The following is a 286,877-nucleotide window of genomic DNA, read 5'->3' as shown; positions in this document are numbered from 1 at the left end:
GACTGAGTAGTCAGGAGTATCTGAGCATATGACAAATATCTGAGCAGATGATGAACCCTGGGTTTCTGAAAAGTTATTCCTTGCCAGTCCGTGGACAGCCACCAGAGAAATGAGTCTCTCCACTGACCGGGCAGGGTGGGTGGTCATCTCCACCCCTGCGGGACCCTGGATCCCTCTTCTGCTGGCAGTAGCCATGGTGACCCATCATAAACCTGTGCTCCTTGCATCCCATGTCAGCAAAACCCCCTGCAAGAAAAGGGAGAAAGAGTTCTCACCTTTTCTGAATATATGAAGAAAAGTCCAGAGAGTGTGGCCCAGGTCAAACATAGAAGACTAAAGTGGCGATATGCAAAGTTTATTGGTCAGTTCCCTCAGGGACCAAGTAGATCTCAGCAGCAGTGCAGCACTGGAGGGGAGTTGTCTTCCAGGCACCAAGGAAAGACAGCCCAGCAGATGCCACCTTGAGAGAGAATCCTGTCCCCTTCCCCTCCAGGTCTCTTTGTCTCTCCAGTTTCCCATCCTTTTCCTCAAGTCCCTTCCTTCAAGTTCCCTGGGCCAGTGTCCCTACTCCTTCCCTCCCCACTGAAAGCCCCCTTCCTGGTGGCCCGGAATTGGGCCAGGTGCTCGTGGAGACTCCCTCTTGTTAGCAGTTTCTCAGGACAGCCACGGGGGCGGGGGGTCCCTGACTCTTCATTTCCCACCAGAGCTGTAGCTGGCATCCTCATCAGCCAAAAAGCCAGCCTGTCTCCTCCAGCCAGGGGGAGTGCCCGTCTTTTTCCCAGACCTAACAGTCAGTTATCACAGAGGAAGGACTATTTCTCCCAGCTTGCCTTTGACCCTGCCCCTTATAAAACAACCCCAGCATTAATTCAACTGAAAAGGCACCTTTCATTCCTGAATTGGCTCACAGCAGAAGCGCCACCTCAACAGTTGTTATGGGCTCTCGCATCCCGAATGACTCTAATTAGATTCATTCTAATTCCTAAGATCCCCTTGAAGAAAGGTGGGAGGCCACCGGGTAGTTCATTCTGCCAGAAGAAAATCATGGAGGATCCGCCCCACCAGACCGTGTCTATGACAGGCTGTTCTCATGACACCACCTCCAGAAGGCCAGCGGGAATGCGTCCAAGCTTGCCTTACTCCCCCAGCTGACATTTATGGATGGCTTGACCCTTTACAGTTTACCAAGCATGTTAATGCACATTATGTCTTCAGTCCAACTCCTGGGAGGTTGATAGTATTATTACCCTGTTGTACAGTTAAGGAAACTGAAGTTCAGGGATTTGCCCAAAATCATACAGTCAGTAAAAGTCTGAGTCAAGCTTAGAATACAGACCCCCTGATCCTTTCTCCACTTTACCTATTTTCAAAAATATTGTATTTCCACTTCGAAGCCACCACTGATGCCAAGACTGCAATTACTCCAGGGACAATTTGCAAAAGCACTTCCCTCTTCCTGAGATGGGGCTGGACACTCGGTGCCCTCAAGCTGCAGGGGGACAAATGCCAGAATTTCTGATCCTCTAAGGCCTGGAAGGAAAACATGCCATAAGCAAAGACAGCCCATTGCATTGTCTAAAGAGAAGAGAGAGAAGAAGGGGAGGAGAAGGAGAGAAAGAAATAAGGAAGAGAAGAAGGAAAAGACGGAGGGAGGGAGGGAGGGAGGGACAGGAAGAGATTGTTTACAGGCCTAATAAACGATCCTCTGAGGATTTCTGGGAAATCACACAACTCAGACACACAAACCACACGACTGGCACACACACATCTGCATGAGGCTGCAGTGGAATGAGCACGGGCTTCAGAGCCGGGTGGACTGGTCATTTTGCCAGCTCTGACACTACTGGCTGCGAGTCTCTAAGCAAATCTCCAGATCTCTCCAAGTCTCTGACTTTTCATCTGCAAAATGTGGGAATTTATGCCCATTCAAAGACTGCAAAACACTCAAGGAAAATGATGAGCCAGAGGCTGGGGAGAGGGGGTGGGGAATCTGAGCAGAGAGAGAGAGACAGGGAGGCCCCAGTGGGAAAATGAGAATCTCAGATCAGGATCTAAGAAGTCGTACTGAAGAAACCATTCTCTAGAATTCACAGATCCCAGAAGTTCAAATTCTTTTCTCCTTACGATTTTGATACCAAGCCCAGCATCCCTCCTGCCTAAGAATCTTTCCATCCGTCACCACCCTGATGTGTCCTCCAGGCTTGGCAAGAGGACTCTCCCAGCTGCCTCCTTCGGACAGGCTCTGTCCTCTCCCCACCCCGGGCCCCCTGCCAGAACCAAAGCCAGCCCCACTATGGACGGGCAAACCTGAGACAGCCCCGGCCTCCTGGCCTCCTTGCCCAGCTGGGCCTCCCTGTGGCACAAGGCAGCCACAGCAACCACAGAGAGGAGGGCCTCACATGGGGAGGCTGCTAGCAGGGCCGGGGGTTGTCAACCTTGAATGAAGATCTGAGAAGGTCCAGGGTGGGGAGAAGGCCAGGCCCATTGCACTCCCTTTTCCAGGCTGCTCAAGGCCAAGGGCAACACTGGGAGTCAGATACTGGGAGAGCTGGGCAAATAAGCTTGGTTGAGTCCAGAAGCAAGCTCAAGGACAAAGGGGGGTGGAGGTGGCTGCCGATGCCAGGAAAGCCCCGGTGGCCAGAGAGGGAAGCTTGGCATTGATGAGATGGACGATCGGCAGCCACAGCCATCTCTAGACATGAACCCACAGGACCGAGCCAGCCATCCACGCTGGAGGCGGGAAGGGCAGTGGCGCTGGAACAGGCCTCTTCAGAAGCCAGTGTGGGCAGTGGGCTGGGCATGAGGGAAACCAAGGCAGCAGGCCCTGGGAGAGGCTCAGGCATTGGTGGGCCCAGCATTCCTACACTGCTCCCAGGAGCCATGAGCAGGGCGGCTTTGCTCCCTGCAGTGTGGAGCATCGGCCTCTGTCTGGGAGCCAGGCCCCTCCTCCTCTGCTGCCTCGTTCAAAGGGACCCTCCCTCCCCCTGTGCTTCCTTGCACAACAGCCTGGATTGTCCTCTGCCCCCAACTTCCCCAGGACACCCCACCCTCACACTGCCTGTCTTCTCCCAGCCTGCTGAGGTCAACGGCTCACCTTTCTCCATCCCGAGTCAGCAAGCAGGCTAGAGGCCTGGTCCCAGCCAAGAAGGGTAGGAATGGACACCCTTTGAAGGCTTCTCTCAGACAGCCAGCTGGCTTCTTCTCCTGGCTTTGTAACCTAGAGCACCCCACGTCACCTCTCTGTGCTTCATTCCTGGAGGGAGGTGAGGAAGGCTCCTGCCAGCCCCTACGCTCTGAGATTCCTCTCTCCATCGCCAGGTTAGCAGGGCCAGGATTTCCTGCATTCTAGACCCTGAGCGAAGGAGCCGGTGAGGCATTTGAAGTTCAGACAAGTTAAAGTGATTATCTGGGCTTGCACAGCTGGATTTAGAACTCTGTCTCAGGCTGGGTACATGAGAACCTCCACAATCACTGGTTAATTTGCTACAGTGAATATTCTAACAGTGCAGGGCTGGACGAACCTGCTGGGGTCAGCTGGCTAAAACAGCTCCTGGCCTGGGGCCGTACTAATGTTTCCCCTAGAATGGGATGTCTCCCCAAAGCTGGCTGAGCTTTTCCCAGAACCTCTGAAGACTGTGAGGCACTCGTCTTGTTCCCCTTCTCTCCTGCTTGGAAGAGAACACGCTAACGTGGGTTCCCCACCAGCCCTAAGGATGGGAGAGGGCGCTCACTGCACTGCCCTCTGGGAAATTCCAACCCTGCGAACACAGCCTCTGAGTCTTTGTGCAGGACCTTGATCCCCCGCTTCGCGCAGGACAGGCAAGGGGACATCAACCCAGCTCCTGCTGCCCTCTGCAGCAGGCCCTTGCAGCACAGGACTTGAGGCAGGAGCCTGGGGTTGGGAGATCCTGGGATCCCTGGGCAGGCGTCAAGGCCTCATTTAGGGGACAGTTGCCTCCACCAGACTTGGGCCCCAGCTTTCTCCTATTAATTGAGATAATGACCCAACTCCCAGGATTGCTTCAGCTTGAAAGGGACTTTGAGCTGCTGGGATGAAAGGCGCTGGGTGGAGAACGAAGCCCAGTGCGTGAGGTCCTGGGAGTGGGAGGTCTGGCCCTGGGCCGTCCCAGCCCTGTGCTGAGTCACTTCCTCCCTCCTGGCTGGATCTCATCTCTGTAACCCAGGGACACCAAGCTCTCCTTTCAGGACAGCTTGGGGTGGGCAGCTCCAGGTCACAGGCCTCACGTCAGCACCCAAGGGCTCCCACCCAGGAGGGGAGGGGCGTGTGCTGTCCTAGTGCTGTGAGGATGCTTCCGCACACTTACAGCTGCACGACTCTCCTCCTAACATGGTTGGGAAGCAAGACATGTACCCTTTGTTTCACTTGAGGAAACGGAGGAGCAGAGAGTGAGGTTTTCCAGGTCTCGCAGCACATCTGAGGAGAGAGCAGATCTGACGCCTCCTGCCCCTGCATCCCTCCCCCAGGCCCCAGTTACTCATTGCTGTAAACATGGCGCTGTCCCATGTGCTTCAGAGCCCACGCTGAGTGTGACCAGGAGTATGATGGATGCAGACTCGGGCTTTGCCTTCAAGGAATTTCTTCTCCTCCACTAGTAACTCTTCGGTCCCTGGAAAGATCACTAGGTATTTCAGGGGAAAGAAAAAGCTGGGTGTTGAGCAAGGGAGACAGCTCCTCTGGAAGGTCAGAGCAGAAGGGTGAGGCTGCCACGGGAAGTTCCTGTGTTGACACCAATGGATCAGGACCACCAAGCCCTCCAGGAAACACTGCTCCTGGTCCGCAGCTGGCCTCCAGGAGGCTGCGCTCCCCAGACCAGACGGCCGGCATTCCCTTCACCCGGCAGACCTCAAAGCTTCCCCTTCCCAAGGGTCTGGGGATCCCATTCTGCATTCCAAAAGGTGGATACCAGTTTGCCGGGCCCCACTCTGGGCCAGTCCCGTGCTACAAATAAGACATGGCGTGGGGAAATGGAAGTTCCTACAGCCAGGATCCTCACCTGACCCTAAGCTATTTGATGATTTAATTGACCTACTGCTAGGCTACCACTTCCACACCCATTGGCAATAAGCTATTACTGACGAAGTCACTATGTAAAGAGCTCTGCCCAGGGCTCTGGGTGCAGGCAGAGATGGAGGTGGGTTATGGACCTGCAGGCTGCTGGAGGCAGATGAGATTCTAGTGTTCAGCCTACCGCCATGAGAATAAAGCTGGGCATAAACACTTTTTACCCTAAGAACGTTCCATTGTCATTTCTTGGTCTCACTGAATCCATAGTGAACTTGCCTGGGGCTGAAACCTTCAGAGTAAGGAATAAACAAGTGCTGAAAGGGATGTGAGCTGACACAGAAAGAGGTGCAGGTAATGTGCTGTCCTTTCTCCAGGGGAGAAAAGACCAGTAGCTTGAAAGTGCAGAAGGCGGCTCACTTGTACTCTGGAGCCAGGACCCACCCTTTGCCATTGATCAGGTGTCTCCCCACAAGTCAAGGTTTACCGGGTCATCCCTTATTCAATATAGATACAGCTGAGAGTCCATCAAGCTCTAAGGAGTCCAGTACTTGTTACTTTACTCCAGGTACTTACAAACCTATGCTTATTAGAAAGCAATGAGAAGCTGTTGCGTGACCTGTGAAGCATGCTCCAAGCAATGGTTAAACCCCAGAACTGCAGGCTGAGGGCCATGGTGCGAGGACTTCATGGGAGGGCTTTAAGGATGCTCCAGTGTTTGAGGTGGCTTGGGTGGAGTCTGGCCTGAGGCTCCAGCTCCCTGCCCTGACCTCTCAGGTCTCCTCTGGCCTTGGGCAGCTCTGAAGCCTGCAGGGGGTGTGCAGAATGAGTAGGAATGCGTGGAGCCCACAGCAGGTTTGTTTTTCCTATTTTTCTGGGCTTGGGGCTTGCTCTCCTGGCACTGGGCCTTCCCTGGGCCCCAGCTCCAGCTTGTTAGTTTTAACTGGAGCAATTTCCTTTGAACTCAGCTTGAATTAGCATCACCATGGTGATGGGTCTGAGTTTTCACAAGCCGACCTGGTCTTCACCCCTCAGCAATTAGCTCCAAGGAGAAAAGTGAGAGGAGGAGGGAGAAGAGGAGACAAGATAAAAGGGTGAGGACACAGGGTGGTGGGAGAAAATGGGGAGGAAGGGGAAGGGAGAGAAGAAAGGGGAGAGTGGGGGAAAGGCACAGAGTGAGGGGGGAAGGTGAGGGGAGCGGTGCAGGGGGGAGGAAGAAGGCAGGACGTGAAGGAGGGGCTTTCTGACCCACCAGCTGAGCCAGGCAGGGAATACCCTCCACTGCCTTTACCTTCCCATCGCCCCACCTACCAGGGGAGCAAGAGACGGGACCTTCCACACCCAGCCTTGGAGGAAAAGCTCCTACCCTTCCTCGGGGGAGACAGCAGGCCGCCCCCAGGAGCAGTCACCCACGGGCAGTGTGCCCACCTTCAGCCCCTTCCTCATGCGGGGACCAGGCTGGTCCCAGCTGGGAACAGGGGCTCAGAGCCTGAGGACTGAGGAGGAGAGCAGATCCCTTTTTTATTTGCCACATGACCTTGGGCAAACCGCTGGCCTCTGTAACAGCAGTGGGAGGGAGGATTAAGTGAGAGGGCTGCCCTGGCACAGACCCTGTGGTGGTCTCTGGCTGGGGGGCATGGGTGGGCATTGCTCACTTGTTTGCTGGTTCTCACTCCTCTGGGAGCTTCAGGACACAGTGGTGACAGGGTCTGTCATCTTGAGTTCCCACACGCTAGCATGAAGCCTGATACATTAGGCAGGCAGTACTATTTTTCAAATAAATGAACAAATGAATGAACTACTATTATTTTTTAATGGGTGGTAAAAGTTGGGAAAGGGGAATAGTAAACCAGAATACTCCAGAGTGTGATGAGTTGAGAATCTCTCTGACCCCACCCCCTCCAGGGAGCCCTCAGGGACTTGTGCTCCTTCCCCCACCTCCCCAGGCTCTTCAGCCCCAAAGGCTCCTGGGATCATCTCCAGCACCACCAATCACCATGCAGTGTAATCTCGGATTCACTCCTCTGCCTCCCCAGCTAGGTGGTCCAGGGACTGTCTTGTTCCCCAGCCCCTTGCGTGCCCCAAGCACTGAATTGATGCTCTGAAAATGTTTGTGAATGCCTATATCTGAGTATTTATGGAATGCCTGGACCATCATTCAGCTGTGTCTGGCACAGGGCCAGGTGTCAGGCATTGGAGGCCAGTAAAGGCAGTTCCTGGGAGAAACAAATATGTAAAGAGGACTGGTAATGCAGCATGCCAGTGAAGAACAGAGGCCGCGGGAGGAGGGGTCACAGGGGTGGGGGCTTCTGAGGACCATCATTCATGTCTGTTCCATGAAGAGCTGAGGACGATAAGGGTTTCCAAGGCCCTGGAGGGCGCAGAGCCTTTAAAGAGAGAGAGAAACAGCCCCTCAATTCTCAAAGGGAGTCAGAGGTAGGGGAAAGACCAGCAGGCAGGAGGGAGCTGGTGTGTTCTGGAAGGCTGTGTGGGACCTTCTCCACTGATCCTGAAGGGAGGACCAGGCTTCCTGTCTACACCCAGCATGCATGCACTGTCTTCGGACCAAGAGTCGCCATAGGCGGGCTCTCCCCCTGGCTGCGCCATGCCTCACCAAGCAGCACGATAAACCACATGACCTCTAGTGGCCCAGCACCTGTCCAGCACTTCTTAGCTACCTGGTATCATACTGAGGTATCGGCAAGGTGCCTAACCTCTCAGGATCTCAGGATCCCCTCCCTCAGAGGGGATCATGATAGCCCGGCCTCACTTGGGTATCTGTAAATTAGGTGGGACACTGCTTGTGATGCCCTCTGCCCCGCACCCAGGTGCACAAGACCTCAGTGAGCATTTGCAAGGCTCACCTGCCCACACTTTGGGTCTAGCTTTTCCCAGGTGCAAGATAGAAGTAAAATCTTTCACAGCACCTTCACTTCATCCGCCCGTCTGCCTCCAAACAAACGCGCACCACTGCCCCTCGGCGGCTTCTTCCTGGGGCCCCCGCCATGTTCAGCAGTCCTAACCACTGTCTGCTGTCCCCTCTCTCTCGTTCCTGGTTCTCACCCTTTGGCACCGCGTACATGTCCCACGTGCTCTTCCAACCTCCCTCTCCAGACCTTACCAGCCTCCTTCCACCTCTTTTCCGGAGTGCTGCCTTTGGCCTGTCTCTTCTGTCCTCCCCTCTCCTCCTCTGCTGCTCATTATAAAAAACAAATCTTTCTAAATACGCCAAAGATGCACTCATGCCCCACGGACCCCAGCCTAGCACGAAGGACTGGTTCTTCCTGGCTGCCTCCTCCTCGCCCACTGCCTTTGAATCGTGGCCTCCTTCACAGGACTGGAAGGGCTCGCTGGGGATTTTCCCGTGTGGCTGGGTGGGGAGGAGGCGGGAAGCTGGGAGTTGGATGGAGGGTGGAGACAAGTGGCTAAGATCCTTCCCAAAGTTCCGTCTGTCCTCACGGGGAGAAGCAAACTGCTTGCCGGGCAGCATGACTGACTCCTGGCCACCTGCAGAAGTCTACCAGGTCGGCCGGCAAGAGTCCAGCTGAAATCAGGAGGGCTGCAGGCCCACGCGTTCAGTCTGGAGGACACGTGGCCTTTCTCCTGGGGTGGGCCGGGAGCTTTGGCATGACAGGGGAGGAGGGCTCCGAGGTCCTAGAGACCCTCTGGATGGGAGCACTCTGGGGCTCTATGGGGTGCACTGTGCCCTGGGCCCCCACCCGCACCACAGCCCCCACCCAGCGCTCTCTGTCCAGGGCCCAGGTCCTGCAGACACAGCCAGGAGGACCTTGCTCCAGCAAAGAGACATCAGGTGTATCAGGGCTGCGGGAGGGAGACAGGGCCAGAGCAGGGGGACACATCAAGCCCCTCCGAACCCAGTCTCCTCACAGAGGGCCCCCAGCTCTGCCCCCTCTGCAGCATGGCCCAGGCCGGAGGGGAGTGGTACCAGGAGGCCTTGGCCTCAGCATTCCCTGCCTCGTGTCCTCCCTGGATTTCTGAATTTCCCACTCTCCTTCCTGCATTTTCCTTCAGCCCCTCCCTTCCCCACTCCACCCCACAACAGCTGGCTTCTGGAAGCCAGGAGTGTTCCTGAGTTAATCAAAAACTCCTGTACTTTGCCCTTGAATCGAAGCCATCATGCCTTTGTCCCAGGGCCGTGGGTCAGCGTGCTCTTCTCAGGTTTAAATAGTGTTAGAAGAGTAGAAGAGCCCGGGGGGGGGCGGGCAGAAAGGACAAGGGGATGAACATTTACCAGCATCCCCTGCTATTATCTGGCCCTGGGCTGCGCGCTCAGCACAGGCTGACCTCACAGCTGTTGGGGGCAGGAGGGCAGGGGGGCAGGTATCTCTATTTTGCATTTAAGAAACAGAGGTGCAAAGCCTTGAAGAAACTTGCCCCGGATCACCCAGATATGAAATGAAGGGCAGAGAATGTCTCCAGACTTCCTGTGGAGCTTTGAGGGGATTTCTGATCTATGACTGTGTCAGGAAATTCCACGACTGTCCATAGCGCATGGACAGAAAGCTGAGCTGTGATGTTCCAGCTCAGAAAGAAGAGCAGGGTCTGGGTGTGGATGGAGGGGGTGAAATCGCACCCCAGGCCCAGGATCCTCCCACCCCATCCAAGAGCCCTGAAGAATCCTGCACTGGCCTGAGAAGACCAGGAGTTGGGGACACGTTGCTGGAGAAGCCAAGCTCATAGGTCATGTCTCCATGTGGATTAAGTGGGACCTTAAAATGGGTGCCCAGCAAAGCACGGGGTGGCCTTGGGGAGCACAGCTTGGCCCCTGCTCCCTCCACACCCGCACCCCTGGCCGCCACTCACTGGACATCCCGCGACGCCCTCCTTCCCTCCTGGGCCTGGGTCAATGTCAGCTCTGCTCACTTCCACTTCGTGTTTCCCGTTTGTCCTGTCCCCCTTCCTCTGCCTGCTCCCCCACCCTCATCTGCCCTAAAAAGTAAATGCCTGTCCTGACCAGGAAGCTGTGCTGGAATCTGGGAGGCCTGGTTGGGCTGAGGGAGAATCAGCAACTGCAGCTCAGGAACGGGCCTGAAGGAATGATGGAGGCAGCAGGCGGTGGTGGGCAAGGGGCAGATGAGCTTCTCTCGGTGGGGCAGGGAAGGGCTGCTGACAGGAGTGGCCCCTGAGCCTGTGAGGCCCCTGAGAGATGTGGTGCAGGAACAGAAGTGGCAGGGCAGGACCGCAGGACACAGGCCCCCTGCCCTGCCCCACAGTGGGGCCCATGGCGCTTGGAGACAGCTGGGAGTACTTCCACCCACACCAGTGCACTGTGCCCCCACTCGCCCCCCACCAGGGTGTCTGGCATAGGCCAAAATGGGAGGCAGAAGCAGAGGAGCTGAGCCAGGGGCCGATGAAAGGTCAGCAGCAGACACACAGCCCTGGGCTGAGCCAGGAATGGTGGCCACTCTTAACTAGGCTGCTCCGTCAGCCGACACCCTCTCAGGCCTGTGTTCTGAGAATAATCTGAAGCCCCAGCTGCAGGGCTGGCTGGCCCCCTTCCCCCGCCAGGCAGCCCAAGTTAACCCCTGCATAGCTGGCAGCTTCTTCCTGTTTCAGCCCCCTCTCTTGCACACCTGGCCACATTTCCTAGCCTCCCAGCACACAGCGGCCTTCCTCTGCCCACCCAGCCAGCTCCTGGGGCACTGAGTCCTCCTGTCTCCCCAGTTTCCCCCACACAGGCAAGCCCCGGCCCCCAGTGCTTCCGAGAGCCTGGCAGTCCTGCCCCTGCAAATGTCCTGAGCACTGAGCACACGGGCCTGCGAGAGTGGTCTGTGCCCACCTAGGGACCCGGGCAGAGAGAGTCCAGAGTGTCAAGGCAGGTGGGCCTCATGGCCTCCAGTCCGCCCTCCTTTACGAGGAGACAGCTGAGGCCTGGGGCACGCAGCTGTTGAGAGCCACTGGGGATCACCCGGGAGGTAGGAGGCCTGGGGTGCTCAGAACCAAAGAGGAGGTGAGAGGCAGCCTGGCACGGAAAGGGCAGAGGATGGGAAAGGACAGGGACAGTCCTGGACTTGAGAGTTCCTGGCTCTCCTGGGGCAGGGCAGGCCTGTCCTGCTATCTGAAAGGACAGGTGTTGTCTGAGGCTGGGTGTGGGGCCCCAGCTGGCTCACGGGGGTCTGTAGGTGGCTGGGAGTGAATCACCCCTTCTATGTTCCTTACATGTCCATGTGTGGGTACACTGATCAGCGAGTGTTGTCCTGCGTGTCTGCGGATATAGGCCCTACACGCGTGTGCCGGGCTCAGGGAGCCAGCCTGTGCCTGTAAGCGGACCTCTGTATCTTGAACTGTGTCTGAGACTGTTCTCATCACATGCTGACACACCTGCGTGCGTGTGTAGCTGTGTCCTGCCTCCGTACGTCTGAACTGAAGCCGGGTGTGTGTCGGAGTGTGTCTGCATGTGTGGGGGTGTGCGTGCGGGTACCGGGGAAGGGCTGTCTATAGGAACAAGGACTCATTCTGCTGTGGGAGCTGAGCTGAGGTGGAGAAGCACCACTGTGCTCCGAGTCCCAGCAAACCCCAGCTAAACCGCACAGATGGGGGCTGCTGTGCTGCAGCCGTAAACAGACCTCCCAGGATTTTTCCAGAGGAAATGCAGAAATATTTTGGTGTCTGCTCTGGCCAGTAAGAGAGGGTGGGGATGGGGCTTGAGGATAGGGCTTCAAAACGGGGGGTCTGTAATCAAAAAGAAGCGAGGAGGCAAGAGCACCCCCAAAGGCCAGCAGACGGGGCAGGCCTCCAGCAACTTCTAGGTGTTTGTCCCCAGCTACCACCTGGGACAGTGAAGTCCCAGTTGCCAGGGATGCTGGCCCCCCAATCCCAGGCCACAGCCGCCCCACCTCTCCCTGCCCTGTTCCCTGTGAGGGTGCAGGGTTCCTCACAGGGCCTGGGGCATGTGACCCACTGCGTGCTGGGAGAACACACCAGCACACCCCCAGACCCTCCCACCACAGATGGCTCACTGGGGCATGCATCACACACACACACCCCTCCCTACCCATCCTATGCCACAATCAGAGATACTACACAAGCAGCCCCACTGCACACAGACCCTAAACGATACGCTCTGGAAAAATGCACTTCCACTCCCACAGACACAGTGGTCCTGACCCCAGCCCTGCCTTTCATCAGAGTACACATATCAAGAAAAATTCCCCCCACCCCCCAGTTCCAGAGCCTTGTAAGCCAAGGAATATGCGTGATACTGTTCTTAGGCTCCTCATCAAAGCTTTAAAAGAATCTGACTTGTTCCTGTCTACCAAGTACCTCCTTGGTTTAAAGCCCCCTCCCCTGAGGCTGAAGTCCCCCATTCAGCTATGTCCCTTCCTAGTCCCTCCCCAGGGGACAGAATTGGCTCTCTTCTCGGCCAGGGACGTGGGGAGTTGGGCCCTGCTTGCTCGTTGTTCTCTGAGGCAGGAGAAATCCTTGCACATTTCCCCAGCAAAGCCTCGTGGAGCAGTTTCTCTGTGCCTGGGATGTACTGGGCCAGGGGGAGGCACAGGACTGAAAGAGATGCTTTCTCTACGTTTAGGGAGCTTACAGCTCAGCAGAGGGACGAGACTCACACTGTTCTAAAGCCACTATCCACCCTGCAAGAGGCGCAATAAAGTCCAGAGGTAGGGGAGGATGCTGCCAGCCTGGGGAATACAGGCGGGCTTCCTGGAGGAGTGGCCTGTGGGTAGGCCTAGATCCCTGGGCAGCATTTACCTGTATAGGTTGAGGGCATAGGGCAAAGAATGTGAACTCACCCCCACCCTACAGAACTCTCTAGCACATCGCCTTGTTTACTGTATTCACAGCATTTATCTGAACTAACCCTGTTTATTTGAATATCTATTTTTGTCTGTCTCCACCCCTGACATTCTGTAAGCTAAGTGAGAGCAAGTCCACTGCCCTTAGACAGGCTCTTGACCTCTGGCAATAGTGGAGGAAGAAGGGAGAAAAGGAGGGAGAGAGCCTCATATGTCAGGGCCTGGAGACGGGGAGGTCAGGCTGGCAACAGGGAGAAGTTGCTGAGCCTTGAAGGCCAGACTGAGGAAGGTGGGCTGTCAACCTTCCCTTCCTGGGACCCATTAGGTTTGTGGCAGGGCCCTGATGTACACAGACCCACAGGCTCCTGGGCCAGCTACTGGGAGTGCAAAATTCTTTGGACTGGGCAGCATCTGGGTCTCAGAGGTAGCAGTGGATAGGTCCACTCTACACAGTAATGGAATTCAAGTGTGAGACCTTTAGCACTACAGGTTTATACGTAACCCTATCACAGCATTGTAGCTTACACAGGGGTGGGACAGACAAAAACAAGTCATTAAATAAAGAAGATAAACTCAGGTAAGTCTTCTCTCCTTAGCTTTACCCTCAGACCAGCCAACAGGAACCAGTCCTAGATACAGAATCTTTGAGAACACACATTCATGGAGCAGCCAGACTGATGCCTCTATCTCGAGCACACGGGGAGCATGGGTACAATACACACAGAGAAGTGGCTTAGTCCCTCATCCTTGCCTCAGAGGCCCCTTCTCCCCTTTAGAGAGTGGAGGAAGCCGGTGCCCAGGGTCTCCCCCTTGCTAAGGGAATAGCTCACTGATTTTAGGGCCAGAGAGGTAGGTGGAGCTGAAAGAGAACCTTCGTGAACTATCTGTCCACTTTCCCAAGCAGGGTAGGACAGATCGTTGGAGGGAGGTTTTATCTCAGCGAACACCCACCCCAGGAAGGCCTGAAGGTGCAGGTGGACGCTCCACAGCAGCTTGAGCACGTCAGCCTGCCGGACTGTGTGTGCTCGGCTCCTGGAGAAGACAACGCCCACCAGTTGGAGCCATCTGCAGATTCACAGTCCTGGAACTCCAGTCCTAATAGAGCCCAAAGCTCAAGGGCTGCACGGAGAGGCTGCATGCCGAAGAGCTCTGGCTCTGGGCTGGGAGAAGGGGTCCTGGGTTCTGTTCATAACTCACAGGGACTCCTTCCGGAGCAGTGCCCACAATTCAAAGTTTGAGCCTGGAGGTGTAGGGGTGAAGCAAACGGCACTTGGGATGCCCAGGAGGGGATGAAGTCATTCCCTCCTCCCTGCAGCACAGGACGTAACAGCAGGAGGGACTGGAAAGCCCCTGCACTCAGAGTTTATTAGGAGGCTCTTGCTTCTGACATCTGCCCAGGGTCTGAGTCCCAGCCCTACCACTCACCAGCTAGGTAACCTTGAACCAGACATCTCAGCTCTCTGGGCCTTAGTTATCTAATCTTTCAACTGGGAGAGAAGCTGATACTAAATCAGCTGATGCTAAATGCTTGCTGAGCTCTGCTTTTGTTTCCTGGTCCCTCCATCCCCAGATGCCAGGGTGTGGATTTGCCCTTCTGTCCTGTCTTCTCATCCAAAGGGAGGCTGGGGGAGAGTAAACAACCCCTGGGTGCAGCAGGCAGCTGGCAGCTGAGAATGGCTGCCCGGAGGATGGGACTCACCAGTACCAGGTGCCGCAAAGGACCCAACTAGCCTACCTCCGCTCCTCACACAGGTGGGCTTGGGGTGCTAAGTGGGAGCCCCATCTGTAACCCTGGCTTCTGAGGCTGCCCACCCTTCCTCATACTCCATCTTTCGATTCCATTCATTCACCTTTTCTGCAGCAACATTTACAGAGACACTACTACGTGCCCGGTGCTGTTCTGGGTGTTGGGAACACAGAAGTGAGTGTGTTCACAGCCACTGGAAGCACAAGAAATGTAAACAGATGGTTCCCACCCAGCATGAGAAATGCAAGGAGAGCGGTGCTCCTGGGTGCTTGGGGGCACAAGGAGGGCCCGCAGCCAGCCAGGTGGGACAGTTCCCTCTGCAGACGCGGCAGTCAGCTTTCTGAGCTGATGGGAAAACACGGAAATTGCTTGGTGCCCAATAGCTTAGGGGGTGGTAATGCCTGAGAGAAAGGTGACTGGGTGGGATAATTAATGTTTTGCTAAGGAGGAAAATATTAGTGTGTGTTGCTCAGCATGCAAACACCTCAACTAACAAAATGGCTCAGAGAAAACAAATGGAACCGTGGGATTTTTCAGACATACCTCCTCTGTGGCGGAGAGAACACTCCCCACAAGATGAAGAAACCAGGCCCCTGGGAAGGGTCTGAATGCCACTCCTTTCTGGGCAAAGGCCAGCCCAGCACGCACACCCCACTCCCCCGCTCCTGACCCAGGCTGCACATCTCAGTCCCGGAGGTGACGGAGTTTCCACACACACTGGTTGAGCATTTCAAGGAACAAGAGGTCTCTAATTCCTTGGGGTGCATTCGACAGGTGTTCCACACCTGCTTCCTACCTTGGACAGTCCCATTTTCATGGGGAAGGCGGCATTGTCTACAGCTTATGTGCATGGTGGAGGGACTGGGTTAGAGGGGATCAAAGAGATATTTTTGTTTCTACTTGTGTGACCTGTAAATACGTGTTCAGAATCTCCAGGCAATGGGACGGGCCCAAACAAGCCACGTTCTGAATTGATGCTGACGCTTGACAGGAGCTACTACTAGTTAGTGATAGGAAAACCCACCAGAACCAAGGTGGTGCCTACTTTTCCTCCCCAGGCGCAATTCCAGGGCTGCTGCCCCTTGAGGGGGCAGCTCTAGCACTAGGCTGTCCTTGAGACCTGCGTCCAGGGCTCAGGAACAAGAGTTCAAGAAGGGTCTTCTTCCCGTTGTCCTCTCCAGAGCGCTCGGGGCCTCTGAGCGAAAATCTGTAAGATGGGCTTGTTGCTAGAGTGGCAGGCTGACCTTGACCTCCCTTCTTTCTCTGACCGCACCAGACTGACCCCAGAGCCATATGCTGGGGACATGTGGCTGGAATGCTCCTAGGCTCCCTTGCCCTATGGGACTGGGCCTGAGTCTTGCCAACCAGCTTGGGTATGATGACCTCTCTGTGTCCGGGGGATGCCAAGCGAGCAGTCCCACCACACAGGGCCTGGGGGAGAGGGAGAGGATTTGGGGTTTGACACTGTGGCTGCTGCTGGCAGGGACTGGCAGTGTTTGTGGCTCTGACCCTGGGGACCTGTGGTCAGCCTGAGGTCTGACCTCCGCCAGAGCTGCCTGCTGCCCCCTTGACCATCACCCTGCCACGTGCAGCCACTGCCCTCCCTTCTTTGCCACCCATTTGCAGCCAAGGTATGAATGCCCCTTTCGTGGGTGTGTATATTCCTGCTTGAACATGATAGGTTTTGGGCCTACCAGCTCTTTTCCACTCTTGTCCCCACAGGTCAGCATCACGGGGCTCCCCCACATGCTGTCCATGCGGAGCACACCCTCAAAGCCAGCGTGGGTCTGGATGAGAGTCCCAGCTCCGCCAGGCACTATTTGGTCCTGACAACTTCTTTAACCTTTCCCCAACAATGAAACAGCAAAAATACTTACTTCACAGACTTATTGTATTAAATGAGACAGTCTAAAAAATAAAAGGGTTCTGTTGGTGTTAGCTCCCCTCTCCTTCTATTTTAAGCTCCTAGGGAACAGACACTAAGAGATCTGTAGGCACCTACCGGAGTGCTGTTGGGCTGAAGTGCGGAGGTAAGGAAGCTGGGCAGGGGAGAGACAGAATCGGGGGGCAAGGCCTGGGCCAACCCCATGGGGAGCTTTAGAGCTGTGGGGCCCTCCAGAGGTGGCCTCCACTGAGGCAAGGGGGCTGCACCTTGTACTCCACATCATCCTGTCCTGGGTGCAAGCTAGCCAGACCCTCACCTGGGGAGGGGGCATAACCTTGGGGCGCCGCTCCCTCCAGCTGTGGCCGATTCTGCAGGGACAGAGCTGTGTGCCTTCCTGGCCAATGCTTGGGGACCTGGGCAATGAGTGCCTCCATTCTGAAGGGGGCTCGGGCCCCTATACCCCGATGCCTCTACTACAGTCCTCCCAAATTCCAGTAAGTGAGTTAAATCCACTGTAATAAAGAGGCCAGCTGGGAAGGAGAAGGCCGTCCCTCCTGCTTGGGCCCAAACTCTTATTAGGTGTGTTGCTCTGGACAAGTTCTTGAACTTCTTTTACCTTCATTTTGTCATTTTTACTTGGATTTATTGATGTCTCTGCCTTCCTTCCTTTTGGGGTTCTCAGGAGCATAAAATGCCATAATGCAAATGGTGATGAGCTCTAAAATCTGTGACATTACCGTCACATGGGAATCACACCCACACCATAAATGCAAAGCCAGTCCTAATTCCAGTTACTCTTTCTTGTGACCCCCATAGGCTCGCTCCTTCCTTTCAGGCTGTGTGTCCTTTGTAAGGTGAGGAAAACGGGTCACCACCGCCGTGGCCCACCCAGAGGGCCCTGGGATGCTGTGCTCCCAGGCCCGGTGAGAAAGCCGCTCATTATGGGATCGGAAGTGGGCTGGGTGCTCAGGCAGCAGGGCCTGTGTCCCTGGGCTCTGCCCTTTGACGGGGGTGGACACAGGCCTGGCTTTTCCAAGAGGCTGATGATGAGCACTGGCTGTCCAGACAGGAGATGGCAGGTGCGGGGCACTGGGCTGTTGCCTTTGAGGGCCTCGTTTGGGGGTTAACCATGTCCTGCTGCTGAAGCAGGTCACCCTGCTGACCCACACGCCTCCCCACCCTGCCCGTTAGGGAGCCTCAGCAGCTGCCTTCATCCCTCCAAGGCCCCTTCTCAGGGGCATCCTTTCTGGGTATCTCAGAGGCCTGGTTACTCTGATTCTCCTTTCAACGGATTGTGCCAGACTCCTCCGCCCAGACCATTTCATCCATTTCCTGTTTCTTTCTGTCCTAACCTCTGTTTTCTTCAAGGCTTTTTGGTAGGGAAGCTTGAGGGGGCCCTCCAGGGAAACTCAGCTTCCGATACTAGTGGGCGTCCCTCTATGGCTGGGGAGCAGCTGACGCACAGAATCGGAGCACCACTAGGGCCCCAGACTAGTTCTCTGTGCAGCTGTGGCTGCCGGCCTCTGAGGGCCCCAGGTGACCCGGAGGTCTGCGCACTGGCGTCTCAGGGCCCTCCTCAGCCACCCCCTTGCTTCAGCTGCAGCTGTGATGAGACAGGACAGGAAGCCTGCGTTCTGGCGGCCACAGTAGCCAGCAGCACCTGAGAACTTGTTAGAAATGCAAATTCCTGGGCCCCACTTCTGTGCTTGGGGGACAGAACTCTGGCCTGGCGGTGGGTCCTCCATCTGTAGGTTAACAGGCCCTCCACATGATTCTCGTGAGCACTGGAGAGGAGCAGGCCCGAGTCCTCCAGCCTGCTCTCCCTCCTTCATTCAGCCTTCAGGAGAGCACAGTTGACCTTGACCTTTCTTCAGAAGAGGCCAGCAGCTGGTGTCACTGCCACTGAGTCTACAGGGCAAGGGTAGGTGCAGCCTCCTGGCAGAGTGTCCAAGGTTCCTGCTGTAGGTGGTGGGGAGAGAGTTGAGGGTTGCAGAAGAAGGTTCTGGAATGCAGCTCATCATTCAAAAGGACCTTGAGGCCTGGGCTGCTGAGGGCAGAGGGGTGGTGTTTCTACCATGTGCAGCACACTTCCACCCCAGAGGCAGCTTCCTACAACTGCTTCATTTCTCAGGGAGAAAATCCCAGCTCCCTGAAAGCTAGTCACTTGCCTAAGGTGGCTCAGCGAATTAGTGGCTGAACCACACTCAGGCAGAAGGGAACTGATCTAAAAGAAATCCCAGGTTCTGTGTTTACAGGGATTTGTTGATTCATTTAGTCATTCAACAAACAGCACCTACAGACTGCCAGGCACTCTCACGTATTTTTATCTGTACCCAGCCTGTGCACAGGACAGGGTGACCAGTTCCATTTCTCTGACGGAGGGAAAATGAGGCTTACAAAGGTGCCATCATCCACCCCACGTCTGGGGCTTGGGAGCAAGCAGCCGAGTCAGGATTTGAACCCAGGCAGCTGGCTATAAGCCCAGAGTTTGGCCCACAGCTGATCTCCCCCATGAAAATATCTGAAGGACCAATGAGAACTGCTTCTCTTGCCCTGGGAAAGCCTGTGCGCAGTGACGTGTTCCCAGCATCTCCCCCAGGAACACAAGTCAGCTCTGCTCCCAGCATCAGACTGTCCCCTCCTCAGGCCCACAGGCCCTCTCACCCCCAGCCCATCACAGCCTGGGGCAGGGCCACACAGTTAGTTCCAGACACATCTCCTCCCCTCATGGGTGCTTTAGTTTGCTTCTGTAGCTCCGCCTGCATGAATGCCCCGCCCCTGGATTTACAGCATCCTCGGGCGGTGGGGTTGATGTCACTTTAATGAGAGTTACAGCTGTCTTCAACTGTGACTGCTGCCTTCCAATTCACCACCTGGCCTCCAGGAGCTGACGGGTCTTCTCTCTGGCAGTGCCAGGAGGCCCTGCTCCCTGGCCCGGATTGGGGTGGAGAGTAGAAGACTGCAGTCTCTTCCTCAGGCCCGCAGATGGCCAGCCCCAGCTGGAAACATGGGCCCCAGGCGCCTCGGTGAAACCTGACGACAGAGGACAATAGGAATCAGCGTGCAGGGACTGATGAATGTCACACCCTGGCACTGTAGGCTTGGGAGAAGACATGTCTCCGCTTTCCCGGCCCCTTCTCCTTGCATGTGCCCTGTGAGAACCAAAGTTCCGAGCTGGGGGACCGAGGGCAGGGGAAGGTGGGGCATTCACAGAAAGCCTGTTGTTCCCTAGTTGAATCCAGATGTGGCCGGCAGAGGAGGGGGCCGGGGCTGGGGGCAGGCTGGAGGAAGGGGGCGGACTGGGAAAACAGGATGCCCAGCGGGAGCGCCAGAGAGGCCCTGGAAGCATTTCTGCACTTCAGGGCCCTCGGACTGCACCTCCAAGTGTCACCCCACACTGACCTCCATTGTCTGTTAGTTAATAATAGGTGGTGTTGCCAATGGCTCAGCACCTAGGGAAAAACTGCCACCGTGTAGTTACCACGTACCTCTTCCTATGCAGCCAGGATCCCCAGCTCTGTGGACCTTCCCCTCTGCCCAGCGCCTCCACTGGAGCCTGGCTAGGGAGGCAGATACCTGGCAATGACCAGGGACAGGGTGTGGGTGGGGGCCCAGGGCACTGAACACATACTTCAGTTAATTCCCACAACCCAGTGAGAGAGGAGTTCTTACATCCATTTAGTCATGAAGAACTGAGGCCCTAAGTCTAATTACTTGTCCAAGGCCACATAGCTGGGAAGTGGCAGAGCTACAGTTCAGACCGGGAGCTATCTGATCTCACTGCCCCTGCTATGCCACCCATTTTGGAGCTCTGGCATTTGCCCTCTTCAAGCAAGCCAGAAGTTTGGGAGAGGCTGACTGATACCATCAAATGTGGAGAGTTTCTAGACCAGTTCGTGGAAAGCTGGAGTATGCTCAGAGTTGCCCCACAGTCATGCTGGAGACAGGCTTGCAGGGACAGATGTTGGCCATGTGTGTATAATGCCCCAGGCAGCTTCACCCAGCCTGTGCCCTCCTAGGAGGTGGGAGTCGTCTCCCACAGTGCTGCAGAGAAGGAGGCCAGTGCAGTCCATGCGGCACATGGCATAGATTCTCCTAGAGGTTGTTGACCCCAGAGAGGTCAACGGCCTGCCCTTCCCTACCCACCTCCTTGTTGCCTAACGCTTCCTAGAAATGGGAAGTCCACGATCAGGTCCAAAGGCACGAGTGAGAGAGGGAGCCACGGGCCGCAGCAATGTGGACATCTCCCTCTGACAGCCGCTCGGTGGGACCCAGCATAGAGTGAACCCCTGGCCCTGGGCAAGAGGCCATAGCTGGGGTGGGGACCCAGGGCTGCGCGAGTGCACAGGAGCTCAGACTCTGGAGTCAGATGGCCTGGGTGTGGCCCTAGTTCTGCAGCACTAGCTATGTGGTTTGGAAAGACTGCTGCGCCTCACTGAACCCCTCTGTAAAGTGGGGGATGTCACAGTTCCTGTCTCCCGGAGTGTAAGTGGGTATTGAGTGGGATGTCATAGTAAAGCATCTGGGCCAGCTATGTAGTGAGTGCTCAAGAAATGTTAGCTATTATAGTTCCAGATTCCATTTCCCCTGCCACTGCCAATTCCAGCCTCAGTCTCTGTAAGCTTTTATGGGTAGAAGAGGCTTTTGGATGAAATCATTCAGTTTCCCTAGCTCTTCCCAAAGCTCTCATTCCAAGGACCCAAGGGACCATGGAGGTATTAATTAACAAAGCCTCTGGACAGGCCCAGGCGGTGAGGGAGCCTTGTTGATGTTAATTGGTACTATCAGCTCTGTGCCCAGTCAGGATGGAGCAGTGCAGGCTGCGACAGCATCTCTGGCCCTGGGGTTCACGATCCACCCAAGAGTGTCCCCCCAGAGTGGGTGCGCTGGGTGAATCGGCAGGCAGCTCCTCCCCTCCTTCACCCTCACGGGGCCCAGCTGCTAAGAAAGGCAGGGGCAAGGCAGAGAACCAGGAGGGATGGTGCCACCACCTCCCAGGAAAGAGCTGGGACCCTGTTCTTAGGCAGCCAGTACTCTTTGAGTTGCAGCCATGATGTGGTCACTCCATGCATACCAATGCCAAAGGCAGCAACAGATGCCAGTCTCTGGCAATGGCTCTCCACTTATTTAATGAACCCAGAGGGCCTGTTTAAAATGCACAGTCCCAGGCAAGGCCCTCAGTGGTCGAGAGCCAGGGCCTGTAGCTTGAACAATCACCCAAGGGACTTTAATGATCTGGTCTACTGGACCACACTCTTTTTTTTTTTTTTTATTGAAGTATTGCCGAACCACACTTTAAGAAACACTGGTCTGATTTTTGTGTGTCCAGTATTACTGAGTGCAAAGCCAAGCACACAGTAGGCAACAATAAATGCTGACTGATGGAATAAACCAATGAATAAGTAAGTAAGCAGAATAGAAAGAGGCTATGTATGATTCTATAGGGTCTAAGCCAAAGATCTACTTCCTCCAGGAATTTCCTCCCTTGGAGAAGGGGTGGATACTACATCCCTGGTTCACTCCCTTTTGTGGCTGGGACCAGAATTTTCCTACTGAAGTTGCAAGCTGCTAAGTTCTAGGGGAAGCTCTTAGTCCACCCAGAAGAAATCCCAGAGTCCCTCTCCCACCTCAAATCTATCTGAGGATTGCACGTCCAGAAAAAATGCAAACACACACAAAGGCTGGCTTATAATTTCAAGAGTTGTAGACTCTGAAGCTAAGGATCCCTAATGGGCATCCTTTGATAGTGAGCCATTGCTAACAGCAGGGAGCTGGACAAGGGGAGGGCCGGAGAAGGCCTGAGGAGGAGCTGGGCAGAAGGGAGGGGAGGCCCCCTGGGGCGGGAAGCCGAGGCAGGACTTGAGTTTCTTCCCTCCCTTCTCCCTTCTCCCTTCTCCAGGAGAGCTGAGGGCCAGCTGCCGCAGCAGGGTAGGAGCTGGAGGCCTGAGGAACACGGGGCAGGAAGCAGGTGAGGTGACCCAAGAGTGTGCCAAAGTGAGACTCCACACTTGCTCCAGGGCTCAGAGGACAGGGAAGGCAGCAAAGAGGAGGAAGAGAAATTGTAGCAAACTCCATCTGGTGCAAGCACCATGCTGATTGTGCTTCACATCCCAGTCCATGCTCCACAGGCACTAGGAATTAGTACCCCTTTTACATGTGGGGGCGTACAGACTCAGTGGGTGGGGGTGTGTTTCACTGGCCCAGTTTCACTCAGCCAAGATGTCAAAACCACACCTAACGAGCACCAAAGCCCAGATGCCCCTAATCCGTGGGACCGGGAAGGGCTCACACCGGAAACCCATCCCTCCAAGGGGCAGTTCTGCTCTCTGTCCTCCTCTGCTGCTGCCTGCAGCACTTCACAGGTCCCCTTCTGTAATGTGCAAGAAATAAGAGGGGGTTCCCACTGGGTGGTAAGAACCAGATTCCTTCTCTGCCCCCGCCCCCATGGCCTTGACCAGGTACGTCCACCTCACCCCACTGAAGGTCTTGGGTTTGAAAGCTGCTGTGGTCTCCGACTTGCTCAAGGGCAGTAGGATGACCATGAGCACAGAGAGGGACTTTCAGGTCCCCAACATCCAAGAAGAAGCAAAACTTTGTTTAAGGTAAGAACTAGCCTCTGTGCAGCTGAGACAGATACTGGGACATTTAGGAAGGTCTCGACACCCAAGACCTTGGAAGTAGACTTGGATCCTAGGTCCAGCCCCACTCCTTTCTGGGGTGACCTTGGGCAAGTATGTTCACTTCTCTGAGTTTCAATTTCCTTACTTATTAAATACCTGCCTCCCAGAGATATTATAATAATTAAGAAAATGAGTCCAAAGTTCCCAGGCTCATGGTAAGCAAATGAGGAACAGTCACATGGCTTCTTGCCACTTCATCTTTAATAAGTGGGGCATGTGAGGGAAGTCATTTGAAATTCCAAATAGGAGACATATAAAATGAGGAATAATTTTTAAAAGCTGGGAATTGATTGAATCATCTTCTTTTCTCATATGTAAAATGGAAATCATAGTATACGTACCACATAGTAACACCCACCTGTTTGGGATCTGATGAGAATTCATGAAAAGCCTGTGACATTCCCGAGCAGAAAATGAGTACACATAAATATTGTAGTCCTTTTCTCATTCACATAGGGACACTATATGCAGGTCTTATAAGAGACACTGTCCACACTGAGGAAAAGGTGGAAACGTTAAATTCAAGTCAAGGAGATTTGTGTTGTACATTAGAAAGAACTTTCTAGTTGAAATTTGGCTAAGATGCTGTACTTACATAGTAGTAATTAAGTCCTCTCAGGATGTTATGAGGTCTTTCAAGTCACAGACATTAAATCAGAAATGGAACATTATCTCAGGGGTTACAAAATATGGCCCTGGCTGGAGGCATGCACCCAAGCTTATTCTAGGGGGCCCACCTTTGCAAGAAGCATTGTTGTTATTCATATTATATTGATACATAGTAGAACTGTATTCATATCTCTTTTTAAATCTTTAATACAAGATTATATAGGAGACAAATAAAAGCAAATGAATGATTAGAGTGAGCTATCAACTGTTCACACCATGGCATGCTCTATCACTATTAAGAATGACACATGAACTGTGTCAATACATGGAAATACGTGTACGAAATAATGTTCAGAAAAGCAGATTAAGGAACACAGAGCGTGCAGTAATCACTTTATAAAAGCCAGACAGCTCAGAAGATAATTTGGAAGCAATATTGATCAGGTTTTATTTTCTCTCAAGTAGCCAAAGGTCATTGTATACATTAAAAATATATATATACATGTATACATACATATGAAATGGGATGAATAAATGAAGCACAGGGGATGTTTAGGGCAGTGAAAATACTTGGCATGACACTATAATGATGGACACATGTCATTACATTTGTCAAAACCCGTAGAATACACAACACAAAACGTGATTCCTAATGTACACCACAGACCCAAGGTAGCAAGTGTGTCAGTTCAGGTTCATGGTCTGTAACAGACGTACCACTCTCTGGGGGATGTTGAGGGTGCAGGGAAGCTGGGTGTGTATGGGGGCAGGGTGTGTATGCAAACACACTTTCTATTCAATTTTACTGTGAACCTAAAGTTACTCTAAAAAATAAAATCTATTAAAAAAAGTTTAAGCTGTGTGGGGACATTAATTGCAAGTACACTAAATGTATATGTTACATATTATTTTCCCACCAATAAACATGGTATATCTCTTTGTCCAGAAAAAAAAATTTTTTTTTAAAGTCATGAAGTGATGGTGGTTCTGAGATCCCAGTTTGAGAGAAGGGGTGTTCTCTTTTCCCTGAGATGAGGAAAAGAGGTGACCCCCAGCTCCAGCCCCAACTGGGACCTGACTCTCCCTCTCGGGGGTAACGCAGGCCCTTCCCAGACTCTCCTGTCTAATTCCCCGTGACACCATCAGCCAGATAGGATCCAGAGAAGCAGAGAGGCTCAAGGGCCCCAGGAGCAACTGAGACAGGAAAAGCTGATGACTTAGATCAGAAGTGGCCCCTGTCCAGGCCCAACCTGCTCCTACCCAGCCTCCTGATGAGAGGGCAAGACCTCACCTCCCACGCCAGAACAGGCACATTCGTTCTGTAGGAGCAGCAAAAAGCTGGGCTAAACATCCACTACATAGTAAATTTCCTCAGGACTTTGCATCAAGGAAAGGATATTTACCCATGAAAATCATTGTAAACACAAGGCACACCGCCCTACCTGTTCCCTACTCTTACTGCAAGCAAACTAAGGTCTCCCCTGGAGCTGGGGGTGTGGCCTGCAGCGCAGGAGCCAGGCGCCTCTTCTCTGGAGTCTCAGTGTGTGCGTCTTAGTGATAGAATTGCCAGGGCACGTTGGGCCAGGACGTTCTCAGGGGCAAGCGTCTGTGTCTCCTGCGGTCTGTAGTATACTCTGTGCTTTTTGTGGTTGTCCAGGGCTGGGGAGCATCTGCAAATGGTCTGAGGTCTGTTTTGATGAGGTGAGGTGGCCCAGCCTGCTACTCTGAGGGACCACACCACCAATAAGATTCTTGGGGGCAGGGACTGTGCCTCAGATTCTCTTCCCCACAGCACAGTGCCAGGTACACGGGGCTACGGAAAACCTTATTATTGAGTGTTTTCTGTGTACAAGGTTCAAGCACTTGAGGTGGTTACAAAGATGAGCCAGATCCAGGACAACCTGCCCCAAGTAAGGCAATGGAACCCCAAGTGGTATGATGGAAGGAGGCTAGGCCCGGCTGCAGAATGCTAGGCTTCTGATTCGAGCCGTGCCACTAACAGCGGGCCTCAGTTCCTTTGTATCTTTTTGTTCCCAAATACTGTGAAATCATTATAACAAAAGGCAGAGGGTGAAGAGCTTCCAAAAACGTAATCTAAGGGCTTCCCCACAAGGCTTCTCCACCTCAATGCATGGTGCCACCTAGTTGCCCAAGCTGAAACCAGGAAGTTGCCCTTGACTCCTCCCTCTCACACCCAAGTCCAAAGTAGTATCAAATCCCCTTTCCAAATTCTACTTCCAAAATGCAGCTGAAGTCCAATGCCTCTCTACACGCCTGTTGCCACCACCATGGTCCAAGTCACCATTATCTTTCATCTGGATTGCTACAATACACTTCCAGAATGATCTTTTTCAAATACAAGTTTGATCATGTCACTCCCTTACATAATGCATTTCAGGGACTGCCCATTGCTCTTAGGAAAACAAAACAAAACAAAAACCCACATCCTAACATGGCCGGCAAGGCCCTGCATTCCTTGGCTCCTGTGTTACTTTGAGCAACTCTCCCGTCTCATCACATCTCGGATACTCTGTGACGTTTCTGGGGAGCCACAGACTCAGGCCCCATACACAAGCTGTGCCCTTTGCCTGGCACATCGTCCTTGCCAGTCAATCCTAATTCATCTTTTAAGCTGGCCTAGATATTGCTGCCTTCTAAGGCCCCCTGGTCTGGTCTAAAATCTCCTCTAATTCTCCATTGTACCAGTTACAACCATTCTAATTTAGGTACTTGCTTTTGCACTTATTTCCGTAATGCCTACTTCCCTTGCCGCTGTAGGGCTCCACCTCGGGGTAAGGAACTATCACCTCTGCCTGTTCTGGCACAGTGACTCTACATGACTGGATGAATGAGTGAGTGAATGAATGAATGAGTGTCCAAGTGGAGGAGCAGGAAAGGCCTCCTGGAACAAATGCCATGGAGAAGATGGCTATGTTAGGGAGCTTTAGGAGTCCGGGTCCGGGAACCCAGACGCTGAGGGGCGCCTTCCCTTGGAGCTGCAATTACTCGGCTTCCTTCTCCTTCCTGGAAGTCACCGGCTCAGCCCAGCTCCATCCAGGCTTCCCCTCTGCAGGGCTGTCTGCCTGCAGAGAATGGCTGCTGTCCCTGCCTCTCTTTCCTCTCCATGCTCTACCCCAGCCTGCTGCCTCTGCAGTCCACTTTCCCACCACACCCTTGGGTGTATGTAACTGAGTAATTGAGTGATGCTGTAAAACTAACTCACGCCTCTGCTTAGGCAGTGAAGTGACTGGAGCTGTACACATGGCCTCAAGAGACAGAGGAGAGCAGGCCCACCCCTCCCCAGGTCCTCCTCAGACTCCACACACGTGGCCAGCCCTACCCGCAAGGGCCCAGTAACGGAGGGCTCTACCTCCTACTGCCCCAGCCGAAGGCCAGCCGCAGAAAGGAACTGCAAGAGGAATCTCTCCACGGTGGCCAAGACCAGCTCCCCATCACATCTACGCATCTCTGGCTAGAGGCCATTGCTTCAGTCCCCTTCCAGCATCTGCGGGCCTCTGTCAGCACCCGCTTTCCTGGTCACAGGCTGGGATATGGCGTGGCTTTTTTCTTCATGCCAAATAAAGGTACATTAAGACCGAAAAGCAAAGGAGAGGTGCCTCCTGAGGTTTGGCTGCCTACTTCCCAGTTTCGGAAATTTCCAGCAGCATAAGTCCGGAAGAACTAAAGAGAATAAAGAGAAAAGGTGATCCTGAATGAGTATGAGTATCTGTGCAAGGGAGGAGGGGGTCAGGTGTGGATCACACGAGGATTTAAGATTTGATATAGCAGGAGAGAATAAACTATATTAAACAATAATAGTCACCATTTATTGGGCCTTTACTACGTGCTAAACACATTGTGAAGTGCTCTGTGCACATTTCATTTAATTTGCACAATAACCCAGTGAGGAAGGAATGTATGTGCCCATTTCACAGAAACAGGCCACTGACTCACACAGCTCCTGAGCAGCCGAGCTCCAGGATTGACACTCTGATGTCCCTGCTTTGAAACTCTACTAGCAACAGCTTTCCTGGGGCAAGAGATCAGAAAAGAAAGGAAATTGGTTTATGGTATGGCAGAGGGCTTGAGATCAGAGGTAAAGAATGTTCTGACAATGAGGGCTATTTGGCTGTAGTCAGGGTAATTGGGCTTGTTAGAGCTCTTCCTCTCAGGGCCTTTACACCGAAGATGAATGGGTGCTTCTACGGCTGGCTGGTTTAAGCAAAGCATTCTTGTGTTCCCAGCACGGGGCTGGCCTGTTTGAACTGACAGCCTCAGTGGGGTACAAGATTGCCACACATGAAACCGTTAAGATTACGGTAGAAGATAGCACGGGCTGTGTGCCCAGATGGGGTTGGAGCAAGCAAGGGCTATAGGCGGGCACATGCTTCTGTGGATAAAAGCAGCCTATGCGGTCAGGCGGACTTGTGTTTGAGTCCCTGCTAGCTCCCCTACTTGTGCGACCTTGGGTTCATTACTTAGCCTTTCTAAGTCCCGGTATCCTAATCAGTAAGAAGAGGCTAAGAATAGAGCCTACTTTGGAGGGTTGCCATAAAAATTAAATAAGATAATAGATGCAAAGTGCTTGGACAAAATAAGGATACCATGAATGGTAGTAGCTATAATAATTATTATTGTTAGAGTCTAGAGGCAGGAGAAAACAGCACCGAGAGGAGCCATAGCTGGGAAGTCTTCCTGGGAAGCTTGAGATTTTGTCCTTGATGAGTTGCTCAGGTAAAATGAGAAGGAATAAGGGCATAGATAGGGCTCACAGGTGAAGTGAGACTTCACTTCTTTTAAAAGAAAAATCTAGTTTGATCTGTGGTTGAACTAAAGACCTACTCGAGTATAGGGAAGAGGTGGGGGAAAGACAGGTTCTTCTATCCTTGTTTCCAAACCCAGAATTTGAATAGAGACAAAGCTAGCCTGAGAGACCTAAAAAGGATACCAGACACACAGGGCTTCTTTACTTCTTGTTTCTGGGATCACCCTGGGCAGGAGCCTGGGAACATGGCTGGGGGCAGAGCTGACGACAGGTAGGGGATGGGACCTGAATCAGGAGAAGTTAGGAAACGTGGGTGAGCTCCTAATGACTGTGTGGGCTGACTCACTGGGAAGACCCAGCTCTGAGGCTGGATTGGAACGAGCATCCTGTTAGGCAAGAGGCCAGTTTTTAAGACCCTGGGCCTTTTAAATCCTACCTGCTCGGGGCTGGATTCTAGGGGAGTATCTTTGGGCTAATCCATCCCTCTCTGACAGCCTGCCTTATCTCCCTGATGTGAAGATAAACTCCCCAGGGGCCAGGATGGTTTTCCCCAGGAAAGATGCTGTTTCTTCTAGATCCTTTATGCTTAACCCTCTGTCCATCAACCCCTTATATCAAGCATCATCCAGACCTTTGTTAAAAATGCACATTTTCAGTTCTTTTCCACACAGTCTGACTGGCTAGATTTAGGGACCCAAGTATCTGCTTGTCCAATGAGCACCCAGGTAATTCTTTCAGTAAGGCAAATTTGGAAAACATTGGGATATTCTCATGAATCCCTTTCAGCCCTAAATTTGGGCAGCAGAGTGTAGCAGGGGAAGCCCTGAATTGGTAGTAAGGAGGCAGGTTCTAGGCCTCACCGTGCAATTCAAGGGTGCCTGGCTTAGCTGCCGGCACCCTCACACTACCTGGGGGCCTGGATACCTGTTGTCATCTTTGGGATTAATAAGAACCCTCTGCTAAGGAACGCCTAGAGGAGAAGGAGGCTACAGAGCAGAGAGTGTTCACCTTCTGCAATCAAGATCTCAGAAAGAATAGCAGGACACAGAATAAAGAGAAGTGAAGGGCACAGCAGGTGGCGAGCATCCCCATGGAACTTTCTCTTCCACGAGGTTGGCAGGACACTGTAGGTCTCAGCAACTCCCACTATACACAAGGGCACTTAGGCCCAAAGAATTTTTAAACGTGCCCAAAGCACACAGCTAAGCAGAGGTCCCCCGCCTTCACCCAGGTCACTGTTGGGGTACATGGCAGAGCAGGCATATTTTTGCAGTTGTGGAACAGCCCCCGACAGCTAAGTGCCAGTGTCCTGTCCCTAAACATTCTCCCAAATGGTCTGGAATCTAACATTTCCTGGATTTGCTCAGCTTATTACTGGAAGAAAGAATGGGGGGTCTGGGAAGGTGGGCAGGACTGAAAGGCTGTGTGGATGGGGAAAGCAAGGGAGGCTGGCCTGAAAAGGAAAGCCTAAAAGGGGCTCACAAAACGGGGGTGCTTTGAGGGCCGAGTCCGGAGAGGTGGTCTGACTTATCAAGATGTCCCACCGGACGGATGTCAAAGCAAGGCTACCATCTCATCTCCTCTGTCCCCACTTAGGGTAGTCAAAAAGCTGAGTGTGAGGTAAGGTCTGACTTATTCAGAAGGTCTTAGAAATTCGCTGTGTCAGAGAAACTAAAAGACCAAACAAAACCCCTAAAACCCCAAGCCCGATTATTTCATCCACGTGGCACAAGAACCAGCCAAAAAAAGGGGGCGGGGGTAAGAGTCACCCAGCCCGCCCTTGCTGGGAGGAAGGGATTTGCTGGGAGAGTCAACTCCTGACACAGCCCGGGCGCGGCCGGGGGGTGGGGCGGGGGTGCCGAGAAAGCCCTGTCCCACCCGGCCGCTCGGCGCGGTCCCCTCTCCCCGCCCCGCCGCCTCCCGGGGCGCCGCCGCGGGCCCTTTAAGGGCCGAGAGGTGCGCGGTCTCTTTAAGGCAGGTCCTGGTGGTTTCTGTTTTCTGAAGGAAGTGACGGGGGGTGGGATTGAATGAAAAGTGCAAAACCGAGCCTCGGAGCGCCGGAGTCGGGGGCCGCGGGAGCCGCGGCGCTGGACCGGTGGGCGGGGGTCCCGGGAGCGCCGCGTCCGCCTCGGAGCCGCCGGGGCGCGCGGCTGAGCGCAGCCCACGTGCGTCCGCGCCCCTCGAGGGGCCGCTCCCGGGCGCCCCGAACTAGCCTCCAACTTCGGGCGAAGTTTGGCAGCGCCGGTCCCCGCCCGCGCTGGGCGCGCCCGCCCCCGGAGATGCGCCCGCTCGGTCGCCGCGGGGTCCCCCCGGCGCCCGCGGCGCTGCTGCTCCTGCCGCTGCTCGTGCCGCTGCTGGGCGCCTCCCCGGGGCCGGGCGCGCCGGCCGAGCTGCGGGTCCGCGTGCGGCTGCCCGACGGCCAGGTGGCCGAGGAGAGCCTGCAGGCGGACAGCGAGGCCGACAGCATCAGCCTGGAGCTGCGCAAGCCCGACGGCACCCTCATCTCCTTCACCGCCGACTTCAGGAGGGTGAGGCTCCCTCGCGCGCGGTGGCACCTTCGACCTGAGCGCCCCCGAGTCGGGTCGCGCTGGGGCCTGCAGAGGAGACACGGGGCCAGGACAGATACGACTTGCCGAGGTCGCCCGGGTTCTCCCCTACACCTCTGTGCCCGCTCCCCAGCGTCCAGAGCCGACCCTTCACTCCCCTGCATGCTCTCCAGCTCCCCCTCATTCTTTTCCTCTTTGCCCCAGGCCCCTCCTCACCTCCCTGTCAAGCCCTTGCCCCACTTCCTCGTCCAGCTCCCCCAGAGCCCTCCGGGTTGCTGACCCTCCTTCGAAAGAGTTGATGTTAACCCCCACTCCCTTCTTCAAGTAATTTCCATGTGCTTTAGCTGGAAAAACCCTAGGCATCAGAGCCCCTGGGTTCTCACTGTGTGATCTACAAGTCCCATTCTTTCTCTGGGCCTTCTTTCTTACCTCTATACAGGAAAATTAGGGAGCTCCGTGCCTCCCAGCCCTGACATTTTGGAGTGTGTGAACCACCTCTCCGTCTGTTTCACTTTCCTGGGCTGGGGAACAGGGGGTTCCCAGGCAGAACTGATTGTCCCTGGTGGCTCCCAAGATGAGAAGCTACTTTTCTTCTTTGGTCTGGACGGTTGGGAAGCTCGCAACAGGAGGACCTGGGGAGAGGCCCTAAGTGAGGTCCCTATGCTTTGGTAGCGGTGCTGCTCCTTACCCTGCCTGACAGAGGTGCTGCCAGCCTGTATGTTTTAGTCCAGGTGGCAGGATGGAGACAGAGAGCAGCTTCGACTCACTGTGTGTGTGCGTGTGCATTGTGGAGGGAACCAGAGGTGGACCTGGCCGCTATGGCTGGGGGTGGTGAAGAGTCAGTGGGCCTAGGAGGCCTGTGAGTGACTAACAGTGATCCCCAGGCAGGAATCCTGGAGGGAAAGAGGGCGGGTGGGGTGTAGATACTCAAAGAGAGTCTGCTGATCTCCTATACGCACTGCCCACCCCACCCCCAGCCCCTTTCCTGGTAAAAAGAGGCCCTGTGCGGCTCCGTCTCTGGGGGAATAGGCGAGGCTGATTAGACAGCAGGGCAGACAGAGAAGCCCAGGCCTGCAGGACCATTGCGAGCCACCTCTCTCCCCCACCCCCTCGTATAGACAGGGCAGTTGAGAGGAGAGGGAGCAGAATTCGGGGCATCAGCTCAAGACCCAGCAAAATTGTCATAGTTAGCATGGGGTGGGGGATGAGGGCTGTCCAGGTGACAGTGGATATAGGGCTTGACTGCTGATCTGTCCCAAAACTACTGAGTTGTCACTGACATGGGACAAAGGAGGACTGTGGCGGGAGGTGCGGCTCATGGTTGGGAAAGTCACAGTTGGGAGGTCACAGTTGGGAAGATCCTGCGGCCCTTTGTTACTCAGCAGGGCCAAGCCAGGTTCTCACATTCAGGTTGGGGCAGGTGAGGTTGTGTGTAGAGAGGAGAACTGACAGGGCCAGAACACCTCCTGCCTCCCCATCCCTACTTCAGGGGCACTTTGTCAAAAGTGTACTTTTCTTGGAAAATCCAAATAGTGGCTGAACTCCTTAGGGGGCATCCATTTAAACTTCCCCAGGAACTTTCCATTGAAGGCCTTTGCCCTTGAGGATGAGCCTTGGGCCAGGCTATGAGTGTCCCACCTTCCTGCCCACTGCCCATTGTTCTATGGCTGCTGGAACTCGGAGAGAGGCTTCCCCATCCCGGGGACCACCCCGGCAGCCAAGGTTATGAGACAATGGGCAGAGCTAAGCTTTTATGGCCTCTAGCTACAACATGAAATATTTTATTGCTCTACCCTGGCGGCAAAGAGAGGGGAAAGCCCAGGTGGCAGTGGGATTACAGGGCTGGGGACTGGGCTTGAGAGTTTAGTGGGGGGCTGACTGCCTAGTCAGAGAATCCCTTTTGAGCTAACTCCCAAGAGTTCCCTTTTATTCACGCACCGGTTCAAATCTCCACCCAGGTTTCTAAAGTCTGCTGTTGAGGTTAGCCTCTGACCCAGAAGCTGGCATTTCACACCACCCCCTGGCATCTCCAATTTCATCAGCAAGGGAGGGAATTGGGTGTGGAAGGTACAGAAAAAGAACCCGCTCTCCACGTTCCCTCCAACTGAGGTGGGGTGGAATAACCTTCACCCCCACCAATCTGGCCTGCATTGGTCAAAGCTTTTATATGGGCATCTTTTTGGGCCAGATCACTTCTCCGGTTGGTTGCTCAGTCCTCAAGGCCTCAGGCCTCACTGTCCTTGGCAGATTTCCACAAGAAGGTTCTATCTAGAAGTAATGAACTTTCCTGTATAAAAAAGTTCTGGACATTGTGCTTATTTTGTGTACCAAATCCATTTGGGGTGGTTTGGGAAAAGTCCCTAGCCCACTCGGGAATAGTGGCATTTGCCATTTTATCACTTTGGGAGACAGCCCAGACTGAAATGAGACAGATCTGGTTAAACCCTGGGCCAGCTCCTTGATCTCTGCAAGCCTTCATTTCTTCATCTGTAAAATGGGGATAAGAATGTACCAATCCATGGTTATTATGAGACCTGAACAAGGTAATGCCTGTGGCCTATGAAATACTCTCTGTTCTTAGAGCTCAAGAGATAAGCCATTAGCTTTCATAATTGTGACTCATGCAGCATTTCAGCCTGGACCTTCCCTGCCAAGCTTGGACTCAAAGAGGTTGATTGATGAACCCACAGTCACACAGAAAGTTAGCACTGAGCCTGGGGAGCCTTGAGTCCCTCATTATAACCTTCCCCTCGAAGCACCATGTATTGGAGTTCTCCCAAGAAACAGGAACAAGAAGAGATACATACATGTATAGAGAGATTTATTCTGAGGGATTGGCTTCCATGGTACAGGAGGCTGAGAAGTCCCACCGTCCGCCATCTGCAAGCTGGAGGCCCAGGACGGCTGGGGATGTAGTTCCAGCTTCAGTCCGAAGGCCTGGGGATCAGGTGTGTTGGTGTCCGAGGGTAGAAGATGGATGTCCCAGCTCAAGCAGAGACAGCAAATTTGCCCTTTCTCCACCTTTTTGTTCTGTTTGCACCAGCCTGGAAGATGCCCACCCGTATTGGTGAGGACCGTCTTCTTTACCCATTCTGCCAATTGAAATGCTAGTCTCTTCTGGAACACCTTCACAGAGATACCCAGAAAAAATGTTTTACTGGCTATCTGGGCATCCCTTAACCCGGTCAAGTTGACACATAAAATTAACTATCACACTCCAAAATTACTGGCCCACCCTCAGACCATGGAGCAGCCATCTTGTCCCCCCAGTCTACCCAGGGCAGCAGTGATCCCCCTTGTTCTAGATGCATCGCAGCCCTCTGGCTGGCTGCTCCCAGCCCCCCTCTCCCCAGCCCCTCCCACCTTGTCTGTTTGCCTCTAACACGAGGCAGGGTTCTAGTGTGGGCTGGCTCTTCACACACTGCCATGCTGCACTAGAAGCCTGTGAAGCAGAAAGAGTAATCAGTCCACTGTATGACATGTAGCCTGCAACCCAGGCGAGGACTGCAGACTCCACAGGTAGCTTGGAGCGCTCAAACGGCCATTGTGCATTACCGCAAGCCCTGCACGAAGGCAGCTGACCTGCAGTGGGCAAATTGAGGCCTGGCTCGGTGCCTTAGCTTAGTGACTCCCAAACTGTAATACACATTACAACCGCCTGAGGCGCTATGAAAAACCCTCATGCCTGGGCTGCACTCCATACCGACTGAGGGTGGTAGCCAGGCAACATTTTTTAAAGAGACCCTGGTGATTCCAGTGGGTAGTAGGTTTGGGAGCCAGGGGCATAACTGCTCCAGGGAAGAGGAGGGGACTTGGAGGAGGGGCAGGTTAGGCTGTTAAATGGAAGTAGAGCCCACACTCAGTTGCCCATTTGAAACCTGTCATTCTTCCCACAGTAGCCCTAATGTGTTTGATGCAATGTATGGACATCAGGCCTAATTCTACATGCCTTAGGTACAAGAATGCAAATTCATAATGCACACCCAGCAGGCAGCACTCCCCATATAGTCCATATGCTCTCTATGAAATGATCTCCATATGCACATACTCATTGGCCATATCCGATAGTGACGCGTCACCATCCCATCTCTAACCCGGCTTTTTGTCTGACAGTCCTCTGGTCTCCCCACCCCTCCCCCGCCACAGGCTGGTTTCCCTGTCCAAGTCTTCTTTCCTCTGTGTCCCCCCTCTAAGTGTCCAAAGGCTGGGGGAGGGGATGAGTCATGTTCCAGGCAGCGTGGTTCTGTGCTGACCGGATGGGGAGGGTGGGGCTGGAAGATATGAGAAAGTCATGTGCAGCTGCTCTGGGGCAGTGGGTGCAACAGGAGAGGGGAAGAAGGAGCCACAGACTCCAGCAGTGTGGCGGGAGGAGAGAATGAGGGGCAGCAGGCTGAAGACAAGATGAGGGGAGCCATTTGGCCCTGCGGGTCATCTCAGAGTCACTCCTAAGGGCCCCTGAGGAGTGGAAACTTGAGCCCTGCCCTAGGCACTGAGTGGCAGCGAGAAGGAAGTCCAGAGAGTGCGGGAGTCCCTGCCTTGGGGCCCCTCATCCGGGGAGCAGGATCAACAGAGGAAGGTGCGTGCTGCGTGTAGTAGGATAGCGCTCACGGGGAGGTCAGACAGACGCTTTGAGGGCAGGCCCTCCCTGCCCTGTCTGTGTTAGGTCCCTGCTAATTGGTGATTTGGTGCAGAGGCACGTGATGGATGGGCTCTCTTCTCGGGGAGCAGAGAGCAGTAGAGGTGCTTTCACGAGAGGGCCAGACCTTTTTGGAGTGCAGAGTGTTTTGTCCCAGGAGTTTCTGAGAAGTCACCAGAAGGAACCCCCCAGTTCATGCCCACAGGGCCCTCAGGTTCCACAGCCATCCCCCTGCGTGCTGGAGTTGTTCCCCCCGTCTCAGGTAGCAGCCGCCTTGCCCCAAGGTTTAGAAGTGCTCCCTGGGGCTTGGCACGATCTCCCACCCTTAACGTCTATGCCCAGGAGGAGTCCTGGCAAAAGATCCCAGCTCAGGCAGTGAGGACTGCTATCTGGGGACAAGTGAGTGGCCTGCTGGAAAGGAGGGGGCCAAGGGAGAAGCGGGGTTCTTCCATACCAGGCTTCCCAAGCTGCAGGGAAGCGGTGGCGGAGGGAGAATTCAGGACAGACTCTGTCCCACCGGAAGTTGGAGAGCTCGACCTGAGATGACAGTGGCATGTGTCTGTACGTCCTGCCCCAGGTCCCTCAGGCCACAAGCTATTAGTAGTGCTCACACACGGCCTCGTTCAGTCCTCACTACTACATCACAAGGCGGGTACCGCCCCCACTTTGCAGATGTGCAAACTGAGGCTCAGAGCTATGAAGTGACTTGACCAGATCAAGTAGCTAATGATCCAGAATTATAACCCCAGGATCCTTCCACTGTACCCCGATTGTCTGTTGTGTACACCATGGCATGTACGTTGGCTCCTTCCAGAAGTCTGAAGAACTCTGAATAGGGGAGGGGAAGGCAAAGAAGATGGCTGAAAAACCTTGGGGCAGAGCTGCCAATCCACAGAGAACCCCTCCTCTGTGCAGATTTGGGCCGGGCCCCTCCCCACTAGCTCATAACCCCCAGGGGATCTGAGTACTGGCCCCTTCGCAGCTTTGTGCCTGAGATGGCCTCTGGAGACGTGTAGGTGAGAGGACTGGTTTTGAAAGACACTACTGAGGCCTCACTGTGTATATTTTTTTTGCCCTTTACTAGCTGTGTGACGTGACAAGTCACTTAACCTCTCTGAGCACCAGCCTCAAACTCAGCACAGCCACAGGGACAGTAGCCTGGCGCTCACAGGCTTGTTGTGAAAGTGGGTAGCAGGGGCACCCAGGGCCTGGACAGGTCCTTCCACCCCAGCTCTCCTTTGTGCTGTTAAACAGATCGTTTCAGCTCCTTTTTTCCTGCTCTGGGGACCGAAGTGTCACTGGGAACTTCCATCCTTTAAGTTGGCGAGTGTTTAAGCGGCTGCCACAGGGGATCCTGATAAGGGGCACTGGGGGAGTGTCCGTTTGGGAATCTGGGTGGGAGAGGCGTAGAGCCCCATTTCAGGAGCCCTGAGTCAGCACAACAGCGGGGTGCAGTTGATCCACAAAAAGCCTCACATTGTTCCCCGGGCCGAGGACAGTGGTGACCTTTGCGATCAAGCTGACAGAGCGCTGGGGGCTCTGGGGCGGACGGGCAGGGGGGCTGCTGCAAGCCAGTTGCACTAATGCCCCGCAACAAGAAGCCTTTGTCCGGGTCCAGCCCTGAGGGTGCACAGGCATCTCTAATGGGGGCAGCCTAAGGCCTTGGGTGCCAACTTTGGACTGACGCCTCCTCCCCTGTTCCTGCATGAGGAGACCGGGCAGGGAGGCGACCGGGCTCCTGGGCCTGCCCCGGGCTGCCAGTATGAGGCCAGCAAGGCATTGCTTCCCGGATGCCTCTCCAGGCTGACCCCTCACCTTCCCAGTCCAGTGAAGCCGGCCCCCTCTCTAGCCATAAAGCAGCCTCAGGCAGGAGCAGAGGAATAAATATTTAGATTGGCTCAGCCTGGGCCTCAAAATCATGCGCTCTGGTGTGATGGGCTGGAGACCAAGATGGCTGAGGAACCTCCCAGGAGACAGCACAGCTGTGCAAGACAAGGGAGGATTGGCCCAGGGGCTTGTGACAACCTGGAGGAGGTGGCCTCCAGCCTGAGCCGTACAACCACCATGGGATGGGGGTGCTGGGAGAGAGCCACTGAGGGCAAGGGCTGCTATGCTGTCTTGGCCCCTTTCATTTGCAGTTCCGCTGTGGGAGGCTGGGCTGACAGCAAGGTCTGGACAGGGGAGCTCGCCACCCCCGACGCAGAGCAGGCCGTCTGGAGAAGGAGCTGGGGCAGGCGCCTGCAGGCTGAGCAGGCAGCTCCGAGCCTGAGAGGCTGTGTGCGATGAAGGGAGGGAGGGTGCCGTGTGTGAGGACGCTGTGAGACTGTGGGTGAGCAAGGGTGTGTGAGACGCTGCACATGAGCCTTGGGGGATTTCCAGGAGGGAGAGGGCGTGGGAGACTGAGGGAGAAGATATGCTTGGGAGACTGTCTGAGACTAAGAGAGAGGGGAGGGGAGGCTTTGCAGAGAGGCTGAGCAAGGAAACGCGACCATGTGATGCACTGAGTGGGCCACTGTATGAGCCTCTGTGTGGGCCACTGAGTGAGCCACTGTATGAACCACTGTGTGGGCCACTGAGCAAGCCACTGTGAGGCACCAAGTGAGCACCAACTTGGCCATGTGTGAGCCTCTGAGTGGGCCACTGAGTGAGCCACTGTGTGGGTCACTGAGCAAGCCACTGTGAGTCACTGAGTGAGCCATGTGTGGGCCACTGAGTGATCCACTGTATGAGCCACTGTGTGGGACACTGAGTGAGCCACTGTATGAGCCTCTGAGTGGGCCACTGAGTGAGCCACTGTGTGGGTCACTGAGCAAGCCACTGTGAGTCACTGAGTGAGCCATGTGTGGGCCACTGAGTGATCCACTGTATGATCCACTCTGTGGGCCACTGAGCAAGCCACTGTGAGGCACTGAGTGAGCACCAAGTGGGCCATGTGTGAGCCTCTGAGTGGGCCACTGAGTGAGGCACTGTGTGGGCCACATGGGATGTACCAACGAGCATAGTGTGAGCCCTGGGCAGGCAGGGAGGGCGTTATGGGAGTCCGGGTGCCACTGGGTGGAAGTGGGAGCAACTGCATGTAGAAGAGATTGAGAAACAACAAGTGTGTGTGGAAGATCATGGGCGTGTGGTCTGAGAGTGGGGGAAAGCAGGTGTCCGTCTGTGTGTGTCTGTTAGGGTTCCCCTTGGCTGTGAGCTGGGGACAGCCCCAACAGTGGCTGAAGTGAGAGAGCAGTTTGTTCCTTCTTTCCAGTCTTACCGAAGGCCGAGAGGCGGCAGCTGGGGGCTGGACTGACAGCTCCACGGTTGTCAGAGCTCCAGTGGGCTCTGTGCGCAGATGCTACCTGGGGCCTTCTCCCCAGAAAGGCTGTGTCAGGGGCCTGGCACAGGGCACCTGCTTTTCCCAGAGTGACTCTCTGCTGTCTCTCAGGTGTTTACCTGGAGCCCCAGCACAGCTGAGCCACGGCAGCCTTCTCTCTGTGAAGCACAGTAGATATGGAAAAACAGCGTGGCAAGGGGTGGACATGGAGAAGAACAGAGTATCTGGACAAGGGCTAAGGCAGGAGGGTTAGAAGAGCATGAGCATCGCCAGGGTGAGAGTCGGGAGACCTGGGCTTCGGGTCCTGGCTCTGCAGCTGTGTGACATGTGAAGGTCACATCCTTGCTGGAACCTCACTGGGTCACGAACAAAAGGATCCCCTAAACCTCCTAAGAGCCAAAATAGCAGCTGTAGGACTGCCAGTTACAGGCAAGCCCAAGAGGAAAGAGCTGGTTCCTTGCTAGAGGCCAAGGGGTTGCCGGAGGCCCCAGAGCATTTGTTCACGCACTCGGCTCATCAGTGTTGAGCTCCAGCCGCACCACCTAAGCTTCTGATTTGGCTGTAAAGCACAGCTATGCTCATGTCACATCCAGGCTCCAGACCCATCAATGCCATCCAGGGATCTGCTAGACGAAGCTCAGCCTCCTTGGCTGGGCTCTCAGCCTCTGAGCCCTGCCTCTCCTCCCGGCCTCCTCCTCCAGCCACATCCCCTGCCTTCCCCGACCCCGTCCCATCCCTGGTGCTCCCCACCACTTTGCTCAGAGCCCTTCCATGCGCCTGTTTGTGCTTTGTTCATTCAGTATCAGATGCTTATTGAGCACCTGCTACATTCCAGGGGATAGGAATACACTGAAGATAAGATACTTTGCCAGCCTCAAGGAGGTGCTTCTGGAAGGAAAGACAAGTAATGCGGCCACTGCAGACCCAGTGGGATTCAAGCTCTAGGGGTTAGGGGTTGTGACTAGCTGAGACTGCTGGGGGGTGCCTGAGGGCAGCACTGGGGGGACTGGCCAGAGGAGGTGATGCATTGAATGGAGTCCTGAGGGATGATGGGAAGATGGGGACAGGACATCCCCAGCAGAGGAAGCAGCTCATGGGAAGGCACGTGGCATCATGGATCATTCTGGGAGCCACCACCTCTTTAGTTCGATGCTTAGAGAGCACAAGAGGGGTGGTGCCCCAAGACCCAGATGCCAGCCCCTGTGGGGGGGGGGGTATAGTTTCTGATGAGGACAAAAGGAGGCTTTGAAGGGCCTTAGGTGGATTAAATGACAGTAGCATGGAAGGGCGAATCGGCTGGGGGCATTCAGAGACCCTCACATTGTCCTGTCTTCTATAAATGCCTCTCCCTTTCTAGAAAGTCCCTTACTCTTTGGCTGTCGAGGACCTCTAAGATGTCCCTCTTTCTGGGAACTCTTTCCTCCCCGCCTCTTCCAAGTTTTCTATCCTTGAGGGGACAGGAAGTGCTTCATCTGTTCTGTGCCCCACAGCACTTAGCATACACCTCAACCCCAGGCCTCGGCCCCCTCCACTGCCCAGCCTGGGGCCTGAGAAAGCCCCGTCTTAGGGAAGGCTCCTCAATGTTCTCCCACTGATGTGCTGATCACTTGCAAGCCCCAGGGAGTCACCTGACCTCTCTGAGCCTCAGGTGCATCCCTAGAAGAAAAGAATTGACTCTGGCCTCTGCAGGTCTGGGGCTGATGACAGTTGAAGCAAGGCCAGGGGTTGCAACAATAACAGAGAAACTTAATGTTCAGCCCATTATGTTCTAAGACCTTTCACATATTTTTTACTCACAATAATCCCTTGAGGTGTAGGGTACTGTTACTTTTACTCATTTTACAGATGTGGAAACGAAGGTACAGAGAGGTTAAGTACATTCCCCCAAGGTTACATGCCATCAGCAAAGCCCGGATTCGAACTGGCTCCAGAGCCCTTGTTCTTAAGCACTCTGCTATCCCAGAACATCGCCGCCCCTGCTCCTTACTTACAACTGCGCGGGACTTCAGCAGACACCCACTATCTCCATGGCATATCTGCCACACTTTGCCTTGCCCAGATTTCAGCCTGGTACTGGGTGACCCACCTCTCCATGGTGGCCTGCTCTGGTGGCTGGAGGTTCCCAGGAGCTCACGGGAGAAGGAGCCTCACAGAAACTTCCCATCTTGGGAGTCCCAGCCTGCGCCCTGGTCCAGAGGAGCCTGCTTCCAGGCCCCTGCCATGGGATCTCTCTCAGCTGTGCCACCTGCCTTGGGTGCTACGCGACATCTGAGTCATCCCTGGAGACTCTTGGGTGAGGAGAGGAGGAAGCCTGGACCTAGCATCTGGCCAGATGTTCCCAGAAGCAGGAGGAACTGCCCTTCCCTCTGTGCTGGAGGGAAAGTCCTCTGAGCCTTCGTAGTGAGTCTGAGGTACAGGGGAGTGGCAGGCAGGAGGGACACGGACAGGGTGACAGAGCCAGCGGGGCTGCCTGTTCGAGGCAGGGGTCAGCAATTGCAATATGGCTTTCTGGAGAAATAGGGCTAAGAAGACTGGAGAATGCAGGGTTTAAAGAGGCTCTGGGCAGGGTAGGCAAGCAGGTTAGAAGGGTGGGCCTGCCTCATCTTACTCTCATAGTGTCAAATGCTGTTGTTAGTCATGCAGAACCATAAGCAGGAGCTGCCACAGTCCTGGGGCAGGTCTGCAGAGGACATACAGACACCCCCGGATGGGCATGGCTGGCAGAGGGAACTGAGCTCCAATCCTGACTCTGCCACTCGCCAGCTGTGTGGCCAAGGGCAGACCACACTACCTCTCTGGGCCTGAGCTTCAGCTCCTTTAGCTGGCATCACAGGAAATCAGACTAGTCGGTCTAGGAAACAGTTGTGCATTGTGACTGAGAGAGCATAGACTTCAGAGTCAGACTGCCTGGGTGAAAATTCCGGCTACATTTCCTCTTAGTCCCATGACCTTAAACAAGCTACCCATTCCAAACTCGGTAATAATCTTCCTACTTCCTGTTGTAAAGATTGTAAACAGGACAATACATCCTTTTTGACTCATAGTAACAATGACTTGTACCTTTCGGTTGTAAGTGTCAATAAATCTTTCTCCTACACAAATAAATGGGAGATACAGAGGAAATGTATCTCAACAAGAAATCCTCATTCCCTCTCCTCACCTCCAGTCAGGTTTGCATTTTGGTAGCATTTTGTTGTTGTCTTTGACATTTGTTATTTAATATCAAGGCAGGGAAAAAACTCAAAATAGGTTCCTTTCACCCTGGGGTCTGGTCCAAGAATTCAAACGCTCTCTGTTAGTGGGCAGTGATGTCCCCAGGCAATAGACCACTCTGCAAGCCTCAGACTGCAGGGTCTGGAGCCTGCCTGTGGTGTTGAGGAGATGCTGTGAAACTTGTAAAAAAAGTCATTGCTGAAAATCCCTTGGAGCTGGATTTTGGATCCTGCCTGGGGGTCCTCCCAGGGACATCCGCCTGACTCAAGCTCTGTGAGGGGAAGTCTGGTATCGAGTCTCACCTGGCAGGAAGTGAGCTCAGAGTGGAAAATGCACAAGTGTCCCAGCCTGCAGCCTCCCCTCGGCCGACCCGAGAGAATGCAGATCGGATGGCACAGGCTGGCGGGCCAAGGAGATTCCCGTCCCATGGTCCAAGAACGGATTTCCTGTTGATAGGAATCCAAGCACTCATTCACCTTGGCCACAAGTCTGGCTGGCATCGTAAGAAACCTAACAGAACCCTTCTCACAATCTGGGCCTCAGTTTCCCTTGCTGCAATATTGATGGAAAATTTCTCCATACACTCCCCACACCTCATTGTTCCAGAGATCACGTATTGTAAAAGAAAGTGAGAGAAACACCCTCGTCAAGTCAGAGGACTTCAGAAGTGTGTGCGGCGACAGCAGCCACTTGTGTCAGGCCCCATGTAACATTTGCTGGTCTCCCGTACTGGCGGCAATCAGCCACGAGCACTTAGGGACGGAGTGCTGAGTGGGGCACTCTTTGCCCTTACAGCAGCTCGGTCCTCCCCACAAGGCTGCCAGGTCAATTCATTCCCATCCCGTTGTGCAAGTGAGGCCTAGAGAAGCTGACAGGTAGGGCAGGGCACCGGCCAATCCATTGTGGAGTTGGGGAGGAACCATGGATCCCTCATGCCTTTACCAGGGACCCGGTGGCAAGCATCAGCCCCTGTTCTTCAGCGCTCACGCTCTAGCAGGGGGCTCAGTAAACATTAGTGAATGGGACCCTCTGAGTGACGCAGGCCAGGGCACATGCACGGAAAGAGGAGAGTCACATAGGGCTGCATACTCAGTATCAGGCAGGGCCTTTGGGGTTCCTAGGGGAGAATGGTCACTGTGGCGATGGTACCTCCCTGGCAGGGGGCTCCTGACAGATTTAGACCACTTCTGATGGGGACCTGCTAACTTCTCACCGGGAGCAGTCAACTGAGGTCAGAGATGGGTGAGAGCAGGGGACCTCGGGGGCAGGTGGGTGGGCAGCGCACAGGATTCCAGCAGCCCCAGCCCACCCTGTGGCCCCTCTGCCTTCCCTCTCTGCTCTCCTGTGGCCTCTGCATCAAGCAGTGAGTAACAAAGAAGGAGCTGTTGGCCTGGTGATGCCATTAGTAACCTGATGGGGAAAGGGGAAGTGGGAAGGGAAGGGGGAAGGTGAACCATCCCAGCTCCTCAGGCGGGATGCAGCCAACCTGCCCTGCGTCTGCTCTTAATCCCGTCCTGCCCCGACTCCTCCGTGTGAGATGCAGGTAGCCGGAGCCTGGCTGATCAGAAGCACTGGGACATTTTGAGGAGCACCAGTCTTTAGGCCTCTCCCCAAATCTACTGAGTAAGAATGTCGGCAGGAGAAACTCTAGAATCTCCTTGTAAACAGTGCAGCCCCTCCTCTGTGATGCCTCGGCCAGGGGTGCCAGGGGCCCTGACTCACCCTGATTCCACTGGCATGGCGGTGCCACCGACGCATCAGCTACACAGGAACCAGGAGCCACCAGGGGGACCTGTTGCCTCCGAGAGGAAGTTGGTACTTTTAACCAGCTGACTTTTGGAAAGCTTTCTGAGCAGTTCATTATGTGAATTTTCCAGGAGGTTTTGGAAGATCTGGAGAGTGTTCTCTCTTTTACATCTTCGGTTTAAATGGGAAAGATACACATTCCTAGACCAGCAGGAGGGAAGTGTCTGCGGCAACGCAGTGTCCAAGCATGAGTCCTGTCCAGGGCCTGAGCCGGGCACAGGGCATGCTGGGGAGGGGGCCTCACCCACTCCAGCCAGTCCCCACCCTAGCCTTCCCCGTTAGGATGTGAAGATCTTCCGGACCCTGACCCTAGGGGAGCTGGAGAAGGGGCAGAGTCAGTTCCAGGCCCTCTGCTTTGTCACCCGGCTGTACCACAATGAGATCATCCCCAGTGAGGCCATGGCCAAGCTTCGGCAGGTGAGTGTCCACCCCAGGCCGGCCCCCGCCCCGCTCCTGCCCCAGAGCCCCCACCCCTGCCTGCTGCCAGCCTGGCTGTGGAGCTGGACCTCCCCACAACCTCTCCCAGCCGGCGCCTGACCCACCTTAGCCCTCATCCCCAGAGCCCTGCTCCCCGGCTCTACTCCGGAACCCTTGATTTTGCCCCAGGACGAACCTCTAATCTGCACCAAGCCCATAACTCCCAGGCCCCTGAAGACCCCTTATCTCGGCTCCTCCCCATTTATGATGGAGGTGCAGGGCTTGGACTCTGAAGTCAGATCTGCCTTTAGATCCAGCACCATCACTCAAGATCTGGGTGGCACTGGACAAGTTATCTTGTCTTCAAAGCCTCATTTACTTAGCAAGAAATGAGTTATAGTGAGAATTAAAGGAGATAATGTTCAGTGCAGGGTTCAACACACTTGAGCCTGTTGACCCAATCCTAGTCTGTTCCCGGGCCCTGAGCCTCTGCCCAGCCTCGTCTGGGTTCCCTAAACTATCCAGCAGGGCCCGCCCCTCCCAGAGAGACTCCAGTTCTCTGGATGTTGGAAGGCACAGGAGCCCAGAGGTCCTTTACCCTGGGTCAGCGGGCCTGGCCTGCCCACCTCCAACACCCCTCCCAGCCACATGTCGGAATTCTCCAGCAGGCCCCAGACATCAGCCCAATGGCCAGTGGAAAAGGCTTGACCGAACCCTGGGCATCAGTGCCTCTGCCTGTTGGAATGGGGGTGGCACCCCTTGTCTGCCATCCTGCAGATTGACCCAAGGTTCTAAAGACAACCAGCCTGGGCTTGTTTGACTCTCAGAGATCAGGGAAAGAATGGGTGGGGGTGTTCTGAGGCCAGATGGGAAAAATCTCGTCTCCATACAGAAAAACCCACGGGCAGTGCGGCAGGCCGAGGAGGTGCGGGGCCTGGAGCAGCTGCACATGGACATCGCTGTCAACTTCAGCCAGGGGGCCCTGCTGAGCCCTCATCTCCGCAACGTGTGTGCCGAGGCCGCAGATACCATCTACACCCGCCAGGAGGATGTCCGGTTCTGGCTGGAGCAAGGTCGGCTGGAGCTGCCCACCACCGGGTCATATCAAATATGATAGCATGCAGGGAGGAGGTGCAGAAGCTCAGGGGAGGCCTCCAGACCAGTCTGGGAGTGGTCAGGGAAGGCCTCCTGGAGGAAGTGACGCCTGTGTGGCTCTTCAGTGAAAGGAGTCAGCCAGGTGAAAGGGCCCCTTTCCAGAAAGGGACACAGGACTGTGACACTGGTGGGCCCTGTTGGGGGGGTCCCAGGCGGCTCCCGCCTCATCCTGCCCTCAGTGAGATCACAGATGGGACCTTCTGCCTTCCCAGCCTGTGAGGCCTCACTGCTGGCCCGTCTCCTGGCACCTCTCCCAGCACTGTCCTCAGATCCTCTGTGTAGAGGGGACGGAGATGTCAGCGGGTTCCTGTCCTTCTGCCCAGCTGGCTGAGCACTAGAGAAGTGCCTGGCCCTGCCAGGGCAGTGCTGGATTTAGAAATGCCTGTAGGGTGGTCATGCCCCCCTCCACACACACAGCCCTCTCCAGTGGATCGCTCCCCAAACCCAGGTGTAAGCCTGAGACTGTTCCCCAGAGGCTTGTCCTTCCCATGGCCACTGAGCTGAGCCAGGGTCCAGGTCACTGCTGTCCCCCCCCTGCACCCCTCACACGCCACCCTGTGCCCTGGGCCACCGACTCACCCGGCATGTCTGCGCTGGCCCTTCCCTGCCTGGCCCTCCTCACATGTCCCCCCCTTTGCGCAGCCTCCCTCGGCTTCCCAGTCATTCTCCTCTTCCCTCTATCCCACCACATGCCAGTGGACTGATGTTTTTAAGCAAGAGTGACAGCGTGGCAGAGTGGAGGCCTTGAAGTCAGACAGCCCTAGGGTCTAGTTCTGACTCCGCTACTTGCTGTGTGACCTTGGCCAGATGAGAGGCCTGCCTGAGCCAGTTTTCTCACCTGTCAACCAGGGATGATAACCCTCTGTTCATAGGGGTGATGGGATGCCTGAAGAGGCCACCTCCCCCCTTCCCCCTGCCCTGACCTTTGCCTCTCTCCCCCAGGTGTGGACAACTCTGTGTTCGAGGCTCTGCCCAAGGCCTCAGAGCAGGTGCTGCTGCCTCGCTGTGTGCAGGTGGGGGACCACGGGAAGCCCTGCATCTGCCACTACGGCCTGAGCCTGGCCTGGTACCCGTGCATGCTCAAATACTGCCACAGCCGCGACCGGCCGGCACCCTACAAGTGCGGCATCCGCAGCTGCCAGAAGAAGTACAGCTTCGATTTCTACGTGCCCCAGAAGCAGCTGTGCCTCTGGGATGAGGACTCCTAGCCCGGCTGTGGCCGCTGAAGCAGCTGCCTGGGGCCCACAGCACCTCTGCCAGCCACTGGTGGGGGTGGCATCCCCCATCTAGGCCTTATTTCCCTCCCCTTCCCTCCCCCCGACCCTGCAGCCTCTGGGCCACCACTCGTGACTGTGAAAAGGGGTGTGGCATGGGAGGGCTCCCTTGTGAAAGCAGCCCCCGCTCCCACCCTGTGTCTTCCTGGAGACAGACAGACGGTGCTTCTCCAAACTCGCACCCCACCCTTCATTTCCCCTGAAGTGTTTCTTTCAAGCAACCAAAACGTGATGGCCTGTAATTCCCCTATTTAATCAACTCTCCTACGGTTTAGCCCCTAAATGGTGTCTAAGCCCGTTAACAGCCCCCCAACACCTTCAGATGCCCTACCCCGAGTGGGTCATTGCCCCAGAGAACTGGGGTGGATGCCACAGCCCCTGCACCAGCTCATGATGCATTCTTCTCACTGCTGGCCTCTGAGGCCACCCATGGGCCAGTGGGGCCCTCCCAGCCCCAAGACAAACCACGTGTGCCTTTCTCCAGACCTGGACTGTGCTTAGAGCAGGCGCCAGCTCTCTCCCTCTAAACAGGAATATTTTTGTAAGGTTCTGGGTAGGGAGGGAGCATGAAGTATGAGGAAAACTTGAATGCCAGATTTTTAATGCAAAGTATTTATCATTTGTACCAGAAATAAAAGTTTAAATTTTTACTTGACTGATGGCACTAGACTCAAGAGTTCTGAGCAAATTTGTGGCCAATGCTGCCACCTGGTGGCAGCAGAAGTGTTCCTGTCCTCTATTGGTGACCAATCTTGGAACAACTTTTAAGGCACCTACTGTGTGCTCAGCCGTTGCATGGTGGGAAGAGAATGTCAGGGGGCGGGATGTTACTAAAGAGGGATTTAAGACAGAACTTCTGCACTTAAGGAGAGGTGACGTGCAGAAATAAGAGATGAGCAAGCCGGTGGCATGAGATGGTATGAGGTCTGTTAGAGGTAAGGGAAAACTCCAGAACCAGACTTCCAGGGTTCAAATCCTAGCCTCGCTTCTTACTTACTATGCAATACTTCTCTGTGCCTCAGTTCTCTCTGCTATAAAATGAGCTTAACTGTGGGATTTAAGCGACTTGGAACACATCAAGGGCCCAGGACATAGCACTCACTGCATCCCCTATTAATAATAAGGTTACTGTTAGTGACAAGAGCAGACATTTCCTCATCTATAAACCTGAGACAACTAAACGAGGCATCCTGAAGGCCTCTTTGCTATATAAAGAGGCTGTGATATGAAGCGTTGCGCCAGACATTGGAGGGCCTCTGGGGAAGAGGAATTGCAGGCTGAAGTACCCAGTTGCCGGGGAAGGTTTCCTGGTGAGGGTGGCACATGCATTGAGGCTGAAGGATGAAGAATGGAAAGGGGGAGGGAACGGTGTGAGCACAGGGCAGAGAGCAGAGCACGTCAGGGGTGGGGAAGGTGCCAGGTGTCCCACTGGTGACCCGACTCTTTAGGAGGGAGGAGACAAGAGAGTCAGAGCCCTCCTCGGAGGCCTTGAGGAAGTGGGGGGCAGGGCAGACCCCCTCTGCTCCCCAGCACCAGCTGCTGCTGCCCCTGGGATCTGGGCAGGCCAGAGGGCTGTGGGAGCCAGGCTTGCTCAGCCGTGGTCAAGTCAGGGTTCGTGGGTGGCATCCTTTTCAAGTGGGCGCACCTCTTTCTGAACCTGTTTTCAAGGAGCAGCTGAGCTGCTGAAAGGGAAGCTGCCTTCTCCAGGCCTTTTCTTCCTTGCCTGCCACCCAGTCTGGCCTTGGGTCCTGGGCCTGGACCCCTGCTCTGGGTGGGGGAGGGGCTAACTAGGAGAAGGCACCTCCCACCCTATGTATGCGCGCTCGTTGTGGGGGTGGGGTCCCCAAATCATATACCTTCCCTACTCACTTCCAAGTAGCCAGAAACAGTACTTTTTTAAAAAAAAAGAGCAGTGTCTTCAAGACTTGCAGTGTTTTTCTGATCTTCCTTGGGAGTGATTAGCACCTCCAAGCTTGCTTTTCCCTTCAGCGAGGGGGGCTTCTGGATACTGTCACCACAGACCACCCTGCCTGAGGCCCCTTCTTAGTGTTAAGGGATGAGAATTAAAATTCCCTGGGAAGTCCACTCCTGTCATCATTCCAAACCCTCCCAGCCTCCCCAATCTGCTCTGCCCACCCTTAGACTCACTCCTCGGCCCAGTGACTCACGTTTCAGTGTGTATTAGAATCCCTTGGGAGCTTGTTACGTAGCTGTAGATGGTCAGCTATTTAAGAAACACCTAGATAAGGCTCTGCTTTTATTAGGAGGGCTGTGTGGATGTGTGAGAACACCTGGGACTGGGAGAGGCAGTCTACCTACGGTGAGTATTCATTTCTCTGGTACTTTGGACTTTACAAGGTGCCTTCATATAAACTGGCTCACTGACTCCTAGTAGCAATTCGGTGGCATTTTATGGATGAGGCCCACCTATAAAATCATGTAGCACCAAGGTCAGATGGCTGCTTAGAGCAGAGCTGGGACTCAACCCCTGGCCACCTTACTCCATGCACACCCACTAGCCCGAATGGGTTTATCAGATTGGCCAGCTGGAACCTCGCAGAGCGCAGCTCACTTACCATGGGGAGGGCGGATGGGGAGTGTGGAGGACCTGCCAGGCCAGGCCTGCAGTAGCCATCCTGGAACACATCGGGGGAGGGGGTGCCCACAGTTCCCCTGGGACTGGTATTGGCAGGAACAGGCACCTGATTAGTGCCCTTTGCCAAGGTAAGCAGTGCCATCGGGTGTAAGCCCAGGAGCACAGACCTCACTGGAGCTTCTTCAAGCCAGAAAAGATGAAAGTGGTGCCAGGCACCCCCCAGCAGGATCACCCCAGCCTAAGCTGGGCCTTGCTGCACTTCTGTAGGTTTTCTTAGGCTCCTCTCCCTGCAGTTTTAGCCAAGGGAAGTCTCAAGGGGATGAACTGTGGAACCACATGGTTGGGGCACCTCTACCCGGGGTCTTCATGGGACCTGGATGCGGTGGGTGGAGCCACCAAGGAGTCTGGAAAGAAGTGGGGCAAGAACCACTCCCAAGAAGCAGAGCCTGAAGCTAGCAGAGCATGTGAGGAATGTGAGTGCCAGCCTGGTCCCAGCTCCGTGGGACCCCAGGTGAGTCCCGCCTTACCAGCTCCCCGGTTCCTCATCCATGAAGAGAGAGAGCCTTGCCGGACCACCTCTGAGCCCCGACATTGGCGAGCAATGTGTATTTGCTGCCTGGCATTCTATGGCAGGTTATTAGCCATCTGGTACTGGTAGACAATTGTATTAGTTACTGAGACTTACAAGCCACACCATGGAGAAATGGTAAAAATGGAGAACTGCGATGGCCAGCACCTGGAGAGAATGTTGAATTGCCCTCCAGATGGGGCTGTCTGAGTTTGTGCTCCCACTGGCAAGCGTTTGAAAGGCCTGCCTCTTTATACCCCTGCTGTACCAGCTGGGGTTCTCTGGAGCAGAAGCACCAACTGGGGAGAGAAAGAGAAAACCAGATTCATTTCAGGGAATTAGCCCATATCATTGTGGGGTCTGGGTAGTCGGAAATGCTAGCAGCCCGGCAGCCTGGCAGCTTAGGCAACAGTTGGTATTGCAGTTTTGAGCCTGAAATCTGAAGGGCAGGTCAGCAGACTGGAAATTCAGTCAAGATTTCATGTTGGCAAATTGAGGAAGAATTCCTTCTTCAGGAAGCCTCAATTTTTGTTCATTCAGCCTTCAACTGATTGGATGAGGCCCATTCCCATTATTGAGAGGAATCTCCTTGACTCAAAGTCAACTGATTGTAGCTGTTAATGACATTTACCTTCACGGCAACATCGAGTGTTAGAGCAAACAACAGGGCACCATAGTCTAGCCAAGCTGACACAGAAAATTAACCATCACCCCTGCTATCACTGATATTATCATGAAGTATTCACCGTTTTGACCTTAGGAAACATTGCATCATCCTAGGGTTTATTCTCAGACCTCAATTGTTGACTAAAAGCAGGGAACTGCCGTGCTGGTTGTTCCCCATTCCCCCCGACCCTGTGCTGTTCATTGCCCACCCTTGTCTGCTTTGCTCTGTGCCCCAAGACACCAAGCTCTGGGTCAGCCTCACCTGGGTTCTGTCCCCTCTGGCTGAGCCAGTGAGAAGCATCAGAAATTGGGGGCTGCATGAGAGTGAAGTCTGGGCATGTACCCCTGCTCCCTGCCGCATCAGCACCACACATCTGCACTGGCTGCCCGGCTCCACGGCTCCACACCTCCCTGGGCTCCGGCCACTATTTCCTCCTCTTACCCCCTCAGCCCCAGCTTCTCAGTGGCACCACCCTCTGGCTCCCTTGACCCTGCTTGCTCCTCTGTAAATAAGCAATGCCTTTGTTAAGGGCACACGAGTCGAGTCGATTCTTTTCCTGCAGAGCCCCTGACGGACACCAGCAGCGGTCCCACCCGGGATCCAGGAGCATGGACCGCGGATGGAAGAGGACAGCAGTGAGGTGGGAAGCACAGCTCCCAGCAGGGACGTGGGCATGCCCTCTCCTTGGAGAAGGTCCAGGCCTGAAGGGGCTCCCAGCGGAGCGAGGGGAAGAAGGCAGCTCACAGGCCACCGCAGGCCCCGGCTCCTGCCGTGCGTCACGCTGGACAACCGTCCTGCCTCTGCAGCAGGCAGAGGCTGGGTGAAGAGCCACTGCCCTTGGGCTCCCTCCTCTCCCGCCTCACGGGCAGCAGAAATGGCTGCCGCATTACGGCTGACCTACACCCACCCCTGCCTTTGGGACCCCCCTTCTGTCAAAATGGTGGGGAAGTGTCCCTTCTTCCCGGTCCCCAGCCCCTGCCCCTTCCTCGCTAGAGAAACTGCCCCCGCCTCTCTTTGCTTCTCTTTCCTGCCTTCCCCCATCTGCCCTGAGAGGACTGGTCTCTTTCCCATCTACGGGACCGAACAAAAGCACTTCACAACCAAGTTGCTGTCCACCTCTGTCCCCATTTCTCCCTGTTCCTCCACAGACTTCTTGCCAGAGACCTCCTCCTCCCCAGCAATGCCCAGCCTCGGTGGCAAGACTCAAGGCTATGTAGCAATCAGTACCGACCCATCCGTTACTGAAGCCGGCCAACTGTTCTCACCCAAGTTAGGGCAGAGTTAGGGGGCCCTCTGCACAGGTATGCCCTCATTCACACGGGTGTTCCACCCCCGTGCTCTGTGATATAGCCAGGCTCTCCTGCCTGGCGGCCACCCACTGTCCCTCACACCCTCCTAGAGGACGCTGCTGCATATGCCTGGGCCCACTCCCACCTATTTGCTCTTTGCTGGGGATGCCAGCTTAGATGTCTCTTCCTCCAAGTAGCCTTTCCTGCTGCCCGCCACCAGACTGTGAGCTTCCTGAGGGCAGGGGCTGGCCTGTGTTCCATTCCCAGCTCCTAGCCCAACACACAGCTTCCGCAGGTACTCGGTGTACACTCTGAATGGCCGAATGGGCAAACGGCTGCCGACCTCCCGTGTGGTGGCGTCAGATGGGCATGTACTCAGAAGCTTCCGAGGGCAGTGTGGAAGGTGGGGCGTTCCCACCAGCTCAGCCTCACAGCAACAGGACAGTAGCCACTCCGGTGACCCGGCCAAGGCTGGCAAACTCCAGCTGGTGTTCTGTGGAAAAGCCCAGCCTTTGATGGGGGGAGTGGGCTAGAAGACCCACAGCCAGAATTCTATATTCCCAACTTACCTGGAACCGGGGTCCTCACCTATAACTCCCGCGACCATGGGTGGGCGCTCACCGCAGGACCACGAGGTCTGTCCACAGTCCTGCAGGTGGAGTGCTCAAGTCAGGGTCACACCCCCTGTCACCACAAGAGGGCGCGCTGGCCTTAGACTTGCCCTGAGCGTGCAGGTAGACCCGGAGGCTTAACCTGGTCTGCGGTCAGGCCTGGAGAATCGGGAAGGGATTCACGGTCGCAGGGTTCTGCCGAACGTGCGATCAGAGTGACCGGATCCAGGCCTCAAGGTCAAAAAAGTTCATTTTTTGTGCACCGTTTTGTGCATTTTTAAATGTAAACACCCATTTTTATCCACTTTTCAGAACCTTCGACTGCGAAGTGGGCCAAGAGTGTGGGTGTACTCGCCCCCCCAACCCAGAGGGGAGCGCGGGCTCGGCCCTGGGGACCATGGGAAGTCCAGGGGTGCGGGCTCAGCGCTGGGAGTAGCAGGGGCAGGGACCAGCGCCGCGGTTTGACTCCCGAGTCTTCGCTGGTTCCGTCCCCAAACGCAGTCGCCTTATCCTGGTTTCCGGAACACCTCTTACTCTGTCACCCTGACACTAGCCCCCTCCAGCCCCATCCCGCAGTACTCGTCCTGGCAATGGCGCCGTCAGATTGACTGAGGTGTGATTTTAAAAGAGGCCTGCCTGGAAGTTCTTCTTGGAATCTGATGTTCCTCTTTTAGCTTTTCTTTGGGAAGCCTGAGCTTGGATCCATTCCCTGTCGCCCCAAGGTGAGGAGCTGACCCCCACCCTGCACCCCCACACTCTTGGCCCCACAGCCCATCTGGCAGACAGAAGGAGCTAGAAGGGACTTGTTGCTTGGTGGCCTTCCAGGACGCCTTGCTCTCCACCCTTCTGCCAGCCCTGACAACTCAATCCAGCTGACATGACAGGAAATGAGAGTGGGAAGCAGGGCCTGCAGCCAGGAAGGCCACTTTGCTGAGGTGGGGAGTAGGACTGGGGGCACACCTCCCTCCCCCAAGCACCCTCTCCAAGGCTGTAGCCCATTTCCAGCGAGGAGCTGAAAGGGGAGGCTTGACTCCTGGAGCCTCCTGAAGCAAAGGCTTCTGAAGCATAGTCCATAGAAATGTGGCCTGGGAAGCTAGTGGCTTCCTAGAGGTGCAGCCAAGGGGATCATATGTCACCCCAGGAAGACCAGGAGGACCTGGGGGGATCACAGTTGATCACAACTTCGGGATCACAGCATCCTGGAGCAAGGCTTTGGCTGTTCTCTGAAAAAGTCCTCCAGCTGTTGAGAGAGGGTGGGGCTGGAAGGGAGGCAGGGAGGGATTATTTGCATTCATTTGCATTCATTTGCATACAGCTCTTTTGATGTCCAAAGGCACTGAAATTTCCTGTCCTTGCTTCTTTCCCCCTTTCCTCTGTTCCTTTCTAACCTCCAGGCAACCTCCAATCTGTCTCCTCTTCCCAGCTAATCAGAGACATGGAATTTTAGGCCCAGGGGGTTAGCACCAACCCCACCCCCCATCTGCCCAGAACCCCAAAAGCTGGCTTCATGAGACTTTGAGTTCTGGGAAAGAGGGAGGGATAAGGGGGCCTTTGGAGCTCCTATCCCAGTTCACCTCATTAAAACAATCATGGAGCAAGTCAGAGAGGGAAGAATAAAAATCCAGGTCCAACCCTGCCCTTTACCCCGCACACATGTGTCGCCAACCCACCAAACTTCTAAGACCCAGGGAAAGCATGTGAAAGAGGAACAGGGCAAGGGGAAGGCTCTCCGCTCCGCATGAATTGCCATATGATCTTGGGCAAGTCCCTCCCCCTGTGAGCCTCTGGTTCCTTGTATGAATGATCTCTACATTCCTTCTACCTCAAGTTATAGGACTGGAAGGGGGAAGAGAAGGGAAGGCTCAGGCTCAGAGCGGCTCAGGATTCAAGCACCGGCTTTGAAGTCAGGCAGGCCTGGTCTAAACCTCACTTGTGCCGTCCACTAGTGCATTCATACCACCTGAATCTCAGTTTCCTCATCTATAAAAGGAGCCTAAAAATTGTGTCTTCCTTCTAAGATTGTGCTGACTAAATAAAGAGGTGCATGCCAGCATGGGGCCCCTTTCTTGGCACATAGGAAGCACTCAACCAGCATTTGTCGAATGAATGAGTAAAGGAACCAAGGTGAGGTCATGTCTGCCACCCTCCCCTCCCCCATCCTTTCCCACCTCCTTCCTCCCACCCCATGTCTGGAATACAAAGCTGTGCTGCCAAGTGTGCACACCCAGGTCCCATCTCTGCCCCCATCCCTAAGAGCTCCACCCCACCCCCATCCCCAGGACTCCAGAACCCTGGGCTGCTGGTACTCTGGCTTCTGGAAGAAAGCCCAGAGAAGAAATGTAACTTTGCACACAGAAAAGAGAAACAGTTGCCAGATATGGTGGTCAGAGAATCAGACCCCCAGTGTACACAGCCATGCAAATGCTATGCAAATAGAGATATGGAAATCACATGGGCATATGAACTATGTGCAGGCATTTTTCTAGGATGGTGGCAGGTAAAGTGCAGTTGGAGATAAGAAATGGACCTCAGGGAAGGGGCCAAACCTGACGTGGAGGAGGGGAAGGAAAGGGCAGGTAAGAGGAGGGAAGGAAGAACAGGCTGGAAGTGTCCTAGGGGCGGGGGGAGGTCCCTGGGTTCACAAGGCCTTCAAGAAGTCTTTCCTGATTTCTTACTCCAGCCGAAGAAACAGGAAGAAGGTCCCCTCGCTTCTTGCCCAGAGTTGGGGAAGAGGAGACTTGTGACCGAGGGCCAGTAGTTTGTAGGACCTGGAGAAGCACCTATTAAGGACTCCCTCTTCCCCCGGGGCCCCTGTGGCACCCACAGAGCCCTTTCTGAAACCTGTTGTATACCCAGCACTGTGCTGCATGCTGTGCAGGTGGCCAGTCAGTTAACAACCAGGTGGTAGGATAAGAAAAGTCCCACAAAACCCACTGCCAAGGCTGTGAGGAACAATGAAGTGTTACAGTCAATAAGCAAAAGATCAGATCAGATCACTTCCAACTTTGGAAAGGAGTTGGCATCTGAATTGCACATAGGAGTAGAGGGCAGCGCTGTGGAGCAGGAGCCCTGACACTTACTGGCTGTGTGACCCTGGGCAAGTTAAACTCCCTAAACCTCATTTTCCCCATCTGTAAAATGAAAATAATAACAGTCCAATTTATGAGTTGTTATGAGGACTAAACAAAGTCAGGTGCCTTGAAGTGTTGGTTAGCACAGTGCCTGTTACATAGCAAAAGCTTAATAAATACTTGCCAGTGTAATAGGGATTTCTGGGGTGGATGGTGGGTGGACATACCATAGAAAGAACATTATGAATAAGACAGAGAGGCAGAAAAGCCCAGGAGCTGTCCTGTGAGCAGGAAATAGTCCTGAGACTAAGGTGATAGGGGACCTGTTAGGGAGATAGGGAGGGAGACCTTGATGGGGTTGATAGGGATCTTATCAACCTTGATTGGAATACCTTCTTGGAAAGACAGCCAGGGCTTGCCCTGCAGTCGGCACATAGCTTTCTGGGCTTACAGGCAGCTGGTCCCGGGGCCTGGGCACCCCTTACTGGGACCCAGAGAATGGAAGCAAAGGGAGAGAGGTGTTCATGTGCTGAGTCTATGATGGGTGCTGCAAAGAGCACTGGAGTGGGAATCCAGCGACCTGATTCCAGCCAGTCTCCATCTGTCACTAGGGAATTGTGTGCGTTTGGACGAGTGGCTTCCCAGCTCTGTAGATGAGGGTGGTGGCTGTCCGCACAGCCCCTGACACTGGTCATAACTTTCACACCATCCTCTCATAGGGCCTCATAGCAGCTGGACCTGGGTGGGGCAGGCGGGGGCCAGTGTCTTCACCTGGAGAATGTGATAATAAACTGGGCCCCTTCTAGGTCCCAGGATGTTGTGAGGATGCATCGGGGCTGCATAAGCTGCATATCCATAGATACCAGTTATGATTAGCACCTGCCCCGTTTTACAGATGAGTAAAATGAGTTCAGGGAAGTGAACAGCCTTGTCTGATGTCGCAGAGCTTGTAAGCGGTGAAGAGATAGGATTCCAAAAACCAGATTCTTTTCAGCACCCCCCCCCCCCCCCCCACGGCTTCTCCAAACACTCCAGGTTCCTCGCGGTGCTTGCAGTTCGGGAGTCTGTCCAGACGGCTCAGACCCAGGCTGGATAATCCGCCACGGGTTCCTAAAAGAGACGCGCTGGACCGGGAGTGTGGGTCGCTGCGGGCGCGGTAGGGAGAGGCCGCCAGGATAGGTTGGGTCAGACAGGTGTTCCGCAGGGTCGCGACCCGCCCCGGCAGCACCCCCTGCCCCCTCCCCTGGCCCCCAGCTCTTATGCAAATCACTGCTTTGCATGGGCCCGGGGCCAGGCGCGGGGGCCCTGCCAGGGGGCGTGGCTGGCGGCCCCCGCCCCGCGCCGCGCCGCGTGCTCACCTGGGGTGTGTGGCAATCCTGGCCACGCCGAGTGCTGCCCGTGCTGGAGCAGCGAAGCGCGCGACAGCGGCAGCGACGGCCCCGGCAGCGGCTCCCACAGCGGCGGCGGCCGGGGGCGGGAGGAAGGAGACCCTGGCTTCCCAGGGGGCCCGGCTGGGGCAGACGCGCGGGGCCTGGGGGGGCGCTGGCTTTGGGCCCGCCTGGGGCAGGATGGTGAATCTGCAGCCCATGCACACAGGTGAGGGCGGAGAGTGTGAGCTCTGACAGGTGTCAGTGGGCTCCGGAAGGGGCGAAGGACAGGGGTGCCGCGCCGGGGGTCTTTTATCCCCCAGCGACCGGAAGAGGGCAGTGTGGATAGCGGGTCACCCAGGGGCGGGCGTGGGCAGCCAGGTGTTGGGGACCTTGGAGAAGAATGGAGGTAGGTGGGGGCTGCCGGGTGTGGGGCGGGAGGGTGTCTGGAGCCTCCAGGCCGAAGAGTGGCCGGCATGTGGGCCGTGGGAGTGCTGAAGTGTTGGAGTCTCGTTGGAGGTGCCGGTTCACTGACTGCAGAGGGGTGGCTCGCTCAACCAGGGGTGTGGACCTGGGAGTGCGTAAGTGAGGAAAATACGTGTATCCACATGTTACGTGTTTGGTGTCCCAGATATTTATGTGAGGTGGGAGGTGGAGGCAAAGTGGGCATTTGTAAGGTCTGGGGGTGGGCTAGGAGAAGTGGGTGACACAGGCAGTTACAGAGGCACAGCTGGGCAGGTGCCACGCCACACTTGGTTAGTTAGGGCTTGTAGCCACACGTGTGCCTGTGTATGGGAGGTGAATCCTGTTCCCATGAGTGCTGAGAAAGAATGCGGAGCAGACCCCAAGCGTGGAGGTGTGCCCACCCACATCTCTGTGGAGCCTGGAGGTGCTGTACGCTCAGCGCAGGTGGGGCTGGGAGTCCGCGGGCAGGTGCTGGGCGGGAGCTCTGTGGAGCCCCAAGCAGAGCGGCCTGTGTGCGGCCCCGTGGGTAGGTGCTTGCCTCTCTGGCTGAGAGGGGATGGTGAGAGATACATCCTCTGTGTTCCACGCCCCGTGGATTCAGATTCCTTCAAGTGTGGGAACCTGAGAGATAGAAACACTTTTCCAGGAGTCAGTGCCCCTGAGTGCATGGTAGGTGGGCATGGAGCGAACGCAGGCCCCTCCGTTCACCCTGCCGCACCCTCCTTTCCCACACCCGGGCCAGGGCAGGGGCTGCTAATCCTGGGGCGTTGGGCTTGTCATTGGGGTGTGCCTGCTGGAGGTCTGAGGGCCTGGGCACAGAACAGACTGGCCGTTTCAAACCAGCAATTTGCCTCTCAAAGATGATGGCACCTGATGACCTTTATTTAGGATTTCAGGGCTGCTGATGGGAATTTTGTTACCTGGTCTCCTTTCTGGGGGAGCAGGGAGGAAGAACGGACAGGGCAGAGCAGCCTGGAAGCTTTGGCCCTGTCTCGAGTCCTCCAGTCCTGAAGACAGGCAGAGATGGGTACACAGGGGGAGCAGGGTCCACAGTTCCCCAGGCGCACTTCTGGCAGGGCTGAGTGCGAGGCGCGCTAACGGAGGGATGTCCCCAGGTGCCAGGACATGCCAGGAAGGGCTAGGTGAGGAGGGAAGAGCCATCTAACTGGGTGTCATCCAGTGTTTGGGGAAAGTCTGTTTGCAGACTCTGTGGCACTGTCAGCATGGAGCTGGGCACGCTGATATCCCTTCACTGCCCACCAGGAAGGCCGAGGTCTGAAGGGGAACAAGACTTGAGAAAGGTGGGCCTCGGGTGGGAAGTTCTCTAGGGCCAAGATCAGAGACTGCCTGGGGATTTTCCACCTCATTGTCTACTGGAGGCTCCTGCTCTGGGGGAAGTGGGAGGACTGGGACAGCTGGGACCCAGCAGGGAAGCCGCCCAGGGGCTAAGAGGATCTAGCAGACAGCAGGAGAGCTGGTGAGGTCAGGCGAGAGGGCCAAGCCCTCCACCCCATGATCTCAGAGGAAGAAGCTCCAGGCGGATGCTTCTGAGAAGCCCATTTGCCTCCCTTGCCCTTGTGCCTGGTAGGCAGGGGTTCCGGACACAAAAGGGAGATTGAACTAGGCCCAAGGAGGGGTGACCTCTGGGCGGGGTGGGTGTCTCCACCTACCTCCCATGTGTTACCTGATTCCTTTCTCTACACTTACCTGCCTGCCCTCCCCAGACCACCTTTTTAGTCTGTCTCCCCCAGGGCTGTGGGGGTCTCTTTGCGAGGTTTCTGCCTCAGGCCCTCTGTGGTGTGTCATTCCCCTTCAGCGGCCTCAAAGGGGTCTCTCAGGTTGGGACTTTCTGTGGAGGCTCTCTGCCAGGCCTCCACCTATGGACTCTCTTTGCGGGGTCTTCTCAGTGGGCTTTTCAGTTTGGGGTCGTCTCTCTCTGTAGGGTCTTTGTAGGGGCCCAGGGTGGTCAGTGTGGGCCCTGCTCTGGGGTCTGTGAGGGATGGTCCCTCCGAGGAGACTCATTAGGGGACCCTCTCTAGGGTCTCTCGTCCAGGAGCCTCTGTGTAGAATCTGGTTTCCTACTTCCCCTCCTGTATCCTGCTGATTCTTTAGAAACAGCGCTTCCCCCTGTGACCTCCCAGTGCCGGGCCCTTGGGAAGTCCTCCTCAGTTGATTTACTGGAACAGTTTGGGCGGGGGGAAGGGGGCAGGAGCACACACGAAGTAGGGCATAGGCTTGCACCCAGGTCCCCCAGTCGGACAGCTGCATGGGCACTGTGGCCCCTGAGTCAGCCTGTCTTTTCGCTCTGGTAACCTGGGCACAAGCCATAATTCAGGTCGGCCCAGGGCCTCAGCACTTTGTACCTCACAGAGCATCTCTCAGGCAGAAGCAAAACACCTGAGCAGGCATGAGGTCACCACACACGGGGTGGGGGGCCGCCAGCCAAGGAGGGGCTCCCCGCCCCCAGGCCGAAAGCAGAGAGAGCCGTAGATGAGAATCAGATAGACAGCCAGGGAGGGAGAGAAGAGGTGGAGGGAAACAGCGGGAAGCCAGCAGAAAGGGGGCACCTGGTTGGCCCCAGGGCATCTCTTCTCTCTCTTCCTGTCACTATTTGCTGTCCCCCATCAGGGCTGAGGAAGAGGGATTGAGCCTTGCAGACTGATGCCAATTACAACTCAGGCATTCCATTTGGGCTGGAACACCGACTCGTGGGAGGAAGTGGATTTCTCTAGAAGAAGAGGCCAGAGAAGTCTCCTCCAGGGGAGAGTTGGAGCCACAGCTGGCTCAGAAATAGGACTGGTGGGTCCTTTGAAGTTCCTCTGGTAGATGTGCCCGATCAGTGGGTATGAGAGGGAGAAGTCAGACGGGAGCTCCAGTCCTTTCCAAAAAGCTGAAGATGGACAGTAGGCAAGAGGGGTGGGCCCTCAGCTGTCCCAGTAGGACCTCTGGGGTGCAGGACCCTGTGGACGCTCAGCCTGAAGCCTGGGGGAAATGCCATGCCTTTGGACTTTGCTCCTGTGGGCTCACATAAACATCCTGGTTTGCAGATGGGTACGGAGGGGCTGCCTCTGGGTCATGTCAAGGCATGGTGTGGGCAAGGCCAGCGGCTAACATCTTGCGCCGGCTTGGGAGTATAATGGTGCCAGTGAAGCAGGTGAGGGTCGAGTCTGGTACCTCGGCTCTTGCACAGAGCAGCTGAGTCTCCTCCGGGAAGGGAGGGACGGCAAGGAGCCTACTCAATCGCCAGCCAGCTGAGATAAGGACAGCCAAGGAGCCTGGCCCCACCCCACACCTCTCTCACTCACGCCGGCAAGTGCTGTTCTCTGACAGGTGAAGGGTTATGGCTTCTCGGGGAGTTTCGGTGTTGGCCCAATTTTAGGCTGAGACCAAAGAGTGCGTCTCACCCGTCCCCCTCAGCCTCCTGCCCAACGGGAACAGGTTCTCAGTATCTGAGCACCCTATGGGACTCCGGAAGAGCTCCTATAGATTATCTCAGCCTGCCCCCTACCCCCAATTCAGGCTGAAATCCTGGTCCAACCTCCAAGTGTCACAATGTGGTTCCCATAATTGGTACATCAAATGAGTAGATGTCCTGGCATCATGAGTCCATTGACACCTTCAAAAGTTATTTTTTGGCATGATTAGGACTAATTTTTAGTCCTTTTAAGCTAATTTAAAGGATGAGTGAGATGGCTTTTGGTTATATTTGAAGGCAATGCAGGGAATGGGTGTTTAAGGAGAGTTTGGGTTATAGGCATAACATTATGGTTTAGCTAAAGAGTTACCCTTCTTAAATGGCAGGAATTTCAAATAATTTGACTCAGGCCATCTGGTTATCATCCCAGGCCTACTGCCTCTTAAACTCACCTTGTCCCCATGAGCGTTTTCCTACGAAGTCAGAATTTGGTGACTGGGGAAGGCTTCCCAGATAAAGGACAAACCACAATAGTGCTGAGACAGGAAACCCGAGCTGCTTATTGCAGTGGGAGAAGGGGACTAACATCAAAGCCTAAGTCTCCAGTAGTTAATTCATTTACCACACGGTTACTTTATGCCAGGGACTGTGCCAGGCAGTGTTCATTCAGCAGTTCATTTGCTCCTCACAGTAACTCTGGAAAGTAGCATTATTCTCATTTTTTGGTTGAGAAAATTGAGCTTCAGTTAAGCGGCCAAGGTCCCCTAGCTAGCACCTTCCCAGCAGGAACTCCCTTCTCTTCAGCACTGTTGAAGAGTCCCTGCGGGGAAGTAGGAGCTGAGCACATCTGTGTTGGGCATTGCCCGGCTCCAAGGGGAGGACTTCATGGGTGGTACAAAGCAAGCCCATTTCTCCATTGGAATAGAAGGTGAACAGCAGCAGAAGCCCTTAGCAGATGTGTCCAGGTGCCCCATGCTAGTTATACTGCATATTCGTGAATGACAGCCTACACTGAAAGTTTCAAACTGCAGCAGGAAGGACTTCGGTTAGGCTCAAGAAATGCCTTCCTAAATATGATACAGTGGGAGGGGTGGGGGTGTGGTTGCAGGGTCTGCCTGGAGGTCTGTAGCCTATCCACATTAGGACACTGTGGAGGTCTGGGGAGGCTGTATGGAACTCCAAGTATTTGCCTGGGGGTCATCACATTGGTGGGTCACAAAAGTACTGCTCAAACCACAGTGGTTCCCAAGGTTGCTTAACTTTTTCCCTTGCTTCTGGGGTGTTCTAAGAACTGGAAAAACTCTAGACCCTATCTCTGTCTTGTGGGGCATGGAAGTCACCCCTCCTGCCCTGCAGTGACTACACACCCAGGGGCCACAGCTTAAATCTCTGCCTGAGCTACACACATCATTGTACTAAAAGAAAGAAAGAAAGTAGGTTTCTCTCCTCTTTTCCTGGGGCGGAGGTCCACTCTTTTTCCTCTTGCCGATCATCTCCAGACCTCAGGCGTCCAGACTGCCAACTGCCTGATTACCTGATGCAAATTAAGACTGCCTGCTTAACTGGGATTGGCTGGGGAGCCGGGTATGCAAATTGGTTCACCAAGAATTTATCTGGTTTGAAAGAGTTAAAAGTGCTGCCCCCAGAGAAGGGGGGCGGTCAACATGATTTGAATAAAATATTCTTCTGTCTTTAACAGCTTCAGTATTTGGGTGGTTTAATGAGGAGAGTTGCAGAGAGCGTGAGTGAGTTCCAAGCTGCCTCTTTGCTCCTCTCCGATGATCCTGGAGACTTAGGGGCCTCTTAGGTGGTGGCAGCTGTCTGTTGTGGGTAAATGTTTAATGTATTGAAATGAAGCAGGGCAGAGAGGCCAGACCAGCAGCACGTGGGGGATGAGACGGGGCCTTCCGTAGGTACTCTCTCTGCCGGGCCCTGACCCGCCCACCATCCTTTCCCCCTGGTCACACTGAAGGACTAGGAGAGAAGGTAAGGACCCCGGAGGACAGGATCTCCAAGAAGGGCCACACAGGAGCGAGGATTTGATCCCCAGACAGGGGGCTGACCTCTGAGAACCAGACAGAAGAACAGAGGCAGGAACTGGGAAAGAAAGGTGAGAAAGCCTTGGATCAAGGCACTCTTACCTCCCAGGGAAGTCAGGCATTACAAGGGGTAGGAGGGCATGGATATCTCTTATGCTACTTTAAGCACTAAAATGAATCCCCCAAATCCCAAAGGAAATGAGGACTGAGAACGGGAAGCATTCTCTCCCACCCCCAACTCTGGCTGTACCCCTCCCCTTGTTAAATTTTTACCACCTGAGCCTGGCGATGGAAGGAAATGACAGTGAATGATGGAGAAGGTGAGAGGCCCTGTGGTAGTGCCCAGAGATGGAGGGAAACAGGCAGGGAGAAAGGCAAGTGTGGGAGGAGGGGCTATGTGCCCAAGCTTATGAATATTCCAGTGTTGTATGTTCAGGAATCAGGAATTTGAAAGTCTGATGGTTGTTGTAATTACACATTCATCTTTGCTGTTTAGTTAAAGCCACATATGTCATAGCAAGAAAAATTGTGACCTGTTATTAAAATCAGTTGTGTGTTCCCTGCAGGTATCAAGATGAGTGGAGATGTAGCAGATTCCTCGGATGCACACAGCGCTCTCAGCCAGGTGGAGACAGGTAAGGTCTTCTCTTCTGGGGAATGAAACAGCAAAGCATGGGTGGGAGAGGGTTGTTGGAAATCTGTCAAACAAGGTGGTATCTTTTCTTGCTTGGTCGTTCAGACAATCAAACTCAAAAGCAGCGTCAGGAAATGAAGGGATTCCCTAGAGACATGGAAAATGACCTTGGAACATTCAAACTGTAGACAATGGTCTACTGTGGAACAAAACCTCCAGAACTAGGCTAGGAAAAGCCCAGATCATCAAAAAAAAAAACACACACACAAACAAAAAACGTTTGAGAGGAGGTCACTCCTTGATAGGCCATTCCAACACCCAGAAGTAGCAGGCTGTATTCCCAGCTGTTTCTGATTGACAGAAGGCAGAACCTGCCTTTCATAGATGGGGACTAAGGCCTTTTTACCCCAGATTTCTCAATCGGCCGGCTCCAGGGCCTAACCAAAGAGGCTTGCATACAAGTGTTCCCCCTCCAAATTACATGTATGTGGGTGGTAAATAGACCCAGAAAGGAAGGCTTGGTACTTGGCCATGACTTTGCTTTGTAGAGAAGAGAACGAAGACAGGAAGGAATTGAGAAGAAAGTTTCATGGCTCTGCTTTTAGCTCCATAGTCCAGGCCTTGCTTTGAAAACTCCATACAATTAAAAAGAACCTAAAGAAACATGAGTATAAATTATAACACCAGCAAATAACTTTTATAGCACCCCAACAAGACCTCAATTAGTCTTTCATCTGGATCATTACAGACATAGAGATTAGAAGTGGAGGGGAATCATGTTCCCCACAGCTAAAATCTTTTCCCTAGTCTTCAGGTGCAGTCTAGTTCCCTTCTTGAAGCTAAGAGATTTGGGGTTGGAGACAAGATAATGAGGGATCTTGCAGGAGAGGGGCATCTGCAGGGTGCATCTACCATGAACTTTTCTCCCACCCAATTTAATAGAAACTGTCTATTTACACAGGTAACAATACACAGGCAGCTCCAGGTTCTATATTTTGCTTTGTGTGTAGGGACAGCTGGGCAAGGAGAGTGTGAGCCAATTGCACTCATATTTCAATTGATTTATTAGCTGAGTGTGATTGCTAAGGGTCTGTGGAAGGGGCACCTGTTCTCCCCAGTTGAGAAGAAACTCCCCCCTCCTCACCCCCTGCCCAGCTGAAGAGCTCCAGCCACGCTTTCAAATCAGTTCAGCTGGAGCGCCATGTGTCTCTGCCCTGACAGTCTTCTGTAGAGATAAATCAGAGTCCCGAAGTCACAATTCAGGAGAAACTGGGTTGTCCTTTCCCGGCAGCAGGCTAGCTAGAACCAACTCTGTGCCCCTGGCCAGGTATATGCCCCAGGGATGTGGAAACACAGCTATGAGAGTGTCCGTGTGGGAAGAAGATCGCCCTTAGCTGGCAGCTCTGTTATTAGTTATGTGACCAAGTCAGGGTAACAGTGTTGGGAGTGAGACGGAGCAGCATAGAGCCCTGAAAGGGAGCCAGGAGAGGGAGGGAGTTATAACCCTGGGTGGGCGTGAGGAAGGTTAAGGTGCTACGGACAATCTGAGCAAGTCCTGGCCTCCTTTCTGGACTGTGGGACTATGTACAGACTACAATGAAGGAGAAAGAATCCAGTCATAAGCTGGGACTTGTGGAATCGGACTGGCACCCCAGGGTTACTGCCAATTCAGTGTGTGACCTTAGACCAGCCCCTTTACCTCCCAAGAAGGCAGGAATAGATGGCCTTTGAAGAGTATGGATTTAGAATCAAACAGACCTGGGATAAAAATCACATCTCAGTTGCTTACTGGTTGTATGATCTGATAAGTTAATTAAGCCTCACCTCTTCTGTAAAAGGAGACCATTAATGCCCAGCTTAGAGAGTGGGTTGAGGGTTAGCTGAGAAGATGTTGACAGCTCTGAGCAAAGTGCCTGGCCCATGGCAGCTGTATCATCATTACCGCCAGTGGCATCAAAAACGGTGGGCTGCGATTCTGTAATGAACAGAGTCTACGCTCAGCGCATTTGGGCTGCGGCTAGCTGGGATGCCCTTCTCTCCACCCAGGGCAAGTGGGTCAGCACTGAAGGCTGGTTTCTCTCCATTCAGCATTCAGGAAATGTGTGGGTCTCCCTCCCTGCTAAGGAGACTATGAAGTACTTGCTGTGGGGAACCTCTCCACCCCTGGGAACTTCACTTCTCGGGGCTCAGTTCAGTGGCTGGTAGCATTCATACTTAGGTGATCATCAAATTACCAAATGTTTTTAAGAGCAAGAAAAAAGAGGTAGCTAATTAAAGTAACCAAACTTCCTGGAAAGCCGTTCTGACTCATTTTTTACAGAGGAAAGCTTATTATGACTCACAATGGTTACCAACTGGGTTAAATGACTTCCTTTGGATTTTTCAAAAGGCAGATTCCCCTTCCCAACAGTGCGTGAATTAAGGGGTAGTTTGTCTCTGGGTTTTAAAGGAACTGTAAACACAGATGACCTAGAAAGCCCCAGTTCCCTGAGAGCACCCTCTGTGCTGTGTGAAATCCCCAAGGGGCGCAAGGAGTGAGGGATCCAGGAAAGGGAAGTGAATTTCCCCATCCACCCGTCAGGACTGCAAAGAAGAGCATTCTCAGGTCGAGGCACCCGACTCCTGGTTGGTAGAGGCCTGGCAGGGTGGCACAGGCTTCCCTTCCCCTCTGCCTATGGAAGTCAAGGCTAGGACGGGGACAGGGAAGCCCGAGGCCCTGGGGTGCCTTTGTGGCAGCCCCACAGAGCAGAGAAGGCTCCCATTCTCCTGCCCAGCGCTCTCCGCAGCCCCAGAGGGCTGGAGCCAGGCTGTTTCTAGAGTTCTGAATTACCTGCCTTTCTCCCCTTCCTTTTACCTCCCTCCTGTTGTTACTTTTCCATCATTCTTGAAGGTGACAATATTTTTTTCTGTCCTCAGTTGAGTCGTTGATAAGAATATACAGCCTTACCCACATTTCAAAAGCCCCAAGTCTGTAACTGACAAGTTACAGACTTCAAGCCCTCTGGGTTTTGACCACACTGGCCACAGTGTATCCTCAAGCCCAGTGTGGGGCAAAAACGGTGGGCTGGGGAGGAAGGGGGGAAAGGCCAGCCCCACTCACAGAGCTTCCTGCCTGTACCCGCGGACATGTACACATACCCGCTGCTCCGTGTGCATCGTCTCGTTTCATTCTTACCATCCCCACTTCATCAGTGAGGAAACTGAGGCTCCGGAGTCACAGAGCTTCTCACCGGAAATCAAACCCGGCCTGTCTGGCTGCATTCGATTCTTACCCTGGCTCTGCCATTAGCTCCCTTTGGATTCCTGGGCAAGGTTTCCCCACCCAGACCTTTGATTTCCTCCCCACAAAGGAGGGGTTTGGGCTGGATAATCTCTAAGGGCTGAATCTTAGAAGATGTGTACGTGGACCTGCTTTTCCAGATTCCCCGTCATGAGTGCGCGCATCCTGTGTCTGTGCTGTCCCCTGGGTGCTGCGCGGCCCCTGCCCTGCCCCCCTCAGCACCCTCCCCAGTCCCCCGGCCTCAGACACCTCCAGCTGCAGTGCTCCGCTGGCCCCCGACCCTCTTCTCTGACCCAGCTGGTGGTCCCGGAACCAGCATCTATGCAGCCCTCTTGAGTCAGACGCTGGGTTCAGGCGGATGAGAACACAGCCCTCGTCCTCAAGGGGCTTTCATCCTAGTGCAGGAATTTGTGGCGGAGGGCCTGGCAGTGCCAACCTGTGTCTGGAAGGGCATGCTCACGCACTGAACGCCTGTGGCCCTTACAACAATTCTGTGAGGGTAGATGCCATCTTTCCATTTTACGGATGAGGAAATTGATGCTGGTGATGGGGAAGAATGTTGGCTGGTTATCCCAAGATTGCATATCTAGCAAACTAGAGGATTAAACCAGGATTTTTCTGGTAATTTTCTAGCCCAAAGATGGTGATGGGAAGACTGGGGACCACCAGGGGAACAAGGGACAGAGGACGCAAGAGTGGTAGGCTTAGAGGACAGCCAAGCCCTGCCAGGTGGGTTGGACTAGTCCAGGAGGCAGACCCCAGGCTAGGGCTGAAGCAGGCTTATTGGGGAAGAGAGAGAAAGGCTCCCTCCCTCCTGGTGAACGGTAGAGGGTGAGACTCAAGCCTCAGAGAGACCTTCCTCCTTCCCTGCCCTCATCTTGACCCAGCCTCACCAAAGCGCCGGCCCCCCACTGCCATTTGACAGAGGGGTGTGGGGTGGGGTTACAAGACCAGTGGAGTGAATGCCTTAGCACCCTGTCCTGCTCAGAGATCTGGGAAAAAGGGCCCCATGAAGGGAGCCCAGGGGAAGAAAGGGGAGCTAGAGATGAAGGTAGGACTGGCCTCTGTCCGGCATCCTGCTGCCCTTCTTCGGCTTTAATCGCCTCGTCTGTGAGATGGAATGGCCACCATTTGTCCCCCCCTCCAGGACCACCAAGGTGAGTTAGCTCTTTGGCTTTGCAGAAAGTCTCTCACCTAACTGAGAACTTTCAACGTGGTTTTAAGAGGGAATGGGCGTGATTCCACAGCGGAGCACAGACCGAGAGCTTAGTGATTCCTATAAGGGTCCAGAGAAAGAACGAGTGACTGACCCAGACTAGAAACCCCCTCTGTCAATTCATTCCCGGGGCATCACCATCTCCATCCTACAGTCCCCCAGAAAACAAGCTGAGGATAAAGAAACTGTCTCATCACAACCCACAGGTGAGGTTCTAGGCAGAAACAGGAAGACTTTCAGAGATGTGTGTGGATTTCAGCCCAAATATCTGTTGAATAAAACTGTTCTTTCAATGACAGAGAGGACAGGAAAAATCTAGGAAGCATTTGGGGAAGCTGAGACGGGGAGGTGAACAAGAATCTCTTGTTGACAGTTCTCTCTAAATGGGGTGCGTGTGCGCAGACACATGCATTCTCGGTCTCTCCCTCCCTCTTTATGACTAAATGACGGAGTGGGTGTGAAAGCGCTTTGAAAAGTGTACGCGACCATACAGATACAATCCATCATTAGGTTGATAATTATCAGAAACATCCAGGAGACAAGAGAAAGCTTTGTCACGGAGCCATGTGGGACACATCTGCTTGTGCCCTGGACTGGAATTTGCGCCTCATCATGTGGGGAGGCGGGCGCTGCAGGAAGACGGTGAAGGGCATGGGTGGGCGGCGGGGGTGGGGGGGGGTCCCTGGGATTTGAGCCTGCTGACTGGTCCTCAGCCTGTACCCGCTCTATCCCTCACCTCCCTGGAAGAGAAAACTGAAGCCGCAGTCCCTCCAGAGGTACGGGGCGCTGATATGAATTCCTGAGGATTTCTTGTCCACGCCTCTTTCTTCCTTAGGAGGTATTTCAAAACCATCCCTGGAACATGAAAGAATCTACTGTTCTTAGAAACTTTAGCATTCATCATCTGCCTTCCATCCTAATGAAAATGAACCCCACCCTTTCTCACACTACACAATCCTCAGTGCCCGAAAGTCCTTTCTTATCTCTTGCCTTAGATTCTCTTGCTGCAGCACCAGCCCATTGCCTCTCGTTTTAGCCTTCTCAGCCCAGAGTGGCTTTTGTTTCACCTTGTTTTCAGTGTGGCAGGGAGGCTAGAAGGTAGGAATTCACCACCCAGGCTTTACATTGTGGTTCTGTGTGCTGGGGATCTCAGGAGAGCGGCCTGTGGCCTCAGGGACTGCCTGTCCGCCCCTAGCACTCAGACAACGTTAGCAAATAAAACAGCTGCAAGAGCCATTCACGTTTGTACCATTCATTACCTTGCCTTACAACTCGCAGACGCTTGCTCACCCCCCCGATTCCCAAACCCGAGCCCACAGGGTAGACAAGGCAGGATCGTGTTGCTCAGGTGAGCCGCAGCGGCTGGGCAGTCCTACCTGGCACCTGTCTCTCTTCCCTTTGGAGGTCTCTCTGAAGGAAATGGCCCCCTGCCATCCCCACTACCATCTTTGCAGCCCCCAGAAGAACATGGACCTCCTTGCTCTCCAGCCTAGGAGGGGACGAGGTGAGGGAGCCCAGTGGGGGCCACCAGGTGCTGCTGTCTTGACATCCGGAGCTCCACTTGGTGTCATCCATGGTCCTTCCTCAGGGTGCTGCTTCTCAGTCTGGGTGCAGGACCAGTTGCTTTACTTCCAGTCTGTCACAGACGAGTACACAGTCCTGCCATGCAGAACTGGTTCACAGCTCATACCTACCACCCATGTTCAACAGGGCCCGAACTTGTGTACACCCACGCCAACAGGGAAATCATGTGTTAGAGTGCTGTGAACCCTTCTAAATTCTTACTGTCCGTGTGTGTACCTATCTGGTTTCGGACCCTAATGAACAGCTCTAGACTAGCCCTGGCTGGTGGGCCACACAGAAGTGCTCGGCCTCAGAGGAGTTTGCTCTGGGGATAAGAATGCCCCTCTCCTTTGGTATTCCATGAGCAATGGGCACATCTGCCCCTGGGTACATCATACGATCTTCCTAACATTCCTTGCACTCCCCCTGCAGACATTACGAGGACAATAACAAGGACGTCCAGCAGGAGAGGTTGGTCTCAGGCTGTCCTTTGCTGGCAAGGGGTGGAATGACACCCCTGTGCAACTGCCTCAGGCCAGGAGACTGGGCACTGAGCTGCATCGAGAGGCTCAGGCCTCTGTGGCTTTCTGGGCCTCAGCCGTTCGCTAAGTCACCCAGCACTGCAGCCCCCCACCCTGCCCCCAAGCTGCAAGTAAATGCATTTGGTGTCTTGGGTCCACCCTCTTCCTCAAGAAACAATTAGAGCAATGAACACCTGGTGTGGAAAAGTGCTGAACAAGTGGAAAAGAATTTAAAGAGAAATGAGCAACCAAATTAGGATGAGTCTTGGGGGCTTGAGAAGCAGCCAAGATCCAGGCAACTGAAAATCTCTGTCCTGCCCCATCCCCTGAGCACACAGACACACGTACAAGGTCACACTCACAAAATCCTCACTTCAAAACCCTCGGGGCAGGATGGGGTCATACCCACAGGTTGTCTCTGCTTGAGTGAGGCCGCTCATTCAAAGGCAGGCCTGGGTCCTTGAGGGGTTTGTAACACTACTGGAGAGGTGGGGAGATGGGAAATTGAAGGCTCAGACAAGCTTTTGATAGTGGGTCTCCTGTGTTTAAACCACTTCCTCAGGAAAGGGCTTTGCCTAGGATGACCCATCCTTAGGAAGAGCTGCTAAGAGGGAGAAGCAGGTCCGTCTCCCCTCTCTCACTTCCCACAGCCACTGGGTTGGGAGAAAGGGGACAGAATCAGAGTTGAGTGTCTTTAAAAGGGAAGCTGCATGAGGTCATCCCCGCTGGGGTGACAGTCTTCCTCATTGGAGCCTGAGGGTCTGCAAGGAAGGCCAGCTTAGAGGATGGCCAGGGCCGTAGAGGCGGCTGGAGTTCATTTCCAGGGACTTCAGCCACAGCTCCAAGTCCTCTCCTGGCTCTTCCACCGGCTAGTGCTCACTGGGGGGAGCTCCTGGGGTAACAGCAGGGCCCTGGGAGGCTCAGGGAGGGCAGGCCTTTGTGCCAAGACTGGGGCATGGGAAACCGAGCTGCAGACATCTCCCAAAAAGCTCCAGTGCTGTTGACTCAAAAAATAATAGGTGTTAATTTGCATGGCATTTTACATACAGGTTCCATGCCCCGCTTTTCATCTCTTACCACTGGCACCACCGAAGCCCCCAGGTCTGCCTTCTCTTGTCACCCCCTCTAGGGGTATTTCTGCATCCTCCGGACTCTAGAACTTCCTGCCCACCACCTAGCCCATCGTTGGATTAGCGTAGCCCAGAAAAAAAGAAAAAAACAACAACAGCGGTTGGCCACGCTGAAGTGTGCTTGATCCAGATTTGCACAAGAGAAACAGGCAGGCAGTTTGGCAGGTCTGGGCCCCGCTGGGCACCTTGGTTAGGGGGCATCCCACCTGCCTGCCATTGGCTGCAGTGAGGTCCCCAGCAGGGGGCTTACCCACCCCCGCCTGCTTGGGCTGGGAAGAGGAACAAAAAACCCAAGCCACAGAGCCCAGAGAGGTGCCGAAAGGAGAGGAAACCCAGTGGTTGCTATGACGATGGGGTCTTGGTGCCCAATTTGCATAGGCGATGATTTCCATACTGCAGGGTGAATTTCCATACCCCTGCCTCAAAGCCTGTTGGGGCAGGGAGGAGGAGAGGGGAGAGGTCATTTGAAATTCAAATGAGCATGATTAAGGTTTTCCTGAGGAGGGAAGCTCGGACAAAAGGGGTTAAGCCAGCTGGCAGACGTCGGCACCGAGCTCAAAGTTATCAAAGGGGGGCGGTCCTGCTAGGCTGAACCCTTCCCCCAGGTCACCGCAGGCCCCTGGAGCCCTGATGGCGGTCGGGCTGGGCGGGGTGTTGGTGGCCTCTGCCCTCAGGGAGAACAGGCTAGGTCCCCATCCCCTCCGTCCCTGGGCTTGGCTTCAGCGTCCTGGGGATGCTTCAGCTCAGGTGGACCCCTGAGCGAGTTCTAGTTCTGGGCTCAGTCCTACATCTCTCTGGTTATCCCTGACAAGTCATCTCAGTTTTTCTATTCATGAAATTGGAGAAACTGCACTTTCTAGTCTGGCCGAGGAGATGTGAGGACGTGGGCTCTGCCCTCATCTCTACCACTAGCCTGTGCTCATAGAAAGGACTTCCCGTCTTTGGGCCTGAGTTTGTGTGCTGGATTAAGGGTGTGAACTTGAGGGTCTCCAAGCTCACATGCAGCTCTCAGATGCTGTGAGCCGTGAACACACTCTGATCCTCTGTGCATGCCAGTCACTATCGGTGCGACACTGCATGATGTAAACTGCTGTGGCCCTTCCCAATGCATTAGGAAGGGCACCCCTGCCCCAGCTCACCCAGATGCAGTCATTAAAAGCATGAACTTCAGAGCTGTTTGAATCCTAGATTCTCTGCTTACCAGTTATATGACCTGGGGCTAGTTAACTCAGTGGCTCTGTGCTCAGCTTCCTGGTCTGTAAAAGGGGAGTTTTAACAGCACCTCCTTCCTAGGATTGCTGCGAGGATTAAATCAGTCAACTTTATAAAGCCTTGAGGACGATGTCTGACATAGTGTAGTGCGATTTGCCAGTGTTGGTATCAGAGGGATAAAACGTCCCCACAGTGGGGCAGTGACACAATAGCCGGTCCAGAGAACCGTGCTTAGGAACATGGACTGTCTCCTGAGCGGTCCCTGCTGCGAATTCATTCACGTGTGGGCAGCACACTGCCTTATCCACTCACACTTGCGAGTGGGAAGCACGCTTCACTGAAGCGCCCCAGGAGAAGCTGCCAAAGCCAAGCGGAGACCCCACCCAGAGGCCGCCTGGGAGAGGTGCCTGCCGCCTCCACCCACCATGGGCTCCCGTGTTGGTCCTGGACCAAGTTTGTCTTCACTTCTCAGGAAATGGGGAAATAGCAGGAAGAAAGGCCACCTCTTTCCAGGACCCAGTGCTAAGGGACACGACAGATTCGCCAAGACTAGATGATGCTTACAAAAGGTCTTTTTCCCTCAAGTTTTTGCAGCAGCTCCACATGAGGCTTCGTTGGGAGTGAGTGTGATGTGGTGTAGACAGCCTCAGCTGGCTTTGAGCTTCTACTTGGTGATTTACTAATCAGTAACCTTGGGCAAGTTGACTAACTTCTCTGAGCCTCAACTTTCCTCATCCGTGAAATGGGAATAATAAGAGAACTCGCTCATAGGGTGATTGTGAGGCTTAAATGCTGTCGTGTGTAGAAAATGTTTGCTACAAAGCTTGGTGCATTGTAAATGCTCAGTATATGTCAGCTATTAATTAATCCTGATTGTTTGAAAACAGTGTTCTGTGGCCAGAGTGTTTGAGAATTCTCTAATCTAGTCCCGTTCTCCTATTTTGTGGGGGAAAACACTGGGGTCAGTAAAGGCGCATTACTTTCCCAAGGTCACAGGGAGTTCGAGACCCATGTTTCTTTAGAAGCCCCCACTCCGCCACCTGAGAGGCACGTCCTTCACCCATGGTTTTGTTTTGTTGTTTCACTGGACAAAGTGTTCCCTCTCCCTACCACCCAGGAACATGAGCCCTGGAGAGGAGAGGAAGATGTGACCTTGGTGGCATTAGACCACGTGAGGGGAAGGGCATGGTATCTGGACTCAGACGACAGAACAGTGTGATATCTAACAAGCCCCACGCTCTCTGAGCCTCAGTTTACTCACTGGTAGAGCAGGAGTTGCATAATTCTGGCCCTGGAGACCTTAGGTGGGGTGAAGATCAAGTCAGGTCTAGATATGAAAGTCCCTGTGAAGCAAAGGAACAAACCTAGCCCATGTCAGCAGGCCCGTGTGTGTGGGCAAGTGCACTGGCCCTGAGCCAGAGCTTTGAGATCCGAGTTCCTTCCCTCCAGCCCTGGTGCCATGACCCAGCCTCAGTTCCCTTATCTGTAAAGCAAGCTGTGAAGGAAACAGAAATGTCTGCGGCAGCTTTTGGAGCTGTGAGTTTATTTACAAACGTGATACAGCTTCTCCTGCCTAAGCATTCCTACTGCATGGGCCCCTCTAAGCTGCAGAGGAGCCCTGCATGGCTCCATAAGAAGCATAGCTTGGCCTCACGACCCCTCCCTGGTCGCTCCGCCTGCCCTTCTCTCCCCAGCTCCCCTCAGTCCCAGGAGGAGGGCCAGGAGAGAGGGACTCAGCCTCTGACCAACCTGAAACCTCTTCGAGCCTCATCCCCTCCTCTGAGCGAGGAGTGGAGTGGGTGCTGGTGGAGCTGACCTTTAAGATCCCCATGAGCTGTTGTGGAAAGAGTCCAGCCTCGGCCCCGGAGCTCTGGGGATTTGTTCCTGCTGTGCCATTTATTGCCTGTATGACCTTTAGTTCTCAGGGACTAAGTTGTCCTTCTCTGGGACTCAGTTTCCCCACCTGTAAATGGCAGGTGCAGCACCAGGAGTTCTGATGCAGCACAAACATGTTCCCATAGAGAAATAGCTGGGAGGGGGGGGGGCTGTTTCCCCAAGACGTGCTTACTAGATGCAACCAGAACCCTAGGTTTATTAAGGTTATTTATTTAACTTCTTCCTTTAGAGCTGGACTCTTACTGTTTTCCAGGGCCAGGGGACTATAAGCTGAGGCTTTGGTAGGGAACTCGGCTCTTCTGGTCCTGCTCCTTGCTGCAAGGGCCTGAGGCCTTTACCTCTTTTTCTGGAAGCTGGCACATCTGCCCAGATGCTCCTTCAGCTTAGCCACTGACTGTGCGGCCCCACTTCGGCTCCATGGTGATGACTGCAGATCAGTGTGTAACCAGGAGGAGATGAGGGGACCCCAGAAAGTCCCATCTCTTGCCCAGAATGCAAAGAAGTGGGGATTGTATTTCCTAGAGAATTAGAAGACCCTGGTGAGGAGCCTTTCATTTACCAAAGAATGATGTGACAAATTGCAGAGGGACATGGGAGAAGCTTGCTTTCTCTTTCAGCAGAGGGGAGCAGCAGGGTGCCTTCTGTCCACTGTGCTGGGGCCCAGGCTGGTGCTCTCTGTGGGAAAGGGCTGGCGAGCCAGGCTTCGGGTTCAGTGTCAGGACAGCACCTGTGGAGAACAGTCCCCAGGTTGCTCACGCAGGCCATGTCGCCAGGAATCCGTGAGGTTGGTTGTGTTTACTCTGCCTTTCTCCCTTGGGATTGGGAGGAAGAAGCTCTGACTCACGAAAATCCGCATACCCACGGACTGTCAGAGGCAGAGGGACCCTGAAGGGCCATGCTGGGACGGGGTGGCAAATGGTATTCTCCAGGGGACCTAGCTCTGATCATCGGCTGGGGGTCACTGAGCACTGATTTCAGGAAAAGGAGGAGGGTGCAGTAATCCATTAGTGATGTCTGCCTGGGCATGGACTGCGCTCATGTGCGTCTTTGCAGTTGCTGTCCACATCCTCAGAGGTAAGGTGACTTGACCAAGGATACTGGGCTGGCAGAGAACTGGAGCTCCCATCTCCCAGCCCCACACCAGTGCTCTTCCCACAGTCCAACACAGGCCCTCCAGTGTCCTGTCCTTCAGGTGTCCTCCTGGGCATTTCCTCACTCCTACAGTGGAGGTGGCAGGAATGTGCCCAGGAACTTTATTGTTTTCATATTTGAGGGAAATTGAGGCTATGGGGATTAAGCCATTTGCCTCCAATACAGCATAAAACAGCCTTTGAGGTAACCCTCCAGCTCAGTGTCCCGTGTGTTCTCTGCACAGAACTCTGGCCATTAGGCAACACTTCCCATTGCTTGGAGGAATCCCAAGTAACAGAAAAGGTAGGCATGGTGTCTGTGGGGGCCTGGGATAGATTTGACTCATTGAAACATCCACACGGCTGTTCTGGTGGCTGGCTGCCCAGGAGGGCTTCCAAGGTCTCAGAAGCTTTAATAATTGCTCTCCCAGGAAGGGCCAGCAAGTTGTCAGGGGGTCATAAAGTGGTGCTGGAAGCCTTGCTGGATTTCCTGGGAGAGGAGCTGGTGAGAAGAGAAGCAGTCCAGCAAGGGGAGAGGTCCAGCCTCCCTGAACGCTTGGCATTGTTTACCAGGCAGAAGCAAAAGATCCTGCTCGAACAGTTCTCTGTTCTTGTGCTGCCACCTCCCTCACCCAGAGAATCGCTCCCCAGGCAAACTCATGTCCTGGTGTTGCCAAAACTATGCAAATCAGTGGGCCAGCGGGCCTGCGAGGCTGCCATGAAGCTCAGAGGAGGGAAGGCAGAGGGCTGGCGCTGCTCCTCGGGTCTGCTCTGAGGCAGGGTTCTGGCCCCGGAGCTCAGCACAGCAGTGCCTGTGCCCACCAGATGCCAGGGAGCAGAGGCCGAGGCGGGAGCTGCTGTGGACTCTCGGGCACCTCCTGTGCACTGGTCCTCGGCACTTCTCGTCGGGACTCCACTGGCCTGAGGAGGTTGTATCCAGAATCCTGGGGATCCCTGCGAATTCAATGTGCCTTTTACCCTCTGGACCACTTAGTCCCATTTTCTGTGGACTGAGGTTTTGCCTTCCAGTTTCACCCAGATCCCTCTCACCGCAGCCCCAGCCTCCCTGTTGGGGATGCTCTGGTGTCGATGAACAGTTCTGGGCACTGGTGGGGCCGGGGAGATGCTGGAGGTGCGAGGACAAGGCTGCGGCTTGGACGGAGTCCTCAGGCATCCTCCAGGTTCAAGAGACGTGACGGGTGGAGTCATGCGAGGGTGGGGAGTGCCCCCCACACTGGTGGTGGGGACATGGATTTTTGTCTCCCCCAGAGGATCATTCCCAACACACGCCCGTCCTTTAAAAGCTCTGTCACTTTGTACATATCACTTCACCTTGTAGACACTCAGTTACCTCACCTCTAAAATTAGGTGAGTAATAATGCCTCCCCTTCCCAAAGGCAAGGAGCTTGCCCTGATGACCTCCTGAGGTCCCTGCCCACCCCATGAGCCAGGGCTCTGAGGCATTTGCTCTTCTCCTGATTTTTTGCTGGAAGCTTTGCAGCCCAGAGAGTCCCCAGGGACCACGATAACCAAGGCAGCCTGGAGAGACCCTAGCTGGCCCTTCCAGCTTGACACAGATCTTACCTGTTTACCCCCAAGACCTCCAAATGGGATTCCTTTATGAGCCCTTCCTGCCCTTCCCCTCCCTTCTGTGTCCTTCTGCAGAATAAACCGGACAGAGGGAAATGGTGAGGACAGCTCTTGCGTCCCTCCTGCGCTTCTCTCTGCAGATGCTGCAGGCAGTGACCAGCTTCTGGGAGGGGAAGGAAAGCCCTGGTACATGTCAATCAGCTGCACTGAATCATAAGACTTCAGAGATGGAAGGAATGTTAGAGGTCCCCTGAGATCCCCTTCCTGATGCCATCAAATTGCTCCTTGATTCAAAAATCGCTTTTGGAACATCCCTGAAATAAGCAGTCTCTGCTTGAATCTTCCTAGCGAGGGGGAGCTCTGTCAATATGAAACTGCAGGTTTCACTGCTGGCCAGTTCTACTTTTTACAGAACTCTTCCTTATACTGAGATGAAACCACTTCCCAGAAGCGTCCACCATTGGCTCTTGTTGGGCCATTTAGAGCTGCAGGCTAAGCCTGATCCACTTCCTTCCGTGTCATCATTTGGGGGGGCAGGAGAAATCCACTGACATTTATTTAAGCACTTACTATGTACTAGGCACTGTGAACAGTGAGCATGTGAAAGCTCAAATATTCCCTCATTGAGCTGTTTTTTTGAAGTTTTTTAGTTTGAAAAACTTCAGACATACGTTAAAGAGAGAGAACAGTTGAATGAACAGCCATGAGAAGGTTTTATCTAAAGGCAAGTGTTCACTTTTCTAAGCTAAACAACCTTTCATTGTCTGGTGTGACATCTGGGCTCCTTAATATCTTGGTCCATGGTCTCTACAGCCCAGTGCCTCAGGGTCCTTTTTAAAGAATGGCCTCCTGAACTGGGCACAGTCAGACCTGCATGTCTGTTACTATGCAGGCCAGCAGTAGCTTGTTAAAGCAGCCGCACCACAGTGTGCCACACACTTTGGGCCAATACTGAGCTTTGATCCACTAAAGCTCTCCTCTGGTTTTCTTTTTGTCTGAGATGCTCTAACACCAGCCTCCCCTACCTTCCTCTCCCTGGCAAGGAACTGCAGTATGTTAATTTCCAAATAATGTCTGCCGATAAACAGAAATGAGAATCATTCTTTCTTTTTCTTTGGGGGGCTGTGAGGGGGGGTATACTGGATTTCTTTAGGAGGTTCAGCCTCTTCAAAAATGTAAAATACAGAGTATATAGATATTCTGATGGTCAAGTATCTTAATGTACACTTAACTTGGAATCACCATATGTTTCAGTCGTGATTAATTTTGTTGCTCTTGTTTGAGGTTGGTTATTGGTATACTCGAAGCAACTCTGTCAGACTTCACATTATAATACATAGCTTTTTTTTCCCTGCATTGTTGAGGTAGAACCTATAAATAAAATTGCAAGATATTTACCGTGTATCTCATGGTGATTTGATATGTGTATACATTGTGAGAGGATTCCCACAGTGTTTTCTCTCTTGAACGTATGTCTGGAGTTTTTCAAACTAAAAAACTTAAAAAAAACAACTCAACGAGGGAACATTTGTTAAGTTAATTAACAAATCTATCACTTCACATAGCGATCTTTTTGTGTGTGTGTAAGAGAACATTTTAGTTCTACTCGCTTAGCAAATTTTAATTATACAATACAGTGTTATCAACTCTAGTCACCATGTTGGCCACTAAATCTGAGACCTTATTCATCTTATAGTTGAAAGTTTGTGTCCTTTTACCAGCTGCCCCCTACCCTCTCCGTCCATCCTTACAGCCTCTGGAAACCACTTTTCCACTCTCTGTTTCTCTGAGTTTGACTTGTCTTTTTAGATTCTACATGTAAGTGATACTATGCAGTAGTTGCCTTTCTCTGTCTGGCTTACTTCACTCAGCATAATGCCCTTGAGGGGATCCGTGTTGTCACAAATGACAGAATTCCCTTTTTCCTTTCTTTCCTTCTATATATACATATGTGTACATGTGTGTGTATGTATTTCTAGGCATACATACATACCACATCTTCTTGATCAATTCATCCATTCATGGACACTTAGGTTGTTTCCATATATTGGCTATTGTGAATAATGCTGCAGTGAACATGGGAATGCAGATATTTCTTAAAGATCCTGTTTTTATTTCCTTCAGATATATACCCAGAAGTGGGATTGCCAGATCATATGTAGCAGACAGTCTTCAAGTTAGAACATACCTTTGTGCCATTTGACTACTTTAGTTGACTACCCAATGTGAAGTAAAAAAGTAGATTTCTGGGTTAAAGTATTCATCAAAACGGAATTCCCTAATTTAAAAAATCTTTACTTTCCTTTTTAATTTTGACTGTGGTAAAATCTCATAAAATAAAACTCAACAGAAAAATGAAAGATGTACCATCTTAGCCATTTCTAAGTGTACGATTTAGCCTCCCCCATCTTTTATTTATACAGTTGATTTTTTAATCTAAATGCAGAGCTTTCCATTTCTTTCAATTACATTTTATCTTGTTGGTTTTAGCTTCCAGTCAGACCCTACCAAGGTACCTTCTGACCCTGATTCCATCATCCAGTTTTCTGTATGAATCTCCCTCTCTGCTTTGAATCACTTCCAAGTTTGATCAGCATCTATCCTGTTTGTTTGCCTAAGCTGTTAATTAAAGTCTAATACTCGGTTTTCTCTGTGCTGGACACTGGATTCTGTGCCTTTATTGAGAAAATAATATGAGTATAGGAGTTGAGAAATCTGAGCTTTGGTCCTGATTCTGGTTCTCGGAGGCTGTGTGACCTTGGCAAGGGCTTCCCCTCTGGGACTGGCCTTCAGTGTCCTTACAGCCCTAAAATGATGCTCCTGTCCCAAAATGTGTCTGTCCTGCTTTGTTTTTTCTGCCAACGTCTGTCACCTTCCAGAGAGGGAAGTAGGACTTAACAATAGAATGTGTTCAGGTTTCTGTAGATGGTGGCACCTGTGATTTCTTAGGTCTCAATAGAAAGATTTGTTTTTGTAGCAGTTCCTTAGTAATTCGGATCAAAAACATAGTCATTCAACACCTACTGTGTGTTGGACACCTTTAGGTACTTGGGATACAAAGATGAGTAAGATACAATAACCCTGGCCTCTAGGAACTCACAATTTCATGAGAGAAACATGTATACAGCCACTGACTCTAAAAAATGTGATACATGCTGTAAGAGATATAAATAAAAGATGTGGAAATGCAGAGGAAGAAATCCCTTATTTTGCTTTGCACAATTTTCATGGAGGAAGAGAAGGGCATTCCCGTCAGCAGGAACAGCATGTGCAAAGTCCCTGATGTAGGACCAGGCTCAACCTGATAGACGAATGGCCCAGGATGTCTGGAGACCTGCTCCACAACTGGATAGCTTCCCAGCTTACAAGGCAAGGTCCCCTGCTTTATCTTACTTTGCCATATTTCTGGGAAGTGAGTAGAATGGGAATTATAACCTTATTTTGCCGTTTCCAAAGCCTGAGGCTCTGGAGTTTCCTGCTTTGACCAAGGTCACACAGCTTGGGAGTAATGGGGCTAAAACTCGAACCCCAGTTCTCTGACTTCAAGTCTAGGACTGTCTCCAAGTATGCCCTGCTGTTCCTCCACGTAGCGTCTTACAGAGGTAGAAAATAAGTTTCTGGTGATTGTATCGCTTCCTTTCTCTGAGAAAGAGCTGTCTGTGCCTTCCTCTGTGTTTCAGAGGTGAATAAACTGAGTCCTGGGAATGGTTTGCCAGTTACTCGCAATCGAGAGCATTAGACAGCAGCAGAGCCGCAGCGAGCTAGATCTTGGCCCAGAGTTCCCAGGCACCACCTCCCAGGCCTTTCCCGTAGGCTGGGTGGAGAGAGGCGCCAGGTGGCACTAGTCCAGAGGACCATGAGCAAGAAGCAGGAACAAGCACAGCAGTAAAATGAAGGCTGAGGCGGTTCCCCATCAGACGGATTTAGAGACAGAATCACCCGTGTCATCAGAATCTAACTCATGCCTCTATCCGACTACATCACCATCTCAACTTAGAACCCCAGATGCTCTGAGCTCCTTCGCATGGGCTTGGGGGGCCATAGGGAAGCCATGTCTCCCAAGAACACTCTTACGTGCTGAGCAGTGGAATCAAAATCAGAAATGGGAGTAGCTCCGGGGACTTGAGCCATGGGAGGTGCCCAGCGCTGACCTATGTGCTACTGTCCAACCCCCTGAAATGTCCTGAGGTCCGTCTCCGGGGAGCCCTGGCTGGGCTGGGCTCCCTCATTCAGTTATCCTGGGATTCAAGGAAAATCAGACAGAGAAACAGATGCCAGGAAGAATGATTTGATGAGAAGGGAAACTCAGCCGATCACCAGGCCCCTAGTGGAGCAGAGGCATCCTCGCCTTGAGAGATCCTCCTGAGAAAGGCCGCAGAAAAACTTCTGGGCAAGAGAAATTGTTAATTTTGTTGGCTGGTGAGTTTTAAAATTAATCCCTGAGTTCTGCTCGCTGACCTTTTTCATTTTGTGGATCTCACAAAGAGCATGATAATGGCATTCACAGACGTTAAAAGCAAAGACCTTTCTTAATTGTCCACAGACCTGATGACTGCTCCGTGTCCAAGGGTTTGCCCCCCGCTGCCCTGCACCCTCTGTGTTTCTCTCACTTCCTAGGTCTTGTTCACATGTGCATTACCACCCACTTCCGAAAACACTTCCTCTCTTCTGGGCTTCCTGGAGCGTCTGCTCTTCTTCAGTCTCTTTTGCTGACTCCTCCTTCTCATCCCAGCCCTGACCCGTTTTTCCTCCGCCTTTGTAACTTCACCGAGCCCTGTGGCTTTAAATATCACCGAGAAGCTGGTAACTGCCCGATTTATACTTCTGACCTTCCACCTCTCCTGAGTGCAAACGCATCTCCCCACCTCCACTAGGATATCTAATTAGCACCTCAAACTTAACACGTCCAGAGAGGTAGCTCTGGATTTTCTGCCACCAGCCTGTGTCTTCCCAAGTCACCCACATCTCAGGGAATGGCACCACCATTCATTCTATCAAGAAAGCCCCAACCCTAGAAATCATCCTCTGTTCCCCTCCTTCCCTTGCACCCCAGCTCCCAACCATCAACCAGTCCTGTCAGCTATCGATTCAAAATGTGGTCTAGATCCAGGCCCTTCTCCTACCACCCACTGCCACCATCCCACCCGGTCCACTGCTGTCCCTCAATGGCCCCCCTGGGCCATTGCAATAGCTTTTGGCAATAGCCAATCGGTCTTGCTCTCAACTCTCTTACCCTCTAGAGCTGGTTAGTGAAGCCTTCAACACTGAATCCAGATCATGTTCCTCCTCTGCTCCATCACTTCCCAGCATCCTTGGTGTAAACGCTGAAGTATTCTCCCTGGATTCTCAGATCCAGGTCATCTTGCTCCTGGTCACCCCATCCACTTACTAGGCATCCTGGTCTCATCACTGTGGCTCAGCATGCAAGCCTGCTCTTGCCTCATCTGTCTGCCTGAAATGATCTTCCCCAGACCTTCAAATGATTGGGTCCATCACTCAAAATGTCACCTCCCCTGAATGACTTTCCAGGCACCCTGCTTATGAATAGCCCTGACACCCTTTCCCCTGACCATGTATCATTGTTCTCTACACTAATTACCTTTAAATGAAATTATGTATTTGTTCTCTTATTCTTTTGATGTCTCCTCAACTAGCAAAGAAGCTCCGTGAGGCCAAAGACTTCTGTCTGTCTTCTCTAATAGTATATCCCCAGTGCCTAGAACAGTGCCTGGCACACACAGTGTGCTTAGTAAATACCTGTTGAATGAATGGATTTGCTCTTTTGTCAAAACTTTGAGTATTCCTTATTAGCCAATTTTACAAAGTCACTAAAGGATTTTTTTTTTTTAAGATTAAAGCTCCTCAAAAAGTTAAAAATAGAACTAGCACGTGATCTAGCAATTCTACTTCTGGGTTTTTAGCCAAAGAAAATGACACTAATTTGAAAAGATACACAATGTGCACCCCCATGTGCGTAGCAGCATTATTTACAATAGCCAAGACATGGAAACAACCTAAGTGTCCACTGATGGGTGAATGGATAAAGAAGATGTGCTGTACATGTACAGTGGAATATCATTCAGCCATAAAAAACAAAAAATGATCTTGCCATTTGTGACCTTCAGGGCATTATGCTAAGTGAAATAAGTCAGAGAAAGACAAATACCATATTATCTCACTTATGTGTAGATACTACAGACAAACAAAATGTGATCATAGATACAGAGAACAGATGGGGGTTGCTGGGTGGGGGGGCCAAAGAGATGAAGGGGGTCAGAAGGTACAAACTTCCAGCTGTAAAATAAGTCAGTTCTTGGGATGCAATACACAGCATGGCAACTATAGTTAATAACACTGTGTTGCATATTTAAAAGTTGCTAAGAGAGTAGTTCTTAAAAATTCTTATCACAGGGAAAAAAATGTTGTGATTAAATATGGTGACAGATGTTAATCAGACTTCTTGTGATCACTTCTCAATATAAGCAAATATCAAATTGTTACATTGCACACCTGAAACTAATATAATGTTATAGGTCCATTATAACTGAAATATAACAAAAAGCAATTTTGCCATTAGGTCTGTTCCTCTATGCACAACTATTTTCAGTCTGTGGGCCCTTCCTACCTTTAGCTTCACTTGCAGATGTTATGGATTGTCTTAGTTGATCTCAAGATCAGGCTGCTATTCAGAGGTCACTTGTCTCCCCATATTCCTCTGTCCCCGAAGCCCATAGCCCTTCCTTCTCTGCTCAGTTGCTCTTGAAGATTCCTCACAGTCACACAGGAAAGCATCTGCTTCTCCATCATTGTTTAGAATGGAGCAGAGGAAAAGCAGCTTAAGTTAAAACTCCAGAGCATTTTATTGGATCCTATTCATTCATCTATCAGGGATTTCTTGAGCCCCTGATCTGTGTCCAGAACTGTGGTGGCCATTAAGGATGAATATCATTGTCCTAGTTTTCAAGGAACTCATAGAGTAGTGGGAGAGAGAAGCATGCAGACAAAACAGAGTTGCATGACAAGTACCATATGACGACAGAGAGGGCTCCTGGGTTCCAGGGAGGACAGGGACTAACTCTGTGAAAGGGGAGAGCGCATGGAGACATGGAAACATGAGAGGTGTGGAGTGTTTGGACCTGAGCAAGCATTCTGTGTGGCTGGAGCTCAGGGTACCCTGGAGGGAGGGAGATAAGATCATTAGTGGCAGAAGACAAACCAGCGAAGATAGGCAGAAACCAGGTCATATGGAACATTGTATGTTGTGCTAAGAAATTTGGGCTTTATTCTAAAGCTGTTGAAAATCTAATGAAAAGCAGAAGAATGTTCTGATTGAAATTTTTTAATTCATTCAGTTGTTCATTTAATCCATTCATATAACCATGTATTTTGAGTTCCTATTGTGTACTAAGCCCAGTGCTAGGTTCTGAGTGTATGGTATTTAATAGTCATTTTCCTTGACATTATAGGGCCAACAATTCATGGGAGCCAAAGGAAGAATCTTTGGCTATCTGAGAGCTACATGAAAGAGTTATATGAATAGAAACTTTATGATAGCAAAGAATGGAAACAATTCCCCTAACAATAGATATATATTTGAACAACTTATGGTATGTTCATGGAATAGAATATTATGTAGCCTTTGAAAATGTTTGTAAGCATAGGAGAAAAATATATGACACTCCCTAATAATATAGGAGAACTATTGATCATGCTCACTGGGAAAAAATGGGGTAAAAATGTATACAGCATGTTCTGTATCAATGAGGAAAAACAAGCATAAAAATGACCATCAAATATACAAAAATATTAATTACAGCTGTCTCTCAAAACAATTATAGTTTTTCTGTACCAAGAAGTCTTCTATATCAAGCACATATTTACTTTTCAACCCAACACTTACTGTAAAGGAGAAAAGATGAACAAAATAAGAAATGAAAGTCCTGGGAGAAAAAACAGGACAGACATCTGTTGACCTGGCCTGATCTAGGTGGCCTTGCCCCTGGGGGGCTGGGATGGTGTGAGCACTTCTTGCCTTCAGGCGAGTCTGTTAGGACTGGCGGCTGGTCATTGCCTGCGTAGCCATGAATGTGAATGTAATAGCTCTTTCGAAGGGAGTACAGGAGAATAGCACTCTGGTATGGCACGTTCTTACCCCAATGAACTCTATGTGACCTTGAACAAGTCAGGGTCCCCTTTGCCTGGTCATCCACCTCTCTGGAGGATATTCTCTAAAGACCCTTCCAGGAATGGGAAAACCGGAGGATCCTGGCCACCCGGGGAGAAGGGGTTCTATTTCAAAATAAAGACAAGTGCCTCCTAACATCCTATTTTTCTCTGATCTTCAGTCTCTTCCAATTCTGCTAGCAACTAATATTTTCTTTTTCTTTTTTTTCTCTTTTAGGAAATGATCGAAATGGCTTAGATTTCAACAGGCAGGTAAGGACTTTCAGAAGAATACCTTAATTCTATAAATGTGGGGGGTGACATGCATGCTATGTCCACTGTGGGGATTATAAAGAAGATTCATTATGTTTGAGGGTGTTTATTTGTAGCCTCATAGCTTTCAGGATTGGAAGGAGCCTTTAAAGTGTGTTTGCACCTCAGCGCATCCCCTAACCCAAATCCACTGTTGGGGTCTCCTCTTCACTACCCCATCAAAAGAGTGCTGACCAACAGAGCAGCAATTAGATTAACTTCAGGCCAAATATGGTGCAGAATCTAAGACAACAGCTCTTTTCCTGCCAAAGCCTGAGTTGCCTCTTAGACGAATCTGGCTGCAGGGACCATGTGTATGTAGAGGAACTGATGGAGGTCTGGAAGATGGGGTGCTCAGGTTCCTCAAGGAACTCCTGATTTAAAGTGGGGGGCAAGAGAGGGTAGTATATAAGCTGGCTTGGTGGGACAGTGTAGCCACAAGCTTGGTGCCTTTGAAAGAAGCCAACATTGGGGGGATTGGAGCAGGTCAGGGAGGTCTTCAGGCAGGGAAGGTGGTAGTGGACATTGCATCTTTAAAGAGAAAGGTGAGGCAGAGGGAGAGGAATGTGCCTTTGAGGTTACGGGATGATGGGAAGCCAGAGGTGAGGGCAAGGACAGATGGTGGGAGCGTTTGTCGAGAGGGGGATGTCTAAGACCATCTGCGTTTTTTCAGCTGAAAAATTAATTTACCTCATAAGTTTTGTGGGGTCGGGGGCACATACACTATGCCATGAATGGGGATGCAAAGAGCATATTGACATGGTTTCTGCCCTGGAGGAGCTCACAGTCTAGTATGAAGAGTGGGAAAGATACAGGAGAGGGGGAGGGAGGGGAGAGAGGCTCTGAAGTGGGTAATTATAATGCAATCTCACACCTGCTCTACTAGAGGTGTGTAAAAAGTGTGGTATCAAACAGGAAGGGGTACAGTTCATTCTTCCAGGGAGTTCAGGTCAGGCTTCACAGAGGAGGTCATATTTGAATGTAGCTCTTGAAGGAGCTTGAGTGTGTCCAGCGAAGAGCAGGGAGAGAAGGAGACCGCAAGGGGGAATGGAAGGCAATCCCGATGTGGGGGTGCACTGGGTAACTCCTCTCAGCTGGTACTCTGAGTCCAGGTTTAGACAGAAGTCAGAGGTGGGGCTGGAGGTCAGACTCAGATGTGTATTCTCCTTTAGCTGCAGAGTGGTTTGAAGTCACTATTAGCATTTCCTTAAAGACTTGCAACTCTGGGTACATCCTTCACAGTCAGAGAGAGGAATAATCTTCAGTGCTAAGCCCAAACCTCTTAGGTAGGCAACTTCTGCAATTTTGCTCATTGGGAAAGTTTGCTAACAAGTAGAGGCCAACTACTCTCCGTCTGCACGCGAGACCTAAAACAGGCATCGACTGCTGCAGTGAAAGAGACATCTAGGTTAGCTATGAGGAAGGACTTGCAGCCCACGTGGCTTGTTAAACACTGGAACAGCTACCAAGGGTGGGAAGCTGTAGAATCAGCTTCTCATTCAGGGCGTTTAACTATGAGACAGATTCTAATCGAAGGGAGAGTTTGGCCAGGTTTGTGTCAAGGGCAGGAGGACAGAACAGGTTCCCGAGGATTCAGCGATCCTGAAGGTGTCTTGAGCAGGTGCGGATGCAGCCTGGGCCCTGTGCTTTCCGCCATGAGGCCTCAGAACTCCAGCCCAATGTCTCCCTCTCCCTGACTCCGGCCCTTGGATGAGATGCACAGGGAGGCGCCCACCCCACAGCAAGGTGCGGCCACACCAGGCGGTCTGGAGGTGGCCCGCTCCACAAGCCCAGGAGGTTTGGCTGCCTGTGTGATCTTCCTGAGGATTAAGAAACCCTCGTGCTTGAGACATGGCTGGAGGCAGCTGCTCCAGCCCTGGGCAGCCCACAGAGAGGCCCCTGACCCTTTGAACGTCTCTGGGGGTCTGTTTCCCCACAGCTGGGGGGATGTCTCTGAGCTTCTGCCGGGTGTGGGAGTCCCTTGAGTTTGCGTCCCTTGGGATAGCCTCCTGGGGTGGGGGGAGGGTTGTTCCCTCCCTTGGGAAAAGGCTTTTGGATTTCTCATTACCGACAAGAACAGACACGATGGATCTTCCCTTTAAAGAAGGGGAATTTTGGAGGAAGAGAGGCTCACACAGGTCACACTCACTTACATGCTCACACTGGGGCTCTTTTCTGCTCACTAGCACACACATCCACACCCTGCCTAAGGCTCTTTGCTCTCTCACACTGCCCCTTGGATGCCATCAGACACCAAAGCCCACATGGTCACCTTCACACCAGCTCCCCTGCAGGCCTGCAGGTGGGCACCCAGGGTTCCCGAAGTGCATTGGTAGTTATGCCTTCACTCTTCACAACATGGAAAGTAACGCTCTGGCCACTACACTCACTGCTTTGGGCATTCTATCTCATGTAATTCTCACTTTAAACCAAGTGCTACTATCCCAATATACAGGTGGCAAAGGATTGGAGAGATTAGGTAATTTGCTGAAGGTGACACAATTGGCCAACTTGCAGCTTCTGGATTTGAACCCACATCTCTGACTCCAGAGCCCATTTTCCCAGGATGCCTTGCTGCATCCTCCTCTGCAGTCTCTCAACTCTCCTCTCCTTGTACATACACGCTGTGCTTAAGGAGAGGCCTGGGAGCCAGAGGCTGAGCGTGACCTCACTGTGACTAACTGGGAGGAAGTGGGAGGTAGAGGGAGGGGGGAGGGGAAGACAAAGTGGTTGTGTCAGAGTGGCCTCTGCACCTGACCCAGAGAAGGGCTTGGCAGACAGGAGACAGGAAAGCAAAGGATGCCACTGCCTCAGTGAAGCTCTGGTTGGAAGGCCCAAGCCAGTTGGTGCACCTGGGAGTCGCAGCCAGGTGCTGGGTGAACTGCAGTCCTAAAGCTACATGACCAAGGGCCATGGGCTCCACAGGAAGTGCCTTGCTGAGCCTCCTAACTTCCTGGTCCCAGGAAAGATAAGACAAAGCTGAGAGGCAACAGAATAAGGGTAGATCCCTGGACCTTAGGGAGTCGGAAGTCTGGGGTGCCAGTGCGGTTTCTGGCCCTCACTAGTTGCTGCCCTTGTGTAAAGCCCTTCATCTTTCCGGGCCTCAGTTTACTTGTGAGCAAACTGAAGACTTGTGCATGGATGGTCTTCAGGGCCCCTGCAGTCTGCAGGCTATGGTCCCATCTTTTTTCTCATGCCATTTTCTGGCTGGTTAATTTGACTTCCAATCTCCCTTCATTTTTTTCTTTGAAGAGGAACAGGGAAGCGAGTGTCCATTTCTTCACCCTGAGCTGCAGAGAGTGAGGGGAAGTAAGTCACGTGACATCTCTCCAGCCTTGATGATTTTGTGTGATCCCGTGACAAGAACCTTTTGACAGGAGCACAGACAGAAGGACCCGGCAGGCTGGTTCTGGGGCCAACCATTCCTTCTTCTGAGTGTTTGGTCATTCATCCCTAAGCACCAGGAAGGAAGTGCCATTTGTAACATAAATTGCAATACTATGCAGTGGGTTCTGTAAGAGATCTGAGTGCTGAGCCCTCGGATGCTGCCTGAGAATACCATCAAATAGATGCTGCCTGAAGCGGATGGTAAGGGAAGAGCAGGGGGTTTGAATGGCCAAGAGGGCAGCAAGAATATTCCAGGTACAGGAGACAGTGAGTGTGAGGCTCACTGTTGCAAAAGGGCATGGCTTCAGGGGCAGTGTGAGCTCCACCTGGGATGAGACGGTGGAAGATGGGGCTGGAGCTGTGGGCGGGGCCAGACTATGAAGAACTTGGAATGCCCAGCGAAGAGTTTTATCCTGTGGGCAGTCGGGAGCCAGTAGGTGTTTTCAAGCATGACTAGTTTTACTTAATGAAAGAACATTAGAGGGGGTGTGGGTGAGGAGGGAAGGAAGGTTGAATGGAGAGCTGATGCAAGAGAGGCCTGAAGGAATGCTGTCGTGGTAGGAAGGAGTGGGCAATGCCAGGAGATGGATCATAGCAAAGAGGTTAAGCTCGCAAACATGGGGCCAGACTGCCAGGTTGAATCCTGGCTTTGGTACTACCTGGGTGGATGACCCTGGGGCAAGTTCTTCAACTTCTGTATTCCTCAGTCTCCTCACCTGTAGAATGGGGAGAGTAGTGGTGCCTATCTCACAAGGTGGTTAGACAAACTAACTAAGGTTAAACCTCCAAACTAAGTAAAAATATCATCTTTGCCCAATTTACATAGAAGATGGCCTCTCTGGAAAAAGTCAGTGCATTTTAAGAGTGTGCAAAGACATTTTGTGCTTGCATAAAGAACACAAGTGGGTAAGCAAATGCAAGTGTCTGGAACACATCTGCAGTATAAATTCTTAGCTGCCATTATGACTGTGTCAGTAGGCAGGGAGACTCAGACTGGAGAGAGATTTCTGCTGTAAGATCAAGGGGATTTTGGCAATAGGTTGGATGTGGGCAGTGAAGGAAAGGGAAGAGCCCAGCATGATCCTTAGATTCCTAGCTTAAGATGCTGAGCATTAATTGGACCATAACCAGAGACCAAGGAGACAGGAGGTGGAGCCAATTTGTCCAGATGATGGGAAATGGTGGAAGGGCAGGTAATGGGCTATGGTGCCCAATACATGTAAGAAATTTGGATCTGGAGCCCAGGAGACAGGTCAGGACTGAAGACACCTACTATGGCATCACCACTAAATCATGTGAACTGAAGCGATGGGAGGGAGGTGGTCACCAAGAGGGTGTGCAGAATAGGATAGGGACCCCGGGCAGACCTGAAGAAGGTGCACAAAAGGGACAGGCTGAGGACTGAGTGCCTGCAGGTGAGAGTAAGAAGGAATGGTCAAAGGGGCTGGAGGAGAACCACATTCACGAAGGAGAGATTTTCATGACAGTGTCAAAGAACGCAGAGATAGTGTGGCTCTCAAAGCCTGAAATGGTCTGGTTTGGCGGTAAGGCACGTGGCGTTGACCTACTGTAGTGCCCGTGATAAGGGCAGGTGCCAGGTGGTTGCGGCCGAGGGGTACTGGGTGTTAAGGAAGTGATGGAGACAAGTGCAGCAGAATTCCCTTCCAAGGGGCAGGATGATAAAGGGGCAGAGGGCTTGGCCTAAATGGGAGACAGTGTGAAGGGTAGATGCAGTGTGGTTGGGTACGGGCCTAGGGGAGGTAAGAGATGCAGTCAGTACAGGAGACAGAAAAGAGACAGAGGGCAGACCTACTGGGGGTTTGGCCCAAAAAAGGAGAAGGGCTCTTCAGAGAGGGAGAGAGGGCTCAGTGCCCTGTCAGTGAGTTCAGTGGCCCAGGAGATAGCTCTCCATTTCCATTTCCTGCTCTTTGGACCATGAGGTAGCTTCAGAATGGTGTTGGGAGGTAGAATTAGCTTTAAAGGGGCTTGGTGAGTCCATGATGGTAAGGGTGCACTGGCGAGCCCCAAGCTGCTCTGTCTTGGTAAAACCGGATCCGCCATCATCCAGGGCCATGAGTTTCCATCAAAGATCAGAGCAATGTTTCCATGTATGTTGTCAAACGCCCTCTTGCTAGAAGGCTTCTGCAAAGTTCTCTGAGGCCAGAAAAGAATCCGAAGCAAGTTGGCGGGTGTTCCCATCCCTGAGTTTCTTGCCCCCAAAGCTGAGATCAGGGGCCTGGGATTGTCTCTTGGTTCCAGGTTGACAGCATTCTCAGAACACCTACACCGATACACCGCTGTCCTGTGCCCGCCTCTGGACCCCCACGCCAGTAACTGAGTCCAGAGCAGTTGGCCGCTGGGCCCCCACATAGCATTCAGCTTTAAATCAGATGAGATGCTCCTTCTCTGTTTTCTTGAAAATGAACCACCGTGATTCTCTGGCTGCTGATATGCAGCTGATTTGTAATGTTTCATGGCTCCGTGGGGCATCTTCTCTAAAATATACAACACTCAGCCTAAGGAAAGGTCTCTTGACAATTCAGCATGATGGAGAGGTGTCTCCAGGGACACCCATGAGGGAAGCACGGGGAAGGCAAGACCAGGCTCTCCAGCTGGCAAGTGCGGGTCTGCAGTGACGGCAGTGAGGCCCCTCGCCTGGGCACCCTGGGAGCAGCCTCAGGAGAGCGGGCACCAGAGCAGCTGGCACAGGGGGGCAGGAGGGAATGAACTGACCGAGGGTGACCCTTCCATTCCACCAACCTGCACTTAGCTGAGTAGTGAGGGGTCAGAGGGGAGTAGAGCACGGTGCCTGCCTGCAGGACTCCAAGCCGGTGGGTAAGCAAACGCCACAGAGGCTGCAGGGGAGGAGGAGGGCACCGGCTTTATGACAGTGCCAGTGGAATGGTTCAGAAAGCCAGTCAGGGCAGTAGAGCTGGGCGTGGAGTAGGCTAAATAAGCTGGAGGGACGCTCTTAGTCCTCCCTGTGAAAGACCTTGGAGGGTGAGAGTGAAGGACAGTGAGACCCTCGTCCTCTGAGGCTTGTTTCCTGTGGCAGGATCCAGCTCCTGTTTCAAACTTCCGGCTGGAGGCAGGATGAATGCAGGGAACCCGCAGGCTGAGGCAGGGAAGAGGATGAGGAGCCGGCCAACCAGATTTTGCTCAGCCCTACGGTTGGGTTTTAGAGGGTTGATATATAGAACATTCCTCCTTTTTTTTCCCCAAGCAATTGAAAAATAGATATAGGAATCTGGCAGATGGTGCTGCACTGGGATGTGGTTTTGATGTAGGCCACAGTGGGGCTTTCAAAGACCTCACTCCAGAATTAAATGCACCCGCCAGGTACAGATAGAGCTGGTGGAGAACAAATCTTCAGAGTACCCTCCGAGCCACCCAGCATGTCTGAAAAGAGGGCCCAGAAGGGGCCAAGCTGCACACACCCACTTCCTTCTAAATCTGTGGTGCTCAGCCTCATTAGACCCAGTGTCCCTTGTAACAAGGATTCTGTGAAGCCTCTTTAATATCCTAGAATGAAATTTATAGAAAACAAGAATAAAAACCACTAACATACACTAATTTGAATAACAGGCAAACAAAAAAATCTTAAATAAAATAATATGTATTTCAACAAGTGAATCCCTGGGCAGAGTCCCCTGGAAGATTCAGTGAGCTAGTAGGAGGCTCATGCCTATATGCATGTGACAGACACAAATACAGACTGATAGGTATGCAATGTTGGCAGTTCAAGAACCATGATTTTCCAAAATGTTAAACAACTCTTGGTAAACCTCCAAACAAAGTAAAATATAATCTTTGCCCAATTTACACAGAAAATGGCCTCTCTGGAAAAAGTCAGTGCATTTTAAGAGTGTGCAAAGACATTTTGTGCTTGCATAAAGAACACAGTTGGGTTCTAGGCTCCTATGATTAGAGGCAGGCTACTTTCTGCCAAAATGAAAGTTGTATGGGATGCAACATGTGTTTCTTGTTTGGTACAGTCTTCTGCATGGCAGGATGTCTAGAATGCCTGTCCTCTGTCCAGTAAATGCAAATCAAGCCTCCTAATTAGTAACCCAGCCAGAAAAACCACCCCACAGATTTCAGAAAACAATTTCCAGGTCAGCTACCACCCCCAGTGAGGACAGCTGTTCTAGACCCACCAGGGAGATAAGTCACTTCTACCAGGAAGCAGAGAGGGAGATGTTCCTCTAGCTGTAGTCCTTCCACACAGGAAAACCAGGTGGTGGAGAAATGGAGGCTACCCCAGCGCTAGAAAGAGGCCCCAGAAATAACACGCACAGCTTCTGTCCTCAGAGAGCTTTCTTGCTATCCCATGAGGGAGACGGGTCTGCAGAGGTCCTCAGGATGTCAGAACAAGAGTTACGTCTGCCTCGCCAGGGAACCACCAGGACTTACCGAGTGGTTAGGTAGGTATAGAACAGAATTTCCAGGCAGGAGATCATTGATGAGATTAAATGACCCCCTCCCCCAAAGTGATTTCACCACTGCCGTCAAGATAACATAACAGTGGCAGTATGTATTGGTCCTGCCTGTGTGTAGGCAGCCAGTGCGAAATGTTCGATATTCCTTATTCCATTTAATACTTAGAGCAACCCTGTGAGTATTTGGGATCATTCCCAACTACTATGCAGATGAGGAAACTGAGGCCCTGAGAAGCTAAGGAATTTTCCTACACTCATACCATCCAGAAGTGGAGAATTTAAAGCCAGGCCGCCAGACTGCAGACTCCATGGTCACCCCCTACCAAGCCCCTGCCCACTTAAAGGTCTTGCTTATTGGAGGACGTGGTCCGATGTTGTGGCTGAGCTGATTGCCTGTGTTGGTTAGCCTCTCTGTGCCTTATATTCCTCCACCGAAGATGAGAACAGTAATAATGTCTATTTCCTAGGCATGTTGCAAGGATTAATTATAGCTAAGATGCATAACTTAGAATAGTCTCTGATGTACAATAATCGACCAATAAACATGAGCTCCTGTTGTTTTCTGATGAATAAAAACCCATAATTTTCCCTTCCTCTCCTCTCCCTGTGTGACTGCTGAGCTGGGCTTGCACCCATTTAGATGGGCTGCAGATGCTACTAGAAAGGCAATAATCCCTCAGCCTAAGCCCCTATACCCACTGCAAGTTTTGGTGGGAAGTAGGTGATAAGTGTCCTTGCTTTCAGAGGAGTGGGGATTTGTCCGCCTTTGCCAGCCGGGCTTGGCACTTTGCCTAAGGCTTGGATGTCAACTGTTTCCTGATCGTGGCCCCAGGCACCAGCCCCAATACTTCCAGGACAGAGCCTTACTGAAAACAAGTCTGTGAGGAGCAGGTAGGAACGAGAGCAGCTATGGGTTTCTCAGGAGGGTTTCCCTAGTACACCCTGGCTTAGCAGACTGCCCCAAACACCACTACAAACTGGGCATGGAGTCTGGGACCTCACACTCTCAGGTGCCAGCACCATCAGCCCACAGATGCATCCAGATGGGGAGAGGAGATGAACTGTTTCTCTCTGCTTAGGTGTGGGGCGGGCAGCACTGGGGATGCACGCGGAAGAGCAAAGTATCCGAACCCTCTCTCGGATTCTGTATGGATCTGACCACACATTTTCTTTGGACTGTTCGGTGAACTGCCTTCAGTAGGTGTGGACCGGTGAGGTTAAAAGCAGTGCCCAGCTCTTTCTCTCTCACATCGGAGTCTCTTTGGGGCAGGGGTTTTGAAAGGGAAGATGGATTTGTTCCCAGACAATCACAGAAGGCATTCACGCCACTTACTGAGTCCTTCACAAGCAATATCACATTTACACGTTATAGCAAACAGAACAGTAGCTTTTATAATCTCCATTTTACACATGAGGGAACTGAGTCTTGGAAAGGTCGAGGGACTTGCTTAGAGCCAGGACTCAAACCAAAGTCGATGGCATGTGACAGGCACTTTGCATAAAGTCATCTTATTTGATTGACATTACTTACTCCTTACGACAGCCCGGTGAGGTAAACATCATTATTCCCTTTATACAGCTGGGGAAACTATAGCACAGAGAGGTGAAGTAACTTACCCAAGGCAGAGCTCAGATGTACACCAGGGCTGTCTGACTCTGCACTGTACTTGGGCTGCTTTTGAGTGAGAGTGGGAGAGAGCGTGACCACACGCCTTAGATAAGACGTGACCCAGTGTCACCCCGAGCCCCTCTCCTGGCACTGTACAGTCCTTCTCCACATTGCCAGAGCCCTCTCAGGCTGACTCCTGCAGCCCTCTCACGGCTGAGCCTTGCCAGCTGGGGTGGCAGAGATAGTATCTGCAGGCTCCAGGAAGGTTGCCAGGCAAAGGGTGGAGTGAGGAAGGGTTCCCACCCAGAGGGCTCCCCTGGCACTGGCAGGAGCCCTTCCCGGGGCCTGTGCGTGAGAAGGCGGCAGGGAGGGAGGCGTGTTTGCCTGTGTGGATGCCCGCAGGGCAGGGGGTGGGGCCGGGCTGTGCTCTGCCCCCCAGTCAGAGGGCTGTTGAGGCAGCTCTAGGAGCCAGGCGATTACTTCTGCCAGAATGAGCTGTGGCTGAAAATAAACCTTTCCACCTCAAACTTCCTTCTCCTGGTCCAGCCTAAGAGTGGCTCTGGAGGTCTCCCTGAGGGCCCAGGCGCTGTTTCTGGGTACCTGTTCGGTCTCTACCAGGTCACATCCCATTTCCGCTTGAGGACTTCATTAAGCCAGTAGGATTTTTTTCTCACAGTAACTGTGTAAAATGGGTGTTATTACTCCCCTTTGACAAGGGAACTGAGGCTCAAAAGGGTGAAGTGTCTTGAAATCAATTGGCAGAGCTGGGACTTAATCAGTTTACCTTTATTCAGGGTCTCCTTGCTCCCTGGCCCTGTATTCAGGGCTGGTCTATTGTCTCCAAATCCAGCTGGTTTTGCTAATTGCAGCTGCTCCCATCGTCCTCTGGACCTCTGCTGCTCGAGTTCACTTCGGGTGTTAAACCTGCCCCTTTCCCCTGTGTGGCCACTAAAGTACCCTCGATTCGCAAGAGCTGAGGATCCTTGGCTTGTAGCCTGCTTTGCTCTCCTTTCTTGGCCTCTCCTGCCCTGAACTGGCATCTTCTAATATTTTCTCCACACATGTGGTTGGCATGGACTGCTGCAGGGTGTCCCTGGTTTTAGGCTTGCAGACGACAAGGTAGTGGTCAGAGGCTCAGCTCTGGCATCATGACACAGACCTGGATTCGAATCTCATCTCTGCCAACAGGAGCTGTGTAACCTGGTCACTCACCTTCTCTAAGCCTCAGTTTCTGCCTCCATGAAATGGAGAGAGTAATAGCATCAACCTTATGGTGTTGTCAGGAGGAGGATTAAAGGAGATGTTGAGTGTAAAGTGTCTGGGACATAGTAAGCACTCTGCAAGCATGAGTTGCAGTTGCATTTAGCTGCTGCATTTCTATACCAGCCTAGCTCTGCTTTGCTGAGTCTTTGCTTGGCCCTTGGGGGCCTCTGCAGGCCAGAGTTTCACCTTTTTCCAGGTGGCAGTTCTGCTCAGATCCCAGCTGTTGGGTGTTCTTACCTGTGCCGTCATATGTGACTCAGCCCATTACTAGAGCAATAATAAGAAAAATATGCCACGCTCAGTCGGTGCCAGGCAAACACAGGCCTGCCTCACTGTACCTAAGAGTGGTTCCCAAAACGTACACAAGTCAAAGTTTTGTAAACTAAATCTTCTTTTTCTTCTCCAAGAGAGCCTGCTATTTAAAGGAATATTAGACCGAATCTTTTCAAAAAAATAAAGACTGCCCTTTTATGGCCAGCTGGAGCTAAACGTCAGCTACAGGGTTTGCTTAGGGTCATATATTAATCTTGCTTTTCCCCTGGATGGCATCTTCTCGAAGAACATATGAAATCCCAACAAGAAAAGATTTCAAGCTTCACACCCCCACTGTGGATGGCTCCTCAGAGGGTTGGGAAGTGGGCTTTGTAGGCCACTTGTGTACCTGGTACACTGAGGCCTGGAGAGATTTGGGCGCCCAGTCACTGGGGGTAGGAAATGATGATTCGCACAGTGGGCAGTGGTGCAGTGCTCATTTCTGCGCCCCCAGCTCTGGGCTGGGCCCCTCAGAGAGGTGCGGCTGAGAGGATTAACCAAGCTGCTAGGGCAGGAGCTGCCAGGCCAAGGGGGGTTAACACCACTCTGTCGTGGGGGGCAGGGGGCGCAGGGTGGGAGGGCAGTGCAGCCGCCCAAAGGCAAGGCCTCCCTTCTTCCCTGACATGAGCCGGAACCAGCTTCCTTCCTGAGGATCCGGTGCTTCCCCTCCTGCTCAGCCTGGCAGCACAGAGGGTGGCTCCCTGGCTAGCAGGGCACTCCCCAGAGCCAGGCCTTGCCCCCAGGGGCCTGGGAGGGACAGACTCTTCTGGCATTAAGCAAGCGGGGAACAGCAGGATCTGGGGAGGCCAACCTCATGAGAGGCCTCGAGGTCCCTTCTTTCCTGGGTCCTCAGGACGTCCCAGTACCACCTGGGGGCTCATTAGGAGCAGTGAGAGTCCTCTTTGAGGTGATGGAGGTGTCCTGAAGGCAGGGAGGGACAGAGAGAGGGACGGCGGGGGCCCCGGCCTCTACCTCCAGCCTTCCTCCCCATCTCCCTGCGGGGATCTCATTCATCTTTTCAAACTTAGATGTCTTGTTCTCTAGGTAGCCCTCAGGGACCATCCGCCACCTTCTATGGCTTCCACTATGAGTCGATCTTCCTCCCCAACCCGACTGTGAAATATTTGAAGAACGGGCCCATACTTTATTTTCTACAGTAGAGCAATGCTTGGCACAGAGCAGAGACTCCATTCAGTGTTTCCTAAATAAATGGATTGATGGACAGTTGGGATGAACCTCCCACCTACCCACGATCCCTCCATCCTGGGCGCCATGAACCCCCATCTCTCTGCTTTTCAGGCCCTTCTGTTCTTCGTGCTGCCCTGCTCCTTGTCGTCTTTCTGGCAGTCGGTGAGCCACAAAAACTCACCCCTTTCCCCAGGAAGGTAAGCTTGTTGGGTTTATGCAGAGTGTGCAGTGAGCTCCAGCCGGCCACAGCTCTGGTAAATATTTCCCAACTCTGCCCCTTGCTGGCTGGGGCCTGGGAGCTATTGGCCGAGGCATCTCAGCTGTTTGCTCAGTGGTTCCTGGGTGCTAGGAACTACCCTCCAGGGCATCAAGGTCTGCAAATAGGATTCTGACCCACCCAGTTTTCTAAACTCTTTGAGGTTGGGAGTTGATCACCCAGCTCAATATCCTAAGGCAAAACAGGCCCCTTGCAGACAGCCCTGTAGGGAGCAAAGTGGCTCTCACGGGACTGCCCACTCTTTGCTGTTTTAATGGAAACTGTGTGGTTGGGGGTCTCCAGTCATCTGATGCCACCGTGACTTGATTTTTCATCAACTGTGGAGACAAATCTGCGCTGAACCTCTAACTGGCTCAGTTAGAGACAGAGACATATAGAATCTTAAGGCTGAAGGGCCCCTCAGGGCATCGCCCCTGTTCCCAGGAGGTTTCCACAGATCTGCTGTCTGGCGCAAAGGCTTTCTTCTTCCTGCCTTCTATCCTGTGTGTTGATACACTTATTTTATTCATAATATATTATCTTACGACTAAGTTTGTACTGTCTGCAGTGACATTTTAAAAAATGTAGAGAATTTTTATAGAGCTAAATATATTCAATTTCTGCAGTCTGAGATTTTGCTTTTTTTTGATGTTAAAATAGTGTTTGTATGTAATGAAATGATCTGAGTACTTGAGATCAGTCCCTTTGGTATTCTTATTTGGCAAAATAAAGCAACCCTATCTCAACTCTACCCCCAACCCCCCAGAAAGGAAGAAAGATTTACTTTGTCAGGAACCTGAAAAGCCATAGGGCCAGTGATCCCAGCACAGGCTAGCGTTGAGAGGGCTGCACTGGTGGGCCATTCTTTCTCCTGATAGACCCCTGTTGACCTCCCTGTGGTCATCACCCCTGCAGGTGTCACTCTCCCTGCCTCCGCTGCAAGGCCTGAGTTCATCCCTTCACTTGGCTGCCCTTCATTACTGGAGAAGAGCTATCACCCCAGAATCTCTCTTTTTACTTGCAAATTTCCAGAATTCCTTACATGATTCCATATATCAGGTTTCTGATTGCCTTGCTTGGAGCAATTATATACATAGTACATGAATGCTTTCTTGTAAAAAAATTTAATAACAGGGATACTAAAGACTTTCGATCTCCGTTCAGTCTCAGCCCTCTTCCCAGAGGTAACTCCCGTTACTAGTGCTGTGTGTTTATATCTAGAAGACTTTCTTCTCTGCACTTACAGGGATGTGGGTCCGAACAGAAACGTATGACTGTTTAAGGAGTTTTTTAAATGCATATATATATATATATATATATATATATGCATACACACACACACATATATATATATGTATAAATTATACTGTGTGCATTCTTCTGCAACTTTCTTTTTAAATTTAAAAGTAAGGTTTATAGATTGTTTCATGGCAGTCATATAGAGCTGTATGGTTTTTATCAATGACCACATAATATTCTAGTTTCAATATAATTTTACTCTCCCATTGCCCTGTCAATGGATGTTAGGTTGCTTTGAATATTATTTTTTTACATTGCTATGATGAACTCCTTGAACTGGTTCGTGCCTTGATGCCTTTATACACATATGTTTTGATCTACCAATCACACCCTTTAAGTATAGCATCCCCAAGTGCACAACATTCAATTCTCAGATGCCATCTGGCTAGGCCAGAGTACAGTGGGACCATTTGTTCATTCCTTCATCCATTTACTCAGTCAACAAATTTTTATGGAGCAGATACTGTATCTCTATTGTATCCTGATTCCAGTCATTTCCAAGCACAGATAAGACACCAGCTGGCCTGTTTTCATGGAAATTACATGGTCAAGTAGGAGAACCTCCTCAATAGTCTACAGCTGTTAGCACAGCCTATCCTACAGATTTTGGAAAAGATGATGCCACACTGTCAACTTACCTGCTTTTAGAGTTAGTGAATGTCTCTCAAGTCATTTTTAAATATAAACTGCTGCTTCCATTTGTACAGGTAATTTTCATATTCTAAGTAAATGCTTTTTACATTTGCCCCATCTATGCTTTATCTTCTTACTTTCTTTCTTCTTTCCATATTTTCAAGTTTTTGCAAAAAATCTTGATGCCTTTGTGCAAAGTACTAGCTAGTCATGCTCCTTGTGGAGAGATTTGTTAAGTATGCATGCTACATCTTCAAGTTACTGATAATATTCTTAGTAAGACTGCACCATGAGCAGAGTCCAATGGCATAGCATTGGAGACATCCCTCCTGGATACAGTGACTCATTCATCAACCCTCTCTCAGCCCATATGACCCCATTTTGACTGCCAGGGACAATGCATATATACATGTATACATGCAGACATACAATAATTACAGCATTCACCTGATCCTCATTTCCAGAATCCCTATGTAACAGGAAATGAACCTAGTTTGGCATGGCTTTCTAAGTCAGTGGGATACAGTGGAAAAATGAATTCTGGATCCAGTCAGACCTAGGTTCAAATTCCAGCTCTGCCACTTCCTAGCTGTATGGCCTTTGGAAAACCACTTGGCTTCTCCAAGACCCAGTTTCCTATATTCTAGGACAGTTGAAAGTATGTCTGTATTAATTCCCCATATATTCAATAAGCACCCACTAGTGACAGGCATCATGCTCTGTGCTGGACAGGCCATAGCAAGCAAGACACATCTCTCAGGTAATAAATATGCAGAATCATTATCTTCATATTGTTTGGGTGACAAAAAGAAGGAAGACCCTTCCTGCAACAGATTTGACAGACATGGGACCCTAACCCTTGAGACCTAGGTGAGAATCAGAGATCACTTTCCTTTATAAGTAGGGAAACAGACATATTGTTAGACAGTCCCTTGGCTCCAGTTTACTCAGTCTTTTAGTAACTAATTGGGTAACTGCCCCCGAGCCTGAGAATTTTGCTTACACTGTCGATTGTGTGGGTTCACCCGCCATTGCGGAGCTCCATCTCAGGCTAATAAGGAAAACAGGACAAGATGTGCTCAATAAAAATGGAACCAAAGGGCAAGCCCAATGTTAAAGAGAGCTAGATACAGCGGGGCTACCGTTATCCAGAGGGCCAGCGGCCTCACCTGTTTAAAACCCAGCTGAGAATAAGGAAGTAAAATGAGACCTCAAACCAGGCCCTTTCTCAGAGCCTCACACTTCTATTTTAGAAACAGTTGTAACAAGCGTAATGATCTGGTTTTTCCAGCCCTTAACAAATAAAAGCTGCAAATTTGAGCAGGAATAAAGGGGGCTGCTAGAAGCAAGCATACCAATAGCAGCAGATAAAAACCTGGTATGAGGAAGAAGGCCAAAAAAAACCTGGAAAAGCAGCACTGCAAAAAAATAAAGAAAAGAAAAAAAAAAGCAATTGGGGGCCATTTAGTGCTGCAGCGAACAGAGGACCAACATTCAGGATCCCAGAGGGCATGACTGCTTTTAAAAGGAGTTCACAATTACAACTTGAGTCATTGACTAAATCATCTTTCAGCTACTCTTTAAGGGAAAGTATGTATATAACACCTTTTAACAAGATCTCTATTCAAAATGAAACCGATAAGTATCTATCTAAAACTGCAACAAAGGGCCATGGAGCTTCCAGGGATAGATTTCAGTGACTTTCAAAATCTGCTGATTTGGGAAGGCCTCCTCAGAAAATCCTAGGAATTTGAGAGATGTGTTGAATTTTAAATCAGGTGACTTGGGTTCAAATCATAGCTCTCCTGCTAGGCAGTCACCAATTAGATGTCTGCTAGAGGATAAGTGACTTAAGATGCGATGAGAGAAGATGGATTCCCAGTTATTGCTGAAAATATATACGCATACACAGGCATATCTGAATAAGTGTGCATTTATTTACTTAGATAACATGCCCTTCAACCTCTCAAGATTTCCCTTTCACCAAGCAAACAAGGAGACTCCACAACCAACTTTAATACTTCATGAGCTAAGAAGTTCTACACACATATATGAAATTTTGAGTGCTTACTATTTTCAACCTTAATTTTGTTTCTAATCTAAAATTAATAATTAGCTTTCAAAACCTAAACATCGCAGAAGTAAGTGGCTTAGTAAGTGAATACCTTCTAGAACCCTAAATTATCAGCCATCAATTATCGGCAGCTGGGTTGGCCATGGTCTTTCCGATTATTTTCTGTATTCTTTTTGTCCTGCAGACACTCAACAGAGAATTCCTAAAATGAACAGCCCTTTGTGGTAAAGGATAAACCTTTAGAGGTGGAGATACACTTTCGATCCTAAAACTGTCCATTCTGTCTCCCCCAATCCGTTCTTGCTGTTCTGGCCTTAGGTGCATCCCCACCACTCCTTATCTAGACAATCGCAACAAACGGCTTTATAACTAGTTGCCCTGCTTCCGGCTGTACTCTCTTCAAATCCATACCCCACACAGCTAGTAGCATAATTGAACTACGTGAAAATCTTACCATGGCGCTCCCCTTTGCTCTAGTTACACTTGTTACACCCAGAGCCCAGTCCTGACTCCTTTACATGGCACACAGGGTTCCTCCGAGGGCCCCTCGCTGCCCTCCCACCCCACACTGCAGCAGGGATGAACTGCTTGTTGTTCTTGAACATGAAGTTCTGTTTTACCCTCTGTGGCATCGGACAAGCTGTCCCCCTTCCCGGCATGCCCTTCTCTGCCCTCTCCCGGCAAACCCCTTTTATTCTTCCAGGGCTGCTCAGAAGGGCTTCCTTTCTGCAGAGCCTTCCTTATCTCATTCCTCTTTCTCTGCCCTGGTGATGTGAATCGTGCACCACTACATATACTTCTGATGCTCAAAGTATTGCAGTATAGTTGATTCCTTTTAAACTGGCCATCTCCTAATTAATCCGGGGAGTCCCCATCCATCTTCATGGCCCTAGTTCCCCTTGGTATACAGTGGGTGCATGCTAAATGTTTGTCAAACTGAATTGAACTGGGAATGGGACTTATGGGGCAGGAAACACCTGCATTTAAGGCATGCCACATGGAAGACTGTCTACTCCACTGCTGTCAGAGCAGACCTGGTATCAGAGGGCCAAGAGAGGTGCCTCATTTTATTTGGGATGTTGCAAGGATATAGATACAAGGACCTCATCTTTACTAGAAGACTATTCTCAAAGATGAAACTCCCAGGGAAAACTGTTTACTTGCATTTCTAGCCAATGCTCAGACTTTCAGGGACAAGCTTCCAGATAACAAGCCATTACCCAGGAAATGCCCAAGAGGATCCCATTCAGATATGGTGCATATTTTACTTTCAGCCTCTATGCAGGCCTCCCAGGCTGCGCTTGTGGCAATGTTTGCACCACACGCAAGGCACACAGAGGAGGCGGGGTCAACAAGCACATTCCGGGTGGAAGACCAATGGGCTGCTTCTAAGAGTGGTGTAGGCAGACGAGGGGAGGGTCTAGAGGCCAAAGACCCAAACAGAAAGCCAGGCTCTGCTCTTCCTGGCTGTGCGACAGTAGGCATGGTACTCAAATTCTCCTACTCTCAGCTCCTACATCTGTAAAAACGGTTTGATAAAATTATTTTCCTCATCGAATTATCATGAAGAATAAATGAGGATGCATTTGAAAGAGCTTTTAAATCTCTATAAAGTGTAAAAAAAATTCCTTTCTCTCTTTCTTGAGAGGAGGCTCTTAGAACTGACCTGCTGTAGTATTTCACAGCCACATGGCGCTGTGCACACACTCTCACGCATCTGCGTGTGTGTGCATCCAGGGTGAGCGGTGCATCTGCCTGACCTTTCATCAGTTTCCCTCGGCGCCCACGGTAACAGGTACCCGTGGAGGGGTGGGGGATTTCATGGTATGGCTCAGCCTTCCCTTTCTCCTGCCCACCTATCTTCTTCATAACAAGGGAGGGAATGAGCAAATATCAAGGTCCTGGAATTTATTCATACATGTAAGAGTCAAGGGCATGCAGATTGCGGGTTCCCTAGCCAAGTACATTATGTTATCATATCAAATAGATGTGTATTTATTCCATATCTGAACTTAACCCTGGGTAGTGATGGAGATCTCTTGAGTGGAGACTGTTCTTTTGACTAGGATTAAATCTCATTAGAGCAGTAGGTTTAGGGTTATACTAAATTATTACAGGAGCCAGAGTAGACAGCAACATCAGATGTTAGAACTAGAAGGTAGGACCATGCCCCAGTGCAATGGAATGGGCTGAATACCAGGTCTCCAGGCCTGGCCTGGCTGTGAGTAACTCTTGCTGTATTACCCAGAGCAAGTTATTTCCCTTGTCTTGGCTTCAGGAGACAAGGGTGTAAAATGAACCATTTGGAGCTACCTTTCCTTCCAGTTCTAATGGGGAAGGAAGAGAATCAACCCTTGTTGAATGTCAGCCACACACTCGGCATGCTCTGCAGTAAGCCACGTGACAAGTCTATGATTTCAGAGCTCCATCACACACAGTAGGTGTCTGTTAGGTTCATGAGAAAGAACTAGGGAGTCAGATAGAGTTAGGGCAAAATCTCAGCTCTATTTTTTTTTACCAGCAGTGTGACTTTAAGCAAGTTTATTGACATCTCCGAGCCTCAGTCTTTTCATGTGTAAAATGGTGACATAGTAATACTTATATGCTCACAATCTACTTCCACCTCTCTCTTTTGTACATGGTAAATTTCTTGAGTAGATTCCACCTGGTCTGTTTCCCTCCTTTCCTGGAGAAATAACCTAGGCCTAGAGAAATGAGTGAAATAACTTAATATTAGATCATACAACTAGTTAGAAGCAGGGAGGGAGCCCGAAGTCAGGTTTCCTGGTTGATCTGAACCTCGTGCTTGTTTCCTGGGTGCCCTTTCTGTTGTTATCATCCCAGCTCTGAAGAGGACAGCAAAGTCCTCCCAGGCTAGGCAGCCCAGGTGAAGGCAGAAAAGGCTGATATGATGGCAAACAGCCGTCACACACCAGACACTGCTCAAGAATAGCCACTGGGCTCAAGATTAGTTTGGAGAGTTTGATTCAGAAACCACATTCAGCATTTCTTCTCCCACCATACCCCCTACCTCATGCCATTTCACCTATTTGGGGGCAAAACAGCCCTCTGGGTGGACAAATCAACATTTCTATGTGTTAGGGCTCCCCGGAGAGTAGTAGCTCTGAGCCCTTGTCTACTAGGTCGGCTACCAGAACTGGAAGACTAATTCAAAGGGATCAGAGTCAAAAAAAAGAACGCCATCAATCCAGCTCCCTGCTGGAAGGGGGCACTGCTGGCCCCTATGGAGGCTGTGAGGCAATGCCATGGTTAAAGGTGTTCAAGTCCTGGGCACCATGAAATATTTAAGTTGCATCCTCAAGAGGACGCAGCCCCTCCCCAGAGTGTTTCAACTCCCGTTCACGGTCTTACATACCAGAGGGAGAAGAAAACTTTTATGGGCGTAGAATGACGGGGATTTTCACACATGTGTTAGCAATAGCACTGCTCCGTCCTAAGAACTGAAGCCAAAGCATTAAATAACATGACTGATAAGCTTGTTTCATTTCCAGAGAAAGTGCAGGTAGGAAAAACAAGGATGCCTCTTCGAAAAATTTCTTTTCGGGAGGCATCAACTTCAAGCAGCCCAGCCTCCTAGGAAGCCATTAGTTTAAGGACCTGCCGCCTCTTCTCATCTTTTGTCTAGAAGTTTAATGCTATCGGGGACGACATCCCAGCATGCATGAGCAAATGTACATCTGGGCTGGTCTGTTACAGGTCTGACTGGAGACCAGGGACTGGACGAGGCCATCTCCTCGAGCACTTCCCAGGGCAACTAAAGAGGCAGGAGGAGCCTTGGACTCACGTGGAGCATCCCAGAGCCACTAGGGGAAATTACAGCCAGTGCCACCTGGGGACTCTCAGCCTTGTTCACGTGAAATGAGTTCCTTGCCTGCCCCATTCCACCCCTTGGAATATATTTTCGGGACATTCTCGTGAGCAACGTGTTTGCCGATCCTTTACAGATCAGTTACCAAACAGAAACTCTTCCTCACTGCTGGGGAGAAGTGTAGAAGGGGGGGAGAAAGAAAAAAAAAAACCTCTTGCCTGTAATTGAAGGCAGGTTGGGAGATGTTCATGCTTTGAAATGCTCCTTCTTGTGAAATGTTTATGAAACACTTTCCACAAACGAGTTATGCAACTGAGACAACAGCTTTGATCGCTTCATCGTCGGTGATCTATTCATTAGTGTGAGGCTGTTTCCGTGGAAAGGGCCGTGTGCAAATGCCATGGGAGGGGGCTGAGGATGAGGGCTCTGGCCCCCCACATCCCATCACATGGCCCCAAAACAGATGGTTTAGAAGGAGGTCCAAGTGAATGTCTGGGCCAGAGCGCTGCCTTTTCCATCACCTGCAGTCTGCTCTCTTTCCTAACTGCGATGTTTGTAGTATGGTTTTGTAGAAACAGCGTCAGGGAGGGTCAGAGGACCATTCCCTTGTCAGAATTTGCCACTGTCCTATTATGGAACTTTATACCCTTCTCTGAGGCTCTCTGGGCCTGTGTGAGACAGGAAGGGGAGCACCTGTCCCCGCACCTCCTGGCTGCGAGGTGAAGTCACCTGAGGAATGTATGCAGGGGTTCCAGGAACTCAGCAGGGGCTCTCTCCTCCCAGGATAAGCTACTCCTTCCTAAAGCAGGCCATGTCAGGGAGGTAGGCCACTGGGATTAGAAAAGATCATCGCCTGTGATACCTTTTCCTCCCCTGGTCACTGCCCAAGAGTCCCTATAATGCCTTTGCACAGCACAGTGTGTAGAGAAGACCCGGCACTAACAAACCTGGTCTAACAGATGGGATGATCGGGGGCTGTGACAGGGCAGAGCCCTCTGTGGTGGCCCATGTCCCCAGGGATCAGTCCATCCCAAGCAGAGCCTGGACAACCACCAAGGGACCCTGGAAACAATCTTCCCCATTCCAGGCAGGCTGTGGGCTTGGTTGGGTTTTCACAAGTTAGGGGGAAATTGGATTTTCTTCCAATTTGCCTCCGGTTCTCACATTAGGAGTCAATGGCATCCAGCAGAAATCTCTCTGTCTCATCTTCCAGAGCCACAGCCAACACCCAGTTGCCTGGAAAGGTTTCAATCTTTCCCATTTGACAGCCGTGAAGGGGAATTTTTGATTTGGGAAGGACTTTATGTATTTCTTTGTTTCTTGGCCCCTGACCTCTTGGAGCATGCAGGGGGCAGGGAGAGTTTTGGGTGGCTGTTCCTCCCCTCCTCTTCCAGCTCTACTCTTTCTGGGACCCACTGACCAAAATGGAGATTGTAGAACTTGTCACAGGCAGAGAAGTCTCCTTTATTGTCTTTCTCCTTGGTTTTCTTAGGAACGTCTTTTTGGAGGGGGCGGGGGGAATACTGTCAGCTTCTCACATCCCAGGAGTAATGAATTATGATAAATGAAAGAGTAAAAAGGTCAGTAAAGCAAAAACTCAGAGTAACAGGGTTGTTAAAATGCCCCCGACTAACACCCACAGGCATGTTCTGCTATCAGGCACCCTATTTTCAGAACCAGGAGGTCGGCAGTACCCCTGAAAGAGTTGGGAGGGCAATTGATCCAGGAAGCAGATGAAAGGGTGCGTTCTCTTTTATGAGGGTGCTGGTTTCTGAAATTAAGTGTTGCAGGAAGACCTGGCACCGATTCTAACAGATAGTTCCCAGGTTGCGTTCAAGCCCTGTCATAGCTGCACCTCTTATCTCTCCATTGCGCATAATGAGTCTATAAAGGAATCCTGCCACTTGCCTCTGAGCTGGAGCCACGCCAGGCTGCCTGCGGTGGTTCCACCAGCGTGGTTTCAGCTCCAATTTTCCATGTTCTCCCTCCGTACCCCTTCCTCTGTCCTGCGTCACCTCCCTGCCCCCTGGGATGAGGGGATGCCCTGGAGCAGGAGGGGGATATAGAAGGAAGATGAAGAGAGGGGAGGCTGGCCAAGAAGACTTAGCTTAAATAAAAATCTCTTCTCAGAGCAAACCTGAAGGTTGGTGGTGGTGACGGTGGTAGTTTTAAATAAGTAGTTTATCATCTATTTCTAGCTTTTAAAAACCTTCTAACAAATGTTTCCCCAGAATCTAGGATGTGAAAACTCTAATTTCTAAGGGGAGAACTAGGACACCAGAGCTTCTTAGACAGACACGCCAAGTGTGGGTGGGAGGAACAGAGGGGCGTTGCGGGTGGGCACGGGGGTCTCCTGGAGATGGCTCCCTGGTGGCCACGCCTTTCAAGTCTGCAGAAAGTCCAGCCCTCTGCTCCTGCTGTGCTACTTCTATCTCTCTCCCTTCCTCTTCGTTTCCAAGGCTCCAGGGAGTCTCCTGAGGTTAGAGGAGAGGGGAATGATTTGCAAACAGTGTTCTGTTCTGAGAGAAGCATCTTACTGATTTGGGTGCAACCAAGCCTCTTTGGTGCTGCTTAGATCTGTTTTACTTAAGAACTCTGCAGCGGTCTGGATGTGCCAGGTCTGGCCAACACGCTGCAGAACTGGAATGTATGATTCCCTGTTAGGACTGGAAGCGAGAAAGATCATGTCAAACCATATAAACAGGTGGGGAACTGAGTCCCATAGAGGCTAAAGGATTGAGGTTCTATGGTAAGTGAGAGTGAGAGAACTGGAAATGAGGTCTAGCCCCTATTGCATGTTTTCCTGGCTGTTTCCCACTGGAGACTATGGAGAGATGGGTTCTGTTTATAAATATTGAGGTGGGTTCCTATCAGGTGCAAGGCACTATATTTAGGTCATTCGCTCCTTCCTCGGGGTCTAACGTCACTCAACAGGGTCTTCCAGGCTCTCCACCAGGGAAAATTCTTTCTTTAGGGATCCACGGTGGTAAGCACAAGTGTAGCTGTTCGTCTGAACCTCTAACTTGGGTTGAACTAACACAGATAGGGGAGTTTCCAGGGTGTCAGCCACGTTCCCACGTAGACCAAGAAATTGTCGAAGCTGGGATCTCTGTAGCCAAGTTTTTTCATCAGAGGGTCTTCCGCATGTCTTTTATAAGGTGTGTTCTAGGGCCCATGCTCCTTGCCATATAATATGCATTCAGAGTCACGTGGCTTCCCACCCCCTCAACGGACTTCCGGAAAGCTGCCCAAGGGTAGTTGCTGTCAGGGTAGGAGGAGGGGTGGCGCTCCCTGCCCTGTCCTTGGACACCTGGGGGCCCTGCAGTGGGCAGGTGGGGCTGCCCCTGAAGGGTGGTAGAGGCTGGGGAGAGAGCCCCCACAGGCCCTCAGACTGTAAGTGCTGCGGTGACTGTAAGAGAGACATGTCCGCAGCTGAAGGGAGATAGTCAGGGACTGTCCCCCAAAGTCACATGGGCCAAGAGGGCCAGAGGCAGAGAAGAGAGGGGAAGCTGGCTCCCAGACTTTGGTATTTTGTAGACCAGGAAAATAAAAAACTATAAAATGGGGAAGATAGCTAAAAGGTTGCCACTTATGAGGTGGGGACTTTTAAAAATACCATTGAGGATCACCAGCATTTCAACAAAGAAATTCTAACATATACCACCAAGAAAAAAGAAAAAGTCATTTAAGAATTTAAATGAAATGTTCAAGTCACTGCAATATCCTTATTTTATCTCATTTCAATGAGGGAAAACGTAAACCGCACTCCGTTCCAGCACAGCCTCTAGAAGGGTGTCTGAATGCTCGATCGATCTTGGTGAAGTCCCCTTCCTGCAGATGGCTAGGCCAGAGCGCCACTCACCTCCGTCTCTGACCAGCTTCCCTGGCCTGGGGGCACACAGGCAGGGACATCAAGAGCCAGTTCTGTTCTCTGCAGGCTTGTTATTCCTGCCTGTGACCGTCTCTCACTTACCATGTCTGTCTGCCTGGGCAGGCCCAGAACTGACGCCCTCCTCCTTCTTCCACTTTACAGATTAAAACTGAGGACCTCAGCGACTCGCTGCAGCAGACCCTCACACATCGGCCATGCCACCTGAGTCAAGGCCCTGCCATGATGTCCGGAAACCAAATGTCTGGGGTAAATGCCAGCCCATGTCACCCTGGGATTCTCAGGCTCCCCTGCAAAATGCTTGACCTCTAGACCTGATTCTCAGTGAAATCCGAGGTGGTCTAAAGAAGCCCCTCAGGGAATGTAAGAGACTAGGTCCCTGGATAGGGGTGGGGTTACAAAACAATCCTCTTAAAAGTGAAGCCCAGCTAGTTAAATGAAGAAGAATCTCTACCTCTCTGGGAGGAAAAGGAGCCAATCTTGCCAGAATGATGGACCTAGCAGCTATGGGTCGGGCATCTACCAGCCATATTCAGAGGTGCCCTATGATGCCAGCCTCTGCTGTGGTTAGAGTTAATATGGTTATATAGCCAAAGTAGAACATGGCGCTGGCACAGGGAAGAAAGAGCACCTGGAAACAGTAACAACAAATGTCTGAGAAGGGTGGTGTCCAGGCGGCAAAATCCTTTCTTGGTTTAGGGAGAAAAGATCCACCCTTCTCTGAAAATATTTAAGACTAGACTGTGCATCCTTCCTTCCTTTCTTCATTCAGCAAGGGTTTACCATGTCTTTTTGTTATACACAGATGTAAGCTTAGCCCTGTGGGGTCTCAGAGCTGGGGGTCCAGATTAAAGGGGCCCCAAGATCCCCTAAGTATTGGAATCGGTCTTTCCCTTTTCAGAACTAGTGGGAGGAACCCAGGGGAAATGGACTTTCTATTGAATCAAATTGGTTTTCTTAAGAACTAATCACTTGCCCCTTCCTCCAGGAAAGATTTAGGCCCAGGAAATGGCCAAGACGTGGCTTTTAGCATAATCCAGTGGCATGAGATTTAAGAAAGCAGTGAACACTTGGGATTGCATGTCATATTGAGGGTAAACCTCTGAGAGATGGGTCATACCCTGTGGGCACCCTTGGCATTTACAGTCTAGCTGGGAGACAGGACTGACCCACACAGAAGTCAAATAACAAAGGTTTAAGTAACAGTAATCTGCAAGGCACGACTTGGCTGAGTGCAGGAGGTGTAATAGCACTGGCATTAAGGGAGTAGCTACTATGTGCCAGATGTTGGGGACACACAGAGGTGCAGGGCCAAGCCGTCCCCACAGACTTGCAGAGTCCAGAGACCCACGGGGCTGATGGGCAGCAGGCAGATGAAGCCAGCACCCCCAGCTTGTAAACTCTGCGATGGACGTGTGTGTCTCCCCCAATGCACAGGACGTGACTTCCCTCCATCCACTGCAGCAGCTTGTGCTAGTTCCCGGCCACCTGCAGTCTGTCTCCCAGTTCCTGCTGTCTCAGACGCAGCCTGGGCAGCCAGGTAAGAACTCTGAGTCCAGGGAAGGGCTGTTGCTTTCTGGATGGGGGAGCCCAGGTGCCGGGCATGGGGGCGCGTCACCCCTCTGGTACTAAGGCTGGCCTGTCCACCACTGGGCCTGAAGAAGGAGCCCTGGTACTGCCTCCAGCTCTGCTTCCCCTCCCCACCTGCCTCAGTTTCCTGGCCAGGTGACACTAAAGAACGTGGGCCGGAGGAGCTGCTTGGGAAATGCAGTACAGACAAGTTCCAGTTCCTTGGAAATCTCTCAGCCACTCTCAGGCTGTTCTTAGTAGTCGGACTGTGATTCCATCTCGGAGTGGCAGTGCCACCCACCGGCCATAGGAAGGGTTTGCAGATTTTCCTTGGCAGGGAAGTTAAGACCGAGAGAACTTCCTGGCCAAGAGCAAACAGATTAGAATATTCATGATAATAGTTAACATTTCTTGAGCGTGATATGCCAGGAGCTCTGCTGACTGATTTTCCTGACATTTTTCAAAATAACTTTGTGTGGTAGAGAGTCATATTGTGTCCCTAGTGACCCACTAGAAAGTTCTATGACAGTCTGTCTGAAACCCATGTCATAGCCATTACACTGTACTTGTCCTGCCTGCCCCTCCCTCGTCTTCACCAAAGTGTTGGAGGAAGTGTAAATCCCCCTCCCTTGTACAAACCCCAAGTGGAGGTTTTAGAATCCAAAATCCATAAAATGCAGTTCTGCCTTCTTCCTCAATGCCTGCTCAAATTATATATAGTCCTTGTCCTTGGTTTCCAACACATCACAGAGTATTATGGTGATAATAAATGAGAACATATTTGAACCTTTAAGTATTTATTTTAGCTAAACAATATATATCATACTCCTGGAATAGGAAAGAGAAGATAACAGTTAATTCCATTTCTTTTTGGAAGGTAGTGCTATGAAAGTAGTCCAGGCATAGAACCAATGAAATCAGTATTATGATGTAGGGCAAACAGAACAGAACAAAACAAACTACCCAGTTCAAAATCTGGATTCAGGAAAACTCATTGGTTAAAAAAAGGAAGAATCACTTACTAGCTGTGTGTCCTTGGGAAACTTACCTAAACTCTCTGAAGTTCCATTCCCTCCTCCATAAAAATGGAGTAATAGTAAAACTTTACCTCACAAGGCTATTGAGAGTTATTTTGACATAATGCATGTGAAAGGCTCTGTACATTTCAAAATGTGATGTAAATATTAGATTACTATTGGTACTAGACTACCAGTCCTGGCTTCCTTATAGGAGTGTTCTTGCCTATTTATTCTAATAAGGAAAAATGAAGCCCTGACTTTTTCTTAGACTGAAGAACGGAAAGGTCAGCCTCAGCAGATGCTGTATGTACATCAGTGACCCGGAACAGTGTAGGGACAACAGACACCCCAAGGCTGTCCTTTGTGCTGAGCGATTGGGGTGGCCTGTCTTATTGTCGGCTTTGGTGATTTTAAGGTGCCATTCCCACAGCGAGAGTACGAGTTCCTTTCCTAGAGGGAGGCCACTGTCATGACCTCCAAGCAGGCAGAACCCTCTCCAGGCAGTTTTCCTGGAGAGGGAAGGAGAAAGTGGTCCTCAGGCAGGTCCATGAGAAGGTATAGTCCATACCGCCAGAGAGAGTTTCAGTCTTCTCTCTTCTCAGCTCTCCCTCCCACTGTAGAATGTTGTTTCTACCCAGGGCCTGTGGTCAGTGGTCCAGTGACCTTTGGAGCAATGGCCCATCCACTTGGTCTGACATCCTCGCAGATTTAGCTGGGCTTTGGAACCATCTCAGCTACTTTTGCAGGCAAAACAAAAATCCTCAGCTCTAGTCAAAATTCTTAGTCATTGCCCCCTGCATCCCCATCCCTCTTAGATTTCTTCAGCCCTGGTTATCAGATCCCAGGGCAGGTTGTTTTGACCCTCATCAGCCTTTGCACCACTCCAAGCATGCGGGCAAGCAGAAGGACTGGTTTGGGGACTGCGGTTTGCAGATCTGTTTATCCCTGTGTCTGATTCACCTCCGCCTGTGTGTGGCAATGCCTGGCAGTGCCCTCGGGGCACCTCTCCACTGGGCTCAAAGTGGGTTGAGGGACCTGATTAGGTAGCAGGGAGTAGGGACAGTTATGGTTCCAAAGTTGTAGAGCGTATCTTCCAGATGGCCTAGATTTTATTCGTTTGTTCCTTTGTTCCTCCCCTTTCACCCAGGTCTGCAGCCAAATCTTGTCCCCTTTCCACAGCAACAGAGTTCTCTCCTCCTCCCACAGACTGGGCCTGGCCTGGCATCCCAGGTAAACAATCGCATTCTTCCTATTTCCTCTGGGAATAGCTCAGCTCTTGACAGAGTTAAGCTTATCCGATTCCCCCTGCCCCTCTTGACAGTGCACTTACCCTGCTGGGAAGAGGGAATAGCAGGGGATTATCCCTGTTAGCTCATTGGAAATTCAAACCACAGATGGGGGAAATGATCAGTCCAATATCCATGGAGCCAGAATTGGAACCCAAAGATTCCAGCTCCAGGGCTAGCCTGCCACACAGCGCAGACACCTCACTCTAGCTCTGGCAGGCCCTAGCATGACTACTCTTAGAACCAGGGGTCAGCTAACTTTCCAGGGATGCCAAAGCGACCTCCAGCCCTGCCTGGGCACTCGGAAGCCCCAGGCAAAACCAGAGTCTCAGACGTCTGATGTCTCAAGACCAGGAAACCTGTGCCTCTCAGCTCTGGGCCTTTCTTAGACCCACTATTCTAGACTGTTGCCTGCAGAGGGCAGGGGTGCGGGTCAGGAGGACTGAGATCTACAAGAGGAGGCATTTGCAAAGCTGCAATGACTCCTCACAGCACCTGTTTGCCAATTAGAAAAAAGGCTGGCCAGAAGTGGCGTCACACCATGGTATATGGCTCGTCAAGAACAACAGGTGCTGTATTGTAGCCGTCACTGCTCCCCTTATCTGGGTGCCCTTGTGCAGTTAATAATCTGCACAGCTGCATGCCATGGCTCTGCAGAGACAGGTGTGTGGAAGAGCTGGGAATGATTGCAGACACCCTAAGGTCCCTTCTCTGCTAAGTAAGAACCCCATTGATCCCTAAGGGCTCTGGCTTTAAAGGGCTCGAGTCCACTGAAGGCATCTCGTGGGGGTAGAGGGTGCCACCTAGTGGCCAGTGGTAATGGGCACATCAGAGTCGAAGGTGTTCCACTTCCTCCTGCGGGCTTTCCTGCGTCTCATCAGCATACGCTTAGATTTGGAAGAGATCTTAGGGTCCTCAAGATCGTTTTCACATAACAGGAGATCTGGGAGAGACCAGAAGCAGAGAGGTTGTTTAGATGGTTATTAAGATCATCCGGGTTGCTGGGACTAAGGGACGGGCCCTGGGGTGTGGCAATAAAAATAGAGAGGAGGCGATGTCGGAGGAAATTGAAGTTAGGACAAGGATAAGCTGGGAAGGACAGAGAAGGGGTGGACCTCAGCCAACTCATCCACATGGGCAGAGCCCACCAGACTGGCTGCAATGCCTGGATCCCTGGGCCTGGGTTCCCCTCCTTCCTACAGAATGATGGATGTTTCCACGTGTTTGAGTCCCTCTGGACCTCATGTAGACACAACATGGACTCTAGGTTTACGGGTCCATTTTTCTTATGAAAATAAACTAAAGAAAGAATATCTGCTGACAGCCACGAATGAAATTCAGGTGCATTTAGATAGCGCTGGAATACCTTTGATTTTTTTTCTTTTAAAGGCAAAAAAGCAAAACACTCTCAAGAAAGAAAATGGCAGTCATAAGAGTTTGGAATGCTATGGAAATTCTATGATGCCATGAGTCTCAGATGACCCCTGTTATCCTCAGTTAATGCCCGTTGGGCACCTCAGTGACTTTACTTTGTGGAAAGAACAGCAAGGCAAACAACTGTTTCCTTGTCCCATCCTGAGATTTGTTTTTGGAATCTTTGTAAACAGCCCTGCTAGCTCCTTGTATGGTGGGAAGCAGAGAGGAGGAAGTTATCTGCTCAGAGTCACACAGTGAGTCATAGGTGAGAACCCAGAAAGGCTGCCTCGCTGTCCCCCTTCTCCCGTTCCTGCCCAGCTCTTCTAGCTATTTGCTGACCCTTCATGGAAACCCCAGGTTGCTCTTCCATGCCATTGAAAAACCAGGAATCAAATGTCAGGGATCTGTCATCCTCTAAGAGAGCGTATTAGCGTGAAATATCAGAAAATGCCATTTGCTCTGTTGGCTGTATGTGGACCTGCTTGGCATGTATTCCCTCTTAGCCAGTTGGGCGCCCCGGGCTGCCAGGACCCCCGTTAGAGCCCCATCTGGAGGCGCCCCAGCATCTTCCAGTGCTCAAGCACCTACCCAGCTCCGGAGGGGCCGATGAGCCCAGTGACTTGGAGGAGCTGGAGAAGTTTGCCAAGACCTTCAAGCAGAGGCGCATCAAGCTGGGCTTCACGCAGGTCTGTTTGCAGGGAGATGGGAGAAACCGGGTTGAGTGCACGGAGATTGGGCTTCCCGAGTAGAGGCTTCAGGAGTGAGCTGGGGTTCAGTGTGTTGGAGAATAGGGCACAGTTGCCATTGGCAGGGAAACTGAGGACACTACTGGTAGAGGGGAATGAATGAGAGACAGTCAAGGGGCCCGGTGCAAGGGTACAGCCCGCTCAGAGTCTTGGGAGAGAAATAAACCAATTCAACACTGTAGAGGGAAAATCCTGGGAAGGAGTCAAGGTGGTGGGTGGGTGGGTGCTCACAGGGTCCCCGGGTGTGTGATTGATGCTAGGATGGTGGGGGACGTGGACAAAGAAGAGAAGAAGCCTGTCTCGGGTTCCTCCCTCCCAATACCCATGTGCAGGGAGATGTGGGGCTGGCAATGGGAAAGCTGTACGGCAACGACTTCAGTCAGACGACCATCTCGCGATTTGAGGCCCTCAATCTGAGCTTCAAGAACATGTGCAAGCTCAAGCCACTGCTGGAGAAATGGCTGAATGATGCAGGTGGGCCTCAGGGGCATGCAGATGGATAATATTCTAGAGGATTCTGCAAGGAAGGGGCTGCAGGTTGGGGCTTTAAGCAGTCAGTACAGGGCATGCCTTTCTTCTCCTCCTGAATCTGGGACCTATTGAGAAGCAAGACACGATAGAGGCAAGTGGAGAAGGAAACGTCAGCTTCATGACTGATAAAGCCCTTCGGAGGACATGGCTTTAGGTCTGTGGCCCCATTCTATGCTCTACCCCATACCTACCCAGCGCAGACCTTAGGACAGCTCACAGAGACAAGGTTGGGGCCTGCAGAGCAGACACACTTACCCACATTGCTGTCCGGACTAGGTCTAGGTTATGCCTCATGTCTGGTGTGGGGAGGCAGTCGGCACAACACAAGATCTTTATCTGACTAATTCAGTAGGTTCTCAGAGGGACAGAGACTTCCTGTGAGCTAGAAGGGTCAGGAAACCCATACCACGAGAGTGGAGTTTGCAGGAGGATTTAGTCAGGCATGGTGGCCAGGGAGGCATTCCAAGACGTCACTCAGTACATGGGGCCAGATAATTCTCTGTGGTGGGGTGCTATCCTATGAATTGCAGGATTCTCAGCAACTTCCCTGGTTTCTACCCGCTATGTGCCTATAGTACCCACTCCCCGTTGAGACAGGCAGGATTGTCTGAACCTCCGGCAAAATGTTTCCAGATACCTCAGAACATCCCCTGGGGGGATATCGGTGGTACAAAATTGCCCCAGGTTGAGAACCACTGGTCTAGGTGGAGGGGGCCTGAGCAGAGCCATGGCCGGGGCTGGGCTCCACTCAGTGGGACCTGTGGACCAGTGGCTACTGTGGAGAGGGAGGAAAGGTGGGATGGGCAGCAAGGGTATCCCCCTCTTGGAAGTCCCTCCACAGGGAAACTGGGAGGGGGCAAGGGATTTCCCCCCCGCAGGCTGGCCCTTAGGCGGCTTTTATTAGAGCATTGAAGTGGGAGGGTATGATCGGAGGGACTTAGGGTCTCTGGGAAAGGACCTTCAAGGTCATTTCTAATATGATTCCCCCACCTGTCACCTATCCTTCCCAAAGGGGATTCCTGCCATGTATCACACAGCCTTAACTCCAACACTTACGCTGAAAAGAAAACATTTCAACACCAACATGCAGCCACCAGGTGCCACTGCTTTAAGCTCAAAGCACCAGCTCACATTTTGCTCCATGTTCACATCCACGTATGCTTGTCAAAGAAAGACTTGAGTATTCCTTGTAGGAGCTCTGCCTGCACCCACTCACACCCACCCACATGCCACCCATATCTGGCCGTCCCTGAACCATGACCACAAACACTGGGGCAGAGCTGTGGGAGTCGTGGAGGACCTTTGCCCAGAATACCGAGGAGAAGCAGGATTCCTGGTCTGTTCCAGTTGCCCGGAGTGGGGAGGGGCTGTCCTGAAAGTGCCGGCCCACCGGGAAGGGCTGTCGGACCTCAAGGCCCTTGACACAGGGCCTGACCTGGCCTCTCATTTCCTTCTCTGAGCTTCCTCTGCTCTTTCACCTCCCGACAGAATCCTCTCCCTCCGACCCCTCAGTGAGCACCGCCAGCTCTTACCCAACCCTCAGTGAAGTGTTTGGTAGGAAGAGGAAGAAAAGGACCAGCATCGAGACCAATATCCGCCTGACCCTGGAGAAGAGATTTCAAGATGTGAGCGGCCCCACCTGCTGGGAGCGGGTGGGCAGACTGCGCAGCTGGGGCAGCGGGCGCGAGGGCCCCGCAGCCATCCGCCTGGGAACGGGCCCCAAAGCCAAGACCCGCTCCCTCTCCAGGCACCCAGTGTTCAGGAAAAGGTTGCCTTCATCTTGGGCGCTAGGCTCTTCTTTCCCCACTGACCCCTCTTGCCCTCACTTTTGGGGGCCCCATTGTCCCTCTCCCTGGGAGATTCCAAGAATGAGAGAGAGGGTCTCTGAAGACGGTGTATCTCTGTATCCAGTTGAGGTAAGGGAGTAAAAAGCCAAGGTGTTGTACATAAATTCTTTATTTTCTATGCATTTTTCATATTTTTCAAGTTACAAATGGGATAAATACTCATTATAAGTAATTAGGAAAACACTGGGAAGCAGAAAGGACAAAAATCTATCATCAAATACCATCTAAATGCATTTCCTTCTATGTCTTTCCCCTACACACATTTAAATACATGTGATCATATTTTATACACACACGCTTTGTAGCTTGTAGCAAAAGTGCATTCTTGAGCCAGTGTATAGAAGCTACTAGGACCAGCTCTGTGTCCCAGAAGAGCCCGGGGAGGGAAGAGGGAAAAACAGGTTTGGTCTAAACGCCATCTAATCGGGATCCCTTCGGTACCAGCCTCCAGAGTCTCCATCTGCACCATGCAGGTCCCTAAAGGACATGCCCGTGGCCTAGCCCAACCCTGTGGGCCCCGGGCCTCCAGAACTGCTGCCCGTCCAGCAGATTCTCCAGTGCATTTGGCTCAAGGACTTGATGGCTGCATCCTGCTGGCACGATGCCAACAGCTGGCTTTTCCTTCTGGTACATTTCTCAGGCAGCAAGAGTAAGGGAGGGATAGGGGCTGAGGTCAAACATAGGGTGGTGGGGAGGGAGCAGAACAAGAGGGTGCTGACCCTTGAACAATGTGGGGGTTGGGGCACCAACATGTACAGTCGAAAATCTGTGTATAACTTTTGACTCCCCCCAAACCAATAGCCTACGGGTGACTGGAAGCCATACCAATAATAAAAACAGCCAAATAACACATATTTTCTGTTATATGCATTATAAACTATATGCTTACAATAAAGTAAGTTAAGGAAAAGAACATCTTTTTTTGAATTGTTGCATATCCCCCCCAATTTTTCCAATGTATTTATTGAAGAAAAAAAAAGTCCATGTGTAAGTGAACCTGCCCAGTTCAAACCCTTGTTACTCAAGGGTCAGCCATAATACAGCTGCACAGTCTTGGGAGCTCTGCATGGTTTAGCTTTGTGGTTTCCTATTTTGAAGCAGGACAGGAAGCAATGACACAATTATGGAGCCTATTCTGTGTCCAGGCCCTGTGCTTGGCAGTCTGCACACATTTTCTCATTTAATCCTTACAGTAATCCTGTATGATAGGCATTATTCTTCTCACTTCATAGATGGCAAGACAGAGGCCCAGAGAGGTTAAGGAAGTTTGCTAAGGACACACACTAAGTGATAAATGAGTGTTCCATCCTTGGTTTGATTCTAAAGCTTTTGATCCATCTACTGTTCTATCCTGCTGCCTGGGAACATCTGGCCCCCACCCCCTATCTTTGACTGTCTTCCCTTCTCCTCCTGACCCGACTCTATCCCTTTGGTCTCTGTAGAACCCCAAACCCAGCTCAGAGGAGATCTCCATGATTGCAGAGCAGCTGTCCATGGAGAAGGAGGTGGTGAGGGTCTGGTTCTGCAACCGGCGTCAAAAAGAGAAGCGAATCAACTGCCCTGTGGCCACACCCATCAAATCACCCATCTACAATTCCCGGCTGGTGAGCGACAGGGAACCAACTGCCTGTCAAGCACTGGGGGAAAAGATGCCTGGAGGAAATGACTCTTCTCCGTCCTGGGGAAAGATGGGGACTGGGGGTTGAGGGGGATATCCAATAAGTAAATAAGCAAATAGATGCTTATGTCAAATACATATAATTATAAAGAAGATGAAAGAAGGTAAAGGGGAGAGAAAGTAATTGTGGGTCAGAGATAAGGTGACATTTGATTGGGGACCTAAGCATTAAAAGTGAATAAATATCCGGGGGAAAGAGCATTCTAGACAGAAGGACCAGTGAGTGAAAACACCTGGCATGTTTGAGGAAGGGCAGGGAAGCCGGTGTAGCTGAAGTAGAGTGAGGAAGGAGGCAAGAGGTAAGAGATGAAGTCAGAGAAATGATGAGGTCGACCACCCAAGGTCTTGGAGGCCATTGGGAAGGTCTGGGCTTTAGTTTGCATGAAATAAGCTGCTGGAGGGCTCTGAGCAGAGAAGCCTGAGCTGGCTGCCCTGGGCTGCCGTGTGGAGAATCATCTGTGTGGAAGCAGCTAGAATCACAATACTCAGGCTGAGAGTGGTGGTAGCCATGGTAGTATGGAGAAGGGAGTGGATTCCGAATATACTTCCACCATGGAGCCAACGGGATGTGCTGATAGCTCAGATGTAGAAATGAGGCCAAGATGACTTCAAGGATTTGGGCCTCAGCAACCAGTTGGAAGGTGCTGATATTTTTTGAGATGATGAAGAGTGCAAGATAAATAGATTTGTTTGGGGAAAAACTAAGAACTTGGCTTTGATCATATTAAGCTGAACATGCATCCTAGCAGCCAAAGGGAAGTGTCAAAGAGATAGTTTTATCTATGATTCTGCTGTCAGGGGGAAAGTCAGAGCTCAGAATGACTTGCCGTTTAGGCAGACTTGTATGTTTGGAGAGTGGAAAATACCTTCATTTAGGAAAGAGATGGTGCCTGGAGGGTGGAGGTAGGAAGGTTCTTCTCCATCCCTGGGGACAATGATGGCTGAAGGTCAAGGGATTTGGGGTTAATGATGCCCTTGAGTCTTTCAGCACTCAAGGATGGGTGAAATTCAGCCTTGTCCAGGGTGGCACATAGTTGTTTCATAAAAACTGCACCATTGTTCAATCTTTCACTAAATAGTCATTGAACATCTACTATAAATTGGTCTTTGTGCAGAGTCCTGGGGGTACACAAATAAATAATATTTGTTCATTATCTCAGAGGACTTCACTGCCTAGCAGAGGAGGCAGACAAACAAATGATAAACACATAATTTCTCTAGAACCTACGAGTAGCAGCTAACAAAGCCTTGGGATGTGGTGGCTAGGGAAGGCTTCCCCAAGGAGATCATTTATACCTGAGCCGAGTCTAAAGGGACAAGATGGAGTAAAAAGGTAAATAAGTCGGGGTGGAGTTCCTGGTGAGAAAGTATGAGAACAGTGGAGGGAGGCAGGGAGAATAGGTGGCACATTCCCAGAACTGCAAGTGGTTTCAAAGGAGGAATGTTGAAAGATGAGGCTGGGAAGATCAAGCAAAGGCCAGCAATGCTCAGGAACTTGAAGGCTTGGAGGAGCCTCTGAAGGATTTTAAGCAGGGCATTGATATGATCAGATTTACTCTTTAGAATGATTGCTCTGGCTACAGTGTGAAGGGCGGTTTCAGAGGCACAAGACTGGTTCCAGGGAGAACAGTTAGAATGTGACTGCAGTCATCCAGTAGAGAAATAATGGGAGCTGGAGCAAACCTACATGGTGAGAGTGAGGGGATGGGAGAGATTCGTGGGATAATTAGAAGGCAGAATTATTAGGTCTTGGTTAACAAGTTGACAATCAAATGGGGGCAGGGAGAGTGATAAAGGAAAGGGGATGCTCTGGGATGACTCTCAGCATTCAGGCTGGGCTGATGGGGCTGGTGGTGCCATTGATGGAACAGGCAAACGCAGAGGGAGGAGCTGGTTTGGGAGTAAGAGAACGCGATGATTTCAGTTCTTTACATCATTATGATGTTCCGTGAGGCCTGTGGGAGATCAAGTGAGAATGTCCCCGGGCATTGGGAGCGATGGGTCTGGAGGTCAGGAGAGAAGCTTGGAATGGAGATATGGGTCAGGGAGACATAAGCAGCCAGATAGTGGTTGAAAACTTGGGTGAGGACGAGCTTAAGTATGGAGATTGTACGGAGGAAGCAAAGAGGAAATCCTAGGTCTTAACACTGGGGAACACCAGCCATGGGGGATGCGCAAAGAAAGAGGATCAAGGGAAGGAACCGAAAAGAAGGAGCCAGAAAAGGCAACAGTGCAATGAAGTAGATGTGAGAAGTCCTTGGGAGTGCTATGGAGATACAGATAAAAGACACCCAAGTCAGAATGAGGTCTAGGAAGGCTGACCCTGACTTTGAAGAGCAGATTAGGAGTTAGCAAGAACAACATACCAGGCAGAAGAAATGATCTATGAGAAGGCATGAAGTCATAAAACAACACAATCCATCTGGGGAGCCACACGCATTTCCATCTGGCTGAAGCCAAGGGTTTGGGATGAGGACAGACTGATGAGGGCTAGATTGTGATGAGCCACCGACACTAAATTACACTAATGGCTATGAGGAACCATTGAAAAGTTCAAGTTGGAGGCAACATGGTATTGATTTGTCATTCCTTTTAAAAATATTTATTGAGCACCCACACGTGTCTGGCACTGGGATACAGTGGTGTACGGGACACTTGCGATCCCTGCCTACAGTCCAGCTGAGAAAACAGGCATTAAACAAATGCGATTTGTGATGAAGTCTCCAGAAGATGTAAAAGTATTTGAAGGGCCTAACCTGGTCTAGGGGTGTCGGGCTGCTCTGAGGAATGATGCTCAAACTGACAGCAGAAGGATGAGTAGACATTAATGGGGAAAGAGCCGTGCAGGGAGGAGACTAGGGAAGAACATTCTAGGCAGAGGAAAGGGTGTGTACAAAGGCCCTGAGGCTGGGGTGGTTGGGAAAAGGAAGCATGGAAAGCTGAAATGGGCAGGAACCCGGGGAGTTAAGGAGACTGTGAATGAGGAGGCTGGAGCCGTAGGTGGGGGCTAGATTATGTAAGGCATTGTAGGCCATGTTAAGGAAATGGAATCATGTCATAAGAGCATTGGAATCTTTAAAGTTGAAGCTTTGTTTAGAGCAGATGAGAGGTAGGTTCTCTCTTTGGTTCAATCCCAACCCAGGACATTACTAGAAAAAGGCTGTGGGAAGCGTGGAGGAGCTCAGAAGGAACCTGGTTTGTCCTCACCATTCATTCAACACGTATTTACTGAGCACCTGCAAGGTTCCAGGCACTGTAGGAGACACCGGGGATGCAGTACCCTGCCCTTGTGAAGTCTACAGCCTTGTAGGAGAGAAAGATGTTAAGTAAATAATCACCTGAATACTTGAGATGTCATGAAAGAAGATGGGGAAAATGTTCTGATCCTATCTTCTCCTCAGGTCTCACTGAGACAGTCTCCTTGGGACTGGGGCATAGTTTCTTCTGCTTCTGCTATGAAATGATCTCCAAGATATACAGTTATGCCAAAAAAAAAAAAAAACAGACAAAATGGTGCAGACCAATGTGAGCAGAATGTTACCACTTATATAAAAAAATAACAAAGGGGAACCAAAGGTATATCTGCTTGCATATACATAGCTTGTCTCTGGAAGGAAACAGAAGAGGCTGGTCATAGTGACTAAATCCATAATTTATTTAAAAACAACAACAGATTTCTTGGGTGTGGCAGCAGGCTGGGGAGGAGAAGAGGGAGATTCTCGATAACATCTCTTACCACTGCCCCACACCTGCCTCCACCCTTCGTGAGCCTCCAGCCTACTGAGGAGGCTCATTGTAAAAGGGCAGGTAAATGAACACAGCAGAACCATTGCTGATTATTTAGGAAATGAGTGCAGGCTGCATGCATCCTGTTGGGATGTTCCACACTGGGGAAGGGAGGAATATTAAATCACAGCTGCCTGACCAGGATTTCCTGTCAATGTCCTTGGAAAACATTGATCAGAGCTTCCCCTGTCAGTGTAAGAATAAGCGGGAGGGACCATTTGCAGATTTCAGCTCAAATGAAGAGGTGAACAATGTCTAGAGACACACAGCTGTTAACAGCTTCGTTCAGGAAGGAAGGGAAATAACATTTAACAAGCCTGGCACTCTTTGCCGGGCATTGAGTTGGAAGCTTCATGGACATTCTCATTAAATCTTAATTAAAAGAAAATATAAGAGAGGAATTACTGTCATATTATAGATGAGAAAAACCAAATCTCAGTGGGGATAGGTAACTTGCCCAAAGTCACACAGTTAGTTAGTGGGGGAACCAAGGCTCACCCCCAGATCTGTTGGGCCCTGAAGTGCATTCTTGCCGATCACATCCTGTTCTGGGTTGTGCCAGCACAGTAATACTGAGAGGCAGATGCCTGAACTGTGTGGGAGATTAAAATAAATTCTCTTGGATCCCTTCCAAATATCAGAGTTGATGATGCCCTGAGGTCTCCAGGGCAAAATGAAAAGCTTTAGAATCTGACATTCAACTCTAGTTACCTCTGGAGAGTCAGTGGTCTGCTCAAGCGTCAGGCTAGGAAGCCTGCAACGGCGTTGTTAGGGCTGGGTACTCTGCTGCCCTGGGCAAAGGGGTCTTCTAGGAAGGAAGAAATGGGGACAGGAGAACAGGCAGCCACCTGCTGTCTGCCACCACAGGGGCCAAGAGGCACGGCCCCCTCTCAAGACCAAAGCATTCAAACTTGGCAGCTTCCACCCTGCTGTGCTGAAGAAGGGACAGAGCAGGGCGGGGCTGGACAGGTCCAGAGGCCTTCCTGTGAAAGCAGGAGTGGTGGGTAGGTTTGGGACTAGGAAATCGTGAGGGAAGCTGAGCCCTGGTGTCTGTAGTTGCGGGTCCAGCATCCTGGGAGAAGCACCCAAAGTTAGAGAAAGGAGCAGACATGGACATTTACAAGCTTCTGTTCCCTTTCAGGTCTCTCCCTCCGGGTCTCTGGGCCCCCTCTCTGTCCCTCCTGTCCACAGCACCATGCCTGGAACAGGTGAGCTTTAAAAGGAAGCTTCTGAATAAACCCGAATTCCTTTAATGGGGTATCAGACCTGTACCTGCCTAACTCAGCATTCCTTAAATAGATTTCAAAGGATATTAACATTTGTGCCAGGAGAAAAAGGGCTCTGTGATCAAGGCAGTTTGGGAAATACTGAGTAAGTGAAGTTTAAGCAAGTAGTTTTCTGTACATTTTAATTGCAGGGCTTCTGAAGTGCATTATCCGTTACTAAATAAGCCGTGAGGACAGCAGGTTTTTCCAAACCAATTTTCTACAGAACTCGATTTTTCAAAAAGTACCTATGGCATTTCAAAGGGCTAGATAGAGTGGTGACAATACCTCATGTACTCAGGGCAGTCCCACTGCTGGCCTTTTGTCCTGACATAATTATCGGTAGCACTGCCCTCTACTCTTCAAAGTATCTTAGCTCGGATGGTAAAATATATGCCACCTTATTTGTGGAACACTGTCTGGGAAACCCACATACAAGAATTCACCTGCCGTTTTACAGGGGATCGAAATGAGTTTCAGGGAAGTGAAGCGAGTTGCCACAGGTCACGGCCCGGGACCCAGACTCGGGTCTCCTCCCTCCCTCCCAGCTGTGGTCTTTCAAGAAGACCAAGTATCTTTTCTTTGTGGAGAGGGGGACGCCAGAGAAGCTGGTAATCTTTAAGTGTGCTCTCAGGTTCTCCTTTCCTCCCCTGTTCACTTTTCTTTCTTTCCTCCTCTCTTCCTTTCTGAGTCTGCTGCTTTCTCCCCTCCCTCCTCTTGGCCAGGGACTGCGTCTGCCCAGCCCAGGGTGTGACCTGGAGGAGGGTGATTTGGGCATCTGTTCTCTTCATGTTTGGCAAGCCTTGGAGCTGCAGAACCAGCCCGGCCACTCTCCAGGGCCTGGGCTGAGGAGAGCGTTTATGATGAGAGCCTCTCTGGGGCCGGGTGCTGGTTCTGACATGGCAGGAGGTGGGCAGATGGGTGGAGGGAGGGAGAGGGTGAGATGCCTTTGGGAACACATGTCGTCGGAAGGATCGTGTTGCAAGGTCCCAGGACCCAGCAGCGTTCATTTTCCGCTTGTTTTTGCCTCTCCTCCTCCTCAGTAACGTCATCCTGTTCCCCTGGGAACAACAGCAGGCCTTCGTCTCCTGGCTCAGGACTCCACACCAGCAGCCCCACTGCATCTCAAAATAACTCCAAAGCAGCAGTGAACTCCTCCCCCAGTTTTAACTCTTCAGGGTAAGATGGGGTTGGAAGGGGTCAGTTCAGTGACATCCCAGCAAGGCCAAGGGATGTGTGAGAAGTTGGGTCAGTACCTTGGGGGAAAAAAGAGCATGTCATGGGGTTGGAAAAGGGGAATGGGGTGGCACGGAGGGGACAGAGCCAGGCTGGACTTCATCCCCAGAGAGTGGGCTTTACAAGGGAAGCTTCAGCCAGTGAGCAGTCCTGGCAAGGGGCTGATGTCAACAAAGCCAAAATTTCCATCCTCCCTGGGAGGGTGGAAATTTCCAGACAGTCCTGTCAGTAGGGCCAACCCCTTCACTGGGCTTAGGAGTGCTCCACTTCATGGCAGGAAGCCTGTCCCAGGGTTTCTGAATGGGGCCAGGCTTCGGGTAGCTGACACCTTGAAAGAGGGATGTGGGGCCGCTCCCACCTGCAACGCATGGTGGGAAGCAGCCTCTGGGTCCAAGAATCTCCTCTGGAAGTATTCTCAGAGCAGATGCCTGATGCCCAAAGCAGAGATTTGAAAGTGAGGCGATAGGTCAAAAATCTGAGCTTGCCAGAAAAGAGAAGCCCAGGTGTCTACACCCAGGCTCCTCAGTGAGTCAGCCACCTCTTAATTGGCCAATCACTGCACAGCCCCAAAAAGTGGAGCTCCTCCATCCACCCCTACCAAAAAGAGAGAGCCAAATCACATAATGTACATTTTTAAAAAGTTGTTTTGAGATGTAATTCATATACCATACCATTTTAAAGTGTTTTTAGTAGGCCCACAAAGTTGTGCAACCACCGTCACTAAGTCCAGAACATTTTCCTCACCCCAGAAAGAAACCCTTGTGCCTGTGAGCAGTCACTGCCCGTTCCCATCTTCTGTCATCCCATTAGCAGCTTTCTGATTGACTTGTATCTCCCTTCCGCCCAGATCTTGGTACCGATGGAATCATCCCACCTACCTCCACTGAGACCAAAATGTTTCTCCTATTCTACCTGGCCTGGTATTACCCACTGGAAGGAAGTAAATCATGCCCTCTCCGTATGGACCGATTACTTTTGGAAGAGGGGCAGAGAATCACCACTCTCAATGGACCCCAACTCCCCTTCATCCTGAGCAAGGGCCTCTGGAGATCCAGTCTGTGGCTGAACCATGTGCTGACTCCCAGCGCTCTTGAAATGCACCCCCCACCCAGGAGTTTACCAACTTTCCTGTGCCCTCTAGGACTTCTTGCCATCACCTTCCAACTCATCTGTGGGCTGCCTGATGTGCCAAACGACCGGACGGGGAGATGATGGTTTGCGCTCTGAACTTAGCCACAACCTCAGAACTGATTCTAAAACCTGTGAAATGATTTGAATCTGATGTCTCCCACAAAGCCTTGACGGTTTCTCTGTTCAGCCAAGTTTTCTGACCACATAGTTCCGTCACTCCTTTTTCCTCTTGAGCCTCACCCGGTTTTCCAGACCCAGATCCATTCCTGTGTTCTCCAAGTCCCCTCCTCTTTACAGAAGGCTGAGACGCCCTCAGTCCCTGGGTCACAGCTCTCTGCCCACAGGGGCTCTTCCATCTGCCCCAGAGTTAAGAAATGCTCTTCTCTCCATCTCAGTCCTTATCTCTTCCCCTCTCTCCCATCTCCTGGCTGCAGAAGGAAGAACACAAAAGTAAACATGTGACAATTATGCTGGCAAAATACCTGTATATAGTAGCCCTTTCCTGTTTTTGCATTATGTTCTTCTCTCCTTAATGTGGAATTTTCCAGCAAATTGTTTAACTCAGGTGTGAATTTTGAAGATGCCTCTGTAATATTTTATCATCTTTCAAAAAGAAAAAGAAAGGAAAAAAACCACCAATGTGTGAAATACTGTGCAAGCCTCCACAAGAGTTGCCCCATCGGCTGGGAACCCTTGACTTCTCGGGGAACTTTCTCTCTAGTTCCCTTCTTTGTGGGCCAGTGTGTAGAGATGTAACATGAAGCCATTCCAGAAATGGTAACCTTTTTTTTAAAGACTGCACATCCAAGAAAATGTTGAGATTCAAAGGAATCTCTGTTCCTCAATAAATTTGTACAGTGATGATATAAACTATTCCACTCTTGATAAGAAGAGGTTTAGATTATTATTCTGTGTCTTTTGTTGCAGGGATTGTGAATGCATATAATGAAATGGGCAGAAGAAAATGTTTGCAGTGGGTGCTTCAAGTCTTTTACTCCCCAAACTGATGCTAAAAAAATGACATACATTAATACAGGCTCTAATGAGCTCAGTTCTTAACTTTTTGACGAAACTACCTTGGGGGCAGGATAGGTAAGAGATTAGTTTCCTCTTTTTCTAAGTGGGAGAATGGTAAATGTTTAAGGTCAAGTCCTTTCCAGATTTAAGAGGTGGAGTCTGAGGTGAATAGCTCATATCTCAGATATCCTGAAGGTCAATGATTCCTTATTCACAGTGGAATGCAATAGATATTTAAGGCAAAGGATAATTTAATAATCAAATATATTTGGCTTTGGGATGCACCGTGACTTCTGGTGAGTGGGTGTGGGGCAAGGAAGCCATTCTTGTGGTTTTTCTTGGATTAACAAAAATTTAAATAGTTACCATCTGTGAGGTAAGCATTGACCTGTGGGAAAGAGAGGCCCTTCAGAAATGTTATGGCTGATAGGGAAAAGCTGGGATTAAACATTTATTGCAAATAGCATCCACATTGGAAACCTATGCACAAATTATCAAGATTGAACTGTTTTTGATGTTTGAATGGGGTTTATATTAAGACTAAAATTTCATGTTGTAAGTGGGACAAAGCTTATTGCTAGTGGTTACTTTCTCAAGAGAAGATCTAGTTGAAAGATACTAGGTATGCAACAAAGAGACAGCAAGAGGAACCTTCAACAGGAATTGAAGGGACTACTCTGCCACCCGCGAGCCCATCTGTGCATATCTATGCCTACATACACATGCGTGTGTTCATCCTCCTTATAGAGTCATGGATGCCAGCACTGACCCTTTACTGAAGCAGTCTGAGCTTGACATCTTGTTCAGGTGAGTGCTGAACACTGGTCTGCACTATCCATGATGATGGTTTTCATCCCTATGACGTCTCAAAAAATTTTTTAGAGCAGTTTTAGATTTACAACAAAGTTGAGAGGAAGGTACAGAGATTCACCATATGCTCCCTACCCCACCCGCACACACCTCTCCCATTGTCAACATCATTCACCAAAAAGTACTTTTTTTTTTTATCAAGTAGAGGAAGGTGATCTGTTTTTTTTTTAATTAGAGTGTCATTGATACACAGTCTTATGATGGTTTCATATAAACAACACTGTGGTTTCAACATTCACCCATATTATCAAGTCCTTATCCCTTCTACTGCAGTCACTGTCTATCAGTGTAGCAAGATGCTATAGAGTTATTACTTGTCTTCATGCTGTACTGCCTTCCCTGTGACCTACCTATATTGTGATTGCAAATTATAGTGCCCCTTAATCACCTTTACCTCCCTCCCTACCCACCCTCCCTAACACCTCCCCTTTGGTAACCGCTAGTCACCTCTCAGTGTCTGTGAGTCTGCTGCTATTTTGTTCCTTCAGTTTTGCTTTGCTGCTATAGTCCACAAATGAGTGAAATCATTTGATATTTCTCTTTCTCTGCCTGGCTTATTTCACCCAGCATAATACCCTGTGGCTCCATCCATGTTGTTGCAAATGGTAGGATTTCTTTTCTTTTTGTGGTTGAATAATATTCCATTGTATATATATACCACATCTTTATCCATTCATTTATTGATGGACACTTAGGTTGCTTCCATATATTGGCTATTGTAAAAAGCGCTGCGATAAACAAGGGTGCATATGTCTTTGCAAATCAGGGATCATGTTTCCTTCAGGTAAATTCCTAGGAGTGGAATTACTGGGTCAAATGAAAGTATATTTTTTACCAAGGATGAACCTACATCGACATATCATAATCAGTCCATAATTTACCTTAGAGTTCACTTTTAGTGTTGTACATTCCATGGGTTTGGACAAAAATATAATGACATGTCCATCGTTGTATTATACAGAGTATTTTCACTGCCTCAGCAGTCCTCTGTGCTCCACCATTCCTCCCTCCCACCCCATACCCTGGCAACCACTGATCTTTTTATTATTTTTATAGTTCTGCCTTTTCCAGAATGCCACACAGTTGGAATCATATAGTATGTAGCCTTTTCACACTGGCTTCTTTCACTTAGTAATCATATGCATGTAAGTTTCCTCCATGACTTTTCATGGCTTGGTAGCTTTTTTTTTTTAAGCACTGAATAATATTCCATTGTCTGGATATGCCACAGTTTACCCATTCACCTACTGAAGGACACCTTGGTTGCTTCCAACTTTTGGCTATTATGAATAAAGCTGCTATAAACATCTGTGTGTAGGTTTTTGTGTGGACATAAGTTTTTAATTCCTTTGGGCAAATACCAAGGAACATGGTTGCTGGATCTTATGGTAACAGGATATCTAGTTTTGTAAGAAACCACCCATTTTCCAAAGTGGCTGTACTAGCAATGAATGAGAGTTCCTGTTGCTCCACATCCTTATCAGCATATGTTGTCAGCATTCCTGACATTGGCTCTCCTAATGGGTACATAGTGGTGTCTTGTTTTAATTTGCATTTTCCTGGTGACATGATGTGGGACATCTTTTCATATGCTTGTTCCCTATCTGTGTATCTTTTTTGGTGAGGTATCTACTAAGATCTTTGGCCCATTTCTTAATTGGGCTGTTTTCCTACTGTTGAGTTTTAAGAGTTCTTTGTGTATTAGTCCTTTAATGGATTTGTCTTTTGCAAGTATTTCCTCCCAGTCTGCGGTTTGTCCTAAATCTCCTAGTCCTATCTTTTGCAAAGCAGTATTTTTAATTTTAATGAAGTCCAGCTTAACATTTATTTCTTTCATGGGTCATATCTTTGGTGTTGTATCTAAAAAGACATCACCATATGTGAGGACATCTAGGTTTTCTCCTATATTATCTTCTAGGAACTTTATAGTTTTGTGTTTTACATTGAGGTCTATGATTTATCTTAAGTTCATTTTTGCGAAGGGTATAAGGTCTGTGTGTCTAGATTCTTTTTTTCTTTTTTGCATGTGGGTGTCCAGTTGTTCCAACACCATTTGTTGAAGACACTCTTTTCTCCATCATCATATTGCCTTAGTTCCTTTGTCAAAGATCAATTGAGTATATTTCGGGGGGTCTATTTCTGGGCTATTTGACTATGGTTTTTGTGAAAGAAATGAACAGAATTGTAGCCTAACTGCTCAGCCTCCAGTACCTTCCATTGTCTGTTGACTTGGATAGTTGCTGAACAGTTAAGCCTGGAAGCGGGCACAGATTCACCTTGCTGTCTGCATGGTTCCATAAAACTCTTAATTCTAGTGAAGTTTAGCTGACACTTGGTCAGCTACTTCAGCACCTAATTAAGCACAAGAGAATCATTGTCCGGGGGGGAAAGAAAGGAAGATTGTTGCTGCTGGTTTTCAAATTTTCACACTTCAATCTTTAGCTGACTCAAGATTGGTGGGCCCAGCTGTGGCTTCTAATGCTTTCAGTCCAACTCAGAGAACGAGCTTAGTTCGAGGACTCAAATTAAGCACCCTGCCCTGAGCCCCCAGGTTTGGGGCTCAGGGCCTGTCCTCCCTGTGTGCTCTGCATGCTCCTGTTTATCTCATGTGCTGCATTTGCTGACTCTTCTGCTTCTCCTGATGGACTGTGGATGCTCCTTGTGGTTGAAGCTCTTCATCTCTGTGTCCCCATGACTGGCATTGTGACTAGTACATAACAGGTAATATGACTTAAAAAAATGGAATTCCTTTTCTACCTCTAAATAACTTCTCGTGCTTGCCACGGAGGTTAGGAGCTGGTAATACAGAAAAATATAATACACATCTGTCGGAGAGTCCAGTCAAGTGGAGGTGGCGTCTCTGGGTGGTTAAGAGCATGACCTCCAGAGCCATTCATACCCAAATCTCCTCCCACTAATCATGTCACCTTGAGCAATTTCCTTGACTGCTCTGGGCCTCAGTGGCTCACCTCTAAAACTGGGGTAACAGTAGTTTCCCTCTCAGAATTGTGAAGATGAAATGAGTTCATCTATGGGAAGTACTTGGAACAATGCCTGGTACATTAATAAGTGTTATTATCATCATTGTGACTATTATGAGTATTATTGTCACTCTTATTCAAATCAATTGGTGCCCTGCTCTCCCTAACAGTCCAGAACTTTTCTGGGAGATGCCACTGTTGACAAGGATCTGATTTGGTGGAACAAGGATTGTGACCAAGGATATGTAAATTAATAAAATTTAGCCCCAGGTAATGAAGCTTGCACCTGAAATATTTGTCACTGCAGGGTAAAGGCCCAATAAACCCTCCACTGGAGGAACTGGCACCTTTCCTTATCCCCTCAGCCTTTAGATCCCTGAAGCCTTTAATGCTCTGTTCTTCTCAACGAAGTGGTGACAGCAAGAAGGTAATTCCAGGTACTAGAAGAAAAAAAGTTACTGCAATGAGAAAACAGATGGGGAAAAAATTGAGATTAACGTACTATCCATGGATAGTGAATCGATCTTTCTGTGTTTTCTTTCTTTAGGCTGTCATTGCCTCTTGTCTGCTCTGTTCCAATCCACTTGTAACAAGTTGTCTTCTCCAGTTCAGCTTATACTGGTTTTAGTGGAGTGTCTGTATAGCAGTGATTCTCAACTTTGGTTGCACATTGGAATTGCCTGGAAACACACCTTTTTCAAAAAGATTGGTACCCACACAAATCCTGATTTACTTTGTCTGGGCTGTGGCCTGGGCATTAGGATTTTTAAGTGCTCCCCAAGTGATTTTATTGTGCTATTAGATGGAATACCACTGCCTAACTGTGTGTCCACATCACTGAGGACCTTGTTATTATGCAGATTCTGGTTCAGTTGGTCCAGAATTAGGGCCTGAGACCCTGTGCTTCTAACAAACTCTTGGAAGTTGCAGATTTTGCTGGTCCGTGGATCACTTTGAGTAGCAAGGGCTTGGAGAACATGATAAAATTATTCCCTTGCTCATAGGTTTCCTGTCATCTACATAATGAGATGCCTCAGCCTGGCATCAGAGGCATTTAAGGTCCACTAACAGCAGTGGTTCTAAAATGTGACTAATTGTCTAAATGACCCCTGGATAAGTTTAAAAGATGCAGATTCCTGGGCCCCAGACTAAGCCTACTAAATCACAGTCTTCAAGGTGCAAGCCTGCAAGGGTTATTTTGAAAACACTTCCCAATTGGTATAGAAGATAAATAAGGGTTAGGAGCCACAGTATGCTTCCAATCTACTTTTCCAGGCTCATTTCCCATTCATTCAAACAGCAAACATATACTGCATCTGCCTCACACCAGGTGCTAGGGACACAAAGATGAAAATAGTTTGATCCTTACTCTTGAGGGACATGCAAGATACATGCCAAAACTAGATTATTAACTACTCCCCAGACATGGCCTAAATGCTTACACCTCTGCTGAAGATCTCTTCTTAAGAATGTCTGGGCTCCTCAGCACCCCATCATTGCCTGCCCAGATCAGTCATGCCCTCTGTACCCCATTTGAGCCTCTGTACTTATGATTGGTCATCTTTTCAAACTTACTTTCCTTGGAATTAAAAGAGATTCCAGAGAGGAGAAAAGATTTGCTCCAAGTGACATAACAACATAACATTTATATAGTGGCTTGGTGTGCCAGCCATTGTTCTAAGCATTTGGCACAGGTAAAGTGTATCAAACTCTCACAATAACCTTATGAGATAGCTATTATTACCATCCCCCATTCTGTGGATGTGAAAACGGAGGCACGGAAAAGTGATGTGACTTGTCCAAAGACACCCTGTCAGTAACCAAGCTGAGTTTATTCTTAAGCCTTTTGCTATTGCCAGTCTGGTGTCAGGACTGACATGAGAATAACGTGCCACTTCCAGGCCTGAGCACTTTCCTGGTAATTATTTTTGGGCTGTTTCCCAACTTAGACATCAGTCACTTAGTAGGTGCTCAACAACTGGTGATTGGATGGGCTGTGCCATCGTGGGGACGGGGGCAGACGGGTAATTATTCCAACAACCCAGGGCAACAGCCTGCAGGGCTCACGTCACCCGCAGATCATACGGCGTCCCCGGCCGCACCAGCCCTGCGCGAAGCGGGGGGACCCTCAGGCTCCCCTTAGGGCCGTCCCCCGTCTGGTTCCTGCTCTGCGCTCCGTCCTCCCGGCCACCAGGTGCCCCTAGACCCCCAGCTTCTGCACCGCTGCCGTCAGAGTCTCGTCATCTCTCTCTGTCTTTCCCTTTCCGCTGCCTCCTGCTCCCGGGATCCGGGCGCTGAGCTCTGGGGCGCCCGAGGGTCCCCGGCGCGCTCGGCAGGTAACCGCGCGGCGCGAAACGCTGGGCTTCGGCAGCCGGGCGGGGCTGCGGGCGCGGGTGGGGAAGGAGGCGGGCAGATGGCGTGGCCTGGCCCGGCCTGGCGGGCAGCGGGCTCCTCCTGCCTCCGGGCGCCGGGGGCCCTTCCGCCCGCGGAGCGGCCGATGGCCTGGCTCAGGGGTGCGCGTGTCTGCAGGCGCGGCGCGGGGAAATGCGCCCGGGCTGCTGCCCACCCCGGCCGCGCCGGCTCGGGGCCGGGAGCCAGGCGGGCCCGCCCAGCGCCCCTCCTCCCGACTCTGGCACCGGGACGCGCCCTCAAGGCCGCTAAATGCCCTTCCAGTCTTTTACCCAAGAGTAAAAAGCCGAAAGCCAGAGATGGAGTGACTTTCCCAAGGTCACAGAGTGGTAGCTGCCGTTAACAAATGTTAATTATTTTTAGTGTTTCTTAATAGGCTACGGTTTCTCCTCTCTGTTCAGCTAGGACCTTAGGATCCAGGGAAGAGGGCTCTAAAGATACTAATCGGCGCATCCAAATGAGCTGATCCGCATTACTGGTGGTGACCCTGGACTATAAAAGGAAATAGGAGTGGACGGTTCTTTTCACTCTGGGTCCTTTGTATCTCTGGCCCTTGCTCCGGAATTTGGCCTAGATGTTTTCCAGAACTCATCGCAGAACTCCTTGTTAGAACTGGGCCAGATTGTTTTCCAATCCTCTTTCTCGTCTCTACCTTCCGTCCTTCTTTCTTTTCTCTCTTTTTTTAAATTTTCTTCCTACCTCCTTCCCTTCCTCTCATCTTCCCTTCCTCCCTCCTTCAAGAGGTTAAGGTGATTTGTCCACACTCTCATGGCTAATTAGGGACACAGACACCAGTGGAACTCAGGCTTATGATTGACACCTCCTGTTTTCTTGAATACAAATCTGATTTCCAATGAAAGCTCTGCAGATCTTGCCCTTCATAAAGCCCTCTCTGGATTGCATTCTCGGGAGTGGCTTGTGTATTGAAGTGTGTTGCCCACAGATACTATTTCACCTGTCCGACTAGGGTTAAGCAATAAGGGTAGCCGTGCAGAAAATCCTGCTGAGATGAGACAGATATCTGAAATGGTTTTGACTTTATTTGTACTTTCAGTAGAGGAGCTAGTGAATATTAATAACATCTTGGTTATTTTTGGACTGTAGTCCTGTATGACTGAAGTGACTCACAGTCATTCTTGTCCTGATGTATTTGTCATCAGTAAAAGTTTCAAAGTGTAGCTTTCTGAACTGGTTTCATTTTTAACTTAAAGAATTGCCTTAAAGATGTTTTTATACCTCAACAACAGCTCTCCCCTTGTACCTCAAAATCCTTCTGCTTCCTCCTTTTTCAGTGTTTGAGTTGGATTTCAGAACTGAATAGAGCTAGAATCATTTTTTTCCCTTCCAGAATATTTGGACTCTTTGTTTAGTTCTGTGGTTAGGTTTCCTGAGGTTTCGATTTTGGCCGATAAACCTGTGACCCAAAGCCAGACTTCAGTTTAGTTTACTATCAGCTTAAAACCACATTAAACTGCTGTGTGTCATATGACCTCTAGCAGAGACCACAAGTGATGGTGGTGATGTTTTTTCATGAGCGCTTCTTACTGGGACTTCTGACACGTGAATGTGTTATCTAATATATGTATTATATTACTTATGGATCAGTGTCCAAGGGCAGTCATCACTGAGAGGTTATTACTGGCATTTGCTCATCATAACAACATGTTGTATTGGATAGTCCACTAACTCAGAATGTGGCTCCTCATTTTCAGCTTACGGCTTTTACCAGTTATCTCTAAGGAACATGGGATCAGAAATAGAGCCACACCTCAACAGAAGATTCTTGGCCTTGTAGACAAGGAAGACATGTCTCAGTGAAGGCAGTATCTTTGTACTGTCCTGTAGTAGAAATGAAGATGATCCGCAACAAGACCCAATGCTGATTTCTTGGGTGCATCCTTTGTTTTTCTAGTTTTGGTCTTTTCATCATAGGATGGCATTAGCTCTGTGTCTGCAGGTGCTGTGCAGCCTGGGGGGCTGGCTTTCACTCTACATTTCTTTCTGCCACCTGAATAAGCAACGGAGCTATGAGTGGAGCTGCCGGCTGGTCACGTTCACCCACGGAATCCTCTCTGTAGGCCTCTCAGCTTACATTGGCTTCATTGATGGCCCTTGGCCTTTTACCCACCCAGGTAGGTGGGAGATATTAGAGGAGATTCCCTAAGGGATTTATAATTTGGGGGTAGTCTTAGAAGGATGGGACTTTTTCACAGAATTTATACAATATCTAAGAATAATTACCATTATAGTTTGTATGGGGAGTCTTAATTCATCTCCATTGTTAACAATACACATGTATGTTACCTGTCGTTTCTGCTTTTCATAACGCTTTACTTTTAAAACAAATTTTAAACACTTGGTGACAGTGTAGTCCATCAAAATGTACAAAACACAAAGCCAATTTCAGCATCGTCTACCATTACCCCTAAACAGGCACAAAGGGACTGTACTATAGATACAGTTTTCACTTGATTATATATTCAAAGGACATCGTCTTTCCATGTCTATGTATATTGATCTTTTCCTTTTTAACTGTTATGTAAATTGTGTTACATGTATTTACCATCATTTACTTAACCAATGTCTCATTATTTGGGGAAGCTATATTAATCTTTAAGCTGCTGGGTATACAAGTGTTATTTCCTTAGAATAAAATATTATATCCCCTTTAATTAGTTTGCTGGGGCACCCATAACAAAATACCACAGACTGAGTAGCTTAAACAACAGAAATCTTACGTTCTCACAGTTCTGGAGGCTGGAAGTCCAAGATCAAGGTGTTGGTTGGTCTGGTTTCTTCTGAGCTTTTGCTGTTTTGCTTGCAAATGGCTGCCTTCTTGCTGTGTCCTCACACGGTCTTCCCTTTGTGTGTGTCTACATCCTAATCTTGTTTTGTAAGGAAACCAGTCCTATTGGATTAGGGCCCACCTTAATAACTTCACTGTAACTTACTCTTTAAAGGCCCTATCTCTAAAGAGTCACATTCTGGGGGGGACTGGAGGGTTAGGGTTACAACATCTGAATTTTGGGGGGACACAGTTCATTCCCTAAGTCCTGTAGGGTATGATTTCTTAAAAAAAAATTCCTTAGATTCTTCTTTTTAAAAAGTTTCCTGAGATTCCCATATTGAGCTTCTGAATTTTACCCCAAACTATCAAACTGATGTGAAAGCAACTTTTAAGCTTTGGGTTTTACGTGAAAGTTCTTAATGGATTTGACTGCACCAGGTCCTTGCCCTCGATTTTCTTGGAAATGGAAACATTCTAACTTACAGGATTCTTTCCAGAGTTTACTTTCTAGATGGGTTAGGGCCACTATTGTCCAATAATCTAATCCATTAAACTAAGAAATTAATCTGACATACAGGATGGAATAACTAAAAGAGTCTGGAAACAGAATTTTAGCTGGCCGAAAAAAAGAGAGAGAAAGAAACTGGGGAATTTTAATTGAAAGAACAAAATAACTGAATTTTATGCTGCTACGTAGAGGATTATGCTGGTTCTTGAGTCACTCATTGAGATCTGATTCATCAGAACAGCATTTCCCAAGGCCTGTAACATTGTCTGGTTTGATGAGGACCAAAGTATATATTTCAGTCTTTCTTTGGTTGTCATTAAAAAGCATGTACCTGCCATTGTTTTTGCTTTCAGTGATTCAACAAACTTTGGGAGACAACAACATAGGATTCCTGCGCAAGGCAGCACAATTCCCGGCCACTCAGTTTGGTTCTGTCTTGGTTTATTTCAGGCTCCCCCAATACACCTCTCCAAGTGCACGTTCTCTGTCTCACGTTGGGCTACTTCATCTTCGACTTGGGCTGGTGCATCTACTTCCAGTCTGAGGGTGCCCTAATGCTGGCTCACCACACACTGAGTATCTTGGGCATCATCGTGGCCCTGGTGCTTGGAGAATCAGGCACAGAGGTCAATGCAGTCCTCTTTGGAAGCGAGATCACCAACCCATTGCTCCAGATGCGCTGGTTTCTCCGTGAAACAGGGCACTACCACAGTTTCACTGGAGATGCGGTGGACTTCCTCTTTGTGGCTCTGTTTACGGGAGTGAGGATTGGCATAGGAGCTTGCCTCCTTTTCTGTGAAATGGTCTCGCCCAAGCCCAAGTGGTTTGTGAAGGCTGGGGGAGTAGTGATGTATGCTGTATCTTGGTGTTTTATGTTTAGCATCTGGCGTTTTGCCTGGAGGAAAAGCAGCAAGAAGTACCACGCCTGGAGAAGCAGGCGCAGTGAGGAGCGGCAGCTAAAACATAACGGACATCTCAAGACGCACTAGCCAAAGCTTGCTGCAGACAACAGATTGGGTTTAGTCAGCCACGGAAATATGGCTGTTATGGAATCACATAGCAAACTTGAGTTTCATAAAAGGGCTGAATTTGTTGATCAGTTTGATCGGTCTTTGAGCGGAGCACATGCCAGTATTAAACCACTGACTTCTACAGTGGCTCAGTTGTAGGAAGTGAGACTGCTCAGTGGTAGTTGTGAATTAGAACAGTGAGTTGAGCACCACTGCATTCCTTTTAGCTTGTTCCTGGGAGGCCCAGTGGTGAGACAGCTTAGAAAGGAACACACCAGTGCTATTGTTCCTTTATCTGTTTGTGACTCTCAACACACCCTTATACCTTCTTTCCATGGAGCAATTTAAGTAAATTCACCCCATCTACTATAAAGTGAGGAACTTGAGGAAGATACATGCCTTTAGCCTTCTGAGCATTGGATCAGGGAACTGGATTTATTTAAACAAAAGGACATAAATGCATGAGAGAAGGATGGGGCTGAAACTGGCAGCTGTGGTGGGTTAGTGAGTCCCCCTGTACCAACTGGGTTAGGGGTCTCCAAGACCACCTTAGATTTGGCTGCTTTCCTAAGAGGACTCCCAGGACTCAGCACATAGTCATATTCATAGCTTTGACTTAATTGAAAGGATACAAGGAAAGATCAGCAAAGGGAAAAGGTGACTGGGACAGAGTTCAGGGGAAACCAGGCCCAAACTTTCTCCCACTGGGATCATACAGGATGTATATAATTCTTCTAGCAATGATTTATAATAGTTATATGTGAAATGTCTACCAAGGAAGCTCATTAGAGACTCAATGCCCAAAATTTTTGTTAGGGGCTGGTCATGTAGGCACCCTTTGCTTGGCATAGAGCAAAATCCCTGACTCCCAGAAGGAAAGTAGGTGTTCAGCATGAACTATATTGTTTGCCCAGTTTAGGCATGGTGAGCCATTCTTACCAGTTAATGGTGGGAGACCTCCTGAAATCTAAGTTCCCAGATACCAGCCAGGGCCAACCTTGCAAGCCGCCCTTTTCAAGGACAGCAGTTCAGGCCTGCAATATCAATTCTTTTCTGCACAAAAACTGGGGCTAGAGCTTCGGATGAGAGATGAATGAGGCGTGGGCAGATTTACTGAGTCCTGTGGTACGGGTTCAGCCCTACCAGGAAAACCATGCCAGTTCTCAGGGCTTTTGTGCTTTAATCTCCTAGGCATGAGAGGCTGTGACTAAATTCCATAGGGATTTACTATGTGGATTCCACTGTGCTTGAGATGGCAGTTCAGGTTTCAGCTCTGCTTATACATACTGCAAACTTGAACCAAAGACTAAAGCGTGTACTGGCCTCAGGGTGATGAGACTAACATGCTTTCATTTCAGACACATTCCCTTTTAGTCCTCTTACTGCTTTTTCTTTTCTCTGAAAAAGGTGCCACTCTCTATGGACAAAATATTAGGCTAAGACCAGCCTTGGAAGGAAAAAAAAAAGTTTCTTAATGTGATGGTTTCTAATCTCACCTAGGAAAAGCAAGAATGCAAGCTCAGAACGAGGGGTTAAGAATCAAGAATTGCTGGGTTCTTGTAACTAATTTTGATGGTGAACTTGCCAGATCATTTAGGCAAGTCACTTGTTTGCTGTTTGCCTCAGTTTAAACTCTGTTGTGAATGAATGAAATCCCCTGTTGTGTATTTCATCGAGACACTATGTTGCATTATATTAATGGAGGTCTTTAACGATGGCTTTAATGGAAAAGAAAGTATTATTTATTTGTTATTTATTTGATAATTGTCATTTAGATCAGTAGTGACTGGTTAGCTCAGTCGGTGAGCGAGTGTATGGGGCCATTGAAGCCAAGGCTGAAGGTCAGTAGGAAGTGTCAGCTCATTATGTGGTCACTGGTAATACTCACCTTGAAAATGGATGTCATTGGCCAGGCATGCAAGTGTGGTTGAAACTGTGTAAAATCTGGGGAAATTATTGCTCTGGGAAGAGCAACTTGAAAGGCATGTGAACGGTGTGTCCTTTAAGATGACTGTCATTTGGTTAAAGAGTTTTGCTGCCCAGGGAAATAATCGGATTGTAGCATCTCCCATCTCTTCTTTTCTATGACCAGTATGCCTAAAATGCGGGTTAACTTCTTTCCCAACAAAACGGGGGTCAAAGCAGGATGCTGGGGAATGCTGATTTTAGCAAAAGCCTAGGAAAAAAGAGCGGCTTGGCGCACGAGCTTAGAAACAGAAAAAAAAAAAAAAAAAGAAAAGAAAAAGCTGGCTCTTGAATTTTGGCACACTGCGACCTGTTCCATACCAGACAAATGAGTAGCTTAATCTGGTGCCGATTGCAGACCTTGTTGTTTTGGGGCTACTCTCATGGAAATATACGTAGGGTTTTTTTTTTTAATTTAGAGAAATCTAAATAAGGATAAGGGAAGGAATCCTTCATTTTAGCTTTTCTTGATGTCATAGCTAGTACTATGAAGGAACCTCTCAGAAAATATGTGAAATGAACATGACTCAGCAGTTAAGATGTTGAGGTTTTCATCACAGGTAAATGAAGGATATGGCAGGACAAAACGGAAGTATCATTTGCACTGGATTTCAATGTAATAAATACTAACTGCTCAAGAATGGTTTATATTTCAATAAGATTTGTACCAAGTTTTATAAAAATAAACAACTTTGTATCAACCCAGAGTCTACCTTTTTGTCTCTGTTGTGGTTTTGCCAAGAAGTAAAAAAAAAAAAAACGTCTTTTGGCATATAGAAATGTTGATGTGTATTTATACTTACAGATGAAATACCTCTAATCTTGTCATCAACCAATTCTAATATTATTTACTTTTGGGGACAACCATCTACATACAGAAAAGTTTTCCAGAAGAGACAGGACGTACTTAGTTTTTTATTTTGCCACCTGTTTAGTCAGTTGCCTTGAGAATGTTGGCAAGTGGGCTTTGTGAAGACGGCCTCAGCTCTCTCCGGAACTGTACCTCCATCAGCTAGAAAGAACCGTGTTAGACATACAGTAGGTACTCTGTAAGCTTGTTGAAAGAATGGATGAGGGGATGAGGATGTGGTTTAGAATAATCCACTCTTGGAAAACCTCAAATAGCCATGCACAGTGGATTGTGTCACCAGAGTCATTTTTCTAGGTAAGGGACTAATGACGCTGGGGAGTGTGTTACACCCTAGCTTGCTGTGATTCTTCTGTAGGCAACTCTATAGATAGAGCCTTTAGAACAGTCTAGATCTACCAACAGCTGTAGAGAGGCTTCCAGGGACATTTTTTTTAGCATTAGAGCTTTGTGGGTAAATATAGAGATTTTCATCAATTAAGAAAAAAATAACCACTGACTTAATTAAATCTTTTGCTTAACCGTCTTCTGAAGCTTTCCCACAGCAAATGCCTTCTTTGCCCACAGCTAGAACTTTGGGTCTGTTTTAAGTTTGAAAAGGTCTTAAAAGCTGCCTGCCAAGAGGTTTTGTATGCAAGGAAGAGAAGGTGAATTAGGAAACTTTCCCAGTCTGTTTTATTCCTGAAGCCCAAGTAGTGAGGCTTCTTGAAGAGAAGAGGGGAACTCGTTTTTAAAATGTATGATTTGATGAGTCATGTGGTCCAATTAATTTGGTGCCTATACGGTAAAATTACTAGAATACGGCAAAAATATATATATATATATATATTTAGTATGTTTAAGAAAGATGGAAGTTTGGGGATAAAGTCTGCATTTTGGTCATTGTATATAGACAGATGGAGCTCTTTCCAGTTATATATAGAAAATAGGCAATTAAAAGTTTTCAGGATAGAATTTTCATGCTAGGGTACACCAGCAGGTGGCAATGTATCCTGGTCCGATCATTAGGGAAGTGGCTTGGAACCCTAATCTGCTTGTATTCTTTCCCAAAATAAACATTACAAAATTAGCTGGCTGTGCGCCGAACTTAAAAAAAAAAAGAAAATCAAGCAATAAAGAGTCATCTTTGGCCTCTGTTTATCTTTTCCTTTTTTTACCACGTTCTAACGTCAGCCTTAGCTCATGCATCTATTCAGGGATAATGATCCTTTCATGAACTGTTGCGGGTTGACTTTTAGAAAAGGCATTGTTAAAAGGGTAATTGTTTCCCCTCTTCACGTCCACTGTTTATTAGATTTCCTTTGCCATTTGATTTCCCCAAAAAGGCTGACGGCCCTCGCCCACCAATACAGTTTTAAACTCAAGCCTGAAAATAGCTGGATAACGCTACAGCTACTTTTACATTTACCGGCACAACTAAAGACCTATACTACATGTGCTACTTGCTACAATACCGAATTATGCAGTCTTAAAACTAGATAGGTATCTAAACCTACCTGGTAGGGGAAAAAAACAAAAACAAAAATATTTGGGAACTCTTCAAAGAGAACAGTAATGCTATTTACTGGATAAATACACTTTTATTTTCTGCTCCCATTTCTTTCCATAGCAAGCTTGTTAAATTGTTGTGGTAAGCACCATGCTTTCTCCATTTGGCAAACACTACATTTCGTTTTGCCAAGGCAGAAGCAGCCTAAAAGCAATTATACTAAGGAATCCTGGCCCCAGTTCCCAGTTTCTTCCTCCCCAGCCCTGCACACCTCTGTCCGCCCACCCTCCCTCGTAGCCAGGACTCGCGCGCCGCGGCCCCTGTCCTGGGACGAGGCCAGCAGGTGCCCCAGGTGAGCGGCCATGGCCAAAATTCTCGGCTGGGCTTTGCTGCAGAAGAGAGGGACGGTGTCCGGGCACCTGGAGCTGAGTTCGCCTGCACCGGTCCAAAGCAAGTCTGTACTTGTTATCAGAAAATAAACAAGTACCTTCCCTTATGGAATACAAGTTTCCAGGACAAGGGGACGGGGACTTTGCCAAGAGCGTCTCACCCTGAACTCGGGATTAGGGGGGGTGCCTCTTGGCGGTCTCTGATGGAGCTGAGGTAACACAAGCTACACTCCCAAGTACAGACCCCTGGCCTTCAGGGCGCCCCGAGAGTGGCGGTGTGGGGCGGTGGGTGAGGCTCCCGGAGCCGGACGGCCCCCCACCTCCCTCCGCCACGGAGAACTACTTTTTCGCCCCCCGAGCCAGACTCCAGCGGAGGCGTACACGCGAGGGGCGGCGAGAACGACGACGACCCGAGCGCCGCGGAGGGATCCCGCGTGAGGCGGCTCCCCGAAGTCCGAGGGAGAGGCCCAAAAAGTCGGCGGGGGAGGCGGGGGCGGGCGCGCGCGCGCGCGCTGGACGCGGCCGGGGCCGGGAAGGCAGAACCGGAACCGGAACCCGTGCGCGCGCCTGCGATTGTCGCGCGGCCCCCACCGCCCGGGGCCTCCTCCGCTCGGCGCGCGCGCTCCCGTCAGGGCCCCCCGGACCCGGCTCGCTGGCCCTGTGCTCCGAGCCGCCGCCGCCGCCGCTGCCGGGGCTTCCAGGCCGGGCCGGACGGGACGCTCCCGCTCCTCGCGGGAACAGGCGCCTGCCGGCGCGTCGGGGAGGAGCCGTCGCCGCCGCTGCCGACTGCGGAAGAGTCCGGGCCTAGGAGAGATGGGGAGCGACCCGCGGCGCTGAGAGGCCAGGTTCCTGTCACCTCGGGCTGCGGGCCCCCCGCCCCTAGCTCCCGCGGTCGGCCCGGAGCCCGGTGGGGGCGGCGAGGAAGACGAGAGGGGCCCCCCGGCCCGGGGCCATGCAGCCGCGCGAGCCTGGCGCGGGACGGCCCGAGACGCTGCCGCGATTGCGGCCACGAGCGGCCGGCAGCCCCAGATAGAGCGCGGAGAGCAGAGGGCCGGGCCGTGCGGCGGCGGGGACTCGCGGGCCCCCGAGCCTGCGGAGGGGGAGCCGGCACCGATCCCGCCCCGGCCTCGGAGGGAGTCCCGGAGCCCCTTCCCGCGGCTCGCCGGCGTCCCTCCGAGAGCAAGTTTTCTCCCTGTGCCTTCCCAAGGACTGATCTCCAGCTCTAGAACTCGCCTTCTGGCGGACTTTCTCGGTTTGTTTTGGGAGACACCTTCTTTTGCTCCAACCCACATCCCCTCCTTGACCCCTTCCAGCCGGACGTTCTCGATGACTGAATGGAGTTTTGAGGTGGACTTTTGTGTCCCTTACGGAGTCGGGCTTGATCCCAGAGCACTGGGGGTGGGGTGGGGGTGTTACTGTAAAATGCAAGTTGGATAAAAGGAGGACCTCTCGCCAAGGGCCCCAATGAGTGGCACACAGTCTACTATCACCGACAGGTTGGTATGAAGCTCCCCTTGCGCTTGGCTTCCGTGGACTCGGCCCGACCCAGCAGGGGAGTCAGTGATCGCTCGTTGCCTTTGCCCAGTGACGTTGACAGGCGTAGGAGGAGAGGGTTGTTGAGGAGCTCTGCAGTTAGTCTGGGGCTGCTGCCAACTTGCCCGCTAATTGGATTTGGAATTGTAGTTTTTTCTAGAGAAACTTTAATCCAGATTCTCAGAGAAGGGGTAGGTAGAACCACGGTTGTGGTTTGCTGACTGTAGTGTGCATTAGGATTCTGTGCTTGCCCTGGAACCGGAGGAAGGTCATTTTGGGTGAAGGTCAGTGCCCGAAGTCGGCTGCGGTACAGGGGCATCATCAGTTTTAATTCCTGTCCTGTAGTTCTCCAGACGCATTTTGGGAATTTCTGTTGGTGACCTTCATTCTGAGATTGCTGGACGATGATTTATGAACTTGATTTCCTTTAAGTATCCACCTGAGTAGTGTTTATTAACTAATTATTTTCCATGATGTTGAAATCATCGGTAAATCGGGGGAGGGGGGGTGTTGCTAGGGGCAAGATCAACGAGCTTAGGGGAGAAAAAGGGCGAGGGCTTGATTTGAATGATTGCGTTTTCGTACTTCATCTTCCAGAAGCATTTGCATTTAAGGGCTACAAAATCATGAGCGAGTTAAATAATACAAGCATGGCAGGTGAAATTGTTGAGTTCTGTGAGTCCTTTTTAGTACTTACCTGTGTTGCCTGGTAGTGTTTAGTGATTTGTGGTTAAAGTGGAGTTCCCTTACTCGTAAGAGTTATTCTTTGGAATATAGGTTAAATGATAAATTCCTTTCGTACATTTTATGTCTCAATTTAATCACAGCGTTGTATTCTGGTTTCAAATTTCAGTAAACTACTTTGTGCTTTTTTTTTTTTTTATTTGAGTCAACCTTCAAACTATTACGTCATTAAACAAAAAGATCAAATAACTGAATTAGGGGGCCAAAGAAAGCACTTCGACAAAAAGTGCAAAAATAGTGCTCCTGCAGAAAGTAGTTGAATTTCCTTATAAGAATTTCACCCACTTGTAAGATTCATTTGTTGATTTTGAAAGGGCCAAATGCCTTTATCAGCTACTCCAGAAGCAGGACTTCCTCTTCCTGTCGGTGCTTTCCAGTGTCACGTGGGTATTCACCTACAAGATTCCATTAAATATTTAAACTATATTCTTTGTGTATTTTTTTAATGCATTTTAATGTTTAGCGTGTCCCTGAGTGGACATTAAACATGAGTAGCAACAATGTTTATCTTGATTTCTTCTGGTTACCCCCATTCTTTTTTCCTTTCAGGGTGTTTTGTTTCTGAGAAATCTCTTCCAAAGATATGTGGGTAATTGTTTTTCTAGTTCATTCAATTGCCTTCATTTGGGGCCGATAGACAAGAGGTCTTATTAGGAGCTAGTGTAGTGTGGGTAGTTTTCATTGGGATGCTGTAGGTGTTTACTTTTGTAGAGACAGAACCCAGGGTCACCAGCCCATTATATACAAAGATCACCTAGAAGCCCCCACCCCACCCTGTACTAACTTTCCTTCCTCTTTGCTTCTCAGAGATTTTCTTCCTCTTTCCATTATCGTGGAAATAAAATACTGGGATTTGTATCCTTTTTATAACTTAGATAAGAAAAAAGTATATACAATAAGCATGCAACTAATGAATTCTTGTTCTTTGCCAGATACTGTGCTAGGCACTCATTGAAAGATGAGTATTCTAAGTATAAGATGAATCTGCAGATTGGTTTGGGTACTAATAGCCTTGAGTTAGTTCAGGTGCTCCTTATTTTACTTATTTTTTTAAAAGAAAAAACTTTAAAAGCTGAATTTAATGTGCATTGCTGGGACAGTATGGATACCTGTTTCTTAGGAATTTACCACTACTTTTTTTTTTTTTACAAGAACTATTCTTATGTGATCATTACATTTTCTTTAAACACATCTTTCTCCATAAGCATCAAGCATTCATTTGCTCTTAAGGAGAGTTGTTGTCTTTGATTTGAATATATGTTAGGGTGAAATCTGGAAGTACTGGTTTAGTAGAATTTCTGTGCCAGGATGCCGTAACCAAGTTGAGAGTATAAATTACAATAGTTTGTAACTTCGCAGTCCTACCAATCTCATGCTCTTTTTACACTGACAGCCAGCGTACTGAAGGTATATTTTGCTGATTCTAGAGCTGTTGGCAAATTAACAATGGCAGTGCAGCTTTTTAAAGTTCTTTTCAAGTTTGAAGTACTGTATGTGGTATGGCTTTGTTTTGTAGAGTGTGCAGACCCACCAGGCCAGCTGTGAGAGTTATAGAGCTCTTTCATTGTGGTGCTTCTGACTACAGAGTCTGTCTGTCCTCAGCTGAAATCAGACTAGCTGGTTTTGGGCGTTGTTCTGTTTTGCAGTTTGTGGCAGGCGACACATGGCTGAACAAGATAAGAAGGGTTTTATTCTTGTGTTAGAGACGTGCTGGGGCTGGGATGGAATTCAGCTACATTTAGGCTCTGATTGGTCACTTTGGATACTTCAGAACTCTGTTATATCCTGTTATTATTTTACAGTTACATTAACACATGCATTTACTCCCTTCTCTTCCTCTTCATTTTCTAGTTCCCAGATCCCCCACCCCTTTTTTAAAGGTGTAGTCATCAATTTAAAACCCAAACTATGTTCATGGTAATTACTGTTCTTCTGTAGTATAGCTGAACATTAAAAAAGAAAAATCTAAGCAGTTAATGAATACCATTCAGTGTCTTGCTTTGTACCTCTGTGAGACCTGGAGACTAGTTTTCAACTTTTAGAATCGGCGCTGGCAAAGTGGTAGAAGTACCTGATTGCTTCTCTTAAGTTTGCTATATTTAGGCCTAAAATATATCCTAATTGCTTCCAATCCTCCTATATGCTTTTCTTCTGTTCCTCAGAGTTTAGGGGTCCTGTGGCAGTGGGAATTTCTTTTGAGAGAGAGAAAGGAGAGACTGACTGCCTTTTCAGTGGACTGGATGGATGATTTCCAGCTAGATTCTAGAACAGTGAATTTTCAGGGGTGGTACTGATAGGATTTTGGTACAAGGGACTTGAAGTAATAGGTTGTCTGGGTCTTAGGGATTTTGTTGTTTTCAGTTTACAGATAAATCAAATTTGGCATTTTCTTAGCACAGAGTTCAACTTTAAGCTTGTGTAATTTAAGCAAACTTGTCAATTAAGTGTGTAAACCTGTAAACTGTTCATACGCTCGGTAATTAGCATTTCCGTTCATGATAACCTCTTTCAGCGTTGTGGTATAATCCTTCTGAGTGAAAGACAAAACCGAAAACTGTATGTGTGCTGTTTTCAAGGTTGCCTGAATCATCTGCAAGGTGAAATTACTTGTAACATTTGCTTTTCCTTGTGAAGTCGGTCATTTGATAAGTACAGAATTAAAATTGGGGATCAGGATCACAGTGCTAGTTTTGGATTCAAATCTATGTGTCTTTTCTAGTCTTTCAGTATAAAATCCTGATTCATAGCGGTGTGCAACAGTACATTCACTTGTAGTTTTACATGAGTCAACATGTAGAGTCTGAAGTAAATGTTCAGGTCTTCCTGATTAATGGCACATTTATAAGATGTTCGTATTTATTCAGTGAGATGACGAGAACCTTTATTTGAATCATTACAAAAATAATGTTAATGTGGTAATACTCCTTGACACATTTGTAGTTTCCAGTTGTTAAAATGCAGTATATAACATTGAGGTAACATAAAGGATTTTTTAAAAGTAAGCTTGAATTTTCAGTTTAAAAAATGAAATTTGAGGCAGACATTAAATGATAGATTTTTACATATTTTTCTGTGGAGCATTCTGATTCCAGGGAGAAGTTAGAAAATCTTCAAGTAAATATAAGTGCTTGCTTCTAAAAACCATCTAGAAATGGGTGGGATTGCCCACCTAGCTGATACCCAGACACAGCAGGATATTTTAATGGTTTTTCAGAGGCAGTTGGAGAGACTCTTTTATGTCATGGCTGTCTGACAAAGTTACTAGAAATGTTTCGTACCATATAATTACCTATCTTCTAGAAATCGACCATGCTGCTTTCTCAGGAACAAGGAGCTTAACTTCATTTGGTCTCATCTGTTAACACTTGGTTTCATCTTTTAAAGCTTCTTTTGAAGACATGCTCCTTTCTTTTTTAATAGAAGAGTTTTCAGAATAGAGACATTTGAACTGAAATTTTAAAATCAGCAAAATTACAAATTTTGTTTTCCTTTTGAGTAAAATACTTTCAAGTATGTAATAATGTCCTCACAATGTTTTTACTCAGCATAAGATAAATTACCATTTTACACTTTAGGCAATTCCTAGAGTTTAAGTCAAGATTATAAAATTGGAAAGGACAGACCCAAGCTTTTAACTTAGCTTTTCTGGTTCTCAAGTCCCTCACTTTTTACTTTAAATTATTGTCTCTTTATGCATATTATTTTCTTCTGTCCCGCTTTTCCTTTAGTGACTTTCCTGCCTGAGCAGAGCTGGTTTTTTCTCTTACAGTGTGCCTTCTAGTACCCTGTCCATTCTAATTTTAAGTATCTCCAGAGGCTAAAGCTCTTGCCACTTCCTCAGGAGACTGAACAACAATCTGCAGGATCCTGTAGTCAGGAAGTTTTTCCTGATCTTTAGCTCAGACTTTTAAGTTATCCTGTTACTTGTATATACTTGCTGTACCAGGCTAAATAATGTTCTCCTCCCTTTTTATGTTTACATGAGTCTCAGTGGTTCAGACAGTTATCCACCACCCTTTTCCCCTCTCCTGCCCCACCACCCTTACTCTTTGCTTAGCCAAGTTGCATGTTCTGTTGATTCACTGTCTAAAAATCAGCTTTTCCCTCTTAATACTTCATTAGCTTTTCTCCAGTTGCGCTTCTAGTGGAAAATATTTTTTCCTTAGATGCTCTCTTAGTACAAAATGTGTTATTCTGTGTTTTATCTTTACCCATATTGTAGAGCCCCCAGTTCCAACTTAAGTTTTACCGTAATTGAGGGAGTCTGCAGTTTTCTTCAGGCATAGCCCAAAATTATGGGAAAAGAGATTCTTAAGATCATTTTAATTCATGTTTATTTTAGATAGCTTTTAGAATGGACATGGGAAGTGTCACAATCAAATAAACAAATTTATACACATAGTGTAATTATTAAATTGACTAATTAGGTGATTACTCATGTTATAAAAGGCTTTTTTACAAAGTGATTCTTTCAAATATGAGTGCCCTTGATACAACAAATGTTATTAGTTATGTAACAAAAGGGTAGCAAATAGAAATAATTTGCCTTCTAGGAACCATTATTAGTTGAAAATCAGAAGTGAAGATAAAACATCCCTGGACTTATAAGTAAATGAAGAAATGTGATTGTAGCTTTAAAATATCTGTTGCAGTGTAGTGACAGAGATACATCTGGAAGTTGTTACTTTTTTTTTCCGGTAGCTTTTCAGGCTTACCTTAAACTGTATGTTGTTTTTTCCATTTTTTTATTAAGTTTTACTTTATTTTTTCTACTTTCATACATTAGTGAAAAGAAATAGACTTGTAATACTTCGCAATATTTTTTCAGTAAAATGCACTATTAAAATTGAAGTAACATTTGACTTTTTTGTCACTGTATTTACAAACAATTACAAGAATTGTTAGTAACAATGAGACAATAACAGAAGGAAAAGTGCATATTTATAAAATACATAAGATTGTAGAGCTCTTGAATATTTTATTAACAGACCTTTCATTGATAGTTTAGTTTAAAATTGTTTCTTTTAAAGTTATTTAAATAGACATCTTTGTTCTTTTGTATTTTAATACTGATTTTGTTTTCTCAAACTTTAGAAATTTGGAAACATCCTAAATGTAGAACTTTTTACTTTTTTGACTTAGAATTTGGAGTACCAAAATAGCCATCTACGAAAGAAGTTTGCAAGACAGCCTCTAACTCCAAGAGACTTCTTTGAAGCTAGTGCCTAGAATAATTTCAGCTTTTTGATACTGCAGAGGTAATATGTGATGGTGCTAAAGGTCAAATTTGCCCAAATTGTATAAGCTTAATTATTGACGTTTGGTAAAAGGAGAAATACACTGTTTGCCTTATTGAATTAGCATGCACCAGTGCAGCTGACAGTTTAGATTCATACCAAAACAGCATCTTTTATTAATTCAAATGCTGAATCCTGGTTTTTGAGATCATAGTCACATGGCAGGCTTGGGTGGCTTCCCAGTGTTGAGAGACAAGGAAACCTAATGGCCAATGAAAAATTAGATTTCCTGTCTTAGAACACTGAGTAACAATTCATGAAGAAATCGGAAATATGTAAGAAAACCTGGTTTAGTTAATGCTTACAGTTAGTTAACCACTTGTCACATGCTTTTTCTTTTGATGTATTAATAAAGGCTATTCTAGTCATTTAAAGATACTGCTCTGAGACTACAGTTTTGGTCAGACATAACATTAACATACTGATTTTTGGTTCACACACTCAGATCAAAGAGGCTTTTGTAGGTCTTCTGTAGATGCAGAAAATGGGAATTATTCTATTGTTGAGAAACTGGAGACTTCATCAACATCTGAAGAAAACTGCATGTAAAATTGAACATGTAAAGGTGGCTGTATCTTGGAAAGAGTAACAAGTTCCCCAAATACAAACAGTCCTTGACTTAAGGATGGTTTGAGTTAATGATTTTTCAACCATGCACATTAAGTAGAAACTACTTTGAATTTTGATCTTTCCCCAGATTAGTGATATGCAGTATGATCGTCTTTTGTGATGTTGGTGGGAGCAGGGAACTGTGGCTCCCAGGGAAACAGCCGATGAAGCTTAGGACCATTCTGCACCCATAAATCATTCTTTTTTTTTTTTCACTTTCAGTACAGTATTCAAGAAATTACATGAGATATTTAATGCTTTATTATAAAATAGGCTTTTGTTAGATGATTTTGCCCAATTGTAGGCTAATATAAGTGTTCTGAGTACATTTAAGATAGGCTGGCTAAGCTATGATGTTCGGTAGTTTAGGTGTATTAATGCATTTTCAACGTAACGGTATTTTCAACTGGGATGGGTTTATTAGGATGTAACCCCACTGCAAGTGGAAGAAAAGTTCTATACTTAAATACATATAGGAAATGTTATGAAAGTGCTTAGACATATCCTTCCATAGATTTTAGATGGTTATTTGCCTGTGTTCCAGACACAAGCTGATATGTTGTGGTTTGCCCTGTACAGTGTCTGTGGTTTGCTCAGAGGAAGTGGTTCTTGTGGGTGAATGTCTGATCTTTTCAGAGATTGTTGGTGGCATATGCACTGTCAGCTTATTTCCTGTTTTATTGGCTGTTTGGGCAAGACTGTCTCAGGGCAAGTACTACTGAAGAGGTATTAAAATATTTTGTAGTGGCAGGGTAGATGGTTATAATGTTGTATAATATCTACCTTTCAGGTGATATGAGGGTTAAATTGATGTTTGTGAAATGCTTGGAGACCTTAAGATGAAAAATACAGACATCTTCCTAATTATATTTGCCGGTTACTGCTATGTTCAGATATTGCTCAAATTCAAGTAAAAATATGTTCATGTAGTAAAGTGTTACTCTGCCTTGACCTTGACTTCTGTAACCAATTCAGGTGTTGTTTACTCATTGCAAGAGTCATGGTTGGGATTGTTTACTTTTTTTTTCCATCTTCTAACTCTTCTTCATAATTTTACCTTACATGGATTTAACTTAATGGAGTAGCTACTTTGTCTATAGTACTGGTTAAGTCTTGTTCACCAAACTTAATGCCTCGAGTAAGCTTCTTCAGTTTAACTGGCATACCAAAATAATATAATTCAGAGAATTTCCTTTGAGATCGGTAGCTATACCACCCATATCCAAAACCCTGTATTTGCTTTGCTGGAACTTTAAGATGAGCAAACTAATGGAATTGCATATATCATACTCCTAATTTTTTTTTTTCATTTAGCCTTTTGCTACTTTAAAAAATTAACAATGAGTGTTTTTTAGGAAGAGTCTTCCTTTAAAGCTAAATCATTAACTAATTTTTTAATTCTTCAAGGGTAGGAGGATAATTCTTAATCATTTTAAGTAATTACTATTTGCTTTATGATATTTTCATTCTTTTTTAATGCAAAAACCATAAAGAAGAAAAAAAAGCCCAAATTATCCAACTACCCAGATGACGTTCAGGTTAAAAAAAAATACACAAGAAAATTCAGCCAATATAATAATAATGTCCCCTCTGACCTTACCCCTATCCCTACACACCCACCACTTCTCAGACTTTCCTCAGAGGTAACTATAGTTAAATCTTATTTGTCTACTTTCCAAAACATTCTTGTAAATATACCAGCTTATCATTTTACTATTCTTTGTACCTAACCGATAGTAAGTGTATCTGTCAGCTTTTGCTAGATTATGCTGCCCTAGCAGCAGTTTGAAACTTCAGTGGTTTACAGCACCGGTGTATTTCTTGCTTACATCATATCTTGTCAGCTGTGGATTGGCTGCATTTTTGGAACCCTGGCTGAAGGAGCAGCCCATGTATGGGGTACGTTGTTGTCATGGCAGAGGTAAAGGAGCAGGAAAACTGATGCAAACATGCAAAGGCTTTTAAAGCTTCTCCTCAGTCATGGGCTGTATCACATCACTCATGCCATTGGCCAAAACAGGTCATATGGTCAAGCTCATTGTCAGTGTGCCAGGGATGTATATATTTGCCTCCCACAGGTGGCATTGCAAGCCACCTGTATAATCCTCTTAAGGAATGACAGGGAACAGTGAATAATTGGGAACTAATATACTCTACCACAGGAAGAAATCAATAAATACTTGTTAAATGGGTATTTTTAATAGAATATTTATAGAAATATTTAATAGAATTTTAGTAGAAATATATACAGAAGTATAGAGTCTAGTATAATGAACCTCCATGTTCCTATCATTAGCCTCACTACTTATCAGTGCATGGACAGTCTTGGTTCATCTCTGCCCTTGCCTTGTTTCTCCACTGGATTGTTTTGAAGCCATTTCTGGGTATCATAATTTCACTCATAAATGTATCAGTAGGTGTCTGAAAGTGTGACTTCTTTTAGCAAATTCTTACTGTCTAATAGTTCTAGGTAATGGTACTATGGACTGACAGGTGTCAAGTAGGAGAGGATAGTCATGGAATGTGTCTAGGATTTGACAGCCAGAAACTTGTTTTGATTTCATTTTGAGTAAGTATTTCTGGAGGAGGCTTACAGCAGAATGTCATCTATTTTCCACTTTAGTGTGTGTGCATGTAGCAGAAGCAGGTAATTAACCCCTGGAAAAAATAACATCGCAGCAGATTTGATTTGCAGGAGGTTTCATTTCTCACTGAGCCTCTGTTGGAATGATGCCAGTTGAAAGGACTCGCAGCCCTTAATGGTTCTAAGTCTTCTGGGAGTTCCTAGTCAATGATGTTATTTACTCTGGAGAAGAACGTCATAATCATTTATAAAAATCCCATATTCACCTATGTTATTTGCTGTGCAGAGAAAGGCTTTATCAATCGTTAAGATCTCTAAGATGATGAAAAAGTAAGGAAGAGAGTCTCTAATTTTAGTTTAGAAATAAAATAAAGCCATTTTCAACTGCTTTCATCTGAGTGCCTTTCAGCCTCTATTTTGACTCAGAATTTCACAGATGTATTAGCATACAGGGTGATACAATAAATTTACTTGGCATCCTGTTGCTATGGGAAGTAATAGGCATTACATTATGGATCTTGGATCATCAGTTTCACAGGACATTCTTTGGGGAAGGGGTGTTATGTAATCAACAATGGGAAGTCAATTAAACAGGTATAATCCTGTCTTTAGTTTGTAGATTGGCAGCTGCCAATGAAGTGATCAGAGAGGATTTACAGGCTAGTGAATGCATACATTTTTGTGTATAACATAATGAAAATAACTTATTTTAGTATAATACTACAATCTAATTTTGTTTTCTTAACTGGTTCCTTAAACTGCATGGACACTTAAGTTAAAGTGGTCTTCCTAGGTATTCAAATAGTTTTTCTTTAAACTGTATTGCTAATCTCATTGCAGAATCCATAGAATCCATCAAGTAACTGCAATAGAAAAATGGCTATCATTGGCTTGTAAATACAATTTTTATTTAAATTTGTTTTCTTGGCCTTGAATTGATTCTGGCATTAGTTGTTTGGGAGAATATGGGGTCTGTTTAAAATTTAAATAAATAAAGTTTTTTTCCCCATGGGGAGTAACACTGATTTGCCATTGTTAGTATTTAGTACCTAGTAGCTATACTGTTTAAACCTCAAAAATTAGTTTGTAAAACTGATCTGTGCATTCATATGTATTTGCTGCAGCAACAGTGTTTTTTCTTTGCTGTGATAACATTCCTTGTCCTTTTTCTATTTCAAATTGTAATCTGTTTTTAGAATTAAGATGCATTTGGAAGGGAGGAAATAGGCTACAGAGAGATAGCTACTTCAAGTTAGACTGTGAAACAGTAACATCTGTAGTTGCAGAATTGGTAAGATATTTAGGATTGGCAATCAACTTTTAAATCTGTCTTTGATCACTCAGAATTTGTCCAGTACTGTCTTTACAACATTAGTTCATATGTTTATTCATTTATTCAGTAACAATTGAATGGCTTCTCTTTGTAGGTCACTGTGTTGGCAAAGTTATTTTGAGCTCTTGCTACCTGCTGATTTATGCGAAGGAGTTTACCTGAAAAAAGTGGTACTTGTTGATTTGTGCTGAAGATTAAGTTGAGAAGTCAGTGCATTTGGGGAAAGAAGGGGTATGAAATAATAATGATTAAATGTATCTTATTTTCCAAATTAAATTAGTGTTACTTCCTATCACATACTGTCCTTTTATGTTTCCTTTTTATTTTTCAGTTTAATTATATTTTGATGAGTTTACTTAAACAAAAATTAAAAAAGCAATGGTGTAAGTCGAAATTTAAGAAGCGTTTGATGTTCATTGCCTTTGAATGGAAGAAAACACATTTAATTGATAAAGAATTGCTTTGTCACTCCTTGAAGGAGACGGAGACCCTTTACTAGTTAGCTACCTCTTTGAAGTACAACAACCTGTTAAAGGCCTGTACTTTGTTCATCCAGTAATACATACTGATGACTGGATCAGTGAAGGATTCTGGAAACTACAGTAGTTTGATTATGTATCATCCAGTGATACATACTGATGACTGGATCAATGAAGGATTCTGGAAACTACAGTAGTTTGATTAATAAGACAGTGTTTAAATCCTGATGACCTGTTGCTGAAGTATTTTATACTTTAGAAAGGTGGCAAGGTGAATAGAGGTGAAAATGAACATTTTAAAATACATGAAATTTAGTCTTATAAATAAATTAGGAGTGTGGTAAAGGAGTTTGTTTATTGACTGCATACTGAGTACTGGGCACTGTCCTAGGTACTTTCTGTGCATTGTCTTTTTAAATCTTATCAACCCTATAAGTTAAATATTGTCACCATTTTAAAACAGAAAAATTAGGCTTTAAGACATTCACTAACTTCTTAGGGTCACATCGTTTCTAAACAGTGGAGTTGGGATTATGACTCTATTGCCCGTTTTCTTTTGGCCCACCGGTCTCAAACCTGCTTATTGGCTCACCTGGATCAGTTGATCTTTTGAGTCAGTTAGAGGAAACCCAGGAAGTGGACTTTGTCTTCACATTATAATTTCATAACTATCATCTTTCTACTTTTAATCACCTATGTAACAATTCCCTTTTCTAGATTTCTGACATGAAGGATTTTTGTCTTATTTCCTCTAAAGAATGGTTACACTGTGTGTTTTGGCTTCTTATTCACTTCTTTAAATGTACACATATCTGTAAACATTGGACTTTTTTAAAGCCTGATGTTTGTTGCTTATAAATCTTTTCCAATGTAACTAAAGTTCTTTTGAGAAGTTTAAGGCCTTTCTAATACAAGTTTTGTGGGCTTTTTTTTTTGTACTATAACCACACAAAGCAGTAAGAAAAGACTCTAAAATTGTTATACTGAGTGTGTAAGAGGAAGAAAAGGCAGAAAATTAATGATTTTTAATAGGTGATCAAGCTTTTGTGAAACAAATGATTTCAGCAAATAAGGTTTAAATTTTTTCTTAGCAAGAGTCTGTGGTTAAGTGGTAGTGGAGATAATGTTTCTTTTTAAAGATTTTTTGTTACAGTAATGTGATCTTTCCTTTTTTATCAGTTTGTATTTTCTTCTACTTAAATAATTATTCCTCCTATTCTAGTTCTAGATTCATCTTCTGAGCCATGAAACATTGTTACTTTTAATCTTCATTTCTTCCTTGTAAATGATTTTTTTTTCTGTTACTGAAATACTGTGGCACAAATCATTTTAGTCTAGTCACATTTTATGCCATAACATTGGAAAGAAAATTTGCTTTAGAGATATTTAAGTGTGTGATTTTTTTTAACCTGACCCTTTTTAACTATAAATTTTTTCCTTGCATTTTCTTAGTAACCCCAGAGAATCTAGAACAGAGTTAGGAAGATAGTTGGTTTTTAAAAAGAAGCCCACAAATTAAGTCTTTTATTGAATAAGTGCTGGTAGAGAAAGACTGGAGAATTATAATTTGAGAATTTTACAAAGTTTTAAGACCTACAAAGAGGCTGCGTGCCAAAAGCAATGCCCTTTGAAGCATTCTTATGGTTGCAGAGACTTTATAGTCCTTAGGGAGATCTACAGACATCCGCTATGCTGAGTTCTGGGAAGCTGATTTTTCCCATGCTTGCAGCCTCCCTGTGGGGTAAAGGTCTGTTAATTTTGCATAAATATTTACCATATCTCATTTTAGCTAGCATTGCTTCCCTGCGCTGTTATCAATAAGGAAACCTTTGCTTATCCAGCTTGAAAAGTTTACTGTTATCAATATGACTAGGCTGGAGAATGTTCTGTTACGTTCTGAGGGTTGATGAAGTTAAAAAGTCAGATTGAAAAAAATAATGAGGTAAACCACCAATTCAATCTGTAAATAATATGGTTATTATGAAAATATTTGTCCATGCTTATTTTTCCATATTTGAAAATGAGAAGGTTATTATCATATAGACAATATCATTCACTTCAGTCTTGTTACATCTAACAAGTCAAATCATTGTCATTTTCATGCATTTATTTGTATAATACTAGAGATAATTTATATCCATTTATTCTACTTTTACGAGTGTTTCCAATTTACTAACAATAATAAACAGCTTCCATTTATTAAGTATCATTCTAGGTGTTTTATAGGCATTTAATATATCTAACAGTACTACAAGGCAGATGTTATTCTCAGTTTACAGATTAGGAAAAACTTAGATTCAAAGACAGTTACTGACTAGTCCAGTATTACCAGGTGTGTACATTTTGGAACTAGGTTTAAAAATCCAGGTCTTTCGACTCTTGGTTCATTGTATTTGCTACTGAACATAATTTTGGGTGGCTACCATTTCTGGGAAGTTAGAATCTAAACACAATTAGAAGGTATAAAATTTAAAGGACAAGGTCAGCTAAAAAGGTTCTTTATTTAGCCTCCTGTCTTTTGATATAAACTACACTAGTAATTTCTAAATTGTGTTCCAGGAAACATCTAGGAATTACTTTGTAGGAATGTAATTTTTTGTTTTGCCCAGTTATGAGTCCTATACTGTCTCAGGTACTCAAGGCAAAAGGTAGAATATAGAATGGAATCAATGTGTCATTCCAAACTTCTATTATTTAAAGATGGCCCAATTTATTATTTAAAAAATAGTCCAATCCACTTTATTAGGCAAAAAAATCATATGTACTGTCTATCAGTATGAGTACATTTTACATCTTGTCATTGCTTGGAAGGATTCTGCTTCCAAATTTTTGTGTCTTTCTGCCTTTAACCTTCTACTTCTCCTCTCTCATGCCCTTTTGTGTGTATTCTTTGCCTTCATTGTCATCACCGGGCTTCTGAGTTCTGTCTGACCCCATCTAGAACTTCCTCTCCTCCCTAACCTTTTATTTATTTCCAACTGAGTCCTTTTGCCATTCCCTGCAATTTTCTGACCACAGAGTAGATACACAATTCCTGAATTACTTATTATTTTTCTTTAGAGTGGCAAAAGTTATTTCAAAGATGATACCTTCTATTTTGACCTTTCTCATCCTCTCTTTACCTACCTAGGTGATAGTATCCCAGCCATTACTTTCTCCAAAATACATTTATTGAGCAAAAGTTATATAGTAGGTACTATAATATTTTATACATGATTATTTTACTTACTCACAATGACCCCATGAGGTAATGGGTTTTATCTGTAATCTTCATTTTACAGTGAAGAAACAAGCTCAGAGTTTTAAGTGGCATGCCCAGTAAGTGGTAAAACTGGGATTTTAGTCTGAGTTTGTGTGAGTTCCCCCACTTGTACTCTTAAGCACTGTGTTATACTGTTAGATGTAGTCAGCATTGACTGAGGCACTTTTTCTGCCTTTTAGGAGCTTCTAGTCTACTAGAGGGAGACAGACATGTAGTCAGGTATGTGCACAGGGGATTTGAGGAGGGTGAATCAATACCTCCTGCAGACATCAGAAACGGCTTCATAGAGAGGATGAATACTTCCATTGAATCCTGAAAGGTGGGATGCAGTTAGGAGACAGGTGAAGGGATAAAAGAGCATTCCAGATAAAGATAGCAATATGAACAAAGGCACAGCGATGAAGAGCTCTCATTTTCTAGAAACACATATGGTTCAGTGTGAATAGAGCATGGAAGTTGATGATGGATATAGCAGTTGGTAAAGTTGCAGTGATAGGAGGCACCATATGATTTTTATTTTGTTCTTAGGAGTTTGAGCTTTATCCTCTGGATTGTGGTAAGCCACTGAAGGCCTTTAATGAGAGGGGTAATAGATTAATGTTGTGTTATAGAGGGATCAGTGTGAAGAATGGATTAATCTCAGGAAGCTGTGTTAGGGGCAGAGAGACCAATAAGGAGACATTTTTCAACAATCCAGATGAGAAATAATGAAGTTCTAAACTGAAGTGGTAACAATGCATTTAAAAGATAAGAGACAAATGTGGCTATTAAGATCTTAAGAATACCAGTAGTATGAAAAAGGTAGGTGATGAAAATAAGGACCTTTTTGGCTTGGATGTTTGGGTGGTTGTTGGTTCACCAAGATGGGGAATATAAAAGGGAACAGGTGCAGTTTTGTTTTGTTATTTTTGTTTGGTTGACAGGTTTGGTGAAAGGTTGGAGAAAAGAACAGATGTGGTACTTGTAGTAGTGATCTCTTGCCATGTAATAGATCATCCCAAGACAATAAATAAACCTGCACTATCCAAGATGGTAGCCACAAGACTCATGTGGCTATTTAAATTAATTCAAATTAGATAACACTGAAAATATAGTTCTTTAGTCACACTAAGCACATTTAAGTGTTCAGTAGCCACATGTAGCCAATGGCTACTGATACGGATACTGACATTGGACATAAGACATAAGACATTTTAATCATTGCAAGAAGTCTTTCAGGCATTGCTGCTAAACATTTATTATCTAACAGTTTGCTGTGTTCCAGAATGTGGGAGCAATTTAACTGGGTGGTTTGGGTTCAGGGTCTTCAACGAGGTTGCAGTCAAGATATCTGCATCTGAGGGCTTGACTGGAGCTGGTAGAGTGAGGCGACTCACTCATGTGCAGGGCAAGTGAGTGTTAGTTGTTGGTAGGAGGCCTTGGTTCCTCGCCAGGTGGACATCCCTGTAGGGATGTTTGAGGCAGCTGGCTTTTACCAGGGCAAGTGATCATAGAGAGCAAGGTGGAAGCCAAACTTGAGTGAGCTGACCTCAAAGGTCACACTGTCATTTTTGCAATATTCTTTTGGTTACCCGGATCAATTCTATTAAAATGGATAACAGCAGACATTTTGGGCAGAGGATGGTTTATTATATGTACAATATTGCTAAAACATGAAGTTTGTGATGTGAGAAATTGGTAAGAAAAGACGACTGGAGGACTGGAAAGAAAAAAGATGGTGGAATAGGAAAACAAGGCAGAAACTCCTCTGACACACACACCAAGGAAGCGACTACAGCAAATACAACTAAACCTGAAAACAATCTGAAGACTGCAGAACAGACCGCCTACACCTGGGAAAGAAGAGAAGACTACACAGAGAAGGGTAAAGTGGCAGAGCCACCACCAGGTGGGCCCTGAGCCCTTTCCCCATCCCAGGCCCCAGGCAGGAAGAGAAACAGAGGGGATAGGCACCCAGGAACCCTGCGCACTGGGCCCTGGGGATCTGCTCTGGGAACACGAGTCCACATTGCATTGGGTTATGGTAATTAGCAGGACTGGACAACAGGGAGAGTTAGAACACTCAGGGAGGCTGAGGTACCAGGCACTTGTGGAGGACAGACCCACTCTGCTGGGCCCACTGAGACCTAACACAGATGCAGTAGTTTTAAAAACTTGCCAGCAATGGGAGGGGTGCCAGAGGGGTGAAGGTTGGATAGAGCTGTTTCTTCAGGAGAAAGGGCAGGTAGATGATACCTCCCCAGCTGTCCCTTGGCGCAACAGTTTAAGCACTCTTGGGAGACCCAGATGCTCCATCCCTCTGGCTGGCAGCTCAGCCCCAGGTGATTCCCTGTGCACCAGCCACGTACCAGCCCACTTGGTCCACCAGCATCAGACTTTGCTGCCTGGCAGCAGAGAGAGGCTCTCCCACCTTGGCCATGTTTCAGCCCAACTGGAGAGGCAGCTTCAGGGAGCCAGCCTGAAGAGCTCCTTCCTCCCCACTGGTGGCCAAACCTGTGCTGAATGCCTCACTGCTGCTAGGGGGCACCCGTGCAAACCACTACAGCAGCTGTGCACCACTGCGCATGACTGGCTGCCTCCTCCTTGGCAAGGTTCCAGTGCTGGACTCGGCCTCTGCATACCCTCCCAGCGTGGAATTCGCCGCTGCTGCTGTGTGCCCAGGCACCCTCCAGCCATGTGGCTGGCCACTACTGCCATGTGCCCATGGGCTCTGCAACTGGGTGACTTGCTGCTGCTGCAAGACCACACATCCACTGTGCGGCTTGTCTTGCGACTACTCCACCCACCCCATTAACCCAGCAGCCCTACATTGCTGTAGGGCAGGCAGGAGGATGCCCTGCCCACAACAACCCCAGCAGACGGCACTCCTGTGATCACACAGACCCAGCTGAGGCAAACTGCTGGCCTCAGCAGACTGAGATAAAGCACTGCCAGCAGACAGACAGAAAGGTGGCCCTGCCCATTGCCCACCAACAACTGGGGCTCTGCAACAAAGAACTAGACACTGGAGAGGAAAGAATCCTGAGCTTCTGGGCACAACAGGATGCCTTCTTCATAAAGCCATTATTCTCTAGATGAGGAAGCATAGCAGATACATCTAATACAAAGGAAGAAGCACAGAAACCCTGACAAAATGAGGAGGCAGAGGAATTTGCTCCAAACACAGTTACAGTGTAAGACACCATTAAGAAGGCTAAATTACACAGAGATCATCAATCCTCTCAATAAAGATTTCAAAGTAAAAGTGATCAGTATGCTCACTGATCTGCAGAAAAGTATTGACGATCACACGAAGGACTTCAACAAAAATATAAGAACTGAAAGACAAACAGATGAATACAGTAACTGAAATAACAATGGAGAAAATGAATAATAGATTGCTAGAAGTGGAGGAGACAATGTGATGGAAATTAGAGAATAGGAATACAAGCTGCAGAACAAAGAGAAGAAAATATCTCTAGGAATGAAAGAATGATAAGCTTCCTGACGAATCCAAATGAAACAATATTCATACAATATGGGTACTAGAAGGAGAAGAGAGGGACAAAGGAATAAAAAGTCTTTTTGAGGAAATAATTGTTGTAAACTTCCCCAGTCTGGGGAAGGAAATAAAAACTCAGGTCAGGGACATGCAGAGAGAGAGCCCCTAACTAAAGGAACCCCAGAAAGACAACACCAAGACATATAATAATTAAAATGGCAAAGATTAAGGATAAGGGGGGAGTACTGAAAGCAGATAGAGATAAAAGATTACTTATAAGAAAAACCCCATCAGGCTATCAGCAGACTAATCAGAAACTTTACAGGCCAGAAGAGAGTAGCATCAAATATTTAATGTAGTGAAACAGAAGGACCTTCAACCAAGAATCCTCTTCCCAGAAAGATTATCATTCAAATTTGAAGCCAATATTAAACAATTCCCAGATAAAGGCTCAAGGAATTTATGACTAAACCAGCATTACAGGATATGTTAAGGTAACTGCAATAGACTGAAATGTTCCTAAGGCTAAATAGTTTTAACCAGTGAAAATAAACCCACAGTGAAGGTAGTAGACCAATTAATTACCAAGCAAATATAAAATTAAAAGTAGTAAAACCAACTATACACAAAATCAGTCAAGGAGTACACAAAAAGTGCAGATTATGACATCTAATACATAAAGTGTGGAGGAGAAGGAAGAAGAAAAGAAGTAGTTTGAGATTGTGTTTGAAATAGAGCACTCAGCAACTTAATAGAGACTGTTATATAGTCAGGAAGCTGTCCTTGAACTTTATGTTAGCCACAAACTTAATGTTTATAATAGATATATAAAAATTATAAAAGGAATCAAATCACAACACTAAAGAAAACCATCAAATAACAAGAGAAGAGTATAAGAGAGAAAGAAAGCAACAGAGAGGAACTATAAAAACAACCAGAAAACAATTAATGAAACAGAAATAAATACATACCTATCAATTATTACCTTAAATGTGAATGGACTGAATGCACCAATCAAAAGACATAGAGTGGCAGAATGGATAAAGAAACAAGACCATCTATATGTGGCCTATGAGAGACTTATTTCAGACCCAAAGACATACACAGACTAAAAGTGAAGGGGTAGAAAACAGTATTTCATCCAAATAATGAGAAAAAACAGGAGTAGCAGTACTTATATCAAACAAAACAGATTCAAAATAAAGTAACAAGAGATAGGGACATTACATAATGATAAAGGGCTCAGTCCAGCAAGAGGATATAACCATTATAAATATCTATGTACCCAACATAGGAACATCTAAATATGTAAAACAAATATTAACAGAATTAAAGGGAGAAACAGATTGCAACACCTTCATTTTAGGAGACTTTAACACAGCACATCAATAGACAGATCAGCCAGACAGAAAGTAAATAAGGAAACAGAGGCACTGAAAATACATTTAAATCAGATGGACTTAACAGATACCTGCAGAATATTCCACCCAAAAGTAGGGTATACATTTTTCTCAAGTGTGCATGGAATGTTCTCCAGAATACATCACACATTAGGCCGCAAAAGAGCCTCAATAAATTAAAAAAGATTGAGATTGTACTAAGCAGCTTCTCAGACTGAATGGTATGAAAGTAGAAATAAATTACACAAGGAAAACAAAAGAGCCTAGAAACATATGGAGGCTGAACAACATGCTTCTAAATAATCAAATGTTCAATGAACAAATTAAAACAAATGAAACAGTACATGGAGATAAATGAAAACAAATATTCAACAGTCCAAAATTTATGGGATGCTGCAAAAGCAGTACTAAGAGAAAAGTAACATAGCAATACAGGTCTACTTCAAGAAATAAGAACAATCCCAGTCTAAATTTGCAATTAAAGGAACTAGGAAAAGAAGAACAAATGAAACCCAAAGTTAGTAGGAGAGACATAACAGAACAGAAATAAGTAAAATAGAGAAGAATAAAACAGTAGAAAATTCAGTGAAACCAAGAGCTGGTTCTTTGAGAAAGTAAGCACAATAGATAAACTCTTAGCTCAGTCAGGCTAGGAAAAAGAGAGTACATAAATTTAAAAAATCAGAAACAAGGAATAGTCACAACAGATACCGCAGAAATATAAAGAATCATTAGAGAATACTGTGAAAAATTATGTGCAAGTAAATTGGACAAGCTAAAGGAATATACAACTTCCTAGAGTAACCAAGATTGACCCAAGAAGAGAGAGAAAATCTGAACAGACCAATACCAGCAATTAAATTGAATTGGTAATCAAAAAGCTCTCCACGTAGAAAAGTCCAGGACCAAATGGCTTCACAGCTGAATTCCATCAAACATTTAAAAAAGAGTTAATACCCACCTTTCTTAAAGTATTCCAAAAAGTAGAAGAGGAATGAATACTTCCAAACTCATTCTACGAGGCCAGCATCATTCTAATACCAAAACTAGGCAAGACACTCTGAGAAAATCATAGACCATATCTCTGATGAACATGAATGCAAAAATCCTCAACAAAATATTAGCAAACTGAATTCAAAAATACATCAAAAGGATCATCCATCATGACCAATTTGGGATTTATTCCAGGGATGCAAGGATGGTACAATATTCATAGAACAATATTATACACCACATTAACAAAAGAAAGATACAAACCCCATGATCATCTCAATAGACGCTGAAAAAGCATTTTACAAAATTCAGCATCCATTCATGATAAAAACTCAATAAAATGGATATAGAGGGTACGTACCTCAACATAATAAAGGCTGTATACAACAAACCCACAGCTAACATAATACTTAATGGCAGAATGCTGAAAGCTTTTCCTGTAAGATCAGGAACAAGACAAGGATACCAGTCTTACCACTCTCAATCAGCATAGTACTGGAGGTCCTACCCGCAGCAATCAGACAAGACAGATGAAAGGCATCCAGATTGGTAAGGAAGAAGTTAAACTGTCACTATTTGCAGATGATATGACACTATACATAGAAAACACTAAAGGCGCTACCAAAATCTATTATAGCTAATAACTGGATTCAGCAGAGTTGTGGGATACAAAATTAGTACACAGAAATCTGTTGTATTCCTATATACTAGCAGAATGAGAAATCAAGAAAACAGTTCCAAAAAAGCAAACAAGCAAAAAACCTGATTCAATTTATGATTGCATCAAAAAGAATAAAATACCTAGGAATAAACCTAACAAAGGAAGTCAAAAGACCTGTACTCTGAAAACTATAAGGCACTCATGAGAGAAATTAAAGAAAACACAAGCAAATGGAAATCTGTCCTGTGGTCATGGAGAGGAAGAATTAATATTGTCAAAATGGCCATCCTGCCCAATGCAATTTACAGATTCAATGCAATCCCTATCAAAATACCAACAGCATTTTTCAGTGAACTAGAACAAATAGTTCTGAAATTGAGTGGAACTACAAAAGACCCTGAATAGCCAAAGAAATCCTGAGAAATAATAAAGCTGGGGTTATTACACTCCCCGACTCAAGCTATACTACAAAACTATAGTAATCAAAACAATGTAGTACTGTCACAAGAATAGACCCATAGAACAATGGAACAGAATAGAGAGCCCAGATATAAACCCATGCATATATGGTTAATTAATATACGATAAAGGAGCCATGAATATACAATGGGGAGCAGACAGCCTCTTCAATAACTGGTGTTGGGAAAACTGGACAGCTACATGCAAGAGAATGAAACTGGATCATTTAACTCATACACAAAAGTGAATTCAAAATGGATTAAACACTTGAATGTAAGACATTAAACCTTAAAACTCTTGCAATAAAACAGGCAAAAATCTCTTGAATATAAGCATGAACAAATTTTCCTGGACCACATCTCCATGGGCAAGGAAAACAAAAAATGAACAAGTTTCGACTACATCAAAAAAAACTTCTGTACAGCAAAGAACACCATCAGCAGAACAAAAAGACAACCCAACAGTATGGGAGAATATATTTGTAAATGATTTATCTGATAAGGGGTTAACATCCAAAATATATAAAGAACTTACATGCCTCAACACCAAAAAACCAAAGAACCTGATTTAAAAATAGGCAGAGGACCAAAACAGACATTTCATCCAAAGAAGAAATATGAAAAAACAGGCACATGAAAGGATGCTCCACATCACTAATCATCAGGGAAATGCAAATCAAAACCACAATGAGCTATCACTTCACACCAGTTAGAATGGCTACTATACACAAGACAAAAAATAACAAGTGTTGGTGAGGATGTGGAGAAGTGGGAACTCTCCTACACTGTTGGATGGGAATGTAAATCAGTGTAACCACTGTGGAAAGCAATGGACATTCCTCAAAAAACAAACAAAAAAAATAGAAATACCGTTTAACCTAGTAATTCTGCTTCTAGGAATTTACCTGAAAAAAACAAAATCCCTAATACAAAAATATGTATGCACCCCTATGTTTATCACTGCATTATTTACAATACCCAAGATATGGAAGCAGTCTTAAGTGTCCATCAATAGATGAATGGATACAGAAGATGTGGTACATAAACAAAATGAAATATTGTTCAGCCATAAAAAAATGAAGTCCTGCCAGTTGCAACATATGGATGGATTTACAGGGTATTAGGCTCAGTGAAATAAGCCAGGTAGAGAAAGACAGATACCAAATAATTTCACTTATTTATGGACTCTAAAAACAAAGCAAAGCAGAACGAACAAAGCAGTAGTAGACTTATGGACACTCAGAAGTGACTCGTGGTTACCGTGGGGGAGGAGTTAGGGTGGGTGGTTGGGGAGAGCATGGGGAATAAACGGACACAGAAATTCTCAGTCATAAGTTGGTCATGGGGGTAGTAATACAGCATGGAGAATATAGTCAGTGATTCTGTAACATCTTTCTATGTTGACAGATTGTAACCTCCCTAGAGGGGGTGAGGATTTAATAACATGTGTGACTGTTGAACCACTGTGTTGTATATTTAAAACCAATGTAAGATTGTATATCATTGATACTTCAATAAAAATAAAATAAAGGAGACTGAAAGGATAATTAAAGTTGTCTAGATCTCATAAAGAACTTGTCTTTATATTGAAGAGTATTGTTTCCTACACATAAATTTTTTGGATACTGCCTTAATGATAATCCTTGAACTGTCAGTTATTTAATTTTTTAACGTTACTTTTTAAATTGAAAATCCATTTCCAAAGGAAGATACTTCATTATTGTAAGTAGAAAACTAGTATTTTTGCCACATACAGAAGGCAACAGTAGAAAAAATTACAAACCATTATTAAATTTAAAAAATTAAGAAATACTGTAATGCATCCTATGATTAAAAAAAAAAAAAACGTCTGCCTGAAAATCAGTTCCTCAGTGAGAAGACTGCTTTTAGTCAGCAATAAAGGGATATTTATTTGGACATTGCTTGGTATCTAACTAAGATAAGATTTAAAGTCATTAGGACAGTTCCTTTTCTAAGTTTTGATGTTAACAAACACCAAGAATCCCAACTCTCAAGTGTATGAAGTTGGAAAGATCAGAAGACAGTTAATGGTCAACTTCTGTTTACAGTTAAATAGTACTAAAAACTAGACCTTTTATTTCAAGAAACCATCTAAAATAATTTCTAGAATCTTTTCTGAATGTGTGAAGTTACTTATTAGTTGATTTACATCAAGTGGAGAAAGTTCCTCATTTACCTCTTGTTGCCATCTAGTTTGGGAAAATTCTTATGAAAAAGTACGAGGTGTTTCAAGCATCTTTTATAATACTCAAAATATTTGCAGTGGTTTTTTTGGAGGACCCATAAGTAGTCCTTGCAAAAGAGGAAAAAGTATCCAACTCACATTATATCGTAGTTCTGGTTTTGTAGCTATCTTGTTCACTTTGTTTTGTGCAAGGAATACTTGAATTTGTCAGGATAAGTTTAAGTTGTTCACATGAGCAGATATATTTGTCAAGATGTGCTTATTTGTAAAGCTTGTCTCAGTCATTGCATATGATCTCACAGACAGAAGATTTCTTCCAGAAATATTTGAAATTCTTCCTGCAGCTTAAATGGATGTGTGAAGACTTTTCCACTATTTCTGCCAAACTCTGTATGTAGTTCCTCCAGTTTTGAAGTTCAGAGAGGGAATTCTTTCATGAGATTTTTAATGAATGTTTTTGAGATGGAATGGCTGACAAAAAGCATGCAAAGAGTAGTGTTAGTGATGCTGCAAAAGTGCCAAGAAAGAGTATCATTCTTGGCATGAGGATAAAACTTGTGGAGTATCTCAAGGTGGCCAATTATATTTAAGGAACTGTTGGAGGAAACATGGTAAAGATGCGTGGTAGTTTTGGAATTAATGAAGTCGGTAACATCAAGAGAAACTAAACACTATTAAGAGTCTTGAAAGACATGCCCAGTGTATTTAGGAAGAGAGGGGAGAGGCAGTAGCTGAAATCTCTTAGTTCACCTCAGTTTTATGGACTCAGGATGTTTCCCAATAAGCACGACTTTTATGTACAGTGGCTTAAATGCTTCTGTCTAGTAGGCCACTTTGTAGTGTGTTCTGAATACTTCTAGTGCTTCCAGTTGAGCTATATAATCCCAACCTGTTGTACTTGGATTGGAATTAGATAGGTTTGCTATTAAATACTACGAAAACTGATTAAATATGAGCATAAAAAAGCAAGGTGTTTCTATGAAAACTGAGTTGCATGTGCTTTGGAAATATGAGTAGAGACTTGTCACTAAAGAAATTCCTGTGAAATTAGATGTGAATGAAAAACAACTATTAGCTATTTGAGAAAAAAGTAGAGTCTAATGCATATTTTTAGTTTCTTGTTACCTTGTAAGGAAACTGAAGCAGGAAATAAATGTAACTGATGTATTTTAGTATAGTTTATACAAGAAAGGTAATAGGGCACTCCAATCAACACATCTTTCCATAAAGAAAAGGCCTTGATCCTGTATTTAAAAATTGGTATAAATGAATACTTAGGTATTTTAAATTGAAATGAAGTTTACGGTATATGTGAGTATTTTTATTTTTTTTAACTACTCTTTTCCATTAAATGACCAATCACTGGTACCAGTGAATCGAATAGGGCAGTTTTTACTGTATGGCTACAGGCCTGTCATAATATTAGGGGATTTGAGGAGAAGAAAGCCTGAAATGCCCCCTTTTGGAGGCTGCTGTAATAACCATGCTACAGGTGTGCTAGTTGTTAGTGTTGGTTATTTCCAAGAATGCTTTACTACATTTCATTCTGAATTTTAAAAAAGTTAATAATAAAATTCTTTAAACAAATTATAAATACATTTGTTTATGTCTGCTGTTGAAAAATAAATATTTTATGTGTACTGTTGCATTTTATTTGTGGCAAAAACATACTTGTTTCTAATAGTGAAATTCCTTTTGAAATGAAAGTAATGTTTAAGAAAAGCATTAAGTAGCAAGTAGTTCAGGGGTTATATGACTGGCAGATCATTAGGATAGTATTTATGTATGGGCAAAATAGCCTACAGGTTAAAGGCAAATTCTTTATCATGCACTCAAGATCACTTACTATTTAGCCTTTGTCTAACTCTTCCAACTTCATATCTCACTACTCTGTTATCACAGGCATCGTAGTGATAAACATAGGAATAGCTTCTCAAAAATTGAGCCCAGACTGGATCCAGAAAGTAGTAGAGAAGGAATTGATAGTTCTGAGGACAATGCTTTGAATGGAGGAATCATGCCACTAGTTTTTTCAGCTTTACTGAGCTTGTCTTACTTTTGTGTTTCTAATGCCTGGAAAACAAGTGACTGTAAATGTATTTGAATAAATGAATGAATGAACCAAAAACCCAGATAAGAGTTATAGTGCCATAGCACAAGGCATAATTTTGGGTATCAAGCAAAAATATCTCAAAAAAATGTCTGAGGCCATGCCTTGCTGTGCCGGGAATTTCATCTCTCCCCTCTTCTTCCTTTCATTCTCTCCCTCCCTCCCTCCCTCCTTCTCTCTGTCTCTCCCACCACCCCACCTCCCTCCCTCCTTCCTTTCCTTTCCTTCCGTCTCCCTCCCTTCCATTCTTCCTTCCCTTTCCTTTGTTTTCTTTCACAATTCTAGGGAGAATTGTGGTAAAGCAGTGTTTCTTATACTCTACAGTTGATATAAATTGGTTTGAACTTCATAGTAATTTGGCAATGTAGTTCAAAAGCCTAAGATATATTTAAACCTTCTGATCCAGTAACGTTAGTTTTGGTATATATATCAAGACATAAAGGGAATTAAGGTTTAGTTGTCAATTTTTATGCAGAGATGTCAACCACACCATTATATGTAGTAGGAGCAAAGTGGAACCAATTTAAGTGTGGTGTCTCTGAAAGGTAGACCTAGAAATTGCGATGCAAGGAGCTCCCAGGAGACTGGTGTTAATAAGTTGCTGTATGACACTTGACAGACTTTTATATAAGCAGTAAAGACATTTTCAGTAAACCTTTATGGTAAAGTGTCCATGGCATGTGAAAAGTAGGAGATAAAACTTCAAATATAATGCCAATTATGTTTAAAAAGACATGCATATATAATGCTTAAAAAAAGCTTTTAGGTTCTGTACTAATTTTTGAAGTGTTTCTGGATTGTGAGATTATGGATGATTTTTGTTTTAATATTTGTTTTATAGGCTTTCAACAATGAAAATAGTTTTTGAAATTCGAGATGCTTTGTTTTTAAGTGAAAACTCTATTGAGCTTTTATTGATAGATTAATTTGGCTTTTATTTTAATGAAAAACTATGGTAGTAATCTGGTAAATGCTCAGAGATAGGTAATTCTTGAGACTAGGAGTGCAGATGGGAGACTCTACCCTGGCAGATATGAGAGGTTCCTGCACCAGGGTAGTGGTGATAGGACTGGAGAGGACTACAGTGACCAATAGTATATGGGGATGACTCCCACGTTTGTGCATATTTAATATAAATGTAAAGAATTTGAGAAGAAAGTTTGGCTCTTAAGAGTTTGACCGTTTGTTTCCATACCAACACAAAACTGTCATTTTACTTAAGCTCTATAAGCAGAGTAATAAGTCTCCTTACCCAGTTTTTCTTTTGCAAAATTTTTCATTGCTATTCTTCCCTTTTTCTTTTTCCATATGGATGTTGGGATCAGCTTATCAGGTTCCATAAGAAATTCTGTTGGATTTTTTTAGTCATGATTGCCTTGAATATTCAGTTTAGTTTTGGGAAAATAGATACCTTTATGACATTGTCTTTCTCTACATGAACTGGTGTTTCCTTAGAAATTTCAGGTGTTAGGTTCTTCAATAATAATTTGCAATTTTATCCATAGAGTTCTTAAAACATTTTTTGTTAAGTTTATTCCTAGATACTTTATGATTTTCACTGCTGTTACAACTAGTTTGTGGGTCTCACCCTCCTTCCCCTCTCTCTCCTTCTTTCCTTATTTTTTTCTCCCTTCCTTCTTTTTCTTTCCCACTACCCCGCACCACCCCCATCTCTTTCCCCTGTCCTTCACTCCTTTCCTTATTATCTAATATTTTAATTCTACGTTGTCTTGGCTGAAACTTCTATTTAACCTAGTGTGGTGCAGAGGAAAGCATATGGAAGTCAGAATTGCTGGGAAAGTATCCCATCTCAGCTTTGTCCTTCCAGTATGCTCTGACAGTTTACTCAACTTCTCTGTTTTGTTTTTTGAGCCTAACTCTCTTAATCTGTATAGGAAGAATAATATTTACTTTTATACTATCAACCTCACAGACTCAAATGAGATTTGATTTTTTCCTAATTAAAGACTCAGTGTAAAAAGGAGCTATTTCGAGGTAGGTGGAGTCCATTTCTCAAAAGTCAGACTATGGATATTTATTAAAATCAATACTATTAGAGAAAAACTCCTTGAATGCATAAATCTATTTTGACTTTTAAAAAATTACTTATAATGCTTGTATCCCACTTCCCCAAAAAGGATGTGAAGTGGTTTATAATAAAGAACACCCAAGTGCAGATATACATATCCCAATTAAAGGCATTAAAATAAAAACAGGAAATCAAGTTGTTAGAGTGAGATTAAGTGCAAATATGACAATTTTGAGAATTAATACAGCCAGTGTGATTATGCCTCTGTTTTCAGGATACTGTGGGAAAAAGATAAACATGACTTGGCTGTTGGTGGGTGTCTGTCCTATGTAATAAAGCCGAACTTTTATTATTTGTCATTTAATTATAAAAAAATATTCACATGAGTTTCAGGTCAGTACTGGGGGCAGTATCTCCTATTACAGTTTCATAACAAGTTGCAAGCAATTTTTTAAGTGTTTTCTTCAAGTGACCTTTGGTTAAAAAAAAACAACAGAACTATTCTTTGGGTGGACTAGGCGGCTGTTGCTTAGATATCTTATAGCCTACTTTGTAAGGCACCAACTTGACTTTTAATCTAGAGAAGTGGTACTCTAAACATTTTTGTGTTACTTTTATACTTTTGAATATTGGAACTTTTGGTGGTACCCTTAAAACCACTAACATTTTCAAGAGACCACTACGTAAATACTAGTAACTATAAGGTAACCACTACTACAGTAAAAATGCCTTATAAATTACAAAAGAACCTTTAGCTACCTCAGTATTTAACCAGTCACCATTAGCCCTGTAGTCCCGGTTTCAGTAGTTCACTGCTCTAATCTGCACTGGTACTGTTTTCCTTTGTATTCTAGCAGCAGAGTTCTTACATGTTCTAATAGATACCCTGTCTTTAACATTGGCTTGATATTATTTTATGCCTTTGAATTATACTTAGTGTTTCATTACACACTGTGTCCTTTACTAGCCCAGTACAAAGTTCTTTTTAATATGTTATTAATCAGTTCACTTTGCAGGGTTCAATCTGCTCTCAAACAGAGCTTGATCTTCCCTAGGTAAGAGAGCAGTAGAGTATAGAAATCCTTTGTTGGTTAATTCCTTGCATTTGAAAGATTTACTTATGGAAAACTGAAGTTTGTTTTTTAGAGGTAAGACAGGTGTTCAGTTTTTGTGGTGTTTTCCCAAATGAAACTATAGTTTCTTGTAGAAACAGGCAGGATTTGCAATCAAATAGGTCTGGTTTCAAATCCTGTCTCTACCATTTGTTAGGTGAGTGACCTTGAAAAAGTTACTTAGTCCCTCTAAGCTTTTGTCTTTTTATCCATAATATCTGATATAATACCTACTCAAGGGATTTTGAACAATAGCTTTTAAAAAAATTTTAAATTGTAGCTGGTTCTTGATTTTTTGCTTAAGGACTATCTGGGTAAGGTACCTACCTCTAGAATTAAAAATAAATGCAAACACAAAAGGCTATTCAGTATAAATGTAATCTCAAACCAGCTTCAATAATAAAAATATAGTTTGATCATTTTCAACCACAGAAAGCATGAAGTGACAAGTTCCCTCCCTTTGTCCACTTGCCTTATTTGATTTGTCAGATAACCACAGTTAAGTTTTTTTTTTTTTTTTTTTTTTTTTTTTTTTTTTGAGAGGGCATCTCTCATATTTATTGATCAAATGGTTGTTAACAACAATAAAATTCAGTATAGGGGGGTCAATGCTCAATGTACAATCATTAATCCATCTCAAGCCTAATTCTCGTCAGTCTCCAATCTTCTGAAGCATAACGAACAAGTTCTTACATGGTGAACGAATTCTTACAGAGTGAATAAATTCTTACATGGTGAACAGTACAAGGGCAGTCATCACAGAAACTTTCGGTTTTGATCATGCAATATGACCTATAAACCATCAGGTCAAATATGAATATTCATTTGATTTTTGTACTTGATTTATATGTTGATCCCACATTTCTCCTATTATTATTATTATTTTTATTTTTAATAAAATGCTGAAGTGGTAGGTAGATGCAAGATAAAGGTAGAAAACATAGTTTAGTGCTGTAAGAAGGCAAATGTAGATGATCAGATGATCAGGTGTGTGCCTATGGACTAAGTATTAATCCAGGCTAGACAAGGGCAGCAAAACATCCACGGATGCAGAAGATTTCTCTCAAAGCAGGGGGGGTGAGGTTCTGAGCCTCACCTCTGTTGATCCCCAAATTCTCACCTGATGGCCCCCCTGCGACTGTGCCTGTCTTAGGTTGTTCCTCCCTTGAGGAATCTTACCCGTCTCTGGCTAACCAGTCATCTTCCGGGGCCATACAGGGAAATGTAAAGTTGGTAAGTGAGAGAGAAGCCATATTGTTTGCAAAGGTTAGCTTTTTACTTCTTTGCAGATTTATGCCCTGTGGCTTCTATGCCCAGCACTTGTCTCGAGGTATCTTTACCACCTGGAGGAATTATGATACTCGGTAAATTCGATATGAGGCACGAATTCTATTTAAAGTTTGTAATTAGGAAGGAAGAAGAAAAGCTATAGATGTAGCATATGAAGGAAACTTGGGAGGATTGATTATTTCTTTGACATATCTTCTTGTATAGTACCTTAAGTATGTATAGGTTTTAAACTACTAACTAATTTGCACACACATATTGACATAATAGGAATACGGTGACATAAACAAAGCAAATCTATAATTACCAACCATCTCCAGTGAAGCCAAGAAAACCATTTAGGCACCCTAGGCATTTGTGAAAATTTATCTATGATATGATGGATATTTTCCAACTGTACTTGAACCATCAGACAAATTAAAGCAGCCCATTTCTGGGATCTGTTCACATCCCATATGTTCTTTTAACCATAGATAGTCTATAGTCATGAGATTTTGGGGTGCTACAACTTGCACCCCTCCCAACTCCTGGTTGAGTTCCAACAGTACAGATCCAGTCAAATTCGTTGTCTCACTGTATGCACATGCCAGCCTAGACATCTCCCTCCTCCTTCTCATGGCAAGTCCAGGAGATGGTGGGCTGGATGCAGCCACAACCGCAGCATCGTCCGGATCCCTGTGGAGGCTTTTTGATGATCATCCCCCGGCACGAGTCCTCCAGAGAGTGCTGATGCCGGAAGCTCCTCCTCATATCGTATCTTAGTTCATTTTCTGGGTATCCAAGCTAGGCCTTGATCTTCTGCGTAGAAACAAACAGACCCTTTGCCCACACTTTGACATGCCCTCTATACCACTGTGCAGAACTCATTGGAGGTCAGCACACAGTAACTGCTTTTTTTTTTTTTTTTTAATTAAGAGAAAGGAATATTATCAGAAAAGAGTACCTCCATAGCTGATCATCTGACACCCTTTAAGTGATCAACATTAAGGATATTTAAAGCATGCGTTGATCTTTGATTTACCAATAGTTTTATCCTGTTAAGGAGTAATCCCCCTTTTCTTTCTTTCTTTCTTTTTTTTTTTTTTTTTAAATTTTTAATCTACACTTACCTGAAGAATACTATGTTTACTATGCTCTCCCCTATATCAGGTCCCCCCTAACAACCACATTACGGTTACTGTCCATCAGCTTAGCAAAATGTTGTAGAGTCACTACTTGTCCTCTCTGTGTTGTGCAGCCCACCCTCCCCTTTCTCCCTCCCCCCCATGCATGCTAATCTTAATACCCCCCTTCTTCTTCCCCCCCCTTATCCCTCCCTGCCCACCCATCCTCCCCAGTTCCTTTCCCTTTGGTACCTGTTAGTCCATTTTTGGGTTCTGTAATTCTGCTGCTGTTTTGTTCCTTCAGTTTTTCCTTTGTTCCTATACTCCTCAGATGAGTGAAATCATTTGGTATTTCTCTTTCTCCGCTTGGCTTATTTCACTGAGCATAATACTCTCCAGCTCCATCCATGTTGCTGCAAATGGTTGGATTTTTCCACTTCTTATGGCTGAGTAGTATTCCATTGTGTATATGTACCACATCTTCTTTATCCATTCATCTACAGATGGACATTTAGGTTGCTTCCAATTCTTGGCTATTGTAAATAGTGCTGCGATAAACATAGGAGTGCATCTGTCTTTCTCAAACTTGATTGCTGCGTTCTTAGGGTAAATTCCTAGGAGTGGAATTCCTGGGTCAAATGGTAGGTCTGTTTTGAGCATTTTGATGCACCTCCATACTGCTTTCCACAATGGTTGAACTAATTTACATTCCCACCAGCAGTGTAGGAGGGTTCCCCTTTCTCCACAGCCTCGCCAACATTTGTTGTTGTTTGTCTTTTGGATGGCAGCTATCCTTACTGGTGTGAGGTGATACCTCATTGTAGTTTTAATTTGCATTTCTCTGATAATTAGCGATGTGGAGCATCTTTTCATGTGTCTCTTGGCCATCTGTATTTCTTTTTTGGAGAACTGTCTGTTCAGTTCCTCTGCCCATTTTTTAATTGGGTTATTTGTTTTTTGTTTGTTGAGGCGTGTGAGCTCTTTATATATTCTGGACGTCAAGCCTTTATCAGATCTGTCATTTTCAAATATATTCTCCCATACTGTAGGGTTCCTTTTTGTTCTATTGATGGTGTCTTTCGCTGTACAGAAGCTTTTCAGCTTAATGTAGTCCCACTTGCTCATTTTTGCTGTTGTTTTCCTTGCCCGGGGAGATATGTTCAAGAAGAGATCACTCATGTTTATGTCTAAGAGGTTTTTGCCTATGTTTTTTTCCAAGAGTTTAATGGTTTCGTGACTTACATTCAGGTCTTTGATCCATTTTGAGTTTACCTTTGTATATGGGGTTAGACAATGGTCCAGTTTCATTCTCCTACATGTAGCTGTCCAGTTTTGCCAGCACCATCTGTTGAAGAGACTGTCATTTTGCCATTGTATGTCCATGGCTCCTTTATCAAATATTAATTGACCATATATGTTTGGGTTAATTTCTGGGGTCTCTAATCTGTTCCACTGGTCTGTGGCTCTGTTCTTGTGCCAGTACCAAATTGTCTTGATTACTATGGCTTTGTAGTAGAGCTTGAAGTTGGGGAGTGAGATCCCCCCTACTTTATTCTTCTTTTTCAGGATTGCTTTGGCTATTCGGGGTCTTTGGTGTTTCCATATGAATTTTTGAATTATTTGTTCCAATTCATTGAAGAATGTTGCTGGTAATTTGAGAGGGATTGCATCAAATTTGTATATTGCTTTTGGCAGGATGGCCATTTTGACGATATTAATTCTTCCTAGCCATGAGCATGGGATGAGTTTCCATTTATTAGTGTCCCCTTTAATTTCTCTTAAGAGTGACTTGTAGTTTTCAGAGTATAAGTCTTTCACTTCCTTGGTTAGGTTTATTCCTAGGTATTTTATTCTTTTTGATGCAATGGTGAATGGAATTGTTTTCCTGATTTCTCTTTCTATTGATTCGTTGTTAGTGTATAGGAAAGCTACAGATTTCTGTGTGTTGATTTTGTATCCTGCAACTTTGCTGTATTCCGATATCAGTTCTAGTAGTTTTGGAGTGGAGTCTTTAGGGTTTTTTATGTACAGTATCATATCATCTGCAAATAGTGACAGTTTAACTTCTTCTTTACCAATCTGGATTCCTTGTATTTCTTTGTTTTGTCTGATTGCCGTGGCTAGGACCTCCAGTACTATGTTAAATAACAGTGGGGAGAGTGGGCATCCCTGTCTGGTTCCCGATCTCAGTGGAAATGCTTTCAGCTTCTCGCTGTTCAGTATAATGCTGGCTGTGGGTTTATCATATATGGCCTTTATTATGTTGAGGTACTTGCCCTCTATTCCCATTTTGCTGAGAGTTTTTATCATGAATGGATGTTGAATTTTGTCAAATGCTTTTTCAGCATCTATGGAGATGATCATGTGGTTTTTGTCTTTCTTTTTGTTGATGTGGTGGATGATGTTGATGGATTTTCGAATGTTGTACCATCCTTGCATCCCTGGGATGAACCCCACTTGGTCATGGTGTATGATCCTTTTGATATACTGTTGAATTCTGTTTGCTAATATTTTATTGAGTATTTTTGCATCTACGTTCATCAGGGATATTGGTCTGTAATTTTCTTTTTTGGTGGGGTCTTTGCCTGGTTTTGGTATTAGGGTGATGTTGGCTTCATAGAATGAGTTTGGGAGTATTCCCTCTTCTTCTATTTTGTGGAACACTTTAAGGAGAATGGGTATTATGTCTTCTCTGTGTGTCTGATAAAATTCCGAGGTAAATCTGTCCGGCCCCGGGGTTTTGTTCTTGGGTAGTTTTTTGATTACTGTTTCAATTTCTTTGCTTGTAATTGGTTTGTTTAACTTTTGTGTTTCTTCCTTGGTCAGTCTTGGGAGGTTGTATTTTTCTAGGAAGTTGTCCATTTCTTCTAGGTTTTCCAGCTTGTTGGCATATAGGTTTTCATAGTAGTCTTTAATAATTCTTTGTATTTCTGTGGAGTCTGTCGTGATTTTTCCATTCTCATTTCTGATTATGTTGATTTGTGTTGACTCTCTTTTTCTCTTAATAAGTTGGGCTAGAGGCTTATCTATTTTGTTTATTTTCTCAAAGAACCAGCTCTTGGTTTCGTTGATTTTTGCTATTGTTTTATTCTTCTCAATTTTGTTTATTTCTTCTCTGATCTTTATTATGTCCCTCCTTCTGCTGACTTTAGGCCTCATTTGTTCTTCTTTTTCCAGTTTTAATAATTGTGATGTTAGACTATTCATTTGGGATTGTTCTTCCTTCTTCAAGTGTGCCTGGATTGCTATATACTTTCCTCTTAAGACTGCTTTCGCTGCATCCCACAGAAGTTGGGGCTTAGTGTTGTTGTTGTCATTTGTTTCTATATATTCCTTGATCTCTATTTTGATTTGTTCATTGATCCATTGATTATTTAGTAGCATGTTGTTAAGCCTCCATGTGTTTGTGAGCCTTTTTGTTTTCTTTGTAGAATTTATTTCTACTTTCATACCTTTGTGGTCTGAAAAATTGGTTGGTAGAATTTCAATATTGTGGAATTTACTGAGGCTCTTTTTGTGAGCTAGTATGTGGTCTATTCTAGAGAATGTTCCATGTGCACTTGAGAAGAATGTATATCCTGTTGCTTTTGGATGTAAAGTTCTATAGATGTCTATTAGGTCCATCTGTTCTAGTGTGTTGTTCAGTGCCTGTGTGTCTTTACTTATTTTCTGCCCGGTGGATCTATCCTTTGGGGTGAGTGGTGTGTTGAAGTCTCCTACAATGAATGCATTGCAGTCTATTTCCCTCTTTAGTTCTGTTAGTATTTGCTTCACATATGCTGGTGCTCCTGTATTGGGTGCATATATATTTAGAATGGTTATATCCTCTTGTTGGACTAAGCCCTTTATCATTATGTAGTGGCCTTCTTTATCTCTTGTTACTTTCTTTGTTTTGAAGTCTATTTTGTCTGATATTAGTACTGCAACCCCTGCTTTCTTCTCACTGTTGTTTGCCTGAAATATGTTTTTCCATCCCTTGACTTTTAGTCTATGCTTATCTTTGGGTTTAAGGTGAGTTTCTTGTAAGCAGCATATAGATGGGTCTTGCTTTTTTATCCATTCTATTACTCTATGTCTTTTGATTGGTGCATTAAGTCCATTTACATTTAGGGTGACTATTGAAAGATATGTACTTATTGCCATTGCAGGCTTTAGATTCGTGGTTACCAAAGGTTCAAGGTTAGCTTCTTTAGTATCTTACTGCCTAACTTAGCTCGCTTATTGAGCTGTTATATACACTGTCTGGAGAGTCTTTTCTTCTCTCCCTTCTTATTCCTCCTCCTCCCTTCTTCATATGTTGTGTGTTTTGTTCTGTGCTCTTTTTAGGGGTGCTCCCATCTAGAGCAGTCCCTGTAGGATGCCCTGTAGAGGTGGTTTGTGGGAAGCAAATTCCCTCAGCTTTTGCTTGTCTGGGAATTGTTTGATCCCACCATCATATTTAAATGATAGTCGTGCTGGATACAGTATCCTTGGTTCAAGGCCCTTCTGTTTCATTGCATTAAGTATATCATGCCATTCTCTTCTGGCCTGTAGGGTTTCTGTTGAGAAGTCTGATGTTAGCCTGATTGGTTTTCCTTTATAGGTGACCTTTTTCTCTCTAGCTGCCTTTAAAACTCTTTCCTTGTCCTTGATCCTTGCCATTTTAATTATTATGTGTCTTGGTGTTGTCCTCCTTGGATCCTTTCTGTTGGGGGTTCTGTATAATTCCATGGTCTGTTCGATTATTTCCTCCCCCAGTTTGGGGAAGTTTTCAGCAATTATTTCTTCAAAGACCCTTTCTATCCCTTTTCCTCTTTCTTCCTCTTCTGGTATCCCTATAATACGAATGTTTTTCCTTTTGTATTGGTCACATATTTCTCTTAGTGTTGTTTCATTCCTGGAGATCCTTTTATCTCTCTCTATGTCAGCTTCTATACGTTCCTGTTCTCTGGCTTCTATTCCTTCAATGGCCTCTTGCATCTTATCCATTCTGCTTATAAATCCTTCCAGGGATTGTTTCACTTCTGTGATCTCTTTCCTGACATCTGTGATCTCCTTCCGGACTTCATCCCACTGCTCTTGCATTTTTCTCTGCATCTCATCCCACTGCTCTTGCATTTTTCTCTGCATCTCATCCCATTGCTCTTGCATTTTTTTCTGCATCTCTGTCAGCATGTTCATGATTTTTATTTTGAATTCTTTTTCAGGAGGACTAGTTAGGTCTGTCTCCTTCTCAGGTGTTGTCTCTGTGATCTTTGTCTGCCTGTAGTTTTGCCTTTTCATGGTGATAGAGATAGTCTGCAGAGCTGGTACAAGTGACCGCTGGAAGAGCTTCCCTTCTTGTTGGTTTGTAGCCTTTTCCTGGGAGAATAACGACCTCTAGTGGCTTGTGCTGGGCAGCTGTGCGCAGACAGGGCTTCTGCTTCCTGCCCAGTTGCTTTGGGGTTTATCTCCACTGTTGCTGTGGGCTTGGCCTGGCTGGGGCTGTTCCTCCAAAATGGTGGAGCCCCGTTAGAGGGGGAGCAGCCAGGAGACTATTTATCTCCGTAAGGGGCCTCTGTGCTCCCTGCTGCCCAGGGGGTTAGAGTGCCCAGAGATCCCCAGATTCCCTGCTTCTGGTCTAAGTGACCTGTCCTGCCCCTTTAAGATTTCCAAAAAGCACTCTCCAAACCAAAACAACAACAGCAACAATGAGAGAGGGAACAGAAAGGAAAAAAAAAAGAAAAAACACGCGATTTTTTTTTTTTTTTTCCTCAGGTGCCGGTCCCAGGCACCCGCGCACTGGTCCTGCTGCCCTGTCTCCCTAGCACCAGGGTCCCTGTCCTTTCAAGGCTTCCAAAAAGCACCCACCCACCGGTCCCGCAGGGAAGGAACGCTCAATATTCTTTGTCCTCAGGCACTGGTCCCACACACCCGCTCACCAGTCCTGCCGCCCTGCCTCCCTAGCACCGGGGTCCCTGTCCCTTCAAGGCTTCCAAAAAGCACTTGGCAAAAAGAGAGAAAAAAAAGGGGAAAAACGCGCGATTTCTTCCGTCCTCAGGTGCTGGTCTCAGGCACCCACCCACCGGTCCCACAGGGAAAAATGCGGGATATTCTTTGTCCTCAGGTGCCGGTCCCAGGCACCCGCTCACCAGTCCCGCCGCCCTGCCTCCCTAGCACCGGGGTCCCTGTCCCTTTTAGGCTTCCAAAAAGCACTCGCAGAAAAGAGAAAAAAAAAAGGGGAAAAACGCGCGATTTCCTCTGTCCTCAAGTGCCGGTCTCAGGCACCCGCCCACCGGTCCCGCAGGGAAAAACGGGGGATATTCTTTGTCCTCAGGCGCCGGTCCCAGCCACCCGCTCACCAGTCCCGCCACCGTGCCTCCCTAGCACTGGGGTCCCCGTCCCTTCAAGGCTTCCAAAAAGCGCTTGCCATAAAGAGAGAAAAAAAAAAAGGGGAAAAACGCGCGACCTCCTCCGTCCTCAGGCACCGGTCTCAGGCACCCGCCCCCAGGTCTCGCAGGGAGAAACGCGGGATATTCTTTGTCCTCCGGCGCTGTTCCCAGGCACCTCCTCACCGGTCCCGCCACCCTGCCTCCCCAGCAACGGGGGCCCGTCCCTCTAAGGCTTCCAAAAAGCGCTCGCCAAAAAAAAAAACTGCTCCGGTTTCTCTCCACCCGCCGGGAGCCGGGGGGAGGGGCGCTCGGGTCCCGCCGGGCTGGGGCTTGTATCTTACCCCCTTCACAAGGCGCTGGGTTCTTGCAGGTGTGGATGTGGTCTGGATGTTGTCCTGTGTCCTGTGGTCTCTATTTTAGGAAGATTTTTCTTTGTTATATTTTCATAGCTCTATGTGTTTTTGGGAGGAGATTTCCACTGCTCTACTCACGCCGCCATCTTGGCTCCCGCCTCCCACAGTTAAGTTTTTTACATAGATGAAATTACCCTGTCCTATTTTGTAATTTGAAATGTTTAATTTAGCAGTACACTTTTAAAATATGTTTTATTTCTGTGTGAGTGCTTATGCTTTGTGGCTATTCTGTATTATATAGCTGTATAATAATTTATTTAGTAGAATAATGATGGATAGTAGGACTTTAGGTGATTTTTTTCCTTTCTGTGTTTCTTTTCCATATTCTTTTCAGTTAACGCCTTTTTTTCATAATGGTAGAAATAAACATTTTGAGGACAAAAATTAAATACGAAAAATGTATTTTTTATGGCTGACCATAGTTAAGTATCTCTGCCCTTTATTGTGCGTCCCTTAAATATAATCTAGTGGCTCTTACTAACCAACTCCCTGCCTGCTGCCCCGTTTCCCTCTCCTGTGCTCATTGCAGAGTATAACCATTGTTCAATGTTGGAGAGATGCTGTGATTTCTAGATATACTTTTTCTCATAAAAATGAATTTGTATTCTTAGAACTTTTATTTTTAATGTCTTTAGAAGTTCAGCAATTTTGATGTTGGTAAGGCATTTTATCCTTAGGTAGGGAAGAAACATTCACTCCTTTTGATTCAGTCACCTATGTAGAGTAGGGGAGGAACTTACAGAGATAAAGTTGGAATATTATATATAGTTAAATATGTGTATAAATGTTTAAGACTTGGTAAAAACAGCTTTCTTGAGCTACTGAACATCTGTAGCTGATTTTTCTGCACAGCTCAAAGGTTTACAAAGCCAAGAGTCATAGTCAACAACATATACAGCATAGCTGAAATTACCTTCCAATATGAAAAATTAGCCATGTGCATTTTGGTGTAACAATCTCAGTCCTCATGTAGCTGCAAACTTAGAAAAAATATTTCTTAAAATATACTTCTCTTTGAATAGTGAAGAATTTATATGATGGTTTTAGCAAAGCACATGCTTTTATGAATAACCAATTATGTCGCATCATACAGATTAGTGATTCAAATCACTAATAAGTCTATTAAGTTAAATCTACCATACAAAATTCAGATAACCTAGACTTTGAAATTTCAAAAATTTTTGGATATCAGCTCTCAGTTTTGAAGGGCACACTAATGATTTGCTTTCACCCAAGCAGATCTTTTTCAGGCTTGTTAAAAGAAATGAAAGAGATTGGTGCTTCACTTTAGTTTCCCAATGAAGTTAAAGAGTGAGAAGATAAATGTCTCAGAGCTAAGAAAGAAAACTTAATTTAAACTCAAATCAGCATATTCAGAACGACCCTCTCCATTCCTGTCCCACCTTCCTCCATAGTTAGCCACTGTATAATCCCACATTCTGAGCAGAATTAGTCTTTTCGTCATGGAAACTGTGAACATTCATTAACAACTGGTTTTACTTTGAAATTTATAGAGCAAACACCAAAGAGTGAATTGTTGCTATAATCCATGGGAGTCTTGAGATTGACGTCAAAACACCAGTACAGCTGTATAAGCAGTGGGAAGAGTATTTTTAACGTCCCTGTTAGATCATCTTTGACCTTTCTTTTTATGCTTTTTCTTTGTCCAATAAATGGTTAAAAAAAGAAGAAGAAAAAAAACACTTACAGTTTTTCTACCAATGCTGTACTGATGTTCTTTAAATTAGAATTGGTAGAATCCTTTGCATGATTCCCTTCCCCTTGTGTATTTCTTTTTCCTGTAGCTATCAGATCAGATGGACTTTTTTATTTGGTAAGGGTGGGCAGGTGGGAGGGTTTTTTCCCAAAGAGTTTATTTTTTAAAACAGAGGTAGAGTTATAGAAATATTGAAAAGTGAATATAGAAAGGAATGTGTACCCCATACTTGCATTCAGATTCCCCTATTATTAACATACTACATTAATATGGTACATATGTTACAATTAATGAACAAGTTTTAAAACAATGATTATTAACTAAAGTCTAAAGTTTCTTCTGATTTCCTTAGGTTTTGCACATTGTCCTTTTCTGTTCCAGAATCCCACACAGGATGCCATGTTACATTTAGTTGTCATGTCTCCTTAGGCTCCTGTTGACTGTGACAGTTTGGACCATGACAATTTCTTACATTTACCTTTTTTTGATCTTGACAGTTTTGAGGAGTACTGTTTAGATATTTTATAATATACCCCTACATTGGAAGTTGATGTTTTTCTCATGACTAGACTGGAGTTTTCGGTTATTGGAAGGAAGATCACAGAGGTATATTGCCATTTTCATCACATCGTATCGAGGGAACATACTATCAATACAATTTATGACTGTTGATCATGACTTTGATCACCTGGCCTTAGTAGTGCTTGTGAGTTTTTTCCATGGTAGGGCGTTGGAATGTGCTGGTCCTAGTTTTAGGTGAATTGCTCTGGTAATTGTGTGGGCTTTAGGTATTGAAGTAACTCATTGTGTTGATATAGTGCTTATTGAAATGTTAAATATTTTTACAATAATATGTTCAGATCTGAGAGTTAAATTTTTTAAATGTTCAGCCTTTCAAGTTCTATTTTTGAAATAAAGGCTTATTTTCCTGTGAAATTCTCAAGATTTTATGTTTAAGGCAACAACTTTGGTTTTAATATTTTAGGTAGGAAGTTAGAGAAGTTAGTCAATTTATCAGCAATTCAAATTCTGGACTTACTCTCCATTTTATCCTTTAAAATATAAACATTTTGAGGTACAATTTACATATAATAAGGTTCACTCATTTTAAGTGTGTATTGATGAGCTTTGACAAGTGTTTACAGTTTTTTTTAAATTAAAGTAACATTGGTATACAATCTTATGAAGGTTTCACATGAAAACATAGTGGTTTCAACATTTCACCCATATTATCAAGTTCTCACCTGCCCCCTACCATTGCAGTCACTGTCTATACTATAGAAAGCTCTACTGCTTTCCCTGTGACCTACCTATATTGTGATTGCAAATTCTGGTGCCCCTTAATCCCCTTCTCCTTCCCCATCTACCCTCTCCAGCCCTTCCCCTTTGGTAACCACTAGTCCCTTCTCCATGTCTGTAAGTCTGCTGCTATTTTGTTCCTTCAGTTTTTCTTTGTTTTAATACTCCACAAATGAGTGAAGTTTATTTGGTACTTGTCTTTCTCCATCTGGCTTATTTCACTGACCATAATACCCTCTAGCTCCATCCATGTTGTTGCAAGTGGTAGGACTTCTTTTCTTTTTATGACTGAATAATATTCCATTGTGTATATGTACCACATCTTCTTTATCCATCCACCTATTGATGGAAGTGTATATAGTTTTTAACTAACACTGCCATAATTAAGATACAGAAGTTTCCATTGCCCAAAAACTTCTCTCATGCATCTTTTTTTTTTTTTTGAGAGGGCATCTCTCATATTTATTGATCAAATGGTTGTTAACAACAATAAAATTCAGTATGGGGGGGGTCAATGCTCAATGTACAATCATTAATCCATCTCAAGCCTAATTCTCGTCAGTCTCCAATCTTCTGAAGCATAACGAACAAGTTCTTACATGGTGAACGAATTCTTACATAGTGAATAAATTTTTACATGGTGAACAGTACAAGGGCAGTCATCACAGAAACTTTCAGTTTTGATCACGCATTATCTCATGCATCTTTTCATTTAGTCCTCTACAACTACTGATCTGCTTTCTGTCACAAGAATTTTGCCTTTTCTAGAATTTTATGAATTCTATGAATTCAAATTTATGAATGATTATATAGTGTATAATCATTTTGTGTCTGTCTTTAATGCTTTTGCTGTTTATCTAAACTGTTTCATGTTGCAATATCTTCTTTTCCTTGACATACAGTATTGAATGACTATATGAGAGTTCTTTATCCATTTACCTGTTGATGAATATTTGGATTGTTTCCAGATTTAGAGATTTCAAATAAATCCTAATATTTACATATGAATTTTTGTGTCATACACATTTTCATTTCTTTTGGTAAAAACCTTGAAGTAGGATCACTGAGTTATCTGTTAGGTATGTTTAACTTTATAAGAAAGAGCCAAACTGTTTTCCAGAGGGACTCTATCATTTTACATTCACACCAGCACGATAGGAGTTTCAGTTGCTCCACATCCCTGTCAATACTCATTATCGGTCTTTTTAATTTTTGTCATTTTAGTTGGTGTGAATGGCCATCTCATTGTATTTTTTATTTGCATTTCTCTTATGATTAATGATGTGCTTTTTGCCGTTTGTTTTCCTTTGTAAATATCTCTTCACTTTTTTAAAAAAATGTTTTGTTATTGGGATGTAAACTATGAGTCACTTATTGGGTATGTGTTTTGAAAAATTTTCTCCCAGATTGTAGCTTTTTTTTTATTTCCTTAAGAGTCTGCCAAAGAACAAAAGTTTTAAATCTTGAAGTTCAGATTATCAACTTTTTCTTTTTTGTTTTTGCTCTTTGGGTCCTACCTGACAAATACTGACCTAACCTAAGGTCTCAAGAATTTTCTCCTATTTTTTCTACAAGTTTTATAGTTTAGCTTTTTTTGTTTAGTCCTGTGACACATATCAAGTTAACATTTGTATATGATGTGAGGTAAAGATTGAGGTCTGTTTGTGTGTGTTTGTTTTGACATATGCTTCAGTGCTATTGTAGAAAGTGCCTTCTCCATTGAAATACCTTGAAATCTATGTATAAAGCTCGGTCATCTGTGCATGGCCCTCTTCTATGCCCTCTTTTATGTTCTTTTCATCAGTATACCTATTCTTATGTCTTAATGACCTTAGCTTTATCTTAAATCTTGAAATAAGATAGTCTTCCAGTTTTGTTGTTTTACTGAAAATTGTTTTGCTCTTCTTTTTTAGAAGAATTTTAGAATCAGCATGTCAGTTTTTAAAAACCATTCTGTGATTTTGTGTATGATTACATTGAATCTAGATCACATAGGGGAGAGTCAATATTTTAACAGTACAAGTCTTATGATCCATGAACTTAAATATAATCTCATTCTCCATTTATTGAGGACTTTAATTCTTTCAACAGATTCTGTAGTTATCAGTGTATAGGCCTTGCACATAGTTTAACGCCATCTCTATGTATTTCATGTGTTTTAAGGTTATTGTAAATGGTGTTGAAAAAATTATGTTTTAATTTTGTTGCTAGTATATAGAAATATAATTGATTTTTGTGTATTGCTCTTGTGTAGTTATCTTGCTAAGCTTATTAGTGCTACTAGTTTTTTATAGATTCCATTGCATTTAGTTTTCATGATTCCCAATTTCTTTTGGTTTGTGACAGTTTCTCAAAAATAGATGGATTTTTTATGTAGATGATCATGTCACCTGTGGTTAAAGACAATTGTACTTCTTTTCAATCTGTAAGCCTTTTATGTATTATTTTTAGTCTTACTCCTCTGGCTAACATGTTAAATAGAAGTTGTGAGAGTTAGACATACAGACACATCGTTGCCTTGTTGATCTTAGAGAGAAGCCATTCAGTCTGTTGCCATTAAGCATGATGTTATGTGTTTGTTTTTTATAGGTGTCATCAGTTGGGAAAGTTACCTTCTATCTCAGTTTGTGAGAAATTTTATTATTAATGGGTATTGAATATTGTAAAATACTGTTTCTGCATCTGTGGATATGTAGTCCTAGGATAAACATCATTTGGTCACTGTATATTATTCTTTGTATATGTTGATAGATCTGGTTTGCTAATACTTTGATGAAGATTTTTTGCATCTGTGTTCATGAGGGATATTGGGTTTTTAGTTTTCTTGTATTGTCATTGCCTCACTTTGGTATCGGAGAATGCTGGCCACAGAAAATAAGTTGGGAGGTGTTGTCAGTTTTCAGAGAGTGTGTAGGATGTTGTTATCTCTTTCTTTAAATGTGAGAATTCACCAGTGAAGTCAACTGAGCCTGGTATTTCTTTGTGGGAATGTTTTTAACCAACAATCGAAGTCCCTACCTGAGAGCACCTATTATTCTGACTTCTAGCATCATAGACTAACTATTCAATAACCTTTTTATTTTGGAATAATTGTAGAAAATCGCAAAGATAGTATAAAGTTCCCATATACTTCACACTTAGTTTTCTTAATTGTTAACATCTTATATTACTATGGTGCATCTGTCAAAACAAAGAAACTGACATTTGCATTAACCAAATTATAGACTTTATTTGGATTCCATCAGCTTTTCCATGTTCAGGATCTAATCCAGCATATCCACATTGTATTTAGTTTTCATGATTCCTCAGTTTCTTTTGGTTTGTGACAGTTTCTCAACCTTACTTTGATTTTCATGACTTTATCAGCTTTGAGGAACAGTGACCAGGTTTTTTAGAATATACCCCAGTCTGGGTTTGCTGCTGTGTCTCATAATTAAGGTTATGCATTTTTAGAAAGAATACCGCAGAGGCAAAGTGCTCTTTTCATTTCATATTGGGGTATATGCAGTGTCTACAGGACATCCATATGACATCACTAGTGGTATTAACCTTGACCACTTGGGTAAGGTAGTGTTTGCCAGATTTCTCCACTCCAAAGTTACTCTTTCTCCTTCCATACTCTATTCTTTATAAGCAAGTTCCTTAAGTCCAATCCACATTTGGGGGAGGAGGAAGTACATTTATGATTTGTTTTCTAAAATAATTTGTGTCTTCCTCCACTTATTTATTTATTCAGTTACTTATGTCAGCATGGACTAATGTATATTTATTTTATACTTTGATGTCTAATCCAGTACTTTGTTTTTATTTTATTGTCTATATTGCTCCAACTGACCATTGGAAAGGCTTTCAGATTGGCACTGTCTGTTTTTTGAGCACTTCCTTACTTTCTGGCACTAAAAGATGCTCCAGGCTCATCTTATATTTTCTTTGCCCTAGTTGCAGACTTTTTCCAAGGAGCTATGATTCCTTTTATCAGAGAATTGTATTTAGAACCAGAATGTGGGTGCTATGTGTGCTCACAGCTATTTGGTGCCATTTTTTTCAGGCCCTCTCAGTGACAGAGCTAGTTAATAGATGTGTATATACTAACCCATGTATATATACATATCTGTAATTGTTTCTGTATCCATTTGTATATATATTAAGTTAAACATGAGTTCGTACTGATGTCCCTGATTCGAATCCAGTGCCACAGGATTCACTCTAGTCTTCCTTTCTTGTTTATGTCTGACTTTCCTGACAGTGAGAAACCTGGCTCCAGCCATCCATTATCCACTTACTTATTTGTTCAACTCTTGTACACATGAAAAGCTATTTTAGAACTGTTAACTCTTACACCCATGAGAAACAGATTTCCTAATTGGTTTACAGTGTTTATTTTTGTCATTAACTTTACAATTTCCAGTCGAAACATAATTTTCCAAAGTTAGTTAGGTCAGCTCGTTCTCCTTCACCCTTTCAGGGCAGTTATGTCATGATTCATAGCGCAGTTAGATTCACTGGTCACAGTCCATATTTCATCTTGGAATCTTCAAATATTCTGGTTGGTGGCTTTTTGTTGTTAGGTCAGCATTTATTGAAGTTCGCTCTTTGTAATGTGCAGTTCTGTGGGTTCTGACAAACAAGTGGAGTCGTGTAGCCACCCCCTCCCCTGCCCCCAGTATCAGACAGAAAAGACCCCACACTCTAAATAGTCCTTGTGCATCTCCTTTGTAGTCAACCGCTTTCCCCTTCTATAATCCCTAGTAACCACTGCATCCAATTTCTTAAATAGTGAGCTGCATTTAAGGTTTATCTATATTGTTATATGAATTAATAGTTCATTCCTTTAAAGTTGTTAAAAAAGCATTCCATTGTATGAATAAATCATAGTTTATCCATTTTTCCATTGAAGGACATCTTAGCTACTTCAAATTTGTAGCAATAGTGAGTAAAGCTGCTGTAAACATCTCTGGACAGGTTTTTATGTGAACATAAATTTTCAAATTCCTTGGGTAAAGTACCTAAGAGTGTGATTTCATATGGCTGTATGGTAAGTTGTATCACTCTGTCTTTTTAAGTTCTTATAAACTATAATTTTAATAATTTTGTTCTTTTAACATTGCCCAAGGAGGTCCTTAAAATCACTGGTCTCTAGTTTAGAAAATCTATAAAACCTATATATCTATTTACTCATTACTCTTCTATCTGTTTATTGTTTACAATCTGTACTTGCCCAGGTGTGGTTCCTTGAAAGCTGATTCTAACTGTGGCTCTGAGGTTCTTCTATTTATGTGTTTATAAATTCACAGAACCCTGGACTGTGATTTATGTGAGTGAAATGATGTGAACTGAAAATTAGATATGCTTAAATGTTTTAGAGAATCTGTTTTATAAAGCAAAGAGTATGTTTTTCATTCATTACTAATATATTGATCCCAGAAATTATGTGTGTGGCAGTTGTCAAGTTAGATGGATGCTTCAGAACATGAGTCTTAGTGTGGTACTGAATTTGTTAGCAATGTTTGAGGCAAATTACTGTTTTAGCAAGGCTTCTAGGGATTAGATTGAATGATTGTGTCTCTTGTCCCTCCCTCATTCTGCTGTAAACAGCAGGGATGCTAGTTAACAGAGTGCCAGACATCATAATGCCTGGGGCACAGTTAGAGACCAGCAAGATTTACAGTAATCAAACACTGACAAACTAGCATGAAGAAATTTCAGTCCTCCCAGCCTTGCTTACAAACTTAATTAGGCCTACTGGGGCAGAAAACATTTTCCTCCTCCCACTTTTTTTTTCTTGTTTCTCTTCCACCACCTCCTCCTTTCCCAGATTATCTTTGAAGGAGTCACACTGCCAACAAAAGGAGATTTTTTTTTAATCCTAATTTACTTGGTTTATTTGGCTTTAAGGGAAAGAGTGGTAGTAACAAAATGTAAAGATATTCGAGGAACTCCATTTTTGGTAGAGATACTATGTGTTTTTCCAAAAAGCATACCTTATTCAGGAAATGCTGAAGAAAATGAATTTGTTGTGGCTTTATAGTTGGGTCTTTTACAGTTATTTTTATTTTGTGGGAGCTGCTTGGCCTGCTCCTTTAAGAGATTGTCGGCTAAATCTTTGTTGCCTTTATCACTTGTGTGTGTTTACAGTGTAATCTTCTGGAGCAGTGTGCATGGTGCTGGTCTCTGCCTTTCCTTTAGCCACGCAGTGTTGGGCTGCGGTTGATGGTGGTAGATGATTGGGGGTGGGAGAAGAGGTGGGGTTTCTTCATATCATCCCCCTTGTGGTCAGTAAAATCATCCGACAAATGCCTTCCCAAGGATGTCGAATGTATATATAAAGGAAAAGCCTAGGATTGCTAAGGGAGTGGATTTCATTCTCTTCTCCTCCATGGAAACAATCCTTTTGAGCCTTTGCTTGTCTGCTGATTTGTCGGGTGATCCAGGTAATCTATTGCAGTCTTTGTTTTCTCTGTGGTGTATGAAATGTAGCAAAATGGTAGAAAAATAGCTTCAGTGAAAGGGATGTACCTATAAGAGGAGTAAAATAAAAAAGGAAAGGATTGTTTTATATCATTCATTATTTTTACAGTAGCTTTTAAGGTTTTTTCATTTTTAAAAAAGCCTACTTTAACCTAAAGGAAGAAAATGTCTAGTTTTGAAAACCTTTGCTTTAATTGCTTAGTTTGAGAACAAAGGTTTAACATCCAGCATTGCAGGGATATTTTTATTCAGAGGATAGGCAGCAGCATCCTTCTTTTACCTTTTTAGAACTGAATTTGTCACAACTTCTCTTGAATCTTAGCTGGGGACTTTGATGTATTATTCTGTAAATTGTCATTTAATTATCTGAAGCTTCAGGATGTTTATTTCCCTTTGATGCCCAAGGGATTTGGGATGGGATGTGGGAGGCCAGGGATTAATCCTATAGCTGGGGAAGGGAATGTTTTTACAAAGTAATTTTCATGATTGTTTTTTCATCTGAAATTAAATTGAAATATACAGTCATTTAGAAAAGGTGATACCAATGGCATCAGGCACTCTTACCAGTTTGAGTTATTTCATCCTTTGTTCAGTTTGTGGTATTCTCCTCTTGTCAGCTAAAATGTTTGTCATAAATATGAAGAAGCTGCTAGTTTACAGTGTGATGACATTGGAATTGCATTCTCCTTTTTTTTTTTTTTTGCATATCTGTGAATACACTTGCAGAGCAGAGACATGAATGTGAAATTAGAAATGATATCAAATGCTGCAGGCTTTTTTGTTTTCTCCTGAATGTGGTTTCATGGTGGAAGTTATTTTCTTGCGGACAGAAAGACCCAACCCCATAGTTTTTGAAACTAAAAAGTGTTCAGTGCTACGGACTTCTCTGTTTAGAAGAGATAGACCAAAAACATTTTAAAGCAAACTGTAAGGCTTTCAGCCTTCGATTATCTCCATCATGGTGATATGAGTTGTCATACTGTTTGCCACATTTTGAAAGCTTTTTGACCCCTAACAGATAAACAAATGTTTATTGAGTGTTCACATTATGTTACTCTAGATATACGCAAGGTTTATAGTCCAGTAGAGGATATAAAAACTCACCCATATGGTATACCATTTTTGGTGCTAGGATACAATAATTGGTTATATACTTAGGTACTGACCTGTCGGTATTTTACATGAGCTACTACATTTAATCCTCAAAACAACTCAGTCAAGAGGTTAAGTAATTTACTATAAGTAACAAAACCATGAAGTCATGAAGCCCAGGGCAGTCACACTCTAAAACTCTTTCCACTGTTGGCATATGAGCAGATTAAAACATTTTATCACAATTTTTAGCATCACAAAAAGTGATGCCAATAGAATGAACAGGAGATAAAGGATCCTAATTTCTGCCAAGAACAGTGATTGGGTAAATCATTTGTCATCATCTGTAAGTGTGAAGGTTGGACTTTTGTCACCTAAAGTTCAGTTCTAATGTTATATGATTCAATTCAGTGTAAGAGATTTTCATGTGTGGCTTATGGAAACAAGTCTCGTTAGTTACTTTGAAGTTTTTATTTTAAATATATTTGCTCTTCATTCCTGATCCTTCATAATCTGCTTTACTTTTATAGGGGGCAGATACTTATAATGTATATAACCTTATAACATAGTATGTATTTATTTATTAAGATCATTATTATCACTGTTGTCTCCCTCTTCATTTTCCCTCAAATATATTTCAAAGACCTAGGCAAATACCTGACTACATAGTATGCAGTTATAAATACATTTATTGAATAAATAAATGAATGAGTGAATGACTAGTAGATTGTATGGTGCATGAGTAAAATATAAAAAGTAACTTCATACTTTTTTATAACAACAGATTCTCTTAGGGCTAAAATTATTCATTTCACTATTACAATGATTCTTTAAGGAACTAGTTGGTATGAGGAAAAGATAACCTACAAAACAATCAAGGTTAGGGAAGTAAACAAGCTCTGTGTTTTTCACCATTAAACATGATGTTAGCTGTAGGTTTTTGTAGATGCCAATTATCAGGGTAGGCTTTTTATGACTATTGCTATAAGAACTAGAAATATAATTGATAATACTATCATTCAAATTAAGTAAAAAAATTAAGTAGAAAAGAGCACATTTACATTTTTTAAGAAGAAAGACTGTCAGAGTACAGCTGACCCTTGCAAAACACCAGGGCTGCGGCCAACTACCCAGGATGAATCTGGATGTGACTTTTGACTCTCCCGAACCTTTACTGATAGCCTACTGTTGACCTAGAAACCTTACTGACAATATAAGTAGTCGATTAACATATATTTTGTATGTTATGCATTCTATATTGTATACTTAAAATAAAATAAGCTAGAGAAAAGAAAATGTTTTTTCAAATTGTCATAAATCCCCCAAATTTTTCCAGTGTGTTTATTGATAAAAGTCCATGTATAAGTGGACCTGTGCAGTTCAAACCTGGGTTGTTCAGGGGTCAACTGTATTTTTCAATATGACAGTACTCTTTTTAACAGATGAATTCTACCACTGCCAATATTCTGGCATTGCAGGAAAAGTCCTAGCTAAACGTTGTTAGTATTTTCTCTGCTATGTAATAGCTATGACATAATTTTGAATTCAAATATATTGTAGGAACATGATGGAGTAGAAACTTTAGATACATAATATGAACTTTAAAACAATAAGCTTTTTTTCATAAGTTTATGGATTTTTTGATTCCATAAAAATCAGTAATAATGAGCAAAATCATACTACTTTAGGAGGGTATTTCAGATGTAGTCTAACTTTTACATTTTGCAAATGATATTAAGTGAATCTCTGAGGGAATCTCATCTTCTTTCATGATTTCTGCTATCATGTTGAAGTCATCCAAATCCGAATTTTCAGATTAGTCTCTTCTTTGAACTCGAGTCCTTAGTAGACATCCCTACAAAGTCCTGCAGGTACCTTGACAAACATTAAACTCTTTCCTAAACCTGCTCTGTTCATTTTTTTCCTATGGTGAGTAGCACAATTATATGTTTTGTCACCTAAGCCAAAACCCTGGGAGTTTCTTTCCCTCCTCCTTTTCTAAGTCTGCTGGAGGTTTATGCTTATTTCCCCTATTTTTGGCATTTGTCCCCTGTTCTTCATTGCTTTTGATAGTGTACTCATTTAGATTCTCATCATTTTTAAAATCTGTACTCTTAAAATTTTCTAATTGGTTTCTCAGTTTTCAGTTTTCTACCTCTCCTGTATTTCCAGAATACACATTGGATCATGTGTGTTTGCTTAAAATCTGTCAGTGTTCCTGTGTTCCTAGCAGTGGCCCTTTGGAGCAGGGATGTTATGGGTCTCTTCTGACACTCTCTCTAGAGCTTCTCTCACCCCAAAATATTCAACACTTAAAAATAAAGCTGAAATCTGGGTTGAGAACCTTTCCATAGACCAAAGTTTAAATTCTTTGGTTGAATCATTAATTCATTAAACACATATTTATTGAACATTTTGAGGAACTCTGCCAAATGCAGGATTTACCTTGTACTTATGGAGCTGTCTAATGCTATAAACCAACATTAAACACTAAAGAATTAACCAATTATAAAATGTGATAGATGGCATTAAAAAAAAACAAGGTGCTTATGGGAGACAACAGGAGAAGCCTGATTTAAATTGGGGAACAGAGGTTAGGAAAGGCTTTCAGATATCAATAAGCAACAACCTAAAAGTATACCTAAGAGTTGGGCTGGTAGCCGTTTTGGGGAGAAGCATGCATGTGAAGCATTGAAGGCCATTGTGGCTGGAGGAAAGCGAGTGAGCAGGAACATGGTAGAAGTTGAGATCAGGTGAGTAACAAGAGCTGTATTTTATACTTGGGCCTTTCATGCCATGTTTGCCTTTTGGAGTTTTTTTCCTAAATGCAATGGGAAGCTATTGAAGGAATTGAAGTAGGGGAGGGATATGATGAGATTTGTGTTTAGAAATTACATGGCTCCTTTATAGGAAAATGAATTGGAGGAAGTAGCAAGACCTTTTAAACTATTGAAATAGCCTAGGCTTGAGATGAAGTGTCTGGGTCTAAGCTAGCAATGGCAAAGGGCAGAAATACAAAATTTTGAGGTATGTTTTGAAGGTAAAATCAGTAGTATGCAAAGATGGCTGTTAACTCCATGAAAATAGGGACTTTTATTTATTTTGTGTCTTCAGCCTCTAGAGCAATGCCTAGTATATAATAAATGTTGTTGAATGAGAGAGTTGCATGTATTAGATGTGCGGCCTCAGGGAGAGGAAGGTGTCATTAATGACTTGTAGATTTCTGACTAGATCAGATAGGTGGATGGAGATCTATTTATTGAGATAGGAAGCAGGTTTTGAAAGGCAGAGTAATAATTTAGTTTTGAATTTATGAATTTGAGATGCCCATGGGATATCTAAATGGATATGTGCAATTGTAATTGGTTAGAGTCTAGAAGACAGAGAAGTCCATCTGCCCATGTCTAATGCCTATTCTTTCGTTGATAACTATTTATTGAGCATCTACTCTGTGTCTTGCACTGTCCTTGGATGTAGCAGTGAACCAGAGATCCTGCCATCACAGAATTTATGTTCCTGCAGTTTGGAGGGGTGGAATGAGTGATACATGAGATTATCATTTTTTAAAAAATGTTTATAACTTAAAATTTTTATTTTATTTTAAAAACCGTAGCACCAAATTTGTGGAGAAGTAGAAGTACCACATGGGGTATAGTGAGGGTACAAAGTTAACACAAATTCTCCATTGAGGAAATACTAGTGGTTTTTTTTGGATGGCAGTGGGGGGTGGCTTTTGTTACAGGTATCTGTTAGTTTCTGTATGTTAATTGATCCAGTGCTTACTCATAATTCTTTTACCTTAGCTTCTACATTTCTGAGTTCTTTATTTTTACTATATTTTTATTGGGTGGGTTTTGTCCTGAAGTAGTTTTCTTTTTTTTTCCTCTCTGTGAAGGGCTTGTAGGTACTTTATTTCCTTACTTCTCTACAGAGTCCATATACCTCTAATTTCTAGTATGAATAAAAACTTTTAAAAGAAATTTTAGACATTGTTTCATTATTTTCTCACACTGAGGTCATATCTTCTGGCATGTGGAATCTTATGGAGGAATCTTTAGGCTAACTTAATCTTTCATACTTGCTCATGATTTGAATTTTTTTTGCTTAGATACATAAATTTAAAATTCTTAAATTTTCATAACTTTAGCAGTATATGTGTTAGTGTTGGTTATCTTGTATCTGTTTTTAGTGGGGTACAGTGTGTTCTTTCTTAAAATTCAAATTATTTTTGGAATTTTTTTCTAGCATATTTTTGAATATTCTTTTTATTCCTATAAATCATAGTGATTAAGAACAAGGCTCTAGAACTGTAAGGTCTGAGTTCATATCTCAGCTTCTCTGCTTACTATCTGATATTGGGCATATTCCTTAATCTTTCTGTGCCTTAGTGTCATCATTTATAAGATAGGGATAATAGCATTTACTGAGTATTAAATGAGTAAATATACATAATGCAGTTATAACAATTACTGGCACATGTTATGTGCACAGTAAGTATTAGCTGTAACTCTTAACTCTTCAGTTTTTCGGTTACTTGCTGTTCTTTTCTATCAGTGTTTAAAAGGCCTGTGTGGTTTATAGCGGAGTTCTTGAAGTCACAGGGTTCTCTGTGCTCTGTTCTGGTGGCAACTGCTGTCTTCCCATCGTTATCTCCACTTTACCTCCAGCAGTATCCTAAACCTGGGAATGTCTTGGCATGTTTTTTCTTTTTTTTTTTCCCCTTTAATTTTACTTGTTCGTGTTGTTCTGGGACTCCGTAGAGCCCCCTACTCCCTTGTTGTACTGGATATTGTCTTCCTAATCAAAGGATAGTCAGATCTACATTTCACCTCTGTAATCCTTAGGTTTAGGGAAGTTGTTTCCTGTTCAAGTGTACCAAGACCTTGATGTGGATCCAAAATTTAACAGATTTGGCAAGTATGTTTTGTAGTTAGTGATTTTATAATCATATCCTTCTTCGATGGAAGATGGATTTTTTTTTCCCCCTGTAATTTTGCTTTTAGTCTTGAGAGAGATAGTGGGGTAAAACTGCTTTGTTCTCTTCAGCCTTTACCTGGTATTTAATGCATATTTATTGAAGCAATGAGCTGTTTGTGAGAATGTTGCTGTGAATAAATATATTTAAGTGAAAACCAGTTTCTGTTTAGGAGCTTAGCTGGCAGATTGCATATATGGCAAGTAGATATTAAGTGAATTCTGCACCAAGCTTTGGAATTTGGAGATGCAGATTCTGTAGGATTGGGAGTTCTTTGGTAACCAGTTTACACTGGCTAATCTTAGCCTGAAACTATATAAAGGGTATGAATACCTTTCTAGCTAAAAATTTCATAATTACACCAAATTTTTGCTTCTCACTCATGTGAAAACTTTTAATTAACTATAAAAATTAATACAAAGGAAAGGTAATGTTTTATTATAAGGCAGTGGTCTAGAGGTTGAGAGCAGGAACTCTAGTTAGACTGAGGATTTGTATCAAGGTCCTCCATCTACTAGTTATGTAACTTGTGTAAATTACTGAACCTCTTTGAACCCCACATTTTTCTGCTATAACGTAAGGCTAAAAATATTGTTTATCTCTTAGAATTATTGTTAGAATTAAATGATACATATAAAATAAATGATATATATATCTGTACTTAATGCAGGTATTGGTATATGGTAAGTACTCAAGTAAAACTACAAAAGTAGGTTTTAGTTATTGTTACCATGATTTTAATTATTCATCAATACTTCGATCATCGGTAATGGAGGACGTGTATGTGGAGCAGTCTGCCTAGTCTAATGTTTATCTACCAAGTGTAACTTGAAGGTAGTGAGTGTTCTTCCCAAATGAGAATTTTTAAAAATCATTTTCAATATCTTTCTCACAAGTGCTTTTTTTAAAAAATTAAAGTATTATTGATATACAATCTTATGTTGGTTGCAAATATACAACACAGTGGTTCAACAGTTACCAGTATTATTAAATCCTCACCCCCTCTAGTACGGTCATTATCTATCAACGTAATAAGATGATACAGAATCATTAACTGTACCAAATGAATATTTTTCAGGGAATCCAACCAAGGAAATGTGAAAGTGTACTGTGTTATTCTTTACCTTTCTGATTCACTTTTATTTCCAGCCCTTTCACCTCCTCCTTAAATGCACGTTTAGCAGAATGGGTTTTCTCATGAGAATTCAGAAACCTTTGTTCTGGTGATGAGCCCATTTAGATTTGGGTTTGATCACGGATGGAAAACTAAGCTGGGTTCCCTTAACGGAGAATCTGGCAGTGCACCCTCCCAGAGTAGAATTTTTTTCAGGGACTAAATTAAATAGCTTTATCTAGCAGGGTCTTCCTGCCATTAGCAGTGGAGCAGTACAAAGGCCACATTGAGCAGAGCTGCTGGGGAAACCCTTTTTCCTTTTCTGGCCTGTAAATGCTGTTCTTTCTCTCTGAAAAGCCCTGACATCAGCTCTTGGAAAAATCCAAATACTTGTGTTAGAACAGGACTGAAACACTTGCCTGGGCAGAGACTAAATGGCTGAACCATAGCTCTAAGTTTACCAAATGCCTCTCAGTCATATTACGCTTTAAAAAAATTAATAAATCTACCAGTTTCAGACATTGTCTAGAGAAATTAGGGTAGAAATCACAATTTAATAGTCTCTATGCTTCCTGTTATTTTGTTACTTTATTCTCATTTTATTCTTCTTTTCCTAAATAAAATCTAAGTTTTCCTAATCAAATAATGTGGAATTCCTACTTGGTGGGGACAGAATGAATCATAAATTTTGTGTAGTGTTCTTTACATATTAGGTACTTCGTAAGTATTTAATGTTTGGGGAGACATACACTGTTACTGTAAACATAGATGGAATTTGTTTAAATATGTAAGGGTTTATTCATTCATCAGAGTGCTCCTTTTTACATAAATCAGGTCATGATTTGAAACCCTCCAGTGGTTTTCCATTGTACTTTGAATAAAATCCAAACTTGTTGGCATGGCTCACATTCTTACATTATCTAGCCCGTATCTGTATCTGTTGATCTCATCTCAGTACTGCTCTTGGTCATTCTTTATTTCAGGCCAGACTGGACTTTGTGTTTCTTAAACACACTAAGCTGCTTCTCCCTTGTGACCCTTGTACTAGCTATTTCCTTTGCCTCTAACTCTCTGGCCCCAGGTCTTCTCATGGCTGCTGTTTCACCTCATTTAGGTCTCAGCTCAAATGCCTTAGAGATCTTTAAATGAACTAAATTAATCCATATAGTCATAGTGAAATCTTTTTCTTTTCTCACAGCACTTACAATTGTCTGAAATTATTTGGTGTGATTATTTGTTTTGTCTCTTTTCTTCTTGTAGAAGGTAAGTGTCTTGAGAGCAGAGGCCTTGTCTGACCACTGATGTAACTTTCAATGTCTAGAACAGTTCTTGGCACAGATTGCTAATTGTGTAACTTACTGTGTGTTTGGCCTGTAACAAGAAACTTAAGTCATACTGACAGAAGCATACATGTACTGGCTCAGAGGTTGGTTCAGGGATTTTTGATATAGTGGCTTAATTGTGTCACTGGCACGGGTTCTTTCCATTTTTCTACTCTTGCCGTCAGTATCAGCTTCATCTTAAACTGATGGTTAAGAATGTATGCTAAGTAGCATTCAGGGCTACTTGCTCCCTTATTAATGTCCAGTGGGAAAGAGGAAAATTTTTGTGAGTTTCCCACTTAAGAGTAAGAAGATCCTTTCACAGATGTTTTCAGTAAATTTTGTTTCTATTCTCATTGTCTCTTTCTGAACATTTGCTTTCTGAACCCACAAGTGGAATTACGGTTAAGCCAAAAAGGTTCATGTCTGTTGTTGCAAATGGAATCAGCTTCCCATGACTCAGCTGGGCTCTGAGTAAAGTACTGGATCACTGAATAAAATTGGGGTTTTCTTAGGAGGAAGGCTATAGCTTCTGGTTTGGGAACCACCTATATCTTCTATAATTCTAAATAAAAATTATTTGAATGAATGGATTCATTTAGTAAACATCGAATTCTCAAGTATATGCTCATTGCTATACTAGTCAATTAGAATACAAAATAAGATAAAACCTGGTTGTTACCTTCAGATAATTTAAGGTCTAGTGAGAGAGTCAGTCAAGTTAACAAAATATTAAAATTGTTTTAAAAATCAGTTGATAAAAATCCAAAAGAAAGAAAAAATACACAAAAGCAAAAGGGGAAACAAAGAACAGACGAGACAAATAAAAAGCAAATAGCAAGATGATAGCCTTAAACCTATTCATGTTAATAGTCCCATTAAAGGTAAATGGTATAAACCCCACAGTTAAAAGGCAGAGACAGGGAAGCCCAACTGTATGCTGCCTACAAACACCTTAAAAATAAAGACCTGTAGTTTAAGAACAAAAGGATGGAAAAAGATACGCCGTGTTAACAGTAATCAACGGAAAGCTGGGGTGACTATGTTAATGTCAGATAAATTTCAGAGCAAAAATATTATTAGGGATAAAGTTCATTTCATCAGTTTCTGTTTTAAGAAATAGAGAAAGAAGAGCAAATTAAAACCAAAGTAAGTAGAAGAAAAGAGTCAATGAAGTAAACCAGAAAAACAAAGAAAATCAATGGAAGCAAAAGCAGGTGTTTTTGGGAATATGAATAAAATTGTTAAACCTCTACCTAGGCTGATCAGGAATAAAAGAGAGAAGACAAACATTACCAATCTCAGGAATGAAACAACTGACATCACTACAGATTCTACAAATATTAAAAAGGATAATAAGGGGATATTGTAAATAGCTTTATACTGTTAAGCTTAACAATTTAGATGAAATATGGCATGGAATTTTAATAAATCCCAGCAAAAAATAAATATTTTTAAGTGTGTGTGTGTGTATATATACATAAAAATGTGTATTATGTTTCTGTGTATGTATGTACATAGATGTGTGTATTTATACATATATATATATAAACATATTAAAAAGAAGAATAAATCAAAATCAAGTAGAGTTTATCCTAGGAGCATAGTTAGCAGTGGCTAGATTTCTCACTCAGGGGAGTTAAGAAGATGAATGAACCCTGTATTGCCAGATTAGAATCAGATATATCCCCTTAATATGTATACAGAAACAATTACAGATGTGTGTATATACACAAGTTAACATACACATAAATTTCCTAGCTCTGTCTGCTAAGAGGGCCTAGATAGAGCAATAACCCAGGAGAGCAAGCATACCCAGCACCCAGATCTTGGTTTCTAAATACCATTCTCCAACAAAATGGCTCCTTGGGGAAATGGTGGATTCTAGAAGCTGGAGTAAGGAAAACACAAGATGAGTCTAGAGCACCTTGTAGTGCAAGAAACAAGGAAGGGTTCAAGAGAAAGAAAGAGAGGGGGCATGGCAAAGGGACCAAGGTGCCCACCCGAGAGAACGCTCAATGGTTTAATCTTGAACAATTTGAGCAAGAAAATAAACAATGTAGTATTGAACTAGAACTCAAGGTATAAAATAAATATACATGAGTTCATACTGTCACAAATGATTGCATAAATAAGTGGAGTAGAAGACATGAATCTTCCTTACAGAAGAATTTGAAATGTTATATGTAAATTCTCCCTTCTCCAGGAAATAGAAATTAATTTTCCCACCCCTCTTGTGGGTTGGATTTAGTGACTCACTTCTAAAGAATAGAGTATGGAAAGGGGTAAAAAAAGTCACTTTTCAGGGAGAAGCCCCACAGATACTACTTTAACCAAGTGACCAAGGTTAACATTACAAATAATAAGTCATATTGATACTGTCTCTCTCTTGATACGTGCTGAGAAGGGAACTTCACCTCTGTGGTATTCCAGAAATAGACTCACACACACACAAAATTGATTTTCAACGAAGTGCAAAGGCAGTTCAGTAGAGAAAGGACGGTCTTTTCAACAAATGATACTGGAACAATGGGATATCCATATGCAAAAAAAAAACTATCTAGACCTCACATCCTATACAAAAATTAGTACAAGATAAGTCATAGACATAAAAGTACAATGGAAAATCATTAAACTTCTAGAAGAAAATGTAGTAGAAAATTTTTGTGACTTTGAGTCAGGCAAAGGTTTCCTAGTTGTGACACCAAAAGCATGTGCAATGACCCTATTTCTCAATGAGGTCACATTCACAGGTACCTGGGGTTAGGACTTCAATGTACCTTTTTTGGGGACACGATTCAATCAGTAACCAATGTAATGGTTCCCAATTTAGGATTACTTTCATGTTTAGTGCAAGGGAACTATGAATCTCTATATGCACTTAGTGCAAGTTTCCATACTGTATGAGTAATGCATCTTCTAGGCCTGTTTACTTTTTTTGAAATGTAATGATGGTATTGTTAATAAAATACAAATGGAGCTTTTTGGCATTTATTCAATTTGTGGTATTATACCTTTAATTATTATTATGTGGTTCCCTGTTTTATTTGTTTTTACTTCTAACGGAAGTAGAGTCTCTCACCTATTTTGTGCCACACTTTGTCACTTGAGCACCAAGGTAATGTTACCCTCGCCCTTTGTCCTACAAGATCTGTTCCCAAAACAGCTCTTTCAGCTTTTGCTGCTGTTTCCCTAATGGCATGACGTCCAATGTCTTTCCCATGGCACTGAGCTGGGGAACTGGTGCATCCTCTCTTTTCTGTTTACCTGGTACACACACAAAGTCTTATTTACTTTCTAGTCCAAACTACCATGTGGATTCCTTATTATAAGTTCATCCTAAGGAATCAAGAGGGAGTGCATAATTTGAGTTAAAAGGATATTTTGTTACATTGTTCATTATAGTGAAAATCTGGACCTATCCTAAATATTTACAGAAGGGCACTGGTTACACTAATTAAAAAACCATATCACAAAGCACTTGGTAGCTATCAAGAATTATGTAGAGCTCTTTTTAAAAAATATCTTTATCTTGTTTGGAAGTTCAATATGTAAAATAAATAAAAACTAAGCAGTTCTGATGATGGGAACCTAGAGCCCCTAACTACCCGCTTTGCTTCTCTGAGGAACCTCTTTTGAACCCATAGGATTGTGCGCAGCAGTTTGAAACCATTGCTCATGGGAAATATTTAATAATGTAAAATTATGTTGATGTTTTATTAAGTTAAAAAGTTACCAAATATGTCCAGTATGCTTTAATTTTTATGAAAATAAAATTTTCATATATAAATGAATATAATATAGACATATACAAATACAGAACTCTATTATCTTAAGGAAAGATGGAGGAAATATAAAAATTCTGGGTATGGAAATTATGGATAATTATGTTTTCTATTTTATAATTTTTTAAAACCTGTACATGTATTTCTTTGGTAATAAAGAAAAGACATTCCTTCATATTACTGAGTAGAGAACCATTGCTTTACAGGAAACCTTACATTTTTGGAAAGATAACAGTCTTCATTCCTGAATCCAGAGAAGAAGAATCCTGAAAAAGTTATAAAAATAGTATTAGTAATGTAGATTTATTTAGAAATTATTAATGTCAATGGTCTTAACATGCTAAGTTTATTAGGATAAGTCATATTTTTAGCATTTAAGTGAGAAAATAGAACTGTCAGTGAACTTAAATTGAACTAAACTTTGTAGTGATTCCCAACTCTAGGATGATTTAAGAAGAATGTCAAAATAATTCAAATACCCCTTTTCTCCAGCCTTCCAAATTCAGTACTGTGTGGTGAGCCATTATTATGCATAAGAATATACCCCAACTCTAATTCCGTGGTTTTGGATAAAAAAAAGCTTGTAGAAGAATGTGAGATGGCATGCATATAATTAATTTTCTCACCTTTCCCCACAAAATCAGAGGTCTTTTTTTCTTTGTGCTGGTTTGGAAGTTTAAAGTGTTCAGATTTGGCAGCAGCAACTGTGGTTTCATGATAATCTAAAATGGATAGCCTAGAGGAACTGAGGAATTGTTAATATTTGATGCCAGAATCAAAGTATTTGTGAAGAGAAATAAATACCTTTGGTTTAAAAGCAAAAGTGTTATTAGAGCATTCATTATACACATAGCCAGTAAAAGTTTTTTAATGAAACAGAATTTCCTTAGAAAAAAAAACACTTTTATGGATGTGGAAGGTGTGTTAAATAGACTTTATTGTAATGATGCTGGGCATGATTAGTTTTTTAGTAGTGTTATCATCTTTGCTTGTATTTTATATTCATATAGCCTCTAAATTTTATTTATGTATAGAAATATTTCATGAGCTGGGGCTATGACTTACTTAAATTTAAGGATGTGTAATGAAAATATTTACCCATAATACATTTCTTACATAATTAAAAAAATTGCAAGTGGAAAACATGGAATGTGCTCAAGCCTTATTCCTTTAGAATTCTTTCTGGAAAGTATGTGAAGTTTTATTTCTTCACAAGAAATAGACTTTTGTTACTTTAGTTCAAGGAAATTGTGAATATTTTTAGAGTATATGGGAACTAAGCTTATATTTTTCTGATTCCCTGTACTATGATTTGGGGGCAAGTCCTTGTCTATTTAGCTTTGTGGTATAGATATGGTGGTGATTAGCTTTCTTTGTTTACAAGGAATGGTTGCAAATCAAGCACAATACCTAAAGGTAATTGGATGTCATGAATAATACTTTCTGATTTGGACCTTAGTATACTTCGGTTGTTTCACTCCTTAGATTTTAGAATAAAAAAGGTTCCTATTCCTTTGTCTTGGCACTTGGTAAGAAATATTTAAGAACATTTAAGATAAGTCCATTTTAATTTGTTTTCTTATTGAATTTGTATTCCTTGCTACAGGTGCTATTTTTATGGATGCTGTAGAGTTTTGCTGTAATAAATTGTGCAAAAAGAAAATATACATGTGAGATAAAGTGATATGTAAGAAAACTTTTTGTGTCATAGAAAATGTTACTTGACATATTTTATATTTAATTTTACATTTTAATAAAGTATTCAAATTCAGATTAATGCTGGAGCTAGTCTCAATGACACCTCAATGCAAAAGGTAAAAACTAAGAAATTTGCAGAAAGCAGCCTGTCCTAATAAATTCTGTAGAGTTCTCACTTCAATTTACAAAATTTGAACATTTACTGTTAATGTATTTTATGCAAAATCCTGTTGGGAAATATGCCCATCCCAGATTAAAAACACTTTTTTTTCTTCCTTTCTTATTTTTACTATTTTTCAAAAGTGATATATTGTTCCTTGAGGTAAGCCTGTATTACTATGAACTTCCCTCTTATAACCGCTTTTGCTGCTTCCCATAGATCTTGGTATGCCATATTTTTGTTTTCATTTGTCTTTAGGTTTATTTCTCCTTTGATTTCTTTGATGTCTCACTGGTTGTTCAGTAGAATGTTTTATCTCCACATTTTTGTGTCTTTTTCCAATTTTCTTGTAATCGATTTCTAGTTTCATACCATTGTGATCAAAAAAGATGCTTGGTGTGATTTTGATCTTCTTGAATTTATTGAGGCTTGTTTTGTGGCCTAACGTGACCTATCCTGGGGAATGATCCATGTGCACTTAAGAAGAATGTGTATTATGCTGCCTTGGGATGTAATGTTTTCTATATATCTATTAAAGTCCATCTGGTCTAGTGTATTGTTTAAGGCCAATGTTTCTTTATTGATTTTCTGTCTGGCTGATCTATTGATGTAAGCAGGGTGCTGAAGTCCCCTATGATTATTGAGTCATTGTCAGTTTTTCACCGTAGGTCTGTTAATACTCACTTCATATATTTTGGTGCTCTTCTGGTGGGTGCGTGTATAACTGTTATCTTTTATTGCTGGATTGCCTCCTTTGTCATTATGTATTGTCCTTTGTCTTTTATTACAGTCTTTGTTTTGAAGTCTATTTTGTCTGAGTATAGCTATACCAGCTTTCTTTTTATTTACATTTGCATGGAATATCTTTTTCCATCCCTTCACTTTTAGCATATGTGTCTATTTGCTTATGAAATGAGTCTTATAGGCAAGAATTTAGCCTATTTATATTTAAAGTGACTATCATAGGTATGTACTTACTGCCATTTTGTTGATTGTTTTCTGGCTGTTTTTGTAGTTCCTCTCTGTTGCTTCCCTTTCTCTCTTGTTTGGTAATTTTGTTTAGTGTTATGTTTAGATTCCTTTCTTATTTTCTTTTGTGTATTTACAATAAGTGTTTGCTTTGTGGTTACTGTGAGGTTCACATATTACAGCCTATGTATATAACAATCTATTTTGATAGCAACTAAAATCTGAATACATTCCAAAACTACATTTTTACTCCCCCCACCCATTTTTTTTGTTTTTTTTATGTCACAGTCACATTTTTCTTTTATATATCCCTCAACTAATTATTAAAATTTTAGTTACTTTTACTACTTTTGTCTTTTGACTTCATACTGCTTTTTTTCTTTTTTTAAATTTCGCCAAATGTACATCACTGTGGTTCACCAGTCCCCCTCCCCTTCCCCCTGACCTCATACTGCTTTTATAAGTGAGTAATCCATTACCTTTACTATATATTTACCTTTTCCAGTGAAATTTTTACTTTTGTATGCTTTCTTCTCATTAACTAGTACCATTTATTTTCAGCTTAAAGAAGTCCTTCCGGTGTTTCTTGTAAGGACAGTTTAGTGGTGACAGCTCCTTTAGCTTTTGCTTCTCTGAACCCTGTCTCTCCTCCTGCTCTGAGTGACAGACGATTCATGGTTGGGAGTTTCTCCCTTTCAGTTCTTCGAGTGTCACGCCACTCTTCCTGGCTTGCACAGTGTCTGCTGAAGTCTGCTGATAGGCTTACAGGCTTTCCTTTATACCTACAGAGTTGCTTTTTGCTGTTACTGCTTTTAAGACTCTGCTCATCTTTAACTTTTGACGTTTTAATGTGTCTTCATATGGATCATTCTGTGTTTGTCTTATTTGGAACCTGGGCTTCCAAACCTGGATGTCTGTTTTCTTCCCCAGATTAGGGAAGTTTTCAGCCACTATTTCTTCAAATAAGTGTTCTGTCCCCTTCTCTGTCTCCCTGGGATCCCTGTAATGAAGATGTTATTCCTCTAGTGTTGTACTGTAGGTCCCTTAAGGTATCTTCACTTTTTGCTCCCCTTTTCCTTTTTGCTGCTTACCTGGGTGAGTTCTGTTGCTCTGTCTTTCCAGCTCACTGATTCATTCTGTTTCATCCAGCCTGCTGTTGAGCTCCTCCAGCGTATTTTTCAGTTTAATTGTTGTATTCTTCAGCTCTGTGGCTTCTGTGTGTCATGTTCTTATATTTTCTGTCCCTCTGTTGAAGTTCTCACTGTGTTCATTCTTCTCTTTTTTAGTTTGGTGAACATCTTTATGAGCATTACTTTGAATTGTTTTTCAGTTAGATTATCTTATCTCTGTTTCATTAAGGTTTTCTTCAGAGATGTTGTCTTTTTCTTTCATTTGGAACATATTCCTCTCTCTCCTCATTTGCTTGATGCTCTGTGTCTGTTTCTATGTATTAGGTGAAACAACTCCCTCTCCCTGTCTTGAAGGAGTGGCCTTGAGTAGGAGATGACCTATGGGGCTCAGAAGCACATTTCCCCTTGGCCACCAGAGTCATGTGCTTAAGGGATGTCCCTTATGTGTGCTGCACATGCCTGCCATCTGTGCTGGGCTGCAGCTACAGTGTGGCGGGGGGACAAGGCGCTCACCTGGCTGTGCCATGGCTGTGATGCAGGGGGGCATAGGGCACACCTACCTGCTCTAGCAGTTTGGAGGTAGATTGCCAAAATGGTACCTGCCAGGCCAGCATTACCAAGGTAGATTATGATTGTGAAAATGGCACCCACCAGTGCTTCCATTCCAGGAGAGATTCCCAGTAGGTTCCTGCCTCTCTGGAGTTGCTTTCAGATTAGGAGGTAGTTTTCCTTCACATAAGACCTTTTCAAACTACTGCTTTTGCTCTGGGTCTTAGAGGAATGAGTTTGCCTGTGAGCCCTTTAAGAATGGGTTCTCTATTCCCTACTGTTCTGTGGTTTTCCTGGATGTAATCCCCATTCATTTTATGTTTTGGGGGCTCATCTGCCTGCTGAAGGACCCAAGGGTTGAGTGCCTGACATGGGGCACAGACCTCCTGCTGCTCATGGAAAAGTTCCACATTTTTGACATCCTTCCTAATTGTGGGTCACTGTACCTGGGGTGGGATTTTGGCAAGAGCATGTCTCTGCCCCTCCTGCCCATCTCAGTGTGGCCCTTTATCCTTTCTTGTTGAGGCACTGTTCATCTAGCGTTCATCATTTCAGAACCTCTTCAGAGGAAATTATTCCATATGCAGCTATAGATTTATTACATCCATGGAGGAGAGTTAAGGATCTTTTTATACCACCATCTTGAACCACCTCTCCAAACATATCCTGAAATTGAGAATTTTGAAACAAGATAAAGGTTTAAGTCTCTACCAGGTGAAATCATGCATTGTCCTGATTTTATGAAATGAGGTTATTCTGTAGAGTCTAGTTTATTGCTTATATTTGTTTATTGATGTTAATATCTCCTTTGTAAGCATGGATTTGATGGTTTGATGATGTTGAATGTGATGAGGATACTTAAGTAGTTTGAGGGTCTCATATTTTTTTCTAGCAGTTCTTGAAACTAACAGTTGAAAGTCTAAAAAGATACTCTGTAAGTCAAAAGTGATACTCATGATCTCAAAGGAAAGTTATTTAGAAAACTTGAAGGAAATATTCACAAAAGTGATCATGTTCCAGATTGTCAATAAGGAAATAAGTCTTTAATAAGCTGTTATTTTAACTGTGAACTACTTTTCCAAGTTCAAAAATAGCCAATATGCAATTTGTGATAGCTCTGGCAGAGGGAATTAAAATAATTTAGAATTTACTATACTATTATTTGATTTGCCGAAGTGTGTCCAGGAAAGAAGAGACATTTCCTAAGGATCTGTCATGTGTTTAATTCTTCAGTCAAGGTGGCGGTATATACTAAACTATATTTAAGAAGTTAATTTGAGATCTTACATTACATTCTAGTGAATCATTTTTGGATTTTATATGAGAACTCAGCTCCTTGGTCCTTGTCATTTTGTGGTTTGTTTTGCAAGGTCTAGAGGTTTAAAACTAATAACACCATGAAAAATTCTCCATGAGTCATTCTGTCAGCTGTAGTTTCTGCTTTAGAGCCTTTCTGATATAATTAATTTTTATTGCCAGCTCTGCTAACAGGTTTTCATCCTTTTGATCTCCGTGCTTACAAAAAAATTCAGTGGTAGTGTTCAGACCCTTTTTGGGGACTAGTTCCTTAATTTTTAGTTCTTTTAGTGGCTCTAAGCTAGATCATTTATAAATTGTAGATGGTAAAAGGATTTATGACTGGTTGTTTTTTGGAGGGAGGAGAATGGTAGTGGTCATTTACTACCTTTGGTCCTATGAATCTTACTGTCCAGAGATCTGAAGATTGAATTAACAGTTTAGCTGAAGTCAGCACAAGGTTCTAAATCCCTATACTTAAGGGTGCTTATGTATCACAGACAAATGCCTTTTTAGCTGTTTTGTTTTTTTGTGAAAAATGATATAGTACTAGAGCTAGCTGGTTCATCTTCACACTGGAGTAATTTCAGTTTCGTATTATGCTTCAGACTTTGAATTATTTTGTAGAAATAGATAAATGAAAAAAAACCTTGATTATCTACAGGTTATCAAGATTAATACCTAATATCTCCCAGATTAATGCTTTAATCATTCTTGGTATTTCTAAGGAGATGAGGAAACAGTGGATTTTTTTGCTAAGTAGCAGGTATTGTCAACACAATTTTACTAGGTTAAAAAAAAGATCACTGATCCTTCTTGCCGGGGAAGTTAAAAGTTTTGATTGTAACCTGATGATTTTTCTACAGATGCCCTGTAGCATCTGGGAAGTTTGTTAACTTGAGTATCTATGTTAATTTTATTATATATTACAACTTGGTGAGTTAAATCTATGGTTTTGTCCCTTGCTTTGAATTAGGCATTTCTGTGGATTTTACTGAGCTAAAGACCTATTTGAATATTGTTAGTATTTCTTTTTCTTTTCTATTTAATGTCATGTTACACCTCTGAAGTTCAGATTTTATTTTTGTTCTTCCTAATAGCTAATAACAATTAAGTGGTTACTGTGTGCTGAGCAATGCTTCCCATTTTCTAATTCAATCATCAAAACAAATTTGTGAGGCAGGTACTAGTATCATCACTATTTTACATATGATGCTTAGAGAGGTTAAGCAGCTTGCCCAAGTTCAAGCACTTCCAAACTGTGCAAGTACAATATGACCCTAGTTACGTTTTTTCTTAGGAGTTTATGCCTCAAGGCCTTGAGCTCACACATAATTTTCATTGACTGTAACAATATTGGAATAGAATAATTTTTACACTGATGTTTATCATCACTTTATGAGGGTTAAGCCTCAAAATTGTCCTAATTGTTATCTATTTTACAGTTATTTGTCTAATGACTCTTTTCACTGGAGTGGATTCCATTAAAATAGTGCTGTATTTCATTAATTCCAGAGTGCACAGGGTTTCCCCCCTGCATTTAACATTGCTAAAATCAGGATGTATCTTACAATGGAATTATTTAAAATTCTAAACTTAGTAGCTGACACTATTTGCTAATGAAAGCTTGACCAGTATCCAACATAGGCAAAATTTACTTAACTTCCTCCCCTTCATTTCAGTCATCCCTTATTAGGAACCATCTAGACTCCCAAATTCCTCATCATAACTAAACCCAAGGAAAAATTATCTAACGCTTTGGAGGACACAAAGGGTAGGAATTAATGTTTGAATGTGATAAAAAAAAAAAAGGCTAGCTGTTTCCTCAGCAAAATCAGTAAAAGAAAAATGTGATTTCTAGTAGGCTATTTATTATAAGTAAATATGTGATCACACAAAACTTGGACAGTCCTTTGCAAATTTTTTATCCAGAAGAAATAATGTTTAACAGTCTTAAAGGGATATCCCAACTGCAAAATTTTTTATGTGTAGAGATACTGTAGAGTAGTTAAACATAGCTGAAAATGTAAGTTTTACTCCAGGATGTGTTATTTATCGGGTTAGGGCTACTTAATTACCAAATCATATCTGTGCTGTAAAATAACATATTGGGGAGGCCTCTATATATTGCTACCTAGGGCTTTAATATTAGAGCTCAAAACTAACAAGGCGAGGACATCCTGAGTAGAATTTGTAAGTGTATTGTGACCCCTAAGGCCTTTGGTTAGGATTTCTGGCATGTAAGTTATGCTTAGTAAAGCTAATCAAAAGTAAGGACATGTAGTCACCTTTCCCCAATGGCTCCAATTCCTGGTAACCCATTTATTATGGTTCTTTATTGGTGCTTTGATTTTGTCTTATATCTAGAAAAATACATACACACATATATAAATATGCACAAACATGTTCATTGTTGGCTAACTGTCCAACCAAGTCATCAGTATGATATTTTCAAAAGCCAGATACAGCTAGGTCAAACACATCTAACATTATGTCAGTGTTCAGATAGAGCTGTTCTTCAGAAATACCTAACCAAAGGAGATTGTCATGATTTTATGATTGGCCTGTATAAGGGACAGGGGCTGGAAAATACAGGATTTTCTATACCAGAATTGTTATCAGTCTGATGTTGGGCTAAGCGTGGAAAATAGTAATTGGAGAAAAAGCATTGTGATTTAAACATTTTGTTTCAGAAAGGTTTTTTTTGTACTTTATGAATGTGGCGACAAGATTATACGAAGTTATGCTGTAGGGTGGTCCTTGTTCTTCATCTTTTCATTCCATTTTGTCCTCTATTTCCCCTCCTTTTCTATTCTCTTGAGAGAGAAAATAGCTCAGGAAGCTGGCTTGCAATCAGTAGTGTGGAAGTTTCCAGGATTCTTTACCAGCATCTCCCTGGGCTCTCCCTGATGCAAGCAGTATTGTCTGGTATAGGTATTTTGGTGAAGTCCATCAGGCAGGGAGGGTAGCCGAGGTTGCTAACTGCAGATATTATCTTCTGCAGAAACTTAGTTGGGAATTCTCTTCTTGTCAACTTTTATATTCATCTGTAAATTAAAAAACATTCCCATTCCACTAGCCTCCCCTGCCAAAAAAGAAGTCAGGATGGACTACTTAGGAACTCTTACTTCTGAAGATTTGGTAATGTTTGGTAATCAGTATATTGTCTAGGGCAGTGTCCTCCTATCCTGGAACCCCTTTTCTTTGCTGTTCTTAACCTTGTTATGAGGTAACATGTTGTCACTTATCAGGGAAGTTGTTTGATACTTTGTCTTTTTCTTTGGATTAATTTTGATTCATAGAGGGCTTAAAGGGAACTGTAATTAAACTTGTACTTTAGAGGTTTTTTTAAACTAAACTACCTCCATGCCAAGTACAATAGTCATTCAAGTATCATTGTTGTATATTTATTTATATCCTTACTAGTAACCTTTTTTTAAAAACCCAATTTTACTGATATTCTTAATAATCCCTATTCTTATTACATAGATTAAATAATCATTATATAAGATGCCATAGGTTGAGATAATTTCTAAAAAGGACAGAAATGAAAAGAGAAATGGGAGGAAATTTGAAAAGACTCCTTAAGACCTAGGTTAACATTTATGCATAACAGCAAATTCTTACCAAGAAGCCTCCAGTAATATTTCTTTAAAAAAAAAAAACTACTGGGAGGAAATGCTGTGGCTCTTACAGCATACAGAACTGAAAGAAAAAAAAAGTGCCCTTTGTTTTCTACTTCTGGAACATATTTTTAGTAACTGGTAGTACTCCAATGGTAATTTTTTCTAGATTTGTGTTATTAAATCTAAACACAAATAATTGAAGATCAATGATTTGATCATGATCAAAGATGAGACACATCAGTATAGCATTAATCACCCAGATATTTTGGGGGGAAGAGAGACGTGATGGTCAGGAAGCAACTTTCCTTGCTAGGAAACTTAATATATAATACTTTAAGAATGAAATATTTCTCTCTGCCTCAATTTAAAAAAAATCTGTGAAATGGAAATAATATCTTCATAGTTATATTTTAGGATTAAATGAGATAATACATGCAAACAGTTAAGAATAGTGCTGAGCATCTAGTAAGCCCCTCAATAAATTTAACTGTTGCTCCTCTTGTTTGGGTTTTTTAAAAAGAGAGCCCATACTCAGGGATGGCTGATGGTAAAAAACACCTGCAATTTAAGATTTAGCAACATAGTTAAGATTCTCTTACTTACTCCACCTATTTGTTGAATTTTGCTTTAGGAAAGTGGGGTAGGATTTAAATCCCTTATTCTGGTTTAGTCGAATGAATACATCTAGTAACAAGTGAAATAACCACATCTATTTTTTTTTCCCTTTTTGTTTCAGGTTTCCCCTCAAAAAACCTATAAGGTAAGTTGTTCAGTTGCAACTTACATGTTTAGCTAAAATTTTAATTAGAAGCATTCCTTTGAAATTATGGTGGATTTTTATGGTTTGTGAAAATGTGGATTTTAGGTAGTTTAAAATTTCAAAATGTTTTACAAATTTAAAATGTAACGGGTTGCATTTTTCTCTGGAAGATGATATTGTTTTGATAACATTTTCAGTGTTTTTATTACAAACATTTAAAAAGTTTGTTTAAATTGATACTTAAGGTCACTCCCTATGAAGAGATTTAATTTTAAAATCTATTGTGACTGTTTTCAGTTGTGAGGAGCTTGGGGAGTGTAAATGGATTGCCAGTTTTTGATGTGTTTTATCACTAGGGTAACTATAACTGCCTTTAGTTAATGAACTTTGGCAAATTAGATCACTCTTGATTATTTTAAAATGGTAAAGGAAAAAGATTCAAAATGTTCAAATATTGTCTATGCCTATATCCATATCGCCATGTTTACTCATTTCTCGGGATTAAATGCCTTTTCCTCAGTACTGGTTCTTGAACATCTCTCTCTCATCTTAATTGTCATAAGTATTATTTAAAATGTAGGTTATGTTTCATTTCTTATTATTCTAATACTTGTATCATTTTTATTGAAAGTGTAGGCAAATGCTAATTTTGGCATTTCATTTAATTAGAGGTGTATGCATTATAGTTATGGTCTTACTTACTGCCCAGCCCTTTTCTAATCATTTTAATTCGGTAAGCTCTAAGGAAAATAATAATTCTAATGTCACCTGGTCCTGGCTAAAATGTCTATGGCTAAAATTATAGGCAGGCTTTAAGTGAGACTTGCCTAAGATTTTTTTTTTTATCTATGCTCTGTTTACACAGTGATTTTGAACTTGATGATAGTATATATAGGATTGGGGAATCTGTTTAATTACTTTTAGGTACTGTTTTCTTATCTGTTAAATGGAAATAATAGTAACCTATAAAAACCGTGAAAAGAATTTAAACAATTATTTTTAAGAATAAAATAAACTTTAATACTAAATACTACTTTGATTATTTTTAAGCACTTTTTGTAACTAAGTAAATAGACTCTTTTTTACACATAGCATAGACTGAATTTTAAAAGTTTTTGAAAAACAAAGAGAGCTTGTGAGACTGTGTAAAGTAAGCTGATTTCTTGGTTTCTTTTTGTAAGACACACTTGGGATTTCTAAGTTAAGTTTTTATTCTAGTGACTTGCATGTAGTAATATTTGATTGCTTTGATTTAATTTAGGCATGGAAGTATTTTGAACCGAGAGTCACCAACAGATAAGAAGCAGAAAGTTGAGCGCAGTGCATCACATGATTTTGATCCCACAGGTAAAATACTGTTCTCCCAAAGAATATTGAGAGTAGTGAAGTTCAGAGTAATATAGCTTAGGCTACATACCTACTGGAAACACCCAGGAATAGCTATTTGATCTGTTTAGGACTCTTCAGTGTTGTAACATAAAACCTTTGCATTTGAGCAATGCAAGCATATTTAACATTCAACACTATGGATTCCACTATGGAAGCATAATTGTAGAGTGTATTATATTTTAAAATGATAATACAGCTGATTGTTATGTCATAATTGGAGGTTTGGTCAAACCAATGACTTAGTACTGAGATAAATCATAAGTATAAACAGTGGTCTCTCATAAAATCAAGGCCATAGCAATCACAGATTTTTGTAGTCATTTAAAACTTAAGGCGTGATCATGGTAAATTGGAGTATTGGATGAAATACAGTTTCAAAAATTAATGATCATCTCATCTGAGAGTAAGCAAATGAATAGAGATCCCTTTTTCTTCAGTTAAAACATATTCTGAACTCAGAGTCTTTCAACCTCAGTAGTGTTGACCTTTCCTGGAGTTTTCACGTTAAGTAGACTTTTGACTATTTATATCCTTAATTTTACATGTTTTTATTGAATTCTTTTGTAAAACAGGCTTTAATTATTCCTTGTAAACTCACTCAGTACTTGATTCATAATAATTACTTGATAATTTTGCTTTTGTCATTTGAAACTGATATGTGTCTATTTGTGCATATACTGGTTCCTCTGTCAAAGATAAAGTTAGTAAATGCTAAGGTCTCAGATATGTAAATATAATGTATCTATTTTTTAGACATTTTCATTTAAGTATAAAAATTTTAATTTTTAATAGTTTTTTTGTATATATTTAAGATGCTTCATACTTTTAGTATAAACCACTCTTTTATTTTGAAAAAATACTATAAATATTATCTAGGAAGGAAAGACTAGGAAGTTGGATAGCTAATAATTTGCCTGCATCTTGGGTAGTAGATAAAAATGAAATCCTAGTCATCAGTTTAGGAGGTTCTGGTGGGAGTGTGTAATACGTACATCTGGATCTCTGTGAAAAGATACCTGTATTTCAGACACCTGACTTTGACATGGGGCTCAGAAGTTTTCATTTGTATTATGATTTGTTATTGTTTTACTGATGAGGGTCACAGGTTTCTGTCCTATGTTCATAAAAGCAGTATAATCTTGTTAGGTTGACTTACCCTGTGTTGTTCATCTGTAATGTCCCATCTCCAAAGACAGACAGAGCAAAATGATACGCAGTGTTTTCTAATGCAATTATTACAGCTTTCAGTTGTCATCTTTACAGTTGTCAGATGATATATTTTGTAGACTATTCATGTGTTGTTTTGTTTGAACATATTTTTATTGTGCTGTCTTTTCTTCAAAAAAAAAAATCTTCAATATATGTCATTACCTGTGCTGTTCGTGACTATTCTAAGTGCTGTCACCTGTGATATTCAAACTGTGTTTGCACGATTTAACTTGATGATGATTCATTCTTTTTTCCCCCCATGAATTTTTCCCCTTACATTGGTCTCCATATTTTCTATATCTCTCTCCTTTTCTCCCGCTCTTGTGCAGATAGCTCCTCCAAGAAGACAAAGTCTAGTTCAGAGGAGAGTAGATCCGAGATATATGGTAAGCTGATGGAGCCAATTCAGCCTTGCACCCTGGGAGCTTGCTTCATGCTGTTTCTTTCTTTTTTGTTTTTCCTTAATAACTGCAGCCTTCCTTGTGTCTGCTCTGCATGGCATGATCTGCTGCAGGGAAAGGGAGCCTGGGTTTTAATGTGGCTGTTATGTGGAAACCTAAGGTTGCTAGAAACTAACATTGTAGAGTAAGAATAGGCCGCGTTACCACCTTCTCTTTGATCTGGTTTACGTTAGGAAAGTGATTATCTCTAATATGTGTGGATCAGGTTCCTCGAAATAACATGGATGGGCTTTGAGGTCTTGGCATCTTCTTTCCATGTCCTCTTTGCAGTTCGGATCATGTAGAATTTTATGCCACCTGCCTTTTCCTCTAAGTATAGTAGTGGTGTGATTTAGATGTGTTACCAGTTCTTTGGAATTTTTATTTCACTTTTTAATTGCCTCATTATCTGGAAATGCTGAGCTTGTATAATCTAACCACAAGAGCACAAATTCCTCAAGTATTTTACTTTTGTAGCTTGAAGGATTCGTCTACATCTTTTATAAGTTTTCCTGAAGCTTATTCTGAACGGGAACATTTCAAAATGGCACCTTTTAAATATTTAACCTCAATGTTCAATTTTTGCAACAGATTATCGAAACACTAATATTTCCAGAATGTGCCCTGTCTTCTAAAGATAAAATAAATCATGTTTGTGAAGTTCATACATATTTTTCCTTTTCCTTTGCATAGTTTTACCTGCTCTATTTCCTTGTTTTGGTAGCTAATTAGTTTTTTGAGAAAAGTGAATAGTAGAAGCACATCTCCTAGAACCAAGACTTTTAAAATAATCTCTGAAAGATTAATAAATTACTTCTTTTTAAGAAGATTCCAAATTTGGCCTCAAAGGAAAACCAGGTCTTCTCCAATAGAACCAAAAGTCTATCAAGTGGAAGTCTGCCCAGGTGCAGTTGTTGCCTAGTTTGAGATACATGAAAGGCAAAGAAACTAGGAAAAATGCCCCTCCCTCCCTTTTAAGACACTATAATTTATATCTCCTGAGACTTGAACCCATAATATCAGATACTTTTGTACATTATGAAGACTCAGTGTTTGTTTATAAACCAGTTAATGCCTCTGTGTAAGATAGACACACATAGTTCTTTGCATGGGTGTTTGTGACCAATGCTTTTTCCATATAGTTACACCTTTTATAGTGTTTCAACAGGAAATGTATATTATGCTGTATGGTATGTCAAATTTATGCTTTTCCTTCCCTCCAAAGTATTTGACGACACATAAGTAATAAATAGCTTCTGAATTTCTCAAGACTCTGTCTTCTGTTCTGTACAGAGAGCTCTCTTTGGTTTAGTGTTTCCTTAGGAATGTGAATACTTTCTTCATGGCTCCATTCTTTTCCAGTAGCCACTGCAGTGTAGTACTTCATCTCCCCACCATTCTCCTAGATCTGTGTTATGTTTGCAAAAACTTATTCTTTGCTTTGGGTGATCAGATGATTAGGTATGTGTGCAAAGACTTGCTATTTGATTTGGGTGTTAATATTCCAGTGACAGGAATATTAACACTAGTTCAGACATGCCATTGGCTTGCTAGCAATAAAAACATTTTAAGTGGTAATGGGGAAGGAAGGTGTGGCTTCTTTGTGTGTTTGTTTCTTGAGAACCCTTGAAATGCCTTTTTTAGAAGGAACTACTCCATGAGTCCTCAAAAAGCACTTAAGGGATGAGTTGATCAGAACAGAGTTAGCACGCTAATTTAAATCTCTTTGACATTACAAATATTTTATCACCTGTGTGAATAGACTTTTCAGACTTTGTGCAGTTAGTGTGTCTAGAGTCAAAGAAAGCTAGGAAATACTGGTGACATTACTGTATTAACAAATCCACTTCTAACTTTTGAGATTATACATTGTCTTTTCTTGGGGTAAAGTTAATTAGTGGGATACTCAAAACAAATGCTAGTTATTCACTGACAAATTATTTGTATTAAGCTCTCAGCCATTTTTAGAGCTATTTTGTGAGATAGATTTACTTTGCTCATTTTAAAAGGAAACCAAGTGTTTGTTTTATATTCATTTCTTAAGTTTCTGCCTGGTGCCATAGGTCAGTGTTTATTCCATTTCTCCTTATTTTTCCCTCTGTGCCTTTTGATCATGTTCAGATCTATTTTCTGATTTGCAGTTTTAGAGATACTTACTTTTCTGTTTTTCTCATAATGTAATGGGGAAATGTTGTGGGGTTTTATGGGCTATGAGAGATTTAGTAAGGGAATTTGACTTAGACTGTGTAGCTTCTTCCTAATTTCTGTCTTGATTTCTTGAAGAGATTCCAGCTGGTTGTATTTTGTACCAGAAAATAAGCCATATCTTTTGAAGCTGTCTTACTCTGCCAGGGCTGGTTATAACAAAATACCAGAGACTTGGTTTAACCCACAGAGATTTATTTTTCTGAGTCTGAAAGTCTGAGATCAGGGTGCCAGCATGGCTGGGTTCTGGTGGGAGCTCTTCTGGCTTGCAGATGGCCACCTTCTTGTTTTGTCCTCATTGGGCCCTTCCCTGGTACAGCCACGTGGTGGTGGGTGGGGATGGAGGGGGCGTGAAGGCAGGGTGGGGGTGGGCGGGTGACAAGGCCTCTGGTGTCTTTTCTTATAAGGCTACTAATCTCCTCCTGGGGCCCCACCCATGTGACCTCATCTAACCCTAATCAGCTCCCAAAGTCCTCACCTCCAGTACTATCACTTTAGGGGTTAGGGCTCACCAAATGAATTTTGGTGGCCGGGGAGGGGTTGGGGCACAAACATCAGTAAATAACAGAAGCAAACTGTTTGTATTTGAAATATCCTGGTTTGGATACAGCAGAGTGGTATTTTTTTAAAAATCCTATCTTGCTCATATTCAGGTTCTCATATCTATAAAAAAGAAAAGTTTTTGTTTCATTTTTATTCCCATAATTAATTCTGCTTTCTTCTTCAGTCTTGGAAAGGGCATTCTACAACATGAACCTTCTGTGTCCTCATAAATCATTCACTCTTGAAATCTGACTTCTGAACACTTACTATCTGGAAGGTGAATCAAAATATCCTACTTGACAAATCTGTGAACTTTCAGTTGTCACCTTCCCTCTGAGCCATTGGCAATACTGATGTCCTCTCTTTGGTTTCTATAATAATGCATTAACCTGTTTTTTTATCCTTGTAATTGTTTTCTCTTTTCTTCACTTGATTGCTCTGCCCTTCTTACAAATAGGCGTGACCCACGTTTCTGTCCCTGGTCTGTCTCCCTATTTCCAGTCCTACAGTTTTCATGGTGCGATGCTTTCACTCTGACTATCCTTCAAATTCCCAGTGACCAATCTGAAAATCAGCATTGTTCCCTATGGCTAGAAAATCTTCCCCTTGATTTCCTCGACTCTTTAAACGGCGCTGTCATTCCATTCCCCTGGTCTTATTAATTACCTTTGACTTCTCCCTTTCCCTTGTCATTTGTAGTCGACTACTTGCCAGGTCGCATTGATGCCACATCCCATTGTTTTTCATTCCTCGCTTGTTGGTTCCGTCCCCGTTGCTTTGTTCAGCTGTTCATCATGTTAAAGGACTATTTTAATAGACTCGCAGCTGTCTTTCACTTCTGTTTCACATTGATTCACTTCCTTTTCTCCATTGTCCTATATAATTCTGTCAGATTAACGTTACTAAAGATTTGGTCATTCACTTGCTAGGAAAGTACAAATAGTCATCAATATATGCTGTAATTTTTTTCCAGTTTATCATTATACGTTAATCTACATGATTTACCTAAAGGTACCAAACTCTCCTCCGAATGTTCATTTCCCAAATATGCTTGATATTCTTTCTTGGCTCATGTCATCCCCTTCATCTAGAATGGTTTACCTCCTGTAATTCCCTGTTAGAATCCTCCCCCGGCCTTCAAGTCCAGTTTAAATGCTGCTTCCTGCACAGGGCTTTCCTAGATTTGCCTAGCCTCTGTTGTCAGAACTTTGACATCCTGCATTGTATTGGGTTATTTTTATTTATATTCATCTTTGCATCTCCCATGAATGCCTGACGCCCTGGAGGCACTCATTAAGTGAGTTTTAAATGAGTGATTGTTGAAATTGGGATGAAGTGTTTTAGTAAAGAGAATTGATGGAATAAAAATGTTGACTCATCTTCATTGGATTTTTCTTGTCTTCTGATAAATTTTAATGTAGAAGAAAATATAACTTAGAAAACAGGCTTATTGCTGTTAATTGTCTAAAAGAATGAAATCAGCATAGTTAGAACTTAAGGCTCCTCTTGTTGGCAGCTTTGTGCCTTTAGAATCAAAAAGCTTCTTAATCCAAGGATTATCTGAGGTCTTACTCATAAAACATGTAAGTCTGGCAGCAGTTTAAAAATGAGCTGTTTTTACAAGGTTGCACATCGTCTTTCTCCACACCCTTTCCTGAAGCTAAATTCTTAAGAGGTGAGACTTAGAAAAGTTTGGTCATGTAGTAAAATCAAAGGTAAAGAAAGACTGATGTGCCTTCACTCAAGTAAATGCAGAGAGGAAGGTTCAGCATTTTCCTTACGGTTTAACACTCCGCTTTCATTGACTTGCTGCTGGCACTGTAGTTGTTGCCTTTCCCCAGGAATGTGTTGCAGTGACACCTGAGAGGACTTCCTCACCGTTTTCACAGTACCTTTTTATGACTTCTCCTCCCCACTCCAAAGCATTACAAAGACCTAATTTTTTTCACTTTCAAAATGTAATCATTGGTAATTACCTTCTGAGTACGATCTTGTTATATTGGTTCAAGTACCACATTTTTAGGAACAGAAAAATGTCCTTTGTTATAGAGAAAATTTAGGAAAGTATAGTACAACATAACTTTAATAGAACATCTCTACTTCGCTGATGATATGGAGTGTATCTATTATCAGCTTCCAGGTGGACTATCATAAATAAGCCTTAAAGGACAGGAAATAAAGACAAAAATTTATTTGTAACTAGAGGAGTTATTTTAGGGTAGATAGGAAATCAAATTATTTTAGTTACAATTTAGCCAAGGCAGAAGATTTATGTCCTTATAGAACTATTATGTAGTTTTCAGGGCTATCATTTTACTTTTCCTTAAAAAGTGATGAAGTATGATTTGAAATTTTTTTTGTGTAAAATAAATTCAAATTTACTTAGTCAATATCCATTGAGTATTCTGTTTCAGGCACTATGGTAACGGATAGGGATACCATAGAAGACCTGCTTTCTAAAACTTCACAGTCTAGTACAAAAGAAAGAATTGTAATACATTATGGTAAGTACAAGAATGGAGATATACACTTGTTTACCAATATTCCATATACATTTTAAAAATAGTTATGAACAACATCTTCATATGGCACTAAGAACAATAAGAATGAAGAAATATTGCTGTGACTAAGTGTCAAGCTTTATCATTATCAAATTTTAAACTTTATCATTTCTTATCTGTTGAACACTCTACCTGTCTTCATACCAAGTGCTTGGGTAAAGCTCTTATTAAAGAGATTTTACAACCTTATAAAAACTCATGGTCAGAGTTAAACACACTTGTGTGGTAATTACAACTAATGAACACTATACAAGACAATAAGGGATTTAGGAAATGAGGAAAATCAAACCATGGACTATATGTATTTGTAAAAAACAGAAAAAGTACAATGATGGAAGGTTTTTGTGGGTTTTTTTTAAATGAAATTTGAAAATGGCTGTTTTGGAGATAGAACTCCACTTTTATCTTTCCCTTCTTTTATCACATGCATGACCTGTTATCCGTACCATACTCTCGTTCTTACTCTTAGTGAGACGGCCTTGTATCCCCATTTGTTTTTCTATTGTCCTTTCACCCAGATTTTAAGTCCTTTGAGAGCAAAGATGTCTAGGTGTTTTGTATTTCTCCCAACACCTACAGATTGCAGTGTCAAATAACATGTGCTCAGTACAAATTTGCTAAAACAAAGAAGTATTTGGTTTTTTTTTTGTCAAAAAGAACGTTTCAAAGATATGATTACTTCATCATTATTGGTGATTTCAGTGTCAAGGGTGGAATTCATCCTCTCGTGGGTTAAAATGACTTTTGGTCTACAGCAAGTAGAACATTACTTTCAAGAGAAAAGGAAAACATTGTTTGGTTTTTGAGTGGGAAGGACAATGATAGATCTAACCATCTGAGTATTTCTGAATTTTGAATGGTGTGACAAGACTAGTTTTCAGTAAATTATGACCCCAAATCTAAAGTTTATGCAGATGGCACAGATTTAAAGAACAGAATAATACTAATTTGAATTCTATAGATTCTGAATTGGCTGTATATGTGAAGTATGTTTTCCATTTTATTGGTCTAGTAATTTTTATATGTTAAAATACATCAAATTTCACATCAGCAGATAGAATAAGAATAATAAACAGACAATGTGGGGTTGGGGAGACGTGAACAGGATGCACACACAGCTCTTTGTCGTTTTCCTCTCTGTCCTTTGTTGCTTGTCCACTCCTCTTGAAGCAGAATTGAAAGGGAAAGTTATCAGGCTGAACAGTTTTGAACTGGAGAAAACATATTGCAGTATTCTGAGGTAATCCTGATAAATTTACTCAACCCTTAACAGTCTGTTGGGACCCTAGGACATTTGCTAAAATTGACTGTGTGTGGTGGTATTTTTTTCTCTCTCTCTTTGATCACCTCCTTTTCTGGGCTTCCATCCATCTCTAGAGTCCTCTTCTATTCCAATTTTCACTACTTCATTAGCAATTTCTAAAAATTTCCTCTCTGTCAGAACATAAGACAGGTACCAAGATAAGACTGTAAACAAGATAGAGACCCTGAACTCTTAGAGCATGTAATCCGATGAGAGGATAAAAACAAATGTGAGTCAATTATGAGCAATACGGGTACTATGAGAGTACGTAGAGAGTGCGGCAGGAATCCTTAAGGGGGTACCTAGCCCAGTCTGGGTATGTAGGAAAAACATGCAGGAGGAAGATTCGTTCTTGAGGTCTTCTTGGCTGTCTCTCATCTTCTGAAGTTACCTGTCACAGGGAGCCCTGCCTTGTAAAATTTCCCTTCTTTCTTTCCTTCCTCGTCCAAAATTAATATGCTAATTTGTTAATACAAAACAAAACTTAGACAAAGACATAAACAAGGATTCATACTTTTAAGGACTATTTGCATTAGTGATAAGAGTTCGTTAACACAAAAGTGTTTTGAATTGATGGTGTGGATAGATGAGCAATATATTTCTGAGCAGGAAAATCCAAGGCAGCCTACCCCAGTCATAATAAAATCAGTCAGCACTGAGCTAAGTACTTCATGTACATTATATTCAAGTGAAGTGCATTAGCACAGCGCTCTCACCCCTTACTACTCCTCTCCTTCATTTTTTACAAGCACCCTGTTCTTTACAGAGGCCTGAGAAAATGTTGTTTAAGAAGCCCAGGGGCTTAGCACAGCAAGCACCAATATTAGAAACTTAATTCCCTGCTTTTCAGCTCTTGGGAGATGGGTGGGAGAATTGGGAGGGATGGATATATTATGAAAAACATCTTTTCAGTGTTGCAGTTGTCTTGATTTTTATTCTAAAGCCAATGTCTAATTTATTTTGGAATTTCAAATAACTGTAAAGGAGGTTATTAGATGTCTATTTTCTGAAAACAAGCATGGATTTTAAAGGATTCTTATAAATCGTTGCCTTTTATTTTGAGGTTCTCTGAGTCTTATATTTATTATACTGTGTACTAGAAATTTATAAAGAATGCCTTTTCCCTTGATTTTATGTGTTTATGCTCTTCTATTTATAGTTTTTCCTAATTACTTGAAAGAAACAACATTAAGCAAAAGAAGAAAGTAAAGTTATGGTGGGTTAACATTCTGCTCCCGTTACCATTCACTGTTCTGTGGGAGTAGTGAATATGTGAACCCAGGTGCTGTTCAGTTGGTTATCTCTAGAATTGAGAGTTAACAATTTTTTTAAATGTTGAAAATCAATGTTCTTGAGGTACAATTTACATGAAATAAGATGCATTTGTTTTAAGTGTACATTTCAATAACTTCTGACAAATGGATATACTCACATAACCATTACCTTAGTTGAGATATGAAACCTTGCCATCACCTCGCAGAATTCCTTCATGTCCCATTGCGGTCATCCTCACCCCTTCTCTGCACCCGACCCCTAGGCAACCACTGGTCTGTTTGTTATCACTGTAGTTTAGTTTCACTTGTTCCCTACAGGAGTCATACAGTATGTACTGTACTCTCTTTTGTAGCAGCCTTCTTTTGCTTAGCATGTTTTTATGATAAATCCATGTTTGTTGCATGTATGAATAATTCCTTCTTTAAAATAGGTAAGTAGTATTTTATTATAATAGGTATGCCACAGTTTGTTCATCCATTCATCTGTTGGTGGGCATTTGAGTTGTTTCTGTTTGGACTGTTAGGAACGAAACTACTGTGAACATTTGTGTACTAGTCTTTTTGTGGACATGAGTTTTCATTTCTCTTGGGAATGAAATGGCTGGGTCATATGTAAATGTATGCTTGTCTTTGTAATAAATTCCCAAACTGTTTTCCAAAATGTTTGTACCATTTTAACTCCCACCACCACATATGAGAGTTCTAGTTGCTCCACATCCATGTTAACACTTGGTATTATCTTTTTATTTTTAGCCATTTTAGTTAGTGTGTAGTGGTAGCTCACTGTGGTTTTAACTTGCATTTTCCTGGTGACTGCAGATGTGGAACACCTTTGCATGTGCTTATTGGCCATTGGTGTCTCTTTCTTTGTGACATGTTTATTTAGATTTTTTGTGCCTTTTAAAATGTGTCTTCCATTACTGAATTGTAGAGTTTATTAAAAATATAATTTGTTTACAAGTCTTCTATCAGATGTTTATATTGTGAATATTGTCTCCTACTCTGTGGCTTTTTTTTTTTCATTTTCTTATCAGTCTTCAGGAGAACAGATATTTTAAATTTCGAGTCCAGTTTACCATTTTTTTTGTTTATGGTTAATGCATTTTGCATCCTACCCAATGGTCTTGAAGATTTTCTCCTGTGTTTTCTTATGAAAAGTTTTAGCTGTTTTATTTAGGTCCAATATTTGCTCTAATCTTTGTGTAGAGTTATGACTTAAGGTTCTAGGTTTGTGTTTTCCATACTGGGATCCAGTTATTCTAGTGTTTCATCTGTAGCAGCAAGAAATATATATGCATACACACACATACATATTTATACATATACATTAATATGCAGCCTTTAACATATCCTTTGTTTGTAAGTCAAACTTACTGAAAAGGTCATCGCTCTTTGTATAAAAATCTTTGTTTTGAAGAAGTTTATATTTTCTAATCATCATTATACTTGTGCTCTTTTACATGTTTTATATATTGAACTTTAGTGAAATACTTAGATTCTGCAAAGCTCAAAGTATTAAATCTTTGCCTGACACAGAGCTCAGGACCTTCAGATCTAGATCTCTGATAAACAGCCCTGGGTACTAATCAGGGTTTTAGTGTGGGGCACCCTGATCCTTTGGCTGTGGCCCCCCTTCTCTCCCCTTGCCCTGACAATGTTTGTTCACTGTTTAACTGGAAGGAAAACAAACTCTCCTGTAGGCATCAGGTAAGTATATGAAAGAAAAAGAAGTGGTTTAGCTTACAAATTCTTTATCTTTTCTGCTTTTTTGTCCTTTCTCTGTATTTTTTCTGTGAGCCAAGGTCTTTCTTCCCTTTGAACTTTTTCTCTTTCCCTTTCGGCAGAAAAGCTGCAGGCGCTCTGCAAGCACCTCCTTTCTTTGTGTAGTCTGTTTTTCTGAGTATATATTCCTGAGAGTGAGATTGGACTTCTCTACAGTTTACCGTGGAATGCTCCTCACCTAATATCCCAAAACATTTCATTTTCTTGGGTTTAAACACTAATTAGAGCACCAAAAACCCAGGGTAGTGGGGGAGGATTTTCTGTTACAAATAAACAGTATAAATGTGAATGGGCTTTCCTTCTAAGTGTCTCCTCTCTAATACTTTCTTTTCCAGTTCGCCATAGCTGTTTGTAATCTTGGAACAATTCTATTCTGCCTGTCTAGTGAGAAATCAACATATATGACTCTTTGCGATGTTCTTGTTTGTTTTCTCTATGAGGATTACTGCTCTTATTTTTTATACGGGTTTCATGTCTACCTTGTATTTCTCCAGATAGAATACAGTTCATTACTGATATATAACTGTCTTTTTCTCTGTTTTCTTTCTTTCTCTCTTTACCCTGTGGTTCTTGTGCAGGTCTTGTGCAACGTTGTGTGATCATCCAGAAAGATGACAATGGATTTGGGCTGACGGTCAGTGGGGACAATCCAGTCTTCGTGCAGTCTGTCAAAGAAGGCAAGGCATTTTTAAAAACGGTCTTGTCACTTGGGAACAAACAGATTAAGAATAGAAATGCTTGAATAATGTGTCTTGTCCAGAAGGAATTAATCACAGGCAGTGTAGGTCATATGGACTATTGTGTTAGATCTGTCTTTAGTGTCATAGTTATAGGCATGAATTGACCCCAGTTAATTTGATTTGCTTTGTACTTTATAGAAATAATACAGTTCTTACATAGTTTTAGAAATCATAGACTCCTTGATCATGATACTTTATGCATTATCACTTACAGAAGTTTGTGGAATTATATTTCTTCATGCCACCAGAGACATTTGATAGAGACAGATTGAAGAGATGGTTATTTGCTCAAAAATATCCATTCTTTTCCCAAAAGGATGATAGTAATAACTTCTACTGCTGTTACTATATTTTGAATACTTCATTTATGTGGGGTGCTATAATTTGAGGTAGGTGTATTTTCTGCCCAAAAAGGTGATATTTACAGGTGATATTTAGGCTTAGAGTAAAAAAGCATAATGTCATTCAGTGGTCACACAACTAGTGAGTGGCAGAGGCAGGATTTGAACCTGAATCTGTTTGACTTTACAGCCCATGTTTTTAATCACTTTTTTACACTGCCTCTCTTTCAGGAAGATTATCAGTGAGTGGAAATGAATTCTATTTTAAGTTATTAATTTCTCTTATAGATGGAGCAGCCATGCGGGCTGGAGTACAGACAGGTGATCGAATCATCAAGGTAAGGAGAAGACTATTATGGAATTTATGGTAGATTAAAAAACAGCATGTATTAGCCATATTTTGATTTTTTTCTCTTTGATTTTTATAAAAGACGGACCATTATGTATGATAGATTTCTTGACAATTAAACTTGTTTTATTTATTTTAAAATGAATATTACTCTTTAGGCAATTAGGGCATAATACAAAGCTTGAGTAATAGAGTCATATATGTTCTTGGATAGGAGAGTAACTCACTTTTGTAGAAGTAATGTCGCTCCAAATTAATCTGTTTGGAGGAGATTCTCATAAAATATCATAGTAAAGTTGGGGAGGCGTGTTGTTACTTGTCAAACTGATGATTATTCCAAATGAACTGTATAAAGGTATAATAATGGTTCAAGAAAAAAGTGTGTCATGTATATGGGTATGTGAGATGGTATGGATTAATTTAAAGCAATTGACTCTAGTCTAGAATAGACCTATCAGTGGAACACAGTGGAAAGTGAGAAACAGGCCTTGAATTCTGATCATTAGGGAAAGAATGGATTAGTCAGTAATTACTCCTAAGACAGTTGTTAATTTGAATACTTAAAGTCAAATTAGTATACAGGAAAAGGCACCATGAACATATTTACAAAGAACTATCGGGAAAAAAATTTTGAAACACACTACACAGGATAGTATCCTTAATTGGAAAGAAAACTTTTAAGTTATTAAGAAAAAGAGTAGACTAATAGAAAAATGGGCAAAGAATTTTATCAATTTTTTATTGATTTATTTATTGAAAATGAAGTTAGCAATTTATTTTATTAAAGAATGTTATCAATTTGAGGAAGTCAGTTCCCTAAAGTAATTGAAATAAATAATATATTAATGAAGATATGTCTAACCTAGTGGATAATAAAGAAGTACAAATTAAAATGATAGATGTAAATATATTTGGTGTCAGAAATTTTAAAGAATGATAATATACATTTGACATACTTGGTATATGGTAAAATGGCTACTCTCATCAGCTTGCTGTAGTATAAATTAGGTAAAATCTCTTTGGATGGAAATTTGTAAATATGTATCAAAAGTTACATACTTTAAAAAAGTACAAAACCTCTGTCCAACAATTTTGCTTTTATCTAGGGAAATATGTGTATAAATGTGTACAGGGAAATTGATTTCTACTTTATTGTACTGAAAACTTGTAAACAGTCTAAATGTGCATAACTGAGGGCTAGAGAAATAAATTACATTTCACCTGCAACTTTTAAAAGAAATGGATTAGATCTATGTGTACCTATACTGAAAGATATCTACAATACAATAAAAAGGCATTTGCAGAAAAAAAAGGCAGTTATAATGTATATGTATATGTGTCTTGTGAATCTGGTGTGTGTAAGCTGAGTTATTGTCTCAAAGATTAAAATCTTGGTTAATGGTGATCATCTCTGGTGGGTGTGGTAGGTATACTTTTACTTTTATTTTAAACACCTATACATTTAAACTTGTAAAAGTTACTATTGCATCAGAAAAAATCATGTTAGATCCACTTTTGATATCTTTACCCTAATTTGTTTGATTTAGTGGAGTAACATTTGGATAACATTTCCTACATTTAGCCTATCTGAAAATTAGTTTTCTTTATAAAGATTAGGCCATGATTGGAAAACTAAAAGTAAATTTGAGTATTATTGTGGAAATGTTGCATATTTTTTCATCTTTTTAAAAATGTACTATGATGTTTGACAAATCAGTTAATTTGTAATTAAGAGCAAAGAGATCCTTTCTGTTTACAAGAGTCCTTCACTGGGAAGGATTTGTAAGTCTGTTGCATGGTATGTTTGTTATTTTTCGTGGTGAACAGGTTATAATGTCCCTTAAACCAAGTTCTTGATTTGTGCTCAAGTTCCATTTTGTTGCTGAGTAGTTGTTATGGAATAGTGATAAAAGTGAGTATTGAATCAAACATATACATATTCTAATATAGCCCTGTGTACTATTATTAGTCATGTATAATAATTCCTGAAGTCAGCTTACCCATTGTCTCAGTGGACTGTTATCTGACAGACAATATTTTCACTTTCTTACAGGTGAATGGAACTCTGGTGACTCATTCAAATCATTTGGAAGTGGTAAAGTTAATCAAATGTAAGTGAATGTTATTCTCAGTCTTGTTTCCTGAAACCCTTAAAGCAAAGATCAGCAAACATTTTCTGTAATGAGCCAGATAGTAAATATTTTAGGCTTTGTGGGCTTTATGCCTGCACATGACGCTCTCATTGTAGTGGGAAAGCAGCCATAGACAGTATGTAAATGAACGGGTGTGACTGTGTTTCAATAAAACTTCATTTGCCAAAACAATCTGTGGGCTGGATTTAGCCCCTTTACTGGAGTTTGCTGACCTCTGCATTAAAATAAAGTCTGAGATGAAAATTCTTAACTTCCAAATTACTGTCTTCTTTCCACTTCTCTATGTTGTTGGTTATAATATCCTTGTCATTCTGGGTAATACTGAAAGCATATATTTGAAAGAAATGCATGAGTCACTTGAGAGGGAAGAGAAACTAGAAGCAATGGCCTGGATGAACTGAAATGAAACCTTAAATATCATCTAGTATAATCACATTCCCTCAGATAAGTAAATGATTAAATAATTCAAGGTGGTGATCTCTTGGAAATCTCCAGGGTCAAGAATTTCTGATCTTCTGCATCAGATGGTTCCACAGTAAAGTAGACTGCAATAAGAGATAGTTGTTTATGGCGAAGCAAGAACACATTTCATTTAATGCTATTTCTTGTCATTGAGGACATCTTTAGAGTAAATTTAGTAAACTGAATTCCTTCTTGGCCTTCTTATTGTTTATGTAAAGCAAGCCATGAATTTTCTGATGAATTTACCTTTTCATCAGAGCACCAGTGCTCTAAATTGTCACTTGATCATAGTGATGAACTTTAGTACATTGTAAAAAGAAATGCAGTGATCAAATTAGATCTTCATACTTGAATACATTTGATTACTTATTTAATGAGGTTGTGATTTATGCATTTTTGTATGCTACCTAAATATGATGGTTTAGGATAATAAATATATGCTTGACAACTAACTATTGCAGAGTATTAAAAGTAAGATTATTTCTTTAGCTTCCTGGGTTATATATTTTACTCATTCCAATATAAGTATTTTTTACTTAAAAAATTAAATCCTAGGACTGTAGCAGTAGATTCTAATAAGGAGAACCTAGCTAAACACTTAAAGAAGCACTCTGAGTATCCAGAACAGCTATAAATTTGAAATGCCTGGTGCCTGTGTGCTGTACTTGCAGCAGAGCTCTCTCGTGTCCTACTCTACAGTGCGTATTCTTGACATGATGAAAGTGACCTCAAATCAAAGTAGTTTAAAAACAGCTAAAGAAGAAAAGGAAGAACTAAGAAGCTGTTGGGGGCAAACACATGGGATAAGTAAATCCGATGTAATAGATGACTTTTTGACAGAGAGAATTAAGACTGAAAAACCTTAAAAAGTACATATACTTAAAGTTTTTGTGGCATATTTTTTGTCATACTCATTTTTTAAAGTTAACTTAAATTTCATCGTTATATTCCAGAAAATTAGTTAAACCCTACCTTATTAGTACCATCTTAAAGTACGATGGTTTTTTAAATTTACATTTAAGGAATTAATTGAACAATGTCATTAGTAGATGGTTGATACTAACTCATTCGAAAAAAAATTCTTGGGGTTATTAATTTTGGTTGCTTTTAAGTAGTATCTAGTCTTACGAGTAATGATGTACTCTCTGAAAACGGCATTGTTGTTTTAGATTTTTAGGGGAGTCATGAAAGAGAGATGACAAAGGGGATTCTTTCCCCTATGCAGAGTGGTTAGCAGGTGGTGAAACTTCCTCACAGAACTGGATCTGTTAAAGCTCCCACTTCTTAATGAACTACTGTAAAAAGTTTTTGAAAATGTTATTTTCCCTTTCTTCCCCTTTATTCCATCTCCCCACCCCAAGCTGGTTCCTATGTAGCTCTCACTGTTCAGGGACGCCCACCCGGGTCGCCCCAGCTTCCACTTGCCGATTCTGAAGTAGAGTCATCAGTCACTGGACATATGTCTCCCATCATGACATCCCCTCATTCACCTGGAGCATCTGGGAATATGGAGAGAATTACTAGTCCTGTGCTCATGGGGGTAAGAGTGGGCAAACTTCTTTGTAAATGTTCAGTTATATGATGCCTTTGCTTTATATTAAGAGTTTGAAAGTATTGAGCTGATAAACAGATAAGTTCAAGATTCTAGAAAATAACTTCCTATTATGAATAACTTGGAATGATTACAGAGTATTGGAATAGCATATTTGATTCAACAAATGTTTAACACCTACCATCTCCAAAACAGGGTGCCACCACAAAAATATAATTAAGACACCCTCTGTTCAAGGTCATTAGTTATCTTAGAATATATACCTTAAGAGGACAGGAGCGTTTTTGTTTGTTTGTTTCTTTTGTTTATTGTTATGTTCCCAGTGCTTAAAATATTGCTCAGCATATAGCAGGTGTTAAATAAACCTTTGTTGTTTGAGAATGAATCAGAGTTCAAGTAAATAAAAAGGCAGAATGTAGACATTGTGAGGGGGAAATTATTAAGTCATGAGATGATTCAAAGGAGGAAGAAAGCGCATCCAGTTGTGATGAGGAAGGACTTTATGGAAAGTTGTTCTTTGAACTGGCCCTTGAAAAAAACAGGTAACAAGTGGTGGCAATGGGGAGGAAGATAGCCCAACCACAGGAAGGAGAATAAGCAGCTCAGGATCCAAGAAAGCACCAAGAATTTTTGGGAAGTAGGCAGGACTCTTGTCTGGGTGGTGGCAGTTAAGGATTTATGTAGTGGGCCCACTACATAAAAAACTAAAAGTATTTTGAAAAACCACAACTACCAGGCTAATTTACATGTAACTGGATAGGCGGTAAGACTCTATTAAACAGATTTTGAGCCAGAAAGGGAAATGATTATAACAGGATTTTAAGAAGACTAATTCGATAAAATGTTATATGCTTGTGAAATAAGGAGAGATGGTAGGAGATGAGTTCCAGAGCTGTTTCATATTTCAGGTGGGAGGTCCTGGGAATCTGGTCCCTGCATTAGGATCGATAGTAAAGATCCAAGGGAGGGAACGTGTATCAATCTTACACTGAGGGCAACTTTGTTGCTCCAGGTAATAACAATATTTAGCGTTTTCTTGAACCAAGTTTGGTAAAAGTGAAACAGAAGGGCTGAAATTTCCTGTAACCTTTTATCCTCAAGTGGCATGTTGAAGAACTTGTCCTTATAACTGCTGTTTGTTTCTTTAGCTTCTCTTTCACTATATTGGTTCTTTTTTGTTTCTTTATCTTTTTCTAGGAAGAAAACAATGTGGTTCATAACCAGAAAGTAGAAATTCTGAGAAAAATGTTACAGAAAGAGCAGGAACGGCTACAGGTACTAAACTAGAAATGGGGTTGTTCGGAGGCCAGTAAGAACGTGAGTGGGTAGTCGAATTGGCATAGATCATAATCACAGTCACGCAGTATTGTAATATCGGTGCCATCAGCTGTTGTATTAAGAATGGAAGGGACTTTTTCTATGTTTTCTTGACATATATAATTAATTCTCAGAATATTTCTATGACTTTTCAGTTACTGCAGGAAGATTACAACCGCACACCTGCCCAAAGATTGCTGAAAGAGATCCAGGAGGCCAGGAAGCACATTCCCCAGCTGCGAGAGCAGTTGTCCAGAGCCACGGGCTCCCCCCAGGTAGCCGCGCTGCCGGCCGGGCCTCGCGCAGGAGGGGTTCCTTCTGGGAGTGTGCTAGAGAACGCTGCAGTCGTGCTTCTAGCCTAGGCCAACAGGATGTCCTGTATAGGAGGTTACAAAAATAATGCCTGACTAAAGGAGACGTAGGCTTCTGCTTGTTTTCTTGTCATGATATGTTTGTTTGTTCCATAGTAATTTAAGAAAGAATTGAGTGCGCTTGCTTTGATGTGACAAACTACTAAAATGTATTTCAATACATGTATTTACATTTTTGAGGTTCATTCTGCCATTTTGAAACAACATGGCAGTTAATGTTTTTAAGTGGGGACATAAGATTTCATAAAGCATTGTGCTTTACAAAGTAAGAAAATGCCTGTGCTAAACACATAGATAAGCATTTTCCTATTTAATCAGTACAATAACCCTCTGAGATTAGATACTGCTGTAGTTTTCTCCATTTAACATAAACACTTAGAGAAACTCAGAGGGATTAAATAATCTATCTGAGGTCATGTAGTTTAAAGCGATAGAATGGAATTTTAACTCAGTCTGTTGAATTCAAAAGCACATTCATATTCTTAATGACTATTTTTATTGAAACTTTAAGGTAGATCACAGTAGAATTTGCTATATAGGTATAAGTTACAGAGCTGATGGTCTCATTAGAAATAATAGCTCAGCATTTACATGTCACCCAGATTTATATTCTAAAATGTTCATATTTGGGATATGAAAAGCTCCTTATGCCTCATCTTAAAGTAAAATGGACATGTTGCCTGTGCCATTTAAAATGAGACAAAGCTGATGATTTGTTACTCTTCCTGAGTTCAGGCTGTAAGTAAAAATCACATATTCATAAAACTAAAAAGATTCTTTGAAGCCATCCAGTCTAATCTCATTTTAAAGTTAAAAAATAATGCTGTGGTTGAGAAAATCAGGGCCTAAGCTGTTTAGATGACTTACACAAGGCCAACACAGTCTAGGGTCTCCTGACTTAATGGCTTAATGTACTTTCCATTAGATTTAATCCTATTAGCTATATGAAGTTTTGAGTATTATGCTTCAGTAATGTTGACAGTTTTATGTTATTATTACAGCAAAAACAACATTCTTACTCTGTTCAAGCAATAAAAATGTGGTCTGTGATCTAAAAGCTTGTAATTATGTTATTATATTGTGTCCCAGAGCTGGCAAATTACTGAAATTCTGAAGTGTTGGAAGGCAGCTAACCAGAGGTTATAGTGTAATAATCTTTAGTAATGGGCAGGAAGTGAAAATTATATAATTTAACAAACTATTTTATCTTGTAGTTCTATTTGGAACTCTTTGCTAGAGTTATCTATTTGTTGTCTTTGCTAAAATATCACTTTCCCTGCTTTTAAAGTTATGTCATTTTAGAACCACAGAATTAGTAGTTAATATTTATGTTTTTAACTTTTAGAACTTTAGGCATCCTTGGTCACACCAAACTGGCCGATTTTTAACAGTCTCCATGTAGATTACAGTGTGACTCTATTTCTTTATATGGTCAAAAATGAAAATATTCTTTTTAATGTGCTTGTGTATGTGTTTAAACTGTTTTAGGATGGAGCTGTAGTTACATCCTCCAAGCCTTTAGGTGACGCACTAGCAGTTGGTGAGGTAGAAGCAGATCCTGGTGATGGACTAGGCCGAATTGACTACAGCAGTGGAGATGCTTCTCGGCCCAGTAGTGACAATGCAGATGTAAGTGTTCTATGTCTTTATCTTCTTGAATTCTTCTTTACAGCTCATTTCTAGATTTGATTTTAAGTTACATGAATGAGAGGCGTTCTCTTATTACTTTTTACCACTGCTCTCTTTAATATAGCAATTTAATGAGCAGAGATGCTGGACACTGTTGTATATGAGCTTTTAATTCCGGAGTTCACTTTTTTCCTTGGACACACATTGCCAAATGTTTCTTTTGAGGACATGGAATTTCCCAGCAGTCATCTTGTTTGTGGGTAGAGAAGTTAATGCTAGTGCTTTCTTACTGAACTGAGAGGCCAACTTGATATTTTTAAGAGCATGTTAATATTCCATTTGTGGTCAAAGTGACTCAGTCTTGAATCATGGAGCACTTTGCCATTACAAAGAGGAAAAGCTGTAGTCCTATTAGACTTCAGTTAATAGCTCCTGTTTAGTAAAACTTTTTTGATTAACCCAGAAAATTGCCAGATAAACATGGGTATTTCTTAAGATGATAAGAAAATATTTGAAGTTGAATGTGATGTAGCACCATAGTCATATGAATATTTAAAATCTAAGTTCAGTTACTTACTCAGCAATACTTTATAAGTGATATACAATAATAGAAATGATGACTTATAAATAAATCACTCTCTAAAAAAGTGATAAGGAAAGAAGTCGTCAGTATTTTTAAAACTAGATCATGAAATCAGTTTAGTGGGTTGGCATCAGCATTAAATTAAAAAAAGAGTAGACTAGGAAATAAGAGTGTTTTGCATGTAAAAGAGGTAAGTGTTACTTCTTGTGACTTTTGTGTACACATGTGTATCCATGTGTGCATGTATGTGTGTGTGCGTGCATGCGTGCTGATTAACAATGTAAAATTTCTCTTATTGAAGGTTGTGGTTAAAAAAAAATTTTAAGTCTTTGGTCTAAGCCATCATTCAGGCTACCTTTTGAGGCTTAAGCCCAATGACTCAGTTTCTCATGCAAGGAAAATTTGAGGATTTCTTTTTTTTACAGATGGTGATTGGAGTCTTAGGATAGGATAGACTAAAGGTTTTAATGAAAAATTTCCATTTTGACTCAAGAAAAAAATTAAAATAGCTAACATTCATTGGGCATACATACTGTATGCTGCAATAGGTATAATATTACACTCCTTATCTTAATTAATTCTCAAAACATTATAAAGTAGTACTATTGTTATACTTTATAAAAGAAAAAAGGAGGAGCAAAGGGAGTTAACTGCCTTGCTAACTACCCTGGTAATAGATGATCTGCTGTTACGTAGCTCCAAAGTACCAGCACTGTAGGTATAAACAAAGGCACTGAGGTATGAAAATATGTGGGACAGCAATAGAAATTTTACTGATATTTTAGGGTTATGGATGAAATGGCTAGTGTTTCTCTTAGAAACAAACTCCTGAGTCCAGGGGTTACAGGACTGCAGCTTGTCCCAGCAGTATACTGCTTTTGGGAATCCTTGTTGGCTACTTTTTGATTTGTGCTGCTTCTCTCTGTTTTCATGGCTTGTCTCTCCCATTAGATGGAAAGTTCATTGAGAGCACAGAGGCCATCTTATTTGACTTTATGTCTCAAAAGCCCAGGAGATTGTAGGAATTCAGAACGACTTGTATGAATGGAAAGTTTGAATTTTATTTTGTGTTTATAGGAATGTTACAATAAAGTCTGTGGCTTAGAAATATAACTCCATAAAATAAAGAATGAATTGGCAAGTGTAGAAGCAGGCATTCTAGTAAATTAAGGCTATTTGACATATAATTGATTTTTAATAAGTATTTAAATGAAAAACAAAATGAATGAGTGAAGAGTTTGGCCTTTATCTTGAATGCAGAAGAGAGGCCCAGTCAGAAATGTGTCAGTGTGTAAAATGAATTGGAAGAAGGAGACAGAGGGATCGCTAAGAAAAGAAGACTGCTGTGCTTAACAGGGACTTAGCGGACACGTATTGAATGGTCAATAAATAGTTACCGTTTTTGAATACCTACTTGGTGCCAACAGTTGTACCTAACACTTTACAGATATTCTTTTAATTTTCCTTATAATCTTAAAGAAGCAACATCACCATTTTATAGATGAGGAAACTGAGACCAAATAAATAAATGGCTATTGTGGAAATCCAGTTGAGAGATTATACAGCGCAGATGAGGGTATTTACTGAACATGTAAGAAACAGTTTAATTCCTACAAGTGCCTGTTTGAACATTCACACAAAAATCTCTTAAACCCATATTCAACTAAAGAATGGTTCCCATTGCTTTGGGGTGTTCACTTATCCCCCAAAGTTGAAGTTCTGTGTATCATGTTTATATTTTATATTAGGTCATCCCAAACATATCATGTAAATTTTATAAAAATCCATACATCAGTTTCATATGAAGTAGTAACAGAAAAATGGAAGTTTAGTTTCATTCATATAAATAGGCCAAAATGATTTTGAACTTGGATAGAAAGAATGTTTTGAATAAATGGGTTAAAGGAGATCTATAAAGATAGAGTTTGATTTTGATATAATGAACTTGAGATATATAATATATTTAATTAGAGTTATTTGGTATAGAAATTAGCCCTCAGGCCAGGAAATGAAGTAAAACTATTCTGTTGGTTCTGTATATTGTTTATCAACATAAAACTAAAATACTGAGGAAATAAATGACATGCCAAAGTCTGGGAAAAAGTAGCGGAGCCAGGTATTATATGAAAGATATTTAGTAGTCTCAAATACAGATAGGAAATTAAGAATATTATTCTTTTATACTGTTTTTCTGTATTTCCTTCTGGTGAGCCCAGTGAGATGAACCAAATGTCTTTTTTTTTTAAATTAGAGTCCCAAGAGTGGCCTGAAAGAGAGGATTTATCTAGAGGAAAACCCAGAGAAAAGTGAAGTAATTCAGGACACTGTGAGTATGAAGTCCATGAAATGATAGTGCTTTCCTTCATGTGACAGACGTAACTGATATTTCTATTTTATTTTTTATTTTTTGGAGAAAAAAAACTAAAACTTGTCGAAGGAACTTAATACAAATTTGATAAATGGAGAGCCACTCCATAATTAGTATTATTAGGTGATCTAATGCTATTTTTTTATTGTAGTAAAATATACATAACATGAAAGTATGATTTTAACCCTTTTTAATGTAATTGGCATTTTAACTTAATTGGCATTAAGTTACATTCAAATGGTTGTGCAGCCATCTTTCAAGCTTATCTTGATCTTCAACTTAAACTCGGTATCATTAAACATTAATTCCCCATAGGCCTCTCCCCCAGCCCCTGGGAAGCTTTTTTTTTTTTTTATGTTTACCAGTTTAATGAAAGGGGGGAATCACCGTTTTACTCCATGAATTTGACTACTCTAGGAACCTCCTATAAGTAGAATCATACAATATTTATCCTTTTTAGACCAGCTTATTTCACTTAGTATAAGGTCTCCAAGGTTCATCCATGTCATAGCATGTGTCAGAATTTCCTTCCTTCTTAAGGTGAATAATAATCCATTGTGTGTATATACCATTTTGCTCATCCTGTCAATTTGTCAGTGAACACTTGGGTTATTTCCACCTTTTGGCTATTGTGAATAATGCTACCATGACCATGGTTGTATAAATATCTGTTCAGGCTCTTCCTTTCAATTCTTTTGGGTATATACTCAGAATTGGAATTGCTGGATCTTGCATATTCTTACATGAATAATTTTAGCATTCTGATTTTATTTTTTAATTAGACTTGTATAAAGTTTTGTAGTAAAACATTTAATAGCAGATTGTGATCCACCAGTTAAGCTTAGCAATATAAGAACTATTGAAAAATTAAGGACATTAAATCAGCTATAAATTCAAAAGTTGTTGGACTATACTACCCTAAAGAAATCTCTATTGTTTCACCTGATTTTTTTTTCTTTAATTGTTAAAGCCTTGGGGTTTAAAAAGCAAGTAGTAATAAAGGCAGAATCAAGTTTAGGAGATGTAAATACATAGAGTTGCAACAAACTAAAGAGGAAAACTACAGTTACTTAATATTTATTACTTTATAACTTGTGGATCCATGTACATAGCTTCAACTATGTGCTATGCAGATGACTCCCAAATCATTACAGCCCGCTCCCCTTGCTCAGCTCCAGATCCTGTGTGTTCAACTGCTGTCAGATTTAAGCCAAAGTCATTCTTTTCCTATTTCCTCCAATATTTTTATTTTTCTTAATATTGTATGATTTTTGATTCTAGTATTTGTGGTCTTCAAACATGGCATATTTTTTGTTTTACACATTAGGGTTCCTACATTTCCTTTTTTATGCTAAATCCAACTGTGAGTTAACAAATAGATGAACTATTGCGTGGGAATACGATCTGCCAACCTACGGTTTATTTTTGGCAATTTTGTTATCTTTGTTCCTATAGCAGTGTTATATGATTACTTGAAAATTTTATTGCATTGTTCCAGTGATTTTAGCCAGAAGTGATTTTGGTCCCTCAGAAGACATTTGGCAACATCTAGAAACATTTTTCATTGACATGACTGTGAGGCTGCTACTGGTAGCTGGTGGGTGGGTAGAGGCCAAGGATGCTGCTTACCATTTCACAGTGCACAAGACTACACAGCAAAGGACAGTCTGGCCCAAAATGTCAACAGTGCCAGGGTTGAAAAACCCTGCATTGTGCATTTATGAAAATGAATTAAAAATGGAAAAATAGGGCTCAGTGATAGCTTTCAAGGATGTGGCATTAAGAGAAATCTTTATTAACTAGCCTCTGCTCATTTTACCATTTCTACTCTCTTTTTTTCCTTTGTCCTGTTATGTTCATTCACTTTGTTATCTAACTTTACAAAATTGGCAGCTATTTATGTAAGCCAACTTTCTTTCTTTCTGTATTAACAAGGTCTAGATATGTGTAAAATAAATAAAGCATACAGAGAGTGGTTTAGAATCAGATATCCAATGTATAGTGAGCAAAGGGTGTTTGTTATTTCCAGAGGAAGTGTTCTTCTCCCCAAGAAACAACCAATACTGTTGTGGTTTTCTTTGCTGAAATAGTTCATGGCCTTGAAAATTTGAGAACTACTACTTTGAAAATAAAGTACTGAAAGAAAATTAAAAAAAGAAATCTAATTGGTTTAGTGAACCATGTCTTTTTGAGGGTTTCGCTTTATTCTTGCCCTGCGTTTGACCTCTAGATAATTTTTCTGTTCTTTTCTCTGAATGTTACCAGGATACTCAGTCACTTATTGGGAGCCCCTCAACCCGTACAGCACCTCATATTATTGGGGCAGAGGATGATGATTTTGGTACTGAACATGAACAGGTGATGGTATTTTTTTTTTCTAAAATACAAATTACTTATTTTCTGAGATGTTTGATTTGTTGCAAAAATGAATACTTCCTGAAGATTGAAATTATGTTTGTAAAGGTTTGAACCTAATCTTAGAACCAAGATTGATTGGTTAATTGCTTATTTTAGCTTTGACCAGTAGAAATGACTTTGCTTTTAAAGCTTATGAGAAGTAATTGATTATACCTAGGTACTTCATTTTGGGAGAGGGGTGTGTTATTGTAATTTTTTTTAAATTTCAAATTCCAATTGTTGATTGACAGCATATAGAAATATGACTGGCGTGATTCCTGTCCTCTTGCTAATAAACTCACGACTTCTAGCTTTTTAAAATTACTTGAGGTTTTCTACATAGGCAGCAGCATTTTCTATGAATAGAGACAATTTTAATTTGCTTGGTCCCAATCTGTTTATCTTACTTCTCATTCTTACTTTTATTGCACTGGTGGCGGGGGGGGGGTACTTCTCCTGTGAGCTACTCTGATTTAGAGCGGTGAGACAAGGTATCCTTGTCTTATTCCTGATCTTAGGGAGAAACCATTCAGTCTTTCATCATTAAGTATGTTATCTATGTTCCTGTAGTTACTTTTTATTAGGTTAGGGAAGTCCTTCTAGTTTGCTAGAGTTTTTATCATAAATGGATGTTGAATTTTATTGAATGATTGAAATGATCATATGTTCTTTAAAATTTAATCTCTTAGTATAGTAAATTACATTGATTGATATTAGCATATTCAACCGGCTTTGTATTCCTGGGATAAACCCCAGTTGATCATAATGTATTTTCCTTTTTATGTATTGCCAGATTCAGTTTGCAATTACTCTGTTGAGGATTTTTATGTCAGTGTTTATGGGGGATGTTGGTCAGAAGGTTATTTTAACTATTACTGTTTTCTGTGTTAAAGGTAGTTAGGAATATACAAGAATTCTAGGAGTTGTCTTACTTAAGGTTATACAGCTGTATTTCCTACCACCATTTCTGAGATTAGCCCAAAGGAAAAGGAGACAGCTATTTCATTATTAGAAAAAAAAGCCTTCCATTACATTTTTAGAAGTGTTGTTAAACTTTTTTGCATAGTGATTTATAGATACCTGACCTCCTTGATAATCTTCTAAATTTGCCTTCTCCCAAGATGGTCCCAACCTATCCCTGAGAGATTGTTGATTTTCCAAGGAAGAGATTCCATAACCTATGTTGCTAATAAATTCTAGTGAAATTTTTTAAATGGTGAATTGTTTTAGGGTATGTCAAAGTGAAATTCGGATAGTTGTGTTTAATTACATTTTGCATTTGTGCGTCACATTGAGCTTCCATTTTGCATTTGTGTGTTAGAAGTTATTGATGTGTAATGATTTCTTTTTCTAGATCAATGGGCAGTGCAGCTGTTTCCAGAGCATCGAACTGCTAAAATCTCGCCCTGCTCACTTGGCTGTGTTTTTACACCATGTAGTTTCACAGTTTGATCCTGCAACACTGGTAATATATTTTACAGTTTAGCCAATTTCAGAGTTCTTACATTGATTCGTATATCATAAAACCCCACTTTCTAAACATATAAAGATGGATATGAAAGATAATTAAAATGTTTTTTTTTAAAGACTTGGTTATATGGTAAAAATACAGTGTTTATGGTGACCTGCTCATTCCTACTCAGTGAGGATCTAGCAGAAAGCACCTTTCATGAATTTTCACTGTCTCTTCGATTTCTGCCTCCACCACAGCTCTGTTACCTCTACTCAGACCTGTACAAACAGACCAATTCTAAGGAGACTCGTCGCGTCTTCCTTGAGTTTCACCAGTTCTTCCTGGATCGCTCTGCAGTAAGTTACCAAGTCAATGTTATAATCTTTGCTTTAGTGCATTTAGGCCAACTACTTCCAAACTTCCCTCTGTTTTTGGGCTTAATAGTGCTTTCTGACATCTATATTATATCTCGATTATTGATTACTCATGACTGTTATTTATCATTTCTCAGTTAGTTGTAGGCATTTGGGTTCTCACAGTAAGTTTGGGGGGATATATATGTATATTTGGGTTTTAGACGTGCATAATTAGGATGAGGGAGTAAAACAGGGAACACAAATGATACACTCAAACTTATTGTGGTCCAAAGGATAATGCTTGCAGTAATTGAACTGTGGCTGGCCTCTTTGAAGTTTGGAGGCAGAATTTAAACTGGTGGATAAGATCTTACTCACATAAATAATAGTAAATGATAATAGTGTTTTCCTTTACCAATGGAAAACTTAGTAAGGTTTTTAAACTAAGAAGTTTTATTATTAACCTTGCTTTAGGATAAATAAAAGCTCTTAAGGTTTCCTCGATAATCACGGTGCATGGCCCTATGCCTCTCACATTTGCAGTTCTCTACGTGACTGTTCATACCCTCTGTCTTCTAAAACCTCCATCATTTCCTCTCCTATCCTTTTCTCAGCTGATGACCTTGCTGTTTCTTCAATAAACTTGAAACATGCAGAAGAGACTTTTCTACCAGATATATCACCTGCCTGCATCATACCATATGCTCTGCCCTTTCTCCTGATGCTGCTGTGAAGGGGTTCTTGCTTTTATCTGAGGCTAAGCCTTCCTCTGTTTACCCAGATTGTACTTCCTTAAACCTACACAAGGACATTATTCTAGCCATTCTCCTCCTCTCCTCCATCATCAGCTTTCTGTTTTTTACTGAATCTTTCACATCAGCCTGCAGACATTGTTAGTCCTCCTATCTTCAAACAAACAAGCACACACACAAACATTGTAGTTCCACTTCTTCCAACTCTTGCCCCATTTTCTCTGTGTTCCTTTACAGAGTTGCCCACATGCCTACACATTGCCAGTGCAGTCAGTTGCTTCTCAATGGGGTCTTCTGAAACCAATTTTACTTAGGTAAAATTCAGCCCATTTCACTGTCTGTCACTTTATTTTTGTCCACAGAACTTAAATTTTATTTATTTATTTAGTTTGTCTATAATCTTAAATTTTCTGCCCTTGCATGTAAGCTCTGTTTGAGCAGATATTTTTGTTCTGTTTGTTCATTGCTGTTTCCCCAAAACTGCTTTCAGACATTTATTGAATGAATTAGTTAGGGTTCTCATTATACTGCCATTGTTTAAGTATACTTATTATGTTTATTAAGATAATTGCTTCCATGAAGAAATGACAAAATATTGAAGTATATTTGAATTTCACATTTCTTAAGAGCTTCATGCTAAGTCAAAATTTTATATTTTGCTGTTGCTGATCTATATTAAACTCACCAATGTAAAAACACAAGAATTCTGATGGATTAATGTGTTATTCTTTTATGCAAAGGGTGGTATTTATTTCATATCAATGCCCATATACAGAAATGAGGATTTATATACTTCTTTGCATTTGTGCTAGAAATACTTGTAGGAAAGTTATTTTGAGCTACTGCATGGCAACTTTAGTTAAAGAGAAAGCTTTGAAATCCATTTCATTGTTCTTCAGATGAATATTAGAGATCTTACAATTTTTGGCAGTGACTTGTTTTTAAATGTAAAACTTCAGTTCTTACAGGAATTGTTTAAACTCTGGAAATACATGCTTTAATAAAGTAGGTATTCAATATAAAGTAAGCATGAAGAGGTTTAGATGCTTTCTCTAAATGCAAAAATTACAATTTTCTTCCAAGACTTTTTCCAAATTGACAGAAAGCAAAACACTACCATCAGGTAATGGGATGAGAAAGTGCCGCTGTTGTGGGGAAATCCCAGCTAAGAAGAAATAAATTGACAGTCACCTTAGCTCAGTAGTAAGAACTACAGATAGTTACTATAGATTTAAGACTCCAGAGCCTGATCATTGACATTCAGTATCTTTTCCCTGGGTGTGTGACTATTGTGAGATTTTTCTGACTTTGCATAGGAAAATGACTAGGAATATCATGTTCTGTAGTGTGACTGTCTAAAATACAACAAATGAAAATCATGGTTGTATATGAGTACATTTTTCATAGGATAATATACACATAGTTTAGGTTTTATCTGTATTGATTCAAATGATATATAGCTGATTATATTAACCAGTGATTCTAGAAAGCCAACAGGAATACATAAGACGCAGAAGCATTCAGTCATCTAGTGCAGTGATTGTGGGGATCTCCTTCATAGCTTGATCCTTGGGAAAAGGGCTTATTTTCAAGTCTAAACAATGGGACATTCCAGAGCTGTGAAATTTGGATGGGTGGAACCCAATAAATGAGCTTATACATGAATATGCTTGCAAAAATAGTTATCCAAAGTTGTATTATCTCTTTACTTTACACAAGTACTTATATACATGTTGAAAAGTTCTTAGTGTTGTTTCACTTTCTGTTTGCATTTCTGTTTTAGCACCTGAAAGTTTCTGTTCCTGATGAAATATCAGTAGATCTAGGTAAGTTTAGAGTACCAATATCCCAGAGAATATCATCTCCGTAGATACATAGCTCAGCTTATCTGTGAAGGTGACTGGTAGGTCATTCTGAATCACAACAGAAAGAGAGTTTGTAATATATTTAAGGATAAATGAAATCCAAATTCTGAGATGAAATACATAAAATGCATTGAAAAACTTCTCTTCGTCTTACTCCAAGTTAAATTTGCACCACATAGTATCGATATGTTGCCAGTTACAATACACAAAGCACACCTTTAGATCATTTATTTCCTTTATCCAGAAAAAAGAAGACCTGAGCTTATCCCTGAGGATCTACATCGCCACTATATCCAAACTATGCAAGAAAGAGTTCACCCAGAAGTTCAGAAGCACTTGGAAGATTTTCGGTAAGCGTGGTGGTAGATGTATCTGATATGGTCATTCTGAATTAATTTTCTTTTTAGGTAGGAAAAGGTTACACATTCAATCTTTGGCTTAGCATATAGTCTTTATCGCTGTTACTAAAATATAATGAATCTCTGGAGTCAGGAGTCCATGGTCCCCGTTCTGTACACTTCAGGATTTGAGCTCAGTACTGCCATGCTAAGTGCGTTCCTTCAGGCTGTGTGTTCCGTTCAGTGATTGCCTCTAGAATTTTTTTCCTTTGGTGTCCTAGGTGACATGGGCCCCAAAATAGAAAACTGACATTTTGCTTGTTGCTAGAAACTCATAGCTATGGAAACTCTGATGAAACATCTCCAGAGGGAAATAGTTTCTCTTTAGGTTACCTCAAGACATTTCTCCTATTTCCTTTAGGCAGAAACGTAGCATGGGGCTGACCTTGGCCGAAAGTGAACTGACTAAACTTGATGCAGAGCGAGACAAGGACCGGGTAACTCTGGAGAGGGAGCGGGCCTGTGCGGAGCAGATCGTCGCCAAAGTCGAAGAAGTGCTGTAAGTAACTGGAGTAGAAATGCCCTCTGTCCTGAGCTGCTGATTCTGCTGAGGCGCACGCTGAACAAACTCAGAAAGGGTGTCAGATTGTATATGTGGAGCTATTTATTTTGTCAAGATACTTGAGAAACAGGAATTTTACATTTTTGCTGATAATTTTATTTTAGATAAAATTCCTGTGTTTTACCCCCCTACCCCCATCCCCCTGGGTATTGGTAAAATGAGTAAAATTGGTAAAATTTCTGACCAACCAAAAACAGGTTGTGGACTTTCAATTCATATGTTTTGGAAATATTTATTTGTTATAAAACATTTACAGCTGGTGATGTGAGTGTGAAAGCCGTGTGGTTCCTTCAGAGATGAGAGGTTTTTGGTGTTTTATTCCAGGTGATAGAGATTCAGGGTAGGACCCAGAGTGTCTGGCTCTGTTCTGCTGTTTCAGGTATCTGAGCTAAATAGCAACTTTGTTTTAAACTTTAATATTTTATTTTTTACTGTTTTTATTTTCAGGATGACTACTCAGGCTGTGGAAGAAGATAAGAGGTAATAGAACTATTTTTTTGCTAGAATTTTAAGGAAAAAAGAAACTTTTCCGTCCTAAGTTACGATTTATTTTCTTTACCTTAAAGATATAGACTGTCTCCTTCTGGTGGGCCTGCATTTTATTTGACTAATATTCTAGTGTCTTGAGTAGAGCTGTTTTCTGTTTGCAATGAATAGATGGTCCCTTATTTTTTATTTCATGAATTAATTCCAAGAACCCCAGCATTGGAGTTTTGGAAGTCATTTGATATCTTTATGCTACCCATCCTCCCTCCCCAGAAGTCTTATATTACTTAATTTTTCTCCTCCAGTTCCACAATGCAGTATGTTATTCTTATGTACATGAAGCATTTGGGAGTAAAAGTGAAAGAACCTCGAAATTTGGAACATAAGCGGGGTCGGATTGGATTCCTTCCAAAAATTAAGGTAAGACCAACCTAACAGTGGTGTGTTAAGTCTCTGTGCCTCCTTCTGCTTGGTTGTCTTCCTTCTTTTTAGTATTCACTTCTTCGGCAAATTGGTGCTAGGCATGGCGTGAGAGGAGTAAGATACGGTTCCTGTTCCTAAGAAATTCAAAGCATAGCGCCTAATCCAGACACAGAGAGTGCTTAGTAGGCAACGTGACAAGTGAAAAGAGCGGTTCACATTGAGTGCCACCCCCGGCTCTGAGCGGTTTACACTGAGTGCCACCCCCAGCTCTGAGCGGTTTACACTGAGTGCCACCCCCGGCTCTGAGCGGTTTACACTGAGTGCCACCCCCGGCTCTGAGCGGTTTACACTGAGTGCCACCCCCGGCTCTGAGCGGTTTACACTGAGTGCCACCCCCGGCTCTGAGCGGTTTACACTGAGTGCCACCCCCGGCTCTGAGCGGTTTACACTGAGTGCCACCCCCGGCTCTGAGCGGTTTACACTGAGTGCCACCCCCGGCTCTGAGCGGTTTACACTGAGTGCCACCCCCGGCTCTGAGCGGTTCACGTTGAGTGCCACCCCCGGCTCTGAGCGGTTTACACTGAGTGCCACCCCCAGCTCTGAGCGGTTTACACTGAGTGCCACCCCCAGCTCTGAGCGGTTTACACTGAGTGCCACCCCCAGCTCTGAGCGGTTCACGTTGAGTGCCACCCCCAGCTCTGAGCAGTTTACACTGAGTGCCACCCCCAGCTCTGAGCGGTTTACACTGAGTGCCACCCCCAGCTCTGAGCGGTTCACGTTGAGTGCCACCCCCAGCTCTGAGTGGAGCGGTTCACGTTGAGTGCCACCCCCAGCTCTGAGTGGAGCGGTTCACGTTGAGTGCCACCCCCAGCTCTGAGCGGTTTACACTGAGTGCCACCCCCAGCTCTGAGCGGTTTACACTGAGTGCCACCCCCAGCTCTGAGCGGTTTACACTGAGTGCCACCCCCAGCTCTGAGTGGTTCACGTTGAGTGCCACCCCCAGCTCTGAGCAGTTTACATTGAGCGCCACCCCCAGCTCTGTTGCAGCCTTATACTTTTCTTTTAAGGTACCTGGAAGTTTGTAATTATTGTTCTTTTTATTTAATTGTTGTTAGATAGTACAGCTCTATGAGGGTAAGGCCCTCCTTCACACTTGTCTCGCCAGCTTTTAGCATGGTGCCTTCACACATTGTGGGCTTGGTAAATATTTGTTCAGTGGATGAATGAATTGCTTAGAACAAGAAGATCTCATTGCACATGTTAAAAACTACCTTTCTCATTTTCCAAAATTGCCAACTGTGAAGGATTTGAGAGGACAGATGAGTTTGATGTGTCCACTGTGCTGTGTGCCAGCCTCTTAAGAGCACTGTGTATGCGTGTGATACACATTTAACCAGTTGCTTTCAGCTGACAGTTAGAATTGTGTTTCTGTGTTGGGAAATAACAAAATAAATCTACTCTGTTACATATTTCTTACCTCTTTGATTGTACCTTGACTCTAGCAAAGTATGAAGAAAGATAGGGAAGGAGAAGAAAAAGGGAAGCGAAGAGGATTCCCCAGCATCCTGGGACCTCCGAGGAGACCGAGCCGGCATGACAACAGTGCAAGTATGTTCAGGTTTGAGATGCTGCATTCCCACCGCTCCACGCTGCCTGTCCTTCGGAGGCTCGTTTAGCTGGATTGAAGTGCCGGAGAGGGGCGTCCTTCAAATGGTTCCTCTGAACTTGCAATGCACCTTGTTTCTCATCAGCGTTATTTCTGAACTAAATACCCCCACGTGGCTACATAATTGTCATAGACATCTTTAATGGCAATAGAGTATTCTGTCAGTTGTCCATAACAAGGTTTACTTATCTATTCTGATTTTATTTGCATTAAAGTCCGAATTGTTAGATTAAAAAAAAAAAGTGTGCAGAGATTTCTCTACCACACTGTTTAATCTCTTTATACATAACGTCACTTACTGCACGCTTCTGTAGTTTCTCCACCTCTCTCTTGTGCTTTATTTGCTCATCTCCCTCTACCCTCGGGCGTAATGAAACAAGATGGAGATCAGCCCACTGGAGGGGCTGCAGCAGAAATAAGGCTGATGGGAGATGGGGAGGAGGACTAGGTCCTGGAGTTGTGCTCCTGAACAGGCTGGCATGGGCTCAGCAGCGGGTGGTGTTGTGATAAAGTGATGCTGAATGGCCAACACAATGAGCAGTTCTCACTCAGATACCAGTAGCTCCCCTTGTTGAGAAACACTGAGAAGATGAGGGAAATTTTTAGAGAAGAGGTTGAGGAGAATGGAGCATTTCACAGATGCTGACCATGAGTTCCAAGGACACAAAAGATCTTAGGAAGAATTGCATAGAGCTGTGTGAGGGCGTGCAGTGCTGCGGGGGATGGTGAGCTGAGACTCTAGCTTCTCATGGTGGCTGAGTGAACAGGGGTAATGAGAAGCATAGGGGTGAGTCGGGCATCTGAGGCATATTGTGATGATGGAGCTGTGTGTGCTGGGGAAGCGGGGTGGGAAGGGGCTGCTGAGAGCTCACAGAGGTGACAGGCTTCATCTGGACTCTTCGAAGGAATGTAGCTCCACATGCATCTGTCTCTGTCTCTCAGCGTTCCCTCTTCCCCACCCACCCTCACCCTCCTCACTTCCTTTCCTTGTGACCCTTCCTTTCCTCTTTTCTCCCTCACCACCTCCCTCCCTATTCTCTCCCTCCCTCCTCCACTCATCTGCATTCTCCTTCTTTCCCCCTTTCTCTGTCTATTCTCTGTCCCTCTTCCTTTTTCTCTTTCCTTATTTTCTTTTCTTACCTTTCTGTCTGCTCCTCACTGTATAATAATTCATCTTATATTTTTCTAGGGCCCACCATGTTCTGGGTGTAATCCCTTACATCATCTTTTTTTTTCTGTTTTGGTGTCTTGCAACGAAAATAGTTACCCATTGCTTTCTGTTCAGTTGGCAGAGCCATGGAACTTCAGAAGCAGCGCCACCCCAAGCACTTATCTGCACCCTCATCTGTGAGTCCTGAGCCTCAGGACTCTAAGTTACGCCAGAGTGGGTTGGCAAGTGAAGGAGCAGATACTGGATACCTGCCGGCCAATTCCACGTCCTCTATGGCTTCAGTGGCCACTCTTTCCCAGGAAGGTGGGAAAGAGAATGATATGGGTGAGTTAATGCTATAATTCAACCTAACTAAGTATCAAGATTTTAAAACAACCACACTAAGAAATAGAGTGGCAGATTATTTTAATCAAGGTCCATTTAAATTTAGTTTTAAGACTTCAGTATTCTACAACCAGTGATAAATCTGTGCTGACTGATAATTCTGAGTTCTCATACATTCAAAAAAAATATTTTGAGCTCTGTCAGGCATTAGCTTTGTAGCAGATGTTAGCATGCAATAATTATGCATAGATTTCTTGCCCAGTACAGCTTAGTCTCATGGGGAGATAATCACACAAATAAAAAATTCAGAGTATGCCAAGTCCAGTACTGGAAAGGTAAAGGTAAAAGCTACCGAAGGGACTGATCAGTAGTCAGTTACGGGCAGTTGTGGGGCTGTCTAAAGAAGAATGCTTTAAAAATCTGAAATGCTGGAGACTTCTTTTTTTTAATGCTAAGGGGAAGCCAGTTAAGAGAAATAGGTTGAAAATGCAGGAGATAGATTGTATAACCAACAGAAGAGAGTTTTAAGGTCAGAGGAGATGAGATGCAGAGTGTGTGTGAAGGTCAGTCAAGGTTATTAGCTGAGAGAAGGGTTAGTGAGAAGGGCAAGGAGACTGGAAGAGTAAAGAAAGATAGGAAGTAATTGGAGATAATTGGGAAAAGAGCCTATTTCTGTATTTCTTCATACTTGTTATAGTGGGTTTCTTAAGCAAGTGAGCTGGGAGAATAAGTGGTTTTCTTTGGAGAAGGGAATGCCCGTCTTTGTTGGTGATTTTGGAAGCAGTTCTATTTCTGGTATGACAAGATTTAAAATGCAACTCTGGGAGTGGTCGCTGAGGTAGCACAGGGGACGCTCCTGGAGCCGAAGAAGGAAAGGAGCTGAGGAGCCAGGAGTTTGAGTGCCTTGACATGTGCTGGTTCTGAGGCCACCCCGCGTGGTATTAGCATGGCGAGGAGAGCTGTGAGCCGACAGCCAGACGTGCAGTGCTGCTCGATGATTGGTGTTGGGGGAGAGCATGTGATAATACCCCCCAGAGAGTGGGGGCCTCAGGGCAGCAAGAGGCTTCCGTAAGAAGGCAAGGCAATGGTCTAAAGTGATACGAGGACCAAGAAGGAAGCCGTCTCATCTCTACCCTGCAGTACAGTGTGTGACACAGACATCAGTCTCTGAGAAGGAAGTAGCAAAAGAGGTAACCCCCCCGGAAGAGGCAGCTTTTTAAGACAAAGTAGGAATGACATTGCAGGACAGTCTGAAGATGTTAGACTGAGTGCACGCTTCAGTTCATGGCTCCCATGTCCACTGAGAGTAAAGCATGGGGGGTGATCAGTAAACAATAAGGAGAAAGGAAGTAGAGGAAGAGCAGGTGTTATTGACAAATAAGAGATTTCAACGAATTTTGGGAGGTTGAAAGTGGACAAGAGTTGTTGGATAAAAAAGAAAACATAAAAGAAGCTGGAGCCCATCATCTGTTTAAGGGGTCTGAGGGGAGCCAGACTGCCTGTTTGGACCCTGGGGAGACTTTGGGCTCAGAGTTGTCATACCCTGTGAGTGTGTGAATAAGTAAAGCTGAAAAGGATGAATTAATTGAAAGTTTGTTACCAAAACAATAATCTCAACGGCCTCTGATCCTTGCATTATAGAATATAAGCTGTCGTATATGTACCAAAAGAAAATGCGTGTGTTCTTTTTTAGGGAAGTTGAATGAATTGTGTAAGGAGAATTAAATCCTCCATGGTTGTAATGCCCTGGGGTTCTAACATTGGTGGGCCTAAAGCCTGACAATAGGCCTGCCAGGGTCTCGCCCTGCTCAAAGAGCTCCCAACTAAAATGGGCCTATTTCCACATAGCAGTAAAAGCTACCCAGTCTTGTATTCTTATATATGGACCAAGGATCCAGGAATCGCGTACCTTAATATATACAGGTTTTAAGGTTACCTTGTGTGATAATTTCATGGAGAGGAGAACTGTAAACATTACTCACTGTTAGCCAGATCTGCTTGTTGGGAATCAACACCTAAGATAATACATAATGCCAAACATATTAGTGACATAAAAAAAGAGAATACAAAATAATCAGAAAAACTGCCCCTAGTAGAAAACAATAATTTACATAATAGATAAAAACCTAGGAAAGGGGGTGGGGGATGAGTAAAATAGGTGGGGAAAAATTTTTTTTAAATATGAAGTATAACTATTTCAAAAAAAATACCTCTAATTTAGATAGTATACTTAGAGAAATTAAAGAAGTTATTATATCTATAAAATAAGAGTCAATGCTATGAAAAAGGAGCATTCAGAGACCACAAAATATTTTAACAAAACTATTATGTACAGTACTGTGGTATTTGTTAACAATTGCTTTGTGATAAATTACCCTACAACTTAATGCCTTAACACAAAAAGACATTTATTATCTCACATTTTTGGTGGGTAACGAACTTGTCAGCAACTTAGCTGGGCCCTTCTGGCTTGACTTCTCTCATAAAGTTGAGGTCAAGATGTCAGTAAGTTGTCTGAAAGCTTAGCTGGGGCCAGGAGACCTATTCTGTGCTCATGCAGGTGGCCCGTGGCAGGAGGGCTTAGCTCCTTGCTGGAGGCCTTGGCTTCTCACCACGGGGGCTGCTCCATAGACCCGCTTGCATACTCATGACGTGGTAGCTGACTTTCCCCAGAGTGACACAGAAGAGAAAGCAAGAAAGAAGACTTTAGAAAGTATCTTTAATGACTTAACTTTCTGTGGTGTACACTGTCACTTCAGCAAGTTAGAAGCAAGTCAGTAAACCTAGTCCACACTCATGCAGAGAAGAGCTAGGCTCCATCCCTGAAGAGAGGAGTATGAAAGAATTTGTGGATATATTTCAAACTGCCACAGTTGCCAATAGTTAAAGAAAAAATTGTTAAAAATAAAGTTAAGGAAATATTTCAGAATGTATACCAGAAACATGAAGAGATAGAAATCGGAGAGAGTTATGTAGGGAATCACTACAGAGGTCAAGGTCTGTGTCTGTCCTTCACAAACCAGCAGAGCAAGCGGAGGAGGGAGAGATAGAGCAATATTAAGGGCAAGTTCCCCAGAGTTGAAAAAGAATAAATGTCTTCAGATAGAAAGGACCCACCGAGAACCAACCACAAATGATCCATACTTAAAATATCTTTTAGGAATTTCAGTGCACCAGAGATAAATGAAAAGAATCCTAGAAGCTCTTAAGAGAAAGAATAGGCATTATACGGCATCACGTTTCTCACTGTAACACTAGGTGTTAGAATACAAAGGAGCAAAGCCTTCAACTTGCTGAAAGGAAATGGTGTTGAACTCGGAATTCTGTATCCACCCAAACTATCCATCCAATATGAAGACAGACACAGAGTCATTTTCAGATATGTCAGGATTCAAAGTTAACAGAAATGAACCTTTTCTTTGAACATTATTGGAAGGTATATACACTCCAGAAAAATGAAAGAAAATTAAGAAGGAAAATGTTACAGAATCCAGGAAACGGTGGAAACAACCCAGGAAAGTGGTGAAGTGCAGCCCTGGGATGATAGTTGGGTCACAGGCCAATGGAACAACTGCTCCAGAGGGGAACACAGAGCATAGGGGATAAGAAAAAAGTGAGATTGTAAGCAGTTGATAGTATGATGTTGTGGATGAAAACATTTGAGACTTTGGTAAAATTATTTGACACAATAAAAGAAAGTGATTTAGAAATGGTAAGAAAAATAGAATTGCTCAGGAAAGTTACCACTATTTAAACATGAAACAAAAGAAGTGGCATAATCTTCAATTGATGGAGTATATAATTTTAATGTAATAAATATTCCAGTTCAAGTGGCCCAAGGGTTGCGTCATTGGACCAGTGGAAAAGAAAACAGAATTCTAACTAACATACCTCTTAACTTGACAGAAATAGTATGTATTAATATTAATACATAATTATTATTAATAATAGTGATGCCTTTGTATATGACAATACATACTATTACCATAATAATGCATGTGCTCTGTTGGTTTTCAGACTTTTAGGATAAACCTAGTAGGCAAAGCACAGAATATTTAGTTGTGGCTGCAGACAGAAAGGAAATGTAAAAAATCCTCTAATGTTACAAGTAAAAATGTAATAAAAAGAAATGAAAAGTAGAAGGAAAGAAATACAATTAAAGGGAAGGATGTGGACAGTAAACTCCTAATGTGATATAGGAGAGAGTTAAGATACTCTTTGATGAAATAAAAATACAGATATAATTCATCATTTAAACTTAAGTAAAAATAACTCGTGGTAATGATACAATTATTAAACATGGGGAAGAAATGTGGGGAAGTGAAGATGGGAAGAGGTATGTGAATAAAATCCTCAGAGGAGGAAGAAATCGATACTACTATTTAAAGACAATAAAGAAAAAGAAGTATGAGTTATTGTTTGGAGTTGGATCAACATAATGACTTCAAATATGAGTGAAAAAGATTGGCCCTGGGGGTAGAAAAGACAGAGGTAAGAGGGTTTTTCCTCATCACATACTCTTCTGAGTTCTTGCCATATCTTTTGATATTTTTTAAAGCTGCTTAAAGATGATGTTTCTATTCATTTTGTAGTACATTTAAAAATTTTATATATTGGAATTTTGGTTTTAGCTAACCTGCTGGAAGTGTAGTTTAAACTCTAGTTTAAATAAGAATGTGTCTGTGCATTAGGTTGAAGCTCTTTGGGGGACTAATTTTTTCTATTATTATTGTCTTCATTAAGTACTAATGCCATCTGAATGTCTGCCTTTGTCTCTTTAGGATCAAAGCAAGTTGGAGAAACGCCAACATCTGGAGACTCCTTAGATAGCACACCTCGTACTCCCAATACCATCTTTGATTTCCCACCGCCTCCATTGGACCAAGTGCAGGAGGAGGAATGGGAAGTAGAAAGGTAATCAGTGCTGTCTTGGTGCAGTTAGGAGAAGTGCTTCACAGCTGTGATTATATGACGTTCCTATCCTTTGTAGTGTTTTTTCCACATGTGCTTTTTGGGAAAGAACTAGAATTTATTGGTAGCAAATACTAGGTGCTGAAATGTCTTTCAGTTTATCTGATATTAAGTCATTACAATATCCAGAAGAATTATTTGTCAGCCACTATAGTTCAATGCAGTTTTAAATATCTTTGGCATAAATTTCTTGATCCCCATTTTGTCATCTCATTGACTCTTTGTTCTTCATTGTTTTAGGGTGACTGAACATGGGACACCAAAGCCCTTTCGAAAGTGAGTAGTCCTAATACAGCTTTCAGGAGAGGCATTATTTTAAGAAATACATCTTTTTTCCCTAGTGTCCTAGTTGCAAAGAAGAGAAACCCTGTACATAAATCTGTGGGATAGTATAAAACACAGTTCTTAATGAACACAAGTCATTCCAAAGGTGAGTGCAGGGGTGTATGTAACATGTATCAGCCGTTCTGTAGGTGACGATGTTTCGGGCTCAACGCTGAGCCAATGCTTCGGAAATCTGACTGACTGACAGTAATGTAAAGACTTGTGCTGTCTTCCTTTGTCCTCCTGCTGTCCTCAAATGGAATTCATTTTTTTCCACTAGGTTTGATAGCATTGCTTTTGCAGAAAGTCAAAGTGAGGATGAACAGTTTGAAAATGATTTAGAGACAGATCCACCCAACTGGCAACAGCTCGTTAGTCGTGAAGTGTTACTGGGACTAAAGCCCTGTGAGATCAAAAGGCAGGAAGTGATTAATGGTGAGTTTAATTAGTTTTTGTTGTTCACGTATATTGAGTTTTATTAGAGTAAAACAAATCCCTGAGCCGTGGAGTTTTGCTTCAAAGTTTCAGCTAGCCTTACCACGCTGATGGAACAGTGACTGTAACGCCTGTGCGGCGCGGACTTGATAATGGGGGGAGTCTAGTAAGCACAGTGTTGCTCATGTAATTGTATATTCCAAGTTTCAGCTAGGCTTTTGTTTTAAACAAAACAGGAATTAAACTAGATAGATGACCCTTGGACTTCCCAACTGAGAAGATACAAGTGCTTCCGTGATTCTTGCTGATAATTTAAAAGGAAAAGGTGGTTGGCCTTCAGGATATTTGACATTCATAGCATTATAGGTCTTAAACTTGAAAAGCCATTGAGACAGCGTTTGTCCCACCGCTGTACTTTCAGGCTAAGTCGTTTTTATGCGCAGGTTGTGAATGAGGAGGCCAAGGCTCGGGGTGACTGGCTGAATCGGTCATGATTGCACAGCTGATAAGGGAGGGGGAGAAAACTGGGATCCAGGTCTTCCTTTATCCTTGTGCTTTATCACAGCAGAGGTGTGACATGGATGTTGTACCCACGTCTGTCTTTAGGATGTGATTTGAATTAATATCCTTCTTGTCTCTGAAAACATTAAGACATAGTGAAATTACAAGCCTGGTCTCAGAAATGAGGGTTTATTGACACATTAGATAACCGAAGTACTGGTACTTCTGAAGTAAGGGCTCCATTTAAAGGCTGTATGGTGTTTGAGCTTACACTCTTCTAATGTAGTTGTGATGGGTGAGTACTGTTGTAAAAAGACAGATGGATTTTGGAGTACACTGTAAACTTTTATGTACAAAATAGTTTTGAATGATGTTTTCATTTGCCAGTGTTCAGCTCTTGGAGCCAGTATATAGGAGACTTTTATGGAATCAGGAAAGTGACTTCAGAGATACTACATCCTTTCAAAACTATAAATAATTATATAACTCATTTGCTACTTAGTTTCAGCTAAAGCCTATGTTTGGTCCCATTGAATTATTCTAAGTAAGGTGACGTTTTTGGTGTTTTTTTTCTGCTTAGAATTGTTCTACACTGAAAGAGCTCATGTTCGAACACTGAAGGTTCTTGATCAAGTGTTTTATCAGCGAGTGTCCAGAGAAGGAATTCTGTCACCTTCTGAGCTACGGAAAATTTTTTCAAACTTGGAAGATATCCTTCAACTTCACAGTAAGAGAAATTGACTCTGATCTTGTCTTTAACATTTTCAAAGATAAAGGATTGTGAGTACATAAAGGTACTTAACAACAGTAAAATCTTATAAATATATCCATGTTAGCATTCCTGAAATTATATAATTATATGTGAACACACAACATACATAAATAAATAATTGGATCTTTGAATAGTTCCCCTCTCCCAACCTCCTCCCCGCCCTCCTACCATCAACCTTGTACATACAGTGTTAACACAGGATTTGGATCTAAAGTCAGTGTCTAAGATGAAAAAAATCATGAGTAGTTAAAATTACCCTTGGAAATTTCCTATCAATTGCAGTATATAAATATTTTTAAATATATATATCCCATATAATATATGTATAAATACATTTATGTTTATAATGTATATACAGTATATGATCCTATGCTAGGATACTTTTCAGGAATTAAATTATTTTATTGTTTCATTGTTTGGAATGTTTGAGTAAGTGTGTAAAAATTGATGACTTTTACCTCTTTGTGGTGATCTGAGGTTCCACAGCATGCACTGACAAGTTCAGGCTTGATTTTATCTATTGCCTGTGAGCATACGCATTTTGAGAAGCTTAAATTTAAGTTCTTCGTAAGCATGGTTTTGAAGGAGTCTTAAATGCATATTTGATGCACCTATACTATATGTAATGTGCTAGTTTCCACGCTGTTTTATGCTTTGGCACCTGTTTTTCAGATAGAGCTCACAAATATATATAAGAGCTGTATATTTATATTTATTTTTAAAGAAATTAGAAGCAGCTATACTACTCTGAAAATCCTTTTTTAGAAAATGTAGGTTCTTGGTACTCCTAGTAACTCAAACTGAAATGAGTGTATTCTTAATTGTTTTTCCATTGTTTTTTTTCTTTTCCCTCATTAGTTGGGCTGAATGAACAAATGAAGGCTATTCGAAAGAGGAATGAGACCTCAGTTATTGATCAGATTGGGGAAGATTTGCTGACCTGGGTAAAGAAATTTGCTATTTCATTTTTTAATTTTCATAGACACTTCATATATTTATAGATAATTGATTATTAGATTCAAGATTAAATAACTTACTTTTCCAAATACGAAAATTCATCCAGTGTGCAAAGCTAAATGTAAAGATGAAAAGGGTCATAATATGTATTCCCTTTGTTAATGTCTTCAATGTACACTCAAACTAAGTCCTTCTTTTTCATTGAAGTAAAGATAACAGTTCTTTGTGTTCTGAAGAATATAGAGTAAAATGGATCTTAATAAAAATAACTAAGGTAGAATTTTAGCTGTCTTCTGTTGTCCAAATCTGAGAAATATACTGTAAAGCATCAGACAGTTGTAGACCCAGAACTACCATCACAAAAGCAGAACAGTGAAAATTACTTCATCTTAATTACAGTGTAAGGAAAGTCTTCAGAGACGATCATAGCTGCTTGTCAAGGTCTGTTTATCTTTCTGCCTATATACTCTTACCCACAGTGTATACTTAAGTGCCAAGAACTGTTCTAGGTGCTGGGAATAGAGTGGCAATCAAGACATGGCTCCTGCCCTGGTAGAGCACCTAATCAATGGGAAAACAGTCACTAGTTGTTCTGAGTGTGATGAGTGTTACAAAAAGAGGGGAGTATATATATATATATATATAGGTGGTTACGGGAGTACATAGGGGGGAGACCTAACCAGAACATAGAGAAAATTTTCCCAAGGGATAGAGGGTTTGATCCAAACTTGTAAACAAAGTGCTGTGGTCTTAGACTGTGAATAATAGTAGACTATTATGACTAGTTCTCAAAATCTTAACACAGGTTGAACAGGACCTACTTAGGTGTGCCCACAGAAACTTACTTCAATATGTAGACTGCTTGAGGAAATGCCACAAGGTTTTGGTAATCCTGCAGTGATAACATTACAAGATTAAATACCAGGAAGTCAGCTAAAACATGCCTCATCTTACTCCTTTCATTGATGGTGTGTCATGGCTGGGAATCTACTGATCCAACAGGAGATCTTCTTCTTAGCCACTTGACTCATAGAACAAGATCAGAGAATCAGAATACAGTCTCATCCGGCATTTATTGGACTTCTCAAAGCATTTTCTTGCTAAGTTAACTCTGCCATCATTGTTTTAAGGAGATTTAGCTTCCTTGAAAAATTCACCTTAGTCTGTGGCTCCTCTGTGACAGTGGGACCCGTTTTGTTTCCTGACCTCGGTGTGGCAGTGGAAGTTATAACTGGGTTTGTTGCCTTGGCAGACACACTATTTGACTTGAAACAGACAATTTGTAGTATGACATAATATAGCTCCGATTTTCAAGTCAAATTTGGATTTTAAAGTTGTAAATCATATGGATTTAAGATATCAATCTTAGTTCCTAAGCAGTTTCATTTGCATGTCATGTAAATAAATGTTTAACCCAAGTGTCAAGTGAGATTTGTCATTAATAAGGCACAGAAGCATAACTGGTCCTTGTACCACAGTTCTTTGGATCGATAACTCCATGATATGGTAATACAAAGTGGAGAAACCTATGAACAGAGTGGGACAGAAAAAATTATTTTAGAACACATTCAAAGAACTGTCTTCTTGACCAATGTAAGGTACCTATGCAAAGCTGAGGAAAAACTGAATGAACCAATCTGGTCAGGAACTATTAGGTACACAGGGTTAATGTAGGACAAAGCATTGGCCAGAAATACCAAAAGCAAAAATCACAAAGAGGCCTTTAGATTTACCCTATATTTAAAAATAGTCTTAGGATGTTTTTCTGGTATTGGTCCCTTGAGGTCACCTTCTGTATACTTAAGCTACGTGCAAAAGTACTGTAAAACTGCTTGAGGTTGGGAGCGTTGTTTTCTTTTGTAAACCCAGCTGGTATTGTTTGCATGGTGCTTTGATTAATTAACATGCCAAATACGTTGCCAGTCTCATCTTTAAATTTATGGAGTGTTGTATTTGTAATAGAATAAGAATACAACATTGGACCAACTATTAAAATAACACTTCATATGTGTCCTTGTTGAAGGAAGCAATTCTGACTTCATCTAAAAATACAGTACAAAAGGATTTTTCACAAAATATCTTCATAGACAAACTTTTGGAAATAAGGCTTTAGATGGGAGGTTGTACAAAAGCTTCTTTGTTAACCATAAAGCAATTATTATAAATACAAAAATGGTTAAAAATAATTTCTTGAACCTGTACTTACAAGAGTACCTATTATGAGTGAAGCACTTATAAGGTATTTTGTAAGAAACTTCAAAGTCATGACATGTACAAACTTAAATTTAAAAATTTAAAAATACCAGCTAGAAGTATAATTCTTAGCAAAAGAGGTTCATAGGCTCATGGGTCTCCCCCAAGAGAGATTCAATGCCTAGACCTCTACCTTGCACAAGTAAAGCGGTAGCAATTTGTTTTGCAACTCAGAAAAGTTAGGACCTGCTTTGGGTTTCATAGTGAGAAAGCAAGATAGAATCCCAAGGGTTTTCTTCCTGGAACAGTAAGAGAGCAATTTTTGTGCAGATTAAATTTTGTCAGATTCTAAGAATATCAAACTTTAGCCTCAGTCTGTAAGTGTTTTGTGTCTCATAGTCCCCAGATGTCAACCTTTCCATTATTTAGAAGGGGTGTAGACTGAAAAGGTAGTAAGTTGTGGTAGGCTGCAAACAAGAAAACATCAGAATACCATCAGAAAAGGTTGGAATGTGTCATGGTCAAGCTTTCTTAGTGGAGGAACATTGATAACACCGCATAGATACACAGATGTGTTTCTAGTCTCTTGAGCATGCGTATTAGAATACTGAAAGAATTCTAGTTGTCTCCATTTTGCCTGGCCTTGTATAAGTTCAGCTTCTCTATGTGTTCTTTGCATTCTTGGCACAGTTCAGTGGACCAGGGGAAGAGAAGTTGAAACATGCTGCTGCTACCTTTTGCAGTAACCAGCCTTTCGCCCTGGAAATGATCAAGTCTCGTCAGAAAAAGGATTCTCGATTCCAGACTTTTGTGCAAGTGAGTTGAATTTCGTCATGTAAGGAAAAAAAATGCAACTTTAAAAAATCAATTCTGGAATAAACTGGGGGAATTCTAAGACCAATTTTTATAAAGATTATATCTATGTTAATTTTGTTTAAAGCAAAGCCATAGGTTATTACTTTAGGGCATAAAGGTGATATTGGAGTGGTGAATAATAAATGTATGTTAGGATTGAATTACTTGGCACTCATTCCACATTGCCATGGGGATATTGTCAGGTAATGGGCCCATGTACACTGTTAAAATAATATTGCCAAAACTTGAAAATAGGCTTATGTAAAAACCAGGGGAGAATATAACAAGATCAGTAAACTACAGCCCACAGGCCATATCCAGTGTGTTGTCTGTTTTTATAGAGTTTTACTTGAACACAGCATTTTAATTGTTTATCTCTATATAACAAACTAATGCAAGCATAACACCTTAATGCAAATTTATTTTGTCACGGTTTTGGGCATTTAGGAGTATAGGTATAGTTTAGCTGGCTTGTCTCTACATGCTTCTATCTGACTGAAACCAAGACGTCAGCTGGAACTGCAGTTCTCATCTGAGACTTGGGTCCTCTTCTAAGCTCACTGGTTGCAGAATTCATTTTCTTGTAAATGTAAAACAGGATCCCTGTCATCTTGCCATTGTTGGTTAGGAATTTCTGTTGGCTTCTACCGAATGCCCATGTCTCTTTGTCATGTGTAGTGTATAAAATGGATGTCTCTTTTCTTCCAGGCCAGTAAGGATGTGGCTCTCTGAAGAGCTTTCTTTTAAAGCCTTTTCTAATTAAGTCAGACTCACCTGGGACACTCTCCTTTTTGATTGACTCTCAGTTAACTGATAGTGGCCTAATCATAGGAGTGATAGCCTATCGTATTCACTGGGTCTGTCCACACTCAAGGGGAAGGGATTACATAGGGTGTGTACATCCAGAAGTGGGAATCTTGGAGGCCACCTTAGAACTCGGTGACACACAGTCATGTTCATTCATTTACGTATTGTCTGTGGCTGCTTTTGTGCTAAAACAGCAGAGTTGAATAGTTGTCATAGAGACTACATGACATGCAAAGCCTAAAATATTGACTGTCAGTCACTTTGCTGAAACGTTTGCAGACCCTGTTACCGATGAGCTGGTATATCCACACTGGTGATCCATTGTGCCTACTTGGAATGGGAGATAGAAAATTAACTGACTAACTTTTGGCAGGAATGCCAGTCACAGGAAAATGTAAATAGATTTTCTGAATATGTGAAGATAAAACTGTTTTATCATAAGAAAGCAATTCTTAGAGTTGATTATGGATGCTCTCAGTCCTGCTTAACCAGATAACAAAGAAACCATTGGCTTAGTTATAAAGGCTTCTTTCCTCCATGGCAATGGTATGTCTCGGCATGTTCTAAATCTTGATTTAATAACCAGAACTGCGATGCTCTGGACACTAACATGATGGCTATATGGTATGTGTTAGGTAATTATAGCTCTAACAAGATTTAGAAATTCACTTATTTCATTTTAATTCTAGGATGCTGAGAGTAATCCACTGTGTCGTCGCCTACAGCTGAAGGATATCATTCCCACCCAAATGCAGAGGCTCACTAAGTACCCTCTTCTACTGGATAATATTGCCAAATACACAGGTACAGCATTCTCACTGCCATGAAAAACCTTAGGAGCCAAAATATGTCCTGCTCAGTAATCTCCTACAGCATCCTGGTGCCTGGAAGTTGGATTTCCAAATAGGATGGCAGCATTTTCTAACGAGTTAATTTAGTCTTCTTCAGGCTGTTTGATTTAATGTTCTCCATTAGTGGCTTTCACACGGGGTTTGGCAAACTATGGAACATGAGATAAATCTGGGCCACCACCTATTTGTGTCAGCAAAGTTTTATTGGAACATAGTTATGCTCATTTGTTGCCATATTGTCTCAGACTGCGTTTGTACTGTAAGAACAAAGGTGAGTAGTTGTGACAAAGACCATTTAGCCTGTAAAATGTGTAGCATTTATTATCTGTCCCTTTACAGGAAGTGTTTACTGATTATCTTCCCTGGTATATATCACATTTGCTTGTAGGTTTATACTGGGTTGGGAAAATGTTTTGTATCTGTATATGTACTTTCATGAAGCCCCACCCATGCATTATAATTCCAGCTCTCTTGTTTTGAAACATGAAGTGAATCTGAGTTTCTCAGTTGAGTTTAGGCTTTATACTTAGTTCTCATTAATAATTCTATGCAATCAAACTCCTGTTCCTTATGCCTGAGATTTTGAAAATATTCATACATATTAATTTTTATACTTTAGTATATCTGTTCAATACAGTTAGACTATTGTTTGGAGGATTGTAATTTTGAATATTCTGATTTTGGTATTCTTTACATTGTAGACCTTAATTTATTGCAACACATTTTGGTGAATTTCTTGTTCTTTTAATGATACAAATACTGTAATCTATAGTTGATATACACTATTATATTGGCTTCAGGTATACAACATAGTGAGTCATCTATTTCCTTTCTTTATAATCTCAATTCAAAGAAACTTATCTAGGAGTTATTTTGAATTGTATTTTCATTCAAAAAATACTGCTTAACAGGTCCCTTGGCCATAATCATGTAGGCTCTGCACTGTGAAATTCTATGGGGAGAAGAGGCCCCATTTACATAGCTTACAAAGTGGATGAGGCCCACTCTCTAGAGTGTGTAACATAGTGGGCCTCATACTTGATGTAAAACATCATTTCTTGGATTTGAGGTTCTATACTGTGGCTTCTTTTTAAAGATTAGTATTTATGCTTTAAATGACTATCACAAGAAGTCCCACCTGTCCAAATACTACATGAATTTTTATTCCGCTGTAGGTTTTGGCGTGATATAAAAACACTCAAGATCTTAATATGTTCTTATAACTATTGAAATACCTACATCTATGTTTATATCCTTTTCCGGTTTCGTCTGTTTGTGTTTTGGATTTCTTCTCCATACTTAGAATGGTCAATGGAAAGGGAGAAGGTGAAGAAAGCTGCAGATCACTGTCGTCAGATCTTAAATTATGTAAATCAGGCTGTCAAGGAGGCAGAAAACAAGCAGGTAAGATGGGAAAAGCAAGATCAGGATTGTATAGTGAGAATATCAAATTAGTGTTACCTGGAATCTGTAAAATAATTGAAACAAATATTACATAATTGAAGAGCAGGCCATGTTTAACTATTCGTGTAGTACGTGAGTCCAGATCAATTTGTGATAGAACATCAGAGTTGTATCTTCCTCTTTTGAGCATCTATAGCTGCTTGTTTGCTCATTCATTCATCTATTCATCAACAAATATTTATAGAGTATCTACTGTATACTGAGTGTAGGGTATTGAGTGGTTAAGAAAATGAGCACAATAATTGTCCACATTGAGCTTGTTTTCCTAAGCAAGATAGAAAGGCTTTGAACAGATTATAGTGCAGGTGTTTTATATCAATTGTAACAACTACAATGAAAGAGAATTTCAGGATGCTAGGAGTGTATAGTTGGGGCCGGGGGCTAGCCTAGTTTGAGGGTGTTAGATGGTGGTTATCAGAGAAAGCTTCCTTGATAAATTGACATATAAGTCAAGCTCTGAAGGATGAGTGGAAATGAACCAAAAGAAGGTGGAAGAGAACATTACAGGTAGAGAAAATGGCATGTACAAAGTCCTGGGGTAAAAAGGAAGCATGGGCTGTTGGAGGAACTGAAAGGTTACGTGAGTGTGGCTCATGCCTAAAAAACAGAGTGGTATGGAATGAGGTACAGTAGGCCAGGGCCAAGTCATACAGGGCCCTGGCAGGCGATGTTAAAGATTGTGATTTTTATTCTAAAAGCAGTAGGAAGTCATTACAGAAATTTAAGAAGAGTGGAATGTTCAGATTTTTTACTTGTAAGTATCACTTATGCTGCTCTACAGAGAATGGGCTGCAGGGGAAGAGAGTGGATGAGAGCTCGGTTAGTAGTCTCCTGCAGAGTCCAGCGCAGACTGAGGGTGGCTCGGAGAAGTGCAGGGATTGGAAAAGCACTTAGAAGGTGAAGCTGACGGGACTTGGTAACTGATTTAGAGAAGGATTTGAAGAGAGTGATGCCAAGAGTAAATCCCCGTCTCCGGCTTATGCATTTGGAAGGACAGGATGAGTGCAGAAGCCCCAGGTGTGTGGGGAAGATGATGAGTTCATTTGGGATGTCAGGTGAAGATGGACATAAACAGTTGGCTAAGTGGATCCACTTCTATGAGGACTTTGTTGAAGATAAAAGTACAAGATTGTGACCACGTAGAGGCTATGGCTTCCATGGACCTGGATGTGATTTCTTAGGAATTGCCTATGATGACAGCCATTGGTGAGGCTGTAAGAAAACAGGAACTTGGCAAATGTAATGTTTGGGGTGTAAGATGTTAAAACCCCAGAGGGCAATTTGGCAATATTTACCTAAACTAAAAATGGACACAATCATACATCTACCATTTGACCTACCAATTCTATTCCTAGTGATTTACCTGAGAACTAAAGATACATATATGTCCACAGACTTGTACGAGAATGTTTACAACATAAACCAGATGTGGTATAGCCATAAACTAGAATAATAACCATTGGTATAAAGGAGTGAACATGGATGAATATCACAAATGTTATGCTGATTGAAAGAAACCAGACACAAAAGAGTACATAGGTGTAATTCAATTTCTATGAAGTTCTAGGACAGGGTAAATCTATGGTGGAAAAAAATCAGAAAAAATGGTTGTTACTGAGGCTTTAGGGACATATATTAACTAGGAAACTTACTGGGGTGATAGCATTTCTTATCTTGATAGGAGGTGTATTGATTGCACAGGTGTGTGCATTTGTAAAAACTCGTAGAAGGGTACACATAAAATGTGAGCATTCACTGTATGTAAGTTTTACTTTAAAAACAACTGTGTACAAAAACTGAACTCTTGTTAATGATATGCATGTTAAAATGTTAAGAGGGAACATGAGCTTTTATATCTGTAACTTACTTTGAAACACATCCAAAATATAAGATGGATTGAGGGATAGATAGAGGGATGGATAGATGGATAGATATGTGATAAAACAAATGTTAATTGTGGAATGTAGATGGTGGCCTGTATGGCTCTTCACTATATGCTCAAACTTCTCTGTATATTTGGAAATTTTTATCGTTTTGGAGAAAAATGTACCCTTTGATCTAACAGTTGTAGAAATTTATTCTACAGATATGTCCACACAGGTGTATAAAAACATATTTAAAGGCCATTTTATTGCAGTATTATTTGTTATAGAAGATTGGAATTAATCCATGGCCATCAGTAAGGGGTAATTAAATAAACTATAGTTCATTTCACAGAGTTGAACACCATATAGCCAGTAAACAAATGAGACAGCTCTGTCTATATGTGCTGATGTGGAACAATCTCTAACATGTATTGATGAGTGATAAACACACAGAAATGTGTATATGAATATGTTTCTGTTTTAGTAATACATATATGAATATATTATGCTATATCTTTTTTAAAAAGGGTATGCATATATATATATATACATGCATACAGACAAGCATACTTATTAAGTACATATATTCTATTTGCTTAGAATTTTTCTCATAGGCTCCCTAAGGAATGGATATTAGTGACTGAGTCTTAATAGGAAATTGTGTGTGGGGAGGCAAGAGGGCAGCCTTGGAGGGGGACCTACTTTTTATTGTGTGCCTTACAGTGCCTTCTGGATTTTGTACTATGTACATGACTTACATATTCAGAAAATGAATCTAATCTAGAGGTCAGTGAGTTTGAAAAGCAGATTGAGAAAGAAGAGCCAGAAAGTAGGAGGAAAATTAGGAGAGTGTAGTATCATCAATGCCAAGGGAAAAGGGTGTTTTAAGAAAGTGAGTTGCCAGTTGTGTCTGTTATTGCAGAGGGTTTAGTAAAATGCAGGTAAAAAAAATGTCCATTTGATTTAGAAACAGGGAGGTTATTGATATCCAAATAATAACCTCCAAGCAGTAACCTTGGCTCTGTCCTGGTTTTCAGCGCCTAGAAGATTATCAGCGTCGCCTTGATACCTCCAATCTGAAGCTGTCAGAATACCCAAATGTTGAAGAGCTCAGGGTGAGAGATGGTCTAATCATAATTTAAAAAATAAAATACAATTTGCTAAAGGCCTGGCAGGTAATTAACATATCAGTGGGAACATATGTCACCTGAAGAAATTACTGTATCATAGATGCCTGTATTTATGATTCTGTCTCCTTTTACATATCTGGTTTATATGAAGATTACTATAGTCCTTCATTAGAGGAATATATGTGTGAAACTAACTTTTGTGACAGGAGTTTGAAGGAGACTAAGGAACATTACCTAATTTCATGGTGTTCTATAGTTTGAATAAGAGTAGGGCTGTTTACCATGGGAACTTTTCCAGATTATTGAGTAAAGCAAGATGACTTACTTATTTTTCGGTGAAGCTCTTCAGAGGCATAAAAGTTGAAACCATTATAGGAATGATAATAAAATATTTATTAATTGCCATGTTAGTACATGAGTCTCTTGTATTAAGTAACATGTTAGGATTTTAAGTCTTTCTTATGCTGTTTCACTAGGATTTGGTTTGGGCACGTTTATGTTGGCAAGTTAAAGCAGACCTTTATGTCACATACAGCATCTTACCAAAAAGGGTGCTCATATGCGCAGTCCCTTAACTTCAGAGGATGAGATTTTTTCTAGAGTCACTTATCCTAAAAGATGGTTCTCTTACTAAGTTATTAAGAGCAGGTCTGAGCACTACCTGGACTTTTCATGAGTCCTGTTCCCTAGACTTGCTTTGGAACTAGACCCTGGGATTCAGGGGCTTCATGGAGATAAAGTATGCATCATCCTCATGTAGTTATTCATAGAAAAACTAAGGGCTGGGTTGGGAATCTAGTGGCTGAGCCCTTGCCACTCCATCTCCGTGAGCCATTGCCATCAATCTAGAATGAGACGTACATGACGGTGCCCCTGAATGTTTTCCTGTGAGTTGCCTTTTAGAAAATATTACACAGCTACCTTAACTTGGTCTTTATTCCATTTTCAATAGTTGATAGATACCAATGATAGTGAATGTAAATGGTATCTTTTGTGTTAAGAATTTCTTGAAAAGAGACTGGAGTATCATCTCACTAAGTGCTTGGAAATAATTTGTCTGTTATTTTGGCAGAATTTGGATTTAACAAAAAGGAAGATGATTCATGAAGGGCCATTGGTTTGGAAGGTGAATAGAGATAAAACTATTGGTAGGTCTAACGTCTGTCCATTTTGGGGAGAGTGTGGAAGGAAACGAATAGTAAAATTTCCTTTTGCCAAAGAGCAGAGATAACCACACTTTTCAGTTACAGCTGGAAGTAATGCTACTTCATGTTATTTATAATTTATAGAAGATCTAATTTTTTTTGTTCTATGTAAAGGGTGTTGAATATTCATTTAGAAATGAAGCAGAAAAACTTTGTCCTGATTCAGCCCTATCTCTGTTATTCTTGTGTTCTAGTGACTAAGCTTTCTTTAAACCACTACATCTCAAACTGTCTGTGGTGAAGAACCGTTGTTTTCTATTTCTTGTCAGTCACAGACTGACACTACGGTGTAATGCAATAATGGTGAATTATTAAAAATGAAATTTAAAAAGACAAGAGCAGGTTAATTTTGAAATTTTACTTGATTTTCCAGACATAAATTTTCTCTGTTGAATTGTTACAGGGTTTGTAAAACATTTCAATTTCTGTACTAATTGCCTTTCCTACGTGTTTATTTCTAGATCTATACACATTGCTGCTGGAAGACATTCTCGTATTGTTACAAAAGCAGGATGACAGACTGGTGTTAAGGTGTCACAGTAAGATTCTGGCATCTACAGCTGACAGCAAACACACATTTAGCCCTGTCATTAAATTGAATACAGTGTTGGTTCGACAAGTGGCAACAGGTGAGTATGTCTGCTGAGGGATGCAAACCTCTAGGTTCATCGTGATGTTGCATAAGATACTCAGTATTAAGTAGCACAGCAGGCATAGAGTTCTGTTCCTTTTATTTCTTATGCAAATTAAGTGAGGTTGATTTACTCTTGAGAAAGTGAACTAAGAATTTATACCCCAAAGTTGTTCAAGGTGCCTAGATTCTCTTTTCTGCATTTGAAAATTTTCTGCCTATTATTTTTGTCTTTACTCCATGTTCAAGTCATTGATAGACACCAGTGAAGATAGTGAATTGAAAGGTAATCCTAATGAAAGGTTTTCATTAGAGTAGTATACTTTTTGATTTGGTAACAAAACTGAAGGAGGTTGGTGTAGTTTGGGTTTAATGAAATCATTTTTAGTTAGCAAGTTATACATTTATATATATTTATATAATATATGTATATATTATATAACACTGAGATCCCTTTTAAAACTTGTTAGTTCCATAAATTTGTGACCTCTTTTCTCCAATACCCACTGAATGTAATTAACCATTTAGCAAAAGGGTGATTCAAAATACATGCAAAATGGTCACTGAGTTTACTAATTTAGATACATTGACACCTTCTTGTTTCTAATAAATTACTGTGAACTTAGTGCCAGTTTTTATCATCTTTGTTTTATTGAGGTATAAATATGTATAGCAGAACATACAATAAGTTGCCCAGATATTAAGTGTATAGCTTCATGAATTTTTGCAAAGTGAACACATGTAACTTTTACCTACATTAAGATGTGAAATAATGTGAGGACCCTAGAAACATCCTTCATGGCCTCTGTAGGTCCTGTTCATATTGTTAGAGTAATTTTTGTCCTGTTTTTTTTCCAGATAACAAAGCTTTATTCGTCATCTCCATGTCGGACAATGGAGCCCAAATTTATGAACTGGTGGCACAGACAGTTTCTGAAAAGACCGTGTATGTATTAGCTATAGCCACCTTGCTCTAATATCTGTTTATTATCCTGAATGTAATATTCTACAAACTTAACTTTGTTTTTGTAATGGGGCTTTGAAAACCAAAAACTATATGGAAACAAGCACTTCCTCTATTATTTGAGAGATGTTCTTCTAAGAATTGTTCCTTTGTAGATTGATGTCTCTTATTTTGATTATATGCTTTTTTTTTTTCCACTTTTTTTTTTTTTTTGAGAGGGCATCTCTCATTTATTGATCAAATGGTTGTTAACAACAATAAAATTCAGTATAGGGGGGTCAATGCTCAATGCACAACCATTAATACATCTCAAGCCTAATTCTCGTCAGTCTCCAATCTTCTGAAGCATAACGAACAAGTTCTTATTACATGGTGAACAAATTCTTACATAGTGAATAAATTATTACATGGTGAGTAGTGCAAGGGCAGTCATCACAGAAACTTTCGGTTTTGATCACGCATTGTGAACTATAAACAATCAGGTCAAATATGAATATTCGTTTGATTTTTATACTTGATTTATATGTGGATCCCACATTTCTCCCTTTATTATTATTATTATTTTTATTTTTAATAAAATGCTGAAGTGGTAGGTAGATGCAAGATAAATGATATACGCTTTTGAAAATATCTTTTGAAAGACAAAATTCTGAGAACAAGCAAGTGAAATCTTTTAATGGGTAGTGTATCCATAATGTCCTTAGGTTTTTCTTTAGGAGTTTTTATAATCTCTACTGAATAGTATGTTGCCAAAATAGAGATTTTCCTGGCAGAAGCAGGGATTTTTGTCGGTTGGTTAGCTTTGGTTTCTGGTTTGTTTTTGTTTTCATTTTTGCTTTCCAATGTATTTAAAGGCCCTTTCTTCTTCCTGTCCCTTTTGTACTGCGCCTTCTTTCCTAACTTCCTGCAGCTGGCAGGACCTGATCTGCCGGATGGCCGCCTCGGTGAAGGAGCAATCCACGAAGCCGATTCCGTTACCGCCGTCCCCACCTTGCGAGTGAGTGTGCCTTGCCTTTGCACTGTAGGAGGACGGACTGTGTGTCTTGGTCAGAAAAGGAATGGATAATTCTCATTTTGTTGCAGTGATGTTAGGCTCCTAATAAAGCTGAAAGATTGTTTTCTTTCTTCTATAGAGGAGACAATGATGAAGAAGAGCCTCCAAAATTAAAAGTGGAACATCATGGCATTTCAGTTACTGGTCTGCAGAACCCAGGTAAACTGATCTGTTACATGTACCTGGAAGAATGTTGTCTGTATGTCACTCATTAAAGGCAAAGAAACTTTAACTCTTGGTTTATGCAGGTTCTGGCATCAGCTATTTACTTAAACAAACCTCAGTAGTAGCCTTCTGAGTGCCATCATAACACTGCTCTAAGTGCCGTGTATTTGACTTAACAGATGATTTCTGTAGCTCATGTGGTTTTTTTTTTCCCCCAAGTATTTCCTGAATGCTTCATGTTAAAAGTTGAAAGTTTTGCTTAAGGTAATTTTCTTCTTTTTCTGTTTCATTGAACAGACAGAGGTTTGGGATTAGAGGCTCCTTCAATACCATCAAAGCCTCAGCCGCGCTCACTGGGCGCCTCTGGGGAGTCGGAGCTCGATGATCTCTCTGCAGCCGAGAGACAGTTTGCAAAGGAGCAGCATGCAGACGGGACTCTAAAGGAAGCGGCAGTGAGTTACCAGATCGCCGTCCCAGATCCACACTTGCCTCTCTCAGAAGAACGGTGGGCATTGGATGCACTAAGGAACTGTAAGCTTTATTCAGACGTTAACACAGATATTTATTGAGTGCCAGAGTCGTGTAGTGTGCTATGCAGCCATTATGGAGGATCTAAAGAAGTATAAATTATGACTTTTACTTTCATGAATTCTGCAGTTTAGTTGGAAAGATGACAGAAAACCTTCCCTCACCTTTTTAAGTAACAAACAATACAAGTATATAGAAATTGGTCTGGTTGTGGGGACCAGAAAAAGGGGGCATTAGAAAACAAGACAGATGTGATTATGGCCTTGAAGGGTAGGTAAGATTCATGTAGGCATATTGAAGAATAGAAGTCAGTCAGACAGGAATAGTGTAGGACTAAAAGCACAGAGGCAGAAAACTCTGAGGCTAGTTCAAGAGCAGCGAGTAGATCACTGGGCCTGTGGTAGACCGTGGAAGTGGAAGGGCTCATGGGGAAAGGTTGGAAAGGCAGAAGACATGTCTTTGAGCCCAGTTCTTGTGAACCTGGAGTACCTTATTGGGTCCTTCCAGTCTTAAGGGTGGACATCACAGTGTATTGAGGGCTTTATCAAACTGAAATATGCTGATTGTCTTGGGAGGTTGTAGGATGCTCCACCACGGCCCATCATTCACACACACACACACACACACACACACACGAATAGGTGGGTCCCTGCTGCTGTTAGCTCTCCCCTCCGTCCCTAGCCTGGCTGAGAATTTCTGCTGCAAATGGGATGCATCATACCCCTCAGGTGTATTGGCAGAAAGGCAGAGAATGATGGCTGCAGCTGCAGAGACCCATCTGAAGTCGCTGAGCTAGGGTATGGCTGGTGAGAAAGGATGGATCTGGCTGAGAGCTGTGGAAGGATTTGAATGGAAAAAGCTTTTGGAGTGGTGTAGTTACAGTCAGGCTGTGTTAGTGGTCTGGGCTTGAGACTAGAAGGATTTAGACTAGAATAGTGTCAGGAATAAAAATAAAGTGAGAGCATAAAACAATTGACTTGTTTGGATGTGAGGACAAAGGAAAGGGAATATTTAGAGATAATTTCACTGTTCTTGTCAGAAGTAAAAGTCAGAAAGGACCACCACTGCCCACTGCTACAATTTCTTTATTTCCTTTTTTTATTTGCCAGCTCAATTTTAAAATGTTGAGATTAAGATAATGAATGGCAAGCCATTTAAGAGGAAGTGATGAGTAGAAAAGTTGAGGTTTTAAGTCTGGAAATTTGGAGAAAGGTTAGGGAGAGGGATGGATTTGTGTATCAAAGCTATAAGAATTTTTAGCATCTCTCAGGAAGTGAATGTCGAACAGGAAGACAGAGGGTGAAAAACTGAGACCAATGTGGAGACTGTTTTCCTGAAGAAGCAGAAGGTAGAAATTAAACCTGAGTTGAAACTAGGGAATTGGTCAAGTTCTCCAAGATCTAATTTGTTCTAGATTCTGCTGAATTAACAGTTAAAATGTATTCTGATGGTTTGACATTGTCCCAGTACCTCTATCACTGCATGAAATACCTCACAGGATACACTTGCCCATTTAAAATTAAATTGGTTCTATTTTCAATGACCTAAGGAAGCTGTGCCACTAGTAAGGTCATTTTTTTTAAAAGCTAATAAATATTTTCTTATCCCTTGAAATCATGCATTCTACCAAATCATTGCAATTAAATTTTATTACAAGGCAGTTTTATTGTCTTCTTTGCCATTTAAAGAGATGCTTTGGATTATTTTAAATGATGAAATACATGTTTTCTATATCTAATAAAATTAGAAAAATAATGCCTGTTTGCATAGAGCCTGCTTCTGGAAAAGCAGACTTTCAGGATTTTTGTCTAGCTTAACATCCTTTTAAGAAGTACCTTTGGAGTATTATTCCAGTTACATGGAAGACATAAAAAATAGAAGTAGGCACAGTATTGGTTACTTAGCAGTTCTAAATAAGAGTACCTCTCCTTTAAAAATGCTTTGATCTTTTCAAGTTTAGTTTAATATTAAATCTTCTCTACATGGTCCTTTATTTCATTTTTCAACAAAAGAAGAAACGATTGAATACAATGCATATTTTGATTGTATGTTACTAAAAAGGTGCTTACTTTTAGAGATAATTGATAATTCCACTAATTTAATATTGGCAGTCCAGAGTGAGAGTTGTGAATGTGTGTTTTTCCCTCTTCCTAATCTTTTAGTGGGTTTGTTGAAGCAGTTGCTGGTACGACATCTGGGTTTGACTGAGAAGAGCACCCAGGGAGACTGGCCATACTCCCCAAGATACAGGACAGCCTCTCCGGGGGTGCAGGCAGACAGTGGGACCCAGAACTCTGAGAATGTTAAAGCCTGTCATCCTGGTGAAGGGCAGATGCCCTGTAGAACTGGAACTGGGGACATTTCAACTTGTTACAGTCCACGGACTTCAACTGAATCTTCTGCTCCACGGGATTCAGTAGGACTGGCATTCCAAGAGAGCCAGGCAAGTACTGTTTTAGTGATGGACCACATGAGTGTGACCCCGGAGATGCCTCCTGCAGAGCCGGAAGGGGGTCTTGATGAGAGTGGAGAGCACTTTTTTGATGCCCGTGAAGCACATAGTGATGATAATCCATCAGAAGGCGAGGGAGCAGTTAAAAAGGAAGAGAAAGATTTGCGCATCTCAGGCAAGTTTCTTTCATATTTAAACTTCTATTTTGATCATTGTTAACTGTCGTGTGTGTTAATGGATGTTGTTTGGTATCCAAGCATTATTGTGTGTATGTGTGTGATTCATGCAAAAAATAATTACTGAATCTACTCTGTGCCAGCCTCCATCCTAGGTGCTGAGAGACATAGCATTGAATAAAACACAGAAAAAAGCTACTATTTTCATGAGACTTAAGTACTAGTAGAGGAAAGGCATGGTAGTAAGTAGATAAACAGATGTCAGATAGTAAGAATTAGGAGGAAAGATAAGTCAGACTAAGGGTTGGAGATGAATGGGGCAGACAGGGCGATTAGGGAGAAGGGCCCTAACGAGGTAACATCTAAGCAGAGACCCAAGTGAGGGAGAAGCTAGGGCACCAGGAAGCAGAGCGCTGCATCACGGGGGCACAGTGCGCAGGCTGCAGGGCAAGAGCAAGCCGTCTGTGGGTGAAGAATGCTAAGGGGGTGTGGAAAGAGAGGCATTTGGCAGGGGAAGTGATGGCGAGATCATATAGGGACTGCAGTTTTCAGCTTTTAGCTTTTAAAATGCTAACTGATGAAATTATTCCAAAATTACTATGGAACTTTGCTAAGTTTAGCTTTAACCTGAAATGAGAAACGTCTGATGTCCTTAAAACTGAACTTGAGAACCTGGGAACTAATGGCTTTTTACCCTCTTGAGTAGCTTTTAAAGTTGCCAGCATGGCACCCCATATCCACTTCCCAGTGTGGTGATGGCGGCACTAACCTCATCAATCTGTTGTGTCTCTGTCGCCAGGAAACTATCTGATCCTTGATGGCTATGACGCCGTGCAGGAGAGCTCCACAGATGAGGAGGTTGCTGCCTCGCTGCCCCCGCAGCCCATGACAGGCATCCCCTCGGCAGACTCTGCCCACCAGCAGCCACATTCTCCCCAGAATGCTCACTCTGATGGGGCAGTTTCACCGTTCGCCCCAGAATTCCTGGTCCAGCAGCGCTGGGGAGCTCTGGAGGATTCCTGTTTTGAGATCCAGAGTCCCTCCTGTGCAGATTCACAAAGCCAGATCATGGAGTTCATTCGTAAGATTGAGGCTGACCTTGAACACTTAAAGGTACTTCAGACTTCAGCATCCATGGGACTTGGTTATAAGAAACACATTGAACAGAGAGGAAGCGCAGAGTGATTAAAATGCTCATGTTGATAGACTTGATCAGGTTCTAGATGGTATGTTTTCCTTGACCACTGCCCATCATGAATGACCTGATGAAAAGCTTCAGTCAGCATTGTCTTACCTGGTTACAGATCACAGGAGCAGAACAAGTTGTAGCTCTAAAAGTTGTGTGTTCGTAGGGGTTTCCAAGTTTAAGAACCTACTTATGATCTGGGTGATTGGCTGACGTCCATGAGCAAATGTGAACAGCAAGCTGTCTCAGTGGGTGTGTGTCATGAGGATCTAGGATGGGAGATACTGTTGCTTGCTGGGCCCTGTTGGTTATCTGTGAATTGTTAGGTGAGGCTGGTACTTTCCCAGATGCCATGACACAGAAATTGGCTGCAGTGGCTCCTGCAATCTAAAACCTAGGCATGGATGGGATTCTTGTAAATTGATAATTGAAGATACCACTTTATTAGCTGCTACCTCAAAACTGACTTGTGTGGTAATTTCTGAGAAAAGGGCTCTATCCTAAAGTTTGCATTTCATAGATATAGCTGCTAGATCACAAATGTTTTCTCAGGACATGGTTTAGTTTAGAGGCTTTAGGGAGAGAAGTAAGTGTTCTTGGCCTTTTAGCCAAAGACTGGTTTCCCTTAGTTTGTCCTCTAACCTCGTATGATAGGGTTTCCCCTCTTCCATGTGATTGTAGGTAGTGTCATCCTGTGGTGGATGAGAGGACATACCTGAGTGCCCCTTAATGGGCGGGTTGGCTTCAGCATAGTTCCTGCCACATGCAGGACCATTTTCAGGGTGACCGTGGGGATGGGAGGGTCACTCTCTCCTTTACCTTCTTTTTATGTGAGAAAGTTTTATGTTACTCACTCAAGGGAGAAACAGTAAAAAGAACGAAATTTGTTCGTTTCCCCTATTAACAAAATTTTTGCTGATGATGACACTGACATTTGAAAGCATGTACATGTCATATAAAAATTTTTTTTATGATGTTCAAATGACAAACCTATGGGCTTTATTTTACAGAAGGTGGAAGAAAGCTACACCATTCTTTGCCAAAGGCTGGCTGGGTCCGCCCCCACAGACAAACACTCAGGTATGTGAAAACTGTGGATTCCAGATTCTGGAATCATCCTGCCTGAGCATACACTGGATGAAATGACTTATCATTCTTGAAAGTGGAAACCTTCTGAAATTCCATTTTTCTTGGCTGTCTTTAAAAAACTACTTGTCTCCAAGCATCCTGTGTCAGGCAGAGGCTGTTGTCTGCCGACCTGGCTCTTCTGTCCTAAGAGGGCTGCGGTTGCCGCTTCCCATGCCGTGTCCCCTCTCTGTCATTCCTCGCCTTTGCAGAAACTGGAGGCGGAGAGGCAGTGAGCACGGTAGACCCTGGGTTCCACCTGAGACCTGCAGGGCTTCTGGGGGCCGAGTCCCCCTCAGGTCTCGCTGTCCTTTTGTGTCCCCTGCAGGGCAAGCAGTGTCTCTCCCTGACTGGACATGGCTCTGTGTTCAGTGCAGCCATCTGCATTCATCGGTTTTATACTTTGGGGTGAGGTGATTCTGGCCCAGAAACAAAGCTCTAACCACGCCCACAGATTCCACAGGGGCTCTCTAAGTGTCAGTTTGTTCTTAATTTGATCTCCACCTATCTTTGTTCTTCCCAGATAAAAGTTAAGAGCTGCATGTCCTGGAGGGGGACTGAAGGTTGCTGGATTTTGAGCGTCGGCCACTGTATCACCACATCCTGGCTCCAGTGTGGACACAGAGAGAATGCGTGACAGAGGACCTGCCCGTGAGCCCTCTGGGGTCAGCCATGCCCCAGGGTGCCCAGAACGGGACTAGTTCTTCACAGTCTGGCAGCTGACTGATCTGTCAGGGAGAGAACACCATTCTCTCGCTCTGCTCTCCTCACTATTAGAAATTCATTTTTGATTCAGAACAAAAACCAAATGTATAGAGCTTTGGGTGTAGGATATGAAATTTTACTTAGACTTAAGAAAAAGAGAAAATCAAATGTATTTATTTGACTTCATTCCGTATTTGAAAGCACATTTAAATTTTTATTTTGCCATGTTTTGTTTGAATTGAGTAGCGAGAGTTTTAGCGCTTTGTATTTCGTACGCACCCAAGGATCAGTCGCTCCTGAAGCACAGAGGTCAGGAAGGGCTGTTAGGAGGTTGGGTAGAGGAGGACGAGGAGCATCTAGCTTTCCCCGAACTATTCCAGGCCCTCTGCCGTCTGGCGGGCTGCTTCTTTGAGGGTCACCTCGAAGACATAGTGTGCCTATGGCTCCTGTGCGCTGTGTGCTGCCCAGGTGGGCAGAGGTCAGGTGGGCTTCCTCCTGCCTGAAGCCAGCACCTCCTCTGTGTTGCTGGGATCAACCCCCAATTAACAGAAATCCTCAGTGTACTAAATAACAGGCACTTGAAAATGGGTGTGTATTCTTCTATTGTTTTCTTTTCTATTGAGGGTTGGGATTTGGGAGGGAGAGGAAAGCAAATTTTATTTTCTTGACTATAAATTTGTTATTCATGGTATTGCTTCATTTTTGTAATTATACATTAGACTTCAGCACTTGTGTAAAATTATCCCTGCAGATTGAGCAGGACGTAAAAGCAAACAAGTGGAGATGCTGCGACGACGGTGGCAGGGGTGGGGGATGCTAAGGAAGGGGGGGATGGGGGCGGGTAAAACAGTTTGTTTTGGGCAGGTTATCTAACTGAATCACTACTGAGTTGAACAATGGCTGTCATTAGCCACGGGTACTGCTGATTATAAGGCCAGTAAAGTTTTAGTACCTGGAGGTTTGACTCTAATTTTTGCACTGATGGTGCCAAAGGGCTCTTTGAGTTAAAAGGGGAGCCAAGGGTGGAGTGGGGAGCGCCGTGGTGGGGCAGGCGGAGCTGCGCCCAGCTGCAGAAGCACTTCCGGCTCCACTGCTGGGGCTCTTTCCGCACTGGTGCATGACTGACCTTAAAAATTGCAGACCAGAACGTACACTGGATACTGCGGGCAAGGTGTTGGTAACCGCCTGCTCTAGGATGAATAATAGTATTGGCAGCACCCTACACAACATGTTTCAGAATTATAACATTGTAAAAACTTGAGAACTCCATCAGTTGCAATTGGCTTTCTCTGGTTTTCTTTGTGCATCAGGTGTATATGTTTTGGAGTATCTTTGCCAACTAAAACTAAATCATTTGTCAAATCTTAAAATTCTGTTAATATGCAAGGAGTTCATCCACTGCTGGTATCTTTCTGTAGTGCCCCCTGAACCCTATGGGTGGTCAGGATGTAATTTTATTCTTCCCTACAGTCCAAAATACTGGACTTCCTTTTTTTTTTGTTCCCTCATCACAAGGGGTCAGGATTCCCAGCTACTTTTATAAACACCACTACAACTTAACAAGCTCATCTGTGTCCAGATTCTTGTTTCTGTCTTTTCAAAACTGATCTATGTTTTTCAGTAGACCAACTTGGATTGCTCGACCTTATCTATAAATTAGAATTATATTTTGAGTCATAGACCAAGTATAAATTAAATCAGAATGGGATTAAAAATTTTAGAAGCAGAAGCTAATATATAAGTGAGCTTGGAACTTGAACTTTCTATTATCTCTTAAGGGAAGCAAATAGAAACCAAATGGTGACATTGTGCTGCTGGAAATAATGTGGTCACTCCCAACTAAAGGGTTACACACTGGTAACCTCTCCATACTAGTACCGTCAGCAGGCAGTTAATCAGGAGAAAGGTAAATACAAAGAGAACTTTCCTCTGAACTTTAGACAGTACAGGGTAATTGCATAATTCTCTAGCACTCATTTAAGAAGTTCTGTAGCTTGGTTTTGATTTCTCTTATAGCTCAGCCAGTATCTTGTCCTTAGCAATTAATTTGCTTGTCTTTTCCTGCAGTTTAACCTCTCCTTGGAACAAAACAGGGCTAACTGGAAAAACGCTTTGACCATAGGTCTAGTACTTAAAAATACATTCATATCTAGATTTTCAAACAAATCCCTAAAATAAAGTCTCACTGAAAAGATCCCACAACTTTGAGTGTTCCTTTTATCTTAACTGCTTAACTTCTTCCCTCCTTCCCAACTTGGCTTCCCACACCTTCCGTTTTTATTTTGGCCATTAAAATTCCTTCCATTTGTTACTAAATCTGCCTTTCAGGATGATAGAATTAGGTATTCATCCTGTCTTTGAGTGAGACTGGTTACCACCGAAGCTGTTTTCTCAAAATTATGTGTCCAGAAGTTGGCATCTTCCAAGCACGGCAGTTAGAGCCGCCGCCTTCCCAGAGCAGGAGACCTGGGTGCTAGGTACTGAAGCCGACTGCCGTGGCCCTGCACTCTCTCCAGTGGGCCTAAAGGCTCCTTTGCTGTTACGTGGCCGATTACATTTGGAGCATCTTCTTCCTTTTGAGAGAACATAGGTAAGGTAAATCAGCAAGCCCCCGAAGTGCTGTAATTTAAAACCATGATTACAGCTCTAGAAGCCGTATATTTTGCATACTTTAAAATCAGCTAACTTGGACTGCTTGAGTTATCTTGGCTTTTAGACCTTAAACTGTAACTATCGATTATATAATACTGCATGGAAGGTATATTTCATAAGCTTTTTTGGCTTCTGTATCCTAAAACACAAAAGGTGAGTCCCTTTAAAAAAGGTTTTTTATTTGTTTTTGGAGGTGGGGGAGGAAGCTAATGTGATAGGAGAGGAGAGAAACCCAATTTTTCTTCCTTTTAGAAGCTAAAGAAAATTGTTTTGCTTCCTGTAAATTGTCTTTTAGTTGCATACTCTTTTTTCCTTTTTGATGGTGAATTTGATGTATTGCGTGGAGCTTCTAGATTCCAAACTGGAAACTGTCTTCTCTGAAGGTGGCAGAGGATGTTATTTTGAGCTGCTAGAACTTTGATATTTCCTCCCCTACGTATCACAGCACCGCTGAGACCTGTGTGTAGAGGACCTCAAGATAGAAAATTAGCAGGACCTGCCCAGTTACCTTTCCGCCGGCTAGTTTTTTTTTTTCCAAATATTACAATTTTTGTTTTGTAAGTCATGTTTTGTCTGACCTTTCCACCCCTTTTCAAAGTGATCTGCAAAATTGTTCTTTCCTCAAGAAGAGTTCCTTTTGCCTCATTCCTTATTCCTTCCCCACTGGTACTGATGGTTTTGACAATAAATTGGTGGGAAAAAAAGTACCTCCTAGAAGGAAGCCCTGTTCACCATTTCCAGGTGCCAATGGCTAAGCAGATGTACTGCAGAAATAACTGTAATGTGCACACTGTTGGTTATTTTTAATAAGCCTCTTCCTACTAGAACATTTTATTTTCCTTGTTCACCATACAATCATGTACTCTATAACAGAAATTGCTTTTAAAGAAATCTGGAACTATCTTTAAAAAAACTTTATTAATAATCATGTATTTTTACTGATCACATTTTGAAATGCCTAAAAGACTTTATTGTTCTAATTATCCAGATGTACCTTTGTAAAATAGCTCTTCTATGAATTAGCTGATAAGGCTGTATGTTTCTGGAACAAAATATTGGTCATCTAAAAACTTTCTGTTTTCTGGGGTCTGGGAAAATAGAAAATGAGAGTTCAAATATTAAATATGCTTAAAGGAACCAAGTATGTGACTTTTTATTTATATTCTTATTGATTTGTCTTGTACAAGGTTGTATTAGAGAAGTGTAGGTGCCAAGGAGGCCTGAATTAATCTTACTGGCAATGACTGTTAACATCTCCCTTGCAGATTAGAGTATCTTTACTAGTGAGACCAGCCAGTTGGTCTCTGTGATGTGTAGACTTCATGAGGGCACTGGCAGCTGGCATTGCTCCAGCTTCTGGGGCAGAGCTGTCATTTTTTTAACAGCTTAATTGAGATAAAATCCACGTATTACACAATTCACTCATTTAAAGTATATGATTCAATTATTTTGGTATATATATATTTTTAATTATAAAATGCATGTAACATGTAATTTGTCATTGTAACCACTTTTAAGTGTATACAGTTTAGTGGCATTAATGGGGCAGCTTTTATGGTTCACTTGAAGATAACTTTGGTTTAATGCTACCCTAAATAAAAGTATGATGTCTTTATTGCCATTCTTATCCCCAATGCTGGACCTCCTAAAGTACCAACATTTTATGCTTTTATGGATCCCATTTTAACTCTGTAGGCTCACTGTGTTTGAGGGTATTTTGTATGTTGGTTTTGACACAGAGGTATAATTTGATGTATTCTTGGCTTACTGCTTCAGTTTTAAGTCATTCAGGGCATGTTTGGCTGGTGTATCTAATAAGCAGAACAAAAAATGCTTAGTTTTTTTTTATTTTGTAGAATCTTTTAGTTAAACCTCTTAAAAATTAAGGATATTCAAATATGGTTTGCAGAAATTAAGCAGAACAAAAAATGCTTAGTTTTTTTTTATTTTGTAGAATCTTTTAGTTAAACCTCTTAAAAATTAAGGATTTTCAAATATGGTTTGCAGAAATTAACCTGTTTGCACTCTTAGCTCTCGTTATAAACGTAACTGGTCGAACAGATAAACGCTCATACCATTCTCACTTGCTCCAAGATGGCCACCTTCTAATAGGAATGGAGAAAGTGAAATCCTGTCTTTGCACGTGAGCGGTTGCTCCCACTTCTTGCTGTCCTCTTGCAAGCCAAGTGAGTGGGACACCAAGGGTTTTAATACTGACCTGAAAAATAAGAAGATTCTGATGAAAATGTTGCTTTTCATTTGCGCCTGATGTCTTCTTACTATGACACATGTCATAAAACATTACAGATGCACAGCTAGATGTGTTTCCTGTTTTTTTTCTGTAATGTCAAATATAATTCTTGTTACTAACTGAAAACACTTCCTCAATTTCTGCTGTCAGGGAATGTTTGTTTTACCACCTCTTATTACTATTGAGACATCATCATTCCCTGAGCACCAGCCTAGGTCTTGGTTTGAAATCATTTGAGGTAGGTAGAACTCTCTTTCTATGCTATTATTTCCCCTCATTTGATTTGGGTGTTTGGACCTACCTGTAATTCAGATTTTTTCCTCTACAGCATTTTATGTCAGTGCATCCCTTTCTTTGTACATGCGACCACAGTTAGGACTGCTTGAACACATTCTGATCTAGACAATAATTAGGGTACATCTTGGTAATCTTTTAAATTTTTGTAGAAGTATCTGTACAGAGAAATTTTTTTCTACTGCCAGTATTTTAAATATTAGAGGCAGGTAGCATGAAAAAGTACAGTGGTTCTCAATCCTATTTATCTCAGGACCACTTTACACTTAAAAATTACTGAGGATCTTATTTATGGAGGAGCTTATGTTCATGTAGATTATGTCTATTGATATTTATTAGAAATTAAAATGAGGGATTTATTAATGAGGAATGAGAAAAATAAAAACATTAATTCAATTGAAAGTAATAGTAAACCCCGTACATGTTCTTATGGAAAATTACTATATTTCCACAACAAAAGTATTTATTGAGAAGAATGTTTTATAGCTTTTCAAATCTTTTTAATGTTTGGCATAGTAGAAGAAAGCTAGATTCTCATATCTACTTCTGTATGCAGTCTGGTGTGGTATGTTTTGGTTGAAGTATGTGAAGAAAATCTAGCCTTGCACAGACATATATTTTTAAAAGGGAAAATATTTCAATCACCTTTGCAGATAATTGTGGATATTATTCTTTGATTCTTCACTGAAACTTTAAGGCAGTTTCTTAAAAGATAGCTGCAATGTGGAATCTGAGGCCATTTCAATGAAATTTTATACTTTGATAAAATCTATCAGTCCATTTTATACTTAAAATGTGTGAAGAATAGAATCTTTTACCAAGGCATGATTCTGAAATACCCAGTTGTAGTTATTTGGAAATTATTGGTGTACTGAATTATGCAGGTCTTCAAATGTTGATTCATTTCTTTATATAAGATTTAGAAAATTGCATTTGTTAATGATAGCTGATCTTTGAAAACTCTCATGTGGTGGGTACAGATGTCCAAAAACTTCTGATTTTTGCTTGACAGCTCAAGTTTTATCATTGGCAACAAATAGAGTTGTTTTTCTTTAAATGACAGACTCGCTGTGTTCATCTGTGAGACATACCTGCCAGACATTCACACCTGCATAGCCACTGCTTACCTGCCATTCTTTCAAATTCAAGTGATATTGAGACAAAAAAAATTTGGCTAGTTCAGCTGTCAACTCAAATAATTTTCCAAGGCTGTTCCTCCAGACACACCAGGGCACCTTGGTGTGAGGCAGATTCCCATTCCATCACAGAATAGCAAAAAGATGCCCACTCAAGCGTTGAGGTTTAGTAAGATTGTTCACTTCTTCTGCTTCATCAAAGGCATTCCAAGTGATGCTGGCAGTGTTTGGATTGCCAGGGAGTGGCAGTGAAGAAAGCAGTGGCTCCTGGTGATTCTTGGCGTGCCCTGGAGGCGGGATAAGCCGGCTGCAGCTTTCCCCCCCCGCTGTTGGCTTTTGTGCCATCAAAGCAGACGCTAATGTAGTGAAAGGCAAATGGTGGCAGAGTCAATTCAGGGAAATAGTTTTGACTCCTAAACCCCCTGAAACACCCAGCCGTTTGCAGACCACACTTGGGGAGCTGTTGGTGGTGACACAGCCTGAATTTAGGTGAGGGGATCCACTGCCTGCTCTCCTCCGCACCTCCTGTGTGGCCTTGAGCAGCCTGCCCTTCTGCTTTTCACTTTCTCATCTATAAATTGGGGTAGATAATACTGAGCTTTAACAGAATTGTTATGAGGGATAAATGGGAAATTACCAAGCATATCATTGGTGTCTCTCCAAAGTTGGTTGGTTGTTTTTTTTTTCACTCTAGGATCTGAGTACTTAAAGTAGAGAAGTTGAAAAATGATCAGTGAATTGAGAATATGTAAACATCTCTCTTACTAACAGCCATAGTTCATGTTTCATAATGGCTCTGTGTGTGTAAACCCTAGTTGCTTAGGGGTGTGTGTGCGTGTGTGTGTGTATGTGTGGTATGTTTGTTTATTTTTGAAAAAGTCGTTGCTAGCCTCTGTTACACAGCTGACCCTTGAACAACACGTGGAGTTAGGGGTGCCAACCCCATGCAGTCAAAAATCCATGTGTGATTTTGACTCCTCAAAAACTTAATTACTAATAGCCTCCTGTTTTTATGTGTAGTATATACTCTATTCCTACAATAAAATAAGCTAGAGAAAAGAAAATGTTCATTCAAATTGTTGCAAACCTCCAAAAATATTACCAATATATTAATGGAAAGAAATCCAGATATAAGAGGACCCGTGCACTTCCAACCCATGTTGTTCCAGGGTCAACTATACTTGTTTTATCTAGTTGTTCATTTAAATGCAAAGAACGGGGAAAAATATCTTCAATTTAAAAGAACCTCAGTGTTAGCGAAACCTATATATTAGACTTGGGCTGTTGTTACAAGGGAGTGGAGTGTTACGGTAGGAGGTGTTCCAGAAATTTCAATAATCACATGAAACCTGTGCTGCTCATCTCCCTAAAAGCCCCCTTCTGTGTGCACTGCGCTACTACTACCTGGGTTTATTTTCCAGTTAAAAGCTAGATCTTGGTAGTTTGGTAGTTTCAAAACACCTTTATTCTCTTAAAATATATGAGCTGCTTTCTTTTTAGTTAATGGAACACTGAGTTATACAGTGGTCATATAATGAGAGTTTGTGTTTTACCTTCTTAAAAAAGCTTTGATTATCACATCCACTACACTAAAGGGCATAGGCGGTTTTCATATTCAAATCATGGTAGCACTTCGAGACTTATAGCCCGATAGCCGAACCTATAGCCCGGTAGCCGAACCTATAGTCAGGTAGCCGAACCTATAGCCCAGACATCATGGCCTGAAGTCAGTGTATGGTAAGTTTCCTAGGATTTCTCCCTGTCTTCCTATCCTCAGAGAGAGGGCTAGACACAGGACCAGGAACACAAGACCAAAACAAACATTTCTTTCTACTCTGCTCG

General features: G+C 44.0%; 4 protein-coding genes across 14 annotated transcripts; all 4 read left to right on the top strand.

The window, feature by feature from the left end:
• Window positions 1-30,291: 30,291 nt before the first annotated feature.
• On the top strand, window positions 30,292-47,496 carry OAF (out at first homolog). The gene is made up of 4 exons (XM_017658773.3): window positions 30,292-31,006; window positions 44,278-44,412; window positions 45,305-45,485; window positions 46,510-47,496. Exons 1-4 carry the CDS (start codon window positions 30,506-30,508, stop codon window positions 46,773-46,775), a joined length of 1,083 nt encoding a protein of 360 aa, XP_017514262.3. The 5' UTR covers window positions 30,292-30,505; the 3' UTR covers window positions 46,776-47,496.
• Window positions 47,497-57,054: 9,558 nt separating this feature from the next.
• Window positions 57,055-130,458, top strand: POU2F3 (POU class 2 homeobox 3). Of its 4 annotated transcripts, none has more exons than XM_073239602.1 (13): window positions 57,055-57,239; window positions 63,496-63,564; window positions 85,503-85,537; window positions 109,899-110,003; window positions 111,192-111,294; window positions 113,490-113,572; window positions 115,548-115,730; window positions 116,123-116,264; window positions 117,810-117,946; window positions 119,611-119,772; window positions 124,774-124,840; window positions 125,941-126,076; window positions 126,981-130,458. In XM_073239602.1, the coding sequence occupies exons 1-13, from the start codon at window positions 57,212-57,214 to the stop codon at window positions 127,018-127,020; spliced, it is 1,290 nt and encodes a 429-aa protein (XP_073095703.1). In that variant the 5' UTR covers window positions 57,055-57,211; the 3' UTR covers window positions 127,021-130,458. The 4 variants fall into 4 exon arrangements, with proteins under 4 accessions (XP_073095703.1, XP_073095702.1, XP_073095700.1 ...); XM_073239601.1 differs by having other exon boundaries at window positions 116,051-116,264; XM_073239599.1 differs by lacking the exon at window positions 57,055-57,239 and adding an exon at window positions 57,399-57,591.
• Window positions 130,459-134,199: 3,741 nt separating this feature from the next.
• TLCD5 (TLC domain containing 5) lies at window positions 134,200-141,514 on the top strand. Of its 6 annotated transcripts, none has more exons than XM_036992876.2 (3): window positions 134,200-134,468; window positions 136,454-136,673; window positions 138,288-141,514. In XM_036992876.2, the coding sequence occupies exons 2-3, from the start codon at window positions 136,475-136,477 to the stop codon at window positions 138,824-138,826; spliced, it is 738 nt and encodes a 245-aa protein (XP_036848771.1). In that variant the 5' UTR covers window positions 134,200-134,468; window positions 136,454-136,474; the 3' UTR covers window positions 138,827-141,514. The 6 variants fall into 6 exon arrangements, with proteins under 6 accessions (XP_036848771.1, XP_036848770.1, XP_036848772.1 ...); XM_036992875.2 differs by having other exon boundaries at window positions 136,254-136,673; XM_036992877.2 differs by having other exon boundaries at window positions 134,201-134,468; window positions 136,559-136,673.
• Window positions 141,515-144,354: 2,840 nt separating this feature from the next.
• On the top strand, window positions 144,355-282,491 carry ARHGEF12 (Rho guanine nucleotide exchange factor 12). 3 transcript variants are annotated; one of them, XM_036992667.2, is made up of 41 exons: window positions 144,355-145,054; window positions 214,939-214,962; window positions 216,224-216,309; window positions 217,890-217,946; window positions 228,247-228,345; window positions 229,038-229,087; window positions 231,152-231,209; window positions 233,075-233,253; window positions 234,463-234,540; window positions 234,738-234,857; window positions 236,442-236,582; window positions 239,417-239,491; window positions 241,799-241,891; window positions 243,285-243,395; window positions 243,641-243,739; window positions 246,275-246,317; window positions 246,601-246,706; window positions 247,116-247,253; window positions 247,764-247,796; window positions 248,108-248,222; window positions 249,728-249,833; window positions 251,177-251,386; window positions 256,168-256,300; window positions 256,598-256,633; window positions 256,962-257,116; window positions 258,198-258,344; window positions 259,248-259,333; window positions 262,230-262,355; window positions 263,891-264,005; window positions 265,356-265,456; window positions 268,419-268,496; window positions 269,584-269,659; window positions 270,178-270,345; window positions 271,206-271,293; window positions 272,222-272,308; window positions 272,445-272,524; window positions 272,828-273,061; window positions 275,221-275,685; window positions 276,486-276,799; window positions 277,883-277,952; window positions 278,521-282,491. In XM_036992667.2, the coding sequence occupies exons 1-41, from the start codon at window positions 145,023-145,025 to the stop codon at window positions 278,529-278,531; spliced, it is 4,623 nt and encodes a 1,540-aa protein (XP_036848562.2). In that variant the 5' UTR covers window positions 144,355-145,022; the 3' UTR covers window positions 278,532-282,491. The 3 variants fall into 3 exon arrangements, with proteins under 3 accessions (XP_036848562.2, XP_036848563.2, XP_073095698.1); XM_036992668.2 differs by lacking the exon at window positions 217,890-217,946; XM_073239597.1 differs by lacking the exons at window positions 214,939-214,962; window positions 216,224-216,309; window positions 217,890-217,946.
• The last annotated feature ends 4,386 nt before the right edge of the window (window positions 282,492-286,877 follow it).

This window comes from Manis javanica, chromosome 6 (assembly GCF_040802235.1).
Source record: "Manis javanica isolate MJ-LG chromosome 6, MJ_LKY, whole genome shotgun sequence".
Taxonomy (NCBI): Eukaryota; Metazoa; Chordata; class Mammalia; order Pholidota; family Manidae; genus Manis; species Manis javanica.
The sequence above is the reverse complement of the archived record's forward strand: the minus strand, read 5'-3'. Positions and strand labels throughout refer to the sequence as shown.

Coding starts and splice junctions, on each gene's coding strand:
- ARHGEF12 (XM_036992667.2), top strand. CDS start 145,023: ATGAGTGGCACACAGTCTACTATCACCGACAG. Junction 246,707..247,115: donor AAGCACTTGGAAGATTTTCG/GTAAGCGTGGTG, acceptor TATTTCCTTTAG/GCAGAAACGTAGCATGGGGC. Junction 258,345..259,247: donor AGATATCCTTCAACTTCACA/GTAAGAGAAATT, acceptor TTCCCTCATTAG/TTGGGCTGAATGAACAAATG.
- POU2F3 (XM_073239598.1), top strand. CDS start 57,414: ATGGAGGTAGGTGGGGGCTGCCGGGTGTGGGGCGGGAGGGTGTCTGGA. Junction 57,592..63,495: donor GGGTGTGGACCTGGGAGTGC/GTAAGTGAGGAA, acceptor TGTTCCCTGCAG/GTATCAAGATGAGTGGAGAT. Junction 63,565..85,502: donor TCTCAGCCAGGTGGAGACAG/GTAAGGTCTTCT, acceptor TTTCTCTTTTAG/GAAATGATCGAAATGGCTTA.
- TLCD5 (XM_036992876.2), top strand. CDS start 136,475: ATGGCATTAGCTCTGTGTCTGCAGGTGCTGTGCAGCCTGGGGGGCTGG. Junction 136,674..138,287: donor TTGGCCTTTTACCCACCCAG/GTAGGTGGGAGA, acceptor GGTTTATTTCAG/GCTCCCCCAATACACCTCTC.
- OAF (XM_017658773.3), top strand. CDS start 30,506: ATGAAAAGTGCAAAACCGAGCCTCGGAGCGCCGGAGTCGGGGGCCGCG. Junction 31,007..44,277: donor TCACCGCCGACTTCAGGAGG/GTGAGGCTCCCT, acceptor CTTCCCCGTTAG/GATGTGAAGATCTTCCGGAC. Junction 44,413..45,304: donor CCATGGCCAAGCTTCGGCAG/GTGAGTGTCCAC, acceptor GTCTCCATACAG/AAAAACCCACGGGCAGTGCG.